The sequence below is a fragment of the Mus musculus genome, chromosome X (assembly GCF_000001635.26).
Source record: "Mus musculus strain C57BL/6J chromosome X, GRCm38.p6 C57BL/6J".
Taxonomy (NCBI): Eukaryota; Metazoa; Chordata; class Mammalia; order Rodentia; family Muridae; genus Mus; species Mus musculus.
In genome coordinates this window covers 140274457-140519859 of record NC_000086.7, presented here as the reverse complement: position 1 = coordinate 140519859, position 245403 = coordinate 140274457, and the positions used below count along the sequence as shown (strand labels likewise).

Genomic DNA, 245403 nt, shown 5'->3' with positions numbered 1-245403 from the left:
TCCTAACCTCTTCACATATCTGTCTGCTTCCATTCTTGATTCCTGTCAATCCAGGATCAACCAACACAGCAGCCAAGCTACACTGAACCACTGAACTCCCAATTTAAAACTCTCCCATTCCGCAATTTGAAAAAAACAAAAACAAAAACAAAAACAAAAAACAAAAAACAAATCCCCAGCCTGGTCTACAAAGTCTTATGGAGTCAGGCCTCTAGCTGGCTGCCTACTGTTACCTCCTGCCTCCTACTCCGGTGCGGTCAGGAAAGTAAGGGATGCCTATGTGGCCTTGAAAGCACCTTGGGTCACAGTCGTTCTCAACCCAAATGTAAAAGATGCTTTGGTCTCTTCGTATCTTCTAGAATGATCCAGTGCACACTCAGCCACCACAGTCTCCCTGAAGGTTTTCCACAAAGGCTCTGGTGCTTCTTCAGCTCTGCCTGAATGGTCAGGCCTGTGGTCTCATCTCTAAGTCACTTCCTTAGATCCTTGAGGAAAGCCTTCTTGTAGCTCCGCTCTGGCGCCCCAAGCAAAGCCCGCTTGTTAATATCCACTTTTACCGGACATTGCCCCTCGTTCAGAGCACGAGTTGTAACTGTAATCATTTAGTATCTGCTTCTTGCTAACCCGGAAGCTGCGTCAGGGTGAGTAACACGAGTCAGGTAGGTTCTGTTCCTGGGTTTTGTCAGGGTGCAGGGGTAAGAGCAGGTCTGGCTCTGGAAAGGCTTCATGTAATCCAGGCTGGCCTCAAATCCACTGTCTAGCCAAAATTGGCTGGAAACTTGTGATTCCCCTGCCTCTGCTTTCCATGAGCGGGGAGTGCAGGTAGGGGTCACCCATTTACCTTTGGTGCCTCATGTAGTGCCTAGTATAGAAAACGAATGCAATGATGTACTGAGTAAAGTGGTGAATAATGAACTGGGCCACACTCACAATTCCTGCTTGGTTATAGCAGGTCTTTGTGTCCCCATCTCTCTGGTCCTATAAAGCTGTGGTGTCAGGCAAGTTTAGGAGGACATACTCGGTCCTGCTAGAGACTCTGAAGGTCAAGAGCATCGTTCTGTGGTTTACACTGTTCCCACATCATGCTGGCTTCCCGACCGATTCAATTCACTCAATATCTACTGGCTACCTACAGCGGGCCTGGTTCTGTCCTAGATGCTGCCAGTCCGACGACGACAGCTTTAGTCTTCCCAGAATTCTAAAGCATCTTAAGCACTCATATATAAACAAGCAATTCCTAAATGAGACAGACTGTGAGAAATGCCCTGGAACACAGAGGAAAGAGCAGTTGAGAACTGATTGTCCTATGGAAATTTAATGGGCGAGGAAGGAGGGGCGGAAAGTTGTGTAAGAGGGTAATCTGATTAGTGGCTGGGCAGGGGTGCATTTCCTGACAGAAAGATGAGCAAGAGGGAAAGATGCCTGTGTTGAGGGAGTATTTCAGGACAAATTCTCTGTCCACTAGTAGCCAGCAGGACCTGTGTGCTGGGGTGTCGGAACCACAAGCGCCCTTAATGGACCAGAACAGATCCTGCATTACCCACAGAGCCTCTGAAACATGTAAATGCCATGCCTTCCTGTTCCCCAGATTCCTATTTTAGAGGTTCAATTGCCGGGCTCACCATCTGCATGTGTTAACTATCTCCCTTAGAGACAAATGATCTAAAGAGAACACTTAAGAAGCCCACTTGTGAGGGTTGGCAGGTGGATGGCTGGTCTATGTAGGAACCAGTGAAAGCCTAGGACTTAAGTAGGTTGGGAGAATTTCCATTGCATCACTGATTGATGCTGTGTGTGGCTGAGTATTAGGAAACAGGTGAGACTAGGGTGAATGTAGAGTTTATGTGAGGGTGAAGGTTAAATGGCATAAAAGAGGAATGCTGAGCCCAAGACAGAAGTTTTCTGGATTTTGGTGACCATTACTTCTCAGGTGGCCTTCTTCATGTCTAGGCACATCTGAGATGTCCAAAACTTCACCATCAATTCACTTACATGCTTTCTAATTTGACCTTCTACCTATCTGTGGACTCCAGCCCCTCCACTCCAGTCCCTTCCTTGATGCTTCAGTATTAGTTGGCAAACTCTTGTCTGGACTGTTGCAGAAATTTCTGGACTGCTCTATCCACATCCAGGCTAGCCACTCTGGCCCATTCATTTCCCACACAGCAGACACAAAACTTGCTATCACCCTGAAAGTCTTTCCCTCATTTTTTGAGGCATGGCTCACTATGTATCCTAACTGACCTTGAACTCACAATCCTCATCCTGCTTCCCTATTTTAAGAGCTGGGATCACAGGCATGCACCACTGGCTTCCCTTTAATTTCTTTTTTACTAGTGTCTTGTTAGGGTGTCTATTGCAGCAATGAAACACCAGGACCAAAAAGCAAGTTGAGGAGGAAAGGGTTTATTTGGCTTATACTTCCATATTGCTTGCTGTTCATCATTGAAAGAACTCAGAACAGGAACTCAAACGGGGGGTGGGGGGGGCAGGATCCTGGAGGCAGGAGCTGATGCAGAGGCCATAGAGGGGTGCTGCTTACTGGCAGGCTACACCATGTGGCTTGTTCAGCCTGCTTTCTTATAGAATCCAGTGATAGGTTATTTCTCTGCAGGTAAAATGAGCCAGTTCAAGTCAGAGTAGATTATATTAAATGCAGTTTTATTGTGAAGCTGCTCTCAGAAGTGTTCATAAGCCCCAAGGAAGGGTAACAGGTATATCACCATGGGGAGAAGGTGGGGGCTGGGGGAGAGAAAGAAAGGGCATACAAGTATACAGAGAGAGGAGGGAAAAGGTCTGGGAGAGATGGGGAGAGAGGGAGAGGGGGGGAGGGAGAGAGTGCAAAAATGTCTGGATTATGGATTATATAGGAAAAAGCCTCTGGGGAAGGACAGCCCAGCCCCTAGAGTGGGAAGTTCAGGGTTGGGGACAGGGTATGTCAGGTAGGGATTGAGGAATTCTGGGAGAACCTGGAGGCCAGGCCTGCTTTGATATGTAAAATATGCAAGCCCCCCCCCCCTTCCCTTGTCCCATCTGAAACCAAACATACAGGAACACCAGCCCAGGGATGGCACTACCCACAATGTGCTGGGCCCTCCCACACCGAACACTAATTAAGAAAATGCCTTCCAGCTGGGATCTCCTGGGGCATTTCCTCAGCTGAGGCTCCTTCCTCTCTGATGACTCTAGCTTGTGTCAAGTTGACACACAAAACCGGCCAGTACAACTAGATTTATTATTTTAGTTTATCTGGGTGAGTGTTGATCTGTGTTTGCACTATATGTATGTGCACCACACTCATGCCCGGTGCCCACAGAGGTGGTAAGAGGGCACAGATCCCCCGGAATTGGGATTATCAATGGCTGTGAAACACACCGTGTGGGTGCTGCGAATGGAATCTCGGTCCTTTTTAAGAGTAGAAAGTAATCTAAACTACTGAGACACCTCTCTAGCCCCACATCTTCTCTCCCATATGGCAAGTTTTATTGAGATATAGTTTACTTATCATATGTAACTAAGCCACTTAAGTGTAGAGTTTAATCATTTTTACTATATTCACACAGTCGTGTGAGACTATCACTTTGATTCAATTTTATTTATTGTAATTTTTTTAGTGTGTGTGAGAATGTGTGTTAGATGTGTGTGTATGCATATACACATGTATGCATGCTTCTGTACATGTGTACACCTATTATTACGGAAGACATAGAAGGGAATCTGGTGGCTTCTATCACTCACTGCCTTATTCCTTGAAGTCAGGGTCTCCTTAAACCTCGAATTCTAGCGAGGCTGAAAATTAGCAAGCCCCAGTGATGATTCTTCTGCAACCCCCATCCCTAGTGCTGGGGTTACCGGTCAGTGTGAGATCATTAGTTACTTGGATTCTGGGATCTGAACTCAGACCCTCATGGTTGTGCAGCAAGCACTGAGCAATCCCTCCAGCCATTAATTCAATTTTCAAACATGGTCATACTCGGTGGTAGGGTCCTTGTCTAGCATGACTGAGGCCTTAATTCCCACTATTACACAAAACAAAACAAAACAAAACAAAACAAAACAAAACCCCATCACTCCACAGAAGACCCTCATTCCCACTAGAAGTGATTCACCATTGCCATTCTGAGCCACCAGAGACCCCTAAGCCACTTTTCACTCCAGGGAGCTGCCCTTTCTGGAAATTTCATAAGAATGGAATTTTAAAATATATGTTCTTTTATATTTGAGTTTTCTATTCTTTGAAAAATTCAATTAGTTCATTCATTTCTATGTGTATACACTTTTTCCTTGTCTATAAGTCTGTGTATCCCATACATGCTTGGTGCCCACTGAGACCAGAAGAAGGTATCAGATCCCGTGGGACTAGAGTTATAGACAGTTGTGGACCTCCATGCGGGTGCTGAGAATTGAACTCCGGGTCTTCTACAAAAGCAGCCATGCTCTTTAGCGCTGAGCTACCTCTCCAGCCCCTTGCTTTCCCACTCTTAATGCAGATTGTGTTCAGTTCAACCCCTTGAAGAGCTTCATTCACCATCCAAATACCTGTTCAAGGTCCTTCACCCTCAACTATGCTCTTGAACACCCCATGAACACATGTGCCTGCATCTATGTGTGTCCCCCCACCCACTACTAGAATGCCTTCTCCTCTCCACAGACAGCTATAGCCTTAACGTCCATTTCCTCACCATAGAATTCTGTCTACTACTTCTATTCTCTACAGGTCCTTTGTCCCCTCTCTCTACGTGCTCTATATGCCACATCCCTGTCACACTACACTGTACGTACTCATCCACTTTGATGACCTAACTAGCTCGAGACTCAGACTCAATCCAGAAACATCCCTGAAGGAAGTTCATATGACAAGAGAAACAAGCTATTGAGCAAGCGACACCTACTGAAGTCATGAAATGCTAGAAGGATGGAATAAAAAGGTCAAAGCATGGCTTCTGTCCTTTCGGGGCTTGCAATGCAATCTGGTCCAGAAGACAGGCAGACAAGACCCACAGGATGGCATGCAAAACACTACATGATCAAATAATCTCAGCTGGAACTACTGGAGTGTCAACATGGAAAAGAGATGATCTAGTAACTGTCATTGAGATGCCTACAAAAAGCATCACGCAGGAGCGACTTGGGGTGGAGAGGGGCAGGGAGAATGTGTGCAAGAGTGAGCAATAAATAGCTCATGCAAGACTGGTCTAAGTAGCATCTCAGGATAGAGGGAAGGATGGTGTGCCTGTGTGATGATTGTTAATCTTCATTGTCAATTTAACTAGCTTTAGAATCACCATGGAAACAAACCTCTGGGCATGTTTGTGAGAGCATTTCCAAGAAGATTTAATTGACAAGGAAAAGCTAGCCTGAATGTGCAAAGCTTCATTCCGTGGACTGAATGAAAAGGAGAAAGCAATCATCTTGGTTTCTGGACCGAGGACACAGGGCAACTCATGTTACCACTGCTGTGCCTTCCTGCCATGATGATCCAAACTAAATCCTCCCTCCATTAACTTGCTTCTTGTCAGAAATTTGGCCACAACAGTGACAAAAGAAACTAATACCAATGGTTTGGAAAATCCATAGCCTAGGGGCTCCAAAGTCACTTTGGATGCTAATGTCGCCATCCAAGACAGGGATTAAATGTTAAAGTTTAACTCAGGGTTATATCAGTAGAAAAGCTAAGATGTCTGGTAGAAGTACAGGTTACATGAGGAACAACACGGGATACAATGCAAGGGACATGTTTACATGAAAGAAAACTTTCTTTTTGGTCTGGCATCTTCATGGTGGTGGAAAGCAAGGTCCAGTAGAACTGTGAAAGGGGTGAGCATTACACCCCAATGTCCACCCTGTGTTTGAGGGTTGTGAGAAACCACTGGAGAATTGACAGGAGCAAGCATCCCTTTCAAAGAGGTGGCTCAGGTAGTTTTGAGGGGGATATAAAGCTTTCAGGAGAAAAGCTGGAGGCTATGAGGGTTGTTCAGGAGAAGAGGACAGGAGACTGAATTATGGTAGAAGCAGCAGGCATAGACAGAGGCTATGCATTTCAAATCAACTGAGGCTACCTTAAAGGGAATGTCATATTTACAGCCAAAGCATAGGGGTTGCTGCTAGAAGTCAGCCTCCAGGAAAGAGCTAAAGAAGCACTAGTGACAGTCCCCATGTTACCCAAAGGGAGAGGCCAGGCTTAGGTGGAAGTGTTGGAGCTGCTGCCACAGCAGAACCCCTCCCAGATTTTCTCTTGGCCTGTTGGTCCTGCGCACTTCCCTTTTCCCTTGGGCTCCGGCAGCAGTCCAGAGCACACAGTGTTCTCCTGAGCAGATGCAAACATTCTGAGTTGGGTGAATCACTGTCCCTGGCCAGAGGGGCCAGGCCAGAGACAAGGCAATCTCAAAGAACACTCCAAAGGCCTCCTGTGGGAATCAGACTAGGAAGGTTTACACAGGAGAAAACAACAGGTGTCAAAACAGTACTAGCCTTTTCTAGGGTGCCTCTCAGCACAGTTTGTAAAACGATGCCCTGCCTCAGCCCTGGTTGTCAGTAGTCCCTAGAACATCCATCTTGCCCAAGCTTCACAGACTTAGGGGATATGAAAGTCAAGGAGAGCTGGGCATGGTGGCGCACTCCTTTAATCTTAACACTTGGGAGGCAGAGGCAGGGGAATTTCTGAGTTTGAGGCCAGCCTGATCTACAGAGTGAGTTCCAGGACAGCCAGGGCTACACAGAGAAATCCTGTCTTGAAAAAAAAAAAGAAAAGAAAAAAAAAAAGAAAGAGAGAAAGAAAGAAAGTCAAGGAGGTAGAAATTTCTGTGTTTTGATTGACTGAGCTCTAGCACAGCTGTTCTAACTAGTCTCAAACCCCATCACTATCCCAGGATCCTCGGTGTTGCGAAGGGATATATCTACACATGACTTTGGCAGAGACAGGAGGCTCTGAGCAGGAAAAGCTTTCCCCCATGCACTGCAGAGGCGAGGCATGACTCTTCCTGGGATTGATTTGGCATTTCTCTAGGCTCTGTCATTTCATGGTGTGGACCTGTAATGGGGTTGCTGGCACCTTCCTTGGTCCCTCTGAAGTGATGCAGTGAAGAGACTGCCCAGTGTTGCGCTTCAGAGTACTGGTTCTGAATACATGTGGTTCTAGGCCTCACGCTCCCTTAGTGGCTGTATACCTAAGACAAGCTACCCAACCTCTCTGAGCCAGAATTTCCACTACCCAAGAATAATGTGGTGATAATAAAGACACTTAAGAGAATTAAATGAGATCATTTGTGCTAAGCATCTGGCCTTGCATCTGACACTTAATAAGCCTTTAATAAGAGTTAGCTATTAAAATTACCCACCTTTAATCCTTCATTGAATTCATTTTCCCAAGGTCCCAACTCAGACCAACCCCCTTTGGCCACTGTTGCCAGGCTACAACCTTCCTCAAAAATTCTTCTGTGAGGCTCACAGTCCTTGCTCGGCAGATGGTGGCTCTCCTGGGGCTTTTCATCCGGAGCCACTTGCCATGTTTATACCTCTGCATTTTGCCTTTCCTCTCCCGTGCCATAGAAGGAGCCAAAGCCAGAAGGCAAAGGGCAGGGGCCAGGAGCAAGCTGCTGAGGCTGGGTGGGGCAGCAGAGGTGCCGACTTTGTCCTGTCAGCAATGGGAAGGCGGCTGCGGGAGGACTAGAGCTTTCTGAAAAGGTTCAAATTTGACCCTGCCCCAATTTGGGCTGCTCCAGGGCCACAGTTCTCTCCAGAAGGTTCTTTGGCCTCTTATGTGAAAGGGACAAGAAACTAAAAGATCCCCAACCTCATAGACCCCCCCCCCACATAGATGGAGAACCTGCAAAAATACCTACAGGCACTCATATGCCCCAATTGGCACCAAACTCTGAAAATGCAAGGGACTAAGCTAGTCTTGACCAGAGAAGAGGCTCGGAGTAGAGGTGTTTGTTTGCTCTCCAAACATTACACCAGGCTCTGACACTTGCCACTGAACTTCAGAGGAATTATCAAAAGCAAGTGTGTGACAAAATCCTTAGTGTTAAGTCAGTTAGGACACCTTTTGCAACCAAGCCTCCATTTAACAGGAGTGTCTTTTCTAGGATGTCACCATCAGTGCCTTCTAGGTTAGACTCTCATTAGCTACTTTTGAAGCCCAAGGGAAAGGGACAAGCCAGAAGAAGCATAGGAAAAGACACACACACACACAAAAACCTCCATCCAAGGCGGCTTCACAGAGAAAGCAAGCAGTCGACAGAGAAAATCCGAGAAATCCTATGTTTACAAAAACATCTGGGAGATGGCACGAACATTTTCAAAGCAAGGCTGGCTGGCTGGGGGCCTTTCCATTGGCCCTGCCCGGCTGTCTCCCTCCCACTCAGTACGAAATGTTCTCTTTTTGTGGTTATAACCTCTTTTCCCTTGGAATGACTTGCCCATGTCTGGACCTCAATCAGGGCTGCTTGCTCTGAGACACTCTCACGCAACAATAAATTACCCAGGCATCCTAGCTGCAAGCTCTCCTTTCCTGTCCTGCCCACTTTCTTCCCCTCCCTCGGGCCTCTGAAAAGGCTCTGCGGTTGGTTCTTGGTGGCATCCAAGCCGGCGATCCTGTTGGGCTGCCCCTCCCTGGTGACCGGCAGCACATGGCTCCCCACGCGGTTCAGTGGCCAGCCAGGGGCAGAAGGCATGCGGCTCTCCATGCGGCCGCCAGACAGGGCGGGCCTGGGTACTGGGTGGCCCGCCCAGCCTGCCGGCTCCTGGATAGTTCTGGATGACTGACTGGGTTAGGGAAGAAAGGCAGCAAGGAAGACTGAAGTGCCTAAGATTTTTCCAAATGCATCCAACACACGCCCTCACGCAAAAATGCCCAAAGGAAACAAAAACGAGCTCCACGTTTTGACTTTGGGGACAGAGAAGTAATGGCCTAAAGTCAGGATGTCAGGAATAGGACAGAAAAGAGGCATTGAGCAGGGAGCCTCGCAGAGGCAGCCAGGGTTGTCCAAGCCCAAGTTGAGAGGTTTGGAACAGCCCTGGATCAAATGCCTCCCCACCAAGGCTGAGGCTAGGGAAGGGGGGAACAGAAAGTGGCCAGCAGGAATGCGGTTGGATCCCAAGTTTTGCTGCAAAGGGAGCTCGTCTAAGAAGCTCTTCACGCACCCTGCTCGCCTGAGCGCAGAACCTACAGTTCTTAGGATGAGAATCTACTGTGCTAATTAAAAAGACAATAGCGACAATCAGAGAAGAGATTTATTCAGTGTGGCCCCACCACACACTAGGGACCAGGAACCAACTTTTAGAATTCTGATGTGGGATTTAGGTTTAAACAGAAGGCAAGAGAACTATGCATAGCTATGTTTTAGTCACAGTTAAGGTGCGCTGCAAGGCCAGTGCTGACACACTGCTCTCTGGGCTCCAGTTTCTCCCTCCCACGAGGTAGTTCCACAAGTTATCTAAACTGTGTGAAATCAATTCTTCCTCCTCAGGCAGACACCAGGGCTTCTGTACTTCTCCTTCCCGAGCAGGACTTCCTGGGGAAACTAATTCTTCTGGGTTAAGTGTTTCAATAGCCTGGTAGCCAAAAAGAGAGGCAGTGTCTGTTTTTAAGCTGTCATCTCTCTGCCCAGGATACAAATGCCCCAGAGGAATCCTGCTGGATGATTGACAGAAGAGTTAGGCGAAAGAATTTAAAGAAAACAAAACAAAACTGTCCAGGAGGTTTGGATGTGCTGCAAAAGTAGAAAGCAGCCCTGCATCCCAGCGCCCTGCGCTACACCTGAGAGCTCATTGGCAATGCAGGCACTTGTGTGAGAGCCCAGCATACGGAGGCACTGAACTTCATTCCCTAGCAGAGGAAAAAGGCCAGGCTCAAGTGCCAGCTCAGACTTGCTGAGTCAGCACCTGCATTTAAAAAAAAAAAAAAAAAAAAAAAAAAAAAAAAACGAAGAAGAAGAAGAAGCTAAAACAAAACAAGACAGTTTTTTTTTAAGATTTATTTATTTATTATATGTAAGTACACTGTACACTGTAGTTGTCTTCAGACACTCCAGAAGAGGGCGTCAGATCTTGTTACAGATGGTTGTGAGCCACCATGTGGTTGCTGGGATTTGAACTTCGGACCTTTGGAAGAGCAGTCGGGTGCTCTTACCCACTGAGTCATCTCACCAGCCCCTCAAGACAGTTTTATTAAGATATAATTTATAGCTGGGCAGTGGTGGCGCACGCCTTTGATCCCAGCACTTGGGAGGCAGAGGCAGGCAGATTTCTGAGTTCGAGGCCAGCCTGGTCTACAGAGTGAGTTCTAGGACAGCCAGGGCTATACAGAGAAACCCTGTCTCAAAAAAACAAAACTAACAAACAAAAAACAAAACAACAAAAAAACCCAAAGATATAATTTATGTACCTTACATTTTATCTTTGAAAATTACATTTCCACAGTGCTTGGCAAAGCTACAGCTTGTGAAAACAGTACCTCTATCATGTTCTGCTTATATCCTTCTGGAAAGACACCTCATTAGCAGCTGCTCCCCATTTCCCTCCAGTCCTCAGCCAGCCACCACTCTCAGACTTCCTGTTCCAATGGGTTTGCCTCCTTGGCATATTTGCATCTACCTGCATGACAGTTTAACAACATCAGTACCACCGCAGTCCCTTTCTTCCCACACCCAGTGTCCAGTGGATCCAGCATTACTAGATGCTCTGACTTTTCAAGGGAAGTTTTATTTTTTATATTTTTCTATTTTTTCATTAGTTACTTTTTTTTTCACTCCATATTTTATTCCCCACCCACCCACCCACCCTCCGACTGCTTCACATCCCACACCTGCTCCCCACTCCACCCCTTCTCCACGTGAATGCCTCCCCGCCACCTGACCTCTAAACTCCCTGGGGCCTCCAGTCTCTTGAGGGTTAGGTGCATCATCTCTGAATGAACACAGACCTGACAGTCCTCTACTGCATGTGTGCTGGGGGCCTCATATCAGCTGGTGTATGCTGTATGTTTGGTGGTCCAGTGTTTGAGATATCTCGGGGGTCCTCCTACAGGGTTGCCCTTCTCCTCAGCTTCTTTCAGCTTTTCCCTAATTCAACCACAAGGGTCAGATGCGTCTGTCCATTGGTTGGGTACAAATATCTGCATCTGATTCTTTCAGCTGCTTGTTGGGTCTTTCAGAGGGCAGCCATGCTAGGTCCCTTTTTGTGAGTGTTCCATAGCCTCAGTAATAGTGTCAGGCCTTACTCTTCCACAGTTATTTCTCTGTTATGACCAGCTAGCAGCCAAGGGCCCAGAGGGTCTGGGCTACTGGAGCTTTTAATCATTATGACAATTTTGCCGCTTTATGGGGGCATTCCTAACTGACACGGCAGTTGGCAAGTTCTGATGATCACTGGGTGCCCTTCAGTGCCCACCCAAGTCCTTCCTCTCCAGACACACACACACACACACACAATCTTACAGATGGATAGATAAAAGGTCTCACTATATACACCAAGCTGGCTTCAAATTGACAAGCCTCCTGTTTCAGCCTTCCAAATGCTGGGACTGCAGGCATGCACCACTACATTTAGGTACAATTGTTACCAGAGTTTTCAGGGTGAATGCTCAAACCCTAGCAGGCCCAACAAACTAGTCACAGCCATTATCCTCCTGAAGTGTCAACTCAAGAGAGAAAACAGTCAAAACCAGAGACAGGAGATTTATTCAGTATAGCCACACCAGGAAAGAGGAACAAATACAGGGGTCGGGTGACCTCACAAGTCTGTCTTCAGGGTCCTGACAAGAAGTTTATATTTTCAGCAGAGAGCAACAGGCAACTATGCAATTCCAGGCAAGGTGTGGTCCTGCCCACTGTTGACCCACAAATTGTCTGGGCTCCCTACAAGGTGGTCTGACAAGTTGTGGCCACTCTGTGAACCCTCTTCTTTCCTCCTCTGGCTGGCAACAGGCCTCAGACCTTCCTGTCTCTACAATGTCTCTTCTTCTGCCAGGGCAGTTACAAAATCTTCCGCTTTTTAAAAGGTGGCCAACTAGTTCAAAAATTGGGGACACACTGTTCAAGCCAAACAAAACCTGCCTGAAGGCTAGTTTCAGCCTCTTCCATGGCAGTTGGCAAGTTCTGATGATCACTGGGTGCCCTTCAGTGCCCACCCGAGCCCTTCCTCTCCAGCCATATTTGCTTCCCTGTTCTGGTTGCCAGGGATGTCAGAAAAGAACACTGCTTAGCAACCTCCTCCTACAATCCTCTCACATCTTAGTTTTCTTTTCCAAAGACATACATTTGTTGAGGACCTACTATATATGCACTTGAGGACCTACTATGTGTGCACTTGGTGCTTTATGTCTTCAGTGTCATGTAAATGTTAATAATAACTATGGTGAGTCCAGGTATTGTGGCTCACACCTTTCAAAATCCCAGTGCTCAGGAGGCAGAGGTAGAGGCATGGGGGTGGATCTCTTGTGAGTTTGAGGCCAGCCTAATCTACATAGTGAGTTTCAGACCAATCAGTTAACATAGTTGAGACCCTGTCTTAAGAAAAACCAACATCTATCTGGGGTGGTGGTGGTGCATGCCTTTAATCGTAGCACTCAAGAGGCAGAAGCAGGCTGATCTCCAAGTTTGAGACCAGCCTGGTCTACAGAGAGAGTTCCAGGACAGCCAGGGCTCTGCAGGAGAAGCCCCCTCTTGAAAAACCAAAGATGAAAAGAAAGAAAGAAAGAAAGAAAGAAAGAAAGAAAGAAAGAAAGAAAGAAAGAAAGAAAGAAAGAAAGAATAGCACCATTGTCTTTATAGGAATCTTCATTATGGTAGTTAGATAGTAGTATCATCTCAGCTTTAAAGACAAAGAAACTAGAGCTCAAAGCAGTTGAGTAACTTTGCTGCTGTTGTGCAATCACTAGGTGACATAGGCTGGGCTCAGTTTGCCTTACCACCCTGCCTTCACTTCCAATCTTTGCAGAGGCTTTATCTTTCTTCCTAATCTTAACCTGTCTGTTTTCCCATATTCTGAACATAGTTCTCTCTCCTGAAGACTAAACTGTCTTCAAGCATGAGTTCATCAAAGCAAGGACCAACGGTGGCTGGGGGAAGTCTCAGACACCCAGGTTTGTTTCCCCACACTCAAGCTTGTCAAATATGTGGCCTCCCATTTGGTGTGGACAATGTGGTCCACATCAGTGAACTGTGCTGTATTTTTGAAGCTGATTCCGATTCAGTTGTGGTGAGTGCTCTCATTATGTGGTGTTTCCCTTGTTTGTTTGCATTGAGCCGGATGATTGTGCTGTTAGGTTTTGTCACTACAGAATCTCTTGCATTAGTCCCCACTGAATTAGTCCCCTGGTTTCCACAGGACCTCCCTCGGACCCGTCCAACTGGAAGTTGTTCCTACCTCGTGTGGACTTGGCCCCCTTACAACCTAATTTCCAAGTCACATTGGGATTGGATAAACGGTTTCCACCCTCCCCAAAGGTCCCAACTGGTGCCCTCTCTTCACTGCACTGGAAACCCCACTTATGCCTCCTGGGAGATGATGGGGGCAAGTGAAGAGAAGCAGTCTTGGTTCCCCTAGTTTGGGGTTATTGGCAAACCTGGCAGTACCTTGGGTGTCTGCACAGTGGCTTAGGCTGGAAGCTCTCTTAGGCCAGTCCCAAAGCTAATCTGGTCCCAGGAGGGTGTCAGAGGACCTTGGACCTCTTCTCCAATCAGAGGCATCTCTGGTCTTGGCAGACCCTTTGGCAGGCTGTCCTTTGACTAAGTCTAGCCCTTTGGGATATCCCATTGTTTGAGTACTAAGGAATCCCAAGCCGGTTGCTAGGCAAGTCACTCAAACAATGTAGTGTGACAGTTCCCCAGTCCACCCCCGGGGCCTCCCCAAGCCACAAGGGTGTGGTTTGAAGTCTGGGTACATTCTGTACCCTAGTCCCGGGGCGGGTTTGTGGTTGCTGGTGCTGTGCAGTGGAGCTCCGCCCATGCCTTTCCTCTCGAGCCACAAAAACAAGCTTAGGCACTGCGAACTGGGAGGAATTGAAACAGACCTTGTTACTGTACAGCTGGCACCTAAGGCTGAAAGGTGGAGCCACACCTCCCCCCTCCCCCAAGGTGTTCCTTGAGTCAAAGGTCAAGTGTGCCAAAAGCTCCCAGGTGTTGGCTCTTTCCCTCCCTTCTCCTGCTTTCTTGCACGACTCCGACTCCCTGAGATACAGGGTGTGGCTCAAGGGCGAGGGTGCCAGGCTGCCATTGTCCCACAAGTTCCCAAACACGATTTCCCTTTCTGGGCCGGTTTTCAGTTTCTCCACGTTCCTCGGCTAGGTTTCTGGCCTGCATGCTTCCACAGTTATTTCCCTGTTATGACCTACTGGAGCTTTTAATCATTATGACGATTTTGCCGCTTTATGGGGGCATTCCTAGCTAACATATTTCACACTGTGGTTGGCACTTCACATTATCTTTTATAAACTGCACAATTCTTAGATTCAAAAAAGACATTCATTTTATGCGTGTGGGTGATGTGCCTGTATGAGTGTATATGTACTGTGTGTATGCCTATTACCCATGGAGGCTAGGAGAGGGTCCTAAGGATGCAGGGGCCCTTACATCCCCTAGAATTGGAGTTATCTTTGGTTGTAAACTACCATGCAGGTGCTGGGAATTGAACCAGGGTCCTCTGAAAGAGCAACAAACGTGCTGAACTGCTGAGCCATCTGCTCAGCCCTTAGATTTTTTTTTTCTTATTTGAAACAGGGTCTTATGGAGCCTGGACTAAGCCACAAAACCCCTGTGTATTTAATAACCCTGACCTGATCCTCCTCCCAAGTCCTGGGATTGCAGGCGCGCACCCCCATACCCAATTTATGTGGTGCTATAGAGTGAATGCAGAACGTGTTGTATGCTAGGCAAACACTCGGCCAACTGAGCTACGTTTGCAGCTTCTAGTGTTTGATTTGTTTGGTTTTTGTTTCTCTTGAGATAAGGTCTTACCTATTCCATACTGACCTTGAACTCACTATGTAGCTCAAAATGACTTTGAAATTCTGATCCTCCTGCCTCTACCTACCAAGTGCTGGGATTATTTCTTCACACCACCATGTCCAGTTTAGATTGTGTAGGGACTGAACCCTGCACTTTGTGCATCCTAGGGAAACTACCAACCGAGTCACACCCATAGCCCTTCTTTTAGATTTGTGACTCCAAATTGTGCTGTGTAGAATTTTGCTATGTAGCCCATTCTAACTCCTGGCAATCCTTCTGCCTGGCCTCCTGACCACTGTGATTGTGGGCTGGGGTCATGGGCCAGCTTATAAAACAATTTTGAGATAGCAGGAATTTTGAATTCCTCCGACGGGAACTGTTATTAACCCCATTTTGCAGACAAGGAAACAGAGAGATAGAGGAATACAGAATCCAAGACCATTCACTCAAAATCCCTATGTATTTAATAACCCTGGCCCGATTCTCCTCCCAAGTAGACTTCTGCCTCCTATGGTAGAATCAGGATTTGAACGTGTCTGCTGCTCAAGTACACGACCTTTTCTTCAGTTCTGGACTGCCTTCCTCCTCCCTTCAGGCCAACCTCTTTGCAGTGTTCAGTGGGGGAATACAAGGCCTCAGAGAGAAGAGCACTCACTAGAGAGAAGCTAGAAGTAAATTTGCTTTTTTACAGGGATTCCCCAGGACTCCCTGGGAGCTTGGCCACGCCCAACAATTTTAGCTCAACTGACTAGCTTTACTAAGTTGCAGGCACAGGGCACACAGTGAGGGGGTGGGGTAAGGAAGAGGTTGGGGGCGGGGGAGCGCTCACGGTTCCGGAGCTCTCTTGCGCCCTCTTCAGGTAATTTCTGCTTATTGCCGTTTTTAGCCAAGTCACAAGTTTCTTGCCATCTAATGGTGTCATCTAATGGCTGTCCTGGAATTTGCTATGTAGACCAGGCTGGCCTTGAATTCAAAGCATTAGAGAGATCTTGCCTCTGCTTCCTGAGAGCAGGGATTAAGAATATGCACCACGCCGAGCAGTGGTGGCGCACGCCTTTGATCCCAGCACTTGGGAGGCAGAGGCGGGTGGATTTCTGAGTTCGAAGCCAGTCTGGTCTACAGAGTGAGTTCCAGGACAGCCAGGGCTACACAGAGAAACCCTGTCTCAAAAACAAAACAAAACAAACAAACAAACAAATAAACAAAAAGAATATGCACCACCACCATGGCCAGGTGATGTGCATAGGTTTAAAGGCAAATGCTATGCCAAATTTATAAGACTTGAGCATCCTCAGGTGTAGTCCCACAGTCATGCCACCATTACCACCATCCATCATTAGGATGCATCTTACAAAACTAAAAGTATGTATTCTAAAGAATATTTTCCCATAGCCCTCCCCAGCCCCTGTAACTACTACTGTATGCTCTGTCTCTACGGATTTGACAACTCTAGATATCATGTATTACTGGATTCATGCAGTAGTTTTCCTTTGGTGTCTGGCATATTTTACATAGCATAGTCTGCATGGCTCATTTATGTTGTTCATATGTCAAAACTTCCTTGCTTTTAAAGGCTGAGTGATATGCCATTGCATGGTAATACTGTGTGCAGTTTGCCCTTCCATCTATTATTGGTGACCTTTTTGTCACTCTGAGGCTGTTGTGAAAAGCGCTGGTGTACGAGTCTATGTCCAAGTGTCTGATTTCAATTGTTTCAGGTTTAGCCCTAGGAATGTAATGGCGGAGCCACTGAAACCCCCCTAGAGGCTTGGTCTTCACAGTTTTCTACTTAAACTTGGCCTTACCTTCATTTGTCTGGCAGCACTTCTACACAGAGCGCCTCCCTTTGTCCTATCCTTTCACTTTCCATTGCCAGTGATCCCCAGAATCAACCAGCCAGGGAGTATTTCCGGGCTTCACCATTCATGTTTCTGCTGTGTGTATTCTGGTCACATCCTCTCCCCTGGAAGATGGTGTCATACCTGGTTGCTGTCGTTGTTGGTTCTCCAATGGGAGACAGTGTGCTGCAATCATGGGGCACATGAACTCTAGCTAAACTATCAGGACACGCCCCCCATCCCCACCCCAGTCCCTGGATCCTGCTTCCCTTTTTGTGTATGGCCAGGCAAGTCCACATGATTTGGTCAGGACTCAGTTTCTCCGTTGGTAAAATGAGAATGATAATCAAGGCACCTAGCCTAAGCAGCTGTGAGGACTAAATGACAAGCATGGGGACATCAGTGAAGGGTCTGGTGCAGAACAAACTGTAAAGAAATGGGAACGGATATCTATCTATCTGTAAGTTCTGCTTGATGTCTGACGAAACTCATGAAGGTGATCCCAGCAGCCATTTCAGTAGCTGTTCCAGGGGGAACTGAGGTTGAATATGTGACCTTATTTCTCTACTGCCCACCCTAGTACTGATGGCCTTCCTAGGACAACTCCTCTCCCACCGGGGAGCGAAACAGTTTGGTGAAGCTAGTGTAAACAGAACAAAGAACATATAGACTTTGGTCTGCTCCCGCGTGCAGCCAGTACACTGCAGTACAATATAGTTGCATTCCATAACTTGGTGGTACTGTTGGGTTCCCATTAAGGGCCAAACTTGACTCTAGAAAGCTGCCTGCAGCAGCTGGCTCTGAGAAACCTCCCTTTCCACTCAGGAACCTGTCACAGAGGGGGTACATTGTTTATGCTAGGAAACAAGAAACTAGACACAGCGTATTTCGTGCTTATCTTTACAGATAGCCATATCTAGTTCGTGTGTCCTGTTGGTTACAATGCCATATTAATAGTGTCTATTAATAGTGTCAAGACCATCTTGCTTCAGTCTTACTGGGCTATTCTCCAAGCATTGATTGGGCACCTGTTACGAACTAGGCTCTGTGAGACACAGAGATAAGCAAAATAAGATGGCTGCCCTTGAGGCATCCAGATGAAGATAATGAGATAGTCTGCAGGCTCCACCCCCACCCCCACTTCCACCCCCATTCCCCAGTGCCCACAAATCCTCCTGGAGGAGTCAAGGAAGACTTTCAAGGCTTGTTTTGGCTTTTATGGTCATGATATGGGACTGAAGGCTTGACAGGGAGGGAACAGGAAGTTTATGGACTAAAGGCTAAAACTGGTGTCGGAGGAGCTTGGTTAAGGGAGACGCTGGGGGATGGCTGCAGCTGCCGCCTAGGGAGAGCAGTGAGGTGGTTTAGCAGACACCATGCAGCCAAGAAGGGAGGCCCAGAGCACCAGAGAAAGATCCTTGTTATTGTTTCCTCTGTTTTGTAAGAGTTTGAAACAGGTCTTGCAGTTTTTCAGCTGTGTTTCCGCCCCCGCCCCCCCAGCTCTCCAGCTCAACAGAGCTGCCTCTGGGGAGCTCCTCTAGTAGCTGCTGGTAGTGAGAATGGAGGAAGGGGCAAGCAGAGGGCAAGGGAGAGCACAAAGAAGGCTGCAGGAGCTTCAGCTTGTTTTGTCTGTGTCTATAAATTTGGTCTTTTGAAAACCTAAAACTTGGATTGTTTAAAACACCCTGTCTTTACATAGGTTTGAGAATGAAATATTCTGTTGGGGCTATAGCTAAATAGTAGAGCACATGCCTCCTATTCCTGAGGCTCTGGGGTCAGTCTCCAGTACTGCAAAATGCAACACAATAAAACACAATGAAAATACACAGAAAATGACTGCGGGAGGCAACGGGTGCACACTAAAGGATTTGGAGTGGGGGAGTTGACATTATTTTGTGCATATGACTGACACATGAAGATTAGACAGAGACCGAGGAGTTAGCTCAGCATTTAAGAGTACCTGTTGCTCTCAAAGAGGACCTAGGTTTGACTCCTAGGACCCACATGTTGACTCGCAATGGGTTGTAACTCTCCAGTTCCAGGAGGATCTGACATCTTCTTCCGACCATTGCCAGCAGCAGGTACCCACACGGTACCCAGCGATACATACATGCAGGCAAAACACTCATCTGTGTAAGATAAGAAAACAAATCTAAATTTACAAATTCAAAACCTCAGTTTTAAAACAGAAGGATGTAGAAAAATCAACTGGAAGTCTAGGAAAAAGAAGATGGGGGCTTAGGTAGAAAAGCTGCTACCATGCTGTGAACTGACAGGAACGGGACAATGCTTATATTTGATTTCTGAGACAGAGTCCCACCATGTATCCTGGAGTAGTTTTGAGCTCTCTATGTAGCACAGAGTAGCCCTGACTTTGGGACAATCCAAGAAGATTGTCCCTCAGCTTTCTCAGCATTGCTAGGATTATAAGCATTAGCTACCACATCCGGTTGGAGTAGAATTGGCAGGATTTGGACATGGAGTGGATCCTCTAAGTGGGAGATGCCAAGGATATTTCTAGATTTCTGACTTGGGACATTTGGTGAGTGCCATTTCCTGGGGTGGGAAGTCTAATTTGGGTGTGAACTTCAGTTAGGTTTTGTTCTCACGTGATGACATACCCCCGGTGGAAACAGCATGTCAACAGCTGCCTCTGGGAGTATGGAGTTAAGAAAGCACATGGAGAGTGGATTTAATCAGCAAACAACCTGGCTGAGCTAGCTGAAGGTTTGAGTGCAGGGAGGCACACACAAACGTTTAGAAATCGGAATCAGCAGTGGTGGCGCACGCCTTTAATCCCAGCACTTGGGAGGCAGAGGCAGGCAGATTTCTGAGTTCAAGGCCAGCCTGGTCTACAGAGTGAGTTCCAGGACAGCCAGGGCTATACAGAGAAACCCTGTCTCGAAAAAACAAACAAACAAAAAAAAAAAAAACAACAAAAAAAACCAGACAAACAAAAAAGAAATTCTAATGAAGGAAATAGAGATAGGAACAGGCCGTGAGGCAGGAAAACTAGGATCTTGGCTAAGCCTGGTAGAGCAGCAGGTCTTTAATTCCAGCTACTTGCAAAACTGACCGAGAAGAACTGCAAGTTCAAGATCAGCCCAGACTACAAAGTGAGAACCTAGTTTACAATTTAATTGGGGGGGGGGACTAAAAAGGGGTGCTAGAGAGATGGCTCAGACATTAAGAACACTTGCTTTTGCAGCAAGACTTGATTTTGTTCCCAGTACCCCAGTGACTCAGAGCTATCCCTAACTCCAGTTCCAGGGGATTGATTGGACACCCTCTTCTGGCCTCCAAGGGCACAAGGCACATGTGTAGTGCACATACATATAGGTAGACAAAACTTTCATACACACAAAAAAATGGAACTTGAAAATCAAAACAAAGCAAAATAAAACAAACAAAAAACCCTAGAACGAGGCCCAGGGACATAAGTCAATGGTAGAGTGCTTCCATAGCTGCGTGAGGCCCCGTGTTCAACCTCCAGCACCACAGACAGAAGTTTAGAAAATGGAGAGGAGTCTGTGAGGCTGAGAAAGGGAAGTTTCAAGGGGCGAGTAACTAGCGGGGCCCAGAAACCTAGTAAGTTGAGGGCAGATAATCAATCACTGGGGTTGATTAACTGGAGGGTCATTGATAAGAATAATATTGGTGAAGCAATGGGGACAGGATCTAAATTAAATGAACTAAAAAAATGAACTTTTTTTTAACTGAATGGGAAGGAAGCTGTGTGCAAAGATATTTTTTCTTTCCCGATAGGAAGGTAAGTTTGAAAACATTCAGATAGGTTATGCTGTCAAGCACATAGATGTATAGGTATGAAATGCAGGAAGAAAATCTAGGCTGTATGTTCATATCTGTGAGGCAATCATTAACTAGGTAAAACATTAAAGAGCTGAGGAGTGATGAGCTAATTGGAAAGAAGATGGTTGAGGTGGGAATAAACATATAAGTACTTTGGGTGTGGTCCAGAAGAGAAGGAAGAAGGAGCTGGAGAGATGGATCAGCAGTTAAGAACATTGGCTGCTCTTCCAGAGGACCCGGGTTCGATTCCCAGAACCCACATGGAGGTTCACCACAGCTGTGCCAGGGAATCCAACATTCTCTTTTGGCCTTGTTGGGCACCAGATATAAAAGTGTTACACAGACACACATGCAGGCCAAACACCCCTCCATATAAAAATAACGAAATAAAAGTAAAAATAATAGCTGGGCGTGGTGGCACACGCCTTTAATCCTAGCACTTGGGAGGCAGAGGCAGGCAAATTTCTGAGTTTGAGGCCAGCCTGGTCTACAGAGTGAGTTCCAGGACAGCCAGGGCTACACAGAGAAACCCTGTCTCGAAAAACCTAAAAAAAAAAAAAAGAGAGAGAGAGTAAAAATAATGAAATTGAAGAGGGTTCTGGCAGACAGCCCCAAAGGAGCTCGTTAGCTTGGTGCTGTTCCAAAATAAATAAAGATAGTCCACTGAAAGGCGAGTGAGAAGACAACTGGAACCCAGGAAAGGGAGAAGTGTTGCAGCTTTACAGTGAGTCTGGGTTTGACCTAATGGTTGATATCCTATCTAGAAACTGACTGTGTGAATTAGGCCAACCCATTCCAACAAGACACAAACTTATTCATGAAAGGGTCTTTCGTTTTTGTTGAGAAAGTAATCACTTAATTTTTAAAAAGAGAATGGACATTATGACCACACTTGTTTAAGCATATTTATTTACCATTTGAAATTCAGAACCTTTAAATTTCCACTAATGCCACCGTCCAGTGATGAAGCACTGGACAGTGATGTAGTTCCAACACTTGCTACTGGGAGCAGAATGCTGATGAGTGTATGGCCAGCCTGACATCCATAATATGGCACTGTTTTGAAACTCAGCACAGGGAGCCTGGTGGTGGTGGTGGTGGTGATGCCTTTAATCCCAGCACTAGGGAGGCAGAGGCAGTCAGATCTCTGAGTTCAAGGCCATCTGGGTCTAGATATCCAGTTCCAGGACAGCCAGGGCTACGCAGAGAAACCCTAACTCAGAAAAGAAATAAAAACCACAACAAACAACAAACAGATCAAAGGGGCTAAAAAGATATAGTTCTGTGGCACAAGAAACAGGTACTGCTGCTTGTTGCAGAGGACTTTAGCTAACTTACTTCCCAGCTTACAGCTGCTTGTAACTCCCAAACTCCGTAGAATTCAACTCCCTGCTCCATACCTGTATCCACTGGTACACACTGACACACACACACACACACACACACACACACACACACGTACACACAACTAAAAAGAAATCTCGAAAAGCAATTTCTTTAGAAACAAAGCAAAAATAAAACCATGGAATAGTTACAGAGTACACACTGTGTGCTGACAGTCTGAAAACGTACCCACACTAACTGCCAACTTCCTGTTCCCAGTTGCCAACAAGGAGAGGAGGGGGACTGTGACAGGAGGAGCATTGTTTCTGCAAGGGTTTCTTTCCTTTTTGGAGGCAAAATTATCCAAGGGCTATCGAGCAGGTTGAATCTGAGGAGGGGCTCCCTAGGTGTTTACTAGAATGAGTCTAACCCCACTGTGTCACGGTGAGGAATGGGTTAATCCAGATGCCCAAGAAACACAAGCTATCTGAATCCACCTCTCTTGTTTCTGCACTTTACTGTGTGAATAAAAAGACTTCGTTCTTAAAATGTTTCTTCATTGCTTTTGTGTAGCTGTATAAAATAGTAAGGCATTTTTTGGCAGTTTCACAATGAATTAAATGAGTTAAATGAGCAAAGTATGTTACTTTGCTCATTTAACTCCCTCATTTCTTTTCTTGCCCTCTCTCCCTGACTCCCTTTGTTCTTTCAAATGCCCTCCCTTCTGCTTCCAGGATTTCCACTGTCTACACATGAGAGATGAAAACATTGAACATTGGCCTTTCTGAGTCTGGCTTCCTTCACCTGACATGATCTTCGGTTCCGTCGGTTTGTCTGACCACACATGCCATAATTTTGTTCTTCTCTATGACTGAATAAAAGTCTCATTGCATATATATATATATATATATATATATATATATATATCCTTTATCCATGTATCTGCTGATAACTCCTTGACTAATTCTATGGCATGGCCATCGTAATTATTCCCCAGTAAACATGGACATGCTAGCATTTCTGTAGTGTGCCAACTTACAGTCCCTCTAGTATATTATAAGGAGTAGAGCAGCTGGACCATATGGCAGCATTAGTTTTGCTTTTAAGTAACCTCCATACGGATTTCTGGAGTGGCTGCCCTGAATTTATATTTATATTCCCTTTTCCTGCATCTTGGCTGGCATTTGTTGTTCTCTCTCTCTCTCTCTCTCTCTCTTCTTTTTAAAAACCATATAGGGCCAGGTGTGGTGGCGCATGCCTTTAATCCCAGCACTCGAGAGGCAGAGGCAGGCGGATTTCTGAGTTCGAGGCCAGCCTGGTATACAAAGTGAGCTCCAGGACAGCCAGGGCTATACAGAGAAATCCTGTCTCGAAAAAACCATTAAAAAAAAAAACCCAGATAGGGCTTCCCATGAGGCCCAGGTTAGGTTCGACCTTGTTATTTAGCCCAGGGTTACCCTGAACTCTCGATCTTCCTTCCTCCACCTTCTAAGTGCTAGGATTACAAGTGTATGTCACCAAACCCAACAAAACATATATTTAAAATAAAACTTGCAGGCTGGTGAGGTGGCACTTGAGGGTGATCATATGAGTTTGATACCTGGAACCCACATGGTAGAGGAAGAGAACCAACCCCCATAGATTTCTCTTCTGATTTCATGTACTCCCTGGCATGTGCGCTCGTGGCACACACACACGCGCGCGCGCACACACACACACACACACACACACGCACATACTCAAGAGAAAATTTTAAAAAGCAAATGTTCTTAGTATAGAGGTTCATTCCCACAACCTCAGCAATAGGAAATCTGAAGCAGAAGGATTACTGGGCGTCTGAGGGCAGCCCGAGATACTACAGCAGCACAAAGCCAACCACAGCGTGATCCTGTAGAATGTAGATGGAGAGAAAAGGTCGCTGTTTTCCTCTAACTTCTGAGCACTGTCAGTCTCCAATGCAGCCGGTGGCTATTCACAGGCAAACAGCGAAACTGCTTCATCGTGAGTCATCCCATCTGCTGTTGCACCTCAGAAGGACAAAGCAAACAGCTAATTGCTGTCCTAGCAGAACCTCGAGCTGAGCTTCCCTTAAACTTCAACTTGAATTTGGATCTGGGAGAGGTTACCAGTTTGGAAAATTTATCATTGCACAAAGCTCCCTTCTATGATCAAGAAGCAGAATCATGCAATTGTTCAAGAGCAGCCTGGGTTTATGAGACCCTGTCTCAAAAACCCAAAGAATGGTAAGGGGCATCTATCTGTTCAAAAACTGTCAAAGAGGGAAGGGAGAGATCCTCTAACTTAGTTTTGTTGTGGTGGTTGTTGTTTTTGTTTTTCAGAATCAAAAACCAAGGGCTAGAGCTGGAAAGATGGCTCAGCGGTTAAGAGCACCGACTGCTCTTCCAGAGGTCCTGAGTTCAATTCCCAGCAACCACATGGTGGCTCACAACCATCTGCAATGGGATCTGATGCCTTCTTCTGGTGTGTCTGAAGACAGCGACAGTGTACTCATATTCATTAAGTAAATAAATAAATAAATTTTTGTTTGTTTGTTTTTTTTTGTTTTTGTTTTGTTTTGTTTTTTTTTGAGACAGGGTTTCTCTGTATAGTCCTGGCTGTCCTAGAACTCACTCTGTAGACCAGGCTGGCCTCAAACTCAGAAATCCGCCTGCCTGTGCCTCCCGAGTGCTGGGATTAAAGGCGTGCGCCACCACCGCCCAGCTTGGATAGGTTCTTGTTGTGAAATTGGGGCTGACCCGGTACCTGTGCTCCTTCTGCTTCAGCCTTCTGAGAGCTGGCACACCATCCTGGGTATTAAATGCATATGGGTTAGGAATTTAAGAAAAAATATGTCATCTCATAAGCATCTGTGGAAGCTGGACCCAGCTTCACACTGCCTGCCTTGTCCACTGCTGGCCTAGCTGCGGGCTGCAGCCTTCATCCTCGGGTGGGTGTTAAATGGCCATAATCAGTTAGGTGCTAGAGGGATGGCTCAGCAGTTATGGGTACTTGCTGTTTCCAGAGGACCCGGGTTTAATTCCCAACAATCACATGGTAGCTCATATCATTCACAACTCTAGTTCCAGGGGATCTGACATCCTCTTCTGACTTCTGTGGGCACCAGGCTCACATGTGGTGCATAGACATGCATGTAAGCAAAACACTCATCTACATCCTTAAGCAAAATTTTAAAGTGATCCTAATGTAGAGTGAAGCCCCAGAGTCTGTTCTACAATGATGAAAGCAAGCACAAGTGCGCACAATGAATGTGGGAGTGAGTACAGGGGTAGGGAGGGAACAGTGACAAACATAATATTCCCATAAAAGCCTCGAAGGAGTAAAGGACAATTGAGATAAAATTTGGAGGGAAGACATCATAGCTAAGCAACTCAGAGGGGACTGTGAAGAAACCACCAAAAAGATATTGTGGGGTTAACTGAAGGGAACATAGATAATGGACGCAGTGAGTGAACAGGCAGGCAGTCATTTTATTATCCCAACCTCATCTCCCTTCATAAAGTATTTCAGATACCTTATAAGGACACACATGATATGGCATAAGTTAAAGGGCGGAAACCAGGAGGTGAACTCAGAGCACAGTCAAGCACCGGGCTCCAAATGCATACCGTGCTGCCGCAGAGGGTGGGCCCAAAAGTTGGTTTTAAGCTTTCTAGCAGCCAACAGGAAAGGGGAAACCTTGCTGTTACGCAGTTCACAATGTCCAGGAGATAAAAAACAAACCTAATTGCTCAGAAGGGCAACTGTTCTCAGTCCTAAGATCAGACAGGAATTCCTCCCAGGGGCCTCAGAGAGGATGCTGTGGGATACAATGAACAACATCCTTGACAACATCCTTCCAATAGCGGCAGCAACAAGTTTCAAAGGACCTGTTTTTCCATAAGAGCCCTTAGGATCAGCCGCTGGTCAGTATCCCAATAAAACCAGGCCGTTAGAAACCAAAAATAGCATGTGAAGGTACAGAACAGGGAATCTAGTGGTCACATGGGCGAGAAAAGACAGTTATATATAGGCACATGCACACATACGATGTCTCTGGAAGAATACATTGGCAATAGAGGTTGCCTGGACGGAGAGGAAGTAGAGAACTAAGGCCTGGGACAGGAGAGAGAGACTTCCTTTTCACCCTATACCAGCTCATACTGCCTGGATTTCAGTAAGCATGGTTTATCTTTTTGTCAACAAGAGCATTGATTAATCGTTAAAATAATAATGGCATTGAAGGGTCAGAGGGTCAGAGGCATTTTGTCCCTGGGCTGCAGGCAGGGTGAAGATGTTCAAATATTAGCTTTGATGTTCAAACAAGAAAAGGAAGTGAGATGGGCTGTCATGCACGCCTCTGTTTTCAATGCTTAGGACTCCAAAGCAGGATGAATGTGAATTCAAAACCAGTCTGAACTGTGTGTGTGTGTGGGGGGGAAGGAGACAGGAGAGAGGGAGAGGGAGAGAGAGAGTAGAGGGAGGGAGGGAGGGAGAGAGAGGGGGAAGGGAAGGAGAGAGAGGACTCAGTGTCCCAGTGGTGTGGCTTGAATCTGTGATTATCTGAGACCCCACACTCAGAAGGATAAGGTAGGCTGATCAAACGTTCTGAAAGAAGATCTTGACAGAGATGAGAGAGAGGAAATTGTGATCAGAATACAGCATATAAATTTTCAATTGAAAAAAAATGTTCCAGGATAGTCTGGGGCTACAATAAGAAGGAAGAAAAACAATCTTTATTGCGCAACACTGGGCATGAAGGGGCTTTTAATAACTGCTGCTTTATCTCATTTGCTCCACATAGTAACCCTGCTAGGGACATTTACCACAGCAATCTTCCTTGGAGAAGACACAGAAGTTGAGCTGCTTTTTTTGTTGCTGTTCTTCCCATCATTGATTTTTAGGGTAGATGAGCAAGAGGGAGCAAAACACACATCTGCACAGCATTTGAAAAAGCAGCCATGAAGGTGGAGGCACCCAGGGACTCCCTACTTGGTGTTACCTCCAGAGAAACTTCTTTCCATTTCTTCACCGGGGCTTGGAGTGGTGACAGATCACTAGAGTTCAGGCTCGGGATCAGAATTTACTCAAAATTAGGAGAACCCAGCAAAACCAGGAGGTCCAGTGTTAAATGCATTTCAGAAAATAAACAACCAAACAAACAGCAAAGATAATGTTGGTATGGGTGTTACCTGGCCTTGCTACTTAAAAGCTACCTCCATACAAGGCCTTTGTCTAAAACATGGTGCGGGTGGAAGAACAGATCCTCGTTTCCTGACCAGAGTGGAAATCTTGGTTTGTCATTCCATCCATGCTGGCCTGGATAAGTTGGGGCCATTTTTCTCTGTTCTGCTTGGCTGCAGTGAAGCAGTTGTGTTGCAAGTGTTCTATTTTGCCAGGGCGCCTCTTTCCTGATCCTCTGCCTGGAGAAGCTGGATTCTACTCGACATTCTTCTGTTGGCATATCTGAAAACCTGTCTAGCACCCAAGACAAGATAGAGGAAGCAAAAGGAGAACCCGAGGTGCCCACATAGTCCCTAGTTAGTCTTCCGTTTTCTTCCTGTCTTTAAGAACATTACATTTAAAAATGCATAATGTTCAGTGTAGTTATCGGTAAGCTCTGTATCTTTATTTTCCAAACCTAGCGACCCTACCCAGGATTCCTATTACTAGCTGAGGTAAGAACATTTTGGGGACTTTAGAAGAATTTTCAGCCACAAAGAGGGGAACAATAAGAACGTTCTGTACAGCCCATTGTCCCTCCTTTTTTTTTTTTTTTTTTTTCCTAAACGGAATTGAGCTGACCAGTCAATTTTCTTGCCCAAGTTCTGTTAAAGTTTTACTGAGCTTTCAGAACCTTGGCTAACTTCCCTTTTCATGTATTTGCCAGTGACATTGAGTTTGTGCTAATGAGGCCCTCTGCTGTCTGCAGAGAGTAGGGCACTGCCATAAATCCCGAAGAGGGAGCACTTTCTTCCGTAGTAGAACAAGTTCATGAATTATGTCCAATTATTAGAGTAGCTGATTCCCAAAGCCAGGAGATTTCTAGAGCCCTGATGCTACTTAATTTCACAACACTCTTTTCTTCTTCTCACAGATGTTTGTAGTGACACAGTTTGAAAATAAACATTATTTCAAACTGCATTTTAGACATTAAGTGACAAGCTCTCCCCTTAATATCCAAATTAGGATCTGAAGACCACCTTGGCGGTCTCAGTGAAACATGGCTGGGTACAGTAATCAATACTGTTGGCCAAAAAGAGGAGACCACTCAGAGAACGAAAGCTAGGAAGACATGTAGCCCTGCTTGCCTGAACCTTTCTGGGACATTTCTTTTCAGCAAACCAAGATGAAAGTTGAATGTTCAATTTCAAGAGCAATGCAGGCCCCAATCTATTCGGAAGGACATGCTTTTCCTATCAGGAGCCTATTCTGATCCACTAAAGCCTGAATAGGAGCTGGAGGAAGGCAAGGGTAGCTGACCCTATCAAAGCTCAGAGGACCTGATAAGGACGCCAAGATACACTCATTCTTCCATACAAGTTTCCGCCCATCTTCTGCCAACCTCTGGAACACAGTTACCATTGATGTCGATTCCCCATTGTTCCTGAGTGGAGAGGACGGAAGGGAACTAACACTTACTTGGGAAGAGGACTCTTATCAGGTCCTCCACACAATGTTTTATCATTTACAGCAGTCATAGTAAACAGTATGGAATGACAAAATCCTCCATGGACTCTAGCCTGCTTCCATACTAGGTGCTTCACCTTAGTTGCATTTAACCCTTACAACCTTTGAAAGGTCCTCTTTTCCCACCTTGGGTTTCCGATCTTGAACCTGGACTTGCATAGCTAATACTTTTACCTGCTGAACTATCCCATCCTGCTTGCCTGCCCGTGTCATGTTTTTAACATGTGTCTACTGGTGTTTAACATGTTTGTAATGTTTATTTGTCATTCTTATATCATTTCTTACTGATGTTTCTTAGTGGGAGCTCTTATCTAAGTCTTGAGTTTTAGCTGGCTTTTTCTGACAGTTTTAGTAAGGGAAGCAGGGGATGGGGTATCACTTTAGTATTGCCCTTTAGGGAGAGACGTATAGATTTCCCATTTAGCCTCCACTGACAGCCACATTGGAAACTTCCTCCTTACTAGTGTGTGCAATGAGAGGTCCATGACTAGGTTTCCCATGACACCTCCCACTTCCTGAAGAGGAGGAGTGGGAGTTCCTTGCTGTTATTCCCCACATGGCCTCCATTGACTTAACAGAGTGGGGAATAACAAGTGAGGTACATCCCAGACGTTGTGGTTTTTAATGTCCAACTCAGTTTTATTCTGTGTGTGTGTTCTGTATACATGTATATACACATGAATATACTATTCTATCGCACTTTACCTTATTCTTTTGAGAAAGGATCTCTCACTGAACCTAGGGCTCATTGTTCTAGTTAGGCTGACTATCCACCTGGTTCTGCCTTCCAGTGCTCTGGATACTATGTGCTTTTTGTGGGTGGGGTTGAGGATCTGAATTCATTGCTTCATGCTTACACAGGAAGAACTCTTCTCATTGTGCAACCTCTCGAAGCCCCTTTAAAAATTGGCATACATTCTCTGTACACAGTAATGGGTTTTATAGACATTTATACAGACTCTTAAAATACAAAATTAAATAAAACAAAAACAACTAAAAGTGGGCTGGGCAGTGGTGGCGCATGCCTTTAATCCCAGTACTCAGGAGGGAGAGGAATTTGAGGCCAGCCTAGTCTAAACAGCAAGTTACAGGATAGCCAGGGTTAAACAGAAAAGGCCTGTCTCAACAAAACAAAACACCTAAAGATGAAACTACCATATGACCTAGCTATGCAGCTCCTACACACATACCTGAAGGGCTCCAAAACAGCTCATTACAGAAAAACTCGTGTACCTATCTTTTAGAAAGATTTTATTTATTTTATGTATATGAGTGTTTCGACTGCATGTATTTATATATACCACATGTGTTCCTGGTGTCCACAGAGAATAAAAGACAGTGCCAGATTCCTTGGAAATAGTTAGATGGTTGTGAGTCACCATGTGGGTGCTTGGAATTGAACCTGGGACCAGCCATCTCTCCAGTCCCAGGCATCCAACTTTATTGCTGCATTATTCGCAATAGACAAACCAAGGAATAAGTTTAGATATCCTTCAATAGATTGAATAAATCCCAGCACTCACACTGGTTGGCTCACAATAACTAATAGCTCCAGCTCCTGGGAATCTGACACTCTCTTTGGGCCTTATGAAAAACCTACACTCACAACACACACACACACACACACACACACACACACACACACACAAAAAAAAATCTTAAAAAGTAAAATAAAAATTAAAAAGAAAATGCGGTATGTACTTATAAGAAAGCTTTGTTCAACCATGAAGAATAAACTATGTTTTTCTTTTTTAGGAAAATGGATTTGAGATCATTGTACTAAGCTGTCATAGTTAGCCTTTGTCAACTTCACACAAATGCAGACATACTTGGGAAGAAGGAAATCTCAAATCAGTCATTGCATCAGTCAGCCTGGCCTGTGGGTCATTTTCTTGATTGTTGACTCATAAAAGGAGGGCCAAACCCCTTATGGGTGGTGCCATCCCTTGGCTAATAGTCCTGGGCTATATAAGAAAGCAAGCTGGGCAAACCATGGGAAGCAAGCCTGTAAGCAGCACCCTGCCATGGCTTATGGTTCAGCTCCTGCCTTCAGGGTCCTGCCCTGACTGCAACCTGTAAAGTAATAAACTCTCTTCCTCCTAAATAGCTTTGGGTTAGAGTTTTATCCCAGCAGCAGAAAAAGCAAAGTCAAAATATAAGCCAAACTTAGAGAAATCCTGCATGTTTTCTCTCCAGTGTGGGCCATAGATTTTATAGGTACATAAAATTGTGCATGTTTATAGACCATAAAAGTTTTATTCTCAGTCACCACAAACTGGAAGCATACATGTTCATCAGTGGCTGGATGCTTGAGCAGACTGTGGCGCACTCACATCATCTGGCTCATCATAATAAAAGAACAATCGACCAATACATACAACAGCTTCAGTGTAGCTCCAGACGATCAGGCTGGATGAAAGAGCCAGTCCTGCGCTGGGATGTAGCACAGGGGCAGAGCGCTTGCCTAACATGAGCAAGGCCCTGGATTCATTCCCTAACATTCAATAAATAAGCAAGCAAGCAAAGAAACAAATAATGCCAACTCCCAAAGGTCATATGCTCCTCGATTCAATTTCAATAATTATATTTAGAGTTAAAGAAGGGCTGAGGTGGCTATAAAGAGCAAGACAGGGATCTTTGCATTTTTTGAGAGAAGAGAGAGAGAGAGAGAGAGAGAGAGAGAGATTGCTCTTTGTAGTCCTGGCTGTTCTGGAACTCATTATGTAGATCAGGCTGGCCTCAAACACTCACAATGATCTGCCTCTGCCTCCTAATTGCCAGGATCAAAGGTGTGCCCTATACTGTCACTCAGCTCTGTATTGGTCTTTTTTAAAAAATTATTTTATGTCTATGTTTTCCTACCTATATGTCTGTGTTCCACATGTGCCTGGTACCCATCGAGGTTAGAATAAGATGCTGGGGCTGGCGAGATGGCTCAGCGGGTAAGAGCACTGACTGCTCTTCTGAAGGTCCTGAGTTCAAATCCCAGCACATGGTGGATCACAACCACCCATAATGAGATCTGACACCCTCTTCTGGTTTGTCTGAAGGCAGCTACAGTGTACTAATGTATAATAATAAATAAATCTTAAAAAAAAAAAGAATAAGATGCTGGATCTCGACTAGAACTGGAGTTACAAATGCTTGTTAGGCATCACCATGTGAGTGCTGAAATCACGTGAGTCCTCTGGAAAGAGCACTGAGAATTCTTTATCACTGAGCTGCCTCTTTGGTCCAGGTGTCTTGAATTTTGCTTATGTCATTTGCGTAGTGTACAATCATTCATCAGATTAGTTACTCTTTAGCCCCTAGAGTCAATCAATGGAACTATAGGATATCAAAATTGCCAGGCATGGTAGCACACACCTTTAATCTCAGCACTCAGGAGGCAGAGGTAGGTGGATTTCTGAGTTCGAGGCCAGCCTGGTCTACAGAGTGAGTTCCAGGACAGCCAGGGCTACACAGAGAAACCCTGTCTCAAAAACCCAAAAAAAAAAAAAAAAAAAAAAAAAGAAAGAAAGAAAGAAAGAAAGAGAAAGACAAACAACAAACAAATCTTGATCTCAAAGAATAGAGAATCAACAGGGCATGATGCTTCCTGCATGTGACTGAAGCTGACACAGGAAGATTGTCAGTTTGAGGCCAGCCTACACTACATTATTCAGGTCTAGGCCAGCCTGGAATACACCACAAGAACCTGTATCAGCAAAAGAAAAAAGAAAAAGCCAGGAGAAACTTAAGCCCAGAGTGTCTCAAAATTAACGACATAAGATGAACAGGACAGATTACCTGGGACAAGGTGTGGGACAGGGAGGATGGTTGACAAAAGAGGGAGCAGCGCGAGGAATCACTTATATTGTTCTGAGGCGAGATGACTTTAGTTGACAACCATTCACTGACTATTTTTAAAAAGCCAAGAGAGGATTGTAAATGTTCCCAGCCAAAGTAATGCTGAAGCCCCGAGGTGGTAGATATATGTGAATTAGCCTGATTTGACTGGTACACATTGTATATCATCTCACACCTGATAAATAGGTATGAGGATTATATGCCAGTTAAAAAAAGTAAAGAATGTCTCCGTTTTGCAATGAGTTCCTGTTTCGCCAGTCCCCATTTGGTTACTGGTGGCACCTTCTAAGTGCGGCTCTTGACTCTGTCAAGCCTGTTACTTTAGATTATCTTTCATTTCCTTGCTGCTGCTGTGACCTCAATCATTCATGGCTCCCAAATGCACTGCAACCATCATCACTGTGATGGGATGACAGGTTGGTTCCAAGAAAGGCTTCTTAGTTTCCCTTCCCAAATTTCTTTGTGAATGTTAGGTCCAACATTTTGAAAGGAGGGACATTTTTTTTCCCCTTTAGAGCCTTCTCCATTAGTGTCTGTTTCTCCTTTTTTATTAAATGTCTCATAACCTCAATTTTTACCATACACACTTAATAGATGTATTTATTTAAGCCTGTGCCCCAGAGTCTCTTGGTTTCGCAAATTCCCTGTCCTTTCCAGACACTTTCTGAAGCCAGGTATGGTTGTATACACTCATAGAGGTAGGAAAATGAGTGCAAATTCATTCCCAGATACATAGCATGTCTCAAGGCAGCCAGGGTTACATGACATCCTGTCTTTAAAAAGGCACAGACGGTGTGGGGGTGATGGCTCAGGGGCCAAGAGAACTGGCTGCTTTCTCAGGAGATTTGGGGTGAATTCCCAGAATCCCAATGGTGGCTCCTGACCCTCTATCTGTAACTCTACTTCCGGAGGATACTAATTATACCCTCCTCTGGCCACCGAGAAAACAAGGCTTACATGTGTCATACAAACGTGCATGCAGGCAAAACACTCAGATGCATAAACACATAGGTAGAAAAGGCAAAAACAAATAAAACTGATAATCACGGAGGATACTTCAGGCTGGCCTAGCTCAGTAGCTCAACTTCACCTTCATGAGTACCTATTTATCTGCATAAGCCACCTGGGCAAATATGTATAGTTGTGGTTGAACTTGTCCCAACACTCCAACACATATATGCATAGGCTTGCTGCCTTTCTCTCTCTCTCTTGTCCTTGGTTTTTTTTTTTTTTTTTTTTTTTGGTTTTTCGAGACTGCGTTTCTCTGTGTAGCCCTGACTGTCCTGGAACTCACTCTGTAGACCAGGCTGGCCTCGAACTCAGAAATCCACCTGCCTCTGCCTCCCAAGTGCTGCGATTAAAGGCGTGCGCCACCACACCCGGCTTTGTCCTTGTTTTATTATCAGACTGTGTAAGTCACAATCTCCTTGCCTCAGTTTCCCAGCTGCTGGGACTGCAGGCATACAGTACCATGCTTATTGTTAGTTACAGCTTTTGCTCCCTCAGCTCCAATCAATCTCTCATTGAAAATATTTATGGGGTAGAAATTATTCTAGGAGAATGCTTCTCCACAGAGCACGACAGCGTACACTTCTACAATGCCAACACTTGGGAAACTGAAGCCCGAGGCTTGAGAGTTCAGGCCAGTCTGGGCTACAGAATGAAAGCCAAACGAAACCAAACCAACCACGCCTCCAAACGAATCCACCAATCAAAACACACCAGTTGAATACTGTGTTGCAGTTTTTCCTCAGCCATAAAACCTTCCATTCTGCAGAGAAGCTCCTTAAACTCCAGAAAGAAGACACATGCAAGTCGGGCGGGGTGGCGCACGCCTTTAATCGCAGCACTCCGGAGGCACAGGCAGGCGGATTTCTGAGTTCGAGACCAGCCTGCTCTACAGAGTGAGTTCCAGGACAGCCAGAGCTACACAGAGAAACCCTGTCTCGAAAAAACAAAAAAAAAAAAAGAAGACACATGCAAAGGCATCAGAAGTTCTGGAAGTAGACCTTTCCCTCCGCCACCACTCTTGGACCAGCTGAGCTGCCTCGATTAGGCTCAGACCAACAGGGCTTCCTTGAAGAGTCAGAGACCAGCTAAGTCATGAGCAAGCATCAAACTAGCCACACTGCCCGACATCTATCTTTTAGCCATTTCTGCTCCTGTAAGTAACCCCTGGCCCTTATTCCTGTAAGTAAGCCAATAAAACTCATTGATCCACCGATTTGTATTTTGGTGTATCCTTAAGTTGGTCTGTCATTGGATAAGATTTTTTTTTCTTTCGTGTCTCCACCGGAATGATATTATAAAAGAGCCAACAAGATGGCTTAGCCGATAAAAACACTTTCCTTTTGCCTGGCGATGTGAGTTTGAGCCCCCAAACCCATGTATGCTTGCTAGCTTTATGCAAACTTGACAACAAGCTAGAGTTACTTTAGAAAAGGGAACCTCAGGGGTTGGACAGATGGCTCAGCAGTTAGAATTACTTCCTGCTCTCACAGAAGACACTGGTTCAGTCCCTAGCACCCACATAGTGGCTCACACCCATCTGTAATTCTAGTTTCAGAGGATTTGATCTTTATAGGCACCAGGCATATGTGTGATACACATATGCGTGTAAACACTCATACACATAAAAGCAAAATAAATCTAAAAAGAGAATCTTTTTTTAAAAAAAAGAGGCTCTTAGGCCCATTGGTCTTGCAAACTTTATATGCCTCAGTACAGAGGAACGCCAGGGCCAAGAAGTGGGAGTGGGTGGGTAGGGGAGTGGGGGGGGAGGGCATGGTGGACTTTTGGGATAGCACTGGGAATGTAAATGAAGAAAATACCTAATAAAAATAATCTCAAGGGCTGGTGAGATGGCTCAGTGGGTAAGAGCACCCGATTGCTCTTCCGAAGGTCCAGAGTTCAAATCCCAGCAACCACATGGTGGCTCACAACCATCTGTAACGAGATCTGATTCCCTCTTCTGGAGTGTCTGAAGACAGCTACAATGTACTTACATATAATAAATAAATAAATCTTAAAAAAAAAAAATCTCAAAAAAAGAGGCTCTTTCCCTTTCTCTCTGTGCCCTGTCTCCCTCCCTCCCCACTTCTGTCTCTCCATGGTGACTTCCCTGGCCTCTGTGCTTGGGGTCAATGAACTGGCCCACCCAAGAGCAGATTCCCAACAAACCTGCATTTAATATAAAAAATAAAAGAGAATCTCAATAGAGGAAATGACCCTACCAGATTAGCTTGTTGGCAAGCCTGTGGTATATTTTCTTGATTATAATGTTTGATATGTGGGAGTGACCAGCTCTTGATGGATGTTGCCACCCATTGGCTGGTGGTCCTAGACTGTATAAGAACGCAGGCTGTGCAAACCTTGGTGAATAAGCTAGTAAGCAGTATCTGTCTATGGCCTCTGCTTTAGTTCCTGTCCTGATTTCCCTCGGTGATGAGCTGTTACCTGGAAGTGTAAGCTGAAACAAACCCTTTCCTCCTCAAGTTGTTTGGCTTTTCAAGACAGGTTTCTCTGTGTAGCCCTGGGTGTCCTAGAATTCACTCTATAGACCAGGCTGGTCTCAATCTCAAAAGAGTTTGAGGGGGAAAATGAAAGGATATTGACTTGGGAATCTCCATCACTGATGATGGGGATGAGTCTTCCAATGGAAAAAATAATCAAGAAATACAAATGAAGTTCAAGGCTTAGATAGGGTGGAGAACCACGCAAGAAATGGCAGCTGAAGAGCAAGCCAGAGATGAGGGAGGCTGAGGAATGTTGACAAAAGTGCCAGCTGGACACCATTGCATACACTAGCAAGATTTTACTGAAAGGACGCAGATGTAGCTGTCTCTTGTGAGACTATGCCGGGGCCCAGCAAACACATAAGTGGATGCTCACAGTCAGCTAATGGATGGATCACAGGGCCCCCAATGGAGGAGCTAGAGAAAGTACCCAAGGAGCTAAAGGGATCTGCAACCCTATAGGTGAAACAACATTATGAACTAACCAGTACCCCGGAGCACTTGACTCTAGCTGCATATGTATCAAAAGATGGCCTAGTCGGCCATCACTGGAAAGAGAGGCCCATTGGACTTGCAAACTTTATATGCCCCAGTACAGGGGAACGCCAGGGCCAAAAAGTGGGAATGGGTGGGTAGGGGAGTGGGGGGGAGGGTATGGGGGACTTTTGGGATAACATGGGAAATGTAAATGAGAAAAATACCCAATAAAAAAGAAAAAAGGGAAAAAAAGTGCCAGCTGATAGAAGACGGGTGTGTGTCACAACAATTGTCTCCTGGAAGCAGGAAGTCCTTAAACTCGGAGATTCAATCTTCTGGAATCCATAGCCACTATGGCTCAAGATCTTCAAACTAAGATCCAGATAAGGATCTCCAAGCCTCCAGATAAGGGTCACTGGTGAGCCTTCCAATTCTGGATTGTAGTTCATTCCAAATATTGTCAAGTTGACAACCAGGAATAGCCACTACAATCCACCCTTGTCAACTTGACACAAATAATATCTCATGTTCACATGAAACAATAACAAGGTTGTAAATACGCCTAACATGATATAACTATCCCTCGTACAATCACAAACGCATTAGTAAATTTACAATGGGCATTCATATTACTTTATAATCCTCGTTTCTGAAACTGGTTACGTGGCCTTAATTGGTATTTATAACTACCTTCCTCTACTACCCATTCTGTATTTCCTTCACCTTCAGCCAGCACCTCAGCAGGTCTTGGCTCTTTTCCTGGAGGATTGACCCATACCATAAGTCTTTCCTGACTCCTAAGGTTTAGATATCTCCTCCAGGGTTCCCATAGCACCTGGTTTGCCCATCATTGCGTTCCTTACTATGGCAAGTCCTAAAAACTTATTTACTTATTTGTAGACAACAGCCTCCTAAACTGTGGGTCTTGTGATTAAATTCGGGGTTGGGAAAAGTCTGGCAGCAATTGGTTAGTGAACGTGCAACAACCCCAAATGGATTCCAACTGAAAGGCCAGAGAACCCGAGGTGCTTCTGGTGACACTTGTCTGTGCTGCATTCTGTACCCTCGCTGTAATCTTGGCACAAAATCCAGGAGTACACTTAACGGCACAGGCCGTCAAGATACACGATGCCAGCAAACACTGCCTGAACCATACTGACTCAAATCTGAGATTACTGTAGGATATGAATTACAGTGTTTTTACTGGACAGTTTTCTGTTCTTACAGAAATGCAAAGGTTTAAGTATGAAGAACGGTGTTTTAATATTTCCCTGTCCTCATTCCTTAGAGTGTTAAGTATCATATTAGGGTTTCTTTGGATGGTACTGGGCAAAACACTTGAATTAAAAAAAAAATCCTCTTTGAGGTTGGAGAGATGGCTTATTAGTTAGGGTCACTGTCTGTTCTTCCAGAGGACTGGGGTTCAATACCCAGCATACACATGGTGCTCACTACCATCTATAACACCAGTTCCAGGGAATCCAATGTCCTCTTTTGGCCTCAGATTGCACCAGGCATACACATGGTACATAGAAATATATGCAGGCAAACAGCCATATTGTAAAATAAAATACTTAAATTAAAAATTGCTGTCTAAATTGCTGACTTGAGTCTTATAAAACCTTTTAAAATAAATTTGGCTTGGAACTAGAACAGAATTTCAGGCAACCCCTGAAACGGTAGTAAGTACACTTCTGTCATTTTATATTACATATTTAAGTAATGTGTGGCATTCTCAGTGTGACCAGTGTAAAATATAAATATCGATCACCCCTGGAAAACCATAAAGATACTTTAGATCTGCAGTACCAAATATTTAGTCAAGTTTAGTTTAATCCTTTAAAAATAAATGAGCAATTCACTTCATTAGTATTTAAATGTTCTTTCATCCTTAATAATATACATGCATTTGATGCCAGCACTCCAGAGGCAGAGGCAGGTGGATCTTTGTGAGTTCAAGGCTAGCCTAGTCAGAACAGCCAGAACTACATATAAAGACCTTATCTCAAAAATTAAATCAAATTATATGTAGACTAAAGAAAATTTGAAATAAAATTGACTTATTCTTAGTAAATATTTGATTTATATACCTATATACCCAGAGTCACCTAAAACTATTGTTCAGGGCCTGCCATTGGAAAGGAAGTTTAAATGACCTGCTGTTAGGTCACCTCATCCACCATCTTGCCCAGTGGGTAAAGTCTCTGTAGAACCGCATCTCTCAATACTCGCCAGAGAAGCTGCTTCTTGTAGTATTTAGTGACTAAGCACAAAGACTCACAACTGGTCAACGTACAAAAACTGTGAGACTATAGGGAACTCAGCCTTAAATAGGGCATACATATCACACTGTTCCCCAAAGCCTCTGCATCTTCACAGAAGAGGGGGCAAGAAAGAGTCCCAGACACCAGTGGTGGGTGACTTCAAGGAAACAGTGCTTACAGACCCAGCAGGCAGATGCACATAGGAACTCAGTGCTTGTGACACTATGCATAGATGCCGCACAAGCTCAGACAAAATCTCAGCATAGTGTGTGTGTCGGGATGGGTGGCCCTGAAATCCTATTAGCATAGGAGTGGCTGGTATTTTATAACTGCTAGGGGAGGAAGGATCCAGTTTTCATGAATATTGTGACCCATGGTATATCAGTCACATTCCAGGACAGCCTCTACACAGAGGGCAATGCAGTGTTTGATGATGAACTCCAATTACTGGTAAATAACACATTGCTAACTCTAGCTCAACCACTAAAGATGTTTTAGGCACATTTCTTTAAGTTCAAGGCCAGCCTGTTCTACATACTGAGTTCCAAGCCAGCCCCATAGCAGCAGCAGTTTCTGTTGTTTGGCTTGGCTTTGTAGCCCTGGCTGTCCTGGAACTCCCATAGACTAAGCTCGTTTCGTACTCAAGAGATCTGCCTGCCTCTACTAACTCCCAAATGCTGGGACTAAAGGTGTACACTACCACTGGTCAGCACATTTCTTCAGTGTTGTAAATGATGATCTTGACCGTTTCCTGCCTTTACCTCCAAACTGTTAGGATTATAGGTGATTTCCCCGCCCCCCCCCCAGGGCCTTATGCAGGCTAGGTAAGTACTGTACCAACTTAACTGTATCCCCAGCCTAGAAGTTTTAAATAAGCAGAGTGCAGTTGTTCTTGTCACAAAGTGTCTATGAGATAATGGATATGTTTGTATTCTTATACTGTAAAATTCAAATATATACAAAATTATATTTAAAATTAAATTAAATTTTTATTTATTTTGTGTGGCAGGGCATATGCTATGGCCCATATGCCACAGCCAGAGGACAATTTATGAGCACGAAACAGCTTGGGAAGAGATACTTCTACCTGGTGAGTTAGCTATCTTGTTAGCCCTACAAGATCATTTAAAAATTTCATTTTGTTTTTGGGACAGGGTCTCACTATGTAGCTTTAAAAGTATTAGAACTTATTTAGACCAGACTAACTCAAGAAATCTGCACATATCTGCCCCCTGAGTGCTTGCATTAAAGGTCTGGGCTACCACAGCTGGCTTTAAAAAATAACTTTTAAAAAGAAAAAAATTAAGCCAGGCATGGTGGTACATAACTGTAATCCAAGCATGCTGGAACCAGAGAAAGAATTGCCAGTATTTGAGATCCTGCCTCAAAAAAGATGCCCCCACCCCAAGAAAAGCAAAGAGAAAGAATTTATAATAATGAAAAAAAACTATGAAAAGATAGACATATCTTAACATGATTCCATTGGGCATCATGCAAGTCGGGCGTGGTGGCACACACCTTTAATTGCAGCACTTGGGAGGCAGAGACAGGCGGGTTTCTGAGTTCAAGGCCAGGCTGGTTTACAGAGTGAGTTCCAGGACAGCCAGGGCTACACAGAAAAACCCTGTCTCGACCCCCCCCCCAAAAGAAAAAGACCCGGAGGGAGGGAGGGAGGGATGAATAGACATCTCAGCCATTCAGATTCTTGCTGCTCTGGGTAACCTGTAATTCCAACTCCAGGGGATCTGATGCCCCCTTGTGGCAGCCATGGGTATCTGCCTGTAAGTGTGCAAACCCACGTGCTCACACAGGTACACATAAATAACAAACATCTTAAGCCCTGGGTGGTGCCACGTGCCCTTAATCACAGTACTCAGGAAGCTGAGGCAGGCAGATCTCTGGGAGTTACAAGCCAGGCAGGACAGCCAGGGCTACAGAGAAACCCTGTCTCGGAAAAAAAAAAAAGCAAACAAACAAAACAAAACAAAAAAAAGAAAACAAACACAAAAGGGAGTTAGGATGTGGAGGCCAGTCGGCTATATAATGTCTCTTTAAAAATAAAAAAACCTTCAAAAAATTTTAAAGAGGAAATCATTAGCTGTAATCCATGTCATTAACTCCCCGATGTCTCAACAGTAGCCTCTCGTTACAGGGCAGCAGTATCCTGGAGCCGATGTCTATTTTGTGGTACCAGGTTGCAAGAAGCAATTGGGAGAAAACAGCAAAGTACTAATAGATAGATACAAGACTATCAATTCTTGGCTTGGAAGTGTGACAGGAAGTAATTTAAAGTGTGTGCCTGCCTGTTGCTGTGTTGTCTGTTTCTTCTCCCATTTGCAGTTACAAAAGGTCAGCACATAGATGACTAAGGTGACTTTCTTACCACAGATGATGCCCTCAAGAGGACTCCAAAGATGCATGACCCTCTTGTATCCAAACTTGAGGTCCTAATATGCATGGGTTGCAAAAACCCCGGGGTGGTGGTGGTCCTTTACAAAAGCAGAGGAAAAAGCCAGGGGTTGACTTTAGGAGGCCAATCAACTGAGGCTTCGGTAAATATGGAGACACAGACTACGAGTCCACTTCCCCTCAAGTAATGGGCTCTTCGCACAAAGCACTGTCTCCCAATGGTCTCTATCCTGAGCACTGGGCCTGAGTGTGAAGCTACCTTCTTCAGCCTTGCTAATACTGTGCGTGCAGCAGGGAGTACCTATCACTGGATTCTGCAGACCACTTCCTTACCAGGGAGGGGTAGGAAGGCAGGCCAATAAAGATAGTGCCTTTCCAAAACTCAATTCTTGGTATTTCGAAATAATCCTCAGTTTAAGAGTCATGCTACTAACTGACTCTAACACTTTTAGTAGGGAACACCGTTTTATTTTATTTTTTTTTATTTTTATTTTCTGAGATAGAAAAGATGGCTCAAATTCATGGCAGCTTTCCTGTCTCAGCCTCTCTAGACTAGGTACGCACTCTCACCCTTGTCTCCAGCAGAACACTTCGAGATCTGGAAAGAGTACTTGGGACTAGGAGCCCCCGGCCTTATCTTACAGAAGCACTGGCTTTGGGTACCTGTTCTCAGATCTCTGGGGATAAAGGTGAGGAGAGCGTAAAACAGAACCAGGTAAGGTCTCTCAGATCACAGGGAGTTTCCCATTAACTGCACCACTGGGGTGCTGCCTCCTGCTAAATAACTAGTTAAGAATCCACTGCCAAACTAGGGTAGTGGCTCATGCCTGTAACCTAGTACTGAGGAGGCGGGAGCAGCATTGCCACACAAATTAAGGCAAACCTGAGACACTGGTGTGTTCTAGGCTGATCTGGACTACAGACCCTGTTTCCAAAACCCTAAGAGGCTGGCCGGATGGCTCAGTCTCAATGCATGACCTTGATTCCCAGGACTCACATGGTAGAATACATTCATCAGCAAAGCATCGTTAGAAACAAAATAAGACTATAGATTCGCTGTAGGGAGCTGTACAGGATATGGGAACATACACACACACACACACACACACACACACACACGGACACACACACACACACACACTTAATCCCAGCACTCGAAGGGGCAGATCTCTCTCCCAGTTTATAACTAGCCTGTTCCTGGCCAGCCAGGGCTATAGTGAGACCTTGCCTCAAACATATGAGGGACTCCCCAAAACAGATGTGGCTGGTGGATATAGGCACTTGCTGAGGAGCCTGGCTTGAGTTAGATTCCTGAGCCCTACGTGGTAGAAAGACAATTTTCAAGTTGTTCTCTGACCTCCACAGGTACATGGTATCTCACACACCCATGTGCACATAGATAGAAAATGTAACCTTTTAAATTGTGTTGCATTGAGACATAATGCTATTGCATAATCCTGCCTAAGATATAAGGATCCTTTTTTCCAAGACAGGCACACTATATATGCTAACAGCCTATTATTACATCAGCTGTCTCTTACTTCACCTGATGGTCCCAAGGCACAATAGAGATCTGGGCAATTTTATTAGTGGAGCTGTAATTGCTCTTACCAGTGCCTAGTTTATAAATATCATAGGTATACTTGTGTAGTGAAAAATCGAGTTTATACATGGTTTTATAATACCTATGGTTTCAGGTACTCAGTATGGTTCTTGGATAGTATTATTTGTGGATAAGTAACTATGGTATTCTGAAATGATGAACCTTGACACACAGATCCAATACTTCAGGAAGTAGCAATTATGTCCCTGAGCTTTTTTCCAGAAAAAAAAAAAAAGATGTCATAGCTTACTCTAGTCTCTCTTGACTCACTTTTGTCAAAAGTCTAACCAACACAGCTATCCCCACATTCAACAAAAGCATAATGAAGTCAAAAGTAGAACCAGAGGCGGGGCGTGGTGGTACATGCCTTTAAGCCCAGAGGCAGAGGCGGGATGATCTGAGTTCTAGGCCAGCCTGGTCTACAAAGCGAGTTCCAGGATAGCTAGAACAGAGGAAACCCTGTCAAAAATCAAACGCCCCCAAAAAGCCAAAGAAAACCAACCCTCCCCACAGAAAGGTAGATCAAGGTTTAAAAGAACAAAGGAGCGCTCTCCACCGAGGTCTATATTCTATGAGTCTCAAAGAAAACTGTATATCCTTATACAGTCATATACAAAGAAACTCACTTAAAATTTTGCAATGCATTATATCTTATGCTTAAATTCTACGTGCTTACAATCCCAAATTTTATTCAGAAATTAAGCACTGGTAAAGGAGGGAAATTACCACATTAGACAAAATCAGCTGAAAAGAAATAGGAATTTGGATTTCCAGGAATAAGTGGCAGAAACCCAGAAGGAATTAATTATTTTTGATATAATTCATGTATAGTACACAGAATTAATTAGTTCTAATTCTCACTAAACCTCAGATACTTTTATGTCTTGCTTTCTCTTAACAAGGTGGCTAAAATAGTTAGGAAAGAGAGATGTGCTGGCCAGTGAAACACCTAACACAAGCCAGAAGGGAAATCAGATATGACAGTACACCCAAAACTGCACACATGACAGACATTTTATTAAGTTTCTTCTACACAATACAGTAAGTTCAATTGAGAGGCCAAACGGATCCAAGGAAGATAAAAATTAAATACTTAAATTAATCAAAAGGCACTGCGACACCACCTAAACCCACCACCTCAGAGGTAGTAGGCTAAGGAAGGTCGTGCTACAGCAAGTTACCTAATGTGAATGTTAGCAGTTACATAGCAAGAAGCAAGTCTGTATTACCGAAGATATTGTTACAATGATCACTGAGTCCAAGATATTTGGCCAGGAAAGGGTCACAATAGCTAAAGGTAAAGCCAACTGGAAAGGAATAGGTGTAGAGAATCCAAGCGAGATAGAGAAGAGTTAAATAGCAATGGATCAGGCTTCTTCCTCCCAAAACCTAATTACTGCATTGAGCTACCTGCCCCTGCCTTACAGGATGCTCAACTATGTTTAAGGATGCTCAGGGTTCTTGCTGCAGACCTCTGAAAATGTATTACACATGGGCTGGCTTTGTTGCTAGTTATTCTGAATGACGAAAACCCCAAAGCGTTCACATGCAATGGAGTATGAGCTTTGCCAATCACGTCCTAAGGACCTTGTGGAATACTCTCTTAACAGTCTATACACCTTTCAAGAGCTGAGCTCAACTTAAAGCTGCAAGGTTCACAAAATAAACAAGAAAGCCAGGATACAACAATGCAGGTTGAACATCCTAGCAGCTAATAGCAATCTGTCTTTCTCCCATTTAGGACAAATGGTAATATAGCTAATGTGAGATGGAAAAAGCTATACTGAAGCAAGCTGGGTCTTCTGCTCAACTCACCAATACCAAGAAAAACAAGGGGTGGGGTTGGTTTATTTTCAAAATGCTTCAGAAGTTATGTTATAAAGGAACATGGCTGAACAAGTAGGAGACAGATTCTCCATTGTGGGTTCTCCTGATGGCTTCTGCAAGGATCATAGAGATGTCAATCACCTAGAAAGGCAAAAAAAATGCACCAGGTTAGTATGGAAGAGCAGAGTTTATGGGCTTAGCTGTAGCCTATATGAGCAGCCTGGAAAGCAAACTTAATGAAGGATCTAGCACTCAACTCCTCCCTTGTACTATAATCACTTAGGAAGGAGTTAAGATGCAAACCCTGACCTGATCATTAAAAGAGTGATTCTGTACAGGCCAAGTTCATGCCTAGAGCAGGTGAAGAGGATGGTTCAGCAGTTAAGAGCGCTCACTGACTGCTCTTCCAGATGACTAGAGTTCAAGGTCAGGTGGCTCACAACCACCTTTAACTCTAGCTCCAGGGAATCTGATACCCTTTTGGGATCCTCTACATGTGATCCGTGCACTCACGCGTGCACTCACACATGTGCGCCCACACACACACACACAAAGTAGCCAGATGGTAGTGGCACACACCTTTAATCCCAGCACTCAGGAGGAAGAGGCAGGTGCAGCTCTGTGAGTTTGAGTCCAGCCTGGTCTACAGAGCAAGTTCTAGGACAGCCATGGTTACACAGAGAAACCTGTCTCTAAAAACAGACAGAAACTCACAAAAAAGAGCATGCCTATAATCCCAGCACTTGGGAGGCAGAGGCAGGTGGATTTCTGAGTTCCAGGCCAGCCTGGTCTACAAAGTGAGTTCCAGGACAGCCAGGGCTACACAGAGAAACCCTATCTCAAAAAAAAAAAAAAGTTTTAAAGAATATACAAAGCTGGATGTGGTCCAGCATACTCTTGATCCCCGCACTTTAGGAGGCAAAGCCTGGTAGATTCTGAGTTTACTGCCAGCCTAATCTACACAAATTCTAGGTCAGCCAGGGCTGCAGTAGTAGGACATTGTATCGAGTAAACGAACAAAAAACTCATAGAAGGAAGCCAGGCTTTTAGCTACTTTCGAGGCTAAGGCATGATTCCAAGTTCAAGGCCTGCCTGTGCTACACAGTAAGTTCAAGGCCAATCTGGGTAACTTACTGATACTACAAAGTAGGACTCTGGACACAGTCCTTATCGCCAAAAGAAAAAAGGAGCTAAGGATGGGTTTAGAAATTCAGTGGTAGAATGCTTACCTACAGGAACAAGACTTTGGGTTCCATTCTCAGAACAAAACAAACAGAAAACCCAAAGAAGCTAAGCTTCAGTATTAACACATCTGACTTAATGTTACCATCTGCAAAACACTTAATGGAAATTTGGTTTTGGATCAATCACCTGTATCTTGGAGCAGTGTTTCATCTTGTCCTCCTGAGGTATGGTATTGGTAACTACTACTGCTTCAAAGCATGCATTGTTGATTCGAGAAATGGCAGGGCCAGAAAAGATTCCATGCGTCAAGATAGCATAAACTCTGGTAGCGCCAGCTGAGAGAAGTCTAGAGAAAAAAAGATCTGATTAATCTGACATTCAAATAGAGAATCTGAATTGGGAAGAAGGCAGAGTATTAATTTGTCATAAGAGAATATCAGACAAGTTTGTTTCACAAACAAGGCTAAGACAAACAACATAGGCGCTCACAGGACCTTCTAGTATACAGGGAAAGAAAGTATAGCAAACAGTTTCTTTTAATAAGGTCACTAATCCTATCATGAGTGTTCTGCTCAAGATCTCACTATGCCTAAACACCTCCCTGGCTAATCTGCAAAACCACACCTGGGGCTAGAAGTCAACACATGAATTTTAGGGGGACACAGTTCTGGACTTATTAAAGAATAAAGCCTGCACTAAGCCTTATTGTGGTAGACCCTTAAAAAATTACCAGGAGTAACCTGTGCTCTTCCTTTCTGTATGGCAAAAAGAGAAATGCCCTTCAATATGATATGAAAAACTATACAATAGAACTATGTATGGTTTCACAAGATTGCAAATTTATAACTGTGATGTGAGAGTAAGCTTAAGCAGAAATACTTAATTTGCCTGTGCTTTGCTGCCCAGCCTAGGGACCTGAACTTGATCCCTGGGACCCATAGGGTAGAAGGAGCGAGCCATTCTGAAGGTTGTCCTTTGATTTCCACATGCTTGCCATGGTATGTGTAAAGGACATCTAGGGATTTCTAACAAAACAGAAAGGTAGCGGTGTAGAATATTATAAATATAATTGTCATTGAATTAGATGGTTAAAAGGGTAAACTTGGGGGGCTAGAGAGATGGCTCAACAGTTAAGAGCAACAACTGCTCTTCCAGAGGTCCTGAGTTCAATTCCCAGCAGCCACATGGTGGCTCACAATCATCTGTAATGGGATCTGATGCCCTCTTCTGGTGTGTCTGAAGATAGTGACAGTATACTCATATACATAAAATAAATAAAAGGGCAAACTTTACCATATAAAAATTGTTCTGACTTACTTGAAGTTAGAATTTTTGGACTTTATAATGGCACAAACATACTATCCATTCAGTAAAAAACAGGTGTAGAATTTTCATCTTTCCCTGGTCTAGCAATATGCAATCAATATACTGTCTTGACACAGCTTCCAGGCAGAAATGTAATCATGAAGGGAGACAACCCAGTCTATGGTAGATTGTGTTACTAAGTAAGGGCTTTTAAAAGGTAAAGTGTATGTGATGGATTTAACTTTTGATAACTCATTAAGGATATCCTGGATGTAAAAGCAGTGTCTGTTTATAAAAGTTAAAAATCTGAAATGAGGGCTGGAGAGATGGCTCAGCAGTTAAGAGCACTGGCTGCTCTTCCAAAGGTCCTGAGTACAAATCCCAGCAACCACATGGTGGCTCACAACCAGCTATAATGAGATCTGACGCCCTCTTCTAGTGCATCTGAAGACAGCTACAGTGTATTTAGATATAAAAATAAATCTTTAAAAAAATCTGAAATGAGGAATACTTACTAATCTATATGTTATTAAAAGTTAACATGATCAGAATATCCCAAAGCTACTACTCTACTTACCCTTCAGTTGTGTTTCAGAAAGAATCAGTAAAGAGTAGTTTAGCTTTTTATTTCTAACTAGCCTGTACTCACTTGTCAGCGGCGTGACAGATTGTACCGCAAGTGTCAGCCATGTCATCCACAAGTATAGCCACACGGTCCTTCACATCTCCCACAAGTACCATGCGGTCCACTTCATTGGCCTTCTTCCGTTCCTTGTGAATCAAAGCAAAATCCACATTCAGCCGGTCTGCAATGGAGGTCACTCTGTAAAATAGATGTTCAAAGTTAGGAAAGACAAAAATCCAAGGCAAAGCGGCTTCCAAAGCTGGGAGTGTCATTTAGTGGTAGACAGCTGGCCCCAGGTTCCATCGCTTGTGCCCACTTACACAAAATAACGGAATGTTTTTACTGTAGGAGAATACTCCTTGAAAGTAAGACAGATCCCTGAGCTAGAAGAAAGCAACTATCATTAACATCCCACAAAACAAACAATACAAACTGGATTTTGTGGATTGATGCTTCTGTAATACCAACAGCAGTATAGGAATATAATATTCAAACTTGCACAGTCCATAGTATATAGATGGGGTAGGCATACCCTTCACCAGTCCTGGGAAGCAGCATATACTAAGGTATATTAGCTTGCTAACTAAAAGCAGAAGATAGAGAGAGATCTTATAGCTAGTGCAGGGAGTGTACAGATTATCCCAATTTCCATCATGGAAGACTTGTGAGTCTAGAATTAGTGACAAGTGAACCTGAAGGTGGCAGGAGTGGAGTAAAGCCTACCCTCTCTCCCCAAATGGTGGTAACAGCTACCACTGGTGGTAAATAGCAACTGTACCTGCTCACCAACCTTGAGATTCCTTCTAGAAAGAAAATTAAGCCAATTAACCAGACAAACAGGGTATGTTATTATATAGCCGAAATTATTATCAAATGAAGAAAACTCACTTTTTTCCCATCAAAGGCAGGTTAGAAGACAAATCTGACAATAAAGTACAATACAGTTCACTTATGCAGAAAGTCGTTCAGTGGCTCTTGTTCTTCCTCTTTCCCCTTTGTCCCTTCTCTCCCCATTCCCTCCCCACTCTCTCTCCATGTGCTCATGGCTGGCCTCTACTCATCTTCTCTCTCTCTCTCTCTCTCTCTCTCTCTCTCTCTCTCTCTCTCTCTCTCTCTCTCTCCCCTATTCCTCAACTCCCCTCTCCCATGCCCTAAATAAACTCTATTCTATACTAAATAAATAAAAGAAAACAGTCATTTAATGTAAAGACAATAGGCTACCTCTATGACATTTGTACCCAGGCACCACTGTATAATCTTTGTCATAAAGAAAAGATTCCGCCAAGCAGTGGTGGCCCATTCCTTCAATCCCAGCACTTGGGAGGCAGAGGCAGGTGGATTTCTGAGTTCAAGACCAGCCTGGTCTACAGAGTGAGTTCCGAGATAACCAGGGCTACACAGAGAAACCCTGTCTCAAAAAACAACAAAAATAAAAATAAAAAAGGAAAAGATTCCTGCTTTAGGTTTTGTTTTTAAATGTGGCATTGATCAAACTTTAGCATTATGTCATATTTCCCTTGTACCAAAGTTTTTGTTGAAGAGAACCTGTGACCATATAAGGTTCAAAACATAACTCTAGGCAACATTTCTACCTGGTTCTAAACTAACCTTAGACCATGTGCTCTTTAATTACTACTGGCTAGGCACCTAACATCAGAGGTAACCAGTTTACTTGGAATGATGACACTCAAGACAAATGCATGATATCAGTTACTTTAAGTGTTCCAAATTATTCATGCTCACTGGCCAAGACACCAACAAAGCAGAAAAGGGTTAGAAAAATAACCCCGACTCCCTTGAGTGGAGAGCTTCATTGCAAATCATGATCACACTAGGGATCCTTAGCTACTCCCCAACTCTGCCAAGGCACTAGCGAGCATCACTCACTCCACCACTATGAAGTAATTAGAATGTGAAAGAATGACAAAGAACAGTAAGCCATTTGCAGAAAGTAGTATTCTTATACCAAACTTAAAAAAAAGCAAACCTTTTTGATTATTTCAAATTAACTACTTTTTAAGTCCTGAGAAAGACATGAAGATAATGCTTAAGAAGTTAAAAACAGATTGTGACCACTGTCACAGCCGATAACTGCTCATTAAATGGAGTTCATCAAGCTATATATATCTGGCTGGATGAACCAAGGGAGCAGTTTATTAAAGAGAAGGTTGGGAAAGATGTGAATTGTTTGAATTCTTCATGATTTGTTATCACTTTTGGAAAGTTCTAATCAGTTTTTTTTCTACTCACCTGAGTTTTGTAGCCCTTCATTCTATTTCCACAAGAACACATGTCATATTTCTGTATGTATTACTAACACACAATCCACTAAGAAAATCAAAGGCCCTTAGTCTGCAATATTTGAGCTATAAAGTATTGTAACTGCTAAACCGTGGCAATAAGTTTGGTTTAAAATTTTAAGGTATAGGGCTGGAGAGATGGCTCAGTGGCTAAGAGCACTGACTGATCTTCCAGAGGTCCTGAGTTCAAATCCCAGCAACCACATGGTGGCTTACAACCATCTGTAATAGGATCCAATGCTCTCTTGTGGTGTGTCTGATGATAGCTACAGTGTACTCATATAAAATAAATAAATCTTTAATAAAAAATTAAGGTATAGACTTTAAAATCCCATACTTCATTTCCCTCTCTGTTTAATATTTTAATTCAGGAATAAAATGGTCTAACCAACAGCTTTGTAAAAGGTTTGTAAAGGCTACTTTAAAAAATATTCCATTCTTTTACATCTCAATAGATATCCCGCCCCCTCTCCCCTCTCCTTTGCCTCTATGAGGGTGCTCCCCAACTCATCCACCCCAACACTCCAGCAACCACCTATGCTATGACTGGACCTCACTCGACCTGACTGGACCACCAGAGCATCCAGGGACTAAGACCACCAACCAAGCAATGTAAAGCTTACTTATCCATTAATATAGGGTTTAAGAATAAAAGCTATTCCTTACAAATGAAATTTCCAACCCTTTCCCATAAAGTTCAGCAGTGTTGTTTTACTAATGTGATAGTCAAGCATAATGCAACAACTATTGGTTTTCTTGAGGCAGGTTTTCTCTGTGACAGCCTGGTTGTCCTCAAATTCGCTCTGTAGACCAGGCTAGCTTTGAAATCAGAGATCTACCTGCCTCTGCCTCCAAAATGTTGAGATAAAAGGCATGCGCCACCACTGCCTGGCACAGTACATTATTTTTAGGAACAATAGTAATTATAACCTTACCTTTTGGCTCCACCAGCATCAGGTGAGACAATAGTACAGTTTCTCCACTCAGATATATTCTCCCGTATCCACTTTAGGACAGCTGGCTCTGCATATAAATTGTCCACCGGGATATCAAAGAAACCCTGGAGAAAGGAGATGGGTTAAGTTTTGTCTGATTTTTCTTTTCTTTCATTTATGAATGTCTAACAAAATAGATGCAGAGAGATGGCTCATCTGAGGAAGGTATTTGCTGGTGAATCTGATGTCTTGAGGAGTTTGCTCCCTGGGACTCACCAGTAAAATACCTCTTTCCTGGCAAAATCAACAAATGTTAGCCCTTAGCCAACTCACATCTGACCATAGGTACAGAAATGAGCCCTTATAAAGTCAGATTCAGTCAAGTACTAGGAACTGCCAAGCCAAATATCAGACTCACAACTTATACTATTTATGCCACTTGGTGTTGGTGCTGGTCCAACTGGTAAAGCAGCTAGCGTTAGTATTGCATATAAACTCAGGGCCAACTATTTATATTGAATGATGAAATCAAGAGATGTGTGTTTTAATAGTTTATATAAATGAGTTTATTTCTCAACTAAGTTGGCTGTTCCTTTTTATAGGACGAGTATACGCCTCTATACTATGTACATCACTGTATTGCCACAGGATACAAATGGTATTAACTGGGAGTTTATATTTTTAAAGCAGGTTTTATTTTCTCCCTGCCTGGGTCTTCCAGATGCTAAGATTATATGCATGCACTACCATATGTAGCAGAAAATTTCTTTATATAGTATAAAATAAATGTGGCAATTGATTTCCCTTGCTCTGGGCTTGTGTGAAAAATCCTTAATGTCTGTAGCTCTAAATTTAAGACTGATTATTCTAGGGGTAAATCCTGATAATAGCTACTACCATTATTATCAGCTACATCAACCAAGTATCAGACTTAATGTTTTATGACCATAATAATAATGTGTATATATCAGAAGTAACCTACCAAGGCTATAAAGTTAACGTGCTAGTGCTGGTACGTTGAAGTAGAAGCATCTAGACTAGTTCTAACCCTAAAGCCTAAGCTCTTCCCATCATACCAAACAGTCAAAGTTCTTGCTTCATCTTTCAGTCTCCAGACTGCAGATATCCACTACCATGCCTGACTTTCCTCCCACCCTTCTACCTCTTAGTATGTAGCTTTAACTCATACCTGAATTTGAGATGCATGTAGATCCATGGTGATAATATGATCTGCACCTGCTACAGATAGCATATTTGCAACAAGCTTAGCTGAGATTGGAGCCCGGCTCTGAATAGAAGGAAAGGAAAAAGGAAACAAGATGAAAACAATTAATTTGCTTGAGAAACTTATGGGCTTAAATGCCACATATGGCATATAAATTCAGTGGTAACTAGCTATATTGAATGATTATACAAGACAACTAAATCTAGTTTTATACAAACTTGTAGTTGTTCTCAAGTTGTTTCTCTTTTTATAGGACAAGTATATACCCCTCTTCCCTATGCATGCCATTGTATTACAGAAGATCCAAATGGTATTAGCTGGGAGTTTATACATTAAGATTTATGTATCTGGCTTATTTACAGAATGAGGTATTTACATAAAGCTTTGCAAGCCTCTACTAGTTAATAATCATTTTTACAAATGATTAATTTAATTAATACCTAGGAGGAATGCTAGCTTGTTTGTTTATTATGATCAAGTATAGAGTAAAAGCATAGACTTTGTAGTAGTCTTTTTATAGTGGCACAGGTATGTTGAGGTTAATATGAAGCTGACCTTCAGATGAATCAGATTAACCAACTTTATTTTGATATAGGTCCTGTTAGGTGGCATATAAGTACTGAGTATGTATGCATTAAAATATTTTGATAAAACAATTTTTAGAGATAATATGAAGACTAAACTTGATTGACCATAGTAAACGCTTGAATAGATTGAAAATGTATGTATAGGGCAATAAAGATGGCTCAGTGGTTAAGAGTACTGACTGCTCTTCCAGAGATCCTGAGTTCAATTCCCAGCAACCACATGGTGGCTCATGACACCTCTAAAAGGATTTGTTGCCCTCTTCTGGGCTGTCTAAAGGTAGGGACAATGTACTCATATACATGAAATAAAGAAATCTTTTAAGAAGAAAAAAAGAAAATGTATGCATAAGAAAACAGACAGTAGTGGCACATGCCTTTGTTCCTTGGAGACAGAGGTACACAGATCTCTTATGAGGCCAGCCTGGTCTACCCAGAGAGTTCCAGGACAACCAGAGCTACATAGAGAGACCCTGTATTGAAAAACAACAAAATAGTAGACTAAGACAGGAAGTGGTGGTGCACACCTTTAGTCCCAGCACTCTGGAGGCAGAGATAGGAAAATCAAAGCCATCCTGGTCTACCCAGTGGGTGCTAGGACAGCTAGGGCTACTCAGAGAAACCCTATCTTGAAAAATAAAACAAAGCAACAAAAACAACAGCAGTAGAGGGATGGGGTCACCAACCCACTTTCAAAATCTTTGACCCCGAAATGTTTCTGTCTAAAAGAACTGCAGGGACAAAAATGGAGCAGAGACTGAAGGAAAGGAGGTCCAGTGACCTGCCCAATTTGGGATCTATCCCATAGGTAGGCACCAAACCCTGATACTATTAGTAATGCTGTTATGCTTGCAGATAGGAGCCTAGCATGGCTGTCCTCTGAGAGGCTCTACCAGCAGCTGACTGAAACAGATGCAGATACTTATAGCCAACCATTGGACTGAGCTCAGGGACCTCTATGGAAGTTAGGGGAAGGACTGAAGGAACTGAAGGGGATGGTAACTCTATAGTAAGAACAACAGTGTCAACTAACCTGGACCTCTAGAAGCTCCCAGACACTGGGCCACCAACCAGGCAGCATACCTGAGCTGGTTGGAGGCCCCTGGGACATATGTAGTAGAGAGCTGCCTTGTCTGGCCTCAGTGAAAGAGGATGCCCCAGGGTGGGGGGATACCCAGGAGGGGGCACCCTATCAGGTGAAGGGGAGGGGAGATAGGGAAAGTATTCTGCAAGAGGGGACTAGAAGAAGCAACATTTAGGATGTAAATAAATAAAATAATAAAAAAGTAAAGCCATACGCTGTCCGTTACAATGCCATTTCACAGTATTCACTTACAAATGGATTTCTGTGGGATTTGAATATTCTTAGCTATAAAAACAATTATTTGTCACCTAAATAAAAGTTAAAACACTTAAGTAAAATATATAATATATATGCACTGCTTTTAAAATCAATTATATATCATTGCTATAAAGATAGGGAATACTTAAGGAAATGTCATTTTGTAAGGCAGCTACACTAACCACTATACCACTAATCGTGCATCTAGCAAACAGGAAAATATACAACTGATAGCTAAGGACTTTGTGACTTTGGACAATGATCCTCTTTCCCCTACATTAGAAAAGATTCTGAGCTGAAGGTATAACTCAGTAGTAGAGCTCTAGGTCTAATCAAAACACACACACACACACACACACACACACACACACACACACACACACACCATTCCTACCTTATCCTTCTTATCTTGGCGGGCGTAAGGGAAGCATGGGATGACTGCAGTAACCCGGCTGGCTGAAGCGATCTTACAAGCATTAATCATGATCAAAAGCTCCATTAGATTGTCATTTATCTCACCACACCCACTTTGAACAATGTAGACATCTTCTCCACGAACGCTTTCGCCAATTTCCACACTAAAATAGAAAAAAAGAGAATGAATATAAACAATAGATTTTTCTAAGCCACCACTACAGTCATAGGATCAGCATTAATACATGCAATGGATGGGTTGCAGCTACACGTGGATATTAATCACTTCAGACTTTGAGAGTGCACCTAAGGGTTAGAGAGAGGTGGCTCAGTGGAAGAGCACCGACTGCTCTTCCAGAGGTCCTGAGTTTAATTCCCAGCAACCACATGGTGACTCACAACCATCTATAAAGGGATCTGATGCCCTCTTCTGGTGTGTCTGAAGACAGCAACAGTGTACCCACACACATAATTTTAAAAAGAAAAACAAATAAATAAGAAAAAATAGAGAAAGAGCACCTAAAGGAACCTGTATACTAGAAGCAACTTATCATCCAGTTTCATTACAGTTCACTGTACAAATATTCTGAGTTTATAAATGTGATACTGGATGAAAAAGATTGGTTGATTTTAAAGTACTTATAAAGATGTAATTGCAGTACCAAATACAGTACCAAATCTGCTATTAATGGTAACTATTATAGTCTACACATAAGGAAAGGACGAAAATCCTCAGAAATGAATCACGACTGTTCTATAAAGGTGCTATATAGAGATAAGTTTGCTAAAGTATTAAATACTCGCGCCAACCTTAGTATTCTACTAGGAATATGTAAAGGTAAATGAAAGAGATGTGGGCCCTGCCCTCTTTCTGTGCTAACTACTCTGAATTAAGCAGAAAGTCTTGCTAACTACTATGGTCTGGAGGGATGAGATTAGTCTTTTAAGAACATGAAGTAGCTGGGTGTGGTGGTACACGCCTTTAATCCCAGTACTTGGGAGGCAGAGGCAGAGAGATCTCTTTATGAGTTTGATGCTGGCCTGGTCCACAGAGTTCTAAGACAGCCAGGGATACAGAGTCTCAAAAAAAAAAAACAAACAAAAACTACAAAATTAGGCCAGTGTTGGTGGCATACATCTGCAATTCCAGAACTAAAGAAACTGAGAAAGGGTGAAGGTGATTTTAAAGACAAGGTAGGGCTCGAGAGATGGCTCAGTGGGTAAGTGCTCTTCCGATTCCGAAAGTAAGTCAGGAGTTCCAATCCCAGCAACCACATGGTGGCTCACAACCATCCATAACGAGACCTGACTCCCTCTCCTGGAGTGTCTGAAGACTGCTACAGTGTACTTACATATAATAAATAAATCTTAAAAAAAAAAAAAAGACAAGGTAGTTACATAAAAAGAGACCCTGTCTGGGAAAAAAAAAAAAAAAGAAGAAAAACCAACAAAATAAAAGGCTAGTTTATGACTGAGAAAAAAAATACTATTGATAACCCTCTAAGATAACTAATGAATACAGCTTTGTAAGTAGGGAGTTAAGAGGATCTGGGAGGACTTGGGTGAGGAGAAAATATGATCAAAATGTATTGTATGAAGCCGGGCGGTGGTGGCACACGCCTTTAATCCCAGCACTTGGGAGGCAGACGCAGGCGGATTTCTGAGTTCAAGGCCAGCCTGGTCTACAAAGTGAGTTCCAGGACAGCCAGGGCTACACAGAGAAACCCTGTCTCGAAACAAACAAACAAACCAACCCCCCCAAAAAAAACCCCCAAAATGTATTATATGAAAAAGTTAGGCAACAAAACTAGCCCCCATAACCCCCAGGTTAATCTGAGAATTCTACCAACATTTAAACAGTAGTAATGCTCATTTTACAGTCTTTTCCAGAAATGGGTGAGAAGGAAACAGATTCCAACTCAAGTTTTATTGCGGCCAGGAAGTATTACTCAGATACTAAAACCTGATGAAGGCAGTATTAAAACCATTGAAAAGAGCAGGAAGAAAGTAGAGGTAATCACCTCAAATCCCAGCACTCGGGAGGCAGAGGTAGGCGGCGGATCTCTGAGTTCGTTCGAGGCCAGCCTGGTCTACAAAGTGAGTTCCAGGACAGCCAGGGCTACAGAGAAACCCTGTCTGGAAAAACCAAAAAAAAAAAAAAAAAAAAAAAAAAAAACAACAAAACAAAACAAAACAAATCATCTCAAAGCAAATAGAAAAGACCCTTTTGCTAATTAATAAGTCAATAGTGGAGCTTTATATATCTTGACTTTTGTTTGTTTTCTTCAATTTCTCTTTTCTTTTCCTACTTCAGACAGGGTTTCTCTTTGTAACAGAGGCCCTGGCTGTCCTAGACTTGTTTTGTAGACCAGGCTGGTGTCAAACTCCAAGATCTGCCTGCCTCTGCCTCCCTGGCACTGTGCTCAAAGGAGTGTGCCACTGCTACCCAGCCTCTCTAGGCTTTTATCAGTGTAAATATACTTATTGTTACATTATACCATAGCTTTACAGGGAAACCACAATTTCGAGAAAAAATATAATTAGAAAGTTATAAAACACTGAGCAAGACATATTTTTTCTCGTTTTTTCCAACTGCCCATAAGTCTACAACTCAAAATTCATTTTCCTGTCACTGGGAATAACATTCATTATTTTGTACATGCTAGGCAAGTGATCTGCCAGAGATACTCTATTCTCAAAACTCAAATTTATTCTTATTTTCTTTTTGTGGGGACAATAAAGGACTCATGTAGTAATTCACGATGGCCTGCAATTTACTATAGAAGCGAGAATGAACTCAGACTTCTGATTCTCCTGCCACTTCCTCCAAAAGCACCACCATGCATGCTTCTAAATTCAATTTTGATGGTGTGCACTTATAATTAAGACAGAGTAGGCTGAGGGCAGTTTAGGATAGACAGTGAGCTCCAGGGCAGTCTGGGCCAGTTTATGACCCTGTCTCAAAACAACCAACTAAACAAATAAATAGTAAAGAAAAGAATATAATTATGTACCATTATACCTGTGTATACTCAAGTAAACCATTACTGCATCTTTCAATGAAAGCTGAGGTAACGGAAGTATTAAGAAAAAAAAAAAAGACACTTCTGAGGTCAGTCAAAAAAACCTACTTTAATTCTGTATTTTCCGAGAAGCTGTATAATGAGGGAACCCGGGTAACTTCCAATTTCTGTAGTTAGCATAAAAAATTGTCCATCTCTGAACCAGGTTTGGTGGTATGCACTTACACATCTGTCCCTTAGGAAACTGATGAAAGCCAAGTCTACATACCTTGTCTCAAAAAAAAGGGAAAATAGTTTAAAATATTTTCTCCTTAGCTTGTCATGTACCATTCAGGTTTTTTTTTTTTTTTAATATTCCTTGGAAGCTGGATGTGGTGGCGCACGCCTTTAATCCCAGCACTCGGGAGGCAGAAGCAGGCGGATTTCTGAGTTTGAGGCCAGCCTGGTCTACAAAGTGAGTTCCAGGACAGCCAGGGCTACACAGAGAAACCCTGTCTTGACAAACAAAACAAAACAAAAATTCCTTGGATATATTGAATATATCCTTCCACTTTCTGGCCTCTCTATGCTTCTTGCCAGTATCTTGATTTTTTTCTATAACTACTTACCCATTTTTAGGTCTCCGATTACAATTCCTTCTCTGATAGTTTTATAAAATTGTATCCAGAGAACCAGTAATAATAAAAAAGAATGTAGCTAAGGTACATATATTGAATATAGCTCAATTGGGAGTGTTTCCTTGGTATTTAGGAAGTCTTGGGTTAGATCCTATCTAGGTGTGGGTGCAGTCTTTAATTCCAGGTTGAGACAGGAAAATCAGGTTATAAGGAATTTGAAGACAGCCTGAATTGTCTCACAACAAAACCTTTTGTATGCATTCATGAGTTCCTGACACATGAGGTTCACAAATCCGGAGTAAATCTGAGCTAAGCATGCAAATTTGTCTCAAAATAAAAAAGCATTAACCTGGGCTGGAGAGATGGCTCAGCCTGTAAGAGCACCTGAGTGCTCTTCTGAAGGTCCTGAGTTCAAATCCCAGCAACCACATGGTGGCTCACAACCACCTGTAATGAGATCTGACGCCCACCTCTGGTGGGTCTTAAGTATAATAATAAATAAATCTTTGGGCCAGAACAAGCAGGGACTGAGCGAGGGGTTGACCTGAGGGAGCAGAGGTCCAAAAAAAAAAAAAAAAAAAATCAATTCCCAAAAACCACATGAAGACTCAAAACCTACAGTGTACTCAGATACATAAAAAAAAAAAAAAAAAAAAAAAAAAAAAAAAGCATTAACCAGGCACTTTGAGGTATGATAGGTGTGAGACCAGATTGGGCTATATAGTGGGACTCATCATCCTTAAATGGCCAGGCCAGGCCAGGCTTAAAGAATACCTCAAGGAATTATTCTCTAAGTTACCACCAAAGCAACAGTGACTTTTTAAAATTTATTATTCTTTTTTACTTATTCACTTTACATCCTGCTCACTGTCCCCCATCACACTCTCCCACAATCCTCCCCCATTCTCCTCTGGACAGGCCCCTAGGTATCTCCCCACCCCAGCACTTCAAGTCTCTTGGAGGCTAAGCGAGAAGTGGCTTTTAAAAAGGAATTCTTCAGGTCTTGTTTTCCTTTTTAGAGATAGTGTCTCACTGAGAATTCCTGGCTGGCTTGGAACTCTCTATAAAAATCAGGTTGACCTTGAACCCTGGGATCAGCCTGCTTTATCTGGCTGAGACTAAAGGTGTGTTTTTTGACTCACTTTCCTTGAAAGACTCCCTGATTTAAATAAAAAAAAAAGTGCTTCTGTTTTGTGGCTCATGCAGTCTAGACTAAGTATTTCCAACAATTGAGTAACTTCAAACAAATGGCTAAATCTCACACATCTCACCTCTTTGACCCAGATCTCTGTTCTCCTGGGGGAGAGTAGAAGTTGGGTGCACCAATTTCCAATAAGGTCAGGTTTGCCTTATGCCTGGTATCCGAGGTTTATCTACGGATATAGTTTCAGAAAAGGGGAGAGTATCACGTGTTTCACACAGATTCACTTCCTAGTGTCAAATTGTTTGATTAGGAGTTAGAGAACAAATAACACAATTTCACAACTGACCCCCTAGAAAGTCTGACAGACTTAAATTCCTCAAAGCATTTAAATTAGATCAAAGTGGCTTCTCACTTTAGAAAGCCTCAAATGAGTCAATAAAACCCTACAACATATATTTTGCATTCTACTCTTTATTACTTGTAAATTACCCATCCATATAAGAACTCCGAGGAGTTTGTAAATGCAAGTCTCTAAAGAGCTGTTATCCATTACTTATGCCTCTATCCCTTAAGCTGCTTGAAAACAAAAGATAAGGTAACTCTAAACTTTAGCATTTTCTTCAAAGCTCTTGGCAAAATTATTAGTCTTCAGGTCTATAAGACTTATAATATTGATTTTAACAAAGTTCTTGCTTTTGTAACTACAGAATATATAGTCTCACTATATGTAGCCTGGAACTACTTCTGTAGATTGGACTGGCTTCTGACTCAGAGATCCTGCCTGTCTCTGCCTCCCCCAGTACAGAGATTAAAGGTGTGTGCCATCACACCTGTTTCTGACCCTTAGGCGATCTGCCTTATCTACACAGCTGGGAGGTCAGCCTTATCTATAGAGTGAGTTGCAGGACAGCCAGTGCTACAGGAAAACCTTGTTGCCGCTGGGCAGTGGTGGTGCACACCTTTAATCCCAGCACTTGGGAGGCAGAGGCAGGTGGATTTCTGAGTTCCAGGCCAGCCTGGTCTACAAAGTGAGTTCCAGGACAGCCAGGGATACACAGAGAAACCCTGTCCCGAAAAACAAACAAACAAACAAAAAAACAAAAAAAAAAAGAAGAAAAAAGAAAGCTTGTCACCAAAAGGCAAAAAGAACCACCCAAACTATTCTGCAGTCAGGCATGGTGATGCAGGCTTAATTATACTTTAGGGAACAGAAACAGTCAGGTTTCTAAGTTCCAAGGACAGACTGGTCTACACAGCAAGCTCTAAACCACCCAGGTCTACTCCCCACCTCCCCAAAACACTTAGCAACTCACCCAACTTTTACCATGATTTGTAAAAATTTTGCTTAATAACCAACATTTCAGCTGTTTTTCTTTTTTTTTCTCTTTCTTTCTTTTTTTTTTTTCTTCGGGACAGGGTTTCTCTGTGTAGCCCTGGCTGTCCTGGAACTCACTTTGTAGACCAGGCTGGCCTCAAACTCAGAAATCCGCCTGCCTCTGCCTCCCAAGTGCTGGGATTAAAGGTGTGCGCCACCACGCCCGGCTTCAGCTGTTTTTCAAAACCAAGCTTAGAGCTGAAACTTTAGAGAGCCTGTTTAGCAGTTATAAGATCACAGGCTGCTCTAGTAGAGGACTGGAGCTCTGATTCCCAGGTCCCACATGGTAGCTCACAACCATCTGTGACTCCAGTCCCAGGGGATCTAACATCCTCTTCTGACCTCAACAGGTACCAGCCATGCACAATATATGTATATGCAGGCAAAATATCCATATACAAAATAACTTAAATCATAAAAAGCCTTATCCAAGTTGGGCTTAATCAAGATTAATCAGTAGAAAACTATGTTGTTCTCTTCTCCCATGACCACCACCACAAATATAATCTCAGTTTCTGGTGTGTTGCATTCTGCAAAGGGCAGAAGGATTAACAAACGGACAAAACAGTCCTCACATCACCCCCCCCCAAAAAAAAAACATAGAAGATTTAACCAAAGTGGCCACAAAACCCCACATTAAATTAAAAAAATATTCTTATCCCCTAGCTAGGCTGTTCTCAAAGTCTGGGGCTGCTCTGCTTTCTTTGAGGCCCAGGAGTAATAACGGTCAGAGATAAAAACAGCAGCTTGCACACCTCTTTTGACTAAGGTATTGCCTGGTTACAGATGCTTTCAGTGTTTGCACTGCCATTTGCATCACAATTAACAGCATGCTAGTCCTGGAAGCAGCCATTATTACAGATGAACTTTAACTAACACACACAGAAACAATTTAAAGGAAAGACTACAAGACGTTTAGAAATAATCAGAAAGAATAAATCTTATGTAATTTAATTGATCATTGGTTTAAAAAAAACTGACCCCTAACAGCTGACTGAAAGATTGTAGACTGTGGAGGTAGTGATGGCGCAAGTCTGCAAGCCCAGTACTAAGCAGGCAGTGAGAAAAGCAAGAGGATAAATGTTTGAGTCCTGTAGACTACCCCCCAAAACAAACAAACAACCCTAAAACCAAAATTAAAATAAGTGAACAAAAAAGCATTATTGTTAGTGTTCTTGATTTCATCTACTACAGGAAAACAATACAGTGCTCTAGAGGATCCTGTATATAGCTGGAAGGGGGCACTAAAAGAAGCACGGTCCAATAGTGCATGTGGATGATGACTGGGGCTAAGACAGTTCTGTTAGCAATTTTTCGGAGACCGTCTCACTACATAGTCCTGACTAGTCTAGAGTTAACTATGCAGACTAGGCTTGCTTCAAACTTGCTTCTCCTGCTCTTGCCTAGTGGCATGCGACAGCACACCAGTGCTGGGCCACGAGTTTTATAGCAGAGCACCAAAAAGACGACATTCAAATTTCCCTTTGCTGTTTGAGCTAGCTCTTCCACTGCGTTATTATTTTGTCACTGAACACTCACGTGTAAGTCGTTCCCTAAATCCTCACGCATTTAACACTAAGAAGTGGCTACAATGGAGGAGGGGCGGAGTGCTTGTATTATTATGTCTGCCAGTAGCGGAATTGGAAACCGTCAAAAATTCGAATTCTACAACTAAGGTTTCCCTATTTTTTTGGGATGACTTAAGCTGAGATGTCGAAGATCAAGGATGTTGAGCTCAAAGCAACCACTTTACCCCATCTACTGAATTTAACTTAAGGGTGGTTTGATTCCTCGACAGACAGGATAGGAAAAGCCGACACCGTGCCAGTCTAAGGGAACGTGGTAACGTTTTCGCGCCCTCAGAACACAATGTTTCCCAAGACCAAACCAGAACGCTACCATTTCCAACCAAAAAGCTTTTCAAATCTAGGAAAAAGACCACGATGGGGCTCAGAACGCCATAGGTTCTCTGATGTACACCAGTCGACGCGCGGAAAGTGAACCGAATCCAATCTACTGGCTCCACAGTGAAGCGACAAGCCACGTGTCCCCATGCCCAAAGCTAAGCGCCCGTACACCTCCAGACATTCCAGGAGGCCATTACCCCCCGACATTAGATCCTCCATCCCCAACCCCCAAACGTAGCGGCCTCAGCTCCCATCTCCATCTTGGCTCCACCTAACCGCGCGCAGCGAGGATGAACGCGACCCTCTCGGGAGGTAAAATAACGGAACAACCCGCGAGGCAAGCTAACCTCTGCTGCCCCTTTCTGCCCATCCTCTGCTGCCAGGAAATCCCACGGCCGCTCCATCCCCCGAGTTGCCATGGCCTGGGCAGGTCAGGTACACTCAAGGTACCAATTGCGTCCTTACCAGGTCTCCTGGTTGCTGAATTTCTTAGTCACCACCTTGCCTAGCTCAAGGCCCAGGCGGTCAGCGATTTTCTGGGATAAGTCCTGGTGGGAGCTCCCGCTGAAGATTTTGATATTCGGCATCTTGGGTAACTACCTCAACGTGCTCAGTGGTCGCCGCCGCCGCCGCTGCCAACACGGGAACGGAAGTCAGCAGGCAGTCTGAACACCAACAGTACCGCGTTGCTACTCCGCCATCTTACATTCCCGCCCAGCGCGCGGCATTAAATTGCCCAGGGGGCGGGATTACAAAGGAAGTTCTCCACCCAGCCTTTTCTGATTGGTTGGACGGGTGTGAGGGGCGGAGTCTTCCGGTAATGTTGCCGCCCAACCACTCTCTGGTAATTTGTTCAGAGGCGTGAAACGGGTTAAATTAAAGCACTTTTTACATCACAAAGATAGCCACAACGCAGGCGCATCGCAGGCAAAGGGCTTGTTTACCAACTCTAAATACCAAGTGTACTTTCTACCTGGAAGGCAAGCCCTAGGGGAAAGTGACTGAAGGTGAGTCACCCTGGGACAATGCGAGAGAAAGTTAATGTTTTGTCCTTATCACTGGATTCTAGTTTGCTCAATTAGAGAAGGAGTGTGGCTTTCCCCAAATATCTGGGTGATAAAATTATGATTAGCTAAAGATTGGAAGAAGAAAAAGTAAAGTATTATCCATGAAGAACCCTGAAAGAATCAGCATAGTGTTTAAGTCTGCCACAATTACAAGGTAATCTGGCTAACCTAGCCTTTTACACACGCTAACTGGACCAGTGCAAACTTGTGCAAACTAGTGCAGACTCTGTTTTAACAGTATTCCAGACAGCCATGAATTAGATGTAAAGGAAGAGTCACACAATTTTAGAATAAAAAAAAAATCAGTACCAAGGTGGCATACACCTTTAATCCTAGTATTCTGGAGGAGGCAGGCAGGCAGATCTATGTCAGTTCTAAGCCAGACTGATGTACAAAGGGAGTTCAGGGCCACCAGAGATATATAGTGAGATCTTGTCTCAAAGCAGCAACAATCAACAAAACCAAAATCATGACTACCAGGTATGGTGGTACATGCTTATCATCTTAACACTAAGGAGACTTAGTCAGGGGGGATCATGAGTCCCAAGCTAGCCTCGTACACACAATGTGACTCTGAGCCAGGCGTGGTGGCTCACACCTTTAATTTCAGCACTCTGGAGGCAAAGTGAGATCCAGGACAGCCAAGGAGATACAGAGAAATCCTGTCTCTAGGATTAAAGGCATGCAGCATCACTGCCCAGCCAGGCTTTGACAGCTGGGCACATTGGAATTATCAGCACTTATGAATTGGGCTTATCTCTATGAGTTCGAAGCCAGTCTTGTCTAGTGAGTTCCAGAACAGCTAGAGCTACATAGAGAGCCCCCTGCTCTCTCTGTATTGTTGCTCTTAAAATTGTCCGGCAAGGAGCTAACCCAAACCACTTTGGGGACTGAAGAGATGGCTCAGCGGTTCAGAACAAGTATTGCTTTTGCAGATGACCCACATTTGGTTCTCAGCACCCACATCCAAGTGGCTCATAACTGCCTGTGATGTCTCTGCCCTCCAAGGGCATCTGTATTAATATGAAACATTGTGAAAAATAATTTTAAAAAATGAATCTTAGAAAAAGTGGGGCTGGAGAGATGACTTAGTGGTTAAGGGCACTAGCTGCTTTTTCAGAGGACCTGGTACTCCCATGACAGCTCACAACTGTGTGCATGCCAGTTCCAGAGGATCCCACAGTCTGACACAGACATATGTCAGGGCAAAACACCAATGCACATAAAATTAGAAAACAGTAATTTTTTTTTTAAAAAAAGAAGGTTTGTGAAGTATACTCTTATGGTGGGTTCTGTAGGTTTAACATAATTCAGAATAAGTGCTCTGATTGCCTATATATCAGGCCCTCTGGAGCATGGTGATATAAAGAGTGAACAATGCGCAATCCTCTACCCTTAGAAGGCACAAAATACAAAAGAAGCTTAATAGCTTGGTATGGTGGTGTGGCCCCATAATCCCAGCACTTGGAGGTAAAGAAACAAAATCAAGTTGAGGATCTAGAAAGGATCTTGCAGGGAATGGGTCCCATGAGACCCAGGCTGGTATCCTGAAGAGAAATTACACAATAAGGTAAAACCAAAACCAAAGAAGAGGCTTGGCAAAGGGCAGGCATGGTGGATGAATGCATAGAGGGGGAGTGGGGAAGGGAGGGTGTGTTGAGAGATCAGGCGAGATGAGCATCAAGAAGCTACGCTGGTCTTCCTGTTACTAAAAGCAGTGTAGTTTCAAACAAAGCATGGTGGCCCATATCTCTAATCCTGCAGGCAAGAGGATTATGAGGTCTAGGCCAGCCTCAGCTATATATAGTAGTGAGAACCTGTATCAGAAGGGAGAAAAGGAGGAAAGCTGCAAAAGAGGAAAGGAAGAAAAAGAGCAGAGCCAAATAAATTAGGTGTGGTGCATGCATTTAATCCCTGAGGCAGGGGGAATCTCAAGTTCTTGGCTTCCTAGCAAATTTGACACCAGTTTGAGTTACATGAGACCCTGTCTCACAAAAGAAAAGGCACCAGGGCTAGAGAGATAGATCAGTGGTTAAGAGCACTGACTGCTCTTCCGAAGGTCCCGAGTTCAATTCCCAGCAACTACATGGTGGCTCGCAACCATCTGTAATGAGATCTGACTCCCTCTTCTGGTGTGTCTGAAGACAGCTACAGTGTACTCACATACATAAAATAAATACATCTTTTTTTAAAAAAGCTTCTGATTCTCAGACCTTATTGCTTGAACTTGACTCCACTCTGTTGGCTGTCTGGCTCTCAGGAGCTTGAGCTACATCTTTAGCACCCCGAGTCTCCAAAGGAGGTCTTTGTACACCATTAAGTAACAATCCCAGCATGTGGGAGGCAGAGTCAGGCAGATCTCTGAGTTGGAGGCCAGTTTCCTCTACAGAGTGAGTTCCAGGACAGCCAGGGCTACACAAAGAAACAAGTAACGTAAAGTAACAACAACAATAACAACAACTAAGTTTAAAAAAAAAAGAAAAGAAAAAGAAAAAAGAAAAAGCACCAGTCAGATGGCTCAGCAATTAAAAGGGTTTGCTATGAAACCCCACGTAGTGGCTATTCTTGGTTGTCAATTTGACTATATCTGGAGTGAACTACAATCCAGAATTGCTGGGCTCACATATGATCCAGATCTTGAGGCTGGAAGACACAAGTTTCTGACCTGGATCTTGGCATGGAGATATTGAGGCATAGTAGCCATGAAAAGCTTAGGCCCAGGCAAGGTAGTACATGCCTTCAATCCCAGGAGATTGAGGCAAGGAGATCTCTGAGTTCAAGGTCAGCCTGGGGCAAAACAAGTCCCAGATCCAGAGTTAGTGATACACACCTTTAATCTGGACCACACCTTCTGCAGGAGATCTACTTACTTAAGGACATTGGAAGAAGGAAGATTCAATCTTCTTTGCCTGCTAGCACTTATTTACAAGCACTTCTTCTGTTGGAATCTACTTCTACAGAAGACCAGCTCAAACAACTAGCAACTAAATTTCCTCAATATAGACATTCTCTAAATTTTGTAATTCTAGAGAACCCTGACTAAGACAACCTGATACTGCATTTTTTTGTCCCCAGAACTCAGGGTAGACCTCCCAAAAGTTGTTCTCTGACTTTCACCCCACACAAATATGTCTGGGCGTAGGTTTGTGCATTGAGTATAGTGCTCATGGAGGCTGGAAACACTGGATCTCCCTGGAGCTAAGATTACTGGCAGTTGTTAGCTGCCCAGTGTGGGTCCTGGGAATGGAGCTCTGGTCCTTGCAAAAGTCCATTTAACATCTAAGCCATGTCTCTAGTCCCTAAAATTAAAAATTAAAAAATAATTATGGGGCTGGAGAGATGGCTCGGTGATTAAGAGCACTGACTGCTCTTCTAAAGGTCCTGAGTTCAATTCCCAGCAACCACATGGTAGCTCACAACCATCCATAATGAGATCTGACACCCTCTTCTGGTGTGTCTGAAAACAGCTACAGTGTATTTGCATATAATAAATAAATAAATCTTTTTAAAAAATTATGAAGGTGGTGGTGGCGCACGCCTTTGATCCTGGCACTCAGGAGGCAGAGCAGGCAGATCTTTGAGTTCAAGGCCAGCCTGGTCTACAGAATGAATTCTAGGATAGCCAAGGCTACACAGACAAACTGTCTTCAAAAAAACAAACGAACAAAAAACCCAAAACAAAACAACAAAAAATAATGGTTAAAAAAGATATGAGTGTTTCAAAGGTAATTCATAAGTATTACTAATGACCACGGTTGTTAGACATTAAGAAAAGTTTTCCTATTTCTGCTCAGGCTCGATTTAATCCGTTGAAAAGCTCCCTTTTAAAAAAGAACTAAGGTTTCCTTGAGGGGTAAAACAAAACTCAGGTCAGGATTGGAGGTACATGCCTTTAGTTACAGCACTTGGGGCACTAAGCAGAAAGATTGTTAGTTTGAGGCCAGCCAATGCTACATTGTAGATCTCCCTCTCAAAACAAAAACAACAACAACAACAACAACACCAAAAAGCAAGCAAACAAACCAAAAAAGAAAAACAAAAAACAAAAAATCCTGTAACCCCCTTAATATACATCTATCTGTCTCTGGCTAACAGTAGCTCATAAAACTAAGTAGTGAAAGAGTTTGGATGGTTTTGATGGCGTGAATGGTTAAGAGCTGGCATCATTATGAGGGGGAAATCTGATCTCTGACCTGGAGGGAAAAGGAGAGAGGCAGCGCAACTAATTTTATTCTAGAAAATGCTGAGGGGGTTCCCTCTAGCCTACATTTCAAATTTCCAGCTAACTGCAAAGCACAGGGCCACTGAGAATTGTGTAAACAGGCTTCCTTGGAAAATCTCTAACCACATTTACCCAAAGGGGTGTTTTTTGTCTGCTTTCACTTTCCTCTGAGTGGCAGATGCCAAGGAGAGTCTGAAACCCTCCGTCTGCTCGATCATTTTTTTTATAATCTTGTTGCTGCTGTTCTTTTGAAATGGGGGTGGGAGTTGGGGGGCGCGGGGAGGGGGTGGGTGTCCCAATGTGTAGCTCCAGCTTAACTGAAACTTGCTGTGTAGCTCAAATTGGCCTTGTACTCACAGAGATCCATCTGTCTCTGCCTCTGGAGCTCTGGAATTAGGTGTGGACTATTATGCCTGGGATTTCTTTAAAAATATTTATATTCTATACCCTTTAGTAATGTGTGTGTATGGTGTGTGCCTTTGTGTGTGTACATCCACATGAGTCCAGGTATCTGTGGAAGCCAGAGGTGTTGGATTCCCTCTAGATTTGGGGTTCCAGGAGGTTGTGAGACAGCTGACTCAGGGTTGTGCTGAGAACAGAACTCAGGTTCTCTGGAAGAGTAGCAAGTGCTGTTCCAGTCCTTAGCATCTTTCAGGCATCTGGTGAGAAGCTTTGGATAGAGTGCAGCAGTCAGTCTCTGGAGTACAGATATGAAAAAAACATGACCTTCAAACTGAGCCTGGTGGCACATGCCTGTATTCATTCCCCAAACTCAGAAGAGGCCGAAAAATCACATGTTTAAAGTCACCCTGGACTACATGGTGAGACCGCATATAAACAAACAAACAAACAAATAAACAAACAAACACAAACCCAAAAAACCCACTACCACCACCAGAAAACCAACACCAGGGCTGGGGCTATCTAGCTCGTGATAGAACACTTGCCTAGTATCTGAGAGGCCTTATTCCCCAGTCCTGTAAAGTTGAACAACACTAAAACATGCCACCAGGGGCTGGGGAGATGAATGGACAAGGAAGTATTTATCATACAAACAGGAGGACCTGAATTTAAACCCCCATTTTCAATGCAAAAACCTGGAAATTTGTGATTAAACCCTACATCAGATACAGATCAAAGGGCAGAGCTCATTTGCCACACACCAAACTTACTGGAATGGTGAGATTCCTGTGAAATGAGGAGAGCCCCTGCCTTAAGGCAGCTAGGCAGAGGGTGATAGGGATAAAGACACCTGAAGCTTCCCCTGCAGTCCACATGTGTTCAGTGGTCATATGCACCCACACAGTGGTGTATATAACCATACATACACAAACACAGCTCACATACAGATAATGTTAAGTTGAAAACAATCCCATCAAGCCAAAGCATGGCCCTTTCCCATACAAAGCTTGCCAAACAGATTTGTAAATGACCAACTTTAAGAGCAGAGCGTGAAGAAAGCAACTTGTGACACTTTGCAGGACTAGGAGGAGGTTGAGGAAGAACTTTCCTTTTCTGCTGTGGCTGTGGTTGTATGGTACAGTGCTTGCCTGGCATGAATAAGGTTCTGGGTGCCATTCCTGGACACACACTCCATATACACACATACACGTGTGATGGCTTTCTCCTGCAATCCTAGCATTCAGGTGAAGGATAAGGACATGACAGCCCAGCTTTGGCTCTATGAGACTCTGTCTTTAAAACCAGGCAAACAAAATAAAAGCTTCCTTTTTGGAGTCTGGCCCTTTGGCTCTAACATGCTGGCTTACGTCCAGAATGTACTCCCTGGACTTTGGAGTTACCTTGTGCTGATTATTCCTAGCTTCTTCTGGTATCAACATTCTTCCTAGGCTGTTCCCATTTCTAGATCTTGTCTGTACCTGATTTCTCACTCCTGAGGCTGACCTGACCTGGCCATTCTCAGCCACCTTAATTCAATGACCAAACCACGGTAGATGTTTTACTTTAGTAAACATCCCAAACTGGGTGTGGTGGTACACACCTTTAATTCCAGCCTTTGGGAGACAACAACAGGTGAATCTCTTGAGTTCAAAGCCACCTTGCTCTACATGGCAAGTTCCAGGACAGCCAGAGCTACATAGGGAGAGTCTGTCTCTAAAACAATAAGTAAAACCAAACAAACAAATAACAAAGAAGTAAACATCCCAGAGAGCTTTCAAAGGACACAGTCACAAACATTTGCAGAAACAAGGGAACTTCAACGATGCCTTTGAGTTTGTTTTCTGTTGACCATCTACTATTGGGCATGTAGCCTAGACTTGGGAGTAGTTTCTTTCCTCGGTGAGACTCTCTTAGAAAAAAATTAATTTACATTTGCAAGTGATTATCATATGGGATAGCTTCTGGTTTAGGGACGGAGCCACATGTCCACTTCTATTTCAGCCCTAGGACCTGTTTTATTTTGTCACTAACTCTCAGAAGCCTATTTGTTTTATAATGAGCCAGAAAGAGGGTGGAGCTAGATGTGAGTGGAGGTGGGGAGAAACTGGGAGAAGTAGAGGGAGGGGAAACTGTACTGAGGATGTTTACCCGTTACTTAGCACAACCTCAGGCTCTTTTCCAGGGACCTGGAAGCCCAGGTTCTGTCCCCTACAATGGCATGTGTGGGGGAAATAAAGAAGTCTTTTTTTTTTTTTAATAACAACAAAAATCATGGTCTTACTCCTTTTCCTAAAATTATTCCTGTTCTGAAAGATTTGTCTCATCCACTTAGGGTTTGTTGGTTTTTTTGTTTTGTTTTGTTTTTGTTTTTAATTAAAAAGTGTTTTGTCTCAGTTGGGATTTAGCTGGATGCATTTTGTTCTAGGTTTCATGTGAGTTCATTTCACGTGTGTGTGTGTGTGTGTGTGTGTGTGTGTGTGTGTCACTGTGTGAGGTCAGTTAGTATTACAGGGAGGGAGAATCATCTCAGGATTTAAAAGATGACAGTCAGAGTTAGGCGAAAGCAGCGGAAACAAGTGAGCTTTGCAGTTTGTTCTGGTGTTTAACTTTTATGAACTGAAGGATTGTCCCGGGATAGTTACTGACCTATGGAATGTTTGAATGATGTTAGAAAGACTTACTTGCATTAAAAATGCTGAAATGGAAGCCATGCTTGCCAAGTGGCATGGCACAGGCCCTTATTAATCCCAGTTCTTGGGAGGCAGAGGCAATTGGAGCTTTGTGAGTTCAAGACTAACCTGGTCTACAAATGCAGTGCCAAACCAGACACAGCTAACGTAGTGAGACCCTACTTCATTAATACATACATACATACATACATACATACGTACGTACATACTTATTTTTAAAGGAAAAAAGGAAAGAGAAAGAAAATCAGGCTCAGGGCACACACCTATAATTCCAGAGGTTGGAAGCCTGTGACTGGAGGCCCACTAAAGACTGCATCAAAAAAAATGTTTACAATTTTTTTTTAAAGACAGTCTTTTGTAGTCAAGATCTGCATTGAAACTACTATGTTGCTTAAGATATCTTAAACTTCTGATGCTCCTGCCTCCACAAGTGCTGGGATCATAGGTATGTGCCACAACATATTTGGTGCTGGGATTGAGCCCAGTGCTTCATGCATGCTAAGCAAATACACTACCAAGTGAGTTTTATCTCCAGTTCCTACCCTAACCAGTGTTTGTTTTGTAAGCCAATGGAGGGAGGGTTGTAAATGCTTATAATCCCAAAATTTGTGATGAAGAAAGATGATCTTGAATTCAAGGCCAGCCAGCTGGGGCTTCATAATGAACTTCAGGCCAGGGTGGGCTACATAGTGAGACCCTTTACTAAAGCAACAGCAAATGCAACCAAACAAAAAAGCTAACAGAACCTCTAGTTCAACCTAGTATTTATAATGTGTGCATTTAGAGACAGATTTTTATCCCATGCTGGCCTGGATCGCAAGATCCTCCAGCTCTTGTCTCTTGAGTGCTTAAATTGAAAGCCTATAATGCTAGACCCAGGGGTGGTGAGCAGAGTCTTTGTGAGTTCGAAGCCAGCCTGGTCAACAGAGTGAGTTTCAGGACAGCCAGAGCTAAACAGAGAAACCCTGTCTTTAAAAAAAAGGGAGAGGGGCTGGAGAGATGGCTCAGCGGTTAAGAGCACTGACTGCTCTTCCGAAGGTCCAGAGTTCAAATCCCAGCAACCACATGGTGGCTCACAGCCATCTATAATGAGATCTGACTCCCTCTTATGGAGTGTCTGAAGACAGCTACAGTGTACTTACAAATAAGTAAATCTTTAAGAAAAAAAAAGTTTTTCTTTTTTTTTTTTTTTTCTTTTTACACAAGACGGGAGAGAACCGGGCGGGCGCTCGCGCGGAACGGGAGTGTGAGCGGCCTGACCGACCCCATTGGGGTCCGACAAACCCCGTCCGCGAGCGCACACATGTGGCTAAAAAAAAAAAAAAAGTTGTGTTTTTTTTTTTAAAGATTTTATTTATATGTAAGTACACTGTAGCTGTCTTCAGACACCCCTGAAGAGGGCATCATATCTCATTACAGATGGTTGTGAGCCGCCATGTGGTTGCTGGGATTTGAACTCAGGACCTTCAGAAGAACAGTCAGTGCTATTAACCACTGAGCCATCTTTCCAGCTCTTGCCCCAGCCCTGCTCACTCCAGCCCTGTTAACTGTGGCTATCTTCAGACACCCCAGAAGAAGGCATCATATCTCATTATGGGTGGTTGTGAGCCACCATGTGGCTGCTGGGATTTGAACTCAGGACCTTTGGAAGAGCAGTCAGTGCTATGAACCACTGAGCCATCTCTCCAGCCTGAAAATTTTTTTTTAAAAAAAGCCTATAATACACCAATACACCTAGACCACTTATTTTATGGTAACAGGCTATTGATGGACCTGGTTTGTAGCATAATTGATAGAATGCTTGCTTATCATGTAGGAGGCTCAGAGATTCATCCTTAGCACCATAGGAACCACGTACAGTGGCAGAGTCTTGTAATCTCAGCCCTAAGAGTGTGAAGGCAGGAGAATCAGGATCAGGTGCTTAATGTCATTCGTTTTGTTTTGTTTTGTTTTGTTTTTTGGTTTTTTGGTTTTTTGAGACACGGTTTCTCTGTATAGCCCTGGCTGTCCTGGAACTCACTCTGTAGACCAGGCTGGCCTCGAACTCAGAAATCTGCCTGCCTCTGCCTCCCAAGTGCTGGGATTAAATGAATTTAAGGCAAGCTTGGGTTACAGGAAGCCTTTCTGTGTCTCAAAAATAATAATCAACCGAGGCTGGAGAGATGGTTCAGCAGTTAAGAGACTTGAAGAGGACCTGAGTTCTCAGCACTCACAGGGCAGCTGTTCCAGGGGCTCCAACTCCTCTTCTGACCTACCCTAGCACATGTGTGAATGTGATATATCCATGCATATATAGTCAGGTACCCTAACATATACATAAAAATAAAATAAGTATTAAAAACAAAACTAAGCACTCAACCAAGCAAATGCAAAGACGTTGATAGCCACAGAAAAGAAGTTAATCTCCAAAGCCACACAACTAGTCCTTGGAAGAGCTGCAAGGATAGATGTCTGGGCTTGGAGAGTTAACACAGTGGTTTAGAGTAAGTTCCGGGTTCTTGTGATCTCTGCAGGCCCCTTACTTATTACCCACAATTCCCTCTTCTTTTTTCCAGCCCAGCAAGATACCCAAAGGAAAGAAGGCCAAGGGGAAGAAGGTGGCCTCGGCCCTCTGCTATCGTGAAAAAACAGGAGGCCAAAAATGTGGTCAATTCTTTGTTTGAGAAAAGGCCCGAGAACTTCGGCATTGGCTAGGACATCCATCCCAAAAGAGATCTCACAGGCACTCAGGTGGCCCTGCTATAGGGCCTGCTACAGCGCCTGCTACAGGCTGCAGCAGCAAAGAGCCATCCTCTAGAAGCCGCTCAAAGCACTCCCTGCCATTAACCAGTTCACCCAGGCCCTGGCAGGCAAACGGCTACTCAGCTGCTTAAGCTTGCCCGCAAGTACAGGCCAGAGACAAAGCAAGAGAAGAAGAAAAGGCTACTGTCCCGTGCTGAGAAGAAAGCTGCTGCCAAAGCGGGGGTGTGTGGGGGAGTGTGTGTGGGGGTGAGGGGTTGTTTCCTCCGAGCAGGAGTCAAAACAGCTTCTACCTTGGTGAAGAACAGGAAGGCTCAGCTGGTGGTGATTGCCCATGATGTAGACCCCACGGAGCTGGTGGTTTTCCTGCCTGCGCCGCGGTATCGAAAGATGGAGGTGCTCTACTGCATCATCAAAGAGAAAGGCCAGGCTGGGGTGTCTGGTCCATTGGAAGACATGCACCACTGTTGCTGTCCCACAGGTTAACTCGGAAGACAAGGGTGCTCTGGCTAAGCTGGTGGAAACTATTAGGACCAAGTACAATGACGGATGTGACGAGAACCGCCGCCCCTGGGGAGGCATTGTCCTGTGTCCTAAGTCTGTGGCTTGCATTGCCAAGAAGGAAACGGTAAAGGCTAAAGAACTCGCCACTAAACTGAGTTAACTGTACTGCTGGTTTCTGTACATAAATATAATTACAATTTTTTTAAAAAGTGAGTTCTGATCTTGGAGAGGACTTGAATTTGACTCCCAGCATCCACAACTGCCAGCTCACAACCACCTCTGTGGGCACTTGCTCTCATGCTCACACAAACACATTATCTTTAATATTCAAAATGTATACAAGGAAATACAAGAATCAAAGTCTGTTTCTGGTCTAGGGCTCTTCCAGTTCTGTTTCTGAGCTAAGCTAGCCGTGGGCCAGCACTACAATAGCTGTCTCTTCCAACCAGGTGTTAAATCCTGCCTCACAACAACAACAACAACAACAACAACAACAATCTGTCTTTTCCACTGCTCAACAAATGAAACCTGTCATTTTCTACTTTGTTCTTTGGGTGGAGGGTCTTGCACATATCCACTGTGCTAAGCTAAAGGGAGGGCAGGATTGACTGCCTGTCCTCTTGGTGGCCAAGGCCATCTAGCATTTGAGGCTTGTAAGTCATAGCTGGAAGTAGGAATTTCATTTGCTTCCGAGCACTGCAAACAGCTTGTCCATACTGAAATGTGGTTGTCAAGTGTACAGTAAAGGGGGGGGGCAGACAAGAACTTGAAATCATTTTTAGTTTTAGGACTTAAAATTTTTATGTTGTCTTGTTTTTTTTTTAATTTTATGTTATGTGTATAGATGTTTTTTCCCTCTGCATGTATGCCTGTAGTTATTGTATGTTAAGTATTTCCTCCTCATGTCTACTCCCTTCCCAAGTAAAAGATTCCGATAGCTCTATTACAAAGGTCACAGGGCATGCATATTAGTTAAAAGATCAGATTCGAAGCTGGGTGTGTTGGTGCAGGCTTATAATCCCAGCACCAGAGAGGCAGAAGCACTTGTATGTCGGTGAATGAGAGGTCAGTGTGGCCTGCACAGTGAGTGCCAAGTGTTATACACAGTGAGTTCCAGACCAGTGCTGTGTAGTGAAAAACCTCATCTCAAAAAAAAAAAATGCATTTGCAGGAAGCTTTGTCCCAGTTCCCAAATGTCTTATTTAGCTAATCTTGTGGCTCACAACCTAATGAAAGTCTCTGATTGTTTTTGTGCTCAGAAAAAGAAAATGGAGATATAAATCAGCTTAGAGGGAGGATAGGCACAGAAGGTTGCCACCAGAATGTTTTTGAGAAGTCAGAGGAATGTCAGAAGGCTGGGGCTGTCCTACTGCAGTAGGAGTGGAGAGAGCAATCGGTGGCCCCGAACTGAAGCTGAATTTGCTTTCTAGGAAACTTGACAATGATCTTAGGAACAGAATTTTCCCCCTTTCCCCACAATTCCATGAAAATTGTTATCTTGCTAACATTTTGGTAAACTGCCTACATGAAAGTGGAAAAGATTTGAGACAAACCCTGGCAGAGTGCGTAAGCTCAAGAAGTTGTTTGAACTTCCCCGGGAAGCTGATACTAATTTGGAGCTTAATTGGGTAGGGTGGTGCATACATATAATTGGTGAGGCCAAGCGAGAGGATCACAAGTTTTTAGGCTAGCCTGAGCTACAAAGTGAGGCTCTGTTGAAAGAAAAGAAAGGGGGGAGGGTATGGGGGACTTCTGGGATAGCATTGGAAATGTAAATGAGGAAAATACTTAATAAAAAAAAGATTAAAAAAAAGAAAGAAAAGAAAGAAGGAAGTTAAAAAATGGATTTTGAGTTATTTTTTTTTAAATGTGATTCAACATTTTCTGTTCTGGGTTTATAGCTGAAGGAGTCAAGTGACCATACTGTAAGAATACCTACATTTCTGTTTTCCTTGCATCTCTGTGCACAATATCCAAAATATGGAACCAACCTAGATGTCTACCAATAGACAGATGAATAAAAATGCATTGCACAGGCACAATGGAGTCTTATTCAACAATAAAGAATAAGGAAACTCTACTGGCTGGTTTTGTGTGTCAACTTGACACAAGTTGGTGTTATCACAGAGAAAGGAGCCTCCCTTGAGGAAATGCCTCCATGAGATCCAGCTGGAAGGCATTTTCTCAATTAGTGATGGGGGAGGAGTGGCTGGTAGTCCTGGGTTCTATAAGAAAGCAAGTTGAGCAAGCCAGGGAAAGCAAGCCAATAAGTAACATCCCTCCATGGCCTCTGCATCAGCTCCTGCTTCCTGACCTGCTTGAGTTCCAGTCCTGACTTCCTTGGTGATGAACAGCAATGTGGAAAGTGAAAGCTGAATAAACCCTTTCCTCCCCAACTTGCTTCTTGGCCATGATGTTTTGTGCAGGAGTAGAAACTCTAAGACAGAAAGTATGTGATTTATAGGAAAATTAATAGACACAGAGATCACGCTAAGTGAAATAAGCAAGACTCAGAAAGACACATGTCACACAATCATACTCATATGTGGAAGCTAAAACAAAACACTTTACTACCAAAAGATTAAAACCTAAAACAGTGATTGCCAGGAGTGAGGAGCAGAGCAGAACTGGAGAGATGTTTGTTAGAGGTTACAGATAGGTAATATGTAGGATAAACAAGTTTAGAGATCTAATGCACAGCATGAAGACCATGTAGTTATTAAAAGTATACTGGGACCAATAAGATGAGTCAGTAGATAAAGGTGTTTGCTGTCAACCTGAAGAAGACCCAAGTTCAGTCCTCAGTGTTAGCATTCTGTCTAAGCTCCTCCCCACAGTTACCTGGCAACTGCCATGTAAGCCTGACCCACTATAAAAGGGGCTACTTGCCCTCTCCTTCCTCTCTTAATCTCTTCTCTCTTTCTCTTGCTCTTTCTTTCCTCATTCCCTTCCTTTCCCCCTTTCTTCATGTACTCATTGCCATGGCTGGCCTCTCTACATCTGTCTTCTCTCTCTCTCTCTCTCTCCTTCTACTACCCTCTTAACTCCCCTCCCCATGTCCTGAATAAACACTGTTCTATACTATACCATCAAGTGGCTGGTCCCTCAGGGGGAAGGGATGCCTTGGCATGGGCCCGCTGAGACATCCCTTTCCCTCATACATGACTATACCCCCATAGAACATATCTACCCTTATCTCTCTTTATCTTTTAATAAGCACATCAGCCAGGATGCACAAATTGTCCTCTGATCTCTACACACATGCTATGTCATGAGCATGCATGCACATACAATTTTTAAAACTGTAACAAAACATGCTATATCAGAGAGGTAGATTTCATTTACCAGTCACACACACACACACACACACACACACACACACACACTCACACACACACACAAAATGTTTTAAAAAGTGAGTACTTGGGACTGGAAAAATGGCTCAGCAGTTCAGAGCACTTGCTTGCTTCCTTATTTATTGTTTTGGCCTAAATTTGAATCCGAACACCCACACTGGGCAGCAAGGTCTGACACATTCTTCTGGACTCTCAGATGAACACACACACGGACACACAAAAATCAATTTTTTAAATGATTGTTCTCTTTTTAAGTAAATTAACACCCTTCCGTACTTTGCTTTTCTTTGCAGTGCTCAGAGTAGAACCTAAAGCCTTCTCTGTTGTCAGCTTTGCCAACTGAGCTACCTTTTTCTCTTCTTTTTAATTGCTTATTTTATTTGTTTACAGTTCAAATGTTATCCCCCTTTTCTGTTTCCCCTCAGGAAACCCCTTATCCCATCATCCCTCCCCCTGCTTCTATGAGGGTGGTCCCCCACCCACCCACCCACTCCTACCTCCTCGCCCCTGCATTCCCCTACACTGGGGCATGGAGCCTTTATGGGACCAAGGGTCTCTTTTCCCACTGATGTCCAACAAGGCCATCCTCTGCTCTATATGCGGCTGGAGCCATGGGTCCCTCTGTGTGTATTTTTTGGTTGGTGGTTTAGTCCCTGGGAGCTCTGGGAGATCTGGTTAGTTCATATTGTTGTTCCTCTTATGGGCTACCCTTTTCAACCCACCCGTTCTGTTAAGCCTCTATGTTGAAGTAGGATAAGAAATTCAAGTCTCCTTTAATTAAATATGCTTCTAGCAAAGAGCAAGAGGATGAAGAAAGAGCAGGGGTATGGGTGTCAAGGAAACAAGTCAGGGTGTTGGCCAGAGGCCAGGACGAGCCTGCCTGTTCCTGAAAGGTGGTGATACTCCACCGGGCAGCCCCAGAGCTTCATGGTTTCAGAAGAGAGGCCGGGAGGGTGCAGGGTGTGCATATTCTATTTGAGGGGAACTGACAGAAGCCAATTTTGTCTGACAGGAATGGATAGTTGAAGGAAAAAGGCCCTCAGTCTTGTTTGGGCCAAGTTTTACATTTGGGCCAGGCGCTTAGTGGAAGCTTAATTAGTTTCAGTGGACCAACTGCAAATGGGGCAGCTTGCTTTGCACTCGGTAAACTTGTACAGCTAGGAATGAGGATTTTTATAGCTTCTTTTTCAGCACCACCTCATTAATCCTCACAGTGCAGAGGGAGGCTGAAGACACAGTCATCTTCATTTTAAAGAAGAGTCCCAAAGAGGTGAAATGACTTGAACCCCATCACCGAGCAAGTTAGCCACTATGCTGAAAATAGAGCCAAGCTGTGATTCTGGGGTGAACTGCCCAAGTTAGTCTACAAGTCATCCCTGCTTTTGTAGCAAGCTCCCTCTTGCAAGGGACCAGTATCACTTTACTCTTTAGGCTGACCCTCTGCTTAAGGACATTGTAGAGAAGCATGATGGCATATATATATATATATATTCCCAGCATTAAGGAGGCTAAGGCAGGAAGGTCAAGAATTTCAGGCTATCCTGGGCTATGTAGAGAGAGGGAGATCTTGTTTCATAATAGGCAATACTGGGGTATAGAGCAGTGATTCTCAACCTGTGGGTCGCCACCCGTTTGGGTATTGAATCACCCTTTCACAAGGCTCTCCTGAGACCATTGGACAACACAGATATTTACATTACTATTCATAACAGCAGCAAAATTATATTAAGATTAAGAATTAGCAATGAAAATAACTTTATGGTACAGAGGTCAACACAACATGAGGAACTGTATTAAAGAGTTGCCACATTAGGAAGGCTGAAAACCACTGGTCTAGAGAGTGGAGAGAGAGGCCTGCTTTGTCTTAGCATCTCTTCCTGGCTCATCCCTCTAGCCCCTGTACCTGTGAGCTTCTTGATCTCTACTTGGGTCTAGATTTTCAGAAACAGGTCAGTCCTAGATTGCCTCATTTTGGGGTCTTTGCCACTGGCTCACCTTGTTCATCAGTTAGAAACAGAGCAGATGCATCATTCTTGTCAAAGCATGTCTAAAAGTTTAGAAGAAAGAAGGTGGATGTCAAGTAGGTAGGTAAGAAAATGTAAATGGAGTTATGTGACACATTTGGGGTGTATTTGAAATGCTCAGTATTCTTTCAAAGTATGCAAAGTAACTGAAATGAAACAAAAGGAAGAAAAAAAAAGAACAAAATCTGTTAAGTTTTATGTTTTTCTCCATGATTTTATTGTTGTCATTTTTAGTATTTGAGGAGTGAGTTTTTAGTGGTGGCAGAGTTTCCCATAGCCTAAGCTGGTGAGCTCCTGCCTCCACATCCTGAGAACTAGGATTATAGATATGAGCCACACCCAGCTTTTTTATATCAGGTTTCTTTTGGCATCATATCTTTATTTAAAAAATAGTTAATATGTCATACAAATGATATTTTCCTTCCAAATTTTTTGCGACAATCTCATGTGTTAGGAATATGAGCCACACTATAGTGCTTGGATATATCAACCAGCATACTGTCACATACATACCCTTGGAGACTCAGAACCTAGGTTGAGGATCATAAGTGTCCCTATAATGGGTAGATGTGACAGGGTAAGGGACTATACCCTTATAGTAATGGGCAGATGGAAACTCACATGCATCTTTTGAATGTGGCTTTGGAGGACAGCACTACTGAATTCATGAAAGAGCATGAACATAAGCTTACAACACCCCTGGCTCTGTGAAAGGCAACTGGCCCAAGCACAGGCTGGTAGAGAGAGGTCAGGGGCACATTGGCTCTCAGCATTCTGCATTTCACACTCTGGTTATCCAAACCAGTTGCCGTCTGCCTGGACCCAGAGCATTAATTACATGCCATTTTCCGAAGAGTGTGACTGCAGTCGTGACTCCTTATCCATGGGAAATGCTTCAAAATGTGGGGCCAGGCTGAATACTGTGGCATAGCAGTTGAAAGCATGGATTGGTTAGAAAAATAGACTAGCTTGGTACCATATGCAGGACCTTGAGATAGTGATTAAACCTCTCTCTCTCTCTCTCTCTCTCTCTCTCTCTCTCTCTTTCTCTCTCACTATAGAATGCAGTTTATTTAGTGCATAGGGAAGGGAGTTAAGAGGGTAGTAGAGAGAGAGAAAGGTAGAGTGAGGGAGAGAGTAAAGAAGTGGAGGCCGGCCATGACCACCTGTGGGGGGGAGGGAATGGGGAGGAAGGGGGAGCAAGGCAGCAAGAGGCGAGAGAGGCAAGAGCATGACTAAACCTTTCTAGGATTCAACTTTCTTTGCTGAAACATGGAGATAGGTGATTATCACCTTCCTCATCAGAATGTTGTGAAGATGAAAAGAAATCATGCAGCTGGGCGGTGGTGGCACACGCCTTTAATCCCAGCACTTGGGAGGCAGAGGCAGGCAGATTTCTGAGTTCGAGGTCTACAGAGTGAGTTCCAGGACAGCCAGGGCTACACAAAGAAACCCTGTCTCGAAAAACCAAAACCAAAACCAACCAACCAACCAACCAACCAACCAACCAACCAACCAACCAACCAAAACCCAAAAAACAAAAAAGAAACAAAAACCAAAAACCAAAAAACACTTAGGTGTGTGCCTAGCTAGCATATGACAAATGTTCATACACATTGTTTTTTTTTTTTTTTCAATTTAAGGGGAGGGATAATTTTTGATACGTGTGTGTGTGTGTGTGTGTGTGTGTGTGTACATGTGGGGCATGTCTTCACAAGGGACTTGGTACATGGGTATGTGGGTGCCTGTGGTAGTCACTGGCAGTACCAATGCCAGTGAAACAAGCAGTCTGTCCCTGTGACAAGGCATACATACCCTCACCATTCCCACCTAATTGTGTCTTGCAGCAGGATGGGGCTTTCCACCCGAGAGATCCTTAAAGACCCAGAGCAGAGCCCTCAAAACTCACTTCCTCTTCCTTCAAGGGAGGATGTCCTCCTTGTTCCAGCTTCTCACCCACAGTCTGGCTTTCAGGCTGCAGGATGAGGAAGGGGATAGTTATTTTCCCATCCTCTTGGTTGCTGGGAGATATTTGATCCTAAGTTTAAAAAGTATGTCCCTTCCCAATGCTGGCAATTGATTCTCTCCTATCCCTTTGGCAGCAAAAATTCTGGCTGAGGCAGGTCTTTTCAATCCATAGCTGATGAAATTGCCTATTATCCACAATGTCTTGACAACAGCTTGAAAAAAATGTGACTGTGCCAGCCCCACCAGCACTCTGGGCTTATGCCAACAGTCTGAAACCATTTTCACTTAATTGGCTGAAGTCAGAAAGGCAAGGGTCAGGCTCTGGAGGAGTTGCCTTGGGTGATTGGAAAATATCAACTCTAGGTTCCAGCTTCAACTAGAGATAGCTAGGAAGATGGAAGATGCTAGTGGGAATATGGCTCCATGTTCCTGCAGGGTCCTTGGGTCCACAGAAAAGTGAGACCAATAGTCATCTCAGGAGAGTTTCAGAAGCTTAGGGAACTACTTGGTGAAACTGAGCTGAATTGATGGGACACTGGGCTCCAACCAGTGTTGGATTTTCAGACAGGATTAGCTATACATCCCCAATTCAACATTTAAACTAGGCTAGCCTAAAGTTTGGGGTTCCAGCTTCCAGAGTGCTGGGATTCCAAGCATGGGCCACCAGGCCTGGTTTCCAGCTCCTCTCCTCCTTTCCCCTCCCCTCCCTTCCCCTCTCCTCCCCTCCCTTCCCCTCTCCTCCCCTCCCTTCCCTTCCCCTCCCCTCCCCTCCCCTCCCTTCCCTTCCCCTCCCCTCCCCTTCCCTCTTTCTCTTTTTGTGAGACAGGCCTTATGTGTTCCAAGCCTAGTACACACCTACTTTGTCAGGAGGACCCTGAACTGATTCTTCTATCTCCATCTCTCAAGTACAGAGTTGAGATTACAGGCAGGCAACCACCACATCCAGTTTTCTAAAAAGTTTTTTATTTCTCTGCATGTCTCCCCACCCCCACACCGTGTGTGTGTGTGTGTGTGTGCACATTCGTGCTCCCACCCCCATGCCCCCACACCCACCTCCATGGATCGACACCTCCACGCCAAGGCGCTCCCATGCCCCCTGTGCCCCATACTCCCTGCTCTCTGCGCCTACGCATGCACATGCAGTAGTGTCCACAGAGGCAAGAAGTGGGTGTCAGACTCCTTGGATCTGTGGTTGCAGGTGGTTGTGAGCCAGCTGACATGAGTGCTTGCAACTGAACTCAGGTCCTTCGGAAAGGCAGTATTGTGCTCTTAACTGCTGAGCCATCTCTCCAACTCCTTATACCCAGTTTTTATGCAGTGCTGGTGATTCATCAAACTTGGGGCTTTGTGCATACTAACAAGTACTCTACAAACTGAGCCATAACTCCAGCCTTCCCCTCTTTTAATAGGATGCCAGTGCCTCACTGCACTACCCTGGATTACTGGTTCACAGAAGAGTGTGCTCTTCTTACATTGCATAGAAGACTAAAGGGGAGATGGAGAGATGGCTCAGTGGTTAAGAGCACTGACTGCTCTTGCAAAGGTCCTGAGTTCAAATCCCAGCAACCACATGGTGGCTCACAACCATCTGTAATGAGATCTGACGCCCTCTTCTGGAGCATCTGAAGATAGCTACAGTGTACTTATATATAATAAATAAATCTTAAAAAAAGGAAGACTGAAGGGGTTCTTTCATGATACTCATCTAATTTGACATCCATTCATACAACAGATCTTGTGAAGACTTACTTTGTGTCAGACTATGTGTGCAAATACTCAAATAAAGAGCCAAGTAAGGTCATCAGATCCTAGCAGTGTAATTGGTATAGAGCTGTGTGTGTGTGTTGTGAGGAGGGGTCTCAAACTCTGAATTGTCCATTGGGCCATTTTGAGTCTCAACTAGCTTCACTTTATATGAGCATTCTAGTAACCTCAAACCTTGGTTATGGGATAGTATGTCTAAGTGGCAGCATCTAAAAGAATTCTGCTTTCAGGGTCCATAATTTCACCCACTGGGGAACCTGCATAGTGGCCCTAGATGACTTTGTAGCCTCTGGCTCTTCTTCTCTAAGCTTTTGCTTCCAAGCCTTTTATGCAGACATAATGAAAGTAAATCTTTGTGAAAAAGTGACTTCTCAGGGTCACTGTATATGATGCCAATGAGGCAGTGGAGCTGGATGGAGCTGGAATTCCAAGTCAGGTGCCCTTTTAGGGTTCTCATCACCCAGAAGGATTTTCTTGTATGTCATCATGAGTGACTGTGCAGAGAGATAACTTGCCTGCATTTGCACAAAGGCACCTCAGAGACTGCTGGGAACCTGTGTTTAAATGGAAGAAATGAAGAGAACGGGAGGAAGTAAAGAATTCTTAATGTAAATAGCTCTGAAAAGCTAGAGAGGTTGACCGTGTTTGGGATCCCGATGCTTCTATCTTCTAAATCAACCCCACCACCACTGCAAAATCTGCCAGAGACTGTTGCAGGGGATTCCCCATCCTAAAACATCAGAAGACTACACTAACAGCTGTTTTAGAACTGGTGTCCTAACTCCCAGACTCTCTGGTGCACTCAGAATGAAGCACCTTGTGCTTTTTGTCTAGCCGCAACCTTTCATTTTTGAGGTCACAGCCATGGTGGCCAGGTAACCCAGAGGTCCCATAGCCAATAGAAAGTGATAAACATCTTACCCTATGTGCCAGTTAGGTGTTTTTTCAAGAGGAGCAAGGAGGCTCCTCTGTGTGTTGGAGGGGCGTTGGAGAAGTAGGGTCCTTAGCTCTCATCACCCATATGAGCCCATGTACTAGGGGACGAAGGCGCAGGTGAAACAAAGGACTGCTACTAACCAACAATTCAAAGACACAAAGACATCCACAGAAAGGCACTTCAAAGACTTACTGGGAGAGTAAGATGAATAGATTTATTCATTCTTGTTTGAAAAACAAGACATAAATTAGTGTAATATATAATTTATATATTTATGTAATATATATACTATATACAGACATTAGAAAATGTATCCTCTCCATGAGGCTGAGGGAGAGGTGAATGACAGCGATGAAATGACAACAGGCAGGGTCTGAGTGGCGAAGGTGTAGGATCAAGAAGTTGGGAGAAGAGGAAGACCATGCCAACACTCTGAGGGCAGTGGTCGTGGGGGAAAGGGTTCCCCACTGGCTGCATCTCTGGCCCATTAAGCATCTTGGTCCTGTGGGAGGAGAGTCAAGGAAGGGGGGCTGGCTTCTGTAGAAGGACACCCCTCCCCCTTGCTGGGAGACCTTGCCACTCAGGAGGCTTTATTGCGCTAGGATCACCAAGGATAGGCAGGGGCTTTGCACAGTGTACATCTTATAAAACTCACATAAGAACGAGAGATTTCACACAGGCCTCTCACACAGTGATGAAAGAGAGACCAACGCTGGCTGGGAGGGTGTGGGAAACAAGCAGCTATGGAGAAGTGGACGAGAAGCAATCTATACAGAAGAAACATTGGCTTTCTTTGTTCCCTACGGTGGGATAACTGTAGGGACTCCGTGTCTTCACTCCCAGAAGGGCTGGGGAGGAGGGGGTGGTGATGGCAGCAGTGGCAGCAGCGGTGGCAGCAGCGGTGACAGTGGTGGTGGTGGTAGCAGCGGCAATACATGAGTGTCAAGGAGGATGCTAAACAGTGTGAATTCCCTTCCAGATGGTTCCAGAGAGGGAGAGAGGTGCGGGACTGCACCGGGTAAGGCGCTCAGCTTCTTTTCTTAGAGAGACAAATCCACAGGGTCAATACACAGCCAAAAGCATATACTCAGGATTAACATATCACGCTAGCTTCCAGAAGTTTAAGATATAGTCATCAACACCCCCACCCCTCCCCCCGCCCCCCGCCCCCCCATCCCAATCCATAGCTACATCAAACTCCTAAGGACAGTCTGTCTGGTAGAGATGTTGAGAGAGGAGCCCATGCCTCTGGCAACAGCTCCTGCACAGGGCTGGACTGAGCCGGGCAGGCTCTGATAACTGCGCTGGGTCTTCCCAGAGCAGACATTTTCACCAGGTACCTTACCCAAAACAAGTGAGGTGATCTCAGAGGCTTGCTCCCTAGTGGACTGAGCTGCCCTGCCCCTTCACTGATGGGCAGGGCACTTTGGGGATGGCTGGTGTGGAGCTACTGAGCCTGGGGGCAAGGGCTCCCAAGGCTGCCACCCGGTTGAGCCAGCCACTGACAGCCAGACATGGCTGTATTCTGCGCATATCCAACCTGGGCACTGGCCCTTGAGGTGGCTCCTGCCAGGTACAAGGGAGCCCATGGTGGGTGGGCGCATCTGGAATAGCGCCCTCTCTCCTTGGCTTGGCGCTGTGGCCTACCGCTACTGCCACTGCCCTCTTGGGGCAGCAGATGCTAGGAGGAGCTCGAGGTCCTGGCTCCCCCGGTGCCCAACTCAGAGCAGGAGGTGAACTTGATGTCACCTATCAGCCCCAGAGAAGAGATAGATAAAATACAGCTCTGTGGTGGGCGTAATGGCAAGGGACCTTTGCCCTCACAGTGACGCCCAGAGGCCAGGAAGGGGTGAGGACACCCAGGGCGGCAGCTAAGCCTGCAGCCCTTAATAGAGCCCAGTCTAGGGAGTTAGCCTTGGAGACTGATAGGCTCTTGGACCCTGACTGGCCCAGCAGAAACACACACTCAACCACGAGATGCAAAGACCACAAAGCTCAAACTTGGGGCCGTGGATGGGGAGGGGACAAGCCTGGGCAAGTGCCCTACTTAATAAGGGTTTTTAAGGAGCGTGTGAATGTGCTCATAACAGTCGATGACGGGGAGTCTGGTGGGTGGTGCCCTGTGGCTGCTGGCAGCGGTGGCGGTGGCAGCGGTTGCTGCTGCTGCTGCTGTTGTTGCTGTTGCTGCTGTTGCAGCTGCTGCTGCTGGTTAAGGTTCCGGGCTGTGGACTCCTCAGCGGCGCGCAGCAGGAAGGTGTAATTCCTCACTACCTCTTCCACTTTGGCCAGCAGCTCCTGGCGCTGGGCCTCAGAGCGCACGATGAACACCAGCCGCACGAAGGTCTCAATGAGGCTGCTCAGCACCTGGAAGCTGCCTGTGATGGCTGCCAGCATATGAGTTGGACTCTTGTCCACATTGGCTACCCGGCGGCAGGAGGCCCGAAGCTCCTTGAACTTGAGAGCTAGCTCAAGCTTGTACTCAGAAATCTGAGAGACGTAGGGCTTGGGAGCACGAGCCTCAGGGCTGGCCACACACTGCCGCAAGACTGTTAGCAGCTCATTGGTGTCCAGACGGGCAGCCAGGAAGCCATCAGGGAGGCCATATGCATGGGCCCGCAGGGCATTGATCTTAGCCAGGCTCCCCTCAAAGGTGGATACCCGAAGGTCGATCTCCTGGGTGTGGGGGACCTCGGGGCTGCTGCTGCAAGTGGCAGCATCCAGGACCTGCAGGGTTCTGCTTACCACAGGCACCACCTGCTCATCCAACTTCATGCCAGGCAGAATCTTCATGGGGATTGAATAGGAGAGCTCATCTTTGCCATCGCTGGCATCATCTGCCATGTCGCACTTGCGGTAGTAGAAGCAGTAGCGAATGGAACAGCACTTGCTGCTTTCGCTATCTTCATCCAGATCAGCTGGCCTCCGGTATACCTCCTCTGGCAGTGAAAACACAGCCATTTGCCTGGGGCCTTTGCTCTCAGGGGCCACTTGGACGTAGGAGGGCTCTCCTAGAGTTGGTGACTCTGCACACTTGCTTTTTGGACCCAAGCCTACTGGGAAGCCTGACTCTATCTCCTTGACCTCTCTAGGCAACATTCCCAGGGGTGGGTGTGGGTAGACATCTGAGGTCAGCGAGACCGTGTCACCCTGGTCCAGCTCACTGATACTGTAGTGGCGCATCAGTTTCCTGTAGTTGGGATCTCCCAAACACTCACCCCCTGAGGCACACGTGGTCAGGCACGAAACCCCACTTTCAGGGTCTGACCGGCACTCACGGGACTCCAGACTGGTGGAGCGGATGCGTTGGACATTGATGGGACTATTAAGGCTCAAGCCTGGGCCAGCCTCGGGCTGCCTCTGGGTAGGGGGGACCCTCTCCCTCTCCCGGAGGCCAGGCGCTGGGGTCTGGGCAGCCTGTGGCCGTCCCCCTCGGCAGATACGCTTGCAGTCACAGCTGCGTCTCTGTTCGCGAGACATGCCAGGTCCCTGCTGCACAGGGCTACTGCGGAGCTGGCAGCTGCAGCGGCCAGGTGCTGGAGGTTGAAGATACTCTGTGCCTGGAAGTTCCCCCTGGCTTGGTGGCTTTAGAAGTTCCTCAAGGAACTCCAGTTCATACTGCTTTACCTTCTGCAGCTGGGCTTGTCGCTCATCTGTCTCTTTCTTCTGGCGGGTAGGGAAGGTGGCAGAAAATAAGTTGCGTAGTCTGAAAGGCCCTCGGGATGACTTGGGCTTTGTGGGGCCTTCAGAGGCTGAGTGGGCTCCATCCAGGGTTGTTTCGAGCTTTCTAGAGGGCATGGTGCTAACCTGCCGGCTGGTGGCCAGAGGCCTCAGGGGGCTCTGGCTTCTAGGTTGGCAGCTGGGGCTCTGGCCTCTGGATTGGCTGCTGGGGCTTGGCCCACGGGGCTGGCAGCTAGGGCTGTGGCTTCGGGGCTGGCAGCTTGGGCTCTGCAGAGCCATGGGATAGCCAGCTCGGGGAACCAAGCTGGTCTCTTCAAGCTTGCTGCTTTTGGATAAGCTCTCCAGCTGCCCTTTGTCCCCCTGGCCAGAAACTACGCTCTGCTTGTTTGGGGGAGGTTTAGCACCCTCTGGCCCACCCTTGCCTGCCACCTCCCCAGTAGCTTGCTTTCCCATGGAGTCTCGACTCACTCTGGATAGATAGCTCTTAGGAGGGAAGCTTTGAACAGGAAACCTGTCCTCCGGTGGGGAAAGGTGGAGGTTGTCAGCCCTGCTGCCCGTGGATGCTCGGGGGCTGGCAGAGACCTCGGGGCCCAGCTGCTGCTGAGAATTCCGTGTGGTCTCTGGAGCACCCGGGCTCATTTTAAACTTCAGATTCTTGCTGACACTGCTGCTCATCACGCTCACCTCTGGCCTGCTCATGGTGACCTCAGGCCTCCCCATGCTAGCCTCTAGCCTCCTCTCCCCCCTGTTGGACGGTGTTGCCAAGGCTGTGCCAGGAGTGGCTAGACTCTTACTGTGTACCACCTGCTGCAGGGCAGCTGAGATTATGGCTGGGGTCACGTTGCCTTTTGGGTCCAGGATAAGCTTAGGGCTCAGCCTGACTTCCTTGGGCAGGTTTTCCCTAAGCTCTGAGACCTGCTCTTCACTGAGGGATGGTGTGGCTGACCTCAGTGACATCTCTAGGCCGGCCCTACTGTGGCCTGGCCCTCTGTCCTCAGGAACTGGAGGAAGCAGGCTTAGATTCTTCTGCTCGCTAAGCTGTGGGGACAGCGCTGGGTGTACTGCCAAGGAGTATGGTCTGTCTCCCTGTACCTGGACTTCTGACTGAGGTATCTTTCTCCGAGCGCCAGTCGGGGCAGGACTCTGGCCAGTGACAGCTGGCTGGGGGGATGGGTTGGGATCTGGGGGCCCGAGCGCATAAGGGGCGGTGAGGACAGCCTGAGCGGCACAGCTCTGGATCCTGAAAGGCAGGTCCTTTCGGGCCAGGAGGCTGTCCTTGTTGAGGTGCTGGGCCAGGAAGTAGGTGGTGTTTTGGTGCTGCTTCATGGCCGACATCATCTCTGACATATCTGTGAGCTCTGAAGAGTTGGTTTCATGGCCCGAGTCCAGCGATGACTCAGGAGTGATTGTGGCCAGCACAATCAGACCTGGAAGAACAAGGATGGGGCTTGTTAGGACCTCGAAGTCTTTTCCAACGGGATCTAGAGTGTTCCTGGAGAAATGTTTAGGTATAACAGCAGTATTTCAAGCTGGGCGAAACCAGTCAAGCCTGAGAAGAAAAGCCTCCGAAGACACGACGTCTGAGGAGGAGGAGAAGCCAAGAAGAGCACACAAAGAGGAACAAGATGTGAGAAGGGGGTGTGAAAGGTTGGAGTCCAAAAAAGGAATGCCAAGAAAGAAGATCTGGGCGGTTTGGTGGGAAGTTAACATGTAAAACAACACGCCAATCAACCCCATTTTTAGATTCCACAGCTAGGAAATTTCTGTTAATTGTCCTGAAGAGAGCTGGCAACAAAAAAAAAAAAAAAAAAAAAAAAAAAAAAAAAAAAAAAAAAAAAAGAGGTGCCGTTTAGCCCTTCCTCATCTGGCCAGGCCTGTCTGTCTACAGTCCTTGCAGCTGAGGCTCTTCAGCTGCGCCTCTCCTCTGGCAGCCACCTGGGCCTTGGACCTGAAAACAATCAGTTTTGGAGCACCGGATGATGAGAGAGGACAGATGCCAGCCTGGGTTGGGGACAAACATGCAGCGGTTGCCCAGTGATAAGGCATCCCTTATGTACAGCGAAGACAGCCTTCCTTTGATCCCAGGCCCTTTTCCTGCTCTGTCTATACTTGACCCTGACTCACATGTTTGCAAATACTCTTTGTGCTTTTTTTATTGATTTTTGTCATTATTGTTGCTCTCTCTCACTTTCTTTCTCTCTCTGTGTGTGTTTGTGTGTCGATTTCATGGTTCTATTAATTAATAGATAACAGAAAGTTACTGATTACTGAGTTCTCACTGTGTGTGAGGTAATGCTTAAGTATTTTGTCTGAGTGATGTCATTTAATCTTCATGCTGTATGATGCGATGACTGTTACAAGACCAGTTTTGGATGACAATAGTGACCCACAGAAGAGAGTGTCTTGCTGAGTTGCACTGCCTGTGAGTGAAGGACTCTGGTGCCTCTGCCTAAGAGTTTATGTTTGGGGCTGGTGAGATGGCTCAGTGGTTAAGAACACTGACTGCGGGGGGCTGGTGAGATGGCTCAGTGGGTAAGAGCACCCGACTGCTCTTCTGAAGGTCTGGAGTTCAAATCCCAGCAACCACATGGTGGCTCACAACCATCTGTAACAAGATCTGACGCCCTCTTCTGGAGTGTCTAAAGACAGCTACAGTGTACTTACAGATAATAAATAAATAAATCTAAAAAAAAAAAAAAAAGAACACTGACTACTTCGGGCAGTGGTGGCTCACGCCTTTAATCCCAGCACTTGGGAGGCAGAGGCAGGCGAATTTCTGATTTTGAGGCCAGTCTGGTCTACAGAGTTCCAGGACAGCCAGGCCTATACAGAGAAACCCTGTCTCAAAAAAAACAAAACAAAACAAAAAAAAAACAAAAGCAAAAACAAAAACCAACCAACCAACCAAACAAACAAACACACCAAAAAACACTGACTGCTCTTCTGGAGGTCCTGAGTTCAATTCCCAGCAACCACATGGTGGCTCATGACACCTCTAAAGGGATTTGTTGCCCTCTTCTGGCATGCAGGTGTATATCCAGACAGCACTCATACATACATAAATTTAAAAAAATATATTAAAAAAGAGTTTATGTTCTCAGATCACATAAAGACCCCAGCCCTGAGTATGGCTCTTGGCTGTCCTCATCAAAGGTCACTTTGGAAGTTAGTTGGCCTTTTGTAGCATACTGATATTCTTTGCCTATTTTTCTGTGTCTCTTCTATATTCCTATTTCTTAAACCTGGCCTTGATTTATAGCTGTTATGGCTCCAATCCTTGGATTCCATCTGCAAGAACTGTCCAGAGATATAGGAATAGAATAGAATAGAATAGAATAGAATAGAATCATGAGGAATAGAGCTCTAACTAGAACTGAATCACATCTTTGCTCCATAGCTTCCCCCCCCCCCCCCCGCCCAAGACCTACTGTGACTATTGCTGTCCATTTATTGCCTTTGATATATCAGTCAGTCAAACAACTGCTTGAAAAGAAGCAGTGCCGCCTAGTGGACATTCCTGGATCAGAAGAAGAGGGCAAGAGGAAGGAGGAATGGGCTGTTACCTGCAGTCTGTGGGGGTGGTGGGTGGGGTCCATCCTCTGAAGCAGCCAGCGCTTCCAGAGCCTGCAGAGTAGACACAAGAGCGTCATCCAGCTCCTGGGCGTGATCTCGTACTGTCCGAGTCTGTACACTGTCAATGAGTGTTACCGGAATCTCATCATACAGGAGCCCACGCAGGTGACGTCCTTGCTCCTGACTTTGAACAGCTCTGCGCTTGGGATCATCTTCATCAGAGCTGTTGTCTCGGAAACCAGGGGGTGGGGCGGCAATGGCAGGCAACAGAGACGTTGTCTCATCTTCCTCTTCCTCCTCTTCCTCACTTCCCGGTGGTGGGAGGGACATTAAGTCTACCATATTGTCCCGAGAGGAACCAGGCCTCCCACCTTTTCGAGGCCCCATCTGCTCCTGGAGTTTGACTTTGCAAGAGTCACAGTAGAAATTCAGGGCTTCAGCCCCAAGGGAATTGTCCAAAGTATAGGACCTGGCCCTGCTGGCACAAGGCTCATGGTCTAGGCTGGCTGCGTCAAAGTCATCGGGGATCACCTCGTAACCTTGGCCAGAGCTTTTGGATGTGGGGTCAGATTTGGTCCGGGGTCTGGTTTCTTCGAAGAAGATTAGGTTCTCGTTGACATCCGTCCTGCTTTCTTGCTCCTTCCTTTGTTCCCGCATGTGGAGGTAGCAGAAGCTGACAAGCTCAGAGTCGGCAGGCGGGGTCGTGCATCGGCTCGACTTCCTAGGGCTGGTGCCCACGCTGCCCACATAACTACTCTCCTTTTTCCCCAGGTGGCCCCCAGTGACAGGGCGGTGGGCACTGTGCATGTGATCTAAACCCAAAAAGAGAACGCACAGATGAGCCTGCTGTGGAGGACAAAGCAAAGGCCCCTTGGCCTTTGTGTAGCAAAGGCCCCTTGGCATCTCTGGCCCATAGGCACTGTGACTGGGTGACAGTTACCAAGACAGAGCTTTGCCTCCATGCTAGAGATTAGGGGGAGGAGAGCCGATGGACCATTCCACTGCTGAAACTGAAAGCAGAGTGAATAGAATGTGATGGCCAGGGATGCAAAAGCCCCATCACCTCTGAAAAGGGAAAAAAAAAGCACAGTCTGACGTCAGGCACCACAGGGTTTTCCCACAGATATGTCTGGTTTAAGAGTCATTGACCCCACCCACCCCTTTGTGCTATTTGTACTGCCAGTTCTCTGGAGCTCCAGTGGTATCTTGGATCTCTTCTAGTCCAAGAAATTGATATGAGAAGTTACTGTGTTTCCTGAGACGGCGTTAAATTGGCTAGTAACGCAGAGAATGGTGGCTCACACTTAGAAGACTCATGGAGAAGGACTGCAATGTGTTTGAAGCTAGCCTAAGCTACACCGTACACTCCAGCCTGGGCTATGTTTGAGTCTGTGTCTCAAAAAAAAAAACCCAACAACAAACAAACAGACAAATGAAAATCAAAATTAAACAGACAAGCCCCCTGGCTAGCACAATTCCTGAGAGTTTGCATTTCAAAAATGCTTATTGCCAGGAGCCCAGCCATCCTAAAAGGATAGTTGTCTGCTGGTCACACTTTAGGCATCTGAATTTGTAGTGCGTACAAGACAGATGGTGGATAAGCTCTATGGAATGAGCATGGGACATGATTGTTACAATTCTTCAAAGCTCGCTACTGTCCTGTATCCATGCACAGCTACTACAGGTGAGAAAATGCTCTTATTAACAGCTCTTGATAGTAGATATGCACATCTAAGCCCTGTCCACAGCAATTTATCGCCAAGTGGCTTCTCTGGCTGTTTTGGGAGCTCATCTCACATTATCTCTTGAGACTATACTCAGACAGTGCCAGTTTAATCTGCTATTAGCAGACAGACAAAAAGCCAGCAGAAAGCTGAGCATCGGGGCCCGTGCCTGTAATCCCAGTTCTGGTGAAGTGTAGACAGAATGATCAAGGTAGTTCTCAGCTATAAAGTAAGTTTGAAGCCAGCCTGGGATTCAAGTGACCCTGTCTCAAACAAACACAACAAACAAAATACCAACAAAACCAGCCATGATAAATTCTATATACTCCCATTCTATTTTCACAAACCAGTTTTTGCAAAATAGTATCAGTATGTGGGCAGGTATCAGTATCCCCATGTAACAAAGGAAGAAACAGATATAAATGGTTATATGATTTCCTTAAGTGCTGGGATTAAAGGCGTGTGCTACTAACTGTCCGGCAAAACTACAGAATTCTTATAGCGAATCGTCATGGTGGCCAAGATGTTGGAAAACAAGACTTTAAATGCTTTGAAACTCCAGTTTGACAAGGCCAGATCAATGTGTCCGTGTTACTTTTCACTAGAACTTACAGCTAGGACAAAACCCAGTCCTGGCACCCAGCAACTGAGTTCCAGACACATGATCTAAAAACCAGTCTGAATTGAAAGAAGTATATGCAATTCAACCGTAGTTACAGCCTCAAGTATACCACTTCCTGGGAGACATAATCTTATCATATTTCCCTGGCTAGTTTGGAATTCATAAGGTAGGCCAAGCTGGTCATAAACTTGTGGTGGTCCTCCCGCCTGGTTTTTTAAGTGCTGGGGTTGCAAGTATATAACACTATGCCTGACTCCAATATTGTACCTTTCTATTTGAGACAAGGTGTCTTATAGCTTAGGCTAGCCTCCAACCCACTATGTTTCTGAAACTGGCCGTGAACTCCTGACCCTCTTGCTTTTACATCCCAGAATTTGACTGAGGCAGGAAGATCACCATGAACCAGAGGACAGACCAGTCTTGGCTATAACAAGGCACTGTTTGTTTGTTTGTTTGTTTTGTTTTGTTTTTTTGAGACAGGGTTTCTCTGTATAGCCCTAGCTGTCCTGGAACCTCTGTAGACCAGGCTAGCCTCGAACTCAGAAATCTGCCTGCCTCTGCCTCCCAAGTGCTGGGATTAAAGGCATGTGCCACCACCGCCCGGCGGCACTGTTTTCAAAACAAAACAAAACAAAACAAAAAGAAAAAAGAAAAAAGGAAGAAGAGACAAGAATACATTTCATCTCATTCTGAGGCCAGTATTTTCAAAAAGGAAAGAACGACATCACAATAAAACTACAGATCTTATGACTACAAGGTCTATAAATACAGGCACAAAATCCTAATAAATGGCTGGAGAGCTGGCTCAGCGGTTAAGAGCACCGACTGCTCTTCCAGAGGTCTTGAGTTCAATTCCCAGTGACCACATGGTGGCTCACAACCATCTGTAATGGGACCTGATGCCCTCTTCTGGTGTGTCTGAAGACAGCAACAGTGTATTCATATACATAAAACAAATAAATAAATCTTTAAAAAATTAAAAAAACTCAACTAATTAAAATCAAAAGGAACTTCTTCAACATAATAAATGTTACTTATTGAAAAAGCCCCCACAGCTGGACTTAGGATGTAGATGGTAGGCAACTGCTTTGCATGCATAAAACCCTGGGTTTGATTGCTGGCACCAAATTAAAAAAAGAGAAAGAGAGAGAGGGACTGGAAGGATGGATCAGCGGTTAAGAGCACTGACTGTTCTTCCAGAGGTCCTGAGTTCAATTCCCAGCAACCACAAGGTGGCTCACAACCATCTGTAATGGGATCTGATGCCCTCTACTGGTGTGTCTGAAGACAGCTACAGTGTACTCACATACATAAAAGAAATCTTTAACAAAAAAAGCAAAGAAGGAAGAAAGTAAGAAAGAAAATGGTTTTGGTGACACATGCCTGAAATCCCAGCAGTTGGGAGATAAAAGGCAGGAGGACCAGGAGTTCAAGGTCACCCTGTTATCATTAGCAATCTAGAGCAAGTTCAAGGTCATCTTACAGTATATAAGAGTCTGTTCTCAAACTGGGTAAATTAAATTACATTGTGTGTGTGTGTGTTTGAGATGGGGGTCTTTCTACATGTCCCTGGCTGTCCTGGACCTCACTAAATAGGCCAGACTGGCCTCAAACTCATAGATCCTCCTACCTCTGCCTTTTAAATGCTGGAATTTAAGGTATGAACCACCATACCTGGCACTAAAAACAATTTTTGAAAGTGAAACATGTGAAAGTGTTTGCTAAATTCTTAAATATTACACATGACCACTATAAGCACAGATATCGCCAGGCCAGTGGAGAGGGGAGCAAAAACCTCAAGTTAGGACATTTGGCCTAGGTCAGGAGGTAACTTCAGTGGAGGAATATTTCACTTCTTTTGTGTTTGTTTTGGGACAGGGTTTTGTGTAGCTTAGGCCAGCCATGAACTTACTATGTAGCAGAGGATGGCCTTGGACTCCTGGTTCTTCGGTTTCTATCTTAAGTGTTGAGCTCATTGGCATACATGCCTCCTTTTGCTTGGTTTAGTATTTCACTTCTCTCTGACTCCTATACCCTTGTGTGTTTACTGTGCCCCTCTACCACCCCAGAATTATTGATGATGATATTATTGTTGCTAGTTTCTTATCCACTCTACTTTCTTTTGATACAGAGTCTCATTATCCAGCACTGGCTGGCCTGAAACTTACTGTACAGACCACATTGGCCTTGAATTCATGCAGATCTGACTGCCTCTGCCTCCTGGGTGAAGGCATTAAAGTTGTATCCCACCATGTGGACCCTAAACTATACTATTTATAAATCCATATCAATATAAGAAAATCCTTTTTGAACTCATGGTTCTGTGAAACTGGGCTCAAAAGTTCAGAGGATAATTAAATGACTAAATAGATACAAAAAGAGTACCAAACACTAAGTACAATCTTAAAAAAGAAGAGCAAGACATGTATACTGAATTCTGTAAAACATTTGAGAAGTACATTAAAGACTTAAATAAGTGGAAAGATTCTATGTTTGTGGGCTAGCAGGCTTCATACTGCACACAACGTATGTTGGCAATATTCCTCAAAATGAGCTATTGGCTCAACATAATCCGAATCAGAATCCCAGCTGACTTTGTGGAAAATTGGTAAGTCCATTATAAAATTCACATAGAATCTCAAAGTACCCAGAATAACTAAAAATCCTGAATAGGAAGAAAAAAATGAAGATAATTTATGATTTCAAAGTTTGCTACAAAACAGTAATAATAAAGATAATGTAGTATTGGTATAAAGATAAGTGTATAGATCAATGCAGTAGAATTAAATGTGCAGTAATAAGCTTTCATATTTATGCATAAATGGTCTAACTTAAAAATGGATTTGAATGAAAGAAGATATACGAAAGGTCAGTGAGCGCATGAAAGATGTTCAATATCAGTGGCCATTCATGAACTGTGAATAAACATCAGGAGTTGCTTCTTCTGTCCACTATGATGGATGTAATAAGCCAGGCAATAACAAATACTAAAGTTATACTTCTCCGCTATTAATGGTAGGAATATAAAGTGGTGGAGCCATTTTAGAAAATAGGCCATTCCTCTACATAGATTCAACGTAGATATCATTTGACTGACTGCTCTACACCTAGGGTTATAATGAAAAGAAATAAAAAGCTGCAAAAAGACCACAAAATTGGACATGAATGTTTAACATCATTATTCATAATAAGCTAAAAGGTAAAAACAACCCAAATGTCTGTCAGCTTATGAACTGATAAATAATATGTATTCTATACAGTAGCATATTATATAATAATTAAAAGGAGCAATGCATTTCTATATGATATAACATGAACAACCCTGGTATATTTTTATAGTGTTGTATTAATTGGTCATAATCATGATATAGAAACCCTGTAAGAACCTCATGGTCTTTCTGAATCATAAAAAAAGGGTACTATGCTCAGTCTAACTTGTTGCTGGGTGGTTTTTTTGGGATGGGGTGGGGGCAGGGTCTCATTTTGTAGCCTAGGCTGGTCTTGAATGTATAATCCTCCTACATCAGCCTCCTAAGTGCTGTGATTATAGACGCGAATCACTGCACTCAGCTTGCTGGCTTATATACACATGAAAACTGGTAAAGTCTGCATATACATTTATATGTATATAAAATAAGAATATTCTTTTCAGCACAGTAAACTGTTCCTAAACATGTTAGAATACACGGAGTTTCTCTACCTGAGGTCCTAAATGGGATCTCCAAAGCCTTATTTTCTTGGGTTACCCAGCAGATACAAGGAGCTCATGGCTGCTTCTGGATCCTTCTTCCTGTCTTCCTTTTCTGTTATTTCTTTCCACTACTGTGTGTGCGTGTGTGTGTGTGTGTGTGTGTGTGTGTGTGTGTGTGTGTCTGTCTGTCTGTCTGTCTATCTGTCTGCCTGTCTGTGTGTGTAGGTGCTATTATGACTGCTGCACTTTCTCCGTGTTAATGACAGTCTACTTTACTATACTGGCACCATCCTGAAATTATCTGTCCATATTTTAAGACTAGACTGTAGGCTGTGTGTGAAGGCAACCACCAAAAGAATCATAGCTGTTATGCCCAGCTGTATTGCCAATGTCTGTCATGATGGGTCCTTGAGAAACATCTGTTTAGTGAATGAAGAGAAATACTTGCTTTGGTAAAGTACTGTGAGGAAAAGGCTTCCTTCCCTACCACCTTCTCATTCTCCTGGTTTTCCAGGTTTGCAAGATATGACGCTCCTTCCATTGTTGCTGAGTTAACAGCACCATTTTGGTCTGATAGGCTGAGCACTGGGCTGGGCTAGTTGGTACACAACAAGTTCCGTGAGGCAAATATATACATACATATATAAATATGTGTGTGTGTGTATATATATATATATATATATATCCCTGGGCAGACTTCTTCTTCTTCCTTTCCGTGGAGACCATGGCTGGAGTGGATTGTGGCGTTGGTCCCTGGGAAAAACCCAGCTGAAGGTGTGAACAACACCTCTTTTCTCTATAGCCCTTGGTGTCAAGGCAGACCTTGAACTTGCAATCTTTGTGTCTCAACCTTCCAAAAGGGCGGGACTAATATGCCTGCACCACCAGGCCTGTCTACTATGGCTTTCGCTAAAGGACTGGGACTTCTGTTCCACAAGGAAAGTGAGAGCTGAAGGGGGAAGTCATCTTAGCTTTGGGTGGTGATCCTAAAGGTGGTCAAGAGCAGGAAGGCACTGGTAATCCACTGCAGCTTGGACTGAAGCCTCTTCAGCAGCACTCCTCTACTTTTAGAGGGCACAAGAAAAGATGTGTTTATTAGCCCGGCACTTTGTTGAATTTGGGCCAAGCCAGGAGAGTTACCTTACACAGTAAGAGCATTCTGTCACTGGCTGCTATCAACCTGGTACCCAGCAGTTCAGAAGGCCAAGAAACGATCCCCAAACACCTAACCAGCCTCCATGGAGGTACTATCAAACTCAAGTTCGTATGTTTCTGGTCAGAAGAGGAAAGAGAAACAGATTTTTTTTTCTTGTTGCTTCTGCCTCTGAGCTGATTGTTTCCGTCTTAAGGAGAAGCATTGTAAACGGCAGTGACACTACAGTAGTCCATTTGTCTCCTAAATGGAGACAGAGCTCCATTTGCTAAGGGAACCCTGAGCTTCTGCCACTCTGCAGGTGTGTAAAGAGCCTCTTGGGGACTGGAGCCTTGGAAATGGGATGTGAAAGTCATGCCTAGCTCCAAGAGAATCTAATAAAACAGATCTAACTTTGAAAAAGCAACAGGGAAGCCACATAGAAGGTGTTCAGTGAGGCCTCAGGAACACATGCGACCTGTGTCTTGGGCTCCATGCTACACTCTTCATAGTAAGGGGGATACTTGTAATCAGCATTGGCTAGGGTGCTGATGGCATGGCACAGAGTAGGACTACATAACCATGCCTACTGCTCTCTCAAAATGGACTCCCAAATAGTCCTTCTGCTCCTCCCTTGACTGGCTCCAGGTTCGTCCTTTTGCTTTCTCCTTTTCCACCCACCCCCTCCATGACCCCACTCTGAGCTCAGTAAGAGATAAAATTTACTTGGATGTGATTAGCCAGAAGACGACCACGGCTGACACTGAGAATGCTAACAATGGTTTTCCCAACATTTGACCATCTGTAAGTTTGCAAAGCACAGCTGCCTCTTTGAGGTAGTCATCTGGAGCCATGCAAACTCTCACCCCCCCTCCCCAAGTGTCTTCTTGTTGCAATTCAGTTCTTTTCATTTACTATGTGGGCACCTCTTCCTTTGGGACCACCTGTCCTTCCCTAAATCTGCATGGGATGAACTGCCCTTCAATTACTGTGAACAGTGATATGAAGTCGAAAGTTGGGCTTGCTGTGCAGGTGATTGACTTGTTTGTGATAAAAAACAATGTTTAAGATGGGTAATCCTCAGCTTTCTCAGTGCTGGGTCATCTGCCATCATGTGTTTCTGCTCAGAGATACCCTAGTCTCCATCAAGTGCAGCGACCCGAAGCCAAGAAAGTCTTGCAGGTTTAATAATATTGTCAAGGGAGTTAAGTGTTCGGTTTATGACAAGGGTGAATCCCAGGGTTTGCTCTCATTCTGTCTGTGATGCTGGGGGTTAGGAAGACTTCCTGTGCATAGATGAGCCTGAGCACTGCCACATGAAGGACCCAGTTCTCTGTCACCCTCTGTACTCTCTGGGCAGGAGCACCCAGACTGGACAGCCCTCACCCCCGCAAGGCCTCTGTTTGTACCATCACTGGAATGTCTCTGAGAAGTAGCCATATACTAAGGAGCCTAACTGGGAAGCCATTTGCTTGGAGGCTGCATTTGATCTTTACTGGCCTCTCCCTTCTGTTTTCAGGCCTTCTTTTGGGCATTCCCAGTCTCCCCCACCCCCAGCCTTCAGTGACAGTCACATTTCAGACATTCTTTCAATCCCGAATGTAACAAACAAAGAGGAAGCCTGATTTTTAATTTTCAACCTTATTTCAGCAAAGCTAGAACAGGTAGAAATCTCTCCTAGTTCACTAAAGCTGTCTTAGAAGCAATATGATCCTCGGCTGGCCTTGAACTCTTTCTGCCTCTATCTCCTCGGTAGCTGGCATTGCAACCACGTGCCATTACGAGTATGTGCTATCATACCCGGCCAATGCAATTCTCTAATTGGCTCTTTCATGTAATTGTTACTTTAATCTTACATATCCACGGACTGAGTCATAGTGTGCTGTCACAGGCATCCTTTGTGGAACAGGGACATGTGAAGGCCCTACGTGCTTGCCAGTGAGGTGTGTCTACAGGGTGTGTGTTACAGTTCTGGCTGCTGCCAAACAGGCTGGTGCTGCTGACACAAACTAAGCACTAGGACAGTGGAGCCCCTTCCTCTATGACTTCAGAGTCCAGAAGGCCTTAGACACACCAAAAACCGAGGCTGAGCCCTACCTGCCTTTATCATTGGAGGTGGAAGAGGCTGGCTAGCAGGCCTGGAGAAGACCATTTTCCTGGAATCCAGCAGAAGTCGGCAGTACCCCGCAATCAGGCAGGCAAAGTTGGTGGCTTCAGGCCACTCCATCAACAGCACCAGAGGCTACGGAAAAGATGGTTTAAAACATAAAGGCATGAGAAGGCAGGAGGGAGACATTTCTGGGAAGAGAGTAACAAAGAAAAAACATGTTGAGTAGTTACCCGAACCATACATTCCAAACCCCTACTTGAGGTCCATGGCCAGGCAGTTTCCTCTGACGTGGTATTCCTCTGTAGTAAATGCTTCCTTCGGTATCAGCAGTAAAGAAACCTTTACTCACGCATTTCATGAACCACCTTTACTGAAAATGACTAAACTTATGTAACATCATGTGACTGCTCAGTGGCTGTATTTGCATTTGTCAGAGCTCAGCAGATGTGTGCACCAGCTGGGAGAGTGGGGGTGAAGCTGCGAATCTAGGCTAGGCTGAGGGATGGCCTGGAATATCCTTGAATGTAAGCACCTTGGCTGCATGAGTAGCCTTTGCTGCTCTCCATATGTCCTGACAACACCCATATGAGTTCCCTGGATACAATACTCCATAGAATGGAGTCCTGTGACTTTAGGGACAAAACTTTTCTGGTCTAAGCCCTACTTGGACTTGCCTGATCTCCTCTCTATTTTCTGTGTGTTCCAAAGTAGAAATGGCTGCTGACTTTTTTTTCTTTTGACATAGAATTCTCACTCTGTACCTCTGGAATTTACTTTTACCCTTTTTTTTGGTCTCTTTTTTCATTCATCAATTAATTTATTCACTTTACATCCGGATTGCACCCCCCTCCTTTTCTTCCAGTTCTACCCTCCCACCCCATTCCATGAAGAAGGGGAGGTCCCTGCTGAGTACCAACCCACCCTGACTATCAAGTCTCAGCGGGACTAAGCACACCCTCTCCCACTGAGGCCAGACAAGGCAGCCCGGTGAGGGCAAAGAGATCCAAAGAGATCCAAAGAGATCCAAAGAGATCCAAAGAGATCCAAAGAGATCCAAAGAGATCCAACAGAGTCTGAGTCAGAGACTTTATAACCTAGCTGGCTGCAGATGCTTAGCAATCCTTCTGTCTTCATTTTAAAAGTGCTGAAAATACATGTGTAAGCCACTATGTCAGTTTATTGATATTTCTTTACAAAACAATATGTATGTATGTATGTATGTATGTACACACAAACACACACACACACACACACACACACAGAGGGGGGGGGTATTCCTCTGCATTGTTGCCTGCACACCAGAAGAGGGCACCAGATCCTATTATAGACATTTGTGAGTCAATACATGAGCTCTGGGAATTGAATTCAGGATCACTAAAACAGCGGCCAGTGCTCTCAACTGTCTCTCCAGTCCCTTATTGGTGTTTCTTTTTCTGTTTCTTTCTTTCTTATTGTTCTCTCTCCCTCCCCTCTCTCTCTCAACACAAGTTTTCTCTGTGTACCACTGAACACTGGCTGTCCTGGAACTTACTGAGTAGACCAGGATGGCCTTGAACTTATAGATCTACCTGCCTCTACCCACCAACTGCTGTGATTAAATGTGTGAACCACAACTGTCCAGGTGTTTATTAAGGGTGGTAGGTTAAACAAGCTATGCAGATAATTTTGTTATGGGAATTACAGATCTTATGATATATTAACTATTATACTCCATGCATGTCAAAGAAGATTTTAGTATTCCATATTCATTTGACCTCAATGATCCACTTTTTACAGAAAATCTCATATCAAGGGTCTTGTTATTTCTTTTTCAGTGCTAGAAATGGAGTGTATGGCTTTGTGCACTCTACTATCAAACTACTTCTCTGGTCCCAATTGTTGCTGTTTTTTATTTCATTTTATTCTTTTATTTATTTTTATTTTTGTTTTTGTGGGGAGGGGTTCGAGACAGGGTTTCTCTGTATAGCCCTGGCTGTCCTGGAACTCACTTTGTAGACCAGGCTGGCCTCAAACTCAGAAATTCACCTGCCTCTGTCTCCCGAGTGCTGGGATTAAAGGCATGCACCACCACACCTGGCTGTTTTTCATTTTTTTATTTTTTTTTTAAAGATTATTGTGAGCCACCATGTGGTTGCTGGGAATTGAACTCAGGACCTTTGGAAGAGCAGTCACTGCTCTTAACCACTGAGCCATCTCTCCAGCTTCTGTTGCTGTTTTTAAATCCATGTTGGGAAATATTATCACACTCGGTTGACTGAGCCTTGCGTTACCTGCTTAACTGTTTCAGAGATTCCTACAATGATACACAAAACAGCAACCTTCTTGAGATTTTACCTATCATTTTTAAAGTGTCACTTGGGTAAGTTGGAACACATTGAAGTGATATAATAACTTGTGCAGACTGGCTGAGAAGAGAGCCATGGACTATGAGGAGCCGTGACCTTGGGGTTACTACAGGACTTTACTTAGAAAGCTAGGTTAAGGTGAAACATGTGCCCATTATGTTAGTGTTTGGAGGAAGACCAAAAGTTCAGCGTTACCTTGGATACCTAGTGAATTGCAGGATACCCTGGTGTGCAATAAAGCCTGTTTCAAACAGGGAATATGACTCAGTAGTAGTATCTTTGCCTAACATGAGCGAGGCCCTAGGTTTGATTTCCAGCACCACCAAATAAAGGACCCCCAAAATGAAGAGGGAGCATCCCTTTTTGGTTAGGAGGTGCCTGAAGCAGTCCAGGAGAGAAATCATTAGGACCTTACTTCGTGAGCATTTAATAAAACCCAATCAACAACTAAATCAACTACCTTTGGAACAGTTTTGAATTCAAACTAGTTCAGCTGGTGGCTGAAGTCTGACCAGTTTTCTTTGCTAATTCTCAGGGTTGAGTTGAACATACACTAGTTCATTCAGACCGGTGCTCAGTGCTTGTTTGTATGCTCTATTTATTGGTCTATTTAAATGTTCTCCTTTATTTTATGTGTATGATTGTTTTGCCTGCATGCATGTCAGTGTACAACATGCTTGTCTGGTGTCCTTGGAGACCAGAAGGCGGCATTGGATCCCTGAGAACTGGAATTATGAATTGGTTTTAAGCTGTCAGAGTCTACTGAGAATGAAACCTGTGTCTTTCGGAAGAGCTGCCAGAGCTCTTAATTTCTGAGTCATGTCTCTAGCCAGTTTGTATGTATTGCTGATACAGGGTCACAACTCAAGCTTGTTCCTGAATTGAAACCCTCCTACCTCAGCCTCCTAAATGTTAGGATTATGGGCTTCCACCACCACACCCTACTTCAGGGTTAGAGGAAAAAGATTTTAGATCTTACAGGTCACTTAGGTTTTGTTGAAACAGCACTGCCACCATAGTGTGGTGGAGCTGAAATGACAGGCTATGAAAATAGCCATCCATAGATAATCTGCAAACTAAACAAATGGCTATGATTGTGTTAATATAAATATTTATAGAGGCAGGTGGTGGGTTAGTCAGCTTACAGGGCATAGTTTGATCTATTCAACACTTCTCTTAGTTTGCTACCTTTTGTTTGTTTGAGACAGTGTCTTGCTATGTAGCCTGGGCTAGCCTCAAAATCTTGGTAATTCTCATACCTCAGATTCCCAAATGCTGGCATTACAGGCATGCACAACTCTTCGTGAACATGGTATATTTTTTGGTTGGGTTGAGTTTTGAGAGAAGATTTCACTATGTAGCCCAGGCTAGCCTGGGATTCATGATCTTTCCCCTTCATCTTCTCAGGAAACTTTTGTCAACTGTGATCACTCTCTGCTTTTGACAGTCTTCTCTGGTTCTGTGAAGTGACACTGTGCTCTGGCTCTGTGATTTCCCCTAGCCATCTTTGCACTGGTCTCTTTATTTTAAAAATTTATATCTATATGTCTGCATGATAGCATTCACTCATTTGTGCAGGTGTCCTAGGGAGCCACAAAAGATGGAGCTAAAATTACAGGTGGTCATGGGCTGCTTGATGATGTGGTTGCTGGGAAATGAACTCAGGTCCTCTGGCAGGGCAGCAAGTGCACTTATCCACAGAAGCATCTTCTCATCCCAGTCTCTATTGCTCTCTAGCTGGCTTTTCTTGTGTAGCTTTCTACCTTTTGTAGGCTTCAGGCTTCATCTACAATCCCTGATTCTCCTCATGGTGGATCAGCGTTATCTCTCTGTTGGGGTTCCTGAATCAGTGTTTCATTTAATGCCTCCCCCCAAGCTCTTATTCTTTTCTCAAAAAACACAATGCCATGAGTCAAACACCTTTTTTTTTGAGACAAGGTCTCATCTTGTGTAGTCTAGCTTGGCCTGTATTATGTATCTATCCTATACTAATCCTATACTGCAGCAATCCTCTGGCCCCAGCCTCTAAAGTGCTATCACATCCAGCTTCATTCATTAAATAGTTTTTGAATATCCAGTTCCAATGCTTGTCACAGTAAGGCATTTGTATTGTCACTGAAGGAACAAGTTAATGACTAATGATGCTTCTATTAAATTCATGAAATACCATGGAAAGGGAAAATGAACAGTCTATATATATTGAGGAGAAATGGCTCTTTTCTCATGAGAGGAACCATGGATTTACATGCTATCTAGTCAACTAGAAAATATCATCCTGAGTAAGGTAACCCAGACTCAAAAGGACATGCATGGTATGTACTCACTGATATTAGCTATAAAGTTCAGAATAGCCATGATACACCCCACAGAGCCAAAGAAGGTAAACAAGAAGGAAGACCCAATGAGGATGCTTGAATCCCACTTAGACAAGGGACAGGGGACAAAATAGTCATGGGAGGTAGAGGAAGGGAGGGAGGGACATGGGTGAAGAGGGGAGAGGAATTGGGGAGCAGGATCAGGTGTGGGAAGAGACAGGAGAGAGACACAGAAGCCAGGAAAATGAATGGAAATCTTCAGGTGCCTGGGTGTGGGGATGTGGGGGGGGTCTCTAGGTACTCCCTGACACCTGAGAGGGGGAGGCTCCCAGGACTCAGTGCAGAGATGCCTAACAGTGGGGACATGGAACCTGAAGGGGCCACCTCCTTTAGCCAGGCAGGACCCCCCCAGTGAAGGAATAAGGACATCAACCCATCCACAAATTTTCTACCTAAAATTTGTCCTGTCTACAAGAAATGCAGGGACAAATATGGAGCAGAGACTGAAGGAATGGCTAACCAATAACTGTCCCAACTTGAGACTCATCCCATGTATGTCTCCAATCCCTGACACTATTAATGATACTTTGTTATGCTTACAGACAGGAACCTAGTTTAACTGTCCTCTGAAAGGCTCTATCTAGCAGCTGACTGAATGAGATGCAGATATCCGCAGCCACACATTGGATGGGACATAGGTGATCCATTTATGGAAGAGTGGGGAGAAGGATTGAAAGCCCTGAAGGGGATAGAAACCTGTCAGGAAGACCAACAGAGTCAATTAACCTGGGTAGAGACTGAATCACCAACCAAAGAGCATACACTGGCTGGACAGAGCCCCCCCCCCCCCCCCCCCCGGCACATATGTAGCAGAGGGCTGCCTTGTCCTGCCTCATTGAGAGCAGATGTGCTTAATCCTGCAGAGACTTGATGCATTGTGGTTGGGGGGATACCGGGATACCCCGGGGGGCACCCTCTTGTAGGTGAATGGGAGGAGATGATTGTTCCTTCAGTCAATGGAAACTTCTCAGTCACAACAAAATGGTCAGCCTTATATAAGACAGAGAAAAAAGGTAGACTGGGGCAGGGGAGCCAGAAAGACTTGTAGAGGTTTGGATGCTGACAGATGCTGCCATCATTACTGGGAGGACACAAGAGTCACCAGGTTTGCCTCAGGGTATTCGTGAGCATCATGGCAATTCCCACTGCTATGGCTTTATTTTAGGACCCTACTGACTTCTCCATACTGCTCAAGGTATATGATGATGCTGAGAAGAGGAGGGGGAGGCAGGTTCTTAGCCTTGCCTTGTGTCTCCAGTCTCAAGTTCTTCATCTGTGTGCATTTATGCCTCATCTGTAGGTGCATTTTGTCATCTCATACTCTGGAAGAGTTTGGGGTATGATAACTTAAGGATCTCCAGTAGCCCCCTAATTGGCTTTCTCTGCCTCTATTGTCTTCCTATTTCACTTCCTTATTACTACCTAAGGATTCTTTCTAATGCACAACTCTTATTGTAACTTAACACGGTCAATACTGATGAAATCCAACTACCTTACAACACGATCTGGACCTACATCTTCCTACTATGTGAACCCTACCTCTTCAACCACATGTGTCTTAGCTTGGCTTATACGCCCTCTTCCCATATCACCACCACTCGCCTTACATTCAAACAATGGTATATAATTTAACTTGCCAAGCTACTTTATCCCCCCCACTTTTTTTTTTTTTTTTTTTTTTTTTTGGTTTTTCGAGACAGGATTTCTCTGTGTAGCCCTGGCTGTCCTGGAACTCACTTTATAGACCAGGCTGGCCTTGAACTCAGAAATCTGCCTGCCTCTGCCTCCCGAGTGCTGGGATTAAAGGCGTGCGCCACCACGCCCGGCTACTTTATCCCTTTTATACCTTAACCTGTGCTGCTCCCTCTAGCTAGAAGGTACCTGCATTTTGTCCTGTCCACCCGGCAAGCCGTGACACGTTGCTGAGCCACCTCCTGAAGAGCAAGATCAGCTGCCAGCTATAGCCACTCATTCCAGAATAGAACAACCAGGCCCCTGCCTTTGTGGAGCTTACGATGTAATTGGCAATAAATCATATACCAAATTATCTCAAAAACAAATATGACCACAAGGTGTGATAAGAACCGTGAAGGGAAATTACAAAGCTACCAGAAAGAACATAGATTATCCTAGAGCAATGTGGGCTGGGAATGAATATGTGCATATGTGACATTTGGTTTCAGAGGCTAGAAGAAGCTTCTTTGAGGAAATGACATTGACTGACAACTAGAATATAGGATGAGTGGTTGATTGATGGAGTGACAAATGGATGGGTCCCTGGCTGGGCTGCAAGAATGCCAGACAGCCTCACAGCCTTATTTTTGTCTTTCTTCTTCTTCCTCCTCCTCCTCCTCCTCCTCTTCCTCCTCCTCCTCCTCCTCCTCCTCCTCCTCTTCCTCTTCTTCTTCTTCTTCTTCTTCTTCTTCTTCTTCTTCTTCTTCTTCTTCTTCTTCTTCTTCTTCTTTTTCTTCTTCTTCTTCTTCTTCTTCTTCTTCTTCTTCTTCTTCTTCTTCTTCTTCTTCTTCTTCTTCTTCTTCTTCTTCTTTCTCTCTCTCTCTCTCTCTCTCTCTCTCTCCCTCTCTCTCTCTTCCTTTCTTTCTTAGTTTCTTGGCTGGTGGGTTGGCTGACTATGGAGTCTGACTAACTGGATTAACTGATTTCTCTTCAGTTTCTCCTTACCCCCAGGCAGTCCAGTATCATCAATAAAACAGCAAGAGGGCAACATCCTGCACTTTAAGAAGGCCAAGCACATCAATAAGTGGCTCAAGAAACCACGCCCATCCCATCAGTAGCTTTTCTTCCAGATATCCAATTGGGCCCCACCATGGGCTAAGCGTGGCTCGTAAAAGAATACAGATGAGCTTTTGCCAACAGGGGTAAAAATTGAATTAAGGGGTGCTGGAGAGATGGTTCAGAGGTTAAGAGCAGTAGCTGCTCTTTCAGAGGTCCTGAGTTCAATTCCCAACAACCACATGGAGGCTCACAGCCGTCTATAATTAGATCTGGTGCCCTCTTCTGGCCTACAGTCATACATACAGGATGCTGTATTCATAATAAAGAACCCCCCCCCCCCAAGACAGATGTTTGTTAAAATAATGAAAAAAGAATTAAGGGAAGGTCAGCAGAGGTTAGAGAGGTTTCAGAAAAGTTCGAAAACAACCATTTACCTTAAATAGGATTTCAATGATCATGATGCCCCATGTAACACTTGTCCATACAGAAAGCACTAGAGCAATAAAGCTCGGGCAGGAGAACTGGAGACATGCTGGGCCACAAGAGATCCCATGGGACATCCCTTGGATTGTTTCCTTTTTGCCCTCATGTGTTTCTATAGTAATGGAGTATGGTAATGGCCCAGAGGTGTCTGTTTCAGTTTGTTGTCTCTGGGAGAACAATATGTGAACACTACCTCATGTTTTCTCTACTATGAACAAGGCAGCTGAGTGAAAGCTGTAACTAAATATGCCCAGGCCATCTTCTAGTGGAAAATGAGATAAGGAGAGCGGAGTTTAAGGCATTTAGGCAGCCAGGAGAAGCTACAGCAGGGATTAATTGGGCATGCTTCAGCTGTATCTCCTTCCTGGGGTGCCCTGGTATAGAATTGGCTCACTCCAGCAACTCTGACAAGAGAAAAAGGATGGGAAGCCAAGGCCTGGAGGGGCAAGGGTACCAGATGGGGGTCCTTGACTGGTCCCACAGGGGACCAGTCCATTTGAGTTCTTTCCTCCATAACACCAAGGAAGGCTAATTGGGCATAGCCAGACAATTTTGGGGTCAGGCAGAATATCACTTTAAAGTAATGGTTCCCAAGCTAGCTGTACAGCAGAGTCACCCAGGAGCCTAGAAAGACTTAGCTATCCCTGCATTCACCTCGAGTAATGCCGACTTAAATGGTCTGGGAGGAACAGCAGGAGTAATCAGAGATTCCTATATGTTTACACACGAGCCAGGTGTTGAGGAGAAGGCATGCCTGTGATACCATCATTCTGGAGGGTAGAGGAAGTAGGATCAGAAGTTCAAGGTCGTTCTTTGAGGCCAGTGTAGATTATATGAGACACTGTTTCAAAACAAAGCCAAATCCAAAATCTTTGGGCATGACTCTTCTGGTTAGTCATGGATGGGAAGTACTGCTTCAAGTGAATATTCTCAGGCCACAGTGGGATGTCTAGGAGGAACTGGACCAAGTTTGATTTCTAACTTCCATCTCCTCTGCTACGGAAATTCAGGCAGCTGAAGTAGATGTGTAATTGATGCTTCATGGGTAGCAGTGTACCGATCTTACAGCCAGATGCTCTCCTGTTTATTTATTTTACATTTATTGATTCTGTGTGTATATGACTCTCTGTGTGTGCTAGGGCATGAGTGTGGAGGTCAGAGGACAGCTTATAGAAGTTTGTTCTCTTTTCAAATGTTATGAGACCTGGGGATTAAATTCAGGTCCCCAGGACTGGGCAGAAAGCTACATTACCTGCTGAACCATCTCACTTGCTCTCCTTCCTTCTTTTTGAGTGAGGATCTCCCTATATAACCCAGCCTGGCCTTAAACTCTTGATCCACTGGCATTATAGCCTCCTAAGTGCTCGGTTGGATTCTAGGCATCCATCCTTATGCACAAATACAATCCATTCTTTAAAACTCTATCCATTCTTTAAAACCTCTAATCAGTGCATTTTTATAAAATGATTTATGTATATGAGTACGCTGTAGCTGTATAGGTGATTGTGGTTGTTGGGAATTGAACTCTGGACCTCTGCTCACTCTGGCCCTGTCTGCTCTGGCCCAGAGACTTATTATTATATGTAAGTACACTGTAGTTGTTATGGATGTCATGGATGTAAATGTCATGTCATACATGCCCAGGAGAGGGCATCAGATCTCATTACAGATGGTTGTGAGCCACCATGTGGTTGCTGGGATTTGAACTCAGGACCTTCGGAAGAGCAGTCAGTGCTCTTAACCTCTGAGCCATCTCTCTAGCCCCAGTGCATTTGTTAATTGCTGAGTTATCTATACTCCAACCAAGCTATTAGTATAATGTTGTTATTCATCGTTTATTTTCCTGTGGAAAAAGATTGGATATTGCGTCCATTTTTTAGAGCATGGATTGGTAAGCCACACTGATACTTTTTGGTAACAAAGCTGGCATTGAATGGCATGCTTATCAATTAAACAATATTTTTTATGCTACTACATGAAAGCTGGGAATGTAGCTCAGTTTGTAGAGTACACACACAGCTTGCCTACTGTATATAAGACCCTGGGTGTGGTGGCACATAAACTGTGCATGGTGGCACACACTGTAATCATAGCACTTGGGAGGTAGAGGTAGGAAAACAATCACTTCATGGGCTTCTTGTTATCTCAGCTATAGAGCAAGTTTGAGGCCAGCCTGAGTGAGATACACTTAACCCTGTCCCAAAAGTAAAATAAAGGAAGGAAAGGAAGGAAAAAGAAAAATGTAATGAGTACTTGCTATTTTAAAACTTTGTTGGCATTAATTTCTTATTGTTGCTATAACACATGGCTCCAAATTTAGTAGCTTACATAATATATATCTATTCCTTTAAAGTCTTTGAGGTCAGAGGTCCAATACAAGTGCTACTGGGTTAAAAGTCAAGTGCAAGGCTGTCTGTGTCACTTTTGGTGGTCTAGAGTTGGATCTATTTCCTTACCTTCCCTGGTCCTGGATGTCACCCACACTCCTTGGTCCTTGGCTTCTTCCCTAATCAAGGCCATCAAGGGTGAGCCGAGTCCTCTCATTACATTGCTCCAACTTTCTCTCCAGATTCTCTCACATAGACCAACTCTATTGACTACATTAGTCCCACTTGACTAATTCATGCTAATCTCCCTATTTTAAGGTCAGCCGATTAGCAATCTTAATTGCATCTGCACTTCTTATTCCATTCTGTCATAGCATATTCACAGGTTTGGAGGATTATGGAATAGACATATTTAGGAGGGGATTATTCTACCTATTGTATGTGGTAAATCCTATTACAATTTATAACAATGATGACACCTAGTGGATAATTTCCCCCAAGTTTTCTCTTGCATTATGTTAGTTGTCCTAAGAGGGGCTGCCTGAAGCATTTATCATTTGGATTTATACCTTTGAGCACTCATATCATCTACCTGACCATTGCTCACCACCCACTCCTAAACTGCAACCTTTAGCCCCATCTATTCAGCACAATCTTCCATTTATCCCAAAAGGTAGTGTTATCTCACCACCTAGTCATGATGTGTTGGAGTTCTTTACACGGGGACACTGTTCTTTCTGCACATTGGATATGTACAGTAGGCAACAGGGCTGGGAATAAAACACACGCATTGTGAACAACAAAGGAGGGGCCACCCATGCCCAGCACGCGTTTCACATCTGTTCCTTCACTTGACAGTTACCTTGCTTCCGCCTATCTTACATGCTGGTCCAAATCAGCCTTTATTATGTTAGCCCTCTGCTCAAGGACCTACAGTGTGTTCCTACTAGTCAACCACATTGAATCTAAAGTCCTCAAACTTGCCTGGGAAGCTTTTAACTGACTTGCTTTGCCCGCCCCTAATCTCTCCAATCTCTTCTCTCCTTATTTTCCTCTCCAGCCAAGCAACTATGCTTATCGACCTGCACATATGGCTTGCTTATTTCCGTGCTTGCTCCTTGCCTTTGAACACATCCCACTTCTCTTTGCTAATTCATGCCTATCACTTCAAGATCCAGCTTAAAACACCCTCTCGAGGAAGCTAGTTCTGGTTAACTCCTTGTTCTTTTAATTCCATATTCCATACCACATTTATCTATGACATTTACTTCATATTGCTTTTTTAGACGGAGATTTATTTTAGTTATTTTTATTTGTGTGTGTGTGTATGTGTGTGTCTTCCCTGAGAGGGTAAACCTCATGTGATTCCAGAGTTTTGTAGGTTTGATGCTGTGTCAAGTTGGGTCATGTGTCCTTGTGATTCTAGTCACCCCAGTAAGAATGTAATTTCTCTGAAATGTTCATTCATGCTCACTGCTATGGGTGGATCACCCCATAGAAGCAGATCACCCTTTATTCAGGAGATACATACTGACCCCGATTCAGCCACTTTCCTCTCAGGCCTCTGGGCATATTGGCATGCCCACTCAAATTAGTTATATTACAAAATCATTTAGAGAAAATGAAAATAATAAATAAATCCTGAACTCCAACGAAATCAGTGTTCACTGAGCAGTGGTGACACACGTACGCCTTTAATCCCAGAACTCTGGAGGCAGACACAGACCTCGGTGAGTTTGAGGCAGCCCTGGTCTACAGAACGAGATCCAGTACAGCCAGGGCCATACAGAGAAACCCTGTCTTAAATTTATTTTTCTTTTTCTTTTTTTTCTTTTTTTTGGTAATTTTCAGAGTAGGGCCCAGGTGTCTATTTTTCAAAACCTCTTGTGGAATTTTTATTGTGCTACTGATGTGGAAAATCCACTCATGGAGTATTGAAAGCTGAAAACAAGAAACCCAAACCAACCTCTGTTTTATCCCCCTTCTACATGTCTCTGAGCCACACCCCACTGCATGCCCTGCCTACATCTCTCTGAGCCACACTCCCCTGCATACCCTGCCTACATCTCTCTGAGCCACACCCCACTGCATGCCCTGCCTACATCTCTCTGAGCCACACCTCCCTGCATACCCTGCCTACATCTCTCTGAGCCACACCCCCTGCATGCCCTGCCTACCTCTCTCTGAGCCACACCCCCCTGCATACCCTGCCTTTCCTCCCTCTTCCTTACCAGTTCACCTGGCCTTTTACCCAACAATGTCTGAGGAGAGTAGCAACCAAATGGTTGGGAAAGTGGCCACAAGCCAGTTAAACATTAGCACCAGGCAGGTTCCCAAGCCACTGTGAATCCTGGGAATCACAGGTGGGAAAATTAACATGTTAAAGCTTCCTGGGTTTTACAAACACAAAAATAAATGATTGGTTCTTTTTAGAAACAGCAAACACTCCACCTCTTAATCTGTTAACAACATGTCCTCCTGGGCAATCCTTTAAGAAGGGAAAGCTGTCCCTCCTCCTGTGTGTCTCTGCCAGCTGGCAGGCAGGCCTGCACCGCCCCCCTTCCCCCCCCCCCCACAACAGGTCACTGTATTCAAACAGGAGAGCTGTGGAGGGGGTGGCTGACCATTGCTGCCAGACTTGCAGAGGCAGCGACAGCTGCTTGCCAGTCTGAAAGTCTCGCTCTATGGGGAAAATGCTGAGGTTCGAAGAGAGCAGGGCTCTGGGAAATTAAACAGGAAGTTGGCTCTGATTGTTCCTCTACTCCCCAGACCCCCCCTGAGTCCATGCTCAGACACTCTTCCATAGTTCAAAGTGGGTACTCCCCAATCAGTACATATGTGGGACGGACTGGGGTGGGTTAGGGCATTCATTTCTCTAATTTCTGAGGCAGACAGGCAGGGTCTAGTAGGGTGGTCAGAATCTCTAAGGCTGCTCCATTTATCTTGAAGTTCATGTGAGAGTGATTTTCTCTTTTACCTTTGGCTGTGCTGGATATGGAACCTAGGGCTCCACCCAAGCTAATTAAGTGCTCCATTACTGAGCTTCCTCGCCAGCCCCAAGAGCTGGGAAGATGGCTCAGTTAGCAAAGTGTAAGCACGAGGACCCAAGTTCCAGCCATGTAAACAGGGCTCAGCAGCAGTGCGCCTGCAATCCAAGCACTGGGCAGATAAAGACAGGAGGATCTCTGGGCCTTGCTGGGCAAGCTCTTGGTTCAGTAAGAGACCCTATCTCAAAAAAGTAAGGCAGAGAACAATTACGGAAGACGCCTTTGGACTCCACTTGCATGCGCACATACACATGTACACGTTGAACGCCCATGATCACTTTGAGACATGGATTTACTCACTATGTAGCCAAAGCATGCTGTGAAATTTAATCTTCCTCATGGCCTACCAAGTGGCTATGAATTTAGACAGATATGGCACACCATACCTGGCTATAGGGATTTTATTTTCTTCCTTTTTTTTTTTCATTTGAGACATGAGCTAGCTACATAGCTTAGACTGGACTTGATAGCCATAAATTCAAGTTTGTCTGTGTGCTGTGATAGGAATATTTGCAAAACCATGGCTTGGCTTGCACCCTGTGCTCTAGTTCTCTGTGGAGTACTGACTTGGGTTGACCTGATACTTTCTAGTCCTCCAGAGTACTGGGTGGTAGCTTGAATGAGAACGATCCCAATAGGCTCATAGGTTTGAATACTTGGTCATTTCCAATTGTCAGAGCTGTTTGGGAAGGATTAGAAGGTATGGCCTTCTTGGAGAAGATGTGTCACTAGGGGGTAGATTTTGAAGTTTCAAATGCCCACACCATTCCCAGTTAGCTCTCTCTTCCTTGTACTTGTGTCTCAGGTACTGTGCCAGTGTCATGCCGGCCTGCCTACTGCCATGTTCCACGCCCTGATGCTCATGGACTCTAGCCCTCTGAAACTGTAAACCCCAAGTAAATGACTTATTTCATGAGTTGTCTTGGTGGTCGTGGCATTCTGGTATCTTAATCACACCAATAGAACAATAGAACAGTAACTATGGTATGCTGACTATCCATCTTAGGTGGGCTAAGTCCGAGAAGATGGAGAAGGGAGAGATGAAGACAGAGAGTCCTAGGGAGGAGCCCCTTCAGAATCTCTGAGCCTCACTTCACATGCTCCAATTCTCTTTCCCTGTCCCTTGGGGGCTGTTTCTGAAGAGAAGCAGCACATCAAAGCAGGGCTCACCTTGGCATCCATGATGCTGGTCTCCACTCGGGCCACTCCTTGGTTCTCCCGGAACAGCTGGATCTTGCTGATCTTGCTGAACTCGGACAGCACAGTGGTGAGGTTGGTTTTGAGGTCAATGACATGGCTGATGCCGTGACGGGGTCCCACCAGCAGAGTGGTGGCTGAGTGCTTCTCGTCCTAGTTGTCCAAGTGTGCAAGGCAGAAAGTCCAGTAGCAGAAGAGGCAAAGAGAAAGAGAAAATATGTATTATGTTGGTTCTTATGGGGTGCATGAGGAGTGGGAGTAAGGGAGGAGAAATATCTGGGGCTCAGTGCCAGGGTTTAAAAGGTAATCTTGAGGGGAAGATGGTCTGGAACCTCCCTAGTATAGGATTCTTGATCCTCAGTCTAAATCACATCTTAGCTACAGCAGTAAGTTAAATGAGTTGCATCAAGGCTGGCTCAAACAAAATTGTGAGGTAGGTGAAGTATGCTTTATTCCGGTGCCTTTGGAGAACTTTCTGTTGTCAAGCCTGGAGGTACTTCCTACAGTTGCTGCAAGGCATCCAAAGCTTTTGCCTGACTAGGCAGCATTATGCCTGCCTTTTCCCCACCCTCCACTGTACTGGCTGGTTTTGGGTGTCAACTTGACACAGCTGGAGTTATTACAGAGAAAGGAGTTTCAGTTGGGGAGATGCCTCCACGAGATCCAGCTGTAAGGCATTTTCTCAATTAGTGATCAAGGGGGAAAGGCCCCTTGTGGGTGGGACCATCTCTGGGCTGGTAGTCTTGGGTTCTATAAGAGAGCAGACTGAGCAAGCCAGGGGAAGCAAGCCAGCAAAGAACATCCCTCCATGGCCTCTGCATCAGCTCCTGCTTTCTGACCTGGTTAGGTTCCAGTCCTGACTTCCTTGGTGATGAACAGCAGCATGGAAGTGTAAGCTGAATAAACCCTTTCCTCCCCAACTTGCTTCTTGGTCATGATGTTTGTGCAGGAATAGAAACCCTAATAAGATTCTCCGCTAACAGTCCTAAGGCATTCATGGTTCTTTAAAGAAGGTCTCCCCAGATTTATACTTTAATAGGTGGGCTAGCAACCTTGGCTCAAAGGAATGACTAAAAGGCATCTGATCAATGGCAGGATGGGGAAAGAGAGATTTGAGGGTATGTGTGAAGGGAGGAGCCAGGGGGCTTTCAATGTTCTGCAAATCTCCCATGTACAAATGGCTACTTCTAGGTCTGACACACTGGATTCCCTTAAATGGAGCTGACAAACTCCTTGAAGCCATCAAGCCAGAGCCTTCTGCTGCCTCACTCCCTGCTATTAACATCACTCCAGGAGCCTCTTATGTCTGCCTACAAGCACTTCGATAAGCAGATTTTCTCCAGTATGCCATGCTAGCTCGACAGCGTGTTCCACAGAGCATGACAAGTACCTGGAGCCAATCAGTAAGATGATTTGAATTTCTTTTTACCAGGGTCAACTAGACTGGAACAGTCTTAAGGGTGGTGCCAGCTGAGCCCTGCCCCAGAGCGTTGCTGTGCAGTACAGGTGCTGGGTAGGTAGGGGGCAGTATGGCCACTCAGGAAACCTGGGCTAGGGCACTGTGGAAGTATGTATATGTAGAGGCAAAGAGACAGACCAAAGGTTGGCACACTATGGCCCATGGGCCAAATATGGCCCATCACCTGTTACATATGTCCCAATGGCTAAAAATAAGATTTCAAAACATTTTAAGAGGTTGGAAAGAAGTCAAAAGAACCATATTTTTGACACATGAAAATTCTGTGAAATTCAATTTTTTGTTTGTGTCTTTAATTAGTTACTAGCACATTGCAACACCCATTTATTAATACATTGTAGCTGTTTTCATGCTAAAACAGCAAGGCTGACTGGATGCTACAGAAATACATTTGCTCTATCAACCAAAGGCAAAAAAAATTGCTATCTGACCCTTTACAGACAAGGGTTGTCAAAGTCTGGAATATAGGAAGAGGGACAGAAAAGGATGGATAGGGGTCATTGAAAGCAGATATAGTTGGTTCTCATTAGCTATAGGGGATTGGTTTCAGGACTCAGTTGCAGATACTAAAATCCATTGTTGCTTAGTTCCTTATATAAGATGACATGGCATTTGCATAGCATCTGCACCTATATTCTTGTGTACTTTTGAGACAAGGTCCTACATATCCCAGAATGGCCTCAACCTTGAACTCATAATCCTTGTTCTTCAGCCTCTAAATGCTGGAATTCCAAGCATGTAACATCACATCTGACTCTAATGTATGCTTTAAAATCACCTCAAGATTACTTACAGAGCCTAACACAGTGCAAATATTGTGTAAATAGTTGTTAGACTGTTATGTCTAGAGAATAATGACAAGAAAAATGTCTATACATGCTCAGTAGCAACACATTTTTTTTTCTTAGACTATTTTTGATTTGCAGTTGGTTGAAGCCATAGAGGTACTGGATGCTTTGAATGTGAGAGCTGATTGACATTGTCCCTCCAATCAAGAGCTGGTCCCCCCTCCACCGCCCCACATAACACACATGCTTTGCCCCTCCCCGAATCCCAGCATCTCACTAACCAGGCCTACAGTGTTGAATAAAACACCAGTGAAGGTCGGCAGTTCATTCAAAATGCGAAGGTACTGGAGCTTTGCTTGAATGGCGGAGCCCTGTGGAAACAACCCACCCTGTGATGAGAATCCAGGGGAGCCCAGAAAAGAAAGCCCACATCCTCCAAGTGGAGTCTCAGCTTCTGATGGCAGGTACCAGTCATCAGCCTACTCCATAGAAATGAGCAAGGACCTGGGTAAACCTGGAAGGAAGTTCCACTTTGGATGGCTCTCACCTCCAGTATTCCACCTGCCTTTCTAAGTCAATCTCAGACATCTTGATCCTCGTGCCTAAAGCATCAATTGATGCTATTTGTTCTCGAATTAATTCTAGCATTTCTTCCAAACTCTGACAACTATCTAACCCATGCAGCTCTCTTAAGATCCTTAGAGTCACTCTTGCCCTCTTGCTCTTTACTTCTTCTTCTTTTTTTGGGGGGGGGGGGGTTGAGACAGGGTTTCTCTGTGTAGCCATGGCTGTCCTGGAACTCACTTTGTAGACCAGGCTGGCCTCGAACTCAGAAATCCGCTTGCCTCTGCCTCCCGAGTGTTCGGATTAAAGACATGTGCCACCATGCCCGGCTGCTCTTCACTTCTTGCTCCGGCTCTGTCCCCTCACCCCTTCCCCATTCCCTTCCTCCTCTCTCCACATGCTCATGGCTGGCCTCTACTCCTCTACTTTTCTACTCTCTCTCTGCCTTTCTCTGCCTCTACTACCTTGCCCCAAATAAACTCTATTCTATATTATATATAAAAAAAGATGAGGCAGGCGGATTTCTGAGTTCGAGGCCAGCCTGGTCTACAAAGTGAGTTCCAGGACAGTCAGGGCTATACAGAGAAACTCTGTCTCGAAAAAAAAAAAAAAGAAAGAAAAAAGATACTTAGAGTCCCATTGACATTGCTACATGCAATCTTAGGGTCCCACCCCATGTTTTCATACTGAGCACCTCTGAGCCTCAAGTCTGTTCTTCAGCTGGGATTCCAGGTCTCTGGAAGCAACTGAGCTTGTCTGGGGCAACTGAGCCAGAAACTTTTGACAGAGGCCTCTTCCTTTGTCCTCTCATCTGAGGGCCACCAGTCACCAAATCATGTTTATTTTACCTCCTGATTTTCTCTTGAGTGATCTACCCACATCATTTGTCCTTATACCATTGCTTTGACATTCCTTCCTATGTCAGGGCTTTGGGTACTCTGTTTCTTTCCCTCGGTTACCTCCACCTAGTGCTAGTGGGAGCATCCTAAAACATAGTAAATTTAGTCACATCAGCTTCCTGCTTTCAACTCCTCTATGAGTCACTGCTGCCTATGAGGATTACATGGAACCCCTTTCTATGGCACAGAAAGCCCTTCAAGAACTGGCTCCTATGAGCCTCCCTAATCTCCCTTCTGTCTCTACCTCCACCATCTCCATGCCTCTAATATTCTGTAGCTTCGCATAGGCTAAATGATCGTTCTTTTCCCTGCTACTGTGACTCTCATTTCGGGGCTTTTGTAGAGATGAATCTCCCAGCTCAGGGAAGTCTTCCTTTTAGTTCTGCTTCTAGCAATTCATCCAGACAAGCTCCTATCTGTCCATCTTTCAAGTCTCAGCTCTGGCACTAAATATACCAGTTTTTCCCTCTCCTAGCCTGGACTTGGCACCTGTCTCTTCTGAACACGTCCAGAGTGCCAGTGCCTGCTGCTTTGTGTTGCGGATGATAGTTTTATTTCCCTACTTGACTATGCCTGACTCAAGGGCTGAAGCCAGGCTTTCTTCAGTAGAGCACTGGGGATGCATAGAAAAAAAATCTTTGCTATGGAGATGGTGCTGAGCACTGGTGCTCTCAGCCAAGGGGGGTGGAAACCAATCTGATTAAACATGCACAGTAAGGTGGGAATGGCTTAGCTCTCTGGGGAAATTTGCATCTTAAAAGGGAAGCTAGTTGGTAATTCAAGAAATCTGGAATGGGTGGCAGATATGGGGGTGATTGTGTCTCCTGTCTACATCTGCATGCTGATTCTAGTATTTGTCACCATCCTCCAGCGTCTTGGGCAGGAAGCACAAGCAGATGGAGTGTTAGCAGCCTAAGAAGGCTCAGCAGGGCTGGGGTAGGTGGGGAAAGAAACCCCTCAAGAGACAAAGACGCTCGTGTCCATGTCACAGGATGCAGAGGATAGTGCAGTAGTTGCCCCAGTTCTGTGCTGGGCTTTTATCTCCTCAGACTTCCTCCTCTAGGACTGGTGGACTAGAAAGTTAGGAAGGGACGGTGCAGTCACTGTCCTGGAAAACATGTGCATCCCTTAGGGGCCAATGCCTTCCACAGGACAGGTGCTCAATTGGTACTAATTGGGGAAAGATTCCCAAGAACGACCTTTCTCATTGCTCCTTTGCTTCAAGGACATAGTGGCTTGCAGTGATGTGTTGCTTAGCCTATTTGGGCTAAGTGTGGATTTGGAACAAACTCCTTTCTATAACTGCCCCATCCCTGGCCAAGCTAGATATGTACCCGAGTGAGAAAGAATAATGGAATATGCACCCAAAGTAAGAAAGAGCAACAGAGTGTACACTTGAGTCAGGAGTAGTGGGGATCCCCAGAGTACCCACTGAGGCTTCCTCTGGGTACCTTGGTGCTGCTAGAAGGATGCATTTGGTGGGCCTTCAGCTGTTGAGAGAGCGACTTCCGAAGGTTCTTCTCTTTGATGCCCTGCAGAAGGGAGGGGGGAAGAAAGGGCTCCAAGCCCCACTCCTTCCTAGAAACAGAAGAAAATCAGGAGATTAGTGAGAGAGACAAAGTGTGATCAAGGGAGGGAGATGGTCAGAAAGAATCTGAGTAATTTTGAGAGGCAGAGATGGAGGAACAGAGACTAGGAAGAAGAGAAAGAAGGATAAAGACAGGCAAACCATGGCTCTGAAGTATGGGACTCGAGTGGGGTAGACCTCAGGAACTCAAATTCCTACCCCCATAGAATGCTTATGACTCTGAAAACCAGAACACAGCTCAACAATTCCATCTTCTTACACCAAACTATTTGTTCCCTCCAGAAGGGCCCTTTCGCAACTCACTCCACATTCTTGAGTGTGATCTTCTGACTAGGCCGAGTGGCTGAGACAGTGATATAGATGTGAAGGGCAGCAAGGCCCAAAAGCATCTCTGGCTTAGGTTCCATTCCAAAGCGTTCTCGGATAACATCATTACGACTCTGTGAGAGAGGGCAGACCAAATCCATCAGTTAAAGGAAACATCCCTTCCCTTACAGCTCCCCTTAGATCTCAGATAAGAATCATGCTACCAGGAAGACATGATAGATAAATGAAAGAGGGGGCTACTGTCCTGGGAAGGAGACAACAGAGGAGCCTTGAGTTACAGGGACACTATTTGCTTGGTTCAGCAAATATTAGACCCTTCTTAGTCACATAACAAGACACAGTGGGCAGAAAAATCCAGGTTACCGTGCAAGTAGGACCTGAATCATTCCCTTTGACTCTTCTGTTATAAGAGACACCTCACCTTTTTGGGGGTTCTGTACTCAATCATGAGCCATACCAGGCTCTTCTACTAGTTCAGATGAGAACAAGGAAAGAAAGGCACTAGGAGAGTCTCTCTGTGGGACTCTGATCCAGAAGCCCAGGGTGAGAGGTTGATTGCAGAGATGGAGCAAACATTCTGTTCCTTGAGGTCCAGAGGACAAAAATATTGATGAGTCAATATTCCTTATACTCGCTTAGAAGGAATACCTGGTAGTCAATAGTCAAGTGTGTGACAATGTTCTAAATCCTAAGGGTTAGTACCCTAGCTAACAATAACTCCACCTTCACAGTTCTCCTTTGGTTGAGGTTGTAACACAGTGAGCCATGGGACTAGGGAACCACAGTGCTATCACCATAGCAAAGGAAAAGATACACACACACACACACACACACACATACAAACATACACACACACACACCACAGATACACACACAAGATACCTTAGCTGAGAGTGGTGGCTCATGGCTGTAAATCCAGTAATTTGAAGGCCGAGGCACAAAAATCAGAAGGCTAGACTGGGCTATACAGTGAGTTCTAGGCTGGCCTGGTCAAGATCAGGACTGTATCCAAAAAGGGAAGTGAGTGAGAAGAAAACTGACAATGTTTACCTATACAGAAAATCCAGGAGAGTCTACAAAAACCTACTAAAACAATTCACTGAGTACAGTAAAGTTACAAGGCATAAAATTACAATAAAAGTGTATTTCTACAAGTTACTAATAATCTAAATCATTGCTGGGTATGGTGGCTCACACCTATAATCCCAGTACTTGGAAGGCTAGGGTAGAAACACGGATCTCAAGTTCAATAGTAGCATGGGCTAAACAGTCCCAGACCAGCCAGAGTTACAGAATTAAACTATGTTTCAAAAACAACAGCGGCAGTAGCAACAAAATAAAAATAATTTATAATGATACAAAAAATGAATAATAATTAGGAATAAACCTGACAAAATATGTGAAAAAATTATATACCAAAAACTTAAAGAACATTACTGAGGAAAATTAAAGACACCAATCAATTTAGAACTACTTTGCTCATGGGCTGGAAGACTCAGCATTGTTAAGCTATCAATTCTATCTTAATCTACAGCTCCTGCACAATTCCAATCCAAATCATATTAAGATTTTTAGTAGAAATTGACAAGCCAATTCTACAATTCCCATGAAAAACTGTGGAGGACCTAGAATAAAAACAGTTTTCAAAAGAATAACAAAGTTGGCGACAAGCACTACTTGATTTGAAGACTTGTAAAGTTCTAGTTATCAACAGAAGGCATTGTTGGCATAGGTAGGGATAGACAGGTAGATCAATGGAATGAAATAGCGGTTGGGAAATAGATCTACAGATACACAGATAACTGCTTTCCCACTAGGTTTAGTGTTTTGTTACTTATAGACTGCTTTTGAATAAAGGTATGAAGGCAATTCAGTGAGGAAAGGCTAGGGTTTTCAATGAGTGGAGCCTCAATACACACACAGACACACACAGACACACACACACAGACACACACACACACACACACACACACACACACACACACAGAGACACTCATGAATAGACACAGATACACTGGATGGCCACATATTTCCTAAGATATGACACTAGAAATGCTATTCATAAAAGAAAAGATTAACAAACTTGACTTCATCAAAATTCAAACATCTGCTTTGTGAAAGACACTGTTTAGAGAGCAAAAAGGCCAGACACAGACTGGGAGGAAATAATTGCAAATAACATATCCAACAAATGACTTGTTTCCAGAATACATAAAGAACTCTGAAAACTTGATAATCAGAAAACAAATAAGCCAATAAAAAGGCAGGCAAATGATTTGGACAGACATTTCATCACAGAAAATACACAAAAAGTGAACACATGGAAAATTATCCAACACTATTAGGTACTAGGATAATGGAAATGGAAAACTTAGAGAGATATTACTATACACTATTAGAATGACTAAAGTAGGGCTGTCAAGATGGCTCAGCAGGTAAGAGCACTGACTGCTCTTCCGAAGGTCCCGAGTTCAAATCCCAGCAACCACATGGTGGCTCACAACCACCCATAATGAGACTTGATGCCCTCTTCTGGCGCGTCTGAGGACAGCTACAGTATACTTATATATAATAGTAAATAGATCTTTGGGTCAGAGCAAGCATGGAGAAGCTAGAACTACTTCTATACCATACATGATGGATAGGAATGTTAGATGGTGCAGCCACTTGGAAAAATAGTATTAACATTTTTTTTTTCAGAAAACTGATCACACCATTCTGTTATTAGCTATTTACCCAAGAGCAAAGAAAGTGCACATCTATGTAAAGACTAGGACATGGATACTCATACATATCGCATTTGTAATAGCACAAAGCTGGAAATAGAGCAATGCCCATCAACATGGGTAACAAATTCTGATACCATGAATACTACCCAATAAGAAGAATGGATACATTCAACAATAAGGATGGATCTTGAAATCGTTACACTGAGGAAAATCAGATCAAAACATTGTATGGTTTAATTTACATAAACTCTTGGAAATGAAAACAAATCTATAGTGACAGAAAGCCAGTCAGAGGTTTCCTGGGGGGTGAATTACATAGGAGCCCGAGGAAATGTTAGTGAATATTGGATTGTGGTAATAACTGGGGGTGAAAGTTTATCACTTCAAACATGTGTAGTGTGTTATATGCTAATTAGACCTCAGTAAAAACAACTGATCTTTTAAAGGAAACATCCAGATGAAGTCCACAATATCACAAAGTGGAGAAATATTCTGGGAACGATCTTGTCATCAAATTCCTAAATACTTGAACGGAGGCAATCCCCAGAAGTTTGAATGAAGAAATTCAAGGCAAACAAAATGAGAACTAAACTATACAACCCATTGTGCTCCTAGAGGTTTGGCAAATGAACTTGAGGCTGAGAAATGTTCCTAACATTTTAGGTTGCCAGAAAGGGCAGAGAGGACAGCCACCAGGTCCCTCATTGTACAGTCCCTCGGAGACAGAGGAAGTTTAAGGTTTTTTTTTTTTCTCTCATCAAGTGCTGCATATGTTCTGTGGGCACCTAAAACCCAACAGGCCCTAAAATGAACTTATTTTATCTCCAAATTCATGGGACTCAATTCACTTAGATGATGACTGATACCATCTCTACTGATACTCAGCAAATCAAAACCTTTAAATCTCCCTGGGATCCCAACCCATACGCCCATCAATCATAGCCATGATTTTGGACACCATTTTTCCTTTGGATAATGACCAGGTGACTCTCCTCTTGGTATCTCCTCAGCATGATTTCTTTACCTTGACTGTACATATCCTGGATAAGTTTTAAGAGTCTCCCTAGGCCTTGGATCCCCTAAAATTGGAGTTACAGATAGTTGTGAACTACCATGGCAGGTACTGGGAATTGAACCCAGGACTTCTGGAAGAGCACTCAATGTTACCACTGAGTTATTAGTCCAGCACCCTTCCAGGTAATTCTAATGTGCAGGCATGGTTAAAGAACCACTGTTCTGAAGTAGGTCCACTGTCTCAAAGGCTTTCGCAAAGAGAGTACTAAACTCTCATGGAGTACTGAATGTGATGATGTCTGCCTGTAGACCCAGCACCTGGAGCTCTTAGTTCAAGGTTCTCCTGAAGATACACAGTGTATTTGGGGTCAGCCTGAGATACCCGAGACACTGTTTTTGTGTTTTGTTTTGTATTTTTAATTTCATTTAGCTTGTTAAAACAAACCACAGGGATAAGGACCAATAATTTGCATCTCTAACTAGTATCCAGTTGATGATGCTGTTGGTTCAGGGCCCATATTCTGAGAAGCACTGCTCAGCTTCCAGAATAAACTCAATTCTCTCCTTGGCCTCCCAACCATTCACTCTCTGTTCCCTAGCTCTCCAATTTCATTTTCTATTGCTTCTTACATCCTGTACTGAAGCTGCAATAAATCACTTGCATTTTTTCTTTTCTTTTCTTTTTTTTTTTTCTTGTCAGCATGCCTTTGAAAGTGCAAGGGCTCCTGTTTGGAATACGGACCCTCTTTTCCATCTTACTACATAGCAAACATTTACTTCACAGCTAAGGGTATACATATATCTTTTCTTCTGTGACACCTTCATTGTCTTTCTCTCACGTATGTCTGGAAGACTGCTTCTTGGATATCATTGACACTGAACCCTGCTGAGGTTATATTTATAGATATATGAACTCTAGTGAAAGAAGTCTATTCTTTCTTCACCTCTGGTTGTCAGGACTTGACCCAGAGTGTGGCTTTAATAAATGTTTCTGGATGGAGTAAGGTCAAAATCATCTCCTTACTCAACCTAGGTATTTGAGGCTTGAGAGTTTCAGAGCTCAAAAGAACTTGTCAAACCTTGGAATTCTGTGGAAGAACCAGAATTACTGGGGTTGCTTGTTTCTGAAAACTGATGGGCTCTGGGTAGACAAGTAGATAGATAGTATTTTGACCATCAAATTCAAGTCACCAGACCAGCCAACTTGACCTTCAGAAAGGAAAAGGCTTTCAGAGCAAGCTAAAGGTCAAACTTACATAGTAACTTCATTGTGATGGCAGAACACCCTGCCTGTTTGCTTGTCCATCTATCTTTGTGTTCCCAAGGCAGACCCTACCTGGATGTATAAGTACTCGAAAGCAGCAGGATCCCGACGTAGCAGCTCCACTGGGTCCTTGGGAAAGAAGCTTATTCGGAAGAGGCATTTCATTCCATGGTAGTGTGTCCGCTGCACAACCTGAGACCCGGTGGGGAGAGAATGGGAAAAACCCATAGAGTCAATGACGGGGTGGGGGTGGCAGGCAGCTAGGCAGCTGCTTAAAGTAGGGTTTATGGATGAGCTAGGTTGTTGTTTCCTACTCTTGTCTCAAACATGGCAAATTCATATCAAGCATTCTCTCATCCTGGGCTTTATTTTCCCTAGTTTGAGTTATCCATGGACAACCTCAGCCCAAAATAGGAAATTCATAACTTTTATTATATATAGCTTTATAATTAATTACTCTATATTTTATTGTTAACTTATTAATGAAGCTTTTTTTTTTTTTTTTAAGGAACTCACTTTGTAGACCTGGTTAGCCTGGCATTTTCTATATAGATTGGCTGGCCTTGAACTCATAAAGATCTCCTTTCCTTTGTTTTCTGGGCCCTAGGATTAAAGGTGTGTTTTACTATGCCTGGCTGTGCCTAGTATTTTTTTAATCACTTATTTAGGACATGGTCTTTATCAAGAATGGGGTCTATGTGGTAGCTCATGCCTACAGTTCCAGCACTGGTGATGATCATCACAAGTTTGAGGGCAGTTTGGGCAAGACCTTGTTGTCTCACTGTACCTAAAAAAGAACTGAGTCTAAGTGTCAAGATAGGAGTTAGGAAGAGAAGGTTCCTGAGAATTTATCAGCTTCTTCTTGCAGACATGCTTAGTGTCTAACAGACTATTTGATGCCTAAAGAGTTCAAATCAAAGAGTGTAAACCACATTTGGAGACACAGATGAAACATGCTGGCAATATACTGGTAAAATGTTGAACCTGGAGATGCATAATAGGGTTCATTATACTATATTCCATATATATTGTTTATGTGAAGATTTTTATAGTAAAGAAATGTGAAGTTCCACTAGGAACAAGAAGTCAATTTGACTCAGAGCATTATTTATTTTGTAGGATAGGAGGTGCTTACATTTTCTAAGCAGACACTACCTTGGATTGTATTTAAGCTGAAACTTGAATCTTTCTTTTGAAAGATACATTCTTTTCTGTGTGTATCTGTCTTCTTTGTTTTGAGGCGGGGTCTCATGTATCTCAGGCATGCCTTTCACTCAAAGTCAACAACTAGTCAAGGATGACCTTGAATTTCTCATCCTCCTGCCTTCTACCTTCAAGGGTTGAGGTTAAGGTGTGTGCCACCATACCCAACAGCAAGAAGGAGCAATAGGGCCTGGTGCATGCTGGTCAAACGGTCCACCAATGAGCTGCATCCCAAGCCTTGTTTCTTTGCTTTGTATCTCAGGCTACTTTAGGTAGATCTTCCTGCCTAGTTTCTCATGTGTGCTATGTTGCTGGTTGGATTTATGAGTTTTGTTTGGCTTCCACACACTTTCTTTTTTGTTTGTTTGTTTGTTTTTTTGTTTTTTTCGAGACAGGGTTTCTCTGTATAGCCCTTCCTGGCCTGGGACTCACTTTGTAGACCAGGCTGGCCTCGAACTCAGAAATCCGCCTGCCTCTGCCTCCCAAGTGCTGGGATTAAAGGCGTGCACCACCACGCCTGGCTCCACACACTTTCTAAATGCTATATATTCCTAACTTTCCCCCTTTTGCTTTTTCCCACCGTACCGTGGAATACTGATTGCCCTGCTCAGTTCTGTGATGTTTCCTAGTGGCTTGCTATGGGTGAAAACCCATACAGCAATCCTAGATTTCAACAGTCTTTTCCCATATAGTGTGGCAAGAGGGATGAGATAATTTGTTCTCTTCTACTTTGAAAGATGATGGATGCCACCTAGTCTTTATCCCATGTGGTCCATTTCTAACTACCATTTGATTCTACTTCTAACCTTTCTGTATCACAACCCTCATCTAAGAGGCCAAGTTTCTTGTTAGGAATCAGAAGGGTCTAGCAGGCCGTATTTCCAGGAAAAAGGAGAGTTGCCAATAGAGACCAAGACAAATGTCTTTGTTGGGTCACAAAGGGAATCAGAGGCTCTTTGGAGTTGGACAGTAACTTCCTCAGGTAAGGCTAGTCTGTAGCTCAGAGGGAGAGTGATATACAAGTCCTTTGGTTCCATTCACAGAAGGACACATACATACACACCCATATGTACATATAAACACATATAGGCACATACATACACACATGCATACACATATATACATACACACATATGCACATATTTACATACATACATACATACATATGCATACACACATATCCACATATACGAATACATACCACACTCCTACTCAGATTGGAACTATGACTTCTGGGAGCTGGCTAACCCCACCATGGTAAGTTTTCTAGATAAGCAGTGTCATGGATGCCAGAATCAAGGGATGACTTACATAAGCCAGGGGCTGCTTGTCCTGGAGAATCAGGAACTTGTGATTCTGTTCTGGCCCAGTATACTCAAGCACAAGAGCAAAGTGCTCAATGGACCTCAGGGAGAGTCGGTCCTGTAGAGTCGCCATCACATCCTGTAGAAGGAAAAGAGGCTTGAGAGGGGGTCTTTTCTGATTCTAACTCACGCAAAGGTAACAACACAGGAGGAAATGCTTGAAATGAAGCACAATAATCCTGTAGAAGCCTTTGTGGAGGCCCAGCTACTGAGTTATAGGACCAGTAAAGGGCCTCATGAGTGTTACCCACTGGCCTGGGCCCTGAGAACCACCAAAAGTTCCCTGAGACGGGCAAGTATGTATCCCTGAATTTCCCCACCCTGACATATGGTAATTGAAGGTTGTTTCCTTCCTACCTCTGTACCTTCATCTCTCCATCTTCCCACTCTCTCCTCGTCTATTAGATAGATCATTTCTTGAATGCTTATGGATGGCCAGGCATTGTGTTGGTTCTGTGCTTATCTCTCTTAAGTCAGAATGCCCATTTGGGTTTGAATGGTTAGGAATGAGTAAAAGCCAAAGCTACATTTCTGTGATTAAAAAGTATACTTATTTCCAGATTCATAATCTAAATCAAATGACTTGAGCTACTGGCAAAATGTTCATTTTGGGCCATCGCTAGTTTTTATAGATGATCAATTTAGCAACTTGAAAAAATGTGTCCATAAAGAGGAAAGATGTCACGTGCCTGGAGTACAGTCATAGATCTGACTACTTTTGGGCTCCGTCTGCTCTGCTGCCCTACTTTTAATACTAGGGCGCCTGAGAACATATTCGTGGGGGCTGCTCAAATGTCAGTTTTGAGGCTTTGGCCATCTATTTGCTGTGGCTTCAGCATACACATTGCAGTGTGTACGTTTACACGGTCAGCATGTCTCCATCCCCAAAGGCTGGAGGGAAGCAGGCTTGGGAGTTCAGAGCTCTCTGATGGCCAGAGTTGCCAAAGCACCCCTTCTGTGTGAGATACTCAGTCATTTGAACAGAGAGCTGCAAAGTGCTGGGTACTTGAGAGAATTTCTTTGTGCTATTCATGTAGATACAGAGGCTCAAGTGTTACTAGAACCCTGGCATAGTCAGATGCTTTTTTTTTTTTTTCAGTTAAGTTGCATTGAGATTGTGGACAGCCAAGCCAGGGATTTTTAACTGGTGTTAAAATGTTTAACTGCCACCATACCAGACTGTCATTTCATCCAGGTTCTTCTTTGGGACAAGTGGCTTGGAAGACTGTCAGAGTTCTAATGAATAGCCATGCAGCTTTGCTGAAGTGCAAAGTAAGACTGAGTGCTAGAGGTTGGCACTGCCTACATGCCACAGTGGTAGTGGCATTGTGAGGTAAGTAGTGCTCTGAGCTCTGTGACTAAGAAAGGTTGGTCAGTGCACTTAGGGTATTGACAAGTTGACAGTGGGCATATTAACCTTGAAGAAACACCAAGGGAGATTGTGGCAAACTGGGTGGCCTAGTTATATTTCAATGTTTCCTTTCATAGCTTAAGATGTTCCATAGCCAAGAGACCCTGCCACAGCTTCCTAAGGAGTACATTTGGGTCTTACTTAAGTTCCTTAGAGATACCTACCTAGGCCTAAGTCTTCCAAAGAAACTTTGAGCAGGACAATTAATCACTCAGGGACTGCTCTGTCCTCTGAAGGACACTCAGCATCTCTGACCTTGAGACACTAAGTACCAGTAGCATGATATATCATGGGATGGCTCCAAAACACACTCAGATCTTCCTTAAACCAATATAGGAATGATCAATAAACTCTGGTCGAAAACACTGGTAAGGCCATTCTGAGCACCTGCTCATTCCTCCGAGCAAGAGTTTTCTGGCTAAGTATGTTCGTTCCTCTCTCCCTTATTTCCTTCCCAAAGGCTCTCTCCCCTTGTAGCACAGGCTGATGTCAAGCCTGTAATTCTCCAGATGCAGCCTCCGGAGTACTAGGTTTACAGGCCTGTGTGAGCATTCCTGATGGGATTACTTATTTATAGGGTCATCTTGGTCCTTGCATGGGAACCACAGGAAAACTTTGGGGGAGGCAAGTTTCCTGGGCAGGTGTCAAGACTGCCCAGCAATCTGGACAGCCTTGATTGCATAAGAACATTCATTCTTGGGACGGTTTTCTCCTTCTGGCAAGAGTTCAGAAGACTCAGGGATAGATATTTCTGTCCCAGTGAAGAGTTAACCTCGGGGAAAATCATATCACCACTTCTACTCTTCAGGACTAAGAGAATCACTAGGACTTTTTGACGCCTGGCTGAGCTGTTAAGAATCACAGTTCAGTAATTGCTCTTCCTGTGAAAAGAATAGCCAGAGGGCTGTGGCTGGACTTCTCAAATCTTGCTTCAGTGCTTAAGATTTGGTTGCTATTTAAAAAGCAAGACATGGGTAGGCTAATCTCCCAAGAGATCACATTTGTTTATTTCTCTGTGTAAACTTGTGTAGGTGTTATTGTATCAATATAAATCACTTTGGCTTTATAAATGGCTTAATGATCTTCCCATTGCTTAGCTCCTAAGAGTCCTGAAGGACCCTGTGTATGAACATAAAGTAGTTGACAAGCAGATGTGCATTCATGTGCACGCACTTGCGCATGCGTGGACACACACATTTTTACAATAATTAGTGCACAGCTGGGCATGCAATTTCCTACTACCAGCTTCATCTGAGGATTCTGTTTGTGCAGCCGTGCACTCCAGAGCATAGAGAGATCAAAGCAATCTTGCTCCAGCAGTGAAGCTACCGTGAGCAATCTCAGAGGAACACAAACAAACAGGTACCCTACGTGAGGGGATTCCTCATGTACCTTAACAGTGGTCCGGCCATCAAATGTGAATGACTTGATCTGCCCATTTTCTAGGAAAACCTTCAGGACGTTGGGGATGAGGAGGAGAGCTTCCTTCTTCATCATTTTCTATGGATACACAGGAGAGGGGGAGGAAGACAGAGGCGGGGTTTAGAAAGGAAAGATGATGATGGAGGTAGGGGGCCAAAACAGTGCAAGAAGAGACAGAGGAAGGACCAGATCAATAATAATGCTATATGCAGACAAGAACAAAATCCCCAAGATGCTGAGCCATATCCAAATCCACTCCTCTTTATTCTATCATGGTATATTTACATTCTACTGCAGTTTGAAGCTCCGGATCAGTAGAGACCATTATACACAGTAAGAATTACATGTGGAAGGTTTTATTTGGAGACCACTTCATACACCCCAGTCTATCTCCAGACTTCTTTTCCTACCAGGCCCTTCCTAAGTCCATCCTTTGCTTTTCTTCAGCCACTCTCTGATGCTTGGGATGGTGTTCAAAGCCTCTATGCTAGGCAAATACACTACCATTGAACCACTTTGTTAGCTCCTTAGGGTCCTTTTCTTTTTCTTTGCTTTTTGGAGTCAGGTTTCTATTATGTAGCCCCAGTCTGGAACTCACTGAGTGGAGCAGGCTAGCCAGAACTCTCAGAGATCTACCTGGCTCTGCTTCCCAAGTGCTGAGACTAAAGGTGTGTACCACCATGCCTGGTTCTTTAGACCTCTTTAGCTCTGGATCCTGTCTGCTTCTCTGGATTCAAGTCTGACCATTGTTAGAAACCTCACTTCTTTCATGCCTCCCCATCTCTGACAATTCTACTTACTAGACTGCCTTACCAGCTTCAGGGCTCTCACTAAGTGCTCATAGTACACACACACACACACACACACACAATCATTGTGATAACCAAAAATACTCTCAACTATTTCCAAAAGCTCTTTGAAAGTGGCCTGCATTGATCCCTGGTTCAAAAGCACTCACGGGCAAAGCCCATTTCTCAATAACTGATAATTCCTTAGCGGTAGCTTTCCTGGAACAGGGGTTCATTTATAAATAGTGAATGTGGATTTCTCAATTAACAACAACAAAAAAAAATCAATTAAATAATGGCCATTTTTCCGTCTTCCTCTTTCTCTCCCTGGCAAGCTCCTATTCAACCTTCAAAATCAAGCTTAAACAAGTATTTTATAAAACCATAAATCTAGTCTTCCCATGTTTTTCTATAGCAACCTATATACTCCTTTCTTAGTCTCTCTCTCTCTCTCTGTCATCTCTCTCTCTCTCTCTCTCTCTCTCTCTCTCTCTCTCTCTCACACACACCTTTTTGTTTGTTTTTTTGAGACTGTTTCCCCTGTGTAGCCCCGACTGTCCTGGAACTCACTCTGTAGACCAGGCTGGCCTCAAACTCACAGAGATCTGCTTGCCTCTGCCTCCTGAGTGCTGGGATTAAAAGTGTGTGCTATCACTGCCCAGCAACACACACACACATTTTTTTTGTGAGTGTGACAGGGTCTTCCAATGCTGCCCAGGCTAGCCACAAACTCACAGCTCTCTTTTTCCAACTTCTGGCTGCTAAGCTAAAAGTATGTGCTACCTAGGCTGGTTTCTTTTTCCCCCTCTGTGTACTAGGACTACAAACATGTATCACCATGCCGAGCTTCCAGCAATATTTTGAAGAACATCTGTCATTTACAATCAAACAGTAAGCTCAGAGCACAAACACTACATCTAGTCATTGTTATGGTGCCAGCAATGAATAATAGCATGGCTGGTACATAGTTGGTGTTAAATAAGTGACTGCTAAATGAATGAACACTACTAGGTGCTTACTATATGCTTGCTTGAATGATTAGATTCACAAGAAGTATGCACACACTACTGGGCTAGCATCATCTATTCTATGGTTAGTTGCAGTGTATAGGTGGCCAGATGCCTTAACTCAGTGGCAGCCACGGAACCTCTATTGCATACTTAGCTAATGCTGAGCATCCAGAGAGCTACAGCAAAGGTAGAGGTCCTAAGATGGCCCTGATGGGTGCACATATCTTTAGTCTCAACATTGGAGAAATACAGGCTGCTAGATCTCTGTTAGTTGGAGGTCAGCCTGGTCTACATAGGGAATTCTAGGGCTACACAATGAGATTCTGCTTCAGGTAGATAGATAGGTAGGTAGATAGATAGATAGATAGAGTCCAACTTGAATCCTTGCTGCCATTCCCTGTCATGTATGAACATTAAGAACCTCAAACAAAGTACCTGGTATAAGAAGGGTAAGGCTTCTGTGGAAGGCCAACTGGGTTCTGAGCTTTGAACGAGATAGATTGTCAGGGAAGCCTGAGTAGAACAGTCCAGATCTAGCAGCTGTTGTGGATAAAGCATCAGAAATGCAAGTCTCGAGCTTGGGCGTGGCTGACAGTGATAGGGGCCAGGAGGCAAGTTGGATGGGATCAAACCAAGGAGGAAAGCCATGGATATCAGTTTGGAAAGGTGTGATGATGATGTCCAAGGCCTTGCTGATCCTAAGATGCCCCACTCCTGCCAGGCCCAGAGGCCCAGGCTCCCCAGGCTGATGATGCTCGGCGGGGGCAAGTTTTATTTAGCACACTGGGTTGGACTCAGATAATTACTTAATTGATTTTGCTTAAAAATAGAGTTGGCAAGGAACGCCCACAGGATTTATTTTTGTTCTGGCTGCTTAATAAAGCCTCGGAACACAAGGGGAAGGGGACGATGGGGCAGGCTGGAGTCACCTGGACTTGGACTCTGCAGGTCTGAACAGACTGCTATGGTCCACACAGCCAGTAACTGAGAGGATTGGAAGATGGATATGTTTTCTCTTCTAGACAAAGAGTCTCAGGCCAAGCTTGGGGCCTGTGTGAGGGACAAGTGAACTCTGGGTAGGTTCTAGCTGCCCTGGGGCAGTCTGTTGCTATTTCGGTTGAATTGGAGATAGCTCTTCAATCTGCCTGTGGCCTGTGAGGTATGGAACTTGAAGGCTGGGAGGAAGAAGAAGGAAGAGAAGGAGAAGAGAAAGAGGCAAAGGAGGGCAGGATAGGAGCTCTTCATTTCGTGTCCTGGCTTTGACTGTGATTTTTGAGGTGAGATTGGATATATCTGTCCATATTTTGCAATTTAATGCTTATGCCCTCAGAATTTTCAACAGTTCAGGGCCCCAATGTCTCATTGGTGACTTGGACCTTGTGATCTGTTTCACTGTGAGCCACAGAGGCTCAGTCTTATTCCCTCTCCTCTCTGAGCATCAGTCCTTTAACCATTTAACGGGCTCTTGAACTGTTTCTCTTGGGATTGCTATGGGATCCCGAGTGTTAATTATTTAGGCAGGATTCTAGGTGTCCTTTGAGCTCCCTAGTCTTCCTCATAGAGGGATGCATGAGGCATGAGCTGGGTTTGGGGAAGAGAGGCAGGGAATAGATGGAAGACACCCGTGTTCTTTTCCCTTTTTTCCAGGTGGCTCTACCTCAGAGAAATACAAAAATGCCTGGCATCCTGCTGACTTCTCAGCTCAGTCTGAGACTGCTGCTATGTCTCTCAACAACTGCAGCTGTGTCTTAGTACATAAATGATCAGGCTTCCTGACAGCCCATCTCATCCTACAAAAACACACCAGTGCCCACTTATCTCTACTCCCACTAGCACATCACCAAATTCTACAGATTTCTGGGGCGTTCTGGGCCAGACTTCATGACGGCTGTACACACTGACTTCTGCTCTCCACCTACCTCTCCTCATCTGTACATCTCGGGTAGATGGCTTACTGCATGCATCCCTGATGAACAGCAAGAAACCTGTGGGCTAGCCAGGAATCCCTAGATTGGCAGCTGCGTGGCATGGGCTGGCTAAATGTAGCTGCTTTTTTTTTTTATTCGTAGCTGCTTTTTAAGATGATATCACACAGCAGGAGATTTGCTATACCACTTGTCCCCCTAGCCCCCACCCCATAGAAAGGTTGCCAGTGGCAAGGAGCAGGTATTTCTTTTGGATCCCTTCTGGTGCCTGGGAAAAAGCTAGTGACTGTATCATTGCTGCTAGGCAGCTACCCATCAGCACAGTCTTCTTCAGTCAAGATGTGGAATTGCAGGGCCACTTAAATGTGAAGAGAGTTCAATTTCACCAGCCACTTGTTCTCTGGGTCTTCACAAAACCATTACTTCATCCCTGCTTTTATCAAGTAGCCAAAAGATGTTTATGGAATACTTGCCCTGAGTGTACACTATTGTGCTAGGGACAGAAATTTCTCTAAGTACCATGAAGATCCAGAAGGAATCAATATTTTTTCTCTCCCTCCCAACCCACTCTGGATGTCACACACTTCTCTCTCCTCAATACCCACTCACTCAGAGTACCAGGATCCTTGTGTTGCAACCCTTCATAAAAGCATCCACTATCAGAGGCCCCTGATTGAGACTCAATAGCCAGCTTGATTCTGGCCAAAGAGAGTGGAGGCAAGCCAAGACGGCACTTACTGCATCTGTTTCTCCAATTGTCACCTGCTCAGAGAATCGGACCTTCACGGGATTGGACCTCAGCTTGGCCTTCTTTGCAGCACTGATGAAGGCAGATTTAGGGGACTGGAAAAAGAACAAAGGGCTGGTGAGTTCTCCATTCCTTTGTAATATTAGTTACGATGTCTTTCTCAATACATCTGGAGCTGGTGGTTCACACCTGTAATACCAAGAACTCAGGAGGCTAAGCCAAGAGATCGTGAGTTTGAGACCAGCCTGGACTTCCACAGTGAGACACTATCTCCAAAAAGAAAATACCAGTACAGAGATATTTTGGCTTACTGATCGATGAGTCAATAGACAAGTATTGACTACCTTTTAAGCACAGGCAAGTGCTACAAGGCAGTGTGCTAATTGTCTCCCTGTATGATTGGTGTGTTGTGTAAAAGCTGGGCATGAATTGAATTTGGATAAACTGAATCTCATTATAAATTCTCTAAGCCTAAGGATGTTTGCAAAAAATAAAAATCTTCAGTAATCATATACATTAAATTTTTACATATTCAGTTTTTCTAATACGAGATTGACTTAAATAGTAGACTTCATTGTGTGTGAATACAAACATCCCAGAGGATCTCCAGAAATAATCTTATTGTCTCACAGGTATGCCCCTAGAAAGAAGACTCATAACAAATATTTTTGAGATCTGAGGGAGAGGAAACACAGCCCTCCAAAATGACTCATCCATACTTTCTGAACTGTACAGGAAGAGAGAGAGAGAGAGAGAGATGAGCGATTTAGCTCAGTGCCCCTGGCTTTCTACTTCCAAATGCTGCATCACTTTGTGTATTCAATTCTGCATGAAATGCCCGAAGAATCAGTCAGGCTCTCTTATTCTTGAAACCTTTCCCAAAATTCAGCAGGAAGCATGATTAGCAAACACTGTAAACTACAGTTAGCCCTTGGTACCCACAGCTTTGCATCCGTGCGTTCAACCAAGCAGAGATTAAAAATACATGAAATAATAACAACAATACCAAACCCTCTGTCTCTGCTGAACATGTACATTTTTCTTGCCTCCATTTTCTAAACAACACAGTGTAACAACTATGTATGTAGCATTTACCGTGTATTCAGAATCTTAAGTCATCTAGAGATTATTTGAAGTATTTGGGAATTATGTGGGAAGGTTCCGTGTAAATACTATGCCAGTATATACATATATAAAGAACTTGAGTATCCATGGATTTAGGTATCTATGGGGGACACCCTGGGCCCAATTCCCCTACAGAGAACAAGTGTTCTTCTGAGTCTAGTCTTATGCTGAGCTGCAGACAGCCTAGCAATAGGAAATGCAAGAGTCATGCTGAAGTCTCCTGTCTTTAGCAGGACTTATTTATGCATTTGATTAACATTGGCTTATTGAATGTCTGGCAATGTACTAGGTGAAGAGGGTTACAGGAGCAAAACTGACCTTGTGGTATGTCTATTCTGTCAAGGACAAAGAGGGAATTATTTAAAAAAAGGTTTTTTTTTTGAGACAGAGTGTTTCTATATATTCCAGGCTGGCCTTGAACTTGTGGTACTGATACTCTCAGCTTCCCAAGTGCTAGAATTACAGATGTGCAGCACTGTGTCAGGCTAATAAATACCTTTTAAAAAAAAGATTTACTTATGTTTATATGAGCACCCCAAAGCTCTCTTCAGACATACCAGAAGAGGGGACTAGACCCCATTACAGATGGTTGTGAGTCACCATGTGGTTGCTCAGGACCTCTGGAAGAGCAGTCAGTGCTCGTAACCGCTGAGCCATCTCTCCAGTCCAATAAATATCTTTTATGTAGCACATAACTACAGTAGTACTCCCTTCTGTAATTTTACTTTTTTTTTTTTTTTTTTTTTTTTTGGATATAGGGCCTCATAGAGCCCAGACAGGCCTTGAACTCACTATGATGACCTTGAACTTCGGGGTCCTCCTAACTCCACTATCCAATTTCTGGGATTATAGGCATGTGCCATCATGCCTAACTTGCATTTTCACCTGTGATTTCAGTCACTGATTATTAACTTTAGTTCAAAATAATACATGAGCAATTCTAGAAACAAATAAATACATTTTAAATAAATTTTATTTTAGTACATTGTTATACTTCTTCTCTCTCTTTTCTTTTCTTTTATTTTCTTTTCTTTTCTTTCTTTCCTTCCTTCCTTCCTTTCCTTCCTTCCTTCCTTCCTTCCTTTTTCCTCTGTTTTGTTTGTTTGTTTGTTTGTTTTTGTTTTTCGAGTCAGGGTTTCTCTGTGTAGCCCTGGCTGTCCTGGACCTCACTCTGTAGACCAGGCTGGCCTTGAACTCAGAAATCTGCCTGCCTCTGCCTCCCAAGTGTTGGGATTACAGGCATGCACCACCACTGCCCAGCTCTTCCCCTGTTTTTTGAGATGGTTTTTCTTTGTAGTCCCAGCTGTTCTGGAACTAGCTCCTTAGAGCAGGCTGGCCTTGACCAAAGACATCAGTCCACCTCTGCCTCCCCAATGCTAGGATTATTGGGGTGGGACATATCTAGCTCTTTAATTGGTTTATTTCATAACGTTATTGTTGTTGCTCTCTTACTATGCCTAATTTATAAATCAAACCTTAATATATATATACATATATATATATATATATATATATTCTTTTTGTGATGTATATTTTCATACACACATGAAAAGTATATATATATACATATACATATATATATGTGTATATGTGTGTGTGTGTGTGTGTGTTTGTGTGTTTCAGTACTGTGCATGAGGTTTTGGAATATACTTGCAGATAAGGGAGGACTACTGTAAGAAAACAGAAGCAGGGTAAAGGACTACGCAAGAGAATAACAAGGATGGGCCCAGTGGGATTATATTTTAGCAGTTTTGAAAACTCCAATTGCATTATTAATAAATAGTAAAACATCTTTGCAACAGATCTAAAAAGTAATGTATTCCACCTGTCTAAACAATACTTTGAGGCTGGAGAGATGGCTCAGTGGTTAAGAGCACTGACTGCTCTTCCAGATGTCCTGAATTCAATTCCCAGCAACCACATGGTGGCTCACAACCATCTGTAATGGGATCTGCTGTCCTCTTCTGGCATGTCTGAAGATAGTGACAGTGTACTCATGTATATAAAATAAATAAATCTTAAAAAAAACCCACATCACTTTGTTCTCTGAACAGCATCTCCCCACTCACTCCTCTTGCCCCCAGCTTTTGGTAACCATAATTTGACTTTGCTTTTGTAAGTCTGCTGTTTTCGGATTTCCTTTATCCATGAGATCATGAGGTCTTTGTCTTTCTGTGCCTTGCTTACTTCATGTAACACAATGTCTTGCAGGTTCATCCATGTAACAAATGACAGAATTTGATTTTGATTCTCCTTGCAGTACTGGAGACTAAAGCTTGGGCCTTCTGACAGTTTCCTCCTTTTAGAATCACAATAATATTCTGTTGTATCTAGGTACCATAGTTCCTTTGCATATTCCCCTGTCTATAGACACTTAGATTGATTCCCTATCTTGAGTATTGTCAACAATTCTACAGGGAACATGGGTGTGGGTATCTCCTCAAGACACTGGTTTCAATACCTTTGGGGACATATGTATAGGTACAACCACTTATGTACACACACACACACACACACACACACACACACACACACACACATTCTAGGGGAGAAGGAAGTAGTTTAAATGTTATAGTTAGGGAATACCTATCACACACCCAAAAGGAAATAAAGCAGAGATGCTATGAGGCTATCTGGAAAGAAAAGCTTCTGGAAAAAATAATGGTAAAGGCCCCAGGGCAGGCATAGAATCGAGAAGATCCCTGTACCTGGAATACAGTGATGGAATGGGGACCCGAGGGGGTGTGCTCTAAGAGGCAGCTGAGAGCTGAGTCATGTAGTGCCAGTGAGAACTCTGGAATTCATTCCACTGATGAGTTTTAAGCAGACAGGGTTTGATGTGTGTGTGTACGCCTCTGGCTGCTGTGAGGAAAATGGAGTGTAGGAGGTTAATGGTCAGACCAGTTAGGCATGTCTAAATGAAGTATTTGTGATTGCCGTGAGACACTTAAAATATAATGCTGGCATGGGCTAGGATGACAATAATGAAGATGATTAGAGTGAGTACATTCTGGACATATCTTGAAGACTGAATCAAGATCATACATTTATGGATTAGATATGGGAAGTGAGAAAAAGAGAAGTCCATAGGAAAAGCAGGGCTGTTAGTTACTGAAAATGAGCTCTGAGGGATATATTAGGCTTGGGGCCATTTTAAATGACCTCTTCTATGGTCCTTGCCTTGCTATAAAGCCTATGAGTCCTTCAATCAGGAATTCCTTTGTATTAAGCCCCCAAAGGTCCATACTAGCTGGGAAAGCAGTACATTATACCATTATTTGCCATTTACACTGTGGCTAGGAGTCTTTCACTGGATCAGCTGCAGGAGGGCTGGGCCCTAAGATAAAGACACATCAGAAACAAATTGTCCTCATCATGTCAGCCTTGGGCCTAGCTATGTCTGATGGGGTCAGCAATCACATCTCCTACAGAGTACAGATTATGAAAATTCACTTATTCTACCTGAGTCCATAGGAACTCCAGCAGTGGGTCTTGGTTCTGGCTGCACAGAAGAAATGCTTTCAAGAGCTTTTAAAAGCCTCCCAGGACCAGGCCCCAGGCCAATTACATAAGTCAGGGTGGAGCATCAGTGTGTGTGTGTGTGTGTGTGTGTGTGTGTGTGTGTGTGTTTTGAAAGAGGGTCTCATGTCCAGTATTTTTTTTAAACCTTATGATGGTCTTAAACTATAGCCAAGGCTGAAAACCATCAAGCTAAATGAATCATAGACTTCTCATCATGAGGCACAGGGGTGGGGGCCAATGTGTTGGCAGCAGACTATATAAAATCCAGAGCTTTGAGATCTTTGCCAAAAGCAATTATGGTAGTGATTGTGGCAATTGTTCAGGAGGTCAATGCCTTTGTATGTTGCACAGCTGGATGTGCAAATCCTGGGTGGGACATTCAGGCAAACGGAATGGACTAGGTAGAGCTAGCTCTCTCTCTCTTTGGGCAACTCTGCTTGACTCAGTTTCCAGTCAGGTATTTTTCACTAATGTGCCATAAACCTAAAGCTGGTTGGACTCTCTGTTCAACCTGATAGTCTTCCGCCCACCTCCCTTCTCTGCAGTCACATGCTGTCCATGGTACAGTGTGGAGCAAGGCATCCTAGGATTAGAGTGGACCATGCAGTCCACCATTCGGTTTTACATTCAAAACAGTGGCCCCGAAAAGGAGGATAGGGATGCCTTAGTATATCCAAAGAACCAGAACTCCAATGTCCTGAGTTCTGATTTACTGACCATCCTCCCTACAGCAGGCTGAAGTTGGAAGTCTACTCCCGACCTTTCAGTCACAGGTTCTGGTTCAACCTTAGTCCTAGGTGACAGATTTGAACAAGGGACATATTGCTTTATGTATATATACACTGTGGAGATGCCAACCGTTTTGCTGTTCCTACGAGAATCTAAATCGCATCCAGTCCTCGAAACATTTATATCACCACAAGGAAAATATTCAGGTATTTGCAGCCGCAAACCCACAAAGGAAGTAGAATGGCCAGGGCTTTCAGGGATTACCATCATTTTGCTGTGTCTGTTTCCGAGCTATTTTCAGCTTGTTTATGCCTCATTCCTCGTCGACCTTTGTCTTCTCAGTCTCCAAGCCTCCGTCCTATTCTCAGTCTTCAGTCTCTGCTGCTGATGGTGACTCACTCATTGCCAGCTGCTCTCTGCTAGATGTCACAGAGTCATGTCTAGCCTGATGCTTAGATACAGGTGAAGTCTGATTTTTAGACTGACACAAAGTGGCTCTATAAGGTCTCCCTGACTACACTGGAAGAGTTAGGGGAATGGCTGAAGGAGCTGAAGGGGATAGCACCCCCATAGGAAGAGAAATCCCTCAGAGCTCCCAGGAACTAAACCACCAATCAAAGAGGGACCCATGGCTCCAGCTGCATATATAGCAGAGGATGGCCTTGTCGGACATCAATGGGAGGAGAGGCCCTTGGTCCTGTGAAGAAGGCTCAATGCCTCATTGTAGGGGGATGCTGGAGAGCTGGTGAGCCCAGAGTAGGTGGGTGGGTGGAGGAGCACCCTCTTAGAGGCAAAGGGGAGGGGATATGGGATGGGATGTTTGTAGAGGGGAGACCTGGAAGGGGGACAATATTTGAAATGAAAATAAATAAAATAATTAATAAAGAAAAGAAATAGAAAGGGAATTTGAATTTACATTGTCAGTCTGTGGAAATAGTAATATTTGATGATTATCAAAAGGACTGAGTTAAATCATAATGTACCATAACGAATTTCCTTGATACACACAGAAATCCATTCCAAACTTGTTCACACCATAGACACCTGGAGTAGAAACTTCTCGTTTCTTTGGAAAGTCATTTATGTCAAATGATGGTTTGCTGGGGCACACAGGTGAAAGGATGTCTTGCTAAAGCAAACACGTGAAAGAGTGTTTTCATGAAGCAGACACAGGTGAGAGGATGTTTTGCTATAGCAGACTATCTGCATTCTTGAAATACTTTTTAACTCCCTTATGATAACTAATGCAATGGAAATGCAATAGAAATTGTTATGCTGTTATATTCAATTAATAAAAAATCTGTGAATCTTCAATATAGAAAAAAAAGGGTCTCCCTCTCTCATGTCATTTTTAAAGCTTAGCTGTGGGGCCTGAAGTCTATAATAGGAGGTGATCTCTTCGACTTAAAACACTGAAACATGCAAACCAATGCTTTAGGGCCCAGTGAATTACAGGCCTGCCTTGGCCAAATTTTGTCTACTACATGTTTTTTTTTTTTGTAAATAAATTTTGATGTACAAAGTCATGATATTCATTTATGTATTTCCTGTGGCTGCTTGGGGGTTAGTGTGTTTATTTTACAAATACTAAAATATTTACTATACAGTCCTTTACAAACATGTTCACGCTTTTTAGTAACATTAGCATGTACTAACTCACTACTTCTAAAAATTTACCCCTAAATAAGAACCACTGGAGAATGGTTATTAAAATACAAAAGCCTAGGCCTATGCCCACACCAATTATAAATCACAATCCCTAAAAGAGTGGGGCCCAAGAATCTATACTGGTGAAGATATCCTAACCCATTAGACATAGATTAATTGAGTACCTTAAAGCTGAGACAGCTGAGCTCTTCACTGACCCTATTTCTCCTCCTAGCATCTGGGAGTGTAATTTTGCAACAAGCACCCTTTCTGGCGAAGATGAATTTTGGCTTGAAACACGGGACTAGAATTGCTAAGTACCTCTGGGGCCATTGCAAGCCCCTTGAAGCAAATATGAAGGCAGAAGCTAGGTGAAATAAGGAATTGAGGAGAGAGCTTGCCTTTCCCTCAGGGCTGAATTCAGCAGCTGCTGATTCTCTGAGCAGTTTTTAATTTGGTGGCTCTATTAGCACAGATTTTAGGGCTGTGATCACTCATATTTTGGTCAAAGTCAAGTATATAGGGTCAAATATTAATATTTCATGGCAAGATAGGGCCCCAGTCCTATAAAATTTTATTTTATTTGATGCATAGTAGTTATACACATTTGTGGAAATATTAATATTTGATGATATCAAAAGGACTGAGTTAAATCATAATATACCATAACAAATTTCCTTGATACACATAGAGATCCTTTCCAAACTTGTTCACACCATAGACACTTGAAGAGGCAAATTCTAGTTTCTTTTGGAAAGTCATTTATGTCAAATGGTGGTTTGCTTGGGGCACACAGGTGAAAGGATGTTTTGCTAAAAGCAGACACGTGATATTTGATGCATGTATATATTGTATAGTGATCAAACCATAGCAGCAGCACCTCAAACTATTGTCATTTCTTTGTGGTAAACCTATCATATATTGTACTGTGTTGCAATATACATTATTATTAACCATAGTTACTCTGTGCAATTGAATGCCAGAAGTCATTACTTCTGTATTACTACAGAATGGAAAGAAAAAAAAAAGGTTGCTGTCATAGGAGTAGAGAAGAAACCAGTGGCTCCCACAGGCTCAGAGGGTGATGGGAGCTGGGAATAGTGAGTTAAAGGCTACTTTCTGATACTTGCTTCAGGTTCTTTGTTGAAGCTTTACTGGTTTCCTGATTGGCCTTTTTGTTGCCTCATTGTCTTTGACACATGAGCCTGCTTGCAATCAATTCCCATAGCAACCACTGTGCGCTCCTAGGATAAAGGCAGGCCATCCAGCTTACGCCAGATGGGAACCAGGATGCCTGCCTTTCAGGACCCAGGATAACTTAAAGATGAATAGACCCTCTCCTGACCTGTGAGCTTCCCTCAAGCTGCGTTTTATCTAGCCTCATTCCTCACCTACCTCCAATATCACCACTGGTGGTAGTTGGGAATTCTGCTCAGCGTCCTGCAGAGTGGGCTTATCTCTACTTCTAGGCTCACTTCACACCATCCTTACCCTACCTTATCCCTACCTTTATGGCATCCCAATATTCCTTTTGACCAGCTAAATGCTATCCCTTCATTAAAACCTAGTTCCAGCAGAGTGTGGTAACACATACCTATAACCCTAGCACTTAAGAGGCTAAGGCAGGAAGGAGGGTAGTTAAGTTTGAGGCTAGCTTGTGCTAGATAGTGAGAGCCTAATCTCAGCAACCAAACAAAAGCGGAAAACAAGACAAGACAAGACAAAACAAAGCAATAGCAATACAAATCATTCCAATTCTTTGTTCTGGATTCTTCCTCTGTTCATCTGTTTACTTTTCTACATTTCCTTCAGTATTTTGGTTAATCCACACTGCCATGGTTTATCTGTTCAATCAGGTTATAAAAGGTAGTATTTAATATCACCATGTCTCTTCTTAGCACCAAGTGCAGGTAGACTCAGCAGAAAGATACTAGTTTGATTGCTTATAATTAATAATGAATTAGTTCATGAAACCAAAAAAATATGATTTGGGTGCTCACCATCTTCACAAGCTCCATACCTTAAAAATGGGGGACTGGAATTGCTAAGTATCTCAAAGTGCTCTGTGGAAAACCATTTCTATAGTAATTTTCATCCTTCTGAGCTTTTTGGGTAAAGATGACTCCAAGCAAAAGTGACTGTCACTCTTTGGGTTGCTCCCATTTAGCCTTACCTTGGAGGGAACTATCTTTCCTTGTGGCACTTTATATAAAGTACTTTATTTAAAACTTAACATTTGTTGAAGACCCACCATGTGATAAATTTAACAGATATCATGATTAATAAACAGTCATGTGGAGATAGATAGTTGATTATCAAAAGGTTAAGGAAAGCCTTCATACATGGCTATACATGCAGGCTAGGAGGGGGATGTCGTTATGGCTGAAACTACTTCCTACAATGTCCTGCTGTAGTACAACTTATTCTGTTATTCTGTTAAGAGGAAAAGGTCAAAAAAGAAACTAGAATCATTTGGGGAGCCCTTTCAAAAGTTCAATATCAAGGCTCCATCCCCAGAGCTTGTAATTCAATTAGTCAGGGCTAAAACTTAAATGTAAATGGTTTAAGAGCTTCTCTTGTAGTTCTAATGAATAGTGAGGGCCAGGAACCATTACCAGGTACCAAATGAAGAAGCAAGCATTAGACCATTATCACCTGGAGCAGGGAGGGTCCTTAGAGATTATCTGGTCCAGTGTTTCCTAAGTCCCATTGATCATCAGAATCACCTATGGGATTAGTACAAATACTGAATTGTTTGCCATATCCTAAACCTGTCGGGGAGCTGCCTCCTGGAAGATTTGGTAATCAAACTTTAACATGGCAAGATTCTATTTAGAAGCAGTAATCTTCCTGAACCTACAAAATGCTAAATGCTTGTTTGATATGGGGACAAAATATTGAGCATGTATTGGGGTCTCCAAGAAGTTTTCTCAATAGTTTGAGAAAGAAGATTCTCTTAGTTAAATATTGTTAGACATATACAGTTCTATACAGCTGTAAACACTGAATTAGTGCATGCCAAACAGTTGCTCCAATGTTTCGCAGAGATTATAATCTTTTTTGTTTGTTTGTTTGTTTTTGATTTTTTTTTTCCGAGACAGGGTTTCTCTGTATAGCCCTGGCTGTTCTGGAACTCACTCTGTAGACCAGGCTGGCTCTGAAATCCACCTGCCTCTGCCTCTCGAGTGCTGGGATCAAAGGCGTGCGCCACCACGCCCGGCTCCTGAGATTATAATCTTAAATTCTTAAAGTAACTCATCTTGGTAGAGTCTATTTTCTTTATTTCAGAAGGAGAAACTGGGAATTATGACTGTTAAATATCTTACTCAAGGCCACCTCACTTCCAGGTTCCAGACTTTTAGGATTCAAACTCCAATAAGTGGCCCTATAGCAGAAGCATTTCCCACTCTGCACTATGTCTTCATCCTTTCAGAAACTCTTTCACTCTCAGTCTTTTTCAACCTCTCTTTCTTCCTACCTCAGAGTCTCACTTTGTAGCTCCTATGGGCCTAGCACTTTGTAGTGAGGGCTAACCTCAGACTCACAGTGATCATTCTGCCCCAGCTTTTCAGTACTTGAGCTGTGTGGACCAACATGCCCAGTTCTGCTGAGTACCTCTGCATGATAGCTGACATAAGGAAGAAGAATGTTCATTACCTTGCTTTACCTCACTTGGGAACCACGTGTCAGACAATTCAAACTTTTCATGTCCTGTGCGTGGTCACAAGTAACCAGGAAAGCACCATGGATATTTGGGAGGTTACAAACAAAATCCAAGGGCTGAACAATTTTATGTACACGAAGTCTTTGGGAAGGATGAAATGTACACATATGTATTCAAGGCTGCCATTCAGTTGGGATGTACTAATTTGGCCATGCTGGTTGTCAGATATTTAGGTATTCTTTTACACAGATTAGAAACTAATAGCTTCGCTAAGTTTCCTAGGTGCCACTTGGTGTCTCCTTTGAGAATATTTTACAAATGTAAACCAGATAAAGAGTTAACAACTAGCCCAACTAGGAGGCTTCCAAGATTTGTTGGTTCCTAAAGGTTTTCATTACTATACCTCCTGTATATGTGCCTACCTACTTCTATGTTCCAAGGATCTGGAGAGAACAAAGCCAAGAACTAGGATGTGAGCTACCCGAGGGCAGGAGCTGTGGCGCTGTGCCTGTTTTATGAACTGCAATATTCCTATCCTATACAAGGGGCCAGAAGAGCAGGAATTTGATAAATGCTTCACGAACTAGTAAACGAGTTAGGAGCTCTCATCAGGGCAGGTAATTCTGTTTGAAAGATAGGCATAATCAGCTAGGGTTTTAGAGGAAATGGACATTATTAGAAGACATGTCAAGTAACGTAAAGAATCGTCAGAGGGCAATAAGAACTAAGAAATGCACAAGGAGGAGAACGCAGCCTGGCCGTCACAAAGGGGCCACAAAGTGGAGAAGTTGTGTTATCAGACGTGGGAGGAATGGGAGGGAGGAAGGTTAGGATGGATATGGTGAAAACGTTAGCTTCTTTGTTCTGCAAATCAGTCTGGTACTTTTGAGTTTAGGCTGTCTAGATAACTAGAACCTGGGCTTCCCTCATTCAACCAGTATTTTTTTTAAAATAACTTTTCTGTGTTGGGTGTTGTTCCAGCTACTTGGGATACAGTAGTAAAAAAACCAGTTGCCACGCTTTTTGAGGTGATATTCTAATGAGGGACATAGATAACAAACATATTAACATAATGTTTCAAGGGAATTTGAGATGATAAAGCCATTCTGGTAAAACAATCTGGCAGTTATTTAAACTAAACACACACTTACTATATGACCCAGCAATCATGCTCTTGAGCATTTCTCCCAGAGGAATTAGGACTTATGCTCACAAGAAACACAAATGTTTATAGCAGCTTTATTCATAATAGCCTCAAATTAGACACAACCCAGATGCCCTTCAATGGTGGCTGATTAACTAAACTGGTGCATTCACACCATGGGATACTAGTCTACAATAAAGGCAACAAAACATTGCTACACACAATCTGAAGACATCTCAAGGGCAATATGCCGAGCGAAACAAAGCTAACTCCCAAAGGTTCCATGGCATTTTATGCCATATTGTTCCATTTCGTAGTTTGGTTGAAATAAGACAGATACGGAGAACATATTAGTGATTAATAGGGATTTCGGATGGAGTGGGAGGGGCGGTTGTATCTGTTTAAGGGCATCATAAGGAATCCTTTTTTTTTTGGGTGGTAGACTGTTCCAATGTTTTGATTGTATTGATGGATGTGTAAGTGTACTGCTGATAAATTCACATGAAACTGTGTATCCGTATAAGATCAATTTTGATTTCCTGAAAAAAAAAACTTATGTGTTTATTCTTTTTGACACAGGGTCTTGCTATGTGTGATGACTACCATTGGCTGATAACTTGACTTCATCTAGAATGAACTAAAACACAGGTGGCTGATTACACACCTGTGAGGTTTCTTTTCTTAATGAAGTCTTTTGAGGTGGGAAGCTACCTCGTCTGCTGGCAGCTTATACAAAGGACATGGAAGAAGGAAGTGTGCTCTTTCCCTGCTTGTTCTCACTGGCAAGTCCATCCCTTCACTGGCATTAAAGTCTACTTCTTTGAGATTCCAGTGTATACTGATGACCTGCCGTGACATCCAGCCTCAAGGGTTGAACTGAATATGTATATGCACATATGTTATATATGCATATGTATTCATTCTATAAGTCTGTTCCTCTAGAGAACCCTGACTAATACATCATGTTGCCTGCCTGTTACTCAAGATTTCTTGACTTGACTTTTGAAGTGCTGAGGCTGCAGGCACGAGCCATTGCTCGGATTTCCTAATTTTGATATTATGTTCTATACTTACGGAAGATGTAACCATTACTAACAACAGGCTATAGAATACCCATGATTTCTCTATACTAATTTTGCAACTTTTTGTGGCTACAATTAGTTCAAAAGCAAAGCCTTAAAAAAATACAGTTGTTTGAGCAAAACAACTTGGAGGAAAAATTAACCAGCAGCCAGAGATAATGATGGATAGATACCGATTTAGAAATGGGAGTCAAGGGCTGGCAAGATGGCTCAGTGGTTAAGAGCGTTGACTGCTCTTCCGAAGGTCCTGAGTTCAAATTCCAGCAACCACATGGTGGCTCACAACCATCCGTAATGAAATCTGATGCCCTCTTCTGGAGTGTCTGAAGACAGCTACAGTGTACTTACATATAATAAATAAATAAATCTTTAAAAAAGAAAAAAGAAATGGGAGTCAAGCCAGGCACGGTGGTGCACACTTTTGATCCCAGCACTCGGGAGGCAGATGCAGGGGGGATCTCTGAGTTTGACAACAGAATGTCACACCCAGTGTCACACAGAGTAAGTTCCAGGACAGCCAGGACTACATAGAGAAACCCAGTCTCAAAATACCAAAAAGGGTCGGAGGTAGTCAAGAAAAGCATCTTCAAAAAGGTAACATTTGAAAAGACCACATTAACAGAGCAACCCTGCATCTCTAATCATGGACAGAGCAAGTGGACACAAGGTCTTGTGTAACCCAGGCTGGCCTTGAATACACTATGTAGCAGGGACTGCCCTTTAACTGATCGTCTGCCTTCTGAGTGTTGGAATTGCAGGTGTGGCCTACTATGCCTAGCTCACCATAGTAAAGTCTAACCTTGCAAAATGCTTGCTTTGAGGGTAGAACTAGTTGTTAATTTCAAGACAGGATTGGTAGGGATTGACTGCCCACTGCTCACTAGGCAACTGCACAGTGTGTGGTAAAGTGGGGGAGAGGACTATTCTTAATACTACAGAGGGCCAGGGCTTGTTTTCTCAGAGGTAGAGATGCAAGTAAGTAGGGCCTGTTTGCCTAGGGTATTGTGCACATTGTTGTAGTGTGAGAATGCCATGTGTATGTGCTGAGAACGTGTGCATATGCAAGTGTGTCTGTGTGTGTTCACATGTGTGTGTAAGCTTGAAAAGAGCTGCACACCCCTGAGCAAGGTAGCAAGTTCCAGGTTCAATTTGGACCATGCTTCTTGACCTGTGAGCCCAGGCTTGCCCCAGTGCTGCATTTCTGGCTTTGCAGATAAACATGTCTCTCATTGAAAACTCTTTCCCTCCATCTGTATCTGGTGCCTGGCAAATCCTGCCCTTCTCTCAAGATCCGGCTTTGGTTCTCTCTCCTTCATTGGGGTGCACCATCAGTGCTGGGGCACAAGAGAGTTTTGTGACACTAGGAAAGGGCATACAGGCTGGAGGAAGAGTGGGGGTTAGAAGTTTTGCATCTGGTTTGTGATTTAAGTCAAGGTTGCTGTAATGCTACACACTAGTAATGGACACTGATGTAATCCAATATCTGGGAGAGGGAAATTGGAGCTTTTGCCTTCTGATAGCAGTAGTGTTGATTATTATGATAATGTATGCTTAAGAAACATTCTACAACTCCAAACCTCAATTTACAGATTAGAAAAGGGGACTCACCCAAGGTCACACGGCCAGCTACTGAATGTATCAGGAGAAAATGGAAGCTCTGGTTCAACTCTGTCTCACTATATAACTTTGGCTGGCCTAAAACTGGCTATGTACATTGGCTGGTCTTGCTATACTCCACTTGAATGTGTCCATCTCCCATAAAATCTTCGTGGGTGCTACTGTTATTCATCCTAATGAAGACTAAGTGACTGGCCTGTGATGTGTGAGACCTGGTGCTACATTTGAAGCATTTCATAAATGGCTGGAGTTCCTGGAGGTAATAATGATGGAGTCCTTGTCTAGCACGCTCAGTGTCCTGGGTTAGACACCCAGCACCACACAAATGTTTCATAAAAAATTGAAGTTGGCCCAGGTAGCCTGGCTCACACTGTTAATCCCAGCACTTGGAAGTCAGAGGAAAGTGGTGGGAAACAGATTCTAAACGAGGGCGGTGAGCAATTTAACTTGGTAAAGCAGAGGACAGCTTACAGAGCTCTACACGGCTCTTCAAAATCTTCAGCCCTGAATATATTGGAGTAGCTAGCATGTTTAAGTTCACTCCTAAATCTGTGCCTCTCATGTCTGGCATACTCTCTGATTCCCCTTTTCTTCCTAGGTCTCTGATCCCCCTTCCATCCTAGGGTACTGTTTTCCATGATGGAGTCATCTCTTCGTAGGCAGAAGGCAGGATGAAGGGCAGATGGCGCAGAGGCTCACTCACCTGATGAGTGTGCAGGACTGTAAGGACGATGGATTCCTTAGCACTCCTATGGAGAAAAGAGGGAACAGGAGAGCAGTGTATCATGCACTAGGTATTCATCTAGTACAAGAAGCAACACCAGAATGTTCCCTTGGGTTGCATTCAGGTATATGGATTAGGACAGAGGATAATCTGAGGATCTGCATGGATGCCTCGCTTCTCATCATTTGTGGAAGCTGACACAAAAAAACATCCGTATTGGTTCATACGGGTGCTCAGCTATGGTATTAGTATTACCTCTGGGCTTGTCATTTCTCAGGTTTTCTTTTCCTATTTCTTCTCACATGCTCTGTAGAAATAACTAAACCTTAGGTACAATTTTATCTGTAGACTAGAAAATTCTCAAGGAAAACGACAGGCCTGAATTATAGAACTCAAAGGGCACCCAGCCAGAGAGTCCTGGGAACCATGCACGGTGATTATTGGCAATTTGGTATTTAAGCAAGAAGAGAAACTCAAAGAAAAAACCCAAAGGAGGTCATTTGGTCATTGTGACTCATACTCAGAAGATTTGTTTTAATTAAGGGACAAAGAAATGAGAGCCAGGGAGCAACAGATGGAAGCCCAGACTCCCCAGATAGCAAATATTCAAAAGGATGAAGAATCCAAAACTCTTCCGACAAGAATTATGCCAACGATCAAAGAGGCTGTGGGGTATGAAAATTCTTTCCCAGGAATACATAATCTTTTAAAATAACTGAGCAAAATGGAAATAGTTTTTCCCTGAAGGAGTTTTCTATCTCCTTGTTGGCCTTTTTCAAATGTTTATTCAAAGGCATTCAAGGAGAGTCATGCCGGGTCTGACACCATACACCTGTAATTCCAGTACTTAGGTGGCAGAGGCAGGAAGATCATGAGTTTGAGGCCAGCATGGACTACACAGTAACACCCTATCTCAACACCACCAGCAACAGTATGAATCTACTTTGATTTTTGGTTATTCATGTTTTGTCCGAGACTCTTGCCTAAGGACTTCTAGTGAATATTTCCCCACATTTGTTGAGGCAAAGTCCATTAATCAATCAATCAATCAATCAATCAATCAATCTGAGATCTAGAAAGTTACCAGAGCAAAGAGCTGGATTATAGGGAGAATCTCCATGGAGCAGTTCATCTTGAGTAGGGAAGGCACATTTGGTCACCTGCTCCAGTTCTTGCCAGGTGTCCCCATTCCGTTATGAAGAAAGCGAGTTTTTACAGTGATTTACAGGGCTCTCCATAATCTGGACTTTTCTTCCACAATGTTCCATTCCTTATCTTACCAGACTCCTGGGGCATCTCCCCTGTTCCTCCTTCAGGGAAGACACAGTATTGTCTTAAAGACCTTTACACTAACTCTTCTTTCGCCAATGGCTTTGCCACCTCCAAGTCTTTCTTCACGTGTCACCTTCTCAATGAAGCCAGTAGTAGACACCACTTAAGGTTATATTTCTTCACTGTTGTGCCCAGAAATCTGACCTTCAAAATCTTTATTTACTTCTTCTATATTGCACATACAATTACTTACCCTGTTCACTGTGGAGTTTCTTTTCACTAGATTGCAAATGCTAATAAGTCAAGAGGTTTTGTCTCTTATTCACTGTTGTCTCTTCAATGCCTAAAGTAGTATCTGCTACATAGTAGACAATAATGCATATTCATTGAGTGAATGAATGGTTGGATGGATGAGCCATTAGCACATGCGTTATCAAAAGAGTAGTTTGTTTTTACACAGAAGGAGCTCTAGAATCCCTCACAAAATTGGACTACTTTGCTCTAGGGTTTGAAGATATCCACTAGAAGCAAAGAAGGACTTCTGATGGGCCTAGCTGAAAGAACTCCAGCAGGTAACAATGGGGTAAAAGGGGGTTCTCTCTATACTGGTGTGGTAGTGGAGGGTGAAGGGGATAGGGTGAGGAGTAGGGCAATATAAAAGAGAGTTGAAGACACAAACAAAGGTCACTAGGGACCAGAGGTATTTGGAGCTATAGGGTGTGTATGGTAAAGAAGATCTACTCAGGACAGGGCATTCCAATACCCATCAAGCAGAAAGGAGCCTGTTGTACTGTACACAGAGTGCAAAGTCAGCCTCTGAAAGCCAGGGAGTGTCTCTGGGAAGAGGCGGGCTGTGAGGAGTTCCAAAAAGATAGAAGAGAAGTAAGACACTCTGAACCAAGTACAGGAGAAGACAGATGCAAAGATGAAGGAAGATTTCATACAGGAGAGAGGGAGGGAGAGGAGAGAGAGAGAGAGAGAGAGAGAGAGAGAGAGAGAGAGAGAGAGAGAGAGAGACCTAAGTTCTCCAAACTGAGGTTAGTTCACTGAATTTAGTCCTCACTTCTATCCTGTTTCTTATGAAGAAAACTATGCAAAAGTGTGAGCATGTGAGCATATGGTACGGGACAAGGTGTGTGTGTGTGTGTGTGTGTGTATCTGTAAGCACATGTGTGAATGTAAGGGATGGACAAAACAGAGTGATTATTCTGAATTCATGAATGACTGAGACTTTTCACTGGCTCCCGTCTGTGGAAGAGATTAAGGTGGCATGAATACTGAGGACAGAATCAATCAATCAACCAACCAATCTCTCTTTCTCTCTTCTCTTCTCTCTCTCTCTCTCTCTCTCTCTCTCTCTCTCTCTCATATGTGGTGTGTGTGTGTATGTGTGCATACTGGATTCTCATCAATCACTTGGCACATCCCACTGTATAGTAACTGTAAAATTTCAAAACTCCAAAACAAAAGGGTTTGGGTGCAGAGACAAGTTGGGGAGGACAGAACAGCAAGGCACATCTTTTTGTCTATTTATGTCACTGGCAGGGTCTATGAGGCCTGTGGTGACCCTTACTGGCTGATACCCACAGTTGTAGTTGGCCAGGAGCTCTGGCTAGAGCTGTTCTTCCTCAGAGGGTTTCTTCCTAGGGTCTTAAAGAATAATGGTAGACCTTTGCTCCTGGTGGGGCTGGGGTGGGGACACTGCTCAGTTCCTGTCAAGGCCCCAGAGGACCCTGTTACCTGATGAGTTCTATGAACCTCTCCCTGGGGGCTTCACTCACGTCCTCCTCATTAATAGCCACAATCTGGTCACCAGCCAGGAGCTTGTCCTCAGAGGGGCCTCCTGCAGAGGAGAGGAGAGAGGCATGAGGGCTCAGAGCTACTGCCAGGAAAGTGCACTTCTGGGCAAAAGCCATGGTGCCTGAGGGAGTCAAGCCAATAAAGAGAGAGAGAACCCCAGTGGAGGCCTGCAGATGATGGATCCTGAGGTGTGGTGGCAAAGGTGTTCTAGTTCTGGCTTCTGTCCATAGAGGACAGAGATGAAGAGAGAGAATGGAGGGTAGCTCCTTTAGCAGAGCATGGGATAGGATACAGGTCCCCAAGCTCAGACACGGTTGACAAGTGCCTGACTGGCTCTAAAGAGGAACAGAGACTTGTGTCTCATTTGAGAGGTTTACATAGGTTCAATGAATGGTTTCCAGACTGCTGGAGGTGGGGACAATGACAAGATCAGAAGAAGAGTAGTCTCACTTGAATATCATTCATATTTACTCATATGCTTGGAGAGGGGGAATGGATCTTGAGACTTACAGGGTTTAATTTTTTTCCAACACTCAGGGAATGTGTCCCTTACACATGTGTCCCTAGAGGCAGCAGGAAATCTGCTGCTGCTTTTCACATTTCCCTTTCCCATCTCCAATGGTGAGGTTAAGAACAGATTTGTGGGGAAGCTATATGCCTTGGTTACAGTAAAGGGTGGGATGAGGACGTATCACGGGCTGTGCTGCCTCTGCTATCTAGGAAAATGTTCTTTCGTTCTCTCTCTCTCTCTCTCTCTCTCTCTCTTTCTTGAGAAAATCTTCTCAGAGACTAGGAGAGAATAAGGAGTCAGATCTAGCATGACCTTGGTTGTTATTTATGGCCAGATTCCAAGTTTTCTCTGTACAAAGAAATGCGCTGCTTATTTTCCCTCAAACAAACAAACAAACAAACATATACATAGCAAATAGACCAGGTGTTATGGCACAGGCCTATAATTCCAACTGCTAGGGAGGCCGAGACAGGAAGATCTGAAGTTCAAGAGTGCCAGGGCTACTAAGTAAGTTCAAGGCCAGTCTGGGAAAATTAGTAAGACCCTGTGACAAGACCCTGTGACAAGATCCTGTGACAAGACCCTGTGCGAAGACAGTTGAGAAGGAAGGATTTGTTTTAGCCCAGCATTCATGGGGTTCAAAATACAAGTACAAAAATAAAAAGAGCCACCTGAGCATATATCCGTGGTTCTGGAGCCAGGGACTCATGTGCTGGCACAGCAAGAAGAAGTCACCAATGGAACAGCGAGGGGATTTAGTAGGGCATGCCTCCTGCCAGCTCAGTGACTTCAGGAGTTGTAGGCATGGGGTTGACACTCACACTCTTTGCAGCCACTGAATTGGACTCTACTCCTGCAGTTGCAATTCACTAACTGTGTGACCTTGAGTGAGACTTTGAATGGGTCCTAGGCGCTTATCTGTTAACTGAGGAAATGACAGTAGCCATACATCATAAGAATCGTGGGAAGATAAATGAGATGATGAATGCATAGTACTTAAAATAGCCGACTAAGCCAGGTAAAGCGGCTCACAGCTGGAATCCTAGTACTTGGGAAGTGGAGGCAGGCAGATCAGGAGTTCAAGGCCAGTCTGAATCACACGTCGTCAAGTTAAAGGCCACCTTGGGCTGCATAAAAGCTTATCTCACCAATAGGACAAAACAAAGGATACAAAATAGATGATCACTGTTGGCGAGAACTGAATAAATGATGGTGACTGGATCTTCCATTTGCTTTATTCCTTCTATCTACTTCTGTCAAAACCAACTATCTTTTGCTAGGGGTGTAACTCTAGGGTGGTGTGCTTGGTTAGCACACACTAGATCATGGGCTCACTCTGCAGATCCACCTATAATCCTAACACTGGAGAGAGACTGAGGCAAGACAATTCAAGTCCAAAGGCAGCCTGGGCTACGTAGCTTATATCAAGCCATCCAGGGCTGCGCTAGACCCTGTCTCCAAAACAAATACAAAAACCAACCAAATGAAAATCACAGGCTCTTAAGTGAAGTCTACTTTATTTCTCTCCCTTCTTCACAGATGGGATCCAGGAGGGCTTTTCTCCAGTCTTCCAATTCTGATTACTTTGAAGTTAAAGTAGGGGCTCTTGGTGGTCCATTGTTAGTATAGTTTTACCTGGGCCTTCTTTCCAAGACAAATTTGATTTCTGATCAGAAGACAAAAACTCTCTTGCCAAACTGCCTGACTGATTCAGGAGCCTTAGGTTATCCACAAACTCCTGTATTGAATTTTGTTTGCTTGTGCCCTCCAGTTGAAGAGAGTTTACAGAAAAAAAATATTTTTTTTCCTTTTCCTTTGAGGATGGTGAAATTCATCAAATTTCTGTAAGACCGGTTCGTACTCTGGCTGCTCCTTTTGACTGAGTAAGAAACCATTGTAAACATCTCAAGCCCCAGGCCTAGCAAGGGCAAAATAAAGCTGCCTTCTGTCAGTGCACAGGAGATGCAACCGCAGCCACGCTCCGCTCCGCTCGGGCTCTAGTTCATTCACGATGACGGCAGGGCTTTGTGCTTGGGGGCAGGGTGCTCATTCCTTCTCCATATCCCCTGGGGTCCCTTTTGAGCCCAACCTGGCCCTCACCTACTCAGGCAGGCTCTGAGCAAAACACTTGTCCAGCTGCTTCCGAGGTGACTCATCCTGCTATGCCTCAGTTTCCTCCTTTGTAAAATGGGAGTGGGTACGTGTTACCTTGCTGCCTTTGCTGTGAGAACTCAACAAAAGGGAATAAAGAACATGGGAGATGCTTCATCAATGGGACTATTGCTGAACCTGGCCTTGAGACGGTCGGTTCTGGTCTCCTTTCCCCAGCTCATCAGGGTCTTGATCCTATTTCTTGTCTTCACTGGCTCATCTTTCTCATGGATAATCTCAGCCTGGAGATCAGAATCAATCTCTCTCTCTCTCTCTCTCTCTCTCTCTCTCTCTCTCTCTCTCTCTCCACATCAGAGAACAGCTTCTTGGAGTTGATTCTTTCCTTCCACATTTATGTGGGTTCCAGGGATCAAACTTAAGTCGTCAGGCCTGCACAGCAAGTGCTTTTATGCACTAAGACATCTCTCTGGCTCCCGGATTCTTGAGGACAGGAGCTGTGTCTTGTGCTTCCCTGCAACACTGCTGGACTTAAGAGTCTGCATTCTATAAATACTCGTTGAATTAAATTGAATGGTACTTTCTCATCCAGGGTATGACAGCTCTCCTATGCATATGCTGTGCAAAGGGAGGGTTTGTTTTTGTTTTTGTTTTCCCCAAATTCTCTTAACTGCAGTCTTTGTCACAGGCCACAAGTCACTCAATGGTTTGTCATTAGCTGGCAAATCTTTACCTACTCTTGGTAAATTACTCAGTAAGCCCACAAACTTGGATTGCCCTGCGTTCTTGGAAGATAGGTAGGTATTGGAGATAAAAGCCAGGGGCTGGAAGTACCCTCTGAGGGACACCTACCTGGCCTCACAGATCGAACCACCACAGGCCTCTCACTGCCAGCCACGAAGCCAAAGCCATATATAGGGTCTCGGTGAATGGTCACTTGTCGCAGTGTCTCTGCTGGCAGCTGTACACATTCCATATCATTTGCGCTCTCTTCCTGCATCACATGACTGGGGGAAGGGGGAAGATAGGAGCAAAAAAGATGCAAAAGGGAACTAAGCCTTCAAAACCAGCTTGGAGGGACATCAATTATGGTTCTGGCTATGATACCTGGGAAATCACAGCTTAATTTCCTACATGGTTTGGGACAAGCCGAAGCGATAACTACCATCGTAGATCCTTCTGGAGTAAGAGGGAGCTAGGGAGGCGAAGCTACTTGTCTTCAGGAGAAACTGGTGCCATGGGAATTGCAAGTCACACTTATTCTCTATGGTGTTGGGACTGTAGACGAAGCCCACAGGCACATGTGTTGTTCTGAAGTTAAGTGGTATCACCTACCTTAATTGGCTATTAACTCCCTAAAGAAATCTAACCCCCCCAGGGAACAGGCCACAGAAGCAGGCGAATAAGTGGGAAAGAAAATGTGAAGTCATTCGAGAACGAGGAACATCTTCATGAAGTCCTTGTGCAATTTTAAACTTTAATGTCTATTAGGTAATATATAAAAAGGAACTATTGAGGTGGCATATATAAACAAGCGTGCTAATGTTCAGGACCATTACTTTACACAATTGTATATAATGCCAACTTATTTCACTTAATGGGACAGCTGGAAAATGGCTCCTGTGGGCCAGAAGGGGAGCTTCTTGAGGCTGCTGACAGATCTGAAACTCAGCCAAGTCTGGGGAAGAGGAAACACTTCCCTCACACCTGGGGAAGTTTCCAGGTTGTTCTCTTGATGCTTAAAGCTTAAGCTCCTGAAGGTTAGCACTGGACAGAAAGCTGTATAAAGCTTCTACACCAAGGGCCAGGATGAAGCATACTTCAGGCTGATAGGCCTGGGTGTGGCATTTGGATGAAGAGCCCCAAGGAGTTGAGTTCAAAGACAGTGGAGTTTGTGGGACACTGGGTCCCAGGGACAAGGGAGTTAGTAAGACAGGGAATGATGGTCTAGGGGAAGGACAAATCAGGCAGAGATGGAAGATAGAGGGCCAGAGACACGGGGCTCAGAATCTTAGCAACTTGATTTGGTTTCCCTGTATCCTCAGGACTTCAGGCATAGCAGATGAGCCTAGGTTCCTTACCTCAATATATCTATTCTCTAAAATTAAAGGTCTATCCAGGGTCCTTCAAAACAGAGGAGTAGGAGTTAATTAATCAAACTAGTACAAGGTCTGTAAAAGATGTGGGAGGCTTTGACACTCTAAGAGTGATGCAATTGTTGACTCAGAATTCCAAATACTTCAGTGACAGGTGGGTTCAAGCAGCTAGGTTGTTTGTCAGGAATCAACTAATTAGAGTAAGTGTTTGCTATTTGTGGGGGAGGTGAGACTTAGAACAATCATATAAAAGATAAATGATAGTCCAGCAGAGACCTTGCAGCTAGCTCTCTCTATCACCAGGGCTGATAGGAATGCAGCCACGTGTATTCTATCCATACCTGATATGGCCTGGAGACCTATCCATTATCCCTTGGGGAGGTAGAAAGGGATGCTAGGATAGTGCAAGCCTCTAGAAGGTAAATCTAGAAGCTGGTTCCCTCCCTTCTTCCTACCATAGTTAGACAAATGAATGCTTTGTAACTGAAAGGCACAAAGCAGCTGGAAGGTGGCTTGGCTATTGTCCTGGATAAGTATTTTTGGGGGACAGGGGTTCTTTGAGAGTGTGACCCTAGGTGCTTTTATGACTTCTGTTTCTGCTGGTAGGCACAAGTTTGGACTTAAAGTGGGCCAGAGAACATTGTCTTGGGCTACCATCTTGCCTCAGCCTTCAGGTTGCTGCTCAAATGGGCCTTTGTCTCTTGCCATCTAGTCTCCAAGTCAATAAGAAGCCTCTTCTTGGGGATGACATAAACCGGTTGTCAATGTGGGTACCAAGTGGGGGCAGAGTGGTCTGTAGGGCTGCATAGACCCTGGTGTGGGCATCCAAGAGGCTGCAAGTATGCCAAGGAAGTATTTTGTAGTGTTCTGAACTCACCCTCCCACCCCAACCGCTAATCATCCAGCTCCTCTCCCCTTTTCTTTTCCTGAAGCTGGGGACCCTTCAGCTTTCAGTGGTCCTTGAGGTATCACACCACCAGTACTGATGGAGTACAGTCACTCTTGGAGCCAGAACAACCAATGAGTTGAAAGCCTTTAGTGTCATGTTTTGCTTTATTCTTACCTACAATTGTCAGTCAATGAGTAGTTATTGAGTAGCTCCTCAGACAGTCTATCCCTGAGGACACTGAGGAGCTTAGGGTCTCTGGTTCTAAAGAGCTACTAGTCTCACCAGTCTAGCTGGAAGAGAAAGGACAAGGGTCTGATGCGTACAAAGATTCGAGTGTCATTGAGACCAGTTGATGAACTGGACAACTAATTCAGCCTTATACATTCAGAGAAAAGTTGGAAAAGGTGGAGAAGGTGCTGTGGAGGGTGTGGGGATGTTTCTGGCTACCTGGCTGGCCAGGAAAAGACAGAGTGTGGAGAGAGATGGGAACCCAAGCTCTCTCTTTCTCTCACAGGGGGCAAAGCTATTCTCCATCACCAAAGTCATGGCTCCAGGTGCAACTTAAATCATATTTCATTCCTCGTTAGGGTTGTTCCAGAGCTTAACTCACTACCCCTAGCTGGATCCTTCTCAATTCTACAAGTATCTGATGCCTCCCAGTGCCTAGGCCTTCCCACACTTCTTGGGTCACTTCAGAAACCTCTATTAACAGACCCAGGAGGCCATTTTAGAATCCAAATGGAAGGTCTTCCTTTCCTCCCAAGGCCTGCATTTTTCAGTGTCTGCAGCCCAGTCCCTCTGAAATTTGCTAAGTGTCTGGAGACTTGGGAGTGTCACTGAAGGAAAGCAATGATGGATGAGAGGAGCTCGGCTGTCTAAAGGCCATATGACTGCCTTCCTGGGGAAACTAGGCAATTTAACTTGGCTTCTGGTCTCTCCAAACACGGTAACTCTTGAGAAAATTATGAAGCAGCCAGAGCTCATGAGCCCTTCATTGCTTTATTACTGGCATCTGCTATTTACTTCCATCCTTTGCTCCCAAACATACAACACCTTCATTCTGTCCCGTTTTCTACTCAATGTCTCTAAAGTACCTGCTCATCTTACAATCAGGTGGCCCTCTCCATTCAGTGATCCAAGAACAAGTTCTAGCTTTCCTTCTGTCTCATAGTAACAACCTTTTAGATCCATGTGCTTCTTTGCATATTGACACCTATTACCTCATTTGAGAAAAAGTACTTTCACATCCATTATCTCCTCACAGCTGCTATCTGTCCTGCCAAAGAGGTGAGGTGGCTGTTCCTCCCCCAGCCCTCAAGGTAGAAGGAACAGACATTGTCAGAAGCTGAGCACATCCGCGATCCAGCTGGAGCCAAATCTACTTGGCAGGTCCTGAAATCCCAGCACTACCAGCTAATGCTGTCAGACTCTGGGACCCCTGACCATCCAAGATTTCCATTGCAAGACAGCCCAGACCCTGTGAATAGTAGCACGTCACATCTTGGCTAGGCCTGGGTGTTCAGCATACATTATAATTAACCTGTCTCTAATCCTGCTCACTCTGTGTTGTTGGGGAGAATGAAATGAGATCATGGTCACAGACAAGAAGCACTTAGAAGGTTAAGTATATGACATGAATGTAGAGGTGACAATATTATGGGTAGCATTATTCAGGGTGACCAGAAGAACAGAGGAAGGGAGCCAAAAATGAACCTTCACCCAATGTCACACCCCTTCTTTTCAAGAGACAGCCTTATAATGCACTCTGCTTCTTCATTAGCCAGGTAGCCCATTTCCTGGTCCAATTATTAGACAGTCTTACTGCAATTGAATGCCTTGATTCGTCTGTGAACTAACCTGATCTCCATCACTGGCCAAAGAGAAATCAGGAGCTGGAGTTCAAGCTAACAACTGTTGCTAGGCTGGATGAGGCTGAAGACAGATGAACTGACAGGGCAATGAAATGACTCTGAGCGTATGCTCTATCTTTTTATGCTTTGGGGCACAAGGACTAAAATGTTACAGTTACATTTCCAGGCATTGGCTTTTACTTCTCCATCCTTCCTTGCCTTTGGCTCCTTTTTCTTTACATTTGGTTGGCTCCTTGGGGAGTCTTGTCATTCTCCTTGAAACTGGCAGGATTTGGAGCCATGTGGCGCCAATTAGCCCTCTGATTCCAGTAACTGGAGCCTGACTCTTCTGGAAGCTCCAAAGATCCAGCACAGCAGGCAAGCAGCTGGGTCCCTATGAGATGCCATGGACTCCAGGTGGCAGTAACGGGAGTCCTATCCCTGGAGCTCTGAAATAGCTCCTCTGGGTGTAGAAGAAGTCTTTCCCCTTGCAAAGGTGCCCTCGTCTCTCATTTCAGCTGGCTGCTTCTATGTATTGCTCTTCAAATTTTAATGTGCACATGGGTCATGTGTGGGTATTACCAAATTATTCTGAGGCAGCAGCTCTGTAGTCAGATCTGACATTCTGACTCTCTCCAGGGTGATACCACTATTGACTATAATTTGGAATGCAAGGACATTATCCTTAGACAACATGAGGGTCAGTCAGGTGGGAGAGTTGAGGCGTTTTTACTTTGTTTTGTGGCACCATTGAAGGTCCCAGTTACAACACAACTGTTGCCAGGGGTGATGGCCCATTTGTATAATCTGAGGATCTGGGACAAAGAAGTAGGAATAAGAGTTCAAGTCATTCTCTGCTACAGAAGGCAGCCAAGTCGACATGAGACCTTGTTTCAAAAATACTAAAAACCATATCAGCAAAAAAACCAAAAATCCATTATCATCTATCAGCAACACATTAATTTATGTAAACAAAGCTCTGGATGGCTGAATCAGATTTACCTGAGGAATGAGTATGGAGAGCTCTAAACATTCTTGAAATGAGACAGACAAGGATAAGGAGAAGAAAAATAGGGATAAATATATTTGGCCCTACTGGAGAATTTGGCCAGCCAAGGATTAGCTCAAATACTAGAGACGCCCAGGAGTCATGTAAGTTAGGTGTTAAAAGGAAGGATACTGTAAAGTATACAATTTGTAAAACATGAAACTCAAGAAGAACGAAGACCAAAGTGAGGACACTTTGCCCCTTCTTAGAATTGGAAACAATCACCCATGGAAGGAGTTACAGAGACAAAGTTAGAAGCTGAGACAAAAGGATGGACCATCTAGAGACTGCCATATCCAGGGATCCATCCCATAATCAGCCTCCAAACGCTGACACCATTGCATACACTAGCAAGCGTTTGTTGCACGGACCGTGATATAGCTGTCTCTTGTGAGACTATGCCAGGGCCTAGCAAACACAGAAGTGGATGTTCACAGTCAGCTATCGGATGGATCACAGGGCCCCCAATGGAGGAGCTAGAGAAAGTATCCAAGGAGCTAAAGGGATCTGCAACCCTGTAGGTGCAACATTATGAACTAACCAGTACCCCGGAGCTCTTGTCTCTAGTTGCATATGTATCAAAAGATGGCCTAGTCAGCCATCACTGGAAAGAGAGGCCCATTGGACTTGCAAACTTTATATGCCCCAGTACAGGGGAACACCAGGGCCAAAAAGTGGGAGTGGGTGGGTAGGGGAGTGGGGGGGAGGGTATGGGGGACTTTTGGGATAGCATTGGAATGTAAATGAGGAAAATACCTAATAAAAAGTATTTTAAAAAAAGTATTAGGTGTTTACTGAGGACTTGCCTTGCTCCGGGGTCTAGCCACATGTTATCCCTCTCCATCTTTATGGCAACCCCTTGAGATAGGCAGTAGTATGATGATTTTACAGATAAGAAAACAGACAAGAGAGATCCATCCAACCTGTTAAAGGATATATACTTATAAACCATGTGGAACTGCAACATGAACCCAGGTCTGCAAGTTATTCTATGATGATTATTATTTTTTTTGACAAGAACCTATGGACCTATCAGATTCTCAAAATGTAGTGAGGTCAACTCAATGGACTGTTCCTTCCAGGTTGAATGGAGAACTGTTTCAGTGCTGTTTTTAAGAGCAGCCATCTTTGAAGCCACCATCAGGGACACTAGGCACAGAACTGACTTCCTCTTACTCATAGAGGATATATTCTAAGGCAACCCTCTCACCCAGTGTTACCTTAAATCAAAGATAATATCAAACTCTAAACATTGTGGTTATTTTCCTGTATATACATCCCTATGATAAAGTTTAATTAAATAAATGAGGCACAGTAAGAGATTCAGAACAATAAAAGAGGGGCTGGTGAGATGGCTCAGCAGGTAAGAGCACCCGACTTCTCTTCCCAAGGTCCTGAGTTCAAATCCCAGCAACCATCCGTAATGAGATCTGACTCCCTCTTCTGGTGTGTCTGAAGATAGCTACAGTGTACTTACATATAACAAATAAATAAATCTTTTTTTAAAAAAAGAACAATAAAAGAGAAGATGGTTTTATTGATGTACATCTGTAATCCCAGATAAGGTTACAGGATCAGGAGTTTGTGGTCACTTATGTGGAAACATAAGTTTCAGGCCAACCTTGGGTATACAGTGAGAATCTTAACTCAAGAAATGAAACAAAACCAGGCTATCTATAACACCATATTTGTGGTGGTTTGAGTGAGAATGGCTCCTCACAGGCTCATATATTTGAATACTTGGTGCCCAGTTGGTGAAACTCTTTTCAGGACTGTAATAGGAGGTGTGACCTTGCTGAAGGAGGTGTGTCACTTGCCAGCTTCCCCCACCCCACCTGCCTCCAACTTGCAGAACAGATGTAGAACTCTCAGATGTTTCTCCTGCACCCTGCTTGCCTGCCTGCTGCTATTCTACCCACCATGATGGCTATGGACTCACCCTCTGAAACTGTAAGAAGTCCCCAGTTACATCATTTATATTATACTTTGCCTTATTCATAGTGTCTCTTCATAGCAATAGAACAGAAGCTAAAGCGGTACTATCATACAAATTATTTTGGAGGTTTGAATGGTTTACTTTTGGAATTTTTCATTTAGTGGTGTTGGGCTCGGGTTGAATGAAGGGAACTAAAACTGCAGAAAGTGAAACCATTGGCTGAGAGGGGTTTTCTGACCTGACCTCTCCATGGTTGAATACCATTTGTCTTTCTCCCTTCCCCTGTGACCTCTGGAGCTCTCAGTCAACAGCAAAGTCTCCTGTATTCTCCATTAAACTTTGGAAACTGCCTGCCATCTTCTTTCCAAACTGAGACCTGGTTCTTCCTTGAGGCTAGCACTTTCCCACCCATCCTTCAGGTACTGTGGAAGTGGGCAGGGGATGGAGAAGCTAAAATCTGCCCCCTGCCCTGGTGCTTGAAAGTTGTAAGTGATTTTGGCTGCTTTGGATGGCTTCCCTTCCCTCCTTTTGGATTGGTTAGCTTTGACAAAGGAAGGTGAACTCCAGGTAAACACGCTTAGGACTGGTCAGCTGGTGGAGGTTGGGGATGGGGATGGGGTAAGGAGGATCTGCTGATAGAAGGAAGAGTCCACCAGGCCTTCTTTATCTCCGATCAGGAGGCTGAGGAAGAGCACAGAGGTTTGCTATGTTTTCTTATGTATCTGCTTGTCATCAGCGATCTGACTGAGCTCCTAGTTCCTCATTTTTTAAGTGGAAGCTGTTTATATTTTAAATTCCTTTTTATTTTTTTCTGTGAATCTCACATCCTTCTGGGCCTTGCAGAGGAGGTAGGCCGCCTCTACTTACCGGTGCTGTGTCTAGGCCATTAGTTCTTTCTTGTGAAATGTCCCCATCTTCTGAGCCTTCCAGCCTTTTCAGTGTCACCTGCAGACTTTCTATGTAGGTCTCAAGGTTACTGAGGACTTTAGTTCCTAATCATATGTGATCTCCTCCTCCAGTCTTTCAAAAAAGAAATCTTGGTACAATATGCATAACATGAAATTTGCAAGTTTAGCCATTTTGACTTGTATGGTTAGTTCTGTGACATTAAAATCACTCACATTGTTCCGCATCCCTCACAACCATCCATCTCCAGAATGTTTTCCTCTTCACAAACAGAAATGTATGTGTTTGGCATATTTTAGGGAGTATAATGTCTTCAGGATTCATCCATATTGTAGCCTGTGTCAGCACCTCCTTCCTTTTAAGACTCAATAATATTCTATGTATGTGCCACATTTTATTTGTCTGTTGATGGACAGTTAGATTGTTCCTAACATTTGGCTACTTCAAATGATGTTGTTCTGAATACAGATGTATAAATATCTGCTGGAGCCTTGATTTCACTTTTGGGGAGGATTATACCCAGGCTTTAGTTTCTCCTAAAAGCTCATGGCTCCAGGGCTTGGTTGCTATTTGGAAACTGATTGGATTCCAGGAATCAGAGTCAGTCAATGTATTGATCTTGTGATGGATATATAATGTGATGGTTTTACTGGGAGATGGTAGAAAATGGGAGGAAGGGCCTAGTTTGGATGAATGAAGATGTCAGTAGAATGCCATGGAGAAATTTCATCTTGTCTCTTTTCTGTCTTTGTTTCCTGGCTGCCACGGTGTGGGCAGCTTTCCTTTGTTGTGACCTTCCTCTGTGGGGTTTCTGCTACGCCATGGGCCGAAAGTGAGTGAGTGGAATCAGCCAGTTGTGCACTAAAATCTATGAAATGATGGTCCAAAACAAGTCCACCCTCTTTTAAAATTATTTCTCTGAAATATTTGCTATAGCAATGAAAAATTCAACTGAGAAGTAAGATTGCTAGATATTATGAGAACTCTGCGATTGATTTTTTTTTTTTTTTGAGGATTGGCCATAATGTTTCCTACAATGAATATACTACTTCCTTCTAGATAACACTTTATTTTCTGTTCATTGTTTTGTTTTCATAGTTGCTATCCCACTCCTACTTTTGATGTCCCTGTTGGTGAATCCAACGTCTACAAGGTGGTGAGGATGTCACTGAAAATAACTTCCTCCACTGAACTTACTTCATTGTCTTACCTACACATTATCAATTACTGTACTAACTCCAGCACTAACACACTACTGTATACTATTCTCTCTCTGTCTGTCTGTCTCTCTCTCTCTGTCTGTCTGTCTCTCTCTCTGTCTCTCCTAGAATTGCTAAATTAAAATCCCCAACCTTGATGAACTCAACCATATATACTCTTCCAGTAGATGGAGGAATCTTCAAACAAACTAGACAGCTGGGTAAGTTGGCTTTCAATGTTAACCCAATGATCTCAAATCTGGCACCTATTTTCACAGATGTGTGGCCTCTATGTCCTTGCCTTCTAATATGCCTATGTCATAGCTCCTCTTCTTTTCCCAGTCTTCCCATCAGTTCAGTTTGAGACTTCAACATGTCTCAATGGATGAGACTCAAATGGCAGACGTTACCAGATAAGATGACTTTCATTTCACTACCACTAAGTGCGTAGAGCATCACATGTATACAGCTTTACCTTGCTAAAATACAGGATGAGTATTTTCCTTCATCAATGCAAAAACCTTGTCACTTATGTTCTGGTACCAACCTGCCTTGCTTTATCAAGCATTTTACTCCTTTGGGAATCCATTCTTTTCCTTAAAATATCTTCTTCCCAAACCATACTGCCATATTGATGGAAGCTGTCTATCCTTATGAAAACAAAAAAACCTACCCCCCCCCAGTACACAATCTCTTGGAAGCTACTGATCTATTTTCCTGCTCCCTTTCACAGGAAAAAAATGTCCAAAACCCCACCAGCAACAAACTTCTACACATACTTTCTCATCTCATTTCCCCTCTTTGATCAATTATCCTATGGCTTTCACATCTATCATTCTACATTTGCTCATTTAAGGGACTCTTCTGTCTTTTGTGAATATATATCACCCAGTCCTGCTCTTATATCATGCCTACATTTACCACTTTCCAAATATAAAGATGGAAACTCTCTTCCTCTGGAAATGCTCTCCTGCTTTTTTCTGTGAATATCTCCTGTTTGTCCTTCTAGTTCTTTGGTTGCTTTCCACAGTCTCTTTTATGAGTTTCTTTCTTTCATCAGTACTATATATCGGGGTTTTGTGGCTCTCTGCCTGCATTTCTCACATCTCCCTCTTCTTTTTCCTGAGGTGGTGCTATTCAGCACCCTGGCTTTAAATACAACCAACATGTAGATATTGTCTCCAAACTTACATTTTCCTTTCCCTTCTTCAGGAGTTCCCAAACTCTTAGACATTGACATTTCTATTTTTATATCTCTCAGGAATCTCAAACTTAACATGGCTGAAACTGAACTCTTGATCCCCCCCCCCCCCCCGTCTAAAACCTCATTCAGCATTCTTCATCTTAGTACATGGCACTGAGTCAAGCTGAAAAACCGAGTCTTTCTTGAAGCCTGTCTTTCTTCCTTCATCCTTGACACCCAATTTCTCAATAAGTATTGTCAGCTGTCACTTCAAAACACATCCAGAATCAGTCCAATTCTCTCCATCTCCATGGCTGTCACTGATGCAAGCCACCATCACTTCTCCTGTGGATTGCTGCAGCTGCCTCCTTATTGGCCTTCCTGTATCACTTCTAAATTTGGCATCTAGGGGTGTTGCAATAGTTAAGACTAGAGCCAGTCCTTCCCTTGCTTAAAACCCTTCAGACACTCTCCATTGATGGCAAACAATATTGAAACTCATTTTCCATAGCTCTCATATCCTTTGTGATCCTGCAATGCTATTCTTATTACTGACCATTACAATCTGGCCCCAGTAGCTAGAGTTTCTCACCATACCAAGTTCTTTGCCCTCTCAAGGCCAGCATACTTGGTATTCTATTTTCCTGGAAACCTCTTTCCTTATTTTCCACATGGCTGGTCTTTCATCCTTTATGCCTGTTCTTAAATATCACTCTCCAACAAAGGCCTTTCCTGGAAACTGTTCTGTTATTGTGACCTGTTATTTCCTTTATGAGACTCATCACAATTTGTAATTATGTATTCTGTTGCTATTTTGCTATACACCCTATGAGTTGGAACTAGGTCTCTTTCGTTTAACAGTATACCTATTATGGTGTTTGGCACAGAGTTGGTGGTTAGTGTTTTCCAAGTGAACCAATGCATAAATGAGGAGGGGTAATTTTGAGGCACAGAGATTAGAGGTCTCTGGCCATTCTATGCAATTCATTGTCAAGTGGCTACTGGCTGTGGTTCACCCTGGGTAAATCAGATTTATAGTTGGTAATTGTATTGGTCAGACTCTTGTACCTATAACAGTTACCTGAGAAAATCAACTTAAAAGAGGGAGACATATTTTTGGTTCATCGTTTTGCAGGTTTCATTGTATGTTTATTTGGTATTCCATTATTTCATGGAAATCTCTGTCTTCATTGTTCACATGGATGCTCTTTCATCATTTAAGTCTTTACTTAAATATTACCTCCTTACAAAGGCCTTTCCTCGAAACTCAGCCCTGCTGCTTTTAGATCTGTGTTGAGTTGTGGTAGATAATACATAGCAGAACAAAACAGCTCTCCTCATGGCAAATAAGAAGGAGAAAGAGGAAGGGACAGACAACAGGACACATCTTTGTGGCACATACACCCACTGACGTACTTCTTCCAACTAGGCCTTTCTATTTGTCACCTCTTCCTAAACCATTGATTTATGAATCCATCAGGTATTAATGCATTGATTAGATGAGATACCTTATGATCCAATCAGATCTACTACTTGGGAACTAAATCTTCAACACATGCATCTTTGGAGGATGTGGTGGTTTGAATATTCTTGGCCCAGGGAGTAGCACTATTTGGAGGTGTGGCCTTGTTTGGTAGAAGTGTGTCACTGTGGGAGTGGGCTTTAAGACCCTTGTCCTAGCTGCCTGGAAGACAGTCTTCTCCTATTGACCTTCGGCTTCATGTGCACCATGCTGCCTGGATGCTGCCATGCTTCTGCCTTAATGATAGTGGACTGAACCTTTGAACCTTTAAGCCAGCCCCAATTAAATATTGTCTTTATAAAAGTTACCTTGGTTATGGTGTCTGTTTACAGCAGTAAAACCTTAACTATGATAGGGACATGTGTCATATCTAAGCCATGGCAGTGGATTTGACCCAAAGGAGACACTCTTCAATGTATCTGGCCAAAGACCAATGTAGGTAGAGAATGTAGTCCAAGAATAGGTCTAACACTACAGTACAGGAAAGAACACAAGACAGTAGAGCTCCAAGTCCTTTCTTTTATAGGGAAGGAATTTTCTTTAAAGGATATGCAATCATCTTTTCAGAATGGCCAGAAGCAGTGCGTTGGGTAGGAAAGTCAATGATCCTTCTCACTTCTGAGTGTCTCTGGGTGGCTTCGTTGGTTACTTTCCTTGTGTTAGCTCCCCCTTTCTTCTAGGTTTTTAATGGCCCCCAAATTCCTTTTTCAGTTGAGCGTAAAGAAGCATCTTTGGGAAAACTTGATGGTATCTGATTTCTTTGATTGTCTAAACTAGCTCTCCCCCAGTGGGGTGGGATGCAGATGCTGTCCCCTGTCAGAAAGGCAAGCATAGAGACCAAAGTCATCTGTTCTTCTACAAGTATTTAGGAGCTTGGAGTGATTTTGTCCAATACCAAGTCTAAAGTGTCCCTGAAAGGAAGCTGTAGAGAACCTTTTCTGCAGCTTCCCCCACTTCTCTTTTCCTCAAGGGCTACACATTCAGTAGATTCCGACATGCTGTCTAATAGGTCCAGACACACTCCTAAACCCTCCTTGCTGGGCCTGCCAGTCTGGTGACAGATGTTAGGGCTGTTCCAGATGTGAAGATGATGCCATATGGCATTCTGGGTCACAAGGTCTGAAGCTGCTGCCATTGAGCTGTGGCAGAGTTAGTGGGGAGAGCCTTGCAGTTTTGCTCTCATTCGCCTGAGAATATTCCTGGGGGCTTGAAGAAGTTGTCATGTCATTCTAAAGTGCCCTGGATATTCCAGCCCCCACCTTTCATCCATGACACCAAGTATTTATCTGAAGGAGGCCAAGACAGATTGACTGAACCAGAGAGAAAGACATAAGGAGTGAAGGGAAAGATAAGCAAAAAGGGAAGGAAAGTCCCCCTGGACAGGAAAGGGGAACTGCCAGAGCCAAGAGAGAGAGAGAGAGAGGCAATGACAAGACAGAGGAGAAATAGAACAAAAAGGCCTTGGAGACCTTGAAGGGAAAAAGACAGGTTTGGAGAAGGCAACCACTAGGTATCAATTCTAATCCCTTGTCCTCTAAATGCGTGCCAGCTGCCCTCATTGTTACCTTTCGCTGTCCACTATTGCTCAGGAACCATATGGTAATGAGAGCCTTCAGATTGAGTACTTCTGAGAATGGAACTCTTTTGGGGGGAGGATTGCTATTATGCCATACTGACAGCATGATGCTCCTACCTGGTTCACAGATGGAGATGCAATGGGTAAGGGACACATGGGAAACATTATGAGGGAAAGGCCCGGGCACTTTCCTGATTTAGGTCAAATTTCCAGTCACTAGAGGCTGGATTTTTGTTGTGAAAGAGGAGATCAAGGAAGCCAAACAGGACTGAGAGAAAACCTCAGCAAGTAGAAGAGCATAGCCATGATAGGAAAGGTAGAGGTGGCAGGGAAAGGACCAGCAGGCCTGGACTCTTCCCCTCAGTATACACTCTTTCTAAGGCCAGGCTGGACCACAGGGCTCTGGCACAAAATGCTAAGCCAGAAGAGGGTCTCTTGTCACCCAGTTTTTCTCTTCTCTTGGCTATTAGCCTTTAGTCTGTCAAGGGCTGAACTGTAAACAAAGTTTGGAGGACAGACAGGGGCATCAGGTGTGGCTAGGAGTTTCTGGGTCTGGGAACTTACCAAGTAGCTGTTTCCAGCAGCCAAAGACCCAGGACTCATATAGCACTTCCCTAGTGGCTGGTTGGCAGGCACTGACTACACAGGGCTCTCGGCAAAGCCAAAAGAGGGCTTATTCAGCTGTTGGGCTGTGCCAAGACTTTCCTCTTTATGAGACTGCTAAGCATCATGGCCTGAGCCACCAGCCTTGGATGCCCCCAGCCTCTGATTTTGGTCAACTCCAGGACAATCTTGGAGTTGGCAAAGACCGTGCAAGTCATTGACTTGTTCTTGTTGCACCCCTGTTGATTTCCAGAAACAGGAGGGGAAGGCTAGGACTGCAGCTGTGTCCTGGATGAAGTGCTAGACCTGGACGAGTTGAGAGGGAGGGGATGAAGAACAGGTCCAGAGACCAAAGCATCCAGGAATTACTTAGCCAAAGGCATGAAGGTGAACCCAAGTACAGGCTAACAGGAAAAAAAAGGGTATAGATAAATCAGACTGTGAATAGGACTTTCCTCCATTCCACCTGTCATGTATGGCTTTGCATGGGGCACAGGATCCTTCTTCAGTCTTCTCTTGGAGACTTCCTGAGAAAATAAGAAAGTACATCTAATCCAGTTCCTTGCCTTAAATGTCTGAGATTGGTATCTTCATCATAGGACTCATGACCAACAGGTACCAGGCTGACCTTGGAGAGAGAGAAGCCCCTATTTCCTTCTGGTGTGTCATCTTGGGGCCTATTCAATCAGTTCACCCCAGATGCAAGGCAGAAATTAGGTCAAGAAGCCACTAGACAAAGGAAAACGTGTGAACAGAGGCCTGGTTAACTCATTATACCCTGCCAGGAGGTGTCCAGAGATGTTAACCACAGTTTCAGGACAATGAGACACCTTTTATTCTGCCTAATTGCATCTTCCTGCTGAGACAGAAGAAGGAATTTTTAGGTCTTTCCCAAACTGGGGTTAGAAAAGAAGAGTGAAGTTGATGAATTCTCTACCAAAGAATTAAAGCCACAGGCAGAAAATAACAGGCTTGAGGCCAGGATGCATACAGAGGTTAGACGTAGAGTAAGGGAAGAGAAGGAAGTGAGGTGTCTCCTTAGAAAGGAGACAGAGAATATATAATTATGGAGAGACAGAAGAAAGACTGGAACAGGAGGATAAAATAGGGAAAGGGAAGGAAGAGGAGGGTAGGGGAAAATACAAGGAGGGATAACTAACACTAAAGATCATCTGAGGGCCATATAGAAACCTACTATAGTAGAAGTTTCTTAAAATATATGCATCTAGGGGAGAAATATAAAAGCAGTTATCAAATAAGGGGGGAGGCAGTGCCCCAATTAGATATCTTTCATCAAGTGAAACCTCCAGTACCAGGAATGGATTACGTCTACTTGAGTGATTGGCCAAAGAGGGTCCTGTGGGAACCCCCAAACAACCTAGGCTATTGCCAAGGCTATTGGTTACTCTCTACAAACTGACGGTAAGACGGTAAGGCTCTATTGCTGAAGACAACACTTTTTTTTTTTTTTTTTTGGTTTTTCGAGACAGGGTTTCTCTGTGTAGCCCTGGATGTCCTGGAACTCACTCTTTAGACCAGGCTGGCCTTGAACTCAGAAATCCGCCTGCCTCTGCCTCCCAAGTGCTGGGATTAAAGGCATGTGCCACCACTGCCAGGCTGAAGAAAACACACAAGTCACTGAACACAGCGATGTTGAAACTGGTGCCCACCTAGACTAGCGTTCATGGTATTGGAAGGTACTCTGCGCACTACTAGAGGAGAGGGTATCCACAAATCTAGCCATAAAACCTGTGACCTACAATGGTGACCTGCCTGCAAAAGTGCCACAAAGATGGTGGGATTAACTATCTGATTGGATTTAAGGCCTACTCCATGAAATGGAAGCCATTCCTCACACTGCATTGGTGGCCAAGAACCTGAGATCAGATAGGTCATAGACCTGGGGGAAAAGTAAATACTACTGTTCTGCTGAGGTAACACAGCAATAAAGTGACCCCTAATGACATTCTGCTATAGCCATAGGTAAATGTCACGCTCAGCCATCATCTGAGAAGCTTCTCCCTGAGATAGGTGGAAATAACTACAGAGATTCACAACACAACTGGACAATGTTCAGGGAGCAAGAGACCTTGTAACAGTAAGTCCTAAATTGAATGTGTACACCAAATCTCTATCCTCAGGGCTCAGAGAACCCTGCAAAAGGGGCAGAAAGATTCTAAGAGCCAGGAGGGATGGAGAACTCCAATGCAACAAGGTCTTCTAGACACAGCAGGACTGATACGCATATGAACTCACAGAGACTGTGGCAGCACTCACAGGGCCTGCACAGGTTCAAGTCAGATGGGGCCTCAGCACTGAGAGGGGAAATGGACACATGCCCCATCCCTAACCAAGAAGGTATCTAACTGACAGCAGGAGGAAAAACAAGATTTCTCTAATGGAGTCTCATTGTGCATATCAACTACACTTAAGGGTAAGCCCCATTATAAATTCTATGGTGGTTTTATAGATTGTTTTTGTCTTATATTGCTTTGTTGGGGAACTTTTTCATCTCAGTGGTCTTTTGCATATATATTATGGGTTCTGGTTTTGTGTGTGTGTCTGTGTGTGTGTTGTGCTTTTCACATGTTAATTTTATGTTTTTTATCTGCCTGTTTGTTTTCTAAAGAGAAAAAGAAGGATGGAGTTGGATATGTGGGGTGGTGGAAAGGATGTAGGAAAAGATGGTGCTGGTGGGGTAAACCCCAATCAAAACACTGTGTATGAATTTTCAACTTAAAAAAAAAGATCAAGAAAAGTGCTCATTTCTGAGGACTTTTGGTTACTGTACCCCAATTACCTATTAACCAAAAAGGCCCCTCTCTAAGCCTTCAGGTTTTGGCATTATAGTATACTTTTATTTTGATAGATTAAACTCCACAGAGACAGGGCTTTCTTGAAGAATAAGGCAAGTTCTCTTTCTGCTCCACCCTCTTATCAAAGGAAGGATGGCGAAGTCCCTTGCTGTAAAGGAGCGGCTCTCCTCTGCAGCTTTTCGATAGAATTAACTAATTCCTTCAAAATAATCTACTGTACACCTACTAGGTACCCAGCCTCTTCCTCCAAGGAGATTGCAGTCAAATGTGGAGGCAGGTATGTAAACAAACACAAAGCCACAGGTCACCTGGCTGCACAGAGGGCAGCAGAAGATGCTGTGGGAGCACGGAGAAGGTACCTCCCAGCAGATCTCCCTTATCCTTGCAGAGTAGTGAAGGTGAGAAGGACATTCCAGGAAAGGAATGTCAATTTTGACAGCAAATGAATAATAAGGAAGAGTCAGCAAAGAAGGACACCTCTGGGTATTTAAGCCACGGCAATTAGATGAAATTATAGAATAAATTCAAGCCAAAGTTTCATTTGAGCACCATCCCCCACTGACTCCTTTCATGTGGCCTTATGAAATGATGCAATGTACTCTCACGAGACCACAGAGATGAGCACCAGAGCCCTGCAAGCACCAGGCTTACCAGAGCATTTCTCATGCACCACCCTGGAACTATACTTGGATGCCCCCTATTATAGGAGCAGCAGGGAAGGTTGGCTTCCAGCAGGTTTAGTAAGATCCAGCCATAGTCCACACACTAAAGGCATGGAGCTCACATACCCGATTTTGTCCACATTTTGAAGAAGGTCTATTAAATGCGATCCCTCCAAATGGGCTGAGAAAATAGGAAATGAAAGGACCCCATTGAAGGGTTAGAAATAACCCAGGAACAGCCCAAAGGGGTCTAGTTACACATAGGTTTCAGCTCCCAGGGACCATTCTGGGATGGAGGCACAAGAATACTATTATGCATGTATGGACTGCAGCTTCTGCCACCCAAGTTGAAGCTTCAAAACAAGTCCCCTTCCCCCTCCTTAGGGAGTACAAAGTCAGTTTTGCCCCATCATTGCAAATATATATATATATATATATATATATATATATATATATATATATGTATGTATATATATATATGTATGTATGTATATATATATTTAAATTAACTTCTAACAGAGGTATTCAGATAGAGCCATAACATCGGATTAACAACTCCAAGCCAGCAAGCCAGACACTTGTTTAATTAATAAAACTTATAAAGCATAACAACTTATTGATGTTGCAGGCACGGCGCTTAGTACAACAACAAAACCCAAATCCATCTGAAACCCTGTCTTCTCCTGGAAGCCTGCTCTCTACCAATCTATGCAATTCCGTCTTTAGTGTAAAGGGAGCAGCGAGCAAAGAAAAAGAGAGTGGAGATTTCTGGGCAAATGGCTGGGGACTGTGGTAAGTACAAACTGCTCTTTTCATGATTAGATTTGTCCAAAACAGGTATGGTTTGGGGGTTATTGGATGTGGGTTGGAACTCTTAAGCCCCATTCCTTTGCCTATAAAGAGAGACTCATTATAGGACTCACTTCGAAGTACCCATGAAAAGATTTAATACATGAAACGAGCTGGCAAAGTAACTGCTCATTTATAGGATCTACTAGCAATTAATATTATCATTGGGCATCCAGTAATAGGATCTGCTGTGTCCTAACTCGCTGTTTGTCTTTCTCCACAGTTTGTAATGGGGGGGGGGGTAATTTGAAAAATTGATTCAACATTCTTTGGGACTGGGCCCTGACTTCAGAAATACAGAATTAAAATGAGTTTTGCCACAGGGAAATCAACCTGGTTTTTATTAGCCCATTAAAGCCAGCTTGTTACCAATATTTCCAATAGTTATCAATGGGGATATGTATGAAGAAAGAGTGGGTTGAAATCCTAGCCCTGCCCCTCACTAGTTGTTGGACTAGTCTTGACCCACCTCTCTATGCCTTGATTTCTTCATTTGTAAAAATGAATAATATTAGTATTTACCCTACATGATATTTGTGAAGAGTGAATAAAATACTGCATGTAAAGTGCTTAGTGCTATGCCTGGCATATAGCAATCTCCAAGCAAATGACAGCTAGAGTTGTTATTATTGCATATGACTTGTTACTACTGGGAGGTAAGCCTGACCAATGTAGTGGAGGGTCGAAAAACAGAGGGGAGATACTGGTCTTGTTATGTCTGCCCTAACACCGTCTGAATTTTACACAGCCTAGAGAAAATAGTGACAGGAATGTTCCTGCCAGTCTTACTTGCTAATGGATGATATTTCTGTAAATAATGCACCACCAGGTGGGTACAGTGGTCATGTTTCTCAGCCTGGCTGTGTTTGGAGAAAACTGAGGTCTCAGCTGCCCCCTCCCTATAAAGCAACACCGCGTCAGCATCCCCTGTGCACCTCCCCCACCGCCAAAGAGCACAACCTAGCCACTATGCCTGGGGAACTGAGGAGGGAGGCTAGAAGCCCAGACCTTTTCCCACTGGACTCAGTTGCCTGCAGGAGCCCAAAAGCTCTCACCTGGAAGGGATCCTGGAGGATCTGGCTGCTGCTGGCAGGGGGCTTTGGTTCCAACCCCTAGAAGCACTGCCCTCCCTCTCCTCCAGCTTTCTGCTCTCCTCGCCTCTCTACACCGTCTTCACTCCCCGCCCCCCACCCTCAGCAGGAAAACTTCCCGCTCCTGCAGCCACTTTGCCATGGATATCCAAACCTCTGCCCCGCGTGCATCTTGCCTTGCCATTTCCTCGTCCGTGGCTCCGCGAACCGACCCGAGGACCGCTTGGCAACTAGAAGGAATTCTTGGGGGGCTCGAGGTGGGGGATGGAGAGAAATGACACCCCCCGAAGCGCGAACTCTGTAATCCTCTGTCTTCACCCCCCCCCCCCCCCAAGCCCCGTCCTCCCTCTGTCCCGGGAAGGAGCGAGGAAGGGCCACTCACCCAGAAGGGGCATGTGCTAGACTGCCCCCAAGTCACTCTGAGGTGCCAGTGAGGACCCTAGCAATTTCTGCGGACCTCACAACCCCACACACGCCCAGCTATATGATCCTTTCCCAAGCAAGCCCTAGCCTGGCTTCTGGGGCACAGTACTTACTGTCGGGGACCCTCTCCAGGCCCGGTCTGCGTGGCTGCGGAGCCGGGAACCCTCCCTCTGTCTCTCCCGCGCACTGCCCCTGCCAGTGCCCAGCTCAGACACTGGCGGCAGCGGCGTCTGTAGGAAGAGAAAGATCACGCCTGCCTTAGAAACCCAGCCCCTGCTGTGACCAGAATCTTAAAGAACGAGGCGACTGGCTCAGCCCCAGAGCTGAGGCTGAGGTGATGAACTAAGCAGGGAGCTGAGAAACAGCCCCTCTTTTGCACCTGGATTCGGGACCTCGTGAGCAGTCTGGTGTCCCTGGAGGACCCCTCCCTCTGGGAACAGAGGTGTATGGATAATCCAGCTGCCGCTTGGCTGAGCACTTATTAAGATCTGGACACTGTGCTTTGCATGCATTTTCTCATCCCAGCGCCCTTTTCATTGTACACAAAACAAAACCGAGGCTCTGGGGAAGCAAAACAAACACCCCTGGAGATCAAGGGGAGAACTGGTGGGCTCAAGAAAGAAAACCCGCAGGGATCTTAAATTAGGGGGGTACCCGGAACAAACGCTGCTTTGTATTACTGCAAAGTGGTATCTGGAGACCAGTCTGTCTCTCTCTCTCTCTCTCTCTCTCTCTCTCTCTCTCTCTCTCTCTCTCTCTCCCCCCCCCCCCCCCGCCGGCCCCCATTTTTCTAACTGGACTAAAAACAAGTGGCAACTCCGGGCACTCTTCTTTAGCAGAGACAGCTCATTTCTTAATATTTGATAGATCTCTAGTATGTACCCGACTCCATGGTAGATAGAAAAGGGAGGAGGAGGGTGTTTGGATCCAGGTGGTCTTTTCTGAGACAAGCTCAGAGTCTCTGAAGTCTGGGTTGTTATGCTTGGAGTTCCTCAAGAAGGGGAGAGTGCTCAGGTCCTTTAAGAGGAGAGAGCAGCCAGTGTTCTCAAGTAACTCTCACAGCAGAACTTCAGAGTCACTGATGGGAGACCAGAGAAAAGCTTGTAGAGACATCTTGGGGAGGCTCTTCTTGAAGTGGGACTGATTCTGACTCCTCTCTGCTACTGGGTTAAGGGCCCATTGGATCAATTCCTCTGTGAAGGATGAGTGGAAGGCAGCTTTGTTAGGAAATCAAGTCCCATTGGCTTCTCTGTGGCTGTCACACTAGCCTTTCTTTGGCATTGCCATCTGTGAGTTGGGAAAGACCTCAAACTCCTTCTTTCATGGTCAAAATGATCAAATAGCATCACATTCGTATCCTATTTTAATGACTTAAGATCAGTAGAGCTGTGTGTGGTTGGCCTTATCTATAGTCTCAGACATCTGGGAAGGTGAGTATAGAGGATCACTTGTGCCCAGGAACTCAAGAGCAACCTGGGCGACATGGTGTGACCATTTTTTCAAAACAACAAGAAGGAGAACCATTGTAGAACTTGTTTCTTCCTTCCTTGCAGCAAATACTTATTAGCATCTATGTGTGTTGGGTACTGTGTTAGGAGCAGCACGCGTCCATAGTCCTGTAGGTGAGTCTACCTTGTAAGGCAGAAAGATCACAAGACTGGAAGTTAGAAAACATTTAAAGCCCCAGTTCTTTGACTAAACGGCTGTGTGACCCTGAATGAGTCATGTATCCTTTGGTACCTCAGTTTTCTTGTTGGTCAAACAGGGATAATAATGCCTTCCGGTCCTCCTTTCTGGGGGTGTTTGTGATGCTGGAGGGAAGTAATAGATAGGAAGGAGCTTTGACAGGTATAAAGTCATTAGACAAATGTCGGGGATTAGTCTGTCTCTAAGGTGGGAGGGGGCTACAGGGAGGTAAAACTGAAAAGAAATCCTGGCTGACTCTTCCAGATTGATTGTACTTAATTTCATCTTTCCAGAACTAGTGAGCCGGCATCTAAGCAGCCCCTGCTCTGTGAAATAGTGTTTTCCCTCAGTGGTGCCTATGACACACTGGTTAGTGATGGCTTGGCATTAAACCGAGGAGATTGTTTTAAGGACTTGAATGGAACCAGCAGAACTGTCTGGGCTTTGGGTCTCTAAAGCAGCCTGCTCCTCTCATGAGATTATGAGACCCCAGCATTGCAGGTGTCTGGGTCAAAACCTCTTCAGATCACCAAGATACCTCCATTTAGAAAACACGAAGCTCATGTTAGACAGCAAAGTGTGGTCAAGAGGGGAAAGACTTACTTTTGCTGATAGCCGGGGTTCTGGGTTCTGCCCAAGCAGCAGAGATCTGTAGAGGAACTAGTAGAAACGTTGGGAGAGTCTTTTGCTTGTTTAGCTCATCCCACGGGCCACCTTGACTATCTTTACAATCTACATTACAACACAGTTGTCTCTTGGTATCTACAGAGTAGGTTTCAGGATCCCAAACAGATACCGAAATAATTAAGGGTGCTCCCTCCTTCATTTAAAACAGCACAGTATGTGCAGATAATCTATGTATATCCTCTTGTATACTTTAAATTATCTCTAGATTATTTAAAAATCTAATACAATATAAAAGTTATGTAAGTATTTGTCATACCATATTGGTTAGTGACTAATGACAAGGAATAAAATTCAACACAAACATAATTCTTTTCAGAATTTCTTTTTTTGGAAAAGCAAGATAATTCTATTCTCCAGAATATTTTGATTTACAGCTGGTTAAATCTGAGAACATAGAACCCAAGGGTACAAGAGACTGACTGTCGTATGCCTGCTATGTAACTGTATCTTCAAGATAATTTTCCAAATTTCCAGAGTACTTCCTTTTACCCTCTGCTACCCGAGGGGAACACACTAAGGAAACACGGGCTTCTAATGGGCAGTTTCTAGACAACTCTGATAGATTCCTCCCTTCTGGGCTCATTTACAGTCAGATCATCATTGTCAAGAATGGCTATAAGGATGTTAGAGCTGATAGAGGACTAAGCAAAGTCTCAGGGACCTAAGAAGCAGAGCTAAACTCAGAGCTGCCCCGAACAGCCCTAGAAGAACTAGAAAGAAAGCCCAAGGGAAAGAAGGAAAAGAAGCACATTGGACTTGAGCCAGGGCACCTGCAGCAAGTAGGTCCCTAGAGAAGACACAGAACACACACGGCCCACACCCAGCCTTCCTTGGCAGCCATAGAGCCCATTCCTCTTGCGACTGGGGCTCTTCTCTATGTCTTCATAGATTCCCTTGTCACATCCATCTCGCCCAGGCTGCTTCTCTTAATAAAGTGCCCCTGCCGCTGCTCCAGACAGCCTGATGTTATCCTTCACTCTCACATCCTCCCTAGCCTGGGCCACCCAGCAGAGATTCCGGCTTCCTGGGGCACAGTATAGTGTCCTGGTTAAAAAGCTTCTTGAGTGTCGGAGCTTGTGACTTGATGGTAGCTTTGGGTGCATTTATAATCATATCCTCTCTCTTTGCCTCAGTGGGTGTGGGTGGTCTAAGCCCCTGATTCAGAGCCTTGCCCTGGGTTCTTCTCCTTCTCTGTCTGGCCTGTATCTTGTTCCCTAGACCAGTTGCTGCTGCTCTCTTCAAATCCAAACCGATAGCTTGGCTCTAATTTACAATGCCGGTTGGTTGGTCTCTTAGCGATTGTCAATAACCCTCCCCACTCCCTTGTTTATACCCACCCCTAAAGAGCAGAAAGCCTCAAGTTCCAAAGGAATGAATCATAATAGTAAAATTTCAGACACAGTGACAGGCAATTGAAGAGATACATTTGATCACATGATGTTTACCTATGTGTAAGACTGGCCCTCAAGATATCCTGGCATTTTCTCTCAAATATAATGAAGACTTGGGATAATAGCAAATAAGGAAAGAGAAAACACCTTGGGCTGAGAGCAGGGACAGTTTGCTGTTCACCTTAGCTCTGGCAGTAATTAAACCTATGTGGCCTTATACCTTCCCTTTCTAAGCCTCAATATCCCCACACATCAAATGAGAATGCTGTATTCACGGATTCCATGGTTCCTTCCTGTTTAAATACATAGACTTTAAGGTCTCTCTGACACTGGAACTGTTGTTCTTCTAAGGTTACAGGCCAGCAGGTATATTAGCATTATGTGTGCAGAGGGGTTAGACAAAGAGTCGACACTCTGGACGCTGACCTGATACTGCGACTGAACAGCAACTGGTCTAGGGTCTAGCTAGTGCACTTTTGCTATAGAAGCAAAGTGAGGCAACAGGGCTCCTATGGTTTCCAGAGGTAGCTGTCTGCTTGAGTGTCCCCTAGACCAGTGAGTGGTTCTTAACTTTCCTAATGCTGTGACCCTTTAATACCGTTCCTCATGTTGCGGTGACCCCAACCATAAAGTTTTTTTTCTTTTTTCTTTTTTCTTTTTTTTCAAATTCTTTATTTTGGTACCTTTGGTACTTAGGCTAGAACAATTGGCTCTTATGGACAAGGAATTGTAAATAGAACAGTAATCTATATCTATGTCTATCCCTCTTTTCAAAATCTATTACTGTGATTCCCCTAGTGAGTCCCCAGAGCGCCAAGTATGAGTGAAGTTCTCTGTTATTATAAAGCTTAGCAAACAATATAACTACATGTATTTTATTTTATTTTATTTTTACTATCCATATTTTACAGAAAACCTTTGTATTACCTGTTTATTTTAAGATACAGTGTTGTTTTGATGTCTCTTCAGTGGAAAAACAAAATCTTACTGGTACAGCCTCAAGTGTCACCTCTGTCCATGTTTTACACCAATAAAGTTATTTTCCTTGCCACTTCATAATGGGAATTTTGCTACTGTTACGAATCCCAATGTAAAACTCTCTGTGTGTTTTCTGATGGTCTTAGGCCATCCCTGTGAAAGGGTCATTCGACTCCCCAAACGGGTTGTGACTTATAGGTTGAGAAACACTGTCCTGGGCCCTCTAGGGCTGGTGCCACTGATGGAGGATCAGCTGCGTTTCTCCAGGAAATGCACACGACACCATCTGACCTATTAAAATCTTACATTCCTTACTTAGCTATTGGTAAATAGTTGCTTCCTCCAGGGCCTCTGAGCGCCTCTTTCCTTCCCTAGCACTCCAGATTGGCTTCTTAACTTTCCTAATGCTGTGGCCCTTTAATACAGTTCCTCATGTTGTGGTGATTCCCCCAACCATAAAGTTATTTTCATTGCCGCTTTATAATTGGCATTTTGCTACTGTTACGAATCCCAATGTAAATCTGCCTCTGAGTCAGGTGGACCCTGACTGGACACAATGGAGAGAAAGAAGATAGATGTCGTGGGAGAAGGGGACTGGTTATGTAGTTTGCAGCTCCTGCCTTGGTGACCCTCTTCTTGGTGACCTGGGTCCAGTTGCTAGAGGATGACGGCAACTATATTGACATTGGAAGGATATGCCTTCCTTGATGCACTGCTGCCCTCCCCAGGCCACATGTTCCCATTTGCTCCCCAGGTCTAGGTAGGTAGCTTTTCCTCCTTCTGTCTTTTTCCTCCTTCCATCTTTCCCTCCTTGGAGACTAACACCTTATCTTCTGCTTCCAGCCAGATAAGCTCCCCAGCCCTGGAAATGCCCCTCACTGGGCTCCTCTCCTTCCGCCCTCTGAGATCCCATTTCCTTCTTGTCAAGGCCTAGCAGCCCCAATAGGTGCTTTGCCCCTGTTGCGTGAATGTTCTATTCTCCCTGGGCCCAGTATTAATTTGCTCTCATTTGTGAGCTGCATTGTTAACGTGCATGGCCTTTTCTCCATGTGTAATGCTGCTCCCTGCTGCCTCTGTTGCCTCCCCACCCACACCCTTCTTAACCTTGTAATAACAGGCCCTCTCTTGGGGCGAGGGGGGCTGGGCTTCCGCAAAACAAGCTCTTATACATGATGCAGAGAGCGATTCACTGCATCCTCACAAACACCGGAGGAAACCATTCCTGTGGGAAGGTTGAGGGGACCAAAGCTCAGAGAGGTAAGAAAGCCTCTGTGTGTGTGCGTGTGTGTGTGTGTGTGTGTGTGTGTGTGTGTGCGTGTGTGTGTGTGTGTGTGTGTGCGCGTCCAAGAAAGCATGATGTACAATGACCAAGTGGGCCTAAAACACAGCTCTTTTCAACAGAACCCCATGCATTACTCTCTGAGGGCCAGATAGAGTTTTCAGAAAAGTACATATTCAGCTATAAATTTGGATTATGACTGTGTGGGGTGGGATCATATAATCTCTGTGGAATAGGCCCCTACGTGAGTAGTTTTGAAAACCTCCTTCAGGCAATTCCTATGTGCAACCAGGGTGAGAGCCAAGGCCTGAAATAAGGAAGTTGGGAGAAGAAGGGAGAGAGGAGAGAAAGGAAAGGAGAGATGAAGTGTGTGTGGGGGGGGGGAGGGCAGAGGCAGGGGGCAGCGGGCAGGGGAAAAGAGTGAACAGAAGAGAAGAAAGAGAAGACATTTGGTTTAGCAGCCAACAGCTTTCTCAAAAACCTTGGGCATCTCAGGTAAGAGCTGAAAGTAGAGTGGGTATAAATTATGGCCACATTCTTCCCCTGTATTTTGCCTAAAACCATTCTTGAGGCCTTTTCAGTCCTTCATCAGCCTTGGGCTGACTTTGTAAATCATGGCACAGAGAGTAAGACACCCCTCTCCATGCATGAGCTATCCAGGTGTCTAAGTGTGTTGTGTCTGTAAGCAGGAGCTAAATTGCCTGGGTTACAACCTATGGGTATCAGGAGCTGAAGGGTAAAGTCGTCCCTGTTAGTCAATTAGAAACAGCTGATCTTCATATTATAGATTGAAAGTCTGAGGAATGATAATCGTCTAGTTACTATGCCTTAATCACTTCTATGTGACAGGTATCCCAGTGACATGACCTCAGCTTGTTCTCATAATTATCTTCCGAAGCAGGTATTACTTTTATACCTATTTTACATACTGGGAAAATGAGACTCCAGTTACTTTGTTCCAAGGTCACTCAGCTAGGCAAGCACGGGCACTTTGTTAGGCTTATTCCACATCTTCAATGACTTTTAAATTATTTATTTAAAATGTACATATAATATATTTTGATCATATTGTCCCCTCCCCCAGCTCCCCTTCCCCCCCGGGCCAGGTCCTCCTTACCTCCCTAACCATCTAACTTCATGTTCCTTTTCCCTTTCTCGCCACTCTGTTCCCATAACAAAAAAGGTCAGAACAAACAACATGTGTGTACTTGTCTGCTTGCATAAAATATGTGTGCATTGCTCACAGAGACCAAAGGAAGGTGTTGGATTCCCTGGAACTGGAGTTACAGATAGTTGTGAGTCAGCCACTGCTAGTGCTGGGAACTGAACCCGGGTCCTATGCAAGAGCAGCATGTGCTTGTAATTTATGCTCCACCTCTCCATCCCCTTGATATTCTTTTTATTGTTATTATATAAAAACTGGGCTGGCAATGGCTCAGCAGGTAACATCACTTTCCCTCAAGCCTGATAACCTGAGTTTGATCCCTGGAACCTAAACAATGGAAGGAGAGGACTAACTCCAACAATCTATCTACACGAGTGCGCACACACACACACACACACACACACACAGAGAGAGAGAGAGAGAGAGAGAGAGAGAGAGAGAGAGAGAAGCATTCTCCCCATCAAAATAAATAAACATTTTAAAATGTAAAAATCATCAGATCACACATGAGGATCCAGAATTTTGGCTTCTTTTAAACATATGTAGCAAACGTAGCAGATGTGCAGCTTGGCCTTCATGAGGGTTCCAAACACCTGGAGGAGGGGCTGTCCTAAAAGCTGTTGCCTACACATGGGATATGTTCTAGCTGGGCTGCCTTGTCTGGCTTCAGTGGGAGAGGAAGCAGAGACTTGAAATACTAGAGTTAGGGGGATACCCAGGGGGCCTACACCCACTCAGAGGAGAAGGGGAGGGGGAGGGGGAAAGGATTGTGGGGGAAGTAGGAGGGGGACAGTGAGTGGGATGGAAAGTGAATAAGAAAAAATATTTTAATTGAAAAAATCCAACTGGTGACCCAGTGCTTTCAGCATCCAGCAAATAACAATTTGATAGAACTAAGTCGTGGTGTCCTGTTGCATGAGATGCTCTCTGGGTCACCCCAGTACCCAACATGCATTCTGTAGCCACATTATAGGGCGAAATGTCAGTTTCCATTTAGTATTTCACCTAAAATCCTGGCTTGTTTTATTAAAAGAACAATAAAAAGAAAAAAAAAGGAAAGCGAAAGTTTCTTGGCCATTGCATTAGATCTTCCCCTAATGAGGGAACTCTTTCAGACTTGGCCTTGTGGGCATCTGAGCTTATAATCCCATCTCTCTCCTCTGCTATTTCTTTAATACAGTGAGAGGACAAGCTGAGTGTCCCTGTCACATACTGGTCCAGAGTTTCCGTGGTGGAGGCAGCACTCGTGTAGGCACTTGGTGTTACAGACAACCTCTGGCCCGTGGAAGCTTTCCTGGAATCAGACAGAAAAGACGAGTCTACAGAACCTCAGCAATGGAAGATAGCTAGCTGAGTTCTACCTTCTAAGACTGACTGACTAGTTCAGCTTCCTGTTCATCATCTGTGAAATGGGTAGAGTGGGAATAATATTACCTATTATTTTGTTATTAAATTCTGTTACTTATGTATATACTCCATGGGGTTATTATGAAGAGTGTATATATATATATATATATATATATATATATATATATATATATATTACAGATGCTTTTATTCTGGGACAATCTTCTTTCAGGGCCACTTGTGGAAATGTGGGGTGGTGTTTATGAGCAAAATGACATTTCCTGCTTTAGGAGGAAGGTAGCATTCTAGTGGGGATCACACTAAGTTTTTAACTCCTCCCATACTCACACTCCTTTTGCTATTTCTTCTCTCAGAATGCTCACTGCCCAGCAACCTCCAACTTGACCTCTTGGACCTAATGGAAGTTACCTTGCCTGCGAAAGTCTCTGAACCCCATCTTCGCTTAGACAGAGTTAATTTAAAAGTCTAGCCTCTGTTAGACTGTGTGTTCATGGAGGGCAGGGCAAGACCTTTGTTTTGCTCATCATATCCCTAGAATCAGACACAGGAAGTGTGTGTGTTGTGTGTGTGTGTGTGTGTTTGAGGGGGGACAGGGAAAGAGAGAGAGAGAGAGAGAGGGAGGGAGGGAGAGAGAGAGAGAGAGAGAGAGAGAGAGAGAGAGAGATTTAAAGACAGGGTTTCACTATATAGACCAGACTGACCTGTAACTCAACATGTACCCAAGGCTAGCCTGTAACTCTCCATTCTCCTTCCTCACCCTCACTATTGCTGGGAGTGCAGGCATGAATCACTACCTCTGCTCAGTCCATACTTTATTTTTTTAAATTTAAACTTAATTATTTTATCTTATGTGTATGAATGTTTTCCCTGCATGCGTATTTGTACAGCACACTCCCCCCCCCCATGCTCTTGGAAGCCAAAAGAGGGTGCTGGGTTCCTTGGAATGGAGTTAAAGATAGTTGTGAGTCACCATATGGGCGATGGGAATTGAACCCAGGTCCTTTGGAAGAGTAGCCAGTTCTCTTAGGTACTAACTCATCTCTCTAGCTCCAGTAAATGACTTTTGATTGAATGGGCAGGGGAGATTGTGGTGAAGAAAACTGCTGAAGACACCTTAGCAGTCACACTTTTCTGGGTCTTAGTATTCCTCTTAACTGCCTCTGTGAGCATTCCATGTTCTTCCATCTAACGTAAATCTCTGTTCTACGATTTCCTTGTAGGGTCAGTAAAGAAAACCATTTGGAGCCTTTCCAGATATTTAGCGTGTCCTTTTTCCTTTGGGTAGCCATCATGGTGATGGCAATGCATGCTTCTCCCACTTACCTTTTAAAGTGTTCTCTGAAGTACTAGGAATTTGCTGAAGATTCCACTCCCACTCCCACTCAAGCATCAAAGAATAGGCATTTCATATTCCCATCCTCTTTAGGGTCTCCTTTTAGGTCTTTCTTCTCAGAAACATATTTGAATCTCCCAAGCTTCTACTCAAAGAAGATTTGTCACCCTGAGGTGCCACCTACTTCTGAGGGTAGTTCTAATACGCCTTCAGTCACACCCCATAGTTTGACCTCAAAATCAGGAGAGAATTTTCTTTAAATGGTTATAGGCACCAGTCTCTTGTGGAGAATAGGTTCACACAGTTTGGCTCACCAGTCATAATGTTGGATACCATGCTCAACAGTTACCCCATCCTCCAGTGTGGTCTGGTCCCCATCACCAATCACAATGCAATTTTCCTATCCTTTTTCCCCCAGACGCAGACTCTGCGCACACAAAAACAATTTGAGAGCCATTAAATCAAAAGTACATTTTACCCCAAAAGCCAGATAATTTAAGAGGCATTAGCAGACACCTTGGTGCTTCTGTCTCAGGAGGAACTAATGTCCTATAAGATGGCTGGCACTGGGCCAAGAAATATTCTGTACAGAAGCCCTACAAGTTGGAAAGCATGCATTCTAGGACCCAGGGTGTGTTAGAAGAGCCAAGGAAGATTGGGAGACAGTAGGAAGACTCAGGAAATAAGTTTCCTAAGGTACCTATCCTAGTACTGTGTGTATACATGGTTGCATGCACACACAAAAGTGACAGGATATATGTTCACACACCAAAATGCAGGCAGGGCCACAAGTTGGCAGGAAAACACCACCCACACTCTTGCTATAAGACCCACATGTGATTTGCCAACAAATTGCAAATTAACCTCCTAGTGAACAGATTAATGGTATTCATGGTAATTTACGCTCCAAGTTTCATAGCAACAGACTTTGAACATTCTTGTTGCATAAGAATTCAAGGATTTTTAAGTTCCTGGAGACATTGTAGTAATTAACCTGATAAGCCTATGCAAATTAGCCCCAATTTGACACTGTCATTTCTTCAGTATCCAAAGTATTGGCTCAGAAGGTTGACGGTTGCTGCTCCAGATCTTTGGCTTGAGGTGTTAAGCTGACAGATGCCAGTCTGCATTTGTGGATGCAAATGAGGCCACAGAGCAGAACTCCCTATCAGACCAAGGAAAGGACCAGACAATTACAAATGGTCTACTGCATGACAAGGAGAATGGAATTGATGCTTTGGGAGAGATGATGATGGGGCCCCAGTGAATCCAGACAAGACTGACAGGGATATCTTTAAGGTCCTTGGTTAGGGACACAAATTCATGATGTGTGCAGGAGTTTGGACTGAAGGTCAAGAAGAAGCAGCCTTTTTGTGGCATACTGCCATGCGCTACTGAGGTGTTTTTTTTTTTCCCCAGAAAGATCAGTTTCCTAAAATAAACCCAGAAGCTGGGATTCCCATTTTCTTCCCTAGGAAGGTGAGGTTTAATTGGCTCTGTTGCCCATTCTTAGGGAAAAAAAAAACACAGAATATGCTCAACTCCCTCATCAAATTAATCAGCCTAGAGCACAGCTTGTGTGCTATCTCTGTGGGTGAACTAGTTCCTATCCAATAATGTGTAGCTTCAGGGGGTGGCCACTTCTCCATACCCCCATGGGTCTCCATCCTTGACCGCCTTCTTGTTGGGTCTCTTGAACCTTCAAGACTCACTGGGTTCCTTGATTAATCTATCCTATGATTTGAGCTCTTCAGGGCAGAGCAATGACAGACAGAGGAGAAAGCATCACTGCCTATTGACTACTAACTGCAGCTGTGCAGCTTAGCAGCTTAGCAGTCCAGGACTTTTCCCAAAATCTTTCTTGAGTTTTCATTTGGGGTAGGAGGTGAGCAGAGATATGTTGAAGAGAAACTGTCCAGGTCACTCATAAACAACCTTCTAGTAATGGGTTAGTGGCTGTCACTAAGACTTCTTTCTATAATGCAAAGCCAGATAAGGTGAAGATCAAAGCAACCTTACTAAAGTTGAAGAGCTAACACTCCAGAGCTATAAGATACTTGCAACTTACAGCAAAGCCCTTCAGTGATAACTATCTGTAACTTTCTTCCTCAGCAACCATTAGCTAGGTCTATATTTGAAAAGCACTGGAATGGCCCCCAGCACCCAGAAGAGGCTCCATTCCCAGATGCTCTAGCATGCCCAGGATCTTAGGATCAGGGGTAAGGAGGACACAATACCTGTTCTAACACCACTGGGAGTAACTGGGACCAGCAGGATCCAGGGACACAGGAACTCCACCCGACCAATGGCTCAGTTTCCTTTCTGCCTGCGCTGGTTTACCTTGAGTACAAACTCAGCAGCCAGTCCCACAGCCCCCAGAGGAGGATCCACTCCCAGGTGCTCTAGCACATCAAGGATCACAGGATCACTGGATCTGAGGATCCCAGGAACTTGGTCAAAACAGGATCTCAGGGTCTCAGAGGCAGCTTGACTCCCAGGAACTCTGACAAACCCAGAATCTCAGGATTACAGAGACAGCTGAACTCGGAGGAGTTCTGACTCAATCAGGATTATGGAAAGGATAGACTCCAGTCAGATATAGCGAGGGCAAGGAGTACTAGAGATAACCAGATGGCAGGAGGCAAGTGTAAGAACATAAGCAACAGAAACCAAGGTTACTTGGCATCATCAGAACCCAATTCTCCCACCTTAGCAAGTCCTGGATACACCATCACACCAGAAAAGCAAGACTCAGATCTAAAGTCACTTCTCATGATGATGATGGAGGACTTTAAAAAGGACATAAATAACTTCCTTAAAGAAATACAGGAGAACACATGTAAACATGTAGAAGCCCTTAAAGAGGAAAACACAATCAGACAGGCAAAGGAATGAACAAAACCATCCAAGACCTAAAAATGGAAATAGAAACAATAAAGAAATCACAAAGGGAGACAACCCTGGAGTTAGAAAACCTAGGAAAGAGATCAGGAGTCACCAAAAGAATACAAGAGATAGAAGAGATAATCTCAGGGGCAGAAGATACTTTAGAAAACATTGACACAACAGTCAAAGAAAATGCAAAATGCTCCTAACCCAAAACATCCAGGAAATCCAGAATACCATGAGAAGAACAAAACTAAGCATAATAGGTTAAAGGTCCAGTAAATATCTTCAACCTAAAGAAAGAGATACCCATGAACATATAAGAAGCCTACAGAACTCCAAATAGACTGGACCAGAAAAGAAATTCCTCCTGTCACATAATAATCAAAACACCAAATGCATTACATAAAGAAAGAATATTAAAAGCAGTAAGGGAAAAAGGTCAAGTAACATATAAAGGCAGACCTCTGGGAATTACATCAGACTTCTCACCAGACTATGAAAGCCAGAAGATCCTGGGCAGATGTTATACAGACTCTAAGAGAACACAAATGCTATTTCAGACTACTATACCCAGCAAAACTCTCAATTACCATAGATAGAGAAAACAAGATATTCCACAACAAAATCAAATTTACACAATATCTTTCCACAAATGCAGACCTCCAAAGGCTAATAAATGGAAAACACCAACACAAGGAGAGAAACTACACCCTAGAAAAAGCAAGAAAGTAATCTTTCAACAAACCCCAAAGAAGATAGGCACACAAACATAATTCTACCTTTAACAACAAAAATAACAGGGAGTAACAATCACTTTTCGTTAATATCTCTTAACATCAATGGACTCAATTCCCCAATAAAAAAACATAGACTAACAGACTGGATATATAAACAGGACCCAACATTTTGCTGCATACAGGAAATACATTCCCATGACAAAGACAGACACCACCTCAGAGTAAAAGGTTGGAATACAATTTTCCAAGCAAATGGTCCCAAGAAACAAGCTGGAGTAGCCATTCTAATATCGAATAAAATTGACTTTCAACCAAAAGTTATCAAAAAGGATAAGGAAGGACGCTTCATACTCATCAAAGGTAAAATCTACCAAGATTTCTCAATTCTGAACATCTATGCTCCAAATGCAAGGGTACCCACATTAATAAAAGAAACTTTACTAAGGCTCAACGTCCACATCACACCCCACACAATAATAGTGGGAGACTTTAACATATCAGTCTCAGTAATGGACAGATCATGGAAACAGAAACTAAACAGAGACACAGTGAAACTAACAGAAGTTATGAACCAAATGTATCTAACAGCTCTTTATAGAACATTTCATCTTAAAGCAAAAGAATATACTTTCTTCTCAGCACCTCATGGTACCTACTCCACAACTGACCTTATTATTGGTCACAAAACAAGCTTCAACAGATACAAGAAGATTGAAATAATCCCATGCACCCTATCAGATCACCACGGACTTCAATAACAACAAAAACAATGGAAAGCCCACATACATGTGGAAATTGAACAGTGCTCTACTCAATGATAACTTGGTCAAGGAAGAAATAAAGAAAGAAATTAAAGACTTTTTAGAATTTAATGAAAATGAAGGCACATCCTACCTGAACTTATGGGACACAATGAAAACTCAGCTCTGATGCCTCTAAAAAGAAACTGGAAGAGAGCACACACTAGCAGCTTGACAGCACACCTGAAAGCTCTAGAATAAAAAGAAGCAAATTCACCCAAGAGGAGTAGACAGCAAGAAATAATAAAACTTAGGGCTGAAATCAACCAAGTGGAAACAAAAAGAACTATACAAAAAAATCAACCAAACCAGGAGCTGGTTCTTTGAGAAAATCAACAAGATAGATAAACCCTTAGCCAGACTGACCAGAGTGCATAGAGACAGTCCAAATCAATAAATTCAGAACTGAAAAGAGAGACATAACAACAGAAACTGTAGAAATTCAACAACGAAAGGAGATCAAGGGGATACAAATTGGAAAAGAAGAAGTCAAAATATCACTATTTTCAGATGATATGATTGTATACTTAAGTGACCCCAAAAATTCTACCAGAGAACTCCTAAAACTGATAAACAACTTCACCAAAGTGGCTGGATATAAAATTAACTCAAACAAATCAGTAGCCTTCCTCTGTACAAAGGATAAACAGGCTGAGAAAGAAATTAGGGAAATGACATCCTTCCTAGTAGTCACAAATAATATAAAATACCTTGGTGTGACTCTAACCAAGGAAGTGAAAGATCTATATGATACGAACTTCAAGTCTCAGAAGAAAGAAATTAAAGAAGATCTCAGATGGAAAGATCTCCCATCCTCATGGATTGATTGGCAGGATTAATATAAAAATGACTATCTTGCCGATAGCAATCTACAGATTCAATGCAATCCCCATCAACATTCCAAATCAATTCTTTATAGAGTTAGAAAGAGCAATTTGCAAATTTATTTGGAATAATAACAACAACAACAACAACAAAAACCCAGGATATGGAAAACTATTCTCAATAATAAGAGAACCTCTGGGGGAATCACCATCCTTGACCTCAAGCTGTACTACAGAGCAATTGTGATAAAAAAAAAATGTATTGGTATAGTGACAGACAGGTAGATCAATGGAATAGAATTGAAGACCCAGAAATGAGCCCACACACCTATGGTCACTTGATCTTTGACAAAGGAGCTAAAACCATCCAGTAGAAAGAAGACAGCATTTTAACAAATAATGCTGGTTCAACTGGTGGTCACCAAGTAGAAAAATGCAAATCGACCCATTCTTATCTCCTAGTACAAAGCTCAAGTCCAAGTGGATCAAGGACCTCCACATAAAACCAGATACAATGAAACTTACAGAGGAGAAAGTGTGGAAGAGCCTTGAATACATGGGCACAGGGGAAAAAATTCCTGAATAGCAATGGCTTGTGCTGTAAAATCAAGAATTGAGACATGGGACCTCATAAAATTGCAAAGCTTCTGTAAAGCAAAGGACACTGTCAATAAGACAAAAAAAAAGGCCACCAACATATTGGGAAAATATCTTTACCATCCTATATTCAATAGAGGGTTATAAATATATAAAAAGAACTCAAGAAGTTAGACTGCAGAGAACCAAATAACCCTATTAAAATGGGGTACAGAGCTAAACAAAGAATTCTCAACTGAGGAATATCGAATGGCTGAGAAGCACCTAAAGAAATGTTCAACATCCTTAGTCATCGGGAAATGCAAATCAAAACAACCCTGAGATTCCACATCACACTAGTCAGAATGGCAAAGATCAAAAACTCAGGTGACAACAGAAGCTGGTGAGGATGTGGAGAGAGAGGAACACGCCTCCATTGCTGGTGGAATTGAAAGCTGGTACAACCACTCTGGAAATCAGTTTGGTGGTTCCTCAGAAAACTGGACATAGTACTACCTGAGGACACAGCAATACCACTCCTGGAAATATAACCAGAAGATGCTCCAACATGTAATAAGGATACATGCTCCACTATGTTCATAGCAGCCTTATTTATAATAGCCAGAAGCTGGAAAGAACACAGATGTCCCTCAACAGAGGAATGGATACAGAAAATGTGGTGCATTTACACAATGGAGTACTACTCAGCTATTAAAGACAATGAATTTGTGAAATCCTTACGCAAATGGATGGATCTGGAGGATATCATCCTGAGTGAGGTAATCCAATCACAAAAGAACACACATGGTATGCACTCACTGATAAGTGGATATTAGCCCAGAAGCTCGGAATACCCAGGAAACAATTCACAAGCCACATGAATATCAAGAAGGAAGACCGAAGTGTGGATACTTTGATTTTTCTTACAAGGGGGAACAAAATACTCATGGAAGGAGTTATAGAGACAAAGTTTGGAGCAGAGACTGAAGGAAAGATCATCCAGAGACTGCACCACCTGGGGATCCATCCCATACACAATCACCAAACCCAGATACCTTTGTGGATGCCAACAAGTGCATGTTGAAAGGAGCCTGATATTTCTGTTTCCTGAGAGGCCCTGCCAGAGCCTTACAGATACAGAGGACAATGTTTGTAGCCAACCATTGGACTATAAGCATGGGTCCCCAATAGAGGAGTTAGAAAATGGACTGAAGGAGTTGAAGGGGTTTGCAACCCCATAGAAAGAACAACAATATCAACCAACCAGACCTTCCAGAACTCCCAGGGACTAAGTCATCAACAAAGGAGTAAACATGGCTCCAGCTGAATATGTAGCAGAGGATGGCCTTGTCAGGCATCAATGGAAGGAGAGGGCCTTGGTCCTATAAAGGCTCGATAGATGCCCCAGTGTAGGGGAATCAATGGTGGGGAGGTGGGAGTGGGTTCGTGTGTGGAGGAGCACCTTCATAGAAGCAGGGGGAGGGAGGCTATGATAGGGTGTTTCCAGGAGGGAGGTAAACTGGGAAAGGAGATAACATTCGAAATGTAAATAAAGAAAATATTCAATACAAAAAAAGAAGAAAAGAAAAGCACTTGAAGGCCTCCTTGTAGCTTTGGCTTCCTTTCTAAATGTGTACATCTAGCTAGCATCCCTTGCTCTGATATCCCTCCTTATTCACACTATGCTTAGGTCCTCTAACTGGCCAGGGCTTAACCCACTCTTAAATATGTTTTGTAATGTGGTGCTGATAGGTTACTGTATAGTCCTGGCTGACCCAGAACTCACTGGCCTAGAACTAGCAATCTTCCTAATTCATCCTTTCAGGTGCTAGGGTTACACGTGTGTGACACCACACTCAGCCTCCAACCTACTTTCTTTGACTGTTAGGGATACTTTGTGCCATCTATATTGGTTCCTAGAACTGCAGGTTCAGAACTTGGAGGTGCTACAAGAGGGATGCAAATTTATGTATATGGAGTCCCAAATAACGACCAATGATAATGATGATGTCGATGACAACAAAGACAATTTTCAATTGGGAAGCATTTACTACATGCCAGTCACTTTATAGGGGCTACACATGCAGTGTCTCATTAAAATTTCATAATAAATCTATGAACTTGAGTCACTTCCTATCGTCCTTCTAAAGATAAGGACATATATTGAGGCAAAGGTTTAATTAACTTCCTCAAGATCACACAGACAATAAGAGACAATGCTAGAAGTCAAACCCTGGCCAAGAGATGCCAGACACTTAAGCATTTATCCTGAAACATAGCACCAAATTACATATCAGTGTTTTCCAAGCGTTAGGTCAGTGCCAGAATGATGAACAAAATCTATATTTATTTTAAGACATATCTCAATGTGGTAGCACATACCTGTAATCTCAGCTCTCAGGTGGCTGAGGCAGAAGGACTGCCAATTTGAAGTCAGACTGTACTACACAATTAGACTGTTTAAAAATAAATACAGCCACAAATTTAGATTAAATTCATCATCACTATGCATTTCTCAATCAATAGATAGTAAGAGTAAAACTGCTGTGAACAGGAAGTAGAATATAGATCCTTGGCTTTTGTTAATTTATATGTAAAATCCTTTTCCTCTTTCCTCTGTGTCTTCTCACCTGTGAAGTTGCACATCTCTTATCTGATCACCTGCTATTTTATCTCCCAGGCCATGACTGACTCTGTAGATACGGCATAGGCACAGAACCGTGTCGAAAGCTGACTTCATATTCAATCATTCATCATACAAATATTTATCGAGATTCTACAACATACCAGAGGTAGTGCTAGACCCTCAGGATACTATACTGAATAAAAGAGATTTTTTTTAAAAAGCCCTGCCCTTGTATACCTTGCATTCTAGTGAGAAGACACAGACAATAAACACATGTGTAGGTAAAATTCTATGCTAGCTTTGAAAATCAGTCTTTGTGGGAGAGGGGATACAAAGCAAGAGAAAAGAGTACAGGTTTGGGGATAGGTAGTTGCTATGTAAATAAGATGGTCAGAAAAGATACCACTGAGAAGGCAACAACTGAGCAAAGTGCTGCAGGAAGAGATGGGGCAGTGCTATAAATATACGGAGCCACATGTGCGAAGGTCTGGGTAGAGCATGTCTACTGGAAGCAAGGATCGTGAAGACGGGTATGGCTGGATGGCAGGGAATAGAGGTAGATTTAAGGAATTAGCTCTGTTGGTAATTCTTTAGGCGGGCTACCCAAGTTACTGTAGTCTCAATTACTTTCAGGGCTAGCCCTAGGTTAAATGATAAGGCAAACCTAAGTGTCCAGTCATTCCCAAGGCTCTGGTTCCTCCTTTTAGACCCTAGTGATATTTGTGATCCTCCAGCCTAAGGATTAAGAGTATAGAACTTGAGAGTTCTACGGATTGCGGCTTGCTCCCAGGTACTGCCTCTTATTAGCCTGTACAGGTTTCTACTTTTCTGAACCTTGGTTTTCTTATCTGTACGTAGAGATGATAAGACATTCTGAGAATTGGATGATAACGTAGAAAGGGATAATGGAGAAAGACAGTGCCAAGGACAGTGTACAGCATACAGAAAGGGCCCAAGAGAGCAAGCAGCCACTAGTATTTACTCATACCTAGCAACGAATGACAGATTTCAATCAGTGTGACCTTGGTTACTTGAAAGTTTTGGATTTCTAGCAGGGGAAAATTCTTAATCCATATGTGATGGTTTGTATATGCTTGACCCAGGGTGTGGCACTATTAAGAGGTGTGGCCCTGTTGGAGTAGGCGTGGCCTTGTTGGAGAGGGCATGGCACTCTGGGTGTGGGCTTTAAGACCCTCATTCTATCTGCCTGGAAGTCAGGATTCTGCTAGCAGCCTTCAGATGCAGACCTCTCAGCTCCTCCTGCACCATGCCTGCCTAGATACTGCCATGCTTCCACCTTGATGATAATGGACTGAACCTCTGAACCTGTAAGCCAGCCCCAATTAAATGTTGTTGTTTTTTTAAGAAGAGTTCTTGGTCATGGTGTCTGTGCACAGCAATGAAAACCCTAACTAAGACAGAAGTGGGTACCAGGGACTGGGGTATTGCTGTGATAGGCCTGACCATATTTTTGTTTAGAAGAATGTGGATTTGGGGACTTTGAATTTGGAAGGCAGTGGAATGCTTTAAATGGGGCTTAATGGGCTGTCCTAGTAGGAATATGGAAGACTTTGTTCCTGAGCGGTTTGAATTGAGTGGACCTGGCCTAAGAGGTTTCAGCGGAGAATTTCAATATGTGGCCTAGAGACTGTTTTGTGATATTTTGGTGAAGAATGTGGCTACTTTTTGCCCTTGTCTGAAGAGTCTGCCTGAGGCTAAGGTGAAGAGACTCAGATTAATTTCATTGACAAAGGAAGCCTCAGAGATGCCCATCATAGACTTTGTTTTCTGGTTTAGTCTCCTGAAGAGCATTTTAAACAAGTGTAGCAAGCTGAGAAAGGAAAAATATAAAATATATGGTTTGAGTAGTAAAGGAGCACCAGGAAGTGAAATGGAGCTGAATCCTGTGTTCAAGGATATTAAATTGAATTAAGGGGCAAGATCCACCCAGCTAAGTTTAGGTCTAGGCATGGTAGTACAAGCCTTTAATCTCAGGAGACAAAGACAAGCAGATCTCTGAGTTTGAGGCCAGCCTAGAGCAAGTTCTAGGTGAAGAAAAACTTAAATCCAGGCTTGGTGGACCACACCTCTAATCCTAGTGTTTAGGAGATAGGCATGCAGATCTCTGAGTTCAAAGTCAGTCTACAGAGCAAGTTTCAGGTCAGCCAAGCTTAGGCAGTGAAGGAGTTGGAAAACAGAAAGCTGATGATAATGTTATAGAACAAGGGGGCCCGTGTTCCAGCCCCAGCAAGCCTCAGAACTTGGCAGTTTTGGTCATGTAGCTCTGGCTTTAGAGTCCAGAATAGAAGGGACTACTGGGACAATTGATGCTGGTTAGCTGGAGCTAAGAAATTAGTGGTGATTAAGAATGACCAACAGCCAGGCGTGGTGGCGCACGCCTTTAATCCCAGCACTTTGGAGGCAGAGGCAGGCGGATTTCTGAGTTCGAGGCCAGCCTGGTCTACAAAGTGAGTTCCAGGACAGCCAGGGCTATACAGAGAAACCCTGTCCCAGAAAAAAAAAAGAAAGAAAGAAAGAAAAAAAATGACCAACAACACTGAGGTGAAATCTTCTGGGAAGTGCTTTTGAGAGCACAAAGAAGCTGTGTTCCTGAGATAGCCAAGGTTGTACCTCATGCTGCAGCTGTACTTGATAATGCGTCAGAGTCACCCCAGTGATATTGATTTTGAAAGCATGAAGGGTTCCTGAATAGCAGCTGAGGCTTGGGACTGTGAGAGGCCAGGGAAAGCTATTGGTGAAGTGGCAGCCCCAGTTGCAGATGATGGCCCAGAACTGAAGGGGTCATGAAAAGGATTAGAGACTTAACACCTTGAAGAGAGTCTATGAGAGGCTATTGGTGGAGCCTAGTTGCAATGGAAGACCCCAGCATATTGGAGTTGCCAGTATCATGGGATGATCTCCAAGAACAGCAGTGTCAATGGAGTGGATCAACTTGAGCTTAGAGTGCTATAGAGGATAGAGCTGGAGAAGTGATGCCAGCCCTTTGAGAGAGCCGAGAAGTTCATGTGTGGATCCCAGATTGAAACAAAAAGCTGTTACATTGAAGTCTTGGAGACCCCAAGATATTCAAGATGCCAGAGCTGTGGGCTATCTGCTGAGGAAAGCTGCTAAAAGGGAGTAGAACCAGTCCAGGAGAAAGAAGTTTGTTGCAATCAACAAAGATGAAAAAGGAGTGGAAGATCTGAAGACCACTTTGACATCAGACATGGAGATACAGAGTTTGGAGTTTGCCCAGCTAGTTTTCTGTCTTGCTTTGGGGATTACAGTTAATGATTGGATGAATCTCAGAAGAGACTTTGAACTTTGGAATTTTAACATTGTTGAGATTGCTACAGACTATGAGGACTTTTGAAGTCGGACTAAATGTATTTTGCATTATGCTATGTTTAGGTATCCCCCCTATAGACTCATATGTTTGAACAAGTCTATGGGGGGCAGGGAGTGGAATGTGATGGTTTGTATATGCTCAGCCAAGGGAGTGTGTGACCTTGTTGGAATAGGTGTGTTACTGTGGGCATGGGTTTAATACCCTAGTCCTAGATGCCTGGAAGCCAGTCTTAAGATAGCAGCCTTCAGATGAAGATGTAGAACTCTCAGCTCTTCCTGCACCATGCCTGCCTGGATGCTCTCATGCTTCTGCCTTGATGATAATGGGCTGATCCTCTGAACCTGTAAGCCAGTCTCAAGTAAATGCTGTCCTTATTAGAGTTGCTTTGGTCATGGTGTCTGTTCACAGCAGTAAAACCCTAACTAAGATACAATACCAACTGTGGATTATCAGCAGACAGAAAACAATCCCAGGAGAACAATCCACTCTTATGGTATGTGTCTTGATGTTAATACATAGGAGGGCTAGGAACTATTGCCGTGCATGATTACCTCTTTCAGGTGAGTTTGCATCTCCCTTTTAAAGAATGAGATCCTGGACCATGGCACTTAATGTATCATTGACCGAGTGAGAGACTCAAATGAAGCCTCAGACTTCCTGCATGATGAGGCGTTTCCATCGTCTAGTCTCTTTTACACTCTTGTTTCTGCTTGAATGGGAATATGAGACAGGTCAGTCAGTGGGAGTATGGAAAAGGCCAGAAATACTCTTCACCCTACATTGGGCACCCTTAGGGGTTGCCAGTGTTCCTCAAGTTCAAATATCTCTAAGTGCCATCCTTCTCGTCATTTTACCTTGTCTGCCTGATCTCTAAACACACAATCCTGGCCAGCAGCAGAAAGTGGCTGAAGCAAAGACACTTGTGACATTCTTCAAAGAAACATTTCTGAGAGCTTTGCCTGTATCTGAACGAAAGTCCAGGCATAAATGAACCTCATGGCACAGAAGACTTGCATCCTGGACATCTTTCTTGCAAAACCAATTTTCACAAACCAAAACTTATTTTTCTTTTAACTTTTAACATATAACGAGATTTTTTTTCTCCTCTGAGGGAGGAAAGAAAAACAAAACAAAACAAAACGGGGCCCCAAGATTTAATAAAAATCGTGTTTATGAATGCAACAGAGCAACACACTTGAAAAATCACAAATATGAATGGAAAAAAGGAGCACTTTCTTATAAAATATTAACAATGCCCCCAAATGAGTTGCAAGATCTGAATACAAAGTAGCTAGTGTTATTTTGATGTTTGGCACAATAGCTTAAAGGCCTAAAAGAAAAACAACGACAGCTTAACTGAACAGAACACACCAGACTAAAAAGTTGCCTAGCTTCGGAGAAAATTGTCTTTGTAATGATTTACAGCAGGGGATCATGGAACATTCTTTAGATGCTCTGATTCCAAGCTTGGGTACCCAGGAGAAGCTGCTGGGTTTAAGAAACGAACAAGGTGATCTGGGCCAGAGAACAGACCAAGAAGTACAGCCGTGGCACTGCTTAAAATGCCCCGGGAAATGAGTTAATTGGGAACAAGGGGGTATGGAAAGACTTTCTGGTGACACAAGATTCAGAGGCTGTGAAGGTACTCTAAAGCGAATCTTTGGGTGCTGTACAACCAACCAGTGCCCCAATTTATAAATGTGGTGTTAGCGCCTGTTCCTTTAGGGAAAAACCAAATCTATGAAGTACTTTCTAGCCTTGGTATTTCTCTGAAGAATGTTCCAGAAGAGGGAGTATAAAGGGGTCCTATGGACAATAAAGGTCTGAGAAATTCTATGCACTCTAAATTGGTGCCACTCAGAATTTAATACACGGCCAACTCCCCTGATGATCTTGTCACAATGCCAGTTCTGGCTGGGAAAGTATGGAACGAAGGCTTGCGATCCTGCAAGTCTAACAAGCTCCCAGGTGAGGCCTATTCTGCCAGTCCTCAGACCACACTTCAGCTGGAAAACCTCTAAATGTCCTTTTGGAGATTCATGATGCTCATTAGTATATTAAAAGCTTGGCAAAATCCTGTAGTAAAACTTAGCTTATCTAACTCAGTACTTATCAAAGTCATTTGTACCCAGGATCCCTTTTCTCCCTGTGGTACCTATTAATCCCTCACAGGTGGAATACCATAGAAGTCAATTTGGGAAATGCTAATCAAGCTAATACTACTTCACCTAGAGTGACTTTTCATTCCCCCCCCCCCCCACCGCACCCACGAACTGTACATTTGGGGTCATGGTCACAAACCCAACCTGTAGTTAGTTACCTAATAGCTAGGTGAAAACAAAGGTTTGCCAGGACTGTAAATTATCCATGGTTAACAAAACCCAATAAAAAAAATAGCCCCAAACTCTATTTACCAGCCCGCCATACTCACTACTTTTCAAAGCGCTTCTCAGCCTTAATGTGGCTTGAGCTGAAATAAAAGAAGGAGGGAAAATAACGAGATTTACAGTGGAATGGAGCTGGTATTTTCAAAAAGAGAAAAATGAGACATTGAACAAATAACATTGAAACTAGACAGGAGGTAAGGGATTCGGGTGAATTCGGGTGAGGAGGAAGGAGGCCCCACTAAGAGATGCTAATGGGTGGGGCATCTAGCCATTGTCATGGAGATAGTTTGTACTCACAGAGTCGGACTAATTCAAATGCCCAGGAAGAAAATACAGAGTCATTTTGTTTACCAGGCTTACACCTGCAGGTCCTAGCTACTGTATTTTTTCCAAAGGGTTTTTATACAAATTGATTGGCCCAGAGGCCCTCTCTGAGCATACTCCCTATTCTTATGGCAATGGCTGCCAGATGGAAATAGTCTTGGTTCATCTGGAGGCCATATCTATTCACATCTACAGTGGCCTGCTTCCCTAGCCCTTACCCTAGTTAGCAGATGGGTTTGAGACATTTCCAGTGATCAGAAGTCAATGGTAGGCAGATACTGCTAGTAAAGCATAAAAAGGGAGAAATGCAGTTTGGCAGAGGACATAAGGTTCTAGAGTCAGACAAATGTCGTGTCATAGCTCTCGTATTGCCTGGCTATGAGGTCGTGGATAAATTGGCCTATATAAACCTCCATTTCTTCTTCTCTGAAGTGGACTAAGAGTCAGAGTGTGGTGACACATACCTTTAATTTTAGCACTTGGACAACTGAGGCAGGAAAATCCTAAGTTTGAGACCAGCCTGGGCTATTTAGTGAGTTCAAGTGTAACCTGTAATACACAGACAGAATCTGTCTAAAAAAAATAAAAAACTGAAACAGTAAAATTAAATAAGACACAGCTAAGAATAGTATCTGTCCCCGAGCCATATGAAGGTTTAGGGTAGTGCCTGGAAGATAACAAGGTTAAAATAACTATCAAGTGCTATTACCATCACTATTTATTGTTATTAAGGGAGTTTTAGCACAAAGGCAGGCTTTGACAGCTAACATGATGACAAGATGACAATGACCCCTTTGATACTTGACCTCAGGAAGCAGTACGGTTTGAAAGGTACTAGGGTACTGGATTTGACTCCTCATGCTGGGACCTAATAGGAGGTATCAGTTTTCCCAGCTGTGAAACACAGTCCTACCATTGTGAAGATGAAATGAAATGACATTTGTGAAATAGGGGCCCAAATTCACAGCCCAGAGGCTAGAACATGGCAGTGCACAATGAATGTCTACTATATAAAATGTCACATTTTCATCACAAAGTATTTTTTGGTCACAATCTTCTCATTCTTCCCCACTTCCCTTGTCCATTCTCCCCCTTTCCAATCTCTTAGGTCATGAAATAAGGATGCTTTTTCTCTGTGCTTGGAAAAGTCATGTCAGTCGGCAAATGCTTTTCTGGTTTTGAGGTCTCCCTTGCAAGACTCGGGCCCTGATTCTCTGTCTGGGAATGATGAGCATGCCTCTCTGATGATTTCTAGAGACAATGGAGACCATTTGGGGGCAGTCCTTGTGTATCAAAAATACGTGTTATCTGGAGTGAACTTTCAATCATCCTGCCAGATGGGGATCCTTTTTGGGGAGGGTACTGGGACTATCTTTAGGGAAATCTGATTGGATAGGCATGAGACAGGGACAGGCAGAGAGAGAGCGCAAAGATCCTGTGAAGGAACACTGGGTGGGGAGGGAAGACTTGAGACTGGGGGAGAAGGAAGAGAAGGTAGTGGTGGAAGAGGAGGAAGAGGAGAGGGAGGAGGAGGAGAAAGAGAAAAAGAAAGAGAGAGGAGAAGGAAGGAGAGAGGAGAGGAAGGAGAACAGAGGAACAAAATGGGTAGCTAGAACCCAACTAAATAAATGGCCAAGGGATTTCTTAGGCCCAAGATTCTAAACTTTAATGCGATTGTTTGCACTGCTGTAAAACAAACCATCCTGTCTTCCCAAGGCCTTCTTTCCATATCCAGTCCCAGGGGAAATGGTTATTTGGGTGGAGTTAAGGAAGACAGTAAACCTCCACATATTGGTGGGCATGGAAAAAATGTAACAGGTAAATCATTCAAAGTCACATCTCTTAAACTCTGGCTGGACGTTAGCATTAGCCCGGGGAAGTGTTTATAACCTAGCAATGTCCCCTAGGGCCTCTCCTCAGAGACTCAGATATGACTGATCTGGGGTGTTGCCTGCGCTTTTAAGAGGGTATTGACAGTCTTAAAAACTCCAGGGATGCTTCTGACCGATAGTCAAGGTGTAGTACCATGCTGGAAGCAGGCTCTTGCAGCCAGCAGTTATGACGGATAAGGAGAATAGAAATCCTCCCCGGGAACACTCAGGACAGAGGTCTTGAATAAATCTTAATGCCTAGCTTCGGGGAGGGCTAACTGGTGTCTTCCATCTAGGACTTCCCCCTCAGCTGTCCAGTTTTCCCTCCCTGCCTGAGCGATGCCAACCCTTGGCTCAGTTTAGTATGATTCACCCCATGATGGACATCACTCTTTCCCGTTTCCTATTATTTGTGCTGGAGATTCCCTCTCCCTTCTTCCCTCTGCCTTCCTCTCTTCATCCCTCTGTGTGGCACGTGTATATGTCTATATATGTATGAGTGTATGTTTGAGACCCTGAAGATGTTGGATTTAAGCAACATGACAGAACAATTTGCCAGCAAGAATGAGGGCAAGCAGGTAGAAAAGAGTTTCCTTCTTCCACATCCTTTGATGTAGGCTACCACCAGAAGGTGTGGCCCAGATTTAAGTGAGTCTTCCTGCTTCAAATAATCTGTTTAACTAAAGTCCTCACAGTAGTGCCCAGCAGCTTGGGTGTTAGGTGATTCCAGGGATCATCAAGTTGACAACCAAGATTAGCCATCGCACAAGGCAATGTTTTTTCAAATATCTTTGTGATCAGAGGAACCTGGGACAGTCCTCAAAGAAGTCCTCCCACTACTGTCAGGCTAAGCAGACAGCTAAAGGAGGGTACTGGGAAATCCAGCAACTTCAAGTCCTCAGAGGTGACAAAGACACTATCCCTGAACTCTTCAAAACACACCTGCTTGTCCACGGTCTACCAGGATGGAATTGGACTTCCCCACTCTTCACAGTGTCTAAAGCAGTGCCTAAACTCAATGTCTGAGAAAGGACTAGAACACCTTAAGCCCATTTTTATGACATTACTGGAAATGGCATCCAGGAAAGGTCTAGCTTCCTGGGCCTCTTTACACCCATTCATAGTGCCTTCCCCATCACTTGGACAGATCCTGTTCATCTCGTTGCCCCCTCCCCTCCCCTAGCATTTTATGCTGCTCTGAGTAACGTAAGCTTCACAGGCCAAGCTACCAGTTAAAAGCTCACTCCATCACCAGCAAGGCAGGAGTCAGCATTTTAGCAGCAGTTTAGCTGCAACCAGAGAAGGCAAAAGCAGAGAATGGCAGATTGCAGATGCCAATTCCCTAGTTTTTATAGGCCCAAGCCTGAGGGATGGATCATCCTGTCTCACCTCCTGAAGCTAAATGTGACAAATGAGTGCTCTGCTGTGGGAAGCCATTCACTGAGCTAGAACCAAAGAGGAACAATTGTCTTGCCCCTGTGTCCATGCCTTCCTCCACTCCTGTCCCTCTACTGGGGCAATTGCTTGGCTTAAGGAAGATAAAATAAGTCTGGCTTAAGGCTACTGGAAGGTACAGGGTTGCCACAGCTCTCTTTCCCAGGATAACTTGCTCAGGGCCACAAGAATGAGTCAAGTAGACTGGAAACCATAGCAGTGTGAAGCTTGTTAATTTTGTTGACCCATTTTAGAACTTCTCAGATACCTTTCTTTTTAAAAACTATTTATTTGCTTATCATTGTACATCTATGTACATAATGTATGTCTGTACATGTGCTGTGGTGCTCTTTTAGGGATCAGGGGACAACTATGTGGTATATGCTCTCTTTTACCTTAATGTAGGACAAAGGGACCAAACTCAGGTCACCAGGCCTAGGAAACAAGCACTTTAACCACTGAGCCATTGAGATGGCCACTAGATATCTCACTGGTTCCCAGAATCTTTTTATACTAAACAAAAAGATTTAAAGGAGCTTAAAAGTATTTTTATTTACTCTTTGAGAGCTTCATACATCTATACAATGTGCTTTCATCCAACTCACCTCAACTCCTTCACTGCCAATTCCTACCAGAACCACCCTACCACATGTCTCTCAATTTCATGTACTCCTTTAAAACATAATTTGAAAGAATGTTCTTAAAGGAACCGGGCTAGTGATGGTGGCCAGTTTGCTCCTTGGTCTTCATGTTTCCCTCAGTAGAATTCTCAATGGGTTCTCACAGCTTTACCATGGTATGTCACAGGAAACAGCAAAGGCGAAGAGGTTGCCATAGTGTGTCTTGCCCCACATTGGATGTTGATATGTGGTTCATCATTTCACTCCCATCTTTTCCTCCTGTCCTGTCCATCCACGTCTCGTTCAATTTCCTGGTTTCCCATTCAGTCATGAGCCCTTTGTGATGTTTTCCTTTTAAAGAATTTATTGACATCATTTCTATCCTTCCCTCTTTTCCCTCCATTTTTAATGCATTGAGTCCAATTGTATGTGTATGGATGAAGGACCATCTATCTGCAAGAGTATTGTTAACCTACCAAAGGTCACATCCTAGATGAACTGTCTATCCCTCCTCCAGCATCCACGAGCCACCAATAGCTCTTCACCTTGGTGAGCCTTGCTTCCATCCATGGTAGATTTCAGACTTCTGCAGGTGGATGCAACCACAGCTGTTGTGAGTTCCTGTGTGCAGTAGTCCTGCCATGTCTTTTTGTCTCATCTTCCTTGATTATCTTGAAAGTTTTACTTAATTTTCTTTCTTTTGGTGGTGTTGGGGATTGAACCTAGAACCCTGAATATGCTGGGTAAGAGCCCTTCCTCTTTGGGTCTGAGGACTGAAGGTAGTCAGACTTTTGCAGCATCTTTACCCATCAAACCTTTCTTTTAAAAAAAAATAATTTTTAAATTTTATTATTTATTTTATGTGCATTGGTGTTTTGCCTGGATTTATGTCTGTGTGAGGGTGTCAGATCTTCTCCAACCAGAATTACAGTCAGTTGTGAGTTGCCATGTGGGTGCTGGAAATTAAACCCTGGTCCTCTGAAACAGAAGTCAGTGTTCTTAGCAGCTGAGCCATCTCTCCTGCATTCTGCCCCCATCGAACCTTCCCGCCATCCCCTGGTTGTGTTTGAAAACCTAGCAAACCAATTAAACCAGAGAAGAAACCTGCATATTTTCTAACGTGGTTGAACAAACTTAACTATTGTATCTGAACAGGCCTGAAACATTTGATTTGATGTGGGATCCTTCTCTTTGTAGCTGAGAGAAGCTTCATTGGGAAATTTCTCTTTGGCCTGAGTCACCTCCCAATCTTCATTCCACTTCCCCAGAAGGAAATCCCAACTATGTTGGGGCCTCTGAAGAGACCCCCAAATCCTAAGCAAGCAAGACTTCTTCGGAGTGTCCTTCCTAGCAGAGGAACCCATGCTCACTCTATGCACCAGAGGCTCCTTCACTCCTGGCCACCGTCCCTTTGCTTACTGCTCACCAAATTTCTTGGTTGATCTGACGCAACTGCAATATTCTTGCCAGGTGTGTAGTTCTTTCCATAGACTTTAGAAGAACTGAGAGGTAGACATTTCTAGTGGCGAAGAAGCAGAATTTCTCTCTGTCTCTGTCCCTTTCTCTGTCTCTGTCTCTCTCCCTCTCAGTTTTTTTTTTTTCAAGACAAGGTTTCTCTGCATAGCTCTGAAAAGCACTCTGTAGACCAGGCTGGCCTGGAACTCAGAGAGAGTCATCTGCCTATGTCTCTAAGTATTGGGAGTCAATGTGTACCCTACCAGTTAACAGTTCTGTCTTTTCCTGAAGAGAGCCTTGGTCTTCTTATTAGATCATTGGGAGTTCATACCCACTCTCGGAGGTTATTTGCACTGTTAGAGGATGCTGCTGGAAAACCCTAATCCTGAGTGGCAGTAGATACTGTTCTTAGACTTTCCAAAGATCCCCACCTGTCTTAGATCTATCTGGAGTTGGATTTCCCTGGTCTAGACATTCCTTGAAGAATGTTATTTCCCGATTTCTCTAACTGCTTGTGGACACTGCAGAATAGTGCTTGGTCTGTTTCCTGTTGGTCTCTTTTTTCCTTTTTCCTTGCTCCCTACTGGTCAGGAGATTTGCTCCCACTAGAGCTCCTCTTCCCCACCCTAGGACTGATGCCACTTGTCAAGGTTGAAGATTGATGGTGGGTGCTGCTGGATTTCTGCACCTCTTCTTCCATTGCCTGCCTCTCTCTGGCTCTGGGATCTGAGAGAATTCTTTGTGTTCCATTCATATTCTTATTTCTTCAAGGTTTTTGATACCCCTCCTTTGAATTGGTTAATATGAGGAAGAGGTGGAAGAGGTGGTGGAAGAGCAGGAGGAGGAATCTGAGGAAGAAGAGGAGAAGCCATTGTTGGCCTCCCTTTCCCAGTTCAGATTTCTAGGAAGACTGGCTTCCCCCTTGTGATCTCCCCACTGACTGATCTTATCCCAAGGCTCCTTTCTCCTCTAGATTGACTCTACTGGGCAGTTTGCTTCAGGTTCATTTAGCAGCATAATCTTCAGCCCATGGGGACAGTACAAGCAGCTCGTTGGAAGGCTGTCATGTCTGGAAGGTGGGGTGGACAGAGCCTTTGAGTATAGCCAGAAGGGGATATACTGATCTCAAGGAACCACCTGCTTCCTCAGCCACCTTTATACCACGCATAACTCACCAGCTCGATCTAGTTCTTCACCTGCAGTGCAGGGGGGTCTTAGCACAGTGCTAAATGGGCACAATTAAGCTCTCTAGGTGACCGTCTCTAGCCACTGTCACTCTTTGCCATCTGCCAGCTGATGTCTACATATTTTTGCAGTGAAAAGCAGTGCCACCCTTTATTCAGACAGGCAAGCAAGAAGCAAGAGGAGGGGGCTCCACGGAGAGTCCTATATTTGGGCCCTACCAGCAGAGTCTAAGGATGTGTTCTCTTTTATACAGTAGATAGCTGTGTGGAGGGCAGGGCACAGCAAACAGTGGGCATGCTAGTCAGAATCTGAATTCTAACAAATGGTTAGCACATTTTATTTTTACCAGAATAACAAGAAGCTTCTAAGACAGGGTGCGGCTGGGGTAAACAGGCGAGGAGGATCCAAGGGCAGAAGATCCCAGGCTGAGTGAGAATCCTGGGGAATCCGGACAGCAGCAGGATGAGGCGGTCCAACCCGGCCAAGATGGTGAGCAGGAATGAAAATCCAGTCTTGTGCTCTGCTCTTCAAACCATGTGCCTCCAGAAGAACTAAGAACCATCTGGACCCTCTGTGGGGGTACATGATTTGGGGAGCAGAGCATAGTCTTGGTGAAGGCCTCTTCATTTGCGTGGAATAGCTCAAACTACAGCACATCAGTGTTATCCTCCCCAATATTGGAGCTCAGAAGACCGAGCTGTTGAAGACTGACTGGCCTACACCCTGTCATCTTTGGTTTCAGAGCATACAAAGGCCGGGTCAATGGAGAACCTGCTTGGGTCACCAGAGCAATGGGAAGCTGTAAGATTAAGGTGAAGATGCAATTTCTTTCTTTCTTTCTTTCTTTCTTTCTTTCTTTCTTTTTTTTTTTTTTGAGGGAATTATTTTCCAGAACTTTCTGCTTACCAAAAGTAGTAGTTTAACTGTGCTTTATTTTATGGTAAAAGTAATACGTGTCTTTTATGTCTTCCAACATCTCCAGTGGACTGCCCTTCATATGACTGCTACTTAATCACTCTGCCCATATTGGATGGAACTCCTATCCAAGCATGCTCTTTGGGGATGCTGTTCTTTCATGTTCTGCACTGGGATGAAAATGAAGCCATGATACCATGATAGTAATCCTCAGTTTCCCTATCTGTATAATGGAGACAGATGAAGGCCCCCTCCTCTTCTTAGGTATCTTGACCTTTCAAAGCCTGTGTTAGCTTTGGTTTTTGCCTCCTCTTCTATAGAAACTAGACAGAAGAAGCTGAGTTAAGGAAAGCTGTGGACCTTTGGGCAGAGGCTGTTGAGCCCCATGCTCAACGTTACAGGTAAAAACCAGGAAAGCGAAACGCAGACCAAAAGGCTCAGGCAAGACCAAGGGAGATGGCCAAGCCTGAAGTCAGCCAGCAGTTAACTACTAACAAGCACCGCACAGATGTTATCTTCATTTCAGAGTGGCCTTTCCAGTAAGCCTCTGCTGACAAAAGAGGGAGGGGCAGGCTGGAAAGAGAGTAAAGACCTCCTGGACCTTGGCCTGACTCCAGAGCATGGCTACCTTGCTGTGGGAAGACAGGCAAGAGGATGGAGAGACAGGGAAGTGGGTGGGGATGCTTTCTCAAGGCCACATTTCAATTAGGACTGCCTGGCAAAGGTACAGGAAAAGAAAAGAGTCCTTCACTTGGTGTGTGTGTGTGTGTGTGTGTGTGTGTGTGTGTGTGTGTGTGTGCTGTTTGTTTCCTTGTGCAATGCATACTGCATTATGGTTTATTGTAAAAGGACAGGATTAAACCAGACGTGGCAATACATTCTTATAATCCCATCACTTGGGAGGTGGAGACAAGAAGATCATGAGTTCAAGGCCATCCTCAGCTGCACAGTGAGTACAAGATCAGCTAGAGCTACTTGAGAATTTGCCCCACCCCCATTTAAAGACTGGATTAGGATTCTGGGTCTCTGCTTCAACTAATTAGCTGGGTTGTATTGGGTCAATTCCTTGCCTTCAGTAAGTCCTGGCTTATTTACATGCAGTTACGTACAATACCAGGAAGAAAACGAAACTAAGAAAAATACTGCATTCAGGCCTATCTCTATCCACTTACTTTCATTTGTTATACCCATTCTGCATAAGGCCCTTGTGAACAGTCAGATTTCTTCCAGACCCAGACTCAATGATTTTGGAACACAGCTATCAAACATGACACAGGAGGAGATTTAATTTCCTAGAGGCTGAAGTCCCAGAGATTCAGGAGAATCTCCAAGGATTCATTCTGGCTAGCTTTCCTGTGACCAGCTTGCTCGCTCTATCAGGAGTTGGGCAGGTTTATTCAATCTAGCTCACTGTCTCTATTTGCTCTCTCTCTCTCTCTCTCTCTCTCTCTCTCTCTCTCTCTCTCTCGTTCGCTCTCCCTCTCTCTCCATTCTCTTGGTGGCATTTATCCTTTATAGTGATTGATGTAGACACTAGGCAAAGGCTTGCCAAGGGAAAATGCAAATTATGTCCCTGTCCCTTTTCCTCCTGCACTGGGATGGCCGAGAGCTCTTCTGTCTGGTGGGGCTGAAGCTGGGAGGGTGTAGCAAGGTAGAGGCAGGGACAAAGTGATCCCCACAAAGTACCATTCATTGTGTGGTTGGGTGAGCTGGCCTGCAACCGAATGGCTCTATTTGTTGAGCTCTGAACCAAGCCTCACATACTGCTAGCAGGAAGATGGGTGACTCTTTCTCTGCCTTGTTATGTCCCTCCTACTTCCCCATGAGCAAAACCTCAAGTGACCAATAGATCATATAGAAATAAGGCCAAGTGACTGGTCCTTTCTACTGATGTCTCCTTTTTATCAAAGCTGGGGCCATTTACCACTACCGTCATGCCATGACAGGCCAATTTTTGAGAGCTCTGCTGAGTCCCACCGACCAGATATGCAGTGAGATGTGAAGCTCTGAGCTGGATGGTAGAAAGCTAATGTAAATGAGCTGATGAAAATGTCAGTCACATTTCCATTCTCCACTCATTCATGGATGACTGACAAGTACCACCATGACCTGTAGGGGGCATGGGACCAAAATGTATCTTCCGTTGAATAATTCAGAACCAATGAGATAACCCTAATGATGAGCTGTGGTAGCTGTAACCTCAGAACTTGCTCATTGCTCGCTCCAATCAGCCACAGTAGACAACTGGTATAGCTCTGCCATCTTACCTGTCAATGAACCAGGAATGCACAGCCACACAATGACTCAGGCATTGCCTCCTCTCCATCACTGTGCTCCAATCTTCCGAGTGCTTTTGGGACACATGACTCATCTTTAGTACGATCTAGGTTAGCTACAGAAAGCTATATGTTCATTTCTTTACAAGCCTGCTCACATTAAGAGTTTCGTTGATTCTGTCCATTTATAATGATAAATATTTTTAAATATACCGAGCATCTAAATTTAGACTTAAGACCAGTACTGACTTTTATATAGACAACTTTCATATAAGTATACAAGGTACTTTGATCATTTTAGTAATTTCTTTTGTATTGGTCACCTAGACTCAACATTTACCAAGACTTTTGCCAGTTTTGTTCCCTATGCCTGTCTCTTCCTTCTCATATAATTGTGGTAGTATAACATTTTCCACTGTAACTTTTTCAGTGTACAGATAGCGTCATTAGCTTTTTAAAAAAAAACAAAAAAACAAAAAACAAAAACCAAAACCCAAAAACAATGGTAAGCCATCTCCAGAAACCAACTCACTAAGCAACAACTCCATATTCCTCTGGCCCTAGTTATGTTATTTAAATGCTATAACATTTTAAGGTTTCCAAAATCAATGACACATCATTCTCTAAATATTTGATAATTTACCTCCTAATACGAGAACAGTAACCACAATGCCATTTTCACATGTAAGAAATTAACAACCATCTACTCTCCACTTGGCAGGATCTTTCCTTTTAAATAAACAAAGGAATCTATGCTTAAAATCAAAAGAATGAGTCACATATAGTCATTTCATAAACTATGAAATGCTATTTTAATAGGAGGCATTAATAATCTTGTTAGATAATTTCGAATGTTTGTTGCAGTTCAAAAATTCAATTAGTGTTTATGATTTTTCCCAAGGGTTCTGCCTCCCAAACAGCTGATGTGGCCAGAGGCTGCACTGAGGCAGGAAGACAATCCCTGTGGGTAGAGGTAATGGCCTTCATTCCAGCCCAGTCTCCTCTCCCCTCACAACTGATTAACAAGAAACAAATACATCAAATAAATCTATACAAGTCTCAGCACCATTATGCCACAAAGGAACATCGTGGCCATAAAGCAGGTTCTCAGACAGAGAGAGGAGCCTTAAATCCTTGGCTGTAGCCAGTGGAGGCTTCAGCAGCATTTTGTGAGGAGGGGGCCAGACTGCAGCAGCTGACTTGGCCATTAGTCTTGCAGAGTGGAAGGTTTAAGAGCTGATGTGGTACCCAAGGCCCTCAATCCCATTTCCAGAACAGTTCCGACCCCACCCTAAGGCAAGCTCATGACTCTGTTAGCACAGCACAGAGCAGACATCTCTCACCCATTCAAGCTCTTTTTTGGTTCTGCCTTCAGATATCTGTACAAAGCTACCAATCACTTAAGACTTCAGCTGCATATATATATATATATATATATATATATATATATATTATCCTAGCCATCTTAACAATCAATTTCTGTATGATTGCGTGGCTCAGCTTTACAGTCTAGTGAAGCCGGGCACCGAGTCAAACATTTTCGTTTTCTTTATTTATACTGTAGCTTGTTTCAGAGAGAAGTTAAAACGAGGAGACAAACATTTAGTAAACAGCCTGGACCAGATGCTCAAAACTGTGCTAGGTGTTGTGGAAAATGCAAAGAAGAACACATGGGTTCTTCCTGCCACCCCACCCCCTTGGGGACAGAAGACTCTCAGGAAGCATCTAAGCCACAACTGGACCAGACTGGGAACTGGGAGGCTGGGCACCAGGCTGGGAACTGGGAGGCTGGCCACCAGGCTTCTAATTTTTCCCTCACCTCCTAGCCAGCTGTGTGATCTTGGAAAAATTATGTCCCTTTCTGGCCTTCAATAACTTTACAGTAACATGGAGAGGTTACATGCGTATGTATATGTGTCTGTTTGAGCAGAGGCAGAACACTGATTCTGAGAATATTGGTTTTCTGAGACGACGTGAGCTGTGAGGAGTCAGGGGAGAGATTAATTGCTTCTTAAAATCTTTCTGTACTTTTTGACTTGTTATGACGGACATGTTGCCTTTGTGACGGAATAAAGCTAACATTTACAGATATGGTTGGATAGAACTAGCTACCTTCTGGTTCAGCTTGAGCCATGGTCTGTGATTATCAGGGATTGTGGGACAAACATTAGAAACAGGAGAAGGGAATGCTCAGTAGACTTTCATAATCAGGGAAAGCTGCCTGGAGGAGGAGAGGCTCTAGGCAGACCTTGAAAGCTGACATGCTTTACATTGGTAGAGACAAGGACAAGGCATCTTTGGCACAAGGTGGGGATGAGTAATAAATTGGCAGGGACCACATACGGAGTGGAGGGCAAAGATGAGAATAACTCCAAAGGCCCAGATGCATCCGAGGTTGGAGAGCATCTTGAGCTGGAGAGCAAGCCTGAGAACAAGAACACATTAGCTCAGCCCTCCTCTCTAGGGGGCGGTCCCTAGGCCCACCTGCTATTGGAGCAGCTGTGCAGCAGAAAGTCTAGAGGCCCCAGCCTGGTGCTCTTGGATCACGGAGTAAGCACAGCACTTGGGGATTTAGCTAATCAATCTCGTAAATTCATCTCCCTTTTACTGGGATCTGTCAGGAAGCTGATTAAATGCTGGGCGAGTGGGATTTGGCTCAGATGCAAGCCGGGAGCTTGGGGCTGAAGTTTTTCAATGTTCAGCTCATGCATAAAATTCATAGTTTATCATTACCCAGACTTGCTTCTCTAGAACTATCCAGATGGGAATATTTCTATATGACAGTCCCATCCTGGGTGGGTTGATTGCCTGGCTGGCCTCTGCCCACAATTCTGTTGGTAGTAGGTGCCCCACAGCTGTCTCTGTCTGCAGCATCACCAAACCATGATCATAACTAGCTTAGGGCACCCAGTTAGCTCTTCCCATTTCAGGGAGCCCCAATGGTATTCCCTGGAGAAAGGCCTTGTGCCTCCAGAATCCTCAAGTATACATGCTACTGCTGCCTACTCTTCTGCACCAGGCCATGGCTAGACTCCATCTGGCTGCCTTCACTCTCTATCATTAAGGCTCAGACGTTCAGAAGTCACCTAAAATAGAAATCCTACCATAGGTGTGTGGTGTGTGTGTGCGCATATACAGCAAGTTATTCCTATAGCCAAAACCCTCAGCCTGATCAAATAAAATTACTCCAGCCAATGGACACATGAGAAATGGCCAATAGATGAAATCAGGGCTAGACTACTAACTTCTTCAGTGTTTTGCTGTTTCCTTTTCCTATATTTGTTCAAAAGTCTGTGGCCTCTTTCACATGCCCTGATTTAGGATTGTCCAGCATTCATCTACTCATTGAACAAACCTTTTCATGCTTAACTTCACTCTAGTTCACAACTCCAGCAACTGCAATGGAACTGGAAAGCTTGCATTCACATCTACTCTTTTCTCAGAAGATGAATACCGGCCACAACAGATACCATTTATTCTGTAACCACCAAAAGCTACGTTCCATAAGAATCCAGAGATGTCAGAGTGAGGATCCTGTCTGAGGCTGCGATTTAGCCCACTGGTGGAGAGACAGAGACAATGACATTGGCACTGGCACATTCATTGAACATGACCAAGTGTCGGCGAGGTCATTTGCAACTATACTGGGATATAAAGGGTTGAAAGGTTTAGGTGGAGGCAGTATGAATGTATGTCTTTAGGCTTCACAAACCACGAGGAAATGAGTCCTTCAGTAAAATTTCAGCCAACAAAATTCTGATCTATCTTTTTTAATCAATTGACTATATGCATTTCTTCACTCTGCTGTTTGAAGCAAAAGGCAAAGAATAATGAAATAGCATGCTCAAAGGAGTATTTCAAGAGACTGTCTGGGTTCAGTGAATATTCTCCATGTTATATAAAAAACATAGCAACACTCCACCTCACAGTAGAGGAAATCAAGGTTCAGAAAGAGTAAGGCACTGTCCAAAGTCACCTGCTAATAGTGGCTTCACTGGGAATGGAGATCATATGTATGTATTATCTGGCTTCACTGGGAATAGAGACCATATATATTAGCTGGTTCCTAGAATTTAGTGTTTGTTCTGCCTGCTACCACCTTTCTTGAATCCTTACCACTAAAGCAGATATTTAGAAAGCAAAGTCCTTAAATACCAAACACAGAATCTATTTCACAGGGCCTCCCATTCTAAGGCAAGAACGGAGGCTTCATATTTTGGAAAGAATTTCATCAATGAATCAAAGTGAAAAACCCTTCATTCACTATAAAGCTGAGTTCTCTGTCCATTCTCAAATATTCTGCTCCACAGAGTTTGCTTCGTCTTATAGACCAGTCTCCTTTAGGCATCTGGAAACAATAGCTGAGCTGACATTTCATTGGCTCAGGGATTCTTCTCAAACCAATGATTGCTTCCTCCTTTGGATGTTGTTGAGGAAACAGCAGAGCAGACTCAGGCTCTGGCAGTGGGAAAGGGAGCCACAGGAAAAAAAATGCATCCTCCAGTTAGAGCCCTATTCCATCGATTCTGTGAAGACCTACACGTACCAGCTCATACCCCACCCCACCCCAACGCACAGTGGATGTGTCATCCATGTATGTAATGCATCTGCACCTCAGGAGAGAACAATGCTCCTCTTTATGAATAGACACACGTGAGGCTTCAGAGAAGTCTCATAACCCTGCTACCAAACACTGACCTGAAGCTCTTCCTGTTTGACAATTCACACAGACACACACACAGACACACACAGACACACACCATACACACAAAGACACACACCATACACACACAGACACACACCATACACACACCATACTCACACAGAGACACACACATACACACACCATACACACACACATGCACAGACGCACACACACCCACAGATGCCTTTGGTGTTTTCTACCCTAGATTCAGGGACTTTCCTGATTATTGATGGAGGTGGGCCTCATTATTCTCTAAAGTAAGATTCTGGCATACACACCTATTTTCTTCTTGGAGCTTTTCATATAGGGCCTTGCTTCTCATCTGTCCTCTTTGGACTATGGAACACAGAACACCCACAACTCCTACCTGAGCAGTAACTTACTGCAGCTTTCACCCAGTTCTTTTCCCCTTTCTTTACTTTCTGGTGTTTGATCTCTTTCCTGGCACAGAGCAAGCACTTTGTACGTGCCGTTCATTAGTAGCAATGGTGCCAAAAGGTGGCTTGCAGAGGAATTAATTGGCCTTTCTCTGTTAATCCCCAGCATCACCTGGCCTCAGGCAAGCGTCTCCCAAGGAATATGCAACCTAAGTATAAACCATGCATGCAGAGAGAGATTTCAGACAAACTGCATAACCCTGCTACCAATAATATTGTTGACCCCCAAGCTCTTCCCGTATGACAGTTCTGGCAGACATTGTTTTAGTATTGCTCTCCATTTGGCTCTTTGTGTTTGCCATCCTTAAGTCTCCTCCATTCCTTGATGATCCTCTAAATCCTCTTCTTCAATTTCCTCTTGCATTTCCCTTATCCTTTGTCCTTGTGCCTTTCAGTCTTTCTTTGCTCTGCCCCTTTATCCCACCCCCCTTCTTTCCAAGCAAGCCCTCAATTCTGGAATTTTCCTTATCTAATTCTTTGCTTCAAACTGCAGGGATTCCAGGCTTTTCCTTTCTCAAAGCCTTTTGTAAATGAAGGAGAAGATGCCCTGAGCTTTAAGACCAGGACAGATCCCACTTCATGATGCAGGACTTGAAATTCCAGGTAACAGGTACCTACATCTTTGCGAAGAAGAATTTGCTCGTGGAGCTTAGTATTTCGGATGGACACTCAGATAGTGACAGCTGCACTAGTTCCCAGTTCTTGGCTTCAGAAATTGGCCATGTGTCAGAAAATTCTCTGTCTCCCTCTTTCTCTGTCTGTCTGTCTCTGTCTCTCTGTCTCTCTGTCTCTCTGTCTCTCTGTCTCTCTCTCTGTCTCTCTCTCTCTCTCTCTCTCTGTGTGTGTGTGTGTGTGTGTGTGTGTGTGTTGGGGGTGAGAATGCCACCATACAAATTAGAATCTCTACTTCTGCCTCATGGAGGTTGAGTAGAAACTTCACTGTAGGGTTAAGTCTGTAAGACTCTTTTAAAAGGTTACAGGATCTGGATCACAAAGCCTTTCACTTCTTTTAGCTAACCTCTAGCACAGTTGTCTGCCCCATGCCATTTTGAAATCATGTTGAGAGCTAATTGACTGAGTAAAAAAGAACAAGGATAGATTTGAGATTGTGATAGATCTGTTAGGTTCCCAACTCTGTTATTTATTAGCTGTGCGTTCCTGAGCAAGGCATCTTACCTCTCTGAGCTGCATTGCCTTCTTAAATAAACGAAAGATCATTAGAGTGCCCAATTCCCTACTGAGTATGAATACTGGTAGAGCCTCAGCAAAAAAAGCTCTCTCTCTCTCTCTCTCTTCTCTCTCTCTCTCTCTCTCTCTCTCACACACACACACACACAGAGAGAGAGAGAGACAGACAGACAGACAGAGAAATGAGACAGAGAAACAGACAGAGCAACAGAGACAGAAAGACAGAGAAAGAATATGAAGATGTGTTTCCATACACACATTTATGAGAAGGTAAATCAGTAAGGCTTTGGATGTTTCTTGACTGGTGAGGAGAGAGAGAGAGAGAGAGAGAGAGAGAGAGAATGCTGGAGATTCTGATTAGTTTGAGAAGTGACAGAGACCCAAGACAGGGGTGGGTTATGTCTTCATTGTTTCTTTATCCTCATTGGTCCGCTGGTTTGTCTCACAAGCCTGTAAGCCAGAGACTATATCCATTTTACAGATGACAAAATGAAGGCACTGAAAAAGAAAGCAACTTATCCTATGCCACTTGATCAGCAAGTGGTAGAGCCATGATGAGAACATGGGCAGGACTTAAAAGCAGAAAGCAAGCGGCAGCGGCAAGAGCCAGTAGACCATTTTGGCTCTTCTGCATTGTTTTGCCTAGGGCCATGTGCCCTCCCCCTACTCAGCGTAGAATGATGGAGCCTAAACCAGCATGCATAGTCTTTCATTCTAGTTAGGGGAACTTGACACTCTGTAAACAGTGGCTTGGAGTTAACGGGATGGCCAAGGCTAACTCAGCAGAAATGACATACCATCCTGTTTCAGCCCCTTGCGTGAAGCTAAAATTAACAAGAGCAGCTGCTGAACCTTCAGTCTTCTTACCTGTTTCTGCTGCTCCTCGGCTTTCTAAGCCTCATCTCATCTCCTGCCTCTTTCCCTGGCCACACCTAGAGGACTAGGCCTTTTGGGAAATATAAGTAATAGCTTGTATGATGAACTTGGACTAGGACCCAAGGAGGGCTCCGGGACATCCCACAATCCTAGTAGTTAAATGCCTTCCAGATAGCACCCATCTCACCTTTTAGATCCATTTGCCCTGTTGAGACCCAATTTCTTTGGCTACTACTAAGTCTGGTAACCAATTATGCTGGCCCCCAATTAGGCAGATTTATTCTAAATTTCTACTTCATTAGCTGTTATCCCTATACCAATTTGGTTTTTTGAGACAGGTTTTTTTTTTTTTTTTTTTTTTTTTTCTGTAGCCCTGGCTGTTCTGGAACTCTATCTATAGAGCAGGCTGGCCTTGATCCCAAGTGCTAGGATTAAAGATGTGTGCTGCCACCACCCAGCCTGTCCTCTATCACCTTTTAAATCCCCTATCCTTACTACTTATCTATTTGTGGTAGGCAGCAACTGAAAGGGAGTCAAATAATCCCTACTATGTGTCATATACATCTTTACATATCCCCTCCTAGTATGGGTGAACTGGGCCTGGAGACTCATTTGAAATTAGGATTGAAAGAACATGCTTTTTATTTTAAGAGAGAGGGAGGCCCCACTATGTAGATCTGACTGACCTGAACTCACTATGCAGAGCAGGATAGCCTCAGGCTCACAGAGATCTGTCTGTTTCTGTCTCTGGATCGTGAGTTTTAGGATTAAAGGCATGTGCCACCACCCCTGGCAAGGATACACTTTTGTAAGTACAATTTTTTTTATCACCACATAGTCATTATACAGTACGATAGGTTTCCTGGTTGTTTTTATACAACTATATCAAATAGTTTGACTGCATATATTTATCTCCCTTCAGCACAAACTCCTGTTTCTTAGTTCACCTCTCATTGATTCCTCTAGAGAGTCTCATGTCTGCCTTCATGTCCTATAGGTATATGAGTTTTTGAAAGTTTTTCTTATTACATTTTATTTATTTATTTTTGAGTGAGCATGTTCATATGCACATACATGCAAATATGTGGAGGTCAGAAGACAACTCTCTGGAACTGTCTCTCCATATACTCCATGAATGAATGAATGAATGAATGGGAATGAATCAGCCCTTATGCTTGGCATCGGGCCCCTTTTACCTGCTGTGACATCTTTCTGGTCATATATCTGATTTTAAGGATTGTATATAGAGGACTCAGAGAAACCCCTAAACAATCATAGACAAATGGTTTTGCCTTTTTTTTAAAAAAGATGCCACCCCCCCACACACACATATATTGGAGACTTACTTTTACTGTATAGAATAATGCAAGTGATGAGCAGTAACTCCTGAGATAAGGTTATAAAAAGATGATGGCTTCTGCTTTTGGCTAGCTTAGGCTTGCTTATGCAGTCTTTCCCTCTCTCTGATCCTGCTAATCAGTCACAGCTGAGGAAGCATACTGCCACGTTGTGAGCATCATAGCAGAGGGACCCATGTGGCAGAGCAAGGCATGGAAAACCTCAGTCTACCTGCCTGTGAGAAAGCAAAGCTTGCCAACAACCACATGAGTGAGCTTGAAGGCGGGCCAATCATCCCAACTGGTATCTGTATACTTATAGACCTTACCCACGGTGCAAGGGCAACCTTATGAGGGACTTTTTTTTTTTTTCAGAACCACCCAAATAAGCTGCTCTGAACATTTCTGACCCAAAGGTAAGGGTTTGCTGTTACTGTCTGAATATGGACATTTGTCACACAATAGTAGAAATTTAACATGTTATCCTGCGTCTATTTCTTCAAAGTGCTGCTTTATTCTGAGTTATAATGTCTAAAGACCTTGTTATTGTGAGATAAGAGCATATTCTAGTTCAATTCAAATGTATGACTCTCCAGATTGTAACTAATGAGTAGTGGGGGGTTGGGGTGCTGATAGGAGGCTAATTGAAAAGATTATTGGGGGTGGGGGCTAGAGAGATGGCTCGGAGGTTAAGAGCACTCACTGGCTGCTCTTCCAAAGGTCCTGAGCTCAATTCACACAACCACATGGTGGCTCACAACCATCTATAATGTGATCTGGTGCCCTCTTCTGTCCTGCAAGCACATATTCAGGCAGAACACTGTCTACATAATAAATCTCTTAAAAAGAAAAAAAAAACGGTTATTGGCCAGAGGTCACATATTACTTTATATACATAGTGTAGCTTCTTCCCCCCCTACATGATCAGACCTTGTCCCAAATAATCTGAATACAACAATAATCAGTCTCTTCGTTGGATAATGATAACAAAAGGTTTTTTGGAGTGCTAAGTAATTATCTAAGTACTTCACAATCATTAACTTGTGAGGAAAAGGCAGCATAGAGCACTTAAATAATTTGTCCAAGTCCAGAGCTAGTAGTGGGCAGAGCTAGGCTTTGGGCTCAGGAGCACAGACATCTTACACTAGGGGAGCGCTCACGTTCTCAGCAGGAGCAATTGCAGTTACTGTGAGATAACAGAAATTCTCCTTTTTCCCTCCTTGCATTTGCTTGTTCAGAAACTGACAGCAGGTTTCTCCAGCTGACTGCATCAAGCTCAAAGTAGTCTTCTCGACCTCTACCATGACACAGCCCCACCCTGCATAGCGCTCTGTCCTCTACTACATAGTCTCTAGCTGTGGCTATAACAGCACCAACTTTCCAACTCATAAGCCATTTTTTCTCTTAAATTTGATTTGACTGGAAAAACCTCAATGTGTGTTGCCAAGTACTAGATATGACAGCCAAAAGGGTTGTCCAGTCGGCTTATATGGAAAAATCCTGGGCTGATTGCCTCTTATAGTGATCAACTCATCTCTGATTTCAAGAACAGTATGAATCCTCTAAGTAGGGATGTGACCCTCATTTTCTCCAAAATGAATCCAGCGTTGCAAATGTAGTGGTTAAAGCACTGTCCCAGGTACTATGTCCAGCCTCTACAATTTTTAAGAAATTAATTTCATCATCATCATCATCACCATTATTATTATTATCAATATCTGAATATGGGTTTTTTGGGACACAGGGGCTCATATTGATCAGGCATGCCTAGAATTCATTGTGTAGCTGAAGCTGGCCTTGAACTCCTGATCTTCCTATCTCCAGGTGCTGGTATTATAGGTATATGCTACTATGCGTAGCTAGAGAAGCCCTTTTCCTGACTGGTGTGGGTGATGCAGTTCCCTGTTACTATTATGGTCCTGTGTTTCTCTCCTTTTTTTTTTAAAGTATTTAAGCCGGGCATGGTGGCGCACACCTTTAATCCCAGCACTCAGGAGGCAGAGGCAGGCAGATTTCTGAGTTCAAGGCCAGGCTGGTCTACAAAGTGAGTTCCAGGACAGCCAGGGCTATACAGAGAAACCCTGTCTCGAAAAACCAAAAAAAAAAAAAAAAAGCATTTAAAATGCATCATAATAGTGATTATTTGTGTGTGTGTGTTTGTTCATGCAAGTGCTTTTATACAAGTCACTTCTCCCCTTCCACCACATGGAATTCAAACCCAGGCCCTCAGATCTGAACTGCCTTTACACAGTGAGCCATCTTGCCGGTCCTTGTTTGTGTTTCGTTTTAAACATAAGCTGCTATTGCATTTGTTTGTCCTAATGCCACTGTGTTGCCAACATCTAGAGCAGGGCCTGGTACCTAAGAAGGACTCAAGGATTATTTGTTGGTTAACTGGGACTAAAAATGACCAGGAAGTTTGTTAATTTGTGCCTTTTCTTTTCAGAGTGTAAAGCCTATATCATAGTCTGCAGCGTTTCAGGAGACCTAGTAAAGCTGAGACCACGCTTTTTGAGTCACATTATTGGGATGTGTTTTCTAAGTCTCAGCATCTTCAGCCATATAATTACACTACAATCCTGGCCAGGCTTCCCAGGATTAAAATAAGTACAATGGGTGTGGACTTTTCTATTGCACCAAATTCTAATCTTGACCTTCCTGAAGATGTTATCAAGAGACGCTTAAGGTGGCAAGGGAGAGCTGCTATCAATTTTCCCATATCTCAGTAGTGGGGAATCTTTCCAGTGGAACATAGAGAATGCAAATAAAAGGATAGAAGGTCCTACTCTGATATGCCAAGCTAAAGTCTATGTAAGTATATTTAAGAAGAACTCTTGGTCCTGCAGCAGGAGGAAGCATTGTGCTATTGGAATTACAAGATAACCAGGGTATTTTGAAGCTGCAAAGAAAACTCTGAGTGTCTGTCTGTGTAGGACTATGGGACTACTATTGCAGGCCTCAGTGTGGGAGGGGGGAGGGAAGAGACAGAAAGGAAGGGGAGGGGGAAAACACAAAGGAGAGAGAAAGAGAAAGAAAGAGAACACAGTGAGCCCAGGCTTTTCATATCTAAAAATAGAAGAATCTAGTGTACGGTGGGAGCCCATTTCCTAACCTTAATGCAGTTAGGTGACAAAATAAACTGCCTAGCAAGGACGTTGAGTCACTGGTATTAGAGGCATTCGAATGTCGTGATCAAATCCTAGCGGCTTTTTATCAGTGCCACCAAAGCCGCCTGGCTGTGGGCAATGGGAGGAGGTGGTGGGTTCAGTCTTCAGAGGCCACTGTTCATACATGTGTACATACCCCCCCATATTTGCACCCTGAATAGAAAAAAAAATGAGGCTGTCTCATCTCCTTGCGGCTCATTCATTTCATTGATGGGGAAATAGCTACTGCACTACAGAAATTGAATTTCTTCTCCCCAGTGACAAGTCACATCTGTGATCCTGATACAACTCTGCAAAGGTCCTTGTGTCCCCTTAGACCTCCTTAAGTCAAGAAACATCAAAAAGCCTTACTGATTTACCTTCATATACAGGCATGATTACATATTCTCTGAATATTCTCTGTCTCTCTCTCGTCTCTCTCTGTTGTCCTTTTCTCTCTCTCTCTGTCGTCTTTCTCTCTCTCTCTCTGTTGTCTTTCTCTCTCTCTGTCATCTTTCTCTCTGTTGTCTCTCTCTCTCTGTCATCTCTCTCTCTGTCGTCTCTCTCTCTCTCCTCTCTCTCTCTCAATTACAACAGCTCTTTGCTGGATTCTTTCTGCCTGATATCTTCCGGGAATGATTACCCCTGTCCTTTCTGAGTGGCGTCTCCAGTACTTTATCTTCTTGGAGACAGGTTGGAGATTTCTTTACCTCAAGAAGTGTTGGTGACACTCCCTCAAATCCTGATGATAGCCACAGAAGAGCTCATTCTTGCTCAGGGGCCTCAAGGGACCAGCCCCAAGCCCTGAAACACACAAAAAAAGGCCTTGCCCTTTCTCCTTGTCTTTTCTCTCACCCCATCCTTTCTGGCAGCAGTGAACTCAGAGGTCTCCTGAGTCTCCCTGAAAGGAAAAAGGAAAGAACAAGTCCCAAATGAAATGGATCAACTAGTAGACTGAGAAATTGAAAATGTGCCAGAGGCCCGGGGAAGGAGATGGCGATCAGCAGTGCGGGGAATGAAAGTGGAAAGGCCCCAGCTGAGAAGCCAATGACCACAAATGGCCCTGCAGGGCCCATGCCCGGGCAAAGCCATTCTGCTTTGCTATTCATTGTTGGCTCAGGACCAAAAGCATGACATCTAAGGGGGCTGGTCAGCAGCAAACTGTGAGGTAGAGGGATCTGGTCTGCAGCATTCTCTCTCTTGCTCTCAACTCCATTTTGAGGTTCCTTCTCCTTGTCTTGAACCTCGTTCAACTGCTCCTTCAACAAAATTCACCCCTCCGTCTCGTTTGTGCAGAACTTGAATGCTTTGGGGCATTTGTGTACTCAGGTATGAGATAGGAGGAGGGTGTTGTGGCTGAAAGATGCATTCTCCAAAGCTGTTACTATGGTATATTAAAGGATGAAGAGAGGAGGACGGTGATCAGTGGATAAACACATCTTGGAAGCCTTGAGTGACATTAACAGGCTTCTTTATAACAGGCCATCTTAGAGCCTTCGATATGGCAGTGTGCATTTTGAAGCTCTAAAATGGGTATATAGCATTTCTCAAACATACTTGTCCAGAGACTCTTGGGGGGTAGGGGAATCAGAGCATCTCATGACTGTCATATAACTTAGTTGAATTTTCTCAATAGCCCTTAAAACCCAAAACCTAAAACAATGTCTGCAATGTTTAGATAAAACAGTATTTGTTACATTGGATCAGCTACAATGCCATATGGAAGATATTAGTTACAAAAGGACCCCAGTGATGTACCTGTGTTTTGTCACATAGTATAGGTGATTGTCATCTACCAATTACAGCCTATAGGTTTCAACTACACTTAATATGTACCATGTTTTTGTGCTACTCGAGGCATGCATATGCAGAGAGACCAGAGACAGAGAGAACTCTGCTTTTTTGAGCTGCAACTTTTTCATGTCAAATCATAGCTAGTACTTTCGAAAAAAATCTGAATTTGTGACATTGTTCATTAACGCTGGTAGTTCCCCAAATTTCATTTTAGAAAGCTCCCTGCTTCAAGAATGGCTATCTGTAAGCATAGCCTCTCCCCCTGCCCTGTGCGCCTCTAATATGGCTCTGTGAATTAATCATTGCTCTCCAGTTGAACAGAACCAGACAAATGGAGACACAGGACAGAACTTGGGGGCTGTGCTTATTCACACAGCTCCTCTGCTAGTCTACAAAGCAGCCTAACTAGATGGGTCCCCACCAGGGACATCCACGAGCTCCCTTTGAGATAGCTGAAGTGCTCTTCAAGTGGTAAGCTGAATCGAATAAGGCACCAAGATTCATATTCATGAGTAAGCTTTTGTTTCAGTGGGAAATGTCCTGTGCTCCCCAGCTCATGTTAGAAATGTGAATGCTTAGCCCCTCCCATATGACATTCTTTTAAATGATGCGGGGCTGGTAGCAGGTAGGACCTGGTAAGTGGATGGGAAAGCACTAGGGGCAGACTGTTGAAGTTTATACTTGCCCCTGGTTCTGGGACACAACTCTGCTTGAGGGGTTAGAGAGATCGCTCAGCTTTGCCTTTAAGAATGTGTACTGCTTTTGCAGAGGACAGAATGAGTTGGGACCTCAACACCCACATTGGCCTGTAACTCCAGCTCCAGGAGAATCCAGTGTTCTGGCCTCCACAGGCACCTGTGCTCACATGCACATACACCCCCCCCCCAGCCTTGCACATGTATGCATAATTTAAAACATTTAAAATCTCTGTTTCAGGCCAGCTGTTGTATGAGGAGTCCTTGCCACATGTTCTTGCTGTGATGAGCTCTGCCATGCATTCCTTGCCAAACTGGACTGAAATTCCCCTGAAACCATGAGCCAGAATAAATCCTTCTTCCCTGAAAATTCTTTTTTTGTTTGTTTGTTTCACTCACATTATTTTAGTTCTAGTAATGACACAAATAACAGAGATTTAATCCTGGGCAGGGATTTTATTTTTTTTTTTAGCTCCATGAGAAAAAGAGATTTTTGTTTGCTAAACACTGAGATCTCCAAAGGTTTCATTAGGCTGCTAATCAAAGCAGTCTGGCTTCTGTGCTCAGTGCTGCTCAGAGCCCCCAGAAGTACCATGTTCAGTGCTATAAACGATTCTGAAGAGCAGCCTCACAGATTAGAGTGTTGCCAAAGGGAAGGGATTAAAACTCTGTCAGGTCAATGGTTGGGGCCTTTTCTAGGACTTAGACCCCATGGAGAGCTATAGCTCCTGAGATAAGACATGCAAAGACTACTGGCAAAGTTGCACACAAAACTTCAGGAACTCCATGGGTCTCTAGGTTCAGCAGTTTGCCTGTGGAAACATGCCACAAAACGAGTCATTGAGCAAACTGGGAAATTTAGCGCTTGCCTTACCATGAGAGAAAAAAAAAAAAAAAATCAAAAGACACCCAAGACTGCAAAAATGGGCTAGTTATATTTGGATAATGTCTTAGGGTTCCTGTTGTTGAGAAGAGACACCATGACCAAGGCAACTCTTACAAGGAACAACATTTAATTGAGGCTGACTTACAAGTTCAGAGGTTCAGTCTATTATCATCATGGCAGAAAACATGGCAGCATACAGGTAGACAAGGCACTAGAGGAGCTGAGAGTATACATCTTGATCCAAAGGTAGTCAGGAGAAATCTGCCCCCCCCCCAGCAGCTAGGAGGAGGGTGTCAAAGCATACCCTCACAGTGACACATTTCCTCCAACAAGGCCACACCCATTCCAACAAGACCACACCTCCTTATAGTGCTACTCCATGTGCCAAGCATATTCAAACCACTACAGATAGTTTTAAAGTGGCTGCCATTTCTTCCCAGCATTCAGGGATTTGAGGCCAGCCTGGGCTACATAGTGACACTTGTTTTAAAATGACGACAACACCACCAACAAAAACTAAAGGCAAACAATACCAAACTCCTCTAATGTGACTATTTCAACAATGGAATGGGGAACCTTAGGGAGCACACAGTGTTCTGCTGGTGAAGATATTTGAGAGGGAGACTAGACTAATGATTTCTCTGGACCTTTCCGGCTTCCCATTGTTCTATTCTCTCCTATTCACGTATGTTTCTGGTGCATCACTGACATCCATCCTCGTTCACTTCAGACAAAAGCCACAATCCCACCCACGATCAAAGCTCAAAAGGCAAGAGCTGGTGAGGAGTGGCCAGAAACTCAGGAAGGTGTGACCTCTCACTCCCTAGATCACTGCATCTCATCAGCCCCATCACCTGGGCTTTCAGGGTTTTCCTGGTGACAGCTAAGTTAATCTGATAAACTAATCTGCACTAATGGGATCATGAATGCTAATGAATTAATGCGTTACCTTCCCAAGTGACATATTTGCATTTTAACAGAGGTCTTCTGGAGATAATGCTTTAACGCAGAGGAGTGATTAATGTTGAGATTCGGACTGTTTGGCAGTCTAACAGAGGAGATATTTTCGTGAAGGGAAGTTTCTTTCCACCTTCCACAACAGACCATCTGCTAGAATGAGAGAAGGAGAAAAAAAAAGCATATCCCTGCCCTTGAGGGGTTTATAGTTTATATAGTTGGGAAATTACAATGGCTAACATTTATTGAGTCTCCACCGAAGTGCTGGCCATTTGCTAAGTGCTGAATAAATATTATCTTTGAATCCTCACAACAAAGACCTCTGAGGTGGGTACTTTGGAGATAAGGAGCTGGCCTCACAGAGGTTAAATAAGTTGGTACTGCGTTTCATTGACTCTAAGAAGCTATAGGCAGCTGCAAGGAGCAACACGGTTGTTTTTTTCCACCCCAGTTTCCTTAAGAAAGGGGAAAATGCTGCCAATCAAGGGACAGTGTGCTATGGATACTAAGATTCATTTTTCAGAAAGGCTCAAAATCTGCCTTTGAAATCATGAAGGAGGTGGCATTTCAGGAAGTGGCAAGGCCGATTCCAGAGTCCACTTTCTGCTTAATGCTGTTTATACATAGGAAATAGCAGGGTAACACTCTGATATAAGAATATAATAGCAAGTACATATTAATATTTTAAAACAGACTGAGTCTGAGGTCAATGGCAGAACATGTTGATGGAGGTTGTGAACTACAATGGACATGGGCAGAAAGATGGGACAACATTTACTTCCAGTAGGGGGACCAGGCTGAGCTTTATCTAGGGCTGAAGTGAGGAGTGACAGGGAGCAAATTGCTCTCAAACCAGTTTTGAGACTATGGCCTATTGGCTGTATTGGCTGGAGTGAAAGAGCTGATCAGGCAAACCGTGAAGAATGAGCAGGCAAGCTGCATGGTGCACCCCTTCAGTCTCAGCACCCATGAGGCAGAGGCAGGCGGGTCTCTGTGAGTTTAAGGCCAGCTTTGAAGTGAGTTCCAGAACAGCCAGGGTTACACACACACACACACACACACACACACACACACACACACACACACACAGAGAGAGAGAGAGAGAGAGAGAGAGAATAATTCCTGAAAGGCCAGTGCTGTGGTTGGAATATGGGTAGTGCTTTCACAGAGATCTACACATTAAAAACTTAGGGTGGTTGCACCAAGAGGTCAATGGACATTTAAGAGGTGGGACCTTCTGGGAGGCTCTTATGTCCCAAAAGGGGATTATGGAAACTCCTCCATCTTTTCTGTCTCTCTCCCTTTCTACCTCACCCCTCCTTTCTGTTTCTGGGTTCATGGTACCTTTATGTGCTCCAGGGTGTGCTGTTCTTTCAAAAGCTGAAACAACGAAGCAACACAATCTTGGGCTGAGGTTTCCAGAACCTTAGGCCAAATAAACCTTTTCTCTTTATAAGGTAATTGCTTCAGATATTTCATTATAGTTTATGGTAAGCTGACTAATCTGTCCAGGAAGACAGGTTTCCAATTTAATATAATGGACAAAGGAGATAATTATGGATTCTTGCTGGTTAGTTCTAACACATTAGGAAAAGCTCATTCTGGTCAGGAACCTTGAAACTTGGGGCTTCCTAAGATGGTAAAAGAACAGCATCAATGGGCTGGAGAAATGGTTCAGCAGTTACAAACACTGGCTGCTCTTCCAGAGGACTTGGGTTCAATTCTCAGCAACTACATGGCAGTTCAAAACTGTAACTCCTGTTCCAGGGGAGTCAAACACCCTCACATAGACATATATACAGGCAAATATCAATGCATATGAAATAAAATTAAATAGAAAGAGCATCAAAATAGTCAGTCCTGAAAACATATATACAAATAAAATATAGACTGGACAGAAAATTATATGTATGATATATATATGAAAAAAGAGGCCATGCATTTGAAAGAGAGTAGGGAGTGGGGAGGGAGATATGGGAAGATTTGGACAGAGGAAAGGGAAGGAACTATAAATGCTGTAATTAAAATACAATCTTAAAAAGAAAAAGAAAAAAGAAACAGCTTCCAAATTCCAGGGCATTATGTATATTGGCTTCTCACTCTCCTCTTGATGCCCATTTCTGTCTTATGTGGAAGAGGAAGGTGAGGCACCATAATGGCTTCAACAAACTCAAAACCTCGAGTCCAGCTCTTTAAACATGGCCCCTTCTTCCCTCAGCAAATGGAAGTCCTAGAGCCTGGATAATGCATATGAAGCTTTTGTTGAGGTCTTGTAATGTCTTGGAGGACACATGAATAAGACAGAGGCCCTAGGAGAGTTCACTCCCTAGCTGGAGAGGAAAGTAAACATAAGAATTCAGGAGAATTGAAGTATATAAGATAGTAGAGTCTGGGGCTGGAATGTGTTCAGGTTCCAAAAAGAGGGAATTATGGATGCTTTGGGGTTTTTTTCTATATTTGAGTATGTTCTCAAAGTTTCCCATTACATATAGGTATTACTTTATAGTCAAGGGAAGCTGTTATTGAAGGAGGAGGGGGGGAGGAGGAGGAGGGGGAAGGAGGAGGAGGAGGAGAAGAAGAAGCAGCAGAAGAAGAAGAAGCAGAACCTAATAAGGGCTAGAATAGTCAGGAAAGGCTTCACAGCAGATACAAGATTTCAGCTCTTTGGGTAGGGGATATGATGCAAATATTGGTCACTGCAGGCAAGGCAACTGCAGAAACAAAACTGTAGAAGAAGGAAGTAAACAGGAAGTGAAGTATACTAGGGTAGAGAGAAGATAGAAAAGAGGGGAGATTGGGGATCAGAAATGTTAGACAGTGATTTTAAAAAAACAATGCTAATATATAATCATCAGTGTTTTTCATTGCTAGAGTAAAATACCAGAAAAAGGCTATTTTCTAAATAAAAGAGGTTTATTTAGCTCATAGTTCTCTAAGTTCAAGTGCCCATATCTGGTGATAGAGTTCTTGCTGGCCAAAACCTGAGTTGATGCAGTATATCATATAGCAAGAGACAAAGTGTGTGTGTGTGTGTGTGTGTGTGTGTGTGTGTGTGTGTGGTGTGGTGTGTGTGTGTGTGTATTGGTCTCTCCCTCTCCCCTCTCTCTATCCTCATTAAGTCATCAGTGTTTATTCACTCAGGTTCCATCCTGATAACCTTACTAAATCCTAATCAATGTCTAAATAAATGCCCCAGTTATAAACACCACAGTCACATTGTGTCCTCACAATAGGGATGAATACCTCAGGAAGGGGATTGATTCCATTTCAATACATAAGCCCTTTGGATGGGTGGCAGGGCACACTCAAACCATATCCAAATCCAAGCAAACTGAATCCCAGCTGTTGTGGGAGACAGGCTGTGGATCCCAGAGAATGAAATCCCATTTTTTATATTGTAAACAAGAGACATTTTACAGGCTTTTGATCTGGGAGTACCATGGTGAAAGATATCTTTAGATCTTTTTGGGTAGCAGCACTGGAATACAGGCACAGAGTTTAGGGAGATGGATGCAGAGGGATTATTTAGGAGCTTGATGTAGCAATCCATCTGTAAGCCATATAAGAGATTGTCTAGGAATGGCCAAGAAAGGATAGATTCATGGGACAGCCATGGAAGAGTGCTAGGGATTGCTTAAGAAAGCAGGGATGAATCCAAGGCTCAACTCTTGGCCTATTGGAAAGTGATGGTGAAGAAAAAGGCTGGAAAACAGATCCTGAATTTGGTTTTAGCTGTGGTAAGTTTAAAATGCTGATAAGGACCAGCAGGATAGCTCTGTAGGTGAATGTACTTGCCACCAACCCTGGTGGCCTGACTTTAAGCCCTAATATCCACACGGTGGAAAGAGAGAACCAACTCTTGCAAGTTGTCTTCTAACATGGACATGCATGCTATGGCACATGCACCCCCGTAAGTAAGTAAGTAAGTAAGTAAGTAAATAAATAAATAAATTTAAATATATTTGCATATATCCTAAAGTGTATGTGTGTGTGTATGCATATATATACATGCATGTGTGTGTATGTATACACACAAAAGCTATGTGTAGAATCTCATAGTGGGCAAGGGTAAAGAAAGGAAAAAAAGTAGACCTAACTGCCAGTTTTGATGTGGACTTTGTGGGTGGCAGCCTCTAAAGTGTGCAGGGGCAGCAGGCTGGTGGGTCTGTTTTTCCCCTCCTTTATCTCTGTCAGTGAGTGATTTCCGATTTCTGTACATATTAGAAAGATCACAGCTCAACTGTAGGTAACGAGATGAATACGGAACATTTGCTTTATTAATCATACCTGAATTGTCTGATTTCACTGATGGTGGCAATAACTTCAGCATTACATATAACACCCTTGCCAACCACGTGACATGGCAAGTTATCTGAGCCCAACTCACAACAGCAAAATGCAGGCTTCTGGCTGTGTTCATGTAGGATTAGAGACAAGTCTCATTTCAATTTCAACTAGGCACTCCAGTTTCCCCTGTTTTAATGGTTGAGCATCTGAAACTACCTCGCTTGGGTCCAGCTGAGAAGCAGAATGATAAGCAGAACAATTATTGTAATATATATTAATATATTAATATATAGTACGTTGTAATATGTATATTACAAAGGGAGCCAAACCATGAGAACATATTTTTCAAAATGGAGACACCTTAACATTGATGTGGTTGAATCTTAAGCCAGTTGCTGCCACCATATCCTCTTTTATTTAATCAGCTTCCCGTGTGTTTTTCCATGAGGAAGGTAATAAATACAATAACGGCCCTAGTCAGCGACTTGTCTTCTGTCTTCCCAGTCCCTCACCTGCATAAGCATTTTTCAATCTGGACACCTGCCCGCTTCTCAGCCACCCTCCTCCCACCCCCCCCCCAAACCTCAAATCAGCAACCCAAACATTGAACAGAAACCTTCAGGAGGGCAGTGATGGAAGCCGCTGGTTGACAGACTCTGCAGTGCATGTGTGCATACGCGCACATTACTGCGTGTGCGTGCATGTATTCAGCCACCAGTCTGGCCATCTGCTCCTCTGTTTCCCCAGTGGATTTGTAGAAAAATCAAAGACAGGCCTGTTTGGCTGGGTGGTCCTGCCTCCAAAACAGAGCTCCCTTGGTGGTTAGGAACCTACAGACTGGGCAGACCTGCTCCACTTATTCATCTTTATAAGGCATCATAGACTTTCCCAAGAAGAGCCTGACAAAGAGGGCTTAAAATCTCACACATACCACATTGTCTGCAGTTCCCTGCTGTCTACAATGTAAAGAATGCTAGGGGACTTGACATAGGCAACTGGCCAGAGTTAATATTCAGCAGGTTGGACAGGCAGGGGGAAGACTGGTGGGGGAAATGACAGAGGCCGGCAGAGGTTTCTCACATCACTCTCTCACCTACCTGTGGACTCCTCACTTAGCTCTTCACACCAGCTGGAACACCAGGGCTCCAGCTGGCATCAAAGTGCTGTGGCAGCTCTTGCCATACCCAAGCACAGGTGTGACCTCCACTGGGACCATTCCCAAGCTCTCAGAGGAGTTTTCAAACTGATTCTACCCAGAAGTTGAACCATGTATCCTTACTCCCAACAGCTCTCTGAGGTCCTAGGCTTGAAACAGAGCAGACTCCATGTAGGCCCGGCCTCTAACCTCTTTGTTGGGGGGGGGGGGGCAGACAACGTGTTGAGCACTTCAGCTTAGCTGTTATCTTTATATGATTCTGCAGCAAGATTCTTCATGGCTCACTTTTTAGGTCTTAACAATGAAGGCTCCTTTGCAAATCTTTCCTTGGCATGATTAACCTGTTATCCCTTTGCCATCTGAACTCCAATGACATTCTGGCCCACGCAGAGCCTAGTAGTGGGTAAATAGTAAGGCGAAGAAGATGGAATAAGTGAGAGAAAACCAAGCCAGGAGAAAATGTCAGTGGTTTACTTGCCACACCGATGTTTTACATATCCTTTGAGTTTGATGCTGTTTATACCCACCACCACCAGCGCTCATTTGGATTGCCATAGCATCTAACAAGTTGTCCCCCATGAATTCTGCTCCTTACTCTTTGGCTAAGTATCTGAGATCAATGCATGCAAAAGAACTCTCTAGGGTGTCTCCAAGTTCAAACTCCTCCTTCTGACATCAAAAGCTCTTCCAAATCTGGGGACCCTTTGCCCAGACAAGTATTGCAGACACGGGGCATCTCCACTCCCATCCTTTCTTGTAAGTGGACCAGAATTCTTTGACCCTTCTTTGATTCTCCTGATGTTCCCACCTCCAGCCTCTTCCCTGCATTTCCCCCTTGAAAGCCTGCTTTTCTCCTAGTCAGGCACCTCCGTCTTAAATGTTATATAAAAGCTAACTCAAGTTCCACTTCTTTGGGAAAACCTACTTCTGTTCTAGCCCACACTCTCATTTTCTCTAAACCTTGAACCCCTATAGTATTTCCTCTTTAGAGTAAATAATGAGACATCTAATTGTTTTCCATCTTGTATTATTCGTGGATGCTTCCTCTGAGTAAGAATTCTTTCTCTGTTAAATTATGAATTTCTATAGAGCAAGGTCTTTGCTTTTCCCTTGTAACCAATACATAGGGAAAGACCCAGGAGTCCATCATCAGCTTCTGTTACCCTGCCTTGCCTCCAAATGAAGGGAAGAAAATATAAATGAAGACCCTCTAAGGATCCCCACTCTCTGCTTCCCCTCTCCTTCCTAAAAGGTCTTCATGCAGCAGAGCAGCAGAAGCTTACAGAGAGTTCTCAGCAGCCAATCTACTGTCAGATCCAAGCTTTCTGAATACCCCTACCTCCTAAGGTTTGCTGGGCAATCAATGATTCTGCTTAAGTGATCAATCTGCGACACAATGGGCTGCAGGGGCCAGTGTTTGATTAACTGGAGAGGATAAATGTATGCAGGAAGAGATGGAGGGGAGAGAGAGAGAGAGAGAGAGAGAGAGAGAGAGAGAGAGAGAGAGAGAGAGAGAGAGAGAGAGAGAGAGAGGAGATGAGGGAATGCGAAGGCAGAGGAAGGGGGTATGTGTAAGAATGAATGTATGATAGGGTGTTGCCTGATCCTATTCAACAGCCTAAGTCATGCTATTTACCAATAGCTAAATAATCCTGATGCTTTCTTGGAGCCTACTAGCTAACTCTCCTGGGGCCACTGGGCAATTTTGTATCTTGATCTAAACTGTTGCTAAGGTCCACTGAGGTCCACACAAATTCCATGTTGGATGGAGAAAGGGTGGGGTGTGAAAACTTCTATCTCCTGGAAGGAGTCTAAGGTCTTGGGGTTTGAGCTATGCTTGCCTGCTGAATCTATAAGAAAACCAATGGGCTGGAATCTTTTAGCCTTCTACCCAAGTCTGATGACTCAGAACCCCTTGATGTTATGGGAGACTGGCTGATCCTTATAGGGTATTTCAACACTGTCTGCTCTCTATCCAGAGGTATGCATACTGTCCTTCTCGAGGCTGCGAGGCTGAAGATTTAATTGGATTGTTAAAAATAAGGAGTGCCTTTCAGTTTCTTTTTGAGAGGGTCCAAATATCTAAGCTGTACTACTGATCAAAAAGATTTTTTTTCGGGGAAATATAATGTTATCTGGAAAAAACAGCAGATGGCTTCTTACTGTGCGAAAGTTCCTCCTTTAATCTAACCCTGATTCCTGCTGCTCTCATTAAAAACACATTCTTCACATATGATGGCATCCCTATTCTCTCAATGATGCAGACTCAAAGCCTTGGAATCATCTTGCATCCCTCTTTCTTCCTCACTCACTTGTCATTGGTAGGTAAGTCAGTGTCCTTTGTCTCCAACTCTACTTATCTCCTTCATTCTGTTTCTATCCAGGTACTGTGACAACCACTTACCTGGTCCTCCCATTTCCGGGATGAGTCCATTTTAATCAACTGAATGGAAAAAAAAATCCTATGTGACTCTAATGAAGCCAAGAATTAATTCCCAGGTGAATTAATAACCAGGTGAAACGACAATAAGAAGTCCAAGCAGGATGCTAAAAAGCAAAGTGGAATGTGGGGCACCTTGCAAAACAACCGGCCTGGTTTCTCTGACAAGTCACAGAAAGGGGACTATTGAAAGGGCCTTAGAAGACAGAATGACCAAATGTAATGAGTGAAATTCTCTGGGATCCTGACTCAAAGAAGTCAGTTGTACAGTAAGTACATAATAGTTTGTGACAATTGAGGATGTCCGACTAAGAACTGGGTAATGGATACTTAAAAAGGAAACCCAAACAATTGTTACTTTTTTGAACTGTACTGTGGTTATGTGAGAAAAACAAGCTCACTGTTAGGAGCCACATTAAAATGACATGATTGATGTTCTATGAAAGTAGATGAAGATAGATGGAGCAAACATGGGCAAGTCTGGTGATTGCTTGAATGTGGATAATCATTATATGAGTATTATTATATTTCTCTCCCCCTGTTTAGAGGTTGAGAATGTTCATAAGAAAAAATCAAAAACCATATTCATTCACTATACTCCAGTCTTCCTTTCTGGCTTTAGTGTCTATATCCATCCTCTTCCTCTGCGACACGACTATCCCATGTCCTTGTTCAAGTTATTTCTTCACTCACATGTCCCACACTCTACCGAGCACCTTGGTCAACATTAAGTGCCTTGTCTGTTCACCATGCAATATAAACAAAAAGATGACCAAGAATCTTTATTCTTTAGATTCTCCATGGCAGCAATTATGGTGCTTGCATGTAATCGATGCTCAACAGCTGTTTATTGCACTGATACTTATGAAGAGATGTAATAAAACCCCTACTCATATCAATCAACAAATACCCAATCCAATTTAACAATGCCTCTTGAGTACCTGGTATGTGTAAGGCATTGCACGCTTTGAGGGCAAAAGAACAAAAACAATAGATGAAAAATAGTAAACTCACTGAAGTAAAAATGTAAAAAAGACAAAACACCTATAAGCAATGCTAGTGGAATGTCCCAGTGATGTAGTTATCAAGTGCATTTTACAGATGGCCAGGAGAGACAGAAAAAGATCACTTTAGTCCAGTAATCAGAGAAGACTTCACAGAGGACATAGTTCACACTGCATGTAGAGTAGAAGGACAAGTATGGTGGCATTTGGATAGGCGAAGAGAAGACTTTCCCTGCAAGGGAATGGCAGGATGCATACTAATGCAACAATTGTATATAAGGCATGCTTTGGAGACCGTGCCTGGACTCAAGGATCCATATGGAGCTATGGTTCAGGCCTCTTGGGAGAGCTTGTTAAAATTCATATTCCTGGACTCCAGCTGCCAGACCTACTGACTCAGAAGCCCAGGCAGCTGCATTATAATAAGTACCCTGAAGTCATTTTGAGACACATTAAAAATTGAGAATCAATGATGTGGCTAAAAAGTGAGAAATAAGGTTGAAAAAGTACATAGGGTTAGGCCAACTCAAGGAAGGCCTTGAATGGCATGCTAAGGAAGTTCAAGATTCTCTCACAGGCAATCAGCTATCAGTCTCAAGCACATAGAGCAGAAGTGTCAATGAATAATGAATATTTTGAATATTAATCTGGCAGTGGTGTAGATTCCAGGTGGGAAAAAAAAAGAGACTGGTGAAGAGTAGGCATTCATTAGCAGTGGAGGCTAGAAGTCAAAGATGGTCTGGGGTTCTGATTTTGGAGACTAGAAGGCTTGTAATAACAGGAGAGCCAGTCATTGTTGGCAGCGAATGAGGTCAGCTTGTGAGTCCTAAGTGGGATGTTAAGTCTAAGATGATGGCAGACCACTTAAGTCAGGTGAGTCAGTCAACAAGTAACTGTGGGTCCATGGCCAAACCTCAGAGGCAAGGGGAAAGTCTGTGCTACCCAACTGGGAATAGCCAGGAAAGAAGCCTTGGTGCAGCAGTGTGTCCAGACCAGTAAAAAAAAATAGGGGAACAATAGGAGCTAAAGGTGCACACAGATCTGAGGCCAGGAGGAGGAAATAGCAAGGGAGAGGAATAAGAAAGGGTCACATGGGTAGAAAGAGGTCTAACCAAGCAGATGACTCTTTGAATGGCTTGAGGTGACAGTGTGGCTACTGCCACAGTGACACTGATACTCAGAGAGGAGTTACTACTGATGTACTACACACACCTGCTTCTGATTTATCTATCCACGCATCTGTCTATCTGTCTATCTATCTATCTATCTATCTATCTATCTATCTATCTATCTATCTATCTATATCTGTCTATCTATGCATATATCCAACTTTCTTTAATCCTGTTGCTGTGTCATATGTGCACTATGATTTTCAGACACTTTCTGACTAGAAGGGAGAAGGCACTATTATGCACTAGGCTGTTACTGTTCCACTCTAAGGTTGGTGCTCCTGGTCTGAAAAGGAGGAAAGAATGGCCAGTTTCTCTTCCATTTTCCCCACCCCTGTCCCATGGCCCTTAGTCTTCCAGATATCTCTGCAGGTGGCAAGGTTCAGCTCATTTTGAGAATGCTTCATGTTGGCTGCAGAAAGCACAAGATTTATCTTTTTGAATTTATGGTAAGAAGGCAAACAGAAGTCCTTGAAAGAGAAGGCAGATCAGAATTTTCAACTGTGAATGCTAAGGGCTCCAAGGCTGGCTCACTGAAGTTGACTTGGATGTAGCTAGCTCATGGTCTTTGGTCAGCATCCATAGTTACCATCCTAGTCCCTCAGAGAAGTGATTGCTAGGTCTCATGGGAAGGTATGGGCACCTATGATCCAATCATGGATTGGGCTACATGAGAGAGACAGAGACAGAGACAGAGACAGACAGAGAGACACAGAGAGAGACAAAGAGAGACAGGGAGAGATAGAGAATTGTGTGTGATTTGTGTATGGGCAGATGGATGTGGTGTGTGTGTGTCTGTGTATCTGCATGTCTGCGTGTCTGTGTGTGTGGTTTCAATTACTTTGGAGGCTCAAAAAGGATAAGAGAACCTTTCCTTTGCATTTGTGCTGTCCCTTCACGGTACTGTGCCAAGGTAACCCCAGAGCCTTGCTATTTATGTAGAGCGGGCATAGGTAGGAGGGGAAGGTACTTCTCATGACCTGTACCCAGTCATGCTCCCTCCAAGAGCTGTCTTGGGATTACTGTAGTGAGGCAGTGCTGGTCCAATGGTTTCCTTTACCCATTTCTCTTCTGTGGCTGCCTCACTCCAACTCTGCCGCCCTGCCCCACACTCTCAACTCCAGTGTTTTTCCTAGCCCATGGCTGTTATCTGCAGTCCCAGAGATTTCTTGTTGAACTTTCCAATCTACTAATAGTGCTCATAAAGGACGGTGGTGGTAGCAAATCCACACCCCCCAGGTCAGGCCACACACCTCACTTCTTGAGATGAGTGGACTTAATCACTTACTCGGGGGCAAGGGGACGAATCCCCTGCTTCATTCAAAATGGAGTTTGCAGCCTGCTAAGAGTTTCCGGACCTTTCCCTCAGGCTAGCAGAAGCTCCAGTGCACTGTCTGAAGCTACTGTACCAAGACATCATTAGCTTGTGCATATGGGGGCACTTGCTGGCTTCGGGCCCATATATTGGCCATTCTGCAGGCTATCGCAGATCTGCAATATGTCCTGAGCCAGGAGCCCAAAACACTCATCCCCTATTTTTGCCAGGCTTTTCTCTTTCTGGTGGCCTTCAGCCCACACTTACAAGGCAGTTGTGGTGGTGGGTGTGACATCTCCACACACAGCAGTGTTTCTCTCTTGCTTAGATCATACACCCCTCCCTTCTCAGGATCCTGCAGTGGTTCCCAAATGGCTCCCAAATAAAATTGAATCTTCTCTATGTGGGCCTTAAAGCCCTCCATACTGTATTCCACTCCCCCCTCCCAGACATCCTGCACAATTCAGGTTCAAACGCAGACAAACAAGCAGCAGACAAATGACACTGTCCACAAATGCTCCTGGCCTGGATCCTGCCACAGGTGCTTGCAAACCCTCATCCAAAGACTCACTCCTCTACCTCCTTCTAAAATGGTAAACGTTACCTATGAGGGATAGGCAGCAAAGTCCTATCAGCTATTAACAGCTTGCCCTGGCGCAGATTCTGTCATCAGTTTTGACAGAGAACGGAGCAAAGCCCCGCCTTAATAGTCTAAGGGGGCGGGGGAAGGGACTCAGAGGAGCTCAGAGCAGTCCGGGAGGGGCCGGAGGAGGAAAGGGGCTCTGACGTCGAAGCTATCTCTGTCACGATTTTACCCTGGGCTACAGTCTCCGTGTTTCTACTTAAATCAGTCAAAATACACTAGTCCTTGCTCCTCCAACCTTGCTTCCCTCTCCACACACACATGAAGTCGTATTTCACCTTAAGGCTTCAGTCCTCAGGCCAAGCTACTAATTGGTTCCCTAGCATGGGGGTGGGGGGAGAGACATGAAATTGAGTAGACACAGCATATTTGCTTGTGTATGGCCAAGTGTTTCTGGAGTCCTCTGATCAGTGGAAACACTGAAGACTTCCCAGGAAAGCTCTCTCTCTCTCTCTCTCTCTCTCTCTCTCTCTCTCTCTCTCTCTCTCTCTCTCTCTCTCTCTCTCTCTCTCTCTCTCTCTCTCTGGTCCCAGAAAGCTGGGAACTGAGTTTCTCCTGCAGTGAGCTTGACCCACCAGAAAGAGGATAGGGGGGTAGGTCTCTGTCTCCCAGCAGCAGGCTCCCTGGCTAAACTGACACATTATGAGGGACCCCCCACCCAGGTTAAAGTGTGCATACTGCTTACCCCATCTCCAGCTGGGAATACTCGCTTGGTGCTTTATTCGGAGTCAGCAGAGTTCCCCACCCTCTCTTGAAAAGGGCGCCCCCAAGGGAGCCTTGCTCTTATAGCAGTCTCTCCCTTGGGCAGCAGTCCAGAGACAGCCCCGCCCTCCACCAGAGCTGCAGGATGCAGGATGCTGAGGGACCCCCCCCCCCTTTCCAGGTTCAGGGCTCTGCAGCTGGGCTAAGATGCCAAAGGGGAGGGGCAAGCCTGTCAGAATTCATCCTTCACTGTGACCAAAAGCTTACTAGTGGCAGCTGTGGGGAGGGGGTTACCACCTGCTTCTGAAGAAAAGTGTCAAGCACTTGCCCGTGCAGACGTTTTAGTATGTGTATCCAATTGCTCAGGTGTGAAGGGGCCCGAATATAAGACCTGACCGTGCTTTATTCCAGGACAGAGTTTTTAAGGGCACTGGTGGAAGTGTCCACAGTAGCTTAGGGGGTGGGATGGTATGTTTTCTCCCTCCCTCCTTCTCTCTCTCTCTCTCTCCCTCCCTCCCTCCCTCCCTCCTCCTCTCTCCTCTGTCTCTCTCCATTTCTCTCTCCTCTCTGTCTCTGTCTCTCTCTCTGTCTCTCTCTCTCTATGTACCCCCTCACCCTGTGTGTGTCTGTGTGTGTTGGTGGAAAACCGCAGGTACTGGATCTGCAGTAATGTGCAGTTACCATGTAGTTTCTCAGGGGCACTCAAGAAAATGCACACACACACACACACACACACACACACACACACACACACACACACACCAAGCTCCAAAGCACCAGCCTGGTAAGAAGTGTGTGTATACACATTTCAGCAGAGCTGGAGGGGTGCATGTAGTTTCATATGTTTGGGTGACTGCTTTGTTAGCATCCCGGTGGAAGGGGGCAAGGGCAGAGGTGTGTGTGTCTTTGTATGTGTGTGTCTGTCTCTGTGTGTGTCTGTGTCTGTGTGTGTTTGTGTGTGTGCGCGCGCCAGCGCGCCTGTATGTTTCATCTTTGGATGGGGGTGACTGTGGTTGAGCGCAGCGAATGTGGTGCGGCTATGTGTGCGTGAGAGTGTGCGTCTGTGTCCGCTTGTGAACATGGCCCCAGGAACCACGCACATGCTTCAGACAGCTGTTTTGGCATCCCCGGGGCTCTGGCTTCGCCGGACACCCCGGCTAAGTGACCACCTTCCAGCAGCCAGGCCCGCATCTCACCAGCTCTCCCCAAGGCGCCCACAGCCCCAGCGCGCACACAAAGGCTCCATAATGAACGCGCTGCATTCCCCTGCGTTGGGCTCTTCACCCTGCACCCGGGGCGGCCAAGGCGAGCCCGCCAAGCCCGAGACTCACCGAGTACCGAGTGCCCAGCCCGCCGCTCCCCTCGCCGCGCAAACTCCAGGCGGCCCGACGCTCGGCTCCCCCAACCCTGCCCCTGTCTCCCGGGGGCGCCCAAGCGCCCGTCGACCCCCGAGGCGGACCGGAGCGACCCGCCACAGCCACGACCCACCCTTGGCCAGGCTGAGCCTGCGGGCGCGCCCCCCTAGAAGCAGCGCGCTTCTTACCTTCCTCCTCTTCCTTCTCCTCCTCCGCCTTGGCGGCGCGGCAGCGGCGGCGCAGAGGCGGCGGCGACGGCGGTGGGACTAGGGCGCCGGTGCCCCGGAGCCCGGCACGGGCGTGGGGCTCAGTGGCGTGGGGCGGTGGGGCGGGCGGAGGTTGGTGGGGCGGCAGCAGCTGGCCCGGGACGCGGGGAGCTGGCGCGCAGGCAGCGGGCTGCGGACAGGCTGGCAGCGGCGCGCGCGGGCTCCTCGGGCGGGCTCCATGGCTGCGCCGCGGGCGGCACCATCTCCGTGGCTCGCTCGTCACTCTCTCGCTCCAGGAGTGCGGCAGGCTGCGAGGTGACGGATTGCGCCGAGGCGGCCGGACGGCCGAGGAGGGGAGGGGAGGGGAGAAGGGGCGGGGGAGGGGGGAGGAGGGAGGAAAGAGGGGAGTGCAGAACTCGGGGTTGGGGAGGGGAGCCTCTCCCGTGCCTCTCGACCCTCGAGTGCTGGCGTCGGTTTCCCCGAAAGGGAAAGCGGCTTAAAGGCGCAGCAACTGGCTCGGGTCACAACTAAAAATAAACACAAATTTGACAATTGGGGAAAGAATCTCCCAAGACACGACCCAGCCAACCCAGCCACCCAAGCTCGGCGCTGCCTCACTTCTTGAACACGACCATTTAGGCTGGGCTTTGCCGGGAACTGCTGGCAGCGAAGAGGGCAAGCCAATTTCTAAAGTGAACCCGGGAAAGGGGTGGGGGGAGGAGAGAGGAAACTGCTGAGAAGAGACAGCAGCAGTGATAGCTTCGGGGCATCCATTCTCTGCCCCCTGACCTTGCTTCTCCCCCCCCCCCCTTTGCTTGCCTTCTGTTAGGGATGCCCTCCCAGCAGCTCCCCTCCAGGTCACCACCGCCAACATCCTCTCACACCTAGAGTTTCGGCTCAGGTTCCTGCTAGCAGCGCCTCACCCCAGCTCTGGAGCATAAGCAGCTCAGAGCCCTGGTCCAGCCAGGGAGCCCACCTCTGGGAGCACAGTCTGGCAGCTGGCAGAGGTCTGCTTGGAGCACGCGATTGGTTTGGGAAGAAGGAAGGAGGTTAAGGGGTGTGTGTGTGTGTGTGTGTTCACCAACAGATGGAGGGAGGGTCCCAGATGAACACACACACAACACACACCCCCCCCCCCCACACACACACACTCTAAAGGAGAGCAGCTTAGGCAGGCACAGCATAGTGCCTGATGTATGATCTCAGGGCATTTTTAAGAGACACGCTGTGAATACTAAATGCACAGCTATGGATGGAGATTCTAGAGAGAGCTCTTGGTATCCCAGTTGGCACTAGCCCCTCTAGAGGAGTTTTAAGGACCAGGAAGAAAATCTGTTCTTCTTTTGATCAAAGGGTAGTCTCAGTGGGAACCCAGAGAAAGCAGAAGGCTGGACAGTGGAGTTAAGAGATCGTGGGCGTAATTGAGACCGGAAGAAGCAATGGAGTTTAAGATCCTTTGGTGATACCAGATCCACCACGTAAATTTGTAAATTTCCAAGTGTCAGAGGCACAGCTATGGTAAAGACAGTGAATAACTGGCCCCTCTGGGCCTTAGGAATTCTAAGATTAAAAAAATGAGTCCTCCTCCATCTCTCTATATTCCTGGATTATGGAAGGGAGTTTGTTAATAAACCAAGGCTTATTCCAGTTGGACTTGTTTCCTCCTCTCTAGTTTTACTGAATCACCTGAGAGAAAAGGATGCGGAGAGGCGACTGTTGGGTAAAAGGATACTCTTGTGGCCAGCATGGGATACCCGAGGTACAGAGGAGATTTCTGGGCTGGAGCTTGGAGTGTTGTGGCTCTCTGCAGCTGGGGTCAGGTGTGGAGTAGCTGACAAGAAGGTTTGACCATCTTTGCACTAAGCACACTTTTTGCTGTCTTCCTGGCAGTTTCTACCTTGAAAGAAAGGATGGGAATTCTCTGCATCTGGAGGTGTGTGTGTGTGTGTGTGTGTGTGTGTGTGTGGTGTGGTGTGTGTTTGTGTGTGGTGTGCCTGGGCTGGGAAGACAAGCTGATGGAATTCTCAAAGACAAATGAAGAGAGGAAGTGAAAACATTCCACATTCTGGGAGAAAAACACTTCACGGTCCTGGCAGATGTAAGGCAGAGTCTCAAACAAGTAGATGGTCTCAGAGACAAGTCATGCATACACTGGGGCACATGCAGAGGTCGTACATGAAGCAGCAGACATGCCAAGCTACTGCATATTCATGTGCACTTGTACTTGTGCATGCGCACACACACACACACACACATACTTAGTTATAGAAGGATGCAGAGAAGCAAAGCTTGAAAGTATGGAGGAATATTTTCAACAAGACAGGGCCTGGCTCCCTTCTTTCAGGGTAGTGTTTTCTGAATTGGGATCCTCATGTAAGGTCCCCCCATCCTCATCCAGTTTGGTCTTTGCTATAAAGAACAGATATTCCAAATTGGTGTGTATCTGTCCTTACAATGAAACTCGCTGGTTAGGAATAGCATCAAATGCCCTCTTTTGCCACAGACATGGCTCATTCGAGGCATATGCTTAAGCTCCAGTCAATCTGTTGTGTGGTAAATAAAAGGAAAGAAGGTGTGGTAAAGAGAAGAGAGAACTAGGGGTGGGGCAGTGCTCATACAGAAGGCATGAGTGAAGGCTCCTGAGTGATGACTGAGGGGCACTGGCTGGTTTAGAATCATGATTAAGCATTTACTGTTTGGAATCAGTTTATAGGGATGTGACCTAAAGTAGGTTTTCTAACCACGCTAAACCTTACCTGTGGGATGAAAGGGAACCTGCTCATGCAGTTGAATTGTTCAATGATATAATGGATGTCTACTTACTAGTAGTTACTTTCCAGTAGTTTACTTTCTACAAGTATAATGGTTGTCTACTTACTAGTCCAGTCCTCTATGTAAAGATACCATATTGTGTTCTTTATTATGCCTCATTCCTACCAGGAGGGATACAGCATTTACATCGATTCTTTTGGTCAAAGGGAGTCCCAAAGCAGGCTGCCCGCAGTCCACACTGGTTGGATTCACTTCCAGATGAGAGACTAATGCTGAGAAAAATAATGTAGACAGTGTCTTTGTTTTTGTTGTTTGAGAAATTGTATGTATTCCTCGTGCTCACCAGATATGAGAGAGGAGCGAATGCAAGAGGTTTAGTACAGAGAGGGCAGGGTGAAGGTTTAACACTCTCTACCCTGTGCCCAGTGCACCAGAAATAAACACTAGCATGTCTAACTGGGGACCCTGATTTAGTCACTCTATAAAACTTGGTGAGGAGGGGAAAGATTTTAGTGTCTTCAAATCACATGGCAAGTAGATGACAAACACTGATCCTGCTACAATTCTATTTGCAATTGAAATCAATATGTTGAGATGAAGTTAGGAAGTGATACTGTTTTTCCAGAGGGAGATGGAGGCAGCACAACTTCATTGGCACTTAGTCTATACTATAGTCTATAATATAGACTTAACAAACAAGCAACCAATCACCTATAACCAAGAATCTAGGGATAGAGTCTCATGACTGCCAATAATAATAGCAGACTGACTACCAGTTGCTGTCCCATCACTACTGAAAACTGGATCCTTTGCTAATTCTT

The 245403-nt window shown here is 44.1% G+C and overlaps 2 protein-coding genes, 1 long non-coding RNA gene and 1 other non-coding gene across 8 annotated transcripts; 1 reads left to right on the top strand and 3 right to left on the bottom strand.

Annotated features, from left to right (window-relative positions):
- Positions 1 to 43719: 43719 nt before the first annotated feature.
- Positions 43720 to 63257, bottom strand: Prps1 (phosphoribosyl pyrophosphate synthetase 1). The gene is made up of 7 exons (NM_021463.4): positions 62997 to 63257; positions 54446 to 54629; positions 52090 to 52188; positions 50901 to 51025; positions 47690 to 47863; positions 45922 to 46081; positions 43720 to 44691 (listed from the first exon to the last, which is right to left on the bottom strand). The coding sequence occupies exons 1-7, from the start codon at positions 63116 to 63118 to the stop codon at positions 44599 to 44601; spliced, it is 957 nt and encodes a 318-aa protein (NP_067438.1). The 5' UTR covers positions 63119 to 63257; the 3' UTR covers positions 43720 to 44598.
- A 21135-nt stretch (positions 63258 to 84392) lies between these two features.
- On the bottom strand, positions 84393 to 242737 carry Frmpd3 (FERM and PDZ domain containing 3). Of its 4 annotated transcripts, none has more exons than XM_017318501.2 (15): positions 241793 to 242737; positions 157561 to 157715; positions 154029 to 154131; positions 150996 to 151041; positions 135753 to 135857; positions 131262 to 131369; positions 128406 to 128537; positions 125964 to 126083; positions 120861 to 120997; positions 120421 to 120547; positions 117788 to 117877; positions 115215 to 115394; positions 100722 to 100866; positions 91446 to 92267; positions 84393 to 89309 (listed from the first exon to the last, which is right to left on the bottom strand). In XM_017318501.2, the coding sequence occupies exons 2-15, from the start codon at positions 157706 to 157708 to the stop codon at positions 86248 to 86250; spliced, it is 5325 nt and encodes a 1774-aa protein (XP_017173990.1). In that variant the 5' UTR covers positions 157709 to 157715; positions 241793 to 242737; the 3' UTR covers positions 84393 to 86247. The 4 variants fall into 4 exon arrangements, with proteins under 4 accessions (XP_017173990.1, NP_001307875.1, XP_030107206.1 ...); NM_001320946.1 differs by lacking the exon at positions 241793 to 242737 and adding an exon at positions 177471 to 177597; XM_030251346.1 differs by lacking the exons at positions 154029 to 154131; positions 157561 to 157715 and having other exon boundaries at positions 241793 to 242181.
- Positions 133995 to 226060, top strand: Gm32113 (predicted gene, 32113). Of its 2 annotated transcripts, NR_166881.1 has the most exons (4): positions 133995 to 134366; positions 134737 to 135031; positions 135628 to 135879; positions 225932 to 226060. It is a non-coding gene; the product is annotated as a predicted gene, 32113 (long non-coding RNA). The 2 variants fall into 2 exon arrangements; NR_166880.1 differs by lacking the exon at positions 225932 to 226060 and having other exon boundaries at positions 134737 to 136274.
- On the bottom strand, positions 208848 to 208912 carry Mir3475 (microRNA 3475). The gene has a single exon (NR_037208.1). It is a non-coding gene; the product is annotated as a microRNA 3475 (primary transcript).
- Positions 242738 to 245403: the final 2666 nt, after the last annotated feature.

Excerpts from the sequence above, each read along its gene's own strand:
- Prps1 (NM_021463.4), bottom strand. The coding sequence starts at position 63,118 with ATGCCGAATATCAAAATCTTCAGCGGGAGCTCCCACCAGGACTTATCC. Across the intron at positions 52,189-54,445 it reads GCCAAGATAAGAAGGATAAG|AGCCGGGCTCCAATCTCAGC; the intron begins GTAGGAATGGTG and ends CCTTCTATTCAG. Across the intron at positions 46,082-47,689 it reads ATCTGTCACGCCGCTGACAA|ACTTCTCTCAGCTGGCGCTA; the intron begins GTGAGTACAGGC and ends TTTTTTCTCTAG.
- Frmpd3 (XM_017318501.2), bottom strand. The coding sequence starts at position 157,708 with ATGCAGGAAGAGAGCGCAAATGATATGGAATGTGTACAGCTGCCAGCA. Across the intron at positions 154,132-157,560 it reads GGTTCGATCTGTGAGGCCAG|GAGGCCCCTCTGAGGACAAG; the intron begins GTAGGTGTCCCT and ends TCTCCTCTGCAG. Across the intron at positions 115,395-117,787 it reads TATTCAACACTGTAGGCCTG|GACGAGAAGCACTCAGCCAC; the intron begins GTTAGTGAGATG and ends TTGGACAACTAG.